This window comes from Oncorhynchus mykiss, chromosome 9 (genome assembly GCF_057628025.1).
Source record: "Oncorhynchus mykiss isolate SJ-2025 chromosome 9, ASM5762802v1, whole genome shotgun sequence".
NCBI lineage: Eukaryota > Metazoa > Chordata > Actinopteri > Salmoniformes > Salmonidae > Oncorhynchus > Oncorhynchus mykiss.
Genome location: NC_143030.1, coordinates 66,835,120 through 67,123,477, shown reverse-complemented (window position 1 = coordinate 67,123,477; position 288,358 = coordinate 66,835,120). Strand labels below are relative to the sequence as shown.

The 288,358-nt window shown below is 42.6% G+C and overlaps 7 protein-coding genes and 1 pseudogene across 56 annotated transcripts; 7 read left to right on the top strand and 1 right to left on the bottom strand.

Annotated features, from left to right (window-relative positions):
- The first annotated feature begins 53,941 nt into the window (after nt 1-53,941).
- Nucleotides 53,942-59,174, top strand: LOC110532584 (trypsin I-P1). The gene is made up of 6 exons (XM_021616601.3): nt 53,942-54,032; nt 54,487-54,551; nt 56,220-56,370; nt 56,637-56,778; nt 57,106-57,363; nt 58,167-59,174. Exons 2-6 carry the CDS (start codon nt 54,497-54,499, stop codon nt 58,326-58,328), a joined length of 768 nt encoding a protein of 255 aa, XP_021472276.2. The 5' UTR covers nt 53,942-54,032; nt 54,487-54,496; the 3' UTR covers nt 58,329-59,174.
- Nucleotides 59,175-59,538: 364 nt separating this feature from the next.
- cdaa (cytidine deaminase a) lies at nt 59,539-62,621 on the top strand. The gene is made up of 4 exons (XM_021617156.3): nt 59,539-59,896; nt 61,136-61,247; nt 61,660-61,717; nt 62,110-62,621. The coding sequence occupies exons 1-4, from the start codon at nt 59,695-59,697 to the stop codon at nt 62,248-62,250; spliced, it is 513 nt and encodes a 170-aa protein (XP_021472831.3). The 5' UTR covers nt 59,539-59,694; the 3' UTR covers nt 62,251-62,621.
- A 1,177-nt stretch (nt 62,622-63,798) lies between these two features.
- pink1 (PTEN induced kinase 1) lies at nt 63,799-70,038 on the top strand. Its single transcript, XM_021616599.3, has 8 exons — nt 63,799-65,513; nt 65,766-66,047; nt 66,312-66,418; nt 66,549-66,731; nt 67,298-67,461; nt 67,713-67,840; nt 68,511-68,741; nt 68,971-70,038. The coding sequence occupies exons 1-8, from the start codon at nt 65,157-65,159 to the stop codon at nt 69,250-69,252; spliced, it is 1,734 nt and encodes a 577-aa protein (XP_021472274.3). The 5' UTR covers nt 63,799-65,156; the 3' UTR covers nt 69,253-70,038.
- Nucleotides 70,039-70,188: 150 nt separating this feature from the next.
- On the top strand, nt 70,189-75,628 carry agmat (agmatinase (putative)). The gene is made up of 7 exons (XM_021616600.3): nt 70,189-70,680; nt 70,978-71,180; nt 71,482-71,530; nt 72,233-72,428; nt 74,524-74,703; nt 74,856-74,940; nt 75,029-75,628. Exons 1-7 carry the CDS (start codon nt 70,364-70,366, stop codon nt 75,103-75,105), a joined length of 1,107 nt encoding a protein of 368 aa, XP_021472275.3. The 5' UTR covers nt 70,189-70,363; the 3' UTR covers nt 75,106-75,628.
- Nucleotides 75,629-76,990: 1,362 nt separating this feature from the next.
- On the bottom strand, nt 76,991-81,270 carry LOC110531232 (dnaJ homolog subfamily C member 16-like; annotated as a pseudogene).
- Nucleotides 81,271-83,696: 2,426 nt separating this feature from the next.
- LOC110533029 (caspase-9) lies at nt 83,697-86,384 on the top strand. Its single transcript, XM_090185106.1, has 6 exons — nt 83,697-83,873; nt 83,983-84,072; nt 84,173-84,320; nt 84,591-84,782; nt 84,910-85,019; nt 85,115-86,384. The coding sequence occupies exons 1-6, from the start codon at nt 83,706-83,708 to the stop codon at nt 85,238-85,240; spliced, it is 834 nt and encodes a 277-aa protein (XP_090041232.1). The 5' UTR covers nt 83,697-83,705; the 3' UTR covers nt 85,241-86,384.
- Nucleotides 86,385-88,625: 2,241 nt separating this feature from the next.
- hspg2 (heparan sulfate proteoglycan 2) lies at nt 88,626-275,818 on the top strand. Of its 50 annotated transcripts, none has more exons than XM_090185075.1 (87): nt 88,627-89,472; nt 144,488-144,620; nt 145,032-145,097; nt 178,483-178,592; nt 179,301-179,359; nt 179,728-179,900; nt 180,288-180,320; nt 181,049-181,174; nt 181,414-181,608; nt 187,342-187,461; nt 187,612-187,743; nt 188,444-188,588; nt 194,569-194,720; nt 195,093-195,233; nt 195,708-195,871; nt 196,167-196,346; nt 197,895-198,091; nt 198,332-198,479; nt 199,383-199,510; nt 199,781-199,867; nt 200,016-200,074; nt 200,414-200,475; nt 201,832-201,972; nt 202,198-202,371; nt 203,630-203,809; nt 204,050-204,168; nt 204,386-204,497; nt 204,781-204,894; nt 205,082-205,209; nt 205,524-205,610; nt 214,406-214,464; nt 214,644-214,711; nt 215,296-215,436; nt 216,676-216,867; nt 217,391-217,429; nt 222,349-222,621; nt 222,729-222,755; nt 223,651-223,734; nt 225,236-225,328; nt 225,507-225,596; nt 225,778-226,008; nt 226,263-226,376; nt 226,564-226,691; nt 227,592-227,678; nt 227,925-227,983; nt 228,182-228,349; nt 230,178-230,288; nt 230,529-230,629; nt 230,868-231,048; nt 234,883-234,942; nt 238,722-238,844; nt 239,061-239,252; nt 239,839-239,981; nt 243,015-243,092; nt 245,561-245,696; nt 245,925-246,085; nt 246,601-246,736; nt 247,180-247,323; nt 247,634-247,768; nt 247,944-248,125; nt 252,630-252,825; nt 253,077-253,256; nt 254,683-254,943; nt 255,135-255,297; nt 257,511-257,608; nt 257,822-258,088; nt 258,315-258,427; nt 258,579-258,726; nt 258,894-259,010; nt 259,278-259,295; nt 260,292-260,376; nt 260,593-260,737; nt 260,916-261,018; nt 261,218-261,327; nt 261,399-261,606; nt 262,390-262,611; nt 263,112-263,356; nt 263,589-263,760; nt 263,960-264,082; nt 266,240-266,296; nt 267,444-267,519; nt 269,774-269,858; nt 270,687-270,761; nt 271,651-271,721; nt 272,040-272,123; nt 272,341-272,444; nt 272,648-275,818. In XM_090185075.1, the coding sequence occupies exons 1-87, from the start codon at nt 89,404-89,406 to the stop codon at nt 272,818-272,820; spliced, it is 11,169 nt and encodes a 3,722-aa protein (XP_090041201.1). In that variant the 5' UTR covers nt 88,627-89,403; the 3' UTR covers nt 272,821-275,818. The 50 variants fall into 50 exon arrangements, with proteins under 50 accessions (XP_090041191.1, XP_090041213.1, XP_090041226.1 ...); XM_036988584.2 differs by having other exon boundaries at nt 222,729-222,809; nt 239,061-239,216; XM_090185064.1 differs by having other exon boundaries at nt 222,729-222,809.
- LOC149981307 (uncharacterized) lies at nt 205,684-208,581 on the top strand. The gene has a single exon (XM_090185105.1). The coding sequence runs from the start codon at nt 206,551-206,553 to the stop codon at nt 207,796-207,798; it is 1,248 nt and encodes a 415-aa protein (XP_090041231.1). The 5' UTR covers nt 205,684-206,550; the 3' UTR covers nt 207,799-208,581.
- Nucleotides 275,819-288,358: the final 12,540 nt, after the last annotated feature.

The window sequence follows — 288,358 nt, the reverse complement described above, 5'->3', positions numbered from 1 at the left end:
GGGGGGGGGGGGGGGGGGGGGGGGGTGTTCTAGAATGTGTGTTTCTATGTTGGTGGTTTTGTATGGTTCCCAATTAGAGGCAACTGGTTAATCGTTGCCTCTAATTGGGGATCATATTTAGGAAGCCCTATCTCCCACCTGCTTTATGGGATATTGTTTGTGTTAATGTGTTTGGGCACTACGACTTCACGTTCTTTGTACGTTTTTGGGGTTTTGTTTCTAGTTTCACTTTGTATTAAAAAGATGTGGAACTCAATGCACGCTGAGCCTTGGTCCGCTCATTTTGAAGTTCGTGACAATTTAACCAGGAAAAGCCGATTGAGACCCAGAGTCTCTTTTTCAAGGGAGAACTGGTCTGGTGCACAAGAAGAGAAGGCAGTCTTGCCTAATACTGTGAATGTCCTGGGGACTTTAAGTAGCAACCACCTAGCAGACCGGGTATGGTAACTGCTGGTGGTGAAGGAGACCAGACTACAGAGGTAAAGAGGGAGTTTACCCGAAAGGGCTTTGATACATTTGTATGTGTTTATCTACAATCTGTGCATATAAAGTGACGTCCAACCTACCATCTGGTGCAATGGTGGGTGAGTGACTTTGCATTTGTAATAAAGCGCAAGAATGCATGAGTCCAGTCTCTGTATGCTTCCACTCACCCACCATTGCACATACCTAGGTATTTGTAGGATGACACTTTTTCAATGGATAAACCACCAGATTTGACAATGCTAACTTTCTCTGGTCAGAGTTCTAGCTCTGGTAAAGGTCATGAATTAAATGTTTTGTACATTCTAGAACAGTTTGAGAACATAAAGGGAGGCCTGCAGTGACTGAAAAGCAGTGTGGAGCTCATCAACAACCTGAACCAGAGAAGGAGTACATTATCATCTGCATATAGATGGAACTTTGCTGGTTGCATCCAATTTCCCAAATCATTAATACAATTTGAGAACAACACAGGATTTAAAATGGAACCCTGGGGCACACCTCAACTAATAAAGTGGCGGCACGGTAGCCTAGTGGTTAGAGCGTTGGACTAGAAACCGAAAGGTTGCAAGTTCATACCCCTGACCTGACAAGGTACAAATCTGTCATTCTGCCACTGAACAAGCAGTTCAGTCTCTCTCCTCTCTCTCTCCCAACTTCTCCATCGCCTCCGTGACGGTCTCTGGCTCTTTAGGGCGAATGCAGGGAACCGGCACATGACGTACCGGGCTGGGGAGGCGCACTGGAGATCTGATGTGTGGAGCCGGCACAGGTTTCACCAGACTGCTAATCGGATCCTCTGGTCGAATGTAGAGCAGAACACACTTGCACAATATCTCTCTCATCTCTCTCTCCCAACTTCTCCATTGCCTCCCTGACGGTTTCTGGCTCTTGCCTCGGCCTGACCGGCCACCCCTTGTGCCCTCCCCCCCAAAATCTTGGGGTTGTCCTTGGGCTTTCAGTGGCCGTGAACCCTGGCGTCGTCACTGTCCTCCATTATTACCTTCCGTCTGCCGCCAAGGAAGGGTTTCGCATCCACCCATCACTTCTTCCCATGTTCAAAACTCATTTCCCTTTTGGGCACACTGCTTGGTCCTGGTTTGGTGGGATATTCTGTCACGAACTTTAAAATGAGCGGACCAAGGTGCATTGAGTTCCACATCTTTTTAATACAAAGTGAAACTAGAAACAAAACTTACAAAGACCGTGAAGACATAGTGCCCAAACACACTAACGCAAACAATATCCCACAAAGCAGGTGGGAGATAGGGCTGATCCCCAATTAGAGGCAACGATTACCAGCTGCCTCTAATTGGGAATCATACAAAACCACCAACATAGAAATACACATTCTAGAACACCCCCCTAGAACACCCCCCCCTAGTGACATAAATAAATAGAAAATTACAAATTAAAAAATAGAATTCATAGCTTTCGCTCTCGGAGCATTCAGAGCACACACTGGACGTTCTGGCTGAGGAGTAGGGTTGATCCGAGCGTTCTAACCTCACAGCGGCAGTCAAGAATCTACTGTATATTGTACTATGTGTCCAACTTCTCCTGACTCTTAATTTCTGTTTTTTGACTGCCTTAAAGCAAGATGATTTTAAATATTCCATGTTGACCACTATGCAGTTGTATAACTCCTAAAATGTAACTTAACTTCTCTCTGGGGCCTACACCTCAGACACCTGCTGGGCCTACTACACCTCAGCACTGATGAGACTCGTGAGCTGAGGGAATGTCAGCACTTAGAGGTAAGTAACCAAGGAGAGTATGTGTCTGTTCAAAGAGCACTTAAAAGTAGATTCAGGTAAATTATGTTGCAACGAGCAGCACCAGAGATACAGTGCCTTGCGAAAGTATTCGGCCCCCTTGAACTTTGCGACCTTTTGCCACATTTCAGGCTTCAAACATAAAGATATAAAACTGTATTTTTTTTGTGAAGAATCAACAACAAGTGGGACACAATCATGAAGTGGAACGACATTTATTGGATATTTCAAACTTTTTTAACAAATCAAAAACTGAAAAATTGGGCGTGCAAAATTATTCAGCCCCTTTACTTTCAGTGCAGCAAACTCTCTCCAGAAGTTCAGTGAGGATCTCTGAATGATCCAATGTTGATCTAAATGACTAATGATGATAAATACAATCCACCTGTGTGTAATCAAGTCTCCGTATAAATGCACCTGCACTGTGATAGTCTCAGAGGTCCGTTAAAAGCGCAGAGAGCATCATGAAGAACAAGGAACACACCAGGCAGGTCCGAGATACTGTTGTGAAGAAGTTTAAAGCCGGATTTGGACACAAAAAGATTTCCCAAGCTTTAAACATCCCAAGGAGCACTGTGCAAGCGATAATATTGAAATGGAAGGAGTATCAGACCACTGCAAATCTACCAAGACCTGGCCGTCCCTCTAAACTTTCAGCTCATACAAGGAGAAGACTGGTCAGAGATGCAGCCAAGAGGCCCATGATCACTCTGGATGAACTGCAGAGATCTACAGCTGAGGTGGGAGACTCTGTCCATAGGACAACATTCAGTCGTATATTGCACAAATCGGGCCTTTTTGGAAGAGTGGCAAGAAGAAAGCCATTTCTTAAAGATATCCATAAAAAGTGTCGTTTAAAGTTTCCCACAAGCCACCTGGGAGACACACCAAACATGTGGAAGAAGGTGCTCTGGTCAGATGAAACCAAAATTGAACTTTTTGGCAACAATGCAAAACGTTATGTTCGGTGTAAAAGCAACACAGCTGAACACACCATCCCCACTGTCAAACATGGTGGTGGCAGCATCATGGTTTGGGCTTGCTTTTCTTCAGCAGGGACAGGGAAGATGGTTAAAATTGATGGGAAGATGGATGGAGCCAAATACAGGACCATTCTGGAAGAAAACCTGATGGAGTCTGCAAAAGACCTGAGACTGGGACAGAGATTTGTCTTCCAACAAGACAATGATCCAAAACATAAAGCAAAATCTACAATGGAATGGTTCAAATATAAACATATCCAGGTGTTAGAATGGCCAAGGCAAAGTCCAGACCTGAATCCAATCGAGAATCTGTGGAAAGAACTGAAAACTGCTGTTCACAAATGCTCTCCATCCAACCTCACTGAGCTCGAGTTGTTTTGCAAGGAGGAATGGGAAAAAATGTCAGTCTCTCGATGTGCAAAACTGATAGAGACATACCCCAAGCGACTTACAGCTGTAATCGCAGCAAAAGGTGGCGCTACAAAGTATTAACTTAAGGGGGCTGAATAATTTTGAACGCCCAATTTTTCAGTTTTTGATTTGTTAAAAAAGTTTGAGATATCCAATAAATGTCGTTCCACTTCATGATTGTGTCCCACTTGTTGTTGATTCTTCACAAAAAAATACAGTTTTATATCTTTATGTTTGAAGCCTGAAATGTGGCAAAAGGTCGCAAAGTTCAAGGGGGCCGAATACTTTCGCAAGGCACTGTATTACAATGAGCGAGATGCAACACTTCGCTCTCACACAGTATATGCGCATATGCACGGGTTAGCTTCACACAGATCATAGCTTGGTAGCCAGGTCACCAAAACAGTGGTGAAGTTGAGCCTTCTGCTTCAATGCTCTTAGTTGTTGCGGAAATTGACCCACTATGCTGTTTACTTTCTCCGTCTACATCATATCTCTGAGTCTACCTTTAAGGCATTTGATGATGGTCTCAGAGCTAAGAACAAATAGGTCAGATAGCAATTCTCCCTGCCTTCCTCCCAAAACATTAATATAAAAGCTATGAACAAGACAAAGAAATGTGTCACGTTCGTTATAAAGATCAGACCAAGGCGCATCGTGGTATGCATACATTCTTATTTATTTAAAGAATGAAACACTGAACAAACTAACAAAAAAACGAACCGTGAAGCTATACAAACGAGTTTTGACAGGCAACTACACATAGACAAGATCCCACAAACACCAAAGGGAAATGGCTACCTAAATATGATCCCCAATCAGATAAACAGCTGTCTCTGATTGGGAACCATATCAGGCTATGATATACAAAAACCCATAGACCTAAACAACTCTAGACATACAAAAACCCTAGACAATACAAAAACTAGCGTACACACCCTAGTCACACCCTGACCTAACCAAAATATAAAGAAAACAGAGATATCTCAGGTCAGGGCGTGACAGTATTCCCCCCCCCCCCCATGTGCGGACTCCCGGCCGCAAACCTGAACCTATAGGGGAGGGTCCGGGTGGGCATCTACCCTCGGTGGTGGCTCCGGTTCTGGACGCAGCCCCCCTCCTTACGCTGATCCCCCCGGACCGTAGATCATCGCCGGAGGCTCTGGACTGCGGAATCATCGCCGGAGGCCCCGGACTGGGAACCGTCGCTGGAGACCCTGGACTGGGGAACGTCGCTGGAGACCCCGGACTGGGGACCGTCGGTGGAGTTTCCGGACTGTGGCCCGTCATTGGAGGTTCCGGACTGTGGCCCATCGTTAGAGGTTCCGGACTGGGAACTGTCGCCGGAAGCTCTGGACTGGGAACTGTCGCCGGAAGCTCTGGACTGGGAACTGTTCGCCAGAATCTCTGGACTGGGAACTGTCGCCGGAAGCTCTGGACTGTGGAGGCGCATTGGAGGCCTGGTGCATGGGACCGGTACAGGTGGCACCGGGCTGTAGACACGCACCTCAGGGAGAGTGCAGGGAGGAGGCACAGGACGTACTTGACTCTGGAGGTGCACTGGAGGCCTGGTGCGTGGGACCGGTACAGGTGGCAACGGGCTGAGGACACGCACGTCAGGGCGAGTGCGGGGAGCAGGCACAGGACGTACTGGACTGTGGAGGCGCACTGGAGATCTGGAGCGTAGAGCTGGCACAATGCGTCCTGGCTGGATGCTCACTTGAGCCCGGCAAGTGCGGGAAGCTAGCACAGGACGCACTGGGCTATGCAGACGCATCACAGACACAGTACGCAGAGCCGGCGCAGGATATCCTGGTCCAAGGAGGTGTACTGGAGACCAGGAGCGCTGAGCCGGCACCATCCGTCCTGGCTGGATGCCCATTCTAGCCTGGAAAATGCAAGGAGCTGGAATAGAGCGCACCAGGCTATGAATGCGAACTGGAGACACCGTGCGCATCACTGCATAACACAGTGTCTGACCAGTCACACGCTCCGCACGGTAAGCACGGGGAGTTGGCTCAGGTCTAACCCGAAAAGCATTCCCCCCAAGAGAGCTGCCTCTCGGGATTCCGAGCTAGCCGTGTCCCCTCGTATCGTCGCCGTTCCTCCTGCGCTATCTCCACCTGCTCCCATGGCAGGGTCTTGTCCCCTGCCATTATCTCCTCCCAGGTCCAGGATGTCCTCCACTCATCTTTCTCCCGAGCCCAGGATGTCCACTCCTCTTGAACATGCTGCTTGGTCTTTTTGTGGTGGGATCTTCTGTCACGTTCGTTATAAAGATCGGACCAAGGAGCAGCGTGGTATGTGTACATTCTTATTTATTTAAAGAATGAAACTGAGCAAACTAACAAAATAACAAAACGAACCGTGAAGCTATACAAACAAGTGCTGACAGGCAACTACACATAGACAAGATCCCACAAACACCAAAGGGAAATGGCTACCTAAATATGATCCCCAATCAGAGACAACAATAAACAGCTGTCTCTGATTGGGAACCATATCAGGCCAACATACAAAACCCCCTACACCTACAAAACCCTAGACATACAAAAACCCTAGACAATGTTTTTAGCACCAGATACTTCCCCATTAGTATGCTTAATACTCAGCAGCCTCACTGGGGTTTGCTCATGATGAAAACCCCTAATGAAAAAATATGATGAAATTAATTAACTCATTCCTTGTAGAGATAGACAATGCCTGCAATTATTTTTATTACATTTAGAGCCTCAAAATATGAATGCACCATGACCAATAACTTTACATGTCTAGCATCTCCCAAGTTTCTGTAATTGCCAACCCATTCTCATTGGGTTGGATCTAGAGTATGCTACTCAGTGGAGACTCCTCAGAGGAGGAAGAGGAGGACCATCCTCCTCAGTGAATTTCATAAAAATAAAAATAGTGAAACATTAAAAAAGTGATCCTTTTTAGATAAAACTATACTATATGTTTGTACATTGACTTCATTACAAAATCTAGAAAGCTCATGGTTCTCACCCCCGTCCATAGACTTACACAGTATTATGACAACTTTCGTAGGACGTCCTTCAACCAATCAGAACTCTTGCAACATGAACTGACATGTTGTCCACCCAATCAAAGGATCAGAGAATGAATCTAGTACTGAAAGCATAAGCTACAGCTAGCTAGCTTCAGTGTATAAAATGTGGTGAGTAGTTGACTCAAAGAGCAAGACAATAGTTTAACAGTATTTAACAAATGTATTTAATTAAAAGAAGCAAGAGACACCTGGCTCAAACAGAGAGGGATGCTAAGCTTTTGGTTTCATAAATGTATTGCCACCGGGGCCCGTCAGTGTAACTGCTAAACTGCTTGATGACTGTACACTCTACTGCTCGACTGTAGCGGGTTTACTAACCCATTAGTTCTAGTAGCTATGTTGACTAGCTATGCCGTTAGCTAATATGGTGACAACGATGTAGGCTGTGTGTAGCGGTTAGCGGTACAATATGAATGTTTGGCTTGGAAAGGTTTATATGCCTAGTCACAGACAGCTGATGTGTTGTGCACTGAAGTCCACAAGAGAATGGAAAAGGTGAGAGGAAGAGAGCACGTAGATGCGAGAATAAATTCTAGAACGAGCAAAATTATTATGCTGTTTGTATGTGGCTGCTATGAAAGTGAACTCTATTTGCGTGTGATCAGAGGTGTATTCATTATGCCTATTCTGTTGAAAGATGTTTCTTAAACGAAAGCAAACGGATTTGTCCAATAGAAACTCATGTTTGCAACTGTTGGACAAATGATTACACCCTACTGTAGATCAGCTAGATGCAGGCAAGAGCATACAAGGCGGTAATGTATCACCGTGTCACTGTTTGACACTGTTTGCCACCTTGACAACTATAATTGTTCTCTCGACCTGTGCACCTACGTTGTAAACTGTCATTCATAGGCTAGGTTGTAGCAACATCATGATGGGTATAGGGAATATTAGAGTATCATGTAGTAGCCTAAACCTATCGATGTTGCATCGAGCCAGTTGAATGGAATATGTATGACAGTCGTGCTGTAATAGAAATAAGGCCATGCTCATAATGGCTGGATGTCCTTAGGGTAGTGGACCATTCATGATACAGACAGGAAACTGTTGAGCTCAATAGTTTCCTGTCTGTATCATGAATGGTCCACTACCCAAAGGACACCCAGCAGCGCTGAACCCAGCAGTTCTTGACACAAACCTGTGCGGCTGGCACCTACTACCATACCCTGTTCAAAGGCACTTAAACATTTTGCCTTGCTCCTTCGCCCACTGAATGGCACACATACAATCCATGTCTCAAGGCTTACATTTCTTATTTTTTATTTGGTTTTATTTCACATTTATTTAACCAGGCAGGCAAGTTGAGAACAAGTTCTCATTTGCAACTGCGACCTGGCCAAGATAAAGCATAGCAATTCGACACATACAACAACACAGAGTTACACATGGAAAAAAAAACATACAGTCAATAATACAGTAGAAAAAAGAAAACAAAAAGTCTATATACAGTGAGTGCAAATGAGGTAAGATAAGGGAGTTAAGGAAAAAAATAGGACATGGTGACGAAGTAATTACAATATGGCAATTAAACACTGGAATGGTAGATGTGCAGAAGATCAATGTGCAAGTAGAGATACTGGGGTGCAAAGGAGCAAGATAAATAAATAAATACAGTATGGGGATGAGGTAGATAGCCCATCTGTAAACAGCCTGTCTATGTACAGGTGCAGTGATCTGTGAGCTGCTCTGACAGCTGGTGCTTAAAGCTAGTGAGGGAGGTAAGAGTCTCCAGCTTTAGAGATTTTTGCAGTTCGTTCCAATCATTGGCAGCAGAGAACTGGAAGGAAAGGCGACCAAAGTAGGAATTGGCTTTGGGGGTGACCAGTGAGATATTCCTGCTGGAGCGCGTGCTACGAGTGGGTGCTGTTATGGTGACCAGTGAGCTGAGATAAGGCGGGGCTTTACCTAGCAGAGACTTGTAGATAACCTGTAGCCAGTGGGTTTGGCGAAGAGTATGAAGCGAGGGCCAACCAATGAGAACGTACAGGTCGCATTGATGGGTAGTATATGGGGCTTTGGTGACAAAACGGATGGCACTGTGATAGACTGCAGCCAATTTGTTGAGTAGAGTGTTGGAGGCTATTTTATAGATGACATCGCCGAAGTTGAGGATAGGTAGGATGGTCAGTTTTACGAGGGTATGTTTGGCAGCATGCGTGAAGAATGCTTTGTTGCGATATAGGAAGCCGATTCTACATTTAATTTTGGATTGGAGATGCTTAATGTGAGTCTGGAATGAGAGTTTACAGTCTAACCAGACACCTAGGTATTTGTAGTTGTCCACGTATTCTAAGTTAGAGCCATCCAAAGTAGTGATGCTTGACGGGCTGGCAGGTGCAGGCAGTGATCGATTGAATAGCATTTAGTTTGACTTGCATTTAAGAGCAGTTGGAGGCCACGGAAGGAGAGTTGTATGGCATTGAAGCTCGTCTGGAGGTTAGTTAACACAGTGTCCAAAGAGGGTCCAGAAGTATACAGAATGGTGTTGTCTGCGTAGAGGTGGATCAGAGAATCACCAGCAGCAAGAGCGACATCATTGATGTATACAGAGAAGAGAGTTGGCCCGAGAATTGAACCCTGTGGCACCCCCATAGAGACCGCCAGAGGTCCGGACAACAGGCCCTCCGATTTGACACACTAAACTCTATCAGAGAAGTAGTTGGTAAACCAGGCGAGGCAATCATTTGAGAAACCAAGGCTGTCGAGTCTGCCAATAAGAATGTGATGATTGACAGAATCGAAAGCCTTGGCCAGGTTGATGAATACGGCTGCACAGTAATGTTTCTTATCGTTGGCGGTTATGATATCGTTTAGGACCTTGAGCGTGGCTGAGGTGCACCCATGACCAGCTCTGAAACCAGATTGCATAGCGGAGAAGGTACGGTGGGATTCGAAATGCTTGGTAATCTGTTTGTTAACTTGCCTTTCGAAGGCCTTAGAAAGACAGGGCAGGATAGATATAGGTCTGTAGCAGTTTGGGTCTAGAGTGTCACCCCCTTTGAAGAGGGGGATGACCACTGTAGCTTTCCAATCTTTGGGAATCTCAGACGACACGAAAGAGAGGTTGAACAGGCTAGTAATAGGTTTTGCAACAATTTCGGCAGATCATTTTAGAAAGACAGGGTCCAGATTGTCTAGCCCGGCTGATTTGTAGGGGTCCAGATTTTGCAGCTCTTTCAGAACATCAGCTATCTGGATTTGGGTGAAGGAGAAATGGTGGGGGCTTGGGTGGGTTGCTGTGGAGGGTGCCGGGCAGTTGACCGGGGTAGGGGTAGCCTGGTGGAAAGCATGGCCAACCGTAAATGCTTATTGAAATTCTCAATTATTGTGGATTTATCTGTGGTGACAGTGTTTCCAAGCCTCTGAGCAGTGGGCAGCTGGGAGGAGGTGCTCTTATTCTCCATGGACTTTACAGTGTTCCAGAGCTATTCTCAGTTTGTACTACAGGATGCAAATTTCTGTTTGAAAAAGCTAGCATTAGCTTCCTAACTGCCTGTGTATATTTGTTCCTAACTTCCCTGAAAAGTTACATATCACGGGGGCTATTCGATGCTAATGCAGTCAGACAGGTCTGGAGTGAACCAAGGACTATATCTATTCCTAGTTCTACATTTTTTGAATGGGGCATGTTTATTTAAGATGGTGAGGAAGGCACTTTTAAAGAATAACCAGGCATCCTCTACTGACGGGAGGAGGTCAATGTCATTCCAGGATACCCTGGCCAGGTTGATTAGAAAGGCCTGCTCGCAGAAGTGTTTTAGGGAGCATTTGACAGTGATGAGGGGTGGTCGTTTGATTGCATACCCATTACGGATGCAGGTAATGAGGCAGTGATCGCTGAGATCTTGATGGAAAACGCAGAGGTGTATTTGGAGGGCGAGTTAGTTAGGTTGATATCTATGAGGGTGCCCGTGTTTACGGATTTGGGGTTGTACCTGGTAGGTTCATTGATAAATTGTGTGAGATTGAGGGCATCAAGCTTAGATTGTTGGATGGCCGGGGTGTTAAGCATGTCCCAGTTTAGGTCACCTAGTAGCACGAGCTCAGAAGATAGATGGGGGGCAATCAATTCACATATGGTGTCTAGGGCACAGCTGGGGGCAGAGGGTAGTCTATAGCAAGTGGCAACAGTGAGAGACTTGTTTCTGGAAAGGTGAATTTGTAGAAGTAGAATCTCAAATTGTTTGGGTACCGACCTGGATAGTAAGACATAACTCTGCAGGCTATCTCTGCAGTAGATTGCAACACCGCCCCCAGTTCTATCTTGGCGGAAAATGTTATAGTTAGGGATGGAGATTTCAGGGTTTGTGGTGGTTTTCCTAAGCCAGGATTCAGACATCCGGGTTGGCAGGGTGTGCTAAAGCAGAGAGTAAAACAAATTTAGGGAGTAGGCTTCTAATGTTAACATGCATGAAACCAAGGCTTTTACGGTTACAGACAATAAATGAGAGCACCTGGGGAGTGGGAGTGGAAGTAGGCACTGCAGGACCTGGATTAACCTCTACATCACCAGAAGAACAGAGGAGAAGTAGGATAAGGGTATGGCTAAACTGGCCGTCCAGCATGTTCGGAACAGAGAGTAAAAGGAGCAGGTTTCTGGGCACGATAGCATAGATTCAAGGCATAGTGTACAGACAAAGGTAAGGTAGGATGTGAGTACATTGGAGGTAAACCTAGGCATTGAGAGAGAGAGATATATGATGAGAGAGATATATTCTCAAAAGACGTTTAAACCAGGTGATGTCGTCGCATTAATCAGGAGGTGGAACAACATGGTAAGTTAAGGCATATTGAGCAGGGCTAGAGGCTCTACAGTGAAATAAGACAGTAATCACTAACCAGGGCAGTAATGGACGAGGCATATTGATATTAGAGAGAAGCATGCGTAGCCAAGTGATCATATAGGTCCAGTGAGTGGTTTGGCAGGACGGGGACAATAAGCTTGCAGTTAGTAGGCCGGGGCTAACAAGCTAGCAGTTAGCAAACCGGGGCTAGCAGGCTAAAAGTTAGCAGACCGGGGTTAGCAAGCAAGCAGTTAGCAGACCGGGGCAAGCAAGCTATCAGTTAGCAGACTGGGGCTAGCAAGCTAAAAGTTAGCAGACCGGGGTTAGCAAGCAAGCAGTTAGCAGACCGGGGCTAGCAAGCTATCAGTTAGCAGACCGGGGCAAGCAAGCTAGCAGTTAGCAGACTGGGGCTAGCAAGCTAGCAGTTAGCCGACCGGGTCTAGAAAGTTAGCATAAGGGCCTTTGGGGGATGTCGCGATGGAGGTAAGTCTGTTTTTGCCTCTTCGTGCGGTGACGTCGATAGACCAGTCGTGGATTAGTAGGGTTCCAAGTAGCTCTATGTAGCTAGCAGTCCGTGGTTAGCAGAATGGGCCTTCAGCGGACGTCGCGCCTGAGGGGCCTGTTGGAATCCTCGGGCAGATTATGTCGCTATTCCAGTCGTAGAGGATCAGCAGGGTTCCGTGCCCCGTACAGGCAGTAGAGGTGTTCCGGATATTGTAGCCCAGGAGTGGGCTTCGGTGCTAGCTACAGGCTAATTGGTGCTTGATCCGGGATAGAAACGCTAGCCAGGAGTAGTCACCCGGGATTGCGGTTAGCTAGTTGCGAAGATCCAGAGGAAAATGTTCAGAGTTTGCGGTAGGAATCCGGGGATATGGAGAGAAAAAAAAATATGTCCGTTATGGTCTGGTTTGAGTCACATTGTACGAATTGGCGAGAGCTTTCTGAACTAAAGGTTAGCTGATGACCGCTAGCAGTGGTTTGCTGACTGATAGCTGGTAGCTAGTTAGCTGACTAGCTTCAGTTGAAGGATTCCAGATCCAAAGTAAATAGAAATACTTTAGAAAAAACAGATCCACGCCACATTGTGTGAGGCGGGTTGCAGGAGAGTATTTAGAGGTTGAGGTTTCTGAAAATAATTTGAAAAGATATGAGAAGAAAAATATATAAAAAGATATATACAAGGGACACGACAGGATAAAGACAAAGACAGCTACTCCATCTTGGATACCCACCAAAATCAGTACGGGATCATAGCCTTCACCTGCATTCACCTGGTCAGTCTATGTCATGGAATGGAATGTTACCTTCGTGTATATTACTGTATGTTGCTAATCTATATTGTAATATTGAAGAAGTTACAAGACCATCTCACTCAGATCTTCTATTTTAATAATAAATTCAACCAGAAAAGATGAGAGAGGAATTGAACATATGTGATATTACTATATGGGACTGGAACAAGGGGGAAACGCTGTCTCTTCAGTATCTTGTACATGAATAAGGCAACACTAGAGATGCTCCCCAAAGCAGAATTATAAATTAATGAACCTCGGCTTGTTGACAAAGCCGAATAAACAACTTTCCGAGAGAAGCGCCTCTTGACTGACTGACTCTCATCATCACCCGTCTGTGACTAAATAACATAATTTACATAGCCAATATATGCTTGCATAATAACAGCACAGCTGGAAGCTAGCTAGCGGAGAACAATCCCTTAATTCAGGGGTTCTCAAAGTGGGGTCCGTACTGCAGGGAGGCTGTGGCCAGATCTCAATATACAGTGCCTTGCAAAAGTATTCATCTCCCTTGGCGTTTATCCTACATTATTGCATTACAACCTGTCATTTAAACAGATTTTTATTTGGATTTCATGTAATGGACATACACAAAATAGTCCAAATTGGTGAAGTGGAATGAAAACAATAACTTGTTCAAAAAAATCATACAAAATAAAGAAGGGAAAAGTGGTGCGTGCATATGTATTCACCCCTTTTGCTATGAAGCCCCTAAGTAAGATATTGTGCAACCAATTACCTTCAGAAGTCACACAATTAGTTAAATAAAGTCCACTTGTGCGCAATCCAAGTGTCACATGATCTGTCACATGATCTCAGTATATATACACCTGTTCTGAAAGGTCTCAGAGTCTGCTACACCACTAAGCAAGCGGTACCACCAAGCAAGCAGCACCATGAAGACCAAGGAGCTCTCCAAACAGGTCAGGAACAAAGTTGTGGAGAAGTACAGATCAGGGTTGGGTTATAAAAAAATATATGGAACTTTGAACATCCCACGGAGCACTATTAAATCCATTATGAAAAAATTGAAAAAATATGGCACAACAAACCTCACGGACCAGGCAAGGAGGGCATTAATCAGAGAGGCAACAAAGATAACCTGGAAGGAGCTGCAAAAGCTCCACAGCGGAGATTGGAGTATCTGTCCATAGGACCACTTTAAGCCGTACACTCCACAGAGTTGGGCTTTACGGAAGAGTGCCCAGAAAAAAGCCATTGCTTAAAGAAAAAAATACGCAAACACTTTTGGTATTCGCCAAAAGGCATGTAGAAGACTCCCCAAACATATGGAAGAAAGTACTCTGCTCAGATGAAACTAAAATTGTGGCCATCAAGGAAAATGCTGTCTGGCGCAAGCCCAACACTTCTCGTCACCCCGATAACACCATCCCCACAGTGAAGCATTGTGGTGGCAGCATCATGCTGTGGGAATGTTTTTCATTGGCAGGGACTGGGAATCTGGTCAGAATTGAAGGAATGATGGATGGTGCTAAATGCAGGGACATTCTTGAGGGAAGCCTGTTTTAGACTTCCAGAGATTTGAGACTGGGACGGAGGTTCATCTTCTAGCAGGACAATGACCCCAAGCATACTGCTAAAGCAACACTCGAGTGGTTTAAGGGGAAACATTTAAATGTCTTGGAATGGCCAAGTCAAAGCTCAGACCACAATCCAATTGAGAATCTGTGGTATGACTTAAAGATCGCTGTATACCAGCGGAACCCATCCAACTTGAAGGAGCTGGAGCAGTTTTGCCTTGAAGAATGGGCAAAAATCCCAGTGACTAGATGTGCCAAGCTTATAGAGACATACCCCAATATACTTGTATGGGGGGGGGGGGGGGGGGGGGGGTGAATAGTTAATGCACGCTCAAGTTTTCAGTTTTTGTTGTGTTATTTCTTGTTTGTTTCTTGTTTAACCTATTTTAATTCCAGGTTGTAGGCAACAAAATAGGAAAAATGCCAAGGGGGTGAATACTTTTGCAAGCCACTGTATATGTACTTCAAACGTAAAGATGTAAAACTGTATTTTTTTGTGATGAATCAACAACAACTGGGACACAATCATGAAGTGGAATGACATTTATTGGATATTTCAAACTTTTTTAACAAATCAAAAACTGAAAAATTGGGCGTGCAAAATTATTCAGCCCCCTTAAGTTAATACTTTGTAGCGCCACCTTTTGCTGCGATTACAGCTGTAAGTCGCTTGGGGTATGTCTCTATCAGTTTTGCACATCGAGAGACGGAAATTTTTTCCCATTCCCCCTTGCAAAACAGCTCGAGCTCAGTGAGGTTGGATGGAGAGTATTTGTGAACAGCGGTTTTCAGTTCTTTCCACAGATTCTCGATTGGATTCAGGTCTGGACTTTGACTTGGCCATTCTAACACCTGGATATGTTTATTTTTGAACCATTCCATTGTAGATTTTGTGTTTATGTTTTGGATCATTGTCTTGTTGGAAGACAAATCTCTGTCCCAGTCTCAGGTCTTTTGCAGACTCCATCAGGTTTTCTTCCAGAATGGTCCTGTATTTGGCTCCATCCATCTTCCCATCAATTTTAACCATCTTCCCTGTCCCTGCTGAAGAAAAGCAGGCCCAAACCATGATGCTGCCACCACCATGTTTGACAGTGGGGATGGTGTGTTCAGCTGTGTTGCTTTTACGCCAAACATAACGTTTTGCATTGTTGCCAAAAAGTTCAATTTTGGTTTCATCTGACCAGAGCACCTTCTTCCACATGTTTGGTGTGTCTCCCAGGTGGCTTGTGGCAAACTTTAAACGACACTTTTTATGGATATCTTTAAGAAATGGCTTTCTTCTTGCCACTCTTCCATAAAGGCCAGATTTGTGCAATATACGACTGATTGTTGTCCTATGGACAGAGTCTCCCACCTCAGCTATAGATCTCTGCAGTTCATCCAGAGTGATCATGGGCCTCTTGGCTGCATCTCTGATCAGTCTTCTCCTTGTATGAGCTGAAAGTTTAGAGGGACGGCCAGGTCTTGGTAGATTTGCAGTGGTCTGATACTCCTTCCATTTCAATATTATCGCTTGCACAGTGCTCCTTGGGATGTTTAAAGCTTGGGAAATCTTTTTGTATCCAAATCCGGCTTTAAACTTCTTCACAACAGTATCTCGGACCTGCCTGGTGTGTTCCTTGTTCTTCATGATGCTCTCTGCGCTTTTAACGGACCTCTGAGACTATCACAGTGTAGGTGCATTTATACGGAGACTTGATTACACACAGGTGGATTGTATTTATCATCATTAGTCATTTAGGTCAACATTGGATCATTCAGAGATCCTCACTGAACTTCTGGAGAGAGTTTGCTGCACTGAAAGTAAAGGGGCTGAATAATTTTGCACGCCCAATTTTTCAGTTTTTGATTTGTTAAAAAAGTTTGAAATATCCAATAAATGTCGTTCCACTTCATGATTGTGTCCCACTTGTTGTTGATTCTTCACAAAAAAATACAGTTTTATATCTTTATGTTTGAAGCCTGAAATGTGGCAAAAGGTCGCAAAGTTCAAGGGGGCCGAATACTTTCGCAAGGCACTGTGTATATATATATATATATATATATATATATATGAATATTATTAAGAAAAGATTAAACTACTTTTGGCTAAGGGATCCGTGGAATAAATGTAAATTGTGTAATACAATACAATGCAATACAATACAAAATAATACAATGTAATATTATTGATCTACAATGTATGTTCTTAACCCTGGACAACAAGGGCCTGGGAGGCTCACAGGGATATTGGTATCCACAGTACTTCACCAATGCATTGTAATCTTTAAGAACGGCATTGTTTTCTCTCTGCCTCATGGTAAAATGTGTAGAATTGCAGGATATTAGTTGACAACTGCAAAATGTTCTCACAGATGCCAAGAAGCGAGCCATTTAACTGTTGTTTCCCCGGGTCCAAGTCTTGGTTTGTCTATCCATGCACTGCAGACACCATAATAAAACTCCTTGTTGGCTATTTTTATCGCCCTCGAGTTGTGTTCTGATTATGAGGGGGTCCTTGATGAATTTGTTATCACAAAAGGGGTCCCAGGTTCCACATTCTTTTGAGAACCCCTGCCTTAATTGCATGGCATATTCAGATGGAGCTGCAGCAACAGTCTTTAGTTTCTTCATCCAAAGTATCCCAGTTAAGTCTTTGTATTTCTGCCAACCGGCCAACCAGCTGTAGCTTTTCCCACTGAATACTGCAGTGCATACTGACCTGATTGGTGAGATTTGTGTACAGCATTCTTAAGGTTTTTGGAGCCGACATATAAAGTTGATATACTGTGGTACGGCATATGCTGTTTTAAGACATTCCTGCAACGGCTGCCATTTTTATTGATACTTAAATTTCACATTTCCCTGAATGTGTGTGATGTGTTTGAGAAGGCATTGGGCCTACATAGATAGAAATCCCAATTTAAAGTCCATTTGATGAAATGCTTTTCCTCTGCTTCTATGACATGCTTTGCACAGCAGACGGTCGCAGAGTTCTGCCTCGGCAAGATCAGAATGAACCAATGTATGTTTCAATTTGGCAGCCAGTAATTTGAACACACAGCAGGTTCGTTTTTTTACAGGTCTACTGAAGTTGTAAGAGATTAAAAAGAAAGCTTCTCACATTATCTGAGAGAGCACTCCCCCTTTTAATACTCCATTAAGAAAGTGGGCACCCGCCTCTGTTTTGGGAAAAAGCTGAAGGATGGGCCTGGAGAAATGTAACCAGTCTCAAATTCAAAGAGAGCTGGCCATCCAGCTGACCATCCATGGACTGACCATCCATGATATCAACATTATAGTTTCAAACATGTTTTGAGGATATATAGTGTTTGTTTACATTTACATTCTTTACTAACATTGGAGTAAAACAAGCTTATTTTTTGGGTTCTAATGGGGTACGAAAATTGAACAAAGCTCATGAGGCATTTATGCTCATAAAATGTAAGTTATGTTCTTCAAGAATCAATGGGTAAATATCATTAATTTATAAGTCCAAAAAATGGATGTAGCAACTGCGGATTCTAGCTTTGAAGGGAGCATAGCAAATGCAATCTTTAAGATTTACAGTTTAATTATATAGGCTATGTCAAAATAAGCTGAACAAGGGTATCTGAAACAACATACCAATTCGTAAATACAAAAAATGGAGCAGAAATGAACATGTAAGTAACTTCTATCTAGTCCATGTTGACTGACTGCTTTAAAACATTTATTTGTCTTATGCGTTAATAACGTTTTAATAATGTTTTCCACTCTCAATGTTTTAAATTATTTTATTTGATTATTTTACCCATTTTTTACTCCACAATTTGTGGTATCCAATTGGTAGTTACAATCCTGCCCCATCGCTGCAACCCCCATACGGACTCAGGAGAGGCGAGGTTCAAGAGCCGTGCCTCCTCCGAAACACGACCCAACCAAGTTGCACTGCTTCTTGACACATCGCCTGCTTAACCCGGAAGCACCGTAGGAGGAAGCACCGTACACCTCACGACTGTGTCAGCTTGCGCCCAGCACGCCACAGGAGTCGCTAGTGCGTGATGGGACAGGAACATCCCTGCTGGCCAAACCCTCCCCTAACCCTGACGAAGCTGGGCCAATCGTGCGCCGCCCCATGGGTCTCCCAGTTGCTACCGGCTGCGACAGAGCGTAGACTCCAACCAGGTTCTCTAGTGGCACAGCTAGCACTGCGATTCAGTGCCACTAGACCACTGTGCCACTTGGGGGGCACCAGCCCGCACTCACTGTTTAATGGTGAAGTTGAGCACATCTGATCAACTTGTAAACATGCATTAATTTAAAAACTATTTTTGTTCTACTTATAAGCACTGCATAAATGTGCATAGAAATGTGCACATTTAAATATCAAATATATTTGTTGTCCTGCTGTGCAAAAACCACATGAGTGCTGTGCTATACTTTTGCGATCTAATAGTTCAAATAAAAATACTGATCCTGTCTTATTAATGGCACTCTGTGGCATTTCACCAATTGTCCAATCTCAGAGGACGGCCCCAACATTAAAAGGTAGCAGGTGGAAAATGAGCAATCAGAGCGGAGGAACCCAAGTGAGACATTAATGTACAACATGGGAAAGAGGACTGGTTTGCAATTTTCTTCTCCCATGTATACATGCACTCATACACGGTGCATGCACACATATGGACACACACACACACACACACACACACACACACACACACACACACACACACACACACTACCCTTGTCTCTCTCACACACACATCTATAATGTGTGTTTCAGTTTAATTGACCTACAGAGACACAATATAAACGGCAACTTTACTGTAAACATGCTTTTTCTCTCTCAAATTGGAATATGCTAGTGTACCTGTAGACTTCCAGTCATTGTGCTAACGCTAGTTAGCATTGGCTCATGAAACTCGGCTATCTCTAACTTCCTTCATACTGCACGCAGAGACATACGTTTTTTATCCACCAGTTCATCTGACTCTGGGTAAGTACTTTGACTCTATTTACCCAGAGTCAAATGGTTCAATTGCCAGAATCTTGGCGTATGTCTTTAAGACTTGCTGCCACTCCAATCTGTCCCCTATACACATTCAATTGTTGGGACACTACTACCACTTTTCAGTTAAATTGGTATATCATTCTCACTAACAGGTGCAAAAGATGTAGCCTCTTATAAGGCACACTTACAATTATGTTAATGACACATAAAAAACAATACCATGCAAAAGGTTTTTGATGCTCCAAAAATATGGTATAGTACTGTATTCTGTGGGGTGGAATTACAGTACCATTCTCTACAGTAATGTACTGTTAAACCGTTTCTTTGGAATTCACGGTATCATTTACCAGTTACGCATAAAATCACACAGAATATATAATTAATACAGTACTTTAATACAGTACTTTACAACAATATTTGTTTTTACAGAGGAGCTAAAGGCATTGGCAGAAACATCTCTACTGTAATATTTCTACATATTAAACATATAAATCAAAAGCAAACAGCTAGCCGGCCTGGTAATAATTTACCCGTGGGAAGATATTCATTCATCAGGTTAAATCCAACACTGAAGTTAATTAACCATGAATCACAAGACAAGATGTTGCTGTCTCTCTGTTGTTTAATACACTATACAGTCTATTTTCTCTAATTAATTGGAAGCAAATAGTCCATCCATCTAACCGAAGTTACTGTAAGGCCAAGTCTATAAGTTGAAATAAAGTTGGAGGTTTTTTCTATTGTCACGTTCTGACCTTTATTTCCTTTGTTTTGTATTTATTTAGTATGGTCAGGGCGTGAGTTGGGGTGGGTAGTCTATGTTTGTTTTTCTATGATTTTGGGATTTCTATGTTTCGGCCTAGTATGGTTCTCAATCAGAGGCAGGTGTCATTAGTTGTCTCTGATTGAGAATCATACTTAGGTAGCCTGGGTTTCACTGTGTGTTTGTGGGTGTTTGTTTCCGTGTCTGTGTTTTTCACCACACGGTACTGTTTCGGTTTTGTCATTTCACATATTAGTTTATTGTTTTTGTAATTCATAGTGTTCAGTGTTTTTGTTATTAAAAAATGATATGGACACTTACCACGCCGCATATTGGTCCTCCGATCCTTCTCGCCTTTCCTCTTCAGACGAAGAGGAGGAAAACCCTTACACCTATGAAATGGAATTTGTCTTGTTATGTGATGATGTATGGTCTAGCTAGTTCAGATGATAAACCCTAATTATAATGCATAATGGGAACCGTGCCAGACCAGCATTGTTGCTTTATCTTTCTGAGAATAATTTTTCTGGAGAATTCTGTCTGAACTAAAGGTCATAAAGAAGAGAAACAGTGAAAGGGAAGGCAGCGAGATAGTGAGAGAGGGAGATAGAGGGAGCGAGAAAGAGAAAGAAAGAGAAGGAGAGGGAGAGGGGGATGAGAGCACGAGGGAGATCAGGAAAACAAAAGAGAGAAAGAGAAAGACAGAGAAGGAGAGGGAGAGGGAAAGGGGGATGAGAGCACGAGGGAGATCAGGAAAACAAAAGAGAGAAAGTGAAAGACAGAGAAAGCAGGAAAGAGTGTGAGAGTGTGTGAGAGAGAGCTAGAGAAAGTGGAAAAGAGAGGGAGAAAGAGTGAAACAGAGAGAGTGAGAGATTCTTCATAATAATGGAGAGAGAAAAGCAAGCGGCTCTGAATATTTTTGGGTAACAGACATATGCAACAAAATGTACAATGTGGACCCAGAGGATATCACTTAAAAGTATTAATTAAAACACTTGTTTCCAAAGTGTTCCTCGAAAAGATGGGGAATGGGGGATCCTACCCTGTGAGATAACATGCACCAGATAGCTTGCAACATATTGATCCAGTGCCAAAGGACATCACACTCAAACTCATTTCAGCCTGACACAATAGGCCTTTTTCAAAAATAGTTATCCGTGTTAATATGGGTGTGGTGTATAAAGAAGTGCAATGTGTGGTTAGAATATCAAACTTTCTGAAAGAAGTCTAAAACTGGTATCTGTTCACATCATGTTAAATGCTTGTAAATATGCATTACAATGACCTTGCAGTTGAATTACTACAAAGCTACTACTGAGGTATAACAGAACTTGCAGTTATGTCTTTTTCATTTTTCCTAAAACTCTTTTTTTTCTTCTGTTCGACAGAAACTGTGAATCAAGTGCAGAGTAAGAAACTAAAAGGAGGGTGCAGAGCCCAGTCCTGTGTTTAGGTCAAAAGAATTAGCAATATTTTACAGTATCTTGGCATTAGCCTTGCTTTCAAGTGTATTCACACAGGACTCTTAGCTGAACCAGCAGAGTTCCACCAAGTTCATATTTGTCAGCACACTGTGCAACATTTAAAAAACCTCTCCGCAGCCTACTGACAGCTTTTCAGATTAAAAAATGAGCGAGTGAGAGAAAGTGCTGTTCGGTAGCCAGGGGCCTGGATAAATCAACCTGTCATTGGTCATGCTGGATGATTCAATGGTCTGCGGACCACTTGTCGGTTGTTAGAATAGCCATCTGTTGCTGGAGATTCCGGTTCCAGTGGCCTGCATTGAAACAATCACCTCAATTTTCTCACAAAAATGTGAAATGCTAAGTAGCAACAGAGAAGACCTCAGCAAGCTCCTGCATGTCATCTCTAGCCAACACTGTCAGCTACCGCTCACTAGCGCAATCAGAGATCTGTGCCCAATCCATGATGAATCCATGTGCTGTATTGAAATTAATTGAATAAAGTGGTGAACTTGTTCCATCCTTTTCTCTATTTTAGCTAGCCACTAGACACTTCAGCTAGATAGTAAGCAGAGAAGTAGATCTAAAAATCATGTTGTATTACTTAGCCTAGATAATTGTTTGTACAGTATGTCGACTTCGGTGTCTATTTCAGACCTTATGGCATTTTTCAAGGATTAGCATAAGAGCATTAAAAGGGGAGAAGACCACTATAAGTCTGGTCATGTGGAGAAGTGCAGCTATAGTGAGGGGCAATTTACCATTTTTTTCAGGGCCAACATGAGGGATAAAGTTTATCCTCTGTCGGTGAGTGTAGCTATTAAGTTAAGTTAGAGCATCTTAACAATACAATGTGTTCTATATAGCTGTCAACATTCTACAAGTAAAGAGTCACTTAACCAATTATAGAATCATTAACCAGATTACCCCAGATACCAGACTTAGATGACTGATAACTCAGTTCTAGAATGTTGTCATTGATGAGAATTAATCTAAAAATCTATTGACATTCAGAATTGACTTTGTTTAGACTGTCACGGCCGTCGAAAGAAGTGGACCAAAGTGCAGCGTTGTGAGCGTACATTTTCCTTTATTATGGAATGATGCCAACAAAACAAGAAACAAAATGAACAACCGTGACGCTTACAGGGCTATAGTGCCACTAACAAAGATAACTTCCCACAAACACAACAGGGAAAAAGGCTGCCTAAGTATGATTCCCAATCAGAGACAACAATAGACAGCTGTCCCTGATTGAGAACCATACCCGGCCAAAACATAGAAATACCAAAACATAGAAAACAGAACATAGACTGCCCACCCAAATCACACCCTGACCAACCCACAATAGAGACATAAAAGGCTCTCTAAGGTCAGGGTGTGACATAGACATCCAACCTGTACTGTAGTTTCATGGCCAGAAACAAATCTTCAAAGGCAGAGTATTTATTTATTCAGAGTGGTACATGCATTCACACTGTCTTGATTTATAGGATCCTTCCCACTCTATGATTGATATGTCAAGTGATACAATCCCAAATGATCACATAAAAGAGTATGGAAAAACTGCACATGTCCTTGTCAGAATTACAGTTTATTAAATATTCTACAGCTGTAATGTCATCAATCAAATCAAACTTGATTTAAATAGCACATTTCTTACAACAAATGCATTTCAAGTGTTCAAAGTCATGCATTGAAAGGCATGTGGCAGTTAACATCCATCCTCTTGGCAGGTTTCTATAGATGACCAGGGGATTCTCTCTACCACATGCAAATGCCTTCACAGAGCTCATAAGTGTAGCCATGCAGCCTAATTTGGCGGTTCACAACATCAGCTGTATGGATGTGGAATGTGAGTGGAGGAAGCCAGCAGTGCCCATCCAAGTGCAGTCAGTGATGGATGTGTCCCCGGCCGAAGACTACAACCCTCCGTCCCTAGATCCCACAGAGGAGGATATTCAGTGGCTAAGGAACTGTCTCCGGGGCAGGTTCAGTTGAATGGCATATCTCCTTGAACCTGAGCCAGAACAAACGCTACCCTCCCTGTTATCCCTGTGTTTACTGGACATTGTTAAAAAACGAGGGCACCTGGGGCATGCAGGCATCCTGGCTGGCATGGCGCTGTCAGTGGAGCAGCAGGAGGCTATACGGCAGGCGACAGTTGGACAGCACACCAACCTTAACTGGCACATCATGAGGAGGGGGAGGTTGACGGACAGCAATTATGGAGCAGTGGTTAGGGCCAAGCGCGTTACTCTGCTGCTTCTAAAATGGTCCTCAGATCACTGTAAAGATAACAAAGAGGAGGGCATCAAGGCATTAAAATGGATACAGGGATGGATGTGCAAGCAGGTGCCCCACTGAATGGTCTGGTCGGCACCACAGCAGTGGTGGAGGTCAAGTGTCCCTATGGTGCAAGGGACCTTACCATTGAAGAGGCAAGGAGGTCAAAGGATTTCTATATCAAGGAGGGAGGCTCTTACAGCCTCTGTGAATACCATCCTTCCTGGCACCAGGTCCAAGGTCAGCTGCACATCACTGGAAGGGACATCTGCTTCTTCATTGTGTGGACCACCAAAGCCTCCATCACCATCCCCATCCAGTGAGACAACCTCTGACAGACTCATATTTCTCCTCCTGTCAGTACCTGTTTTCAGGGAAGCCAATGTTCCAAAAATATTCCACATACTTCATACACACACACACCAGGCTCCCATAGTAGGTTATATTACATACACGTTTTGCTCAAAGCAGCAAACTAAAGTAATGTAGTTAACTTTATCATGGGCACAGTGGGAATGTATATCTGTGATGTTCAAATCTTTTCTTACCCCCTGTGACTTACTTGCTAAAGTCCCCAGTCATCCCTACCTGTACCTGACATTGTTGAAAAACAAGTGAACAATGAATAAAAATCATATACAAATAATAGGCTCCCAGAATAGGTTACAGTGCCTTCAGAAAGTATTCACGCCCCTTGACTTTTTCCACATTTTGTTACAGCCTGAGTAAAAAATGTATAACATAGAGCTTTTGTGTAACTGGCCTATAGACCTCAGAATGTCAAAGTGGAATTATGTTTTTATATATTTTTTAAAAAACAAAACCTGAAATGTAAATACATATTCAACCCCTTTGTTATGGCAAACTTAAATAACAGTTGTGTAAAGTACTTTAGTAAACATACCTGAAAGTACTACTTAACTAGTTGTTTGGGGTATCTGTACTTTACTTTTCTATTCATATTTTTGACTACTTTTACTTTTACTACATTCCTAAAGAAAATGATGTACTTTTTACTCCATACATTTTCCCTGACACCTAAAAGTACTCGTTCATTTTGAATGCTTAGAAGGACAGGAAAATTGTATAATTCACACACTTATGTCATGCACCTAGCCCTTTCAGTGAATTGGCTAGCAGGGATGTGAACAATCCACCCTCTTCTGTTAGGAGGGGAGGGGGGGGGGCAGTTTTATGACTTTACAAACACGTCGTAAATTCCTTGCAGAGACTCTTGTCTCCCTGACCATGCAGTATGGGAGAGAGAGGGTCACAGTAGAACAAAGGAACTCGCCCACCAAATTCTACTACATCCCAGAATTTGATAATTGAACAATATTCCTATTTTGGAGAATGTGTAAACGGTCGGTGGAGAAGCCAGCTATGACTCGGCCCATTTTGTTTCATGTTTGTGACCTCATGAAAGACAATACAGCCACATTACCCTAACTTTGTTAATACAGGTTTCTCAGTTATGAGGCTTGCATCTAATTCTTGTATAAAAGGAATGAGTAAAGATGAAACTATTTGCGAAATGATGTAATGTGATGTTAAGCTTAAAAATGAGAAAATTGTCTTCCCTGTAAAGTTTAACTGAGACAGTAGTCACGCCCAAGTGAAAAGACATTGGTTGGAAATGATGAACCAACCCCTTTTCTACATTTCTATAAAAGCTCCCGTGTCCCAAAGTCCCCTAAGTTCCAAATAACGGGAGGACTTTCCCTCCACGTTGAAAAGGGCTAATTTCAACTCTACAGGCCAGGAAACAAGAGAGCTTGCTCCACACATGAAATGGTATGAACTCTGAACTATTGATCACTCAAGAGGAAGTGAGTCCTAGATTACAGCCTAACAGACTGCAGCTGGAAAGGTAGCAAATCTAGTAAGAACATTGACCAACGCAGAAGACCACAAGTGAGATGAATATTTCACTCCACAACGACCCGGCAGAATCTACAAAGGACAATGGTGAACGCGACTGGGCAAACCAGAGCCTCACCAGATCAGTCGTAAATACTGATTAGATTCCTTTATCCGAACAAGCGATTGTTAAAGTGCATATGTATTCATATTTATGCGAGAATAGCTTCCAATGTCCGATAGATACCCATCCCCCTCCCCCTTCCTCTCTGAATCTATTGTTATAACCAAACTGTATTTGTTTAGTCCACAAGGGACGGTATTTACTGTATAACGTTATTATGTATTGTATATTCTGTAATTGTTTAGTTAGTTAGTAAATAAATCATTGAGCCAATTTGTGTATGGATGATTTATAAGTAAAGGCTGGGTTCGTGCAGATAACCCACAATTTTATGACATTCAGATGAGATGACGGAAGGTAAAAATAATAATTAATTAATAGAAGTCTAATTGATTAGATATTAAAATATCTGAAGAGTTATGTTTGGATAATTTTGACTGTGTAAACCAAAAATGTTCGTGGTTCCCCGACTTCCTAGTTAATTAAATGTACATGATTAGTTTAATCACGTAATAATAATTAAAGAGAATTGATTTGATTTGCACAGGTGAAGCACAAGCAGGTAACGGTAGACATAAAGGGACAGGTGGAGAGAACTGGGAAACTGATGACAAATGCAGAAAAGGGAAAAAATTCTGCTAGCCATGGAACTGCGTTTGAAAACTGAACAATTTAACGTAATTGCAAAAACTTATGACGATGAACGAGCACAAACTCCTCAACAAAATCGTCTTCAACAGGAACAAAATCGTATTCTACAGGAACAACTTGATTTAGCCAAAACTAAATACAATGCTGTCCACACCAAACTAGATAAATCTGACTAGTTATCTACAAACTGGAGCGCTCAACTTGACAACATGCATGCAGTCGTAAAAACTGATTAGATTCCTTTATCCGAACGAGCAATTGCTGAAGTGCATATGTATTCATATATATCACATATTTATGCGAGAATAGCTTCCCATGTCCGATAGAAACCCATGTCCCTTTGTATTCCTCTGTCCTCCCCCTTTTCCTCTCTGAATCTATCATGTTATAACCAAACTGTTTTTGTTTAGTCCACTAGGGACGGTATTTACTGTATAATGTTATTATGTATTGTATATTCTGTAATTGTTTAATTAGTTAGTAAATAAATAATTTAGCCAATTTTTTGTATGGATGATTCATAAGTAAATGCTGGGTTCGTGCAGATAGCCCAAAATTGTATTAAAATATCTGAAGAGTTATATTCGGAAAATTATGACTCTGTAAACCAAAATTTTCTATGGTGCCCCAACTACCTAGTTAATTAAATTGTAACTAGGCCACTCAGGAACATTCAATGTTGTCTTGGTAAGCATCTCCATCACAGGAGGCTGCTGAGGGGAGAACGGCTCATAATAATGTCTGGAACAGAGCATATGGAATGGTATCAAACACCTCCATGTGTTTGATTTATTTGATACCATTCCACCTACTCCACTCCAGGAACATATGAAGAGTGCAACTCAATGATGTGTTGTATTTGCCCCAAACATAACATTTTGTATTCAGGACATAAATGTAATTTCTTTGCCACGTTGTTTGCAGTTTTACTTTAGTGCCTTATTGCACAGTTTTATTCTGTACAGGCTTCTTCTTTTCACTCTGTCATTTAGGTTAGTATTGTGGAGTAACTACAATGTTGTTGATCCATCCTCAGTGTTCTCCTATGACAGCCATTAAACTGTTTTAAAGTCGCCATTGGCCTCATAGTGAAATCCCAAGCGGTTTCCTTCCTGCCCGGCAACTGAGTTAGGAAGGACACCTGTATCTTTGTAGTGACTGGATATCTTGATACACCATCCAAAGTGTAATTAATACATTTACCATGCTCAAAGGCATATTCAATGTCTGCTTTTTATTTAATACCTACCAATAGGTGCCCTTCTTTCGAGGCATTGGAAAACCTCCCTGGTCTATGCGGTTAAATCTGTGTTTGAAATTCACTGCTCAACTAAAGGACCTTACAGATAATTGTATGCATGTGGTACAGAGATGAGGTAGTCATTCAAAAAAAGTGAGTCCATGCAACTTACTATGTGAATTGTTAGGCACATGTTTACTCCTGAACTTATTTAGCAGTGGTGGAAAAAGTACCCAATTGTCATACTTCAGTAAAAGTAAAGATACCTTGATTGAAAACGACTCAAGTAAAAGTAAATGTCACCCAGTAAAATTCTACTTGAGTAAAAGTCTAAAATTTGGTTTAAAATATACTTAAGTATCAAAAGTAAAAGTAAAAGTATAAATAATTTTAAATTCCTTATATTAAGCTAATCAGACGGCACCATTTTCTTATTTTTTAAATTTACAGATAGCCAAAAGCACACTCCAACATTCCAAAATAATTTACAAACGAAGCATGTGCGTTTAGGGAGTCCGCCAGATCAGATGCAGTGGAGTTGACCAGGGATGTTCTCCTGATGAGTGTGTGAATTGGACAACTTTCCTGTCCTGCTAAGCAAGGAAAATGTATGGAGTAAAAATTACATTATTTTCTTTATGAATGTAGGGAAGTAAAAGTAAAAGTAGTCAAAAATATAAATAGTAAAGTACAGATACCCCAAAAAACTACTGAAGTGGTACTTTAAAGTAATTTTACTTAAGTACTTTACACCACTGCCCATATGCCATGTCTTGAAATATTCAGACAGACAAATTAAAAGTAAGTTTACATTGTAATACTTCTGACAGCCAACTTTCTAGCTCCGCCCATAACTTTTGGACTTTATAGTATTCCCAGAAAGCATGGATTATTGAGTCATTGTTAGTTTTACACTTTAGATATGACTCTGCTGTTGTGCTGAATAATTTGTGAATGTTGTCTCTTGTATAATAAATTCTACACATTAGTTTATACTTGTTTAAGCATACATTTTCATTAACTGTCATTTCTTTAGTTATGCTCCAACATTTCCTCCATCTTGTGCCAACATCAGTTATTTTTAAGTCTTGGTTCCAATAGTTTATATTTTTTTCAAAGAGGAATGTCAGTTGAATATTCTCTCTGCAAGGTTTTGTATGTCTTACCTATCATATGAACATCCTCTTCTGACTCAAAGACTCCCTCAAGGTTGCTCTGATGTCCAACATATTTGAAATCAACATTTTGTTATATCTAAGTTTTAAGGTCAGTCCAACATGGCTTTTTAAACTTTTACTGCAGTGGGATAAATCATGGTCACACAGAGCAATTCTTGGTAGGTCAAACAGGTCAACATTCATAAGGCTGCAGGGCCAGACGAATTACCAGGACGTGTACTGCGAGCATGCGCTGACCAACTGGCAAGTGTCTTCACTGACATTTTCAACCTCTCAATGTCAGAGTCTGTAAAACCAACATGTTTTAAGCAGACCACCATAGTGTCTGTGCCCAAGAACACTAAGGAAACCTGCCTAAATGACTACCGACCCGTAGCATTCACATCTGTAGCCATGAAGTGCTTTGAAAGGCCAGTCATGGGTCACATCAACACCATTATCCCAGAAACCCTAGACCCACTCCAATTTGCATACCACCCCAACAGATAAACAGATGATGCAATCTCTATTGCACTCCACACTGCCCTTTCCCACCTGGACAAAAGGAACACCTATGTGAGAATGATATTCATTGACTACAGCTCAGCGTTCAACACCATAGTGCCCCCAAAGTTCATCAATAAGCTAAGGACCCTGGAACTAAACACCTCCCTCTGCAACTGGATCCTGGACTTCCTGACGGTCCGCCCCCAGGTGGTAAAGGTAGGTAACAACACATCCGCCATGCTGATCCTCAACACAGGGGCCCCTCAGGGGTGCGTGCTCAATCCCCTTGTGTACTCCCTGTTCACTCATGACTGCACGGCCAGGCACGACTCCAACACCATCATTAAGTTTGCCGATGACACAACAGTGGTAGGCCAGATCACCGGCAATGACGAGACAGCCTATAGGGTGGAGGTCAGAGACCTGGCCATGTGGTGCCAGGACAACAACCTCTCCCTTAATGTGATCAAGACAAAGGAGATGATTGTGGACTACAGGAAAAAGGAGGACCGAGCACGCCCCATTCTCATCGACGGGGCTGCAGTGGAGCAGGTTGAGAGCTTCAAGTTCCTTCGTGTCCACATCACCAACAAACTAACATGGTCCAAGCACACCAAGACAGTCGTGAAGAGGGCTCGACAAAACATATTCCCCCTCAGGAGACTGAAAAGATTTGGCAATGGTCCTCAGATCCTCAAAAGGTTCTACAGCTGCACCATTGAGAGCACCGGTTGCATCACTGTCTGGTAATGCAATGGATCGGCCTCTGACCGTAAGGCTCTGAAGAGGGTAGTGCGAACGGTCCAGTACATCACTGGGGCCAAGCTTCCTGCCATCCAGGACCTCTATACTAGGCGGTATCAGAAGAAGGCCCTATATATTGTCAAAGACTCCAGCCACCCTTGTCATAGAAATGTTCTCTCTGCTACCACAAGGCAAGAGGTACCGGAGCGCCAAGAGGCTTCTAAAGCAGCTTCTAACCCCAAGCCATAAGACTCCTGAACATCTAATCAAATACCTACCCAGATTATTAGCATTGCCCCCCACCCCCCTCTTTTACACCGCTGCTATTCTCTGTTGTTACCATCTATGCATAGTCACTTTAATAACTCTACCTACATGTATATATTACCTCAACTAACCGGTTCCCCCACACATTGACTCTGTACCGGTAAACCCCTATATATAGTCTCGCTATTGTTATTTTACTGCTGCTCTTAAATTACTTGTTACTTTCATTTCTTATTCTTATCTGTATTTTTTTTAAACTGCATTGTTGTTTAGAGGCTTGTACATAAGCATTTCACTGTAAGGTCTACACCTGTGTTATTCTACGCATGTGACTAATACAATTTGATTTGATTTGATTTGAATATTACACTTCATATACATCACAGAAGACTGAAATAACAACACTTTTTGACATTAGAAACACTAGATTTTCGTGTTTAAAAAAATTATAATCATTATTAATTATGAAATTATACATTTAATAAATATTAACCCATGAGGCCAAAGAGGGAGCATTTTGGTCATTAACTACAGGAAAGGGCTACTTCGGTCATGGAAATAAATGTATTTCCTGTTATCAAGTCATTCTCGGTTTCTATGCCTTTAGTTTTCCATGTGAACCAATTTATCTGTGAATTCTTTGTTATTGTTTGAACTGGAGATTGCCATATCCTGTTGAATCATCTGGTTACCCCTGTGCTAGAGCAAACACTAAAAACTGCTAAATGTTCTATTGGTAATTTTGCCAATGGGTAGAACTCAGCATCCCAGTCAAGCCATTGGTTGGATATCTCCAAAGTTGCAGTATTAGGCTTCAGCGGTAAGTGACTAGCCATCAGTGTTTATATGAAACAGTAAACAGTCTATATTACAGATTATTCTCTGACGCCCTTTTGACAGTGGACATCCTCTCTCTAAGTGCTCAGGTCCCACATGGTGCACGTCTAGCCTCACTGACTCACAATAAAATCACGCTTCCTGTTCCATCTGCTCTCACAAAACAAACTCCAACAAATAGCAGTTCTGCATCACCCCAGGGCCCTCTAGGCTCATAGCTCTCCTACTGTCCTCCCCTCCCTACCTCTTGCGTGTAGAATTGGATGAGGTAATCCAGGGTTGTTTGGGATCATGCTGACTAATGTACTCTAATATCCCATCAGGTATTTTCCTTCCATACATATCTGTGCCTGTTTGATCTTGCCCGGCTTAATAAACCTATAGAAAAGTCCCCAAACTGCAAACCTCACCCATCTGGCACTCCAAACAGACTCAAGCAAATGCTTGAAGTATTTGAGCAGATTTTTCAAGTGTTTAAACCCAGGTCTGCCAACTTGTTCTAGGACTGTCAGTGGAGCTGTAGATGAGACTGTAGATCTTACTGGACTCACAAGGATTGTTTCCCTTTGATATGCATCGTCTTAGTCTCTAAGTCATGGATTTTGGAGCTTACAGCGTTTGTACTATTGCCCGACAAAGTCTCAGAAGCTTTAAAGCTTTTTTCTGGCTAGATCAAAGAACAATGTCATCCTAACCATTCAAATTTGCCTCTGACTTCCTTTGTTTTGTTGCAACAAGTTAGAATGTAAAGGTCATACTCTGTGTGTGATCCAAGCCAGAGCAAGAAGAACAAATAGATGTGTATTACCTCACCAAGCTTTTATTCAATGGAACTTGAAGAGCGTTTAAAGTTGATTTCCTTTGGGTGCTGCCTGCATTGAATATTCAGAATGTTTGCCCTGTCTATTTAAGATTCTGTCTGAGTGAGCCAATTCACTGCACACCCTCCAGCCAGTGTCAAAACTGCTCACACTCCTCTATTCGTGATAGCTTTAGAGTTATTCTATTCTTTTCTCTCATTTCCTCACAGATGTTTGATGGATTTGTGATTAAGGTTGATTTTGAGTGCCAACATTAATGTTAAACAGTTTGTGATTTAGAGAATGGAGAAAGAGATTGATTGCTTATTTGAAAGAGATTGATTGATCACTTTTTCCTCACACGTGCAAGCTTTCATCCTAATACAGCCAAACAATTTCAGCACCATCTCAGGGTTGTCACAGTTGTGACAGAGCAACTTTTCAAGCATTCTGTGTGAAATATTAGGAATAGTGGGAACTTTCTTTAACCACAACAGTGTCACTGCTGAAAATCATTCAGACATTTCACCAAAATATTGTTGCCCTACTCAGCTGTTATTTAGGGACAGAAGAAGCCTGCTGAGCTCCTCAGTCCTCCAGGTTATACAGTGAAATCTGCAGATGCAGGACCTTAATTTGATTACTCTTTTGTTGCTGAGAATTTCCCTGCACCGCAGGATGAGCTTTGGGATTTACATAAATTCACTGAATACCCACACCCGGGCCGGGATTCATTCAAACCCACCATAGTAATGTTTGCGCAGTGTCTTTATTTACAATATTCATCCTGTGCCCACAGACGTCTAATTCTGAAAAGTGAAAGCATGCCTATGAGGGGGGTTGCACTGGTTGTAGTTGTAGGTTTCTATACAGTACCCAAGACCAGTCTGTGAGTTAATTTGACCACTGGAAAAAGAGCTACTGTGTAAATACTGCAATGTCAGTTTGATTGAATTGAGCCTTAACACAGGGTTAAATTTACAGTATTGCTCTTTTCATGTAGCCTACTTTTGGCCAGCTAATAGCTGAACCACCGATTAAGCAACATTACGGACTAAAATGTTAAAATCCTGTTCCTGCAGGATTATTTTACTGTGACAACATAGGTCAAATAAAGATCCTTCATCTGTACTCTAAATGTCAAAGGTTTCACTACTAGTCTTTGTACCAATTAACGTTATTTTTATGATCATGACGTTGCCCCTGTCCACTGTCATCATGCGTCACACATGACTGCATCACACATACTCCTCAAATCTCAATCTACATAGATAGGAGACTGTTGAGGCGTGTTAAGAGGTATTGAAATGACAGCTATCCACATTCAAACATGACAATCCTGTCATGACTTGTTAACACCATCATGTGGGTGTGTTTTGTGTCTCTCTCTCTCCTCGCTGTCTCTCATTGAAGATGCTGTTTTTACTCTATTTTCTCACCATCCATATGACTGTTGCCCATCACACAGTGAGATTCGAATGACACATATTCATATTCAAAATCAAGTTGTAAATTAGCACCAACACTCCCAATTGCCACTGCACTCCATTTCAGACAGCTGACACAAAATCCAACTAACTTTACTCATTAATATGTTTACATACCCTACATTATTCATCTCATATGTATATACTGTACTCTATATCATCTACTGCATCTTTATGTAATACATGTATCACTAGCCACTTTAAACTATGCCACTTTGTTTACATACCCTACATTGCTCATCTCATATGTATATACTGTACTCAATACCATCTACTGCATCTTGCCTATGCAGTTCTGTACCATCACTCATATCTTTATGTACATATTCTTTATCCCTTTACACTTGTGTGTATAAGGTAGTAGTTCTGGAATTGTTTGGTTAGATTACTCGTTGGTTATTAATGCATTGTCGGAACTAGAAGCACAAGCATTTCGCTACACTCGCATTAACATCTGCTAACCATGTGTATGTGACAAATAAAATTAGATTCAATTTTTTTTGTTGATCTACAGCATGTATTAACAAATGGATATACACATTTGTTAACTTTTTATGGCTGGGGGGCAGTATTGAGTAGCTTGGATGAATAAGGTTCCCAATGTAAATGGCCTACTCCTCAGTCTCAGTTGCTAATATATGTATATAATTAGTGTTGGATAGAAAACACTCTAACGTTTCTAAAACTGTTTGAATGATGTCTGTGAGTATAGCAGAACTCATATGACAAGCAAAATCCTGAGGAGAAATCAAAACAGGAAGTGAGATATCTGGGCTTTGTATGTATTCACCAGAGTCCCCAATGAAATCCCCTTGAGATATGAATGATGTCGCACTGCCTAGGGCTTCCACTAGATGTCAACCATCAATATAAATTATAATGAGGCTTCTATGTTGTTGTGGGAGTGAATGAGAGCAGAATATATCAGATGTCCATCAAGCAGCCATTTTGTGATTGCGCTTTTTCCTCATGGTACGCACTTGCGTTCCATGGCTCACGAAAACTAGAAGGAATACTCCGTTTGGAACTTTATTGAAGCTATATGTTAAAAACATCCTAATGATTAATTCTGTACTTAGTTTGAAATGTTTCTTCGACCGGTAATATCACTTTTTAAAGATTTTGTCCGATATAATGCTGACCAGAATTAGCGTTTGGATATGTATACCAAACGCTCTAACAAAAGAAGGTATTTGGACATAAATAACGGACATTTTCGAACAAAACAAACATTTATTGTGGACCTGGGATTCCTGGAATGCTTTCTGATGTAGATCATCAAAGGTAAGGGAATATTTATCATGTAATTTCTTGTTTATGTTGACGCCATCTTTGCGGCTGTGGTGTTTTTAAATTGAGCTCCGTCTCAGATTATTGCATGCATTTCTTTTTCCATAAAGTTTTTTTGAAATCTGACACAGCGGTTGCATTAAGGAGAGGTATATCTATAATTCCATGTGTATAACTATATTATCATCTACATTTATGATGAGTATTTCTGTTGAATGATGTGGCTATGCAAAATCACTTGATGTTTTTGGAACTGGTGAATCTAACGCGCCAATGTAAACTCAGATTTTTTGTATGTATGTATTGTGTAACATGAAGTCCTATGAGTGTCATCTGATGAAGATAATTCAAGGTTAGTGATTCATTTTATCTTTATTTCTGGTTTTTCTGAATGCTATATTTTGCTGAAAATGGCTGTGCTTATTGTGGATTGGTGGAGACCAATCAATCAATCAATCAAATTTATTTTATATAGCCCTTCGTACATCAGCTGATATCTCAAAGTGCTGTACAGAAACCCAGCCTAAAACCCCAAACAGCAAGCAATGCAGGTGAAGAAGCACGGTGGCTAGGAAAAACTCCCTAGAAAGGCCAAAACCTAGGAAGACACCTAGAGAGGAACCAGGCTATGTGGGGTGGCCAGTCCTCTTCTGGCTGTGCCGGGTGGAGATTATAACAAAACATGGTCAAGATGTTCAAATGTTCATGAATGACCAGCATGGTCGAATAATAATAAGGCAGAATAGTTGAAACTGGAGCAGCAGCACAGTCAGGTGGACTGGGGACAGCAAGGAGTCATCATGTCAGGTATTCCTGGGGCATGGTCCTAGGGCTCAGGTCCTCCGAGAGAGAGAAAGAAAGAGAGAATTAGAGAGAGCATATGTGGGATGGCCAGTCCTCTTCTGGCTGTGCCGGGTGGAGATTATAACAGAACATGGCCAAGATGTTCAAATGTTCATAAATGATCAGCATGGTCGAATAATAATAAGGCAGAATAGTTGAAACTGGAGCAGCAGCACAGCCAGGTGGACTGGGGACAGCAAGGAGTCATCATGTCAGGTAGTCCTGGGGCATGGTCCTAGGGCTCAGGTCCTCCGAGAGAGAGAAAGAGAGAAGGAGAGAATTAGAGAACGCACACTTAGATTCACACAGGACACCGAATAGGACAGGAGAAGTACTCCAGATATAACAAACTGACCCTAGCCCCCTGACACATAAACTACTGCAGCATAAATACTGGAGGCTGAGACAGGAGGGGTCAGGAGACACTGTGGCCCACTCCGAGACCTAACATAATCGTTTGTAGTGCTTTCACTGAAAAGCCTATTTGAAATCGGACACTTTGGTGGGATTAACAACGAAAATAGATTTAAAATGATATAAGACACATGTATGTTTTAGGAACTGTAAATATGAGATTTTTTTGGTTTGAATTTTGGCGCCCTCTATTTTCACTGGTAGTTGTCATATCGATCCCAGTGTCGGGAATGCAGCCATAACAGGTTAATATACTGCTAATCACATATTGAATTGAAGCATTGTCACACCCTGATCTTTATCACCTGTCCTTGTGCTTGTTTCCACCCCCCTCCAGGTGTCGCCCATCTTCCTTATTATCCCTTGTGTATTTATACCTGTGTTCTCTGTTTGTTGCCAGTTTGTCTTGTTCGTTCAAGATAACCAGCGGTTGGTTTCCTGTCAGCTCCTATCATTTCCCAGCCTCTCTTTTCTCGTCCTCCTGGTTTTTGACCTTTGCCTGTCCTGACCCTGTACCCACCCGCCTGACCTCTCTGCCTGCCTGCCGCCCTGTACCTTTGCTCCACCTCTGGATTACTGAACTCTGCCTGTCCCTGACCCTGAGTCCGCCTGCCGTCCTGTACCTTTGCCTTACCCTGGATTTCTGACCCCTGCCTGCCTTGACCTGTCTTTGCCTGCCTCTGTTGCCACAATAAACATTGTTACTTCGACAGTCTGCATCTGGGTCTTACCTTGATTCCTGACACATTCAAGGCTGTAGGTAAGAACCAAGTTGCTCTATAACATGTGTGTCATGAATTTTCAGCAGGCCTTTGTTGTTGGTTGTGTGGAGTGCGTCACTGTGTGTGTCAGTAGGCTCCAATCAGATGTGCACCAAGAAGTACTGTTATCAGCAATATCTCTGGTTGAGAAGAAAGCAGCCCATCCCTTTGATGGCAGCATCCAGAAGCCCTAAGTTCAGTTGGGAACCATGATTAAAGTGCTCCAGTTTCTCCCTAATCCTCCGAGGGGTAACTTGATAAATCTACTCAGCTCCAAAAAGGACAGAGGTTGAGACGAGGCGGAAACTGAAAAGAATGGCCAAAGTACTTAAAAGCATAATGTCTCATTGTTGCTTATAGTGTCTATGTACAAGCATTTCGCTACACTCACAATAACATCTGCTAAATATGTGTATGTGACCAATAAAATTAGATTTGATTAGATATAAAATAAAGATATATGGGTAACATTAAGTTGTTCTTATACCTGTGTAGTACGATGGTATTACGATAGTTACAGCATAGGGCACAGGTATGACATTGAGACGCAGTCGGAATGTAAGATGCAGCCTGAAAATATAGAACTGGAGGATGAGGGATGTCAGCAGTCTGATTCATCAGCTCATCTGAATCACCTAAATCATTTCCTGCTCTTCACCCTGTCTGAGAGCCCCACATTCTGAAATTGCATTTTTTTTTCCACCCCAGTTCTATCATTGGAATGTGAAACAAAACCAGGCAAAGGTGTGCTTTAGGACCATGCGGGCGCATCCGATCGTCAGGTAGGCTGTTTGGAGTGTTTATCCGACTGAAAATTTATATAATAAATTGTCCCCCCACTTTTAAAACCAAAGTTGCACCCGAGGACGTGTATATATATATATATCATCTGACAAATCTGTGTCCCTCCCTGCTCCACGAAAGGACACATCATTTCCCCTTTTCCTTGTCTTTTACAGGCCTTATAAATGTCACCATGTTTTAAGGTATATCCACGCTCTCCTAGGTGCACACTGCCAAAACTGACAGGGCTCTGTGTTTGAGCTATTCATCTCAATTTAGCCACATTGCTACTGTAGCTCTCTCTCTCTCTCTCTCTCAATAAAACATCTCTCTTTCAATGAATGGGAAAGAATAAATGGGCCCCATTTAAGTGGTAATGGGTTTCAGTGCTGAATGGCTGTAAACATTTAAGACTGTCTTAGATAGGACTAGGATGACATCTATTAACCGGAGGACTCTTTTCAACCATACAGGAGCTATGACTTATGTTTCTACATTAGCTAATGGACCGCTTTGTCTCCGTTTGTTCCTTGGCAGGAGAGATGACTGGGTGGTATGTTTCTGTATTAATCTGAACAATATAGGATCATTTAATCAGTCAAGACATTATTCATTATCCTGTGTATCTAACCTCACTGGACACTTGTGAGTAGCAGATATTATCTGTTGTGGTGCTCAGTGGCATATATTGCAGTCATCAATTATGCTGCTTTAAAATGAATCACATTTTGATTCCAGGTCTTCACTACACTTTTTTTCTCCTCTTTCACATGTACTGCTTTCTAAAAATGTAAGACCATGGAAATATTGCATTACAACTGGCAGAATAATTATAATCCATTTCTCAACTGAGGCTCTACTCCTGTCCTGTGCCTAGCACTGTCCTGATACCAGCTGGGGTGAATTGTACACAAGCTCTGCCCCAGATTTGAAAAGAGCCTGCTGGCACTTTTAGCCTAGCACAAAAGGAATGAAATGTAGAAAAAGTACACTGCAGCACAAAGCTAGAGAAGAACAGAGGCAGAATAAAGAGTGCATTAGAGTGGTTGTATGGCCTTTTGGTTGTGTGGAGACCGGAGACTGGAGAGAGACTGCTGCCCTCAGAGGTCTCAGTCATGGCACTCAGCTTAGACTATCAGGGTCATGTGGTTGTGAGGGTCAGCACCTCAACTGTGAGTAGAATGGTGGGGCAAAATATGGTATTTTCAAGTAATACACTCCCTATCTCTCTAGCCAATACACTCCCTATCTCTCTAGCCAATTGAAGATGGCATGTTTTTTCTCTTACTACTTTTCAGAATTTTTCCCCTCTTTTTTTCTCTCTTTTCTCTCTTTTTTCCCTCTCTCTTTTTCTCTCCCTCTCTCTCTCTCCCTCTCTACAACAGTATAAGCCCCACTGTCTTCTAGAAATGAACCACACACATTTTATGTTTATTTGTCTTACCTTAGGTACCCAGTCTCCAACAACAACATATTTTTCAGGTCAGGGTACATTCATTGACATGACAGTGACACCCCAGAAGTTGTTGTTGTGTATAAATGAAGAGAAAGTGAAGAGGAAGGCCTGAAGTTATAATGTAGTGTTGTGTCTGTATGCCCTGATGATCACATGCCCCCTTGTGGTTAAAGTGCTTGGGTGCGGAATGGGCTGCTAGGGAAATATTCAACAAGACTAAATACAGCAACATCACAACTATGTATCTTCTCCCAATATAATTAAAACAATATCCAATCTCAGGGTCCATTACCAGCAATCATTACCTGATCAATTATATTTAAACAAATGGGAATCCTTAAAGCTGGACTTATAAATTAATTATATATACCCCATTGATTCTTGAAGAATATAACATATAAATGCCTCATTTAACTTTGATTTATTCAGGGGATCAGAAATGAGATCCAGGTCTCATTGACAATGGTGAGTACAAACATTGAACATTCTAGAAAATTAACATTCCAAATAAAACAAGAAGAATAAAATAAACCACAAGTACAATTACAACACTACAATTTAAACAAATAAACCATTACAATCAATATAAACAACTGCAATCTTCAATTAATTCATTTAACACCTGTCCTAAACTGCCCTAGGGAATCAAGATGTAAGGAATTTTGCAGGTTATTCCAACAATGGAGGGCACTAAAACTAAAGTAGGATTTACCTAAATTGGTCGAGACCAAATAGACCAAGAGTTAACCAACACTGCGAGCGGGTTTAGTAGCTCATTCTTTTATACTTTAGCATTGAAGTTAGGTAAGTTGTAAGCCTGAGAAGTAGAGATTTGTAAATAAAAAGGGAGAAAGGAAATGATCTATGGGACTTCCAGGATGACCAGCCAACCTTTTAATACAGGATGCAGTGGTGAGTATTAAAAATGTCACCTGTGATAAAGCAAACTGATCTATGTTAGACGGCATCCAAAAATGTAAGAGTAGTGGCTGCTGCAATCTGGTAAATGGTGTCAACCCTCTGGGCACACACTGGTTGAATCAATGTTGTTTCCACGTAATTTCAATGAAATTGTTTTTATTTGTATTTATTAATTTTTTACCCCCTTTTCTCCCCAATTTCGTGGTATCCAATTGATAGTTAAAGTCTTGTCCCATCGCTGCAACTCCAGTACAGACTCGGGAGCGGTGAAGGTCGAGAGCCTCCGAAACACAAGCCAGTCAAGCCTCACTGATTCTTGACATAATGCCCGATTAACCCGGAAGCCAGCCGCACCACTGTGTCGGAGGGAACACCGTACACCTGGCGACCGTGTCAGCATGCACTGCGCCCGGCCCACCACAGGAGTAGCTAATGCGCGTTGGGACAAGAACATCCCAGCCGGCCAAACCCTCCTCTAACCCGGACGACACTGGGCCAATTGTGTGCCGCCCCATGGGTCTCCCGGTCGCGGCTGGCTGCGACAGAGCCTGACCACAAACCAGGATATCTAGTGGCACAGCTAGCACTGCAATGCAGTGCCTTAGACCACTGTGTCACTCGGGAGGCCCAATGAAATGATGGAATAGACATTGAATTGACGTCTGTGCCCAGTGGGACCATAGTCAAGAACTGGCAGGAAAGTTGTGCAATCTGATTCCTGCTATTTAGGGGGAGGCAAGATCAATTTAAATAAAATAATCCCACTTTAAATCTTAGCTTTTTAACTAGCTCATACGTACATTTTTTAAACCTTAGGTCTTTGTCAATCCAAATGCCCAGATATTTCTAGGTTGAAACTCGATCGACGGGAGAACCATCCAATGAATAAATATGTAGACCATATGAACATTTTTGCAGGAATTGAACAACAACATGTATTAGTCTTGCCCGCATTAAGTACACATTTTAAACCAACCAGGGTTTCTGTAAAACAACAAGGTCAGATTGTAGCTCTAGCATAGCCTGTTCAACAGTTGGGTCAATGGCATACATCACAGTGTCGTCTGCATACAGATGAATATTACACGTTTTAACAGACCAAAATTATTTATATAAGTAGTCAAGAGAACAGGTCCCAATACCGACCCCTGAGGTACACCTTTTGTAACATCCAGGAAACTAGACTTAACACCATCAGAAATCCCACATTGTATCCTGTCTGACAGATCACTCTCAAACCACTTGCTAGAAGCCTGATCCTGTCACACCCTGATCTGATTCACCTGTCTTTGTGATTGTCTCCACACCCCCCCTCCAGGTGTCACCCATCTTCCCCATTATTCTCTGTGTATTTATACCTGTGTTCTCTGTTTGTCTGTTGCCAGTTCGTTTTGTTCATCAAACCTACGAGCGGTTTTCCCCTTGCTCCTGTCTTGTCTATAGTTCCTGTTTTCTAGTTTTCCTGGTTTTTACCTTTCTGCCTTTCCTGACCCTGAGCCTGCCTGCTGTCCTGTACCTTTGCCCCACTAATCTGGATTACCGACCTCTGCCTGACCTGACCCTGAGCCTGCCTCCCGTCCTGTACCTTTGCCCCACTACTCTGGATTACTGACCTCTGCCTGACCTGACTCTGAGCCTGCCTGCCGTCCTGTACCTTTGCCCCACTACTCTGGATTACCGAACTCTGCCTGACCTGACTCTGAGCCTGCCTGCCGTCCTATACCTTTGCCTGCCCGTGTTTGATTTAATAAACTTTTGTTACTTCGATAATGTCTGCACCTGGGTCTTACCTTCAAACCTGATAGATCCAGGCCTAGTTCAGTCAACCTTTGAATGAGTATGTGATGGTCAATAGTCATGGAAAAGTCTATAAATAAGCCAGCAAAATTATTTTTATGATCTAAGCAATTTAACACATAATCTAAAACAAGCGTATCTGAAATGGTGCCATGTCCAGGTATAAAACCAGATTGGTGCATATTCACAATAAACTGAGAAGTTAAAAAAGCTGAGAGTTGGCCAGGGATTCTGTGGAATGATTGTAAACAATGTAAATGTAAACAAACACTGTATTGTCTCAGATCATGGTTAAAACTATAATTTTGATAATAGTCTCAGATCATGGTTAAAACTATAATTTTGATAATAGTCTCAGCTCATGGTTAAAACTATAATTTTGATAATATGGATGGTCAGTCCTTGCATCCATAGCTCTGTCTATAATTTTGAGGGTGGTTGCATTTCTCCAGGCCCATCTCTCAGCTTTTAACCAAAACATAGGCAGGGTGTTCACTTCGTTATTGTTTAAATTAAAGATTCTAGCTTTAAAAAAATACAAATGTAATCATTGTGCTTGGTTCTTGCTTTTCCTGTGGGCTACTCCATCCTGGACCCAATGTACAGTATGTCACAAATCCCTCCCATTGGATGTAATGTAAAGATCCCACTGGGCAAAGACATCTTTTCAACATCTAGTTTTGATTTACAGTTGGTTGAATTGTCAACTAAAGTGAATTAGACATGAAATAAATAAAACAATTCAGCATGTCATTGGATTTAGGTTAAAAGTTTGTTTTCTGTGCCCGAATCAATACCTACTATACGCTACATTCAACGTACAAACACGATAACGTTTCCAAATTCCTTTGAAATGTACGTACTGTATATTTGGCAAACTGAAATGGTCAAATGTCAGGTGATACACTTGAAATACCCTGGATACCCATTCTAAAGATGGCACAATGGTAACCACTCTTTATGTAACCACCAAAGTTAGAGCTTTAAAAAGGCCAAGAAACATAATCATATGACACAACACCTGGCCGACACACCCATCATCACACAGCAGTGGGCCCATCATCACACAGCAGTGGCCCCATCATCACACAACGGGGAAACGAGAGGCTCATGAACTAGGCCAACTATTCATTCTGTTGTGACACGCTGAGCGCTATCAGGTGTCGCTGGAGCCTGTACAGATTTCTCCAGCGTGTTAAAGCACTCTGCCGAAAGGACAAGCAGGCTAGGCCTTCCTTCATGGATTCATAGCTGTGTTGTTTAGTGTTTACACTTCTGCCACACAGGGTTATAGAATCTAACAAAGCCTCAGAGTCATTATATTAGCAGAGATTGCAGAGCAGAGCAAGGCATGACTGCATATTTTATTAGGGTTCTATGCCAGTCTTGAGGTAATTCATCAACCAAAGACCACCATCTACTACCATATTAAAGAGTGTCAGTAAGCAAGCAGGGTGACCGTGATATCAAATTTTATTTGTCACAGACGCCGAATACAACGGGTGTAGACTTTCCGTGAAATGCTTGCTTACGAGCCCTTCCCAATGATGCAGAGATAAAAAAATAATACATTGATAAAAAATAAAAATAAACTCAGCAAAAAAAGAAACGTCCCTTTTTCAGGACCCTGTCTTTCAAAGAAAATTTGTACAAATCCAAATAACTTAACAGATCTTCATTGTAAAGGGTTTAAACACTGTTTCCCATGCTTGTTCAATTAACCATAAACAATTAATGAACATGCACCTGTGGAACGGTCGTTAAGACACTAACAGCTTACAAGGCAATTAAGGTCACAGTTATGAAAACTTAGGACACTAAAGAGGCCTTTCTACTGACTTTCTACTGCGTGAACGTGCCTTAGGCATGCTGCAAGGAGGCATGAGGACTACAGATGTGGCCAGGGCAATAAATTGCAATTGTCCGTACTGTGAGACGCCTAAGATGGCGCTACAGGGAGACAGGACGGACAGCTAATCGTCCTCACAGTGGCAGACCACGTGTAACAGCACCTGCACAGGATCGGTACATCCGAACATCACACCTGCGGGACAGGTACAGGATGGCAACAACAACTGCCCGAGTTACACCAGGAACGCACAATCCCTCCCTCAGTGCTCAGACTGTCCGCAATAGGCTGAGAGAGGCTGGACTGAGGGCTTGTAGGCCTGTTGTAAGGCAGGTCCTCACCAGCAACAAAGTCGCCTCTGGGCACAAATCCACCGTCGCTGGACCAGACAGGACTGGCAAAAAGTGCTCTTCACTGACGAGTTGCGGTTTTGTCTCACTAGGGGTGATGGTCGGATTCGCGTTTATCGTCGAAGGAATGAGCGTTACACCGAGGCTTGTACTCTGGAGCGGGATCAATTTGGAGGTGGAGGGTCCGTCATGGTCTGGGGCAGTGTGTGACAACATCATCGGACTGAGCTTGTTGTCATTGCAGGCAATCTCAACACTGTGCGTTACAGGGAAGACATCCTCCTCCCTCATGTGGTACTCTTCCTGCAGGCTCATCCTGACATAACCCTCCAGCATGACAATGCCACCAGCCATACTGCTCGTTCTGTGTGTGATTTCCTGGCAGACAGGAATGTCTGTGTTCTGCCATGGCCAGCGAAGAGCCCGGATCTCAATCCCATTGAGCACGTCTGGGACCTGTTGGGTCGGAGGGTGAGGGCTAGGGCCATTCCCCCCAGAAATGTCTGGGAACTTGCAGGTGCCTTGGTGGAAGAGTGGGGTAATATCTCACAGCAAGAACTGGTAGATCTGGTGCAGTCCATGAGGAGGAGATGCACTGCAGCACTTAATGCAGCTGGTGGCCACACCAGATACTGATTGTTACTTTTGATTTTGACCCCCCTTTGTTCAGGGACACATTATTCAATTTCTGTTAGTCACACGTCTGTGGAACTTGTTCAGTTTATGTCTCAGTTGTTGAATCTTGTCATGTTCATACAAATATTTGCACGTTTTAAGTTTGCTGAGAATAAACGCAGTTGACAATGAAAGGACGTTTATTTTTTTGATGAGTATAGTAACAAGTGGTAGAAAATACACAATAATTAAGCTATATTTAGTACCAGTATCATATCACTGTGCATGGATATCTGGATCAAGCACGGATGAGGGTTACTATACAAATGTTTGAGACAAATTAGTGGTTGTGCTGTTCAGCAACTTCATTTTTAATCATATGGATCGCTTCATAAAGATGCCGCTGCATCACTTAAAAATTTAGGATTGATGCACATTACAACTGCTAATGAGCTGGGTAGCTATGTTTCACGGAATTTGATTTCTGTAATTAACTTACTCCCATGGTATTACGGTATGCAATACGGCTATGATATTTGTCAATATCTCTACTTCACAATATAAAAAAAGTATGCCTGTCTAGAATTTGATTCCTCAATTACTGTAAATCTGGATGATAGACTTGTAATATTTTTTTTTAAAGCAGTCCACCTTGAATTGGTAGTGATTTTTATATAAAACAAGGTGATGGGAGAACTTTCCAGAAGGACAACCCTCTCTGCAGCACTCCACCAATCAGGCCTTCATCAGACCAGAGAATCATGTGTCTCATGGTCTGAGAGTCCTTTCGGTTCCTTCTGGCCACTCTAGCATAAAGGCCTGATTGGTGGAGTGCTGCAGAGACGGTTGTTCTTCTGGAAGGTTCTCCCATCTCCACAGAGGAAGCTGGAGCTCTGTCAGAGTGACCATCGGGTTCTTGGTCACCTCCCTGACCAAGGCCCTTCACCCCTGATTGCGCCAGATCTAGGAAGAGTCTTGGTGTTTCAGAACTTCTTCCATTTAAGAATGATGGAGGCCACTGTGTTCTTGGGGACCTTCAATGCTGGAGAAATGTTTTGGTACCCTTCCCCAGATTTGTATCTCGACACAATCTTGTCTCGGAGCTCTACGGACAATTCCTTCGACCTCATGGCTTGGTTTTTGCTCTGACATGCACTGTCAACTGTGAGACCTTACATAGACAGGTGTGTGCCTTTCCAAATCATGTCCAATCAATTGAATATACCACAGGTGGACTCCAAGTTGTAGAAACATCTCAAGGATGATCAATGGAAACAGGATGCACCTGAGCTCAATTTCGAGTCTCATCTCAAAGGGTCTGAATACTTGTTATTATTATGGTATTTCTGTTTTTTTATGGGGTATTATGTGTAGAGTGATGAGGAAAATGTCTTTATTTAATACATTTTAGACTACGTCTGTAACGTAACAAAATGTTGAAAAATGGAAGGGGTCTGAATACTTTCCGAATGCACTGTACATGGTTAGGGATCAGTGTCTTGCTACTATCAAGAAAGATACATATTTGTATTACTACCAAATAAATGCAGAGCCAACCATCGATATACAGTAGGCCTTATTCTATGTGTTGAAAACCTGATATTCACCAGTTGAATTATTCCTTTCGTTCCCCTCACTAGAACATAACTGTAGCTCAGCAAGCACCATATCATTGGCATAGTTTAAAACAAACTCGTTTCACAAAGGTCGCTCAGCCATCCCAAAATCTGTCCTAGATTCCATTCTTTAAAAAATAAAATATATATCAACATTTGCAGACAGAAATGGGTTCATGTGTAAGCTCACTTCCTTCCCGAACAAAAGCTTCTGTGTTTAGGTGTCTGTACAGTATAGTATGTAAGTATGTCGATTAGCCTTTGGTCCCTGGGATGCTTGAGTCAGATTGCTGTGCCACAGAATCACAGCACAATGCCCCTCATTGTGAGCTTGGTGCCTGTATCGCTTTCATGCACTTGCTCTCAGCGTTGATAATTTTCAGCTGAGACAATCTGATACCTCTCCATGGACCTGCTAATAAACTTGACTTACATACACAGACGCGCACACACAGAGACACAGACACACACAGACAGACACACTTACGACTGCACACTCACCACGCTCACACACCACACACACGCACACTCTTATGGATGTCAAGTCGAGCTGCCTTATATCAATGAGTCTATTATATTGCTGTATACTGTATGCTGTACTTTTGAGGCCACCGTAGCCAGATCATTTCCCATCAACACTAAGTTACAGAGTATAATGATATATACCTTACCTGCATCCTAATCCATATCTGACCTGGTTTGTGTCTTGTGAGATCAGGTTTGTGCTTGTGACACAAACTGCACACTTATGTAAAGCTTACTATCACTATTAAACTATAAAAGGGGGGAGGGTGTTACAAAGAATGACAAAATAAAGAAAATAACTTATCTCTTATTACAATGTGTTGCTGTGAGCACCCAGTATACTGTATACTGTAGTTGACTATTGATACAATGTATGTGATGGAATGGGGTGCAAGGGCATCCCCGGGAGAGTGAAACTGTTACTACCCTTAGAGTGTAGGGTAGTAACAGTTACTGCTGCAGCACACAACTCATAAAGACAGCATCATAGGGTTTTATGGCACATGTTTTGTGGATCAATACAATCCAATCTCAGGAGTGCACAGAATCACAGTCAATATCAATCATGCTTCATTGTAGACATCAGTGTACCCTCTCATGTTCTCTTAGAGGTAAGATTGAATTTGACCTTGATTTAATAATATATTCCCTTGTGCTTTTTCTGTGAATATCTGTCTCGTGAAGACGTTTACTATTGTCTGTTTACTCATCATGTACAGTATCAGTCAAAAGTTTGGACAAACCTACTCATTCCAGGGTAAAAAAAAAAAAAGACACATAGAATCATGTAGTAACCAAAAAAGTGTTAATTAAACAAAAAACAAAAACAATTATATTTGAGAAGTAAAAGTAGCCACCCTTTGCCTTGATGACAGCTTTGGACACTCTGGACATCCCCTCGACCAGCTTCATGAGGTAGTCACCTGGAAAGCATTTCAATTAACAGGTGTGCCTTGCTAAAAGTTGATTTGTGGAATTTCTTTCCTTCTTAATGCGTATGAGCCAAACAGTTGTGTTGTGACAAGGTAGGGGTGGTACACAGAAAGTAGCCCTATTTGGTAAAAGACCAAGTCCATATTATGGCAAGAACAGCTCAAATAAGCAAAGAGAAACGACAGTCCATCATTACTTTAAGACATGAAGGTCAGTCAATCCGGAGAATTTCAAGAACTTTGAAAGTTTCTTCAAGTGCAGTCACAAAACCGATCAAGCGCTATGATGAAACTGGCTCTCATGAGGACCGCCACAGGAAAGGAGGACCAGATTACCTCTGCTATGATGAAACTGGCTCTCGTGAGGACCGCCACAGGAAAGGAGGACCAGATTACCTCTGCTATGATGAAACTGGCTCTCATGAGGACCGCCACAGGAAAGGAGGACCAGATTACCTTTGCTATGATGAAACTGGCTCTCATGAGGACCGCCACAGGAAAGGAAGACCTGATATTTTTGATAAGTTACTCTACCCACTTTGGGACCTCAGCCCTGCTGCCGCCAGATGTTTGTGTTATTCCGTTAATTAAGAATCCTAATTACAAACAAATTATTAACAAATGACATGCAGTAATAAACATCTCTACATAAAAATGACAGTGGCAAATACAGTATGTTGGCAAAAAGATTGTCCCAAGCAGTAGGATATTACAGATCCAGTAAATAGAGAAATAGTTCTAACAGCCAAAAAGTGTTTATGAGTATTATGACCACAACCAGCATCTCAAGGATTACCTCAAACTCTACTACAACCCTTTCTACTTTTGTCACCTTCATCTTTTCATATTCAACAATAAAATCAGCATTCAATGGACTAGTTGTCCACACACAGCCACTAACTACCACAGTAAATGAGACAGAAAAGTTTTTTTTTATTTTTTACATTTACTTACAGCAAGGAGTTCCAGAAGTATAGATAGTAAAACAGAAGGCAGGTCCATGTTTAAACAAAGGTGAGTCCAGACCAGACTGAGAGGCGCTCATCTATAGCTGCTACACTATTCCAATCGTAAAGGGAAAGGATCTGGGATCTCATCAGCATTCTCTGATTTCTGAAATCCGGTTTCCATTTCCGTGGCCAGCCTGTCGTCCTGGAAACAATGTATAAATGAAGCAGCAGCAAAGTAAAGCCTACACACCCTGGTATAACCTGTCGTGCGCTCTTTTTAGTCTTTTATACTGGCCTTATTTATTGTGATAACATAATCCATGTTATATTTGCTCAGCTAGCCTAATTCCTATTAACATTTAAATGTGTAATCTATATACATACTGAACAATATATCGATGTATTGAAAATAAAAGACTGTGATTTTACCACTTTGACCCGAATTTCATTAAATTACAATAAAGGAAACTAGATTGCAGGTTCATTTAGAATGTTTACACTACACCGGTATGTTAATGTTCTTTTGCCATTTTGAACTATTTCATGTGTCTGAAGGTACAAACTCTGCCTTCCCGGCAGGCCCAGAGAGCAAATCAAGTGCACTATAGGCCTACCACTGGCCAATCGGATGACTCAGATTACTGTGTCTGCAGTAACATAGCAGGTATAAGAAATCTACAGCAAAATTGATACTTTGAGATTTAAAAACATTTAAAACCATGACTGGAGAGAGACAAAGAGCTGCTTTTTTTATGAGTGAGTTCATGTTTAAGTTCTTACTCAGCACTGTCAACACTTTGTATTCAACACTTTTGTAAGTGTCAGTGGAGGAAAGGGAGAGCGGAGGGCTGTTGAGAGGCTGCTGCTCTCTCCCTCCACTGACCATCCGACACAGGTACCATCAGCCCAGTAAAATAAAAAGTGAATTATTTACACTTATGCTCACTCAGCTGTGCCTCACAAGTAATACAACAATGGATCGATTGCCAACAATGCATTGGCAAGGCAATTCAAGCAAAGCCAATATGCGGTGATAATGTATTGGGCCTATAGCTAACTGCACTAACTTCATTGCTACAGTGCAATTTTAAATTGGTTAAATGTTGCATAGCTGTTTTCTAAGCTGGTCTAAGCAGGTTGGTCCTGGTCAGTCCCTGGATGGGAGACCAGATGCTGCTGGAAGTGGTGTTGGAGGGCCAGTAGGAGGCACTCTTTCCTCTGATCTAAAAAATATCCCAATGCCCCAGGGCAGTGATTGGGGACACTGCCCTGTGTAGGGTGCCATCTTTCAGATGGGACATTGACTGACTCTCTGAGGTCATGAAAGATCCCATGGCACTTATCGTAAGGGTAGGGGTGTTAACCCCGGTGTCCTGGCTAAATTCCCAATCTGGCCCTCAAACCCTCATGGTCACCTAATAATCCCCAGTTTACAACTGGCTCATTCATCCCCCTCCTCTCCCCTGTAACTATTCCCCAGGTCGTTGCTGCAAATGAGAACATGTTCTCAGTCAACTTACCTGGTAAAATAATGGATAAATAAATGGTCACTCGATGGTCACTCAGTTGCAATCTGTTATTTGTTGATACAGCGTCGTCTTTATATCCTAAAATAATAATTTTGGGTATCATCTTTCCAAGGGCTCCATCTGAATTCACCCGCCAACATTCCTCTGCACTGCCACGCACAACTGTTTCTCAGCTGGCACAATTTGATTGGCTGCTGTCTGATTCAAACTGTAATCTGTTAAATGAAGAGTTGATGAGCTGCACACTTTTTTTAATAGCATCATTTTTAATATTTGTATCATGTCAGGTCGAGTCATAAGGCTCAAGTCCAAGTCAAGTCACGAGTCATGGGTGTTAAAGTCAAAGTCGAGTTGCAAGTCATCATATTTGTGACTCGAATCTGACTCAAGTCCAAGTCATGTGACTCGAGTCCACACCTCTGGTTAACACTGTAACTTAAAGTGGGTACAGTCTCAGTGTTCACAGTAAATGTGTGCTGGAAGTTACACAGAATTTTCACAACATTCAAGTTTCCTCACAGCAGACCTGACACTTGCTCAGTGCCTAAAATAATTACAGGGATCATTGCTACTGATGTGTATGAAAAATAGACTGTACCATCAATGTGTATGAGAAATTGGTCGACTTCATGTCTTAAAGGTAGACTCAGCGATATGACGTAGATGTAGAAAATAAACAGAATTTCCACAACAACTAAGAGTGTTGAAGCACAGGCTCAACTTCTCAGCTGTTTTGGTGCCCTGGCTTCCACACTGTAAACAGCATGAAGCCTACCCGTGCACATGCCCAGATACTGTGTGTGACTGTCTGAGAGCGAAGTCTTGCATCTTGCTCACCTCATTACCTGCTGCGCTGCTCGTGGCAATGTCATTTCGCTGAGTCTACCTTTAATGAAAAAGAGAATAAAGAGTAAGATTCAAATCAAATCAAATTGTATTTGTCACATGCACCGAAACAATTGTAGACCTTACCGTGAAATGCTTACTTACAAGCCCTTAACCAACAATGCAGTTCAAAAAATATTTACTAAATAAACTAAAGTGAACTTTACATTTTTTATTTTTTTACAAAGTAGTCAAAAAGTAACAAGAAAACTACATAACAATAACGAGGCTATATAGGTTAGTTGAGGTCATTTGTGAAGTGCCTATGCATAGATAAAAAACAGCGGGTAGCAGCAGTGTAAAAACAAAGGGGGGGGGGGGGGGGGGGGGGTCAATGTAAATAGTCCAGGTGCCCATTTGATGAATTATTCAGCAGTCTTATGGCATGGGGGTAGGAGATGTTAAGGAGTCTTTTGGTCCTAGGCTTGGTGCTCCGGTACCACTTGCCGTGAAGTAGCAGAGAGAACAGTCTATGACTTGGGTGACTGGAGTCTTTGACAATTTTTTGGGCCTTCCTCTGACACTGTCTAGTATATAGGTCCTGGATGTCAGGAAGCTTGGCCCCTCAGCTCTTTATCATTATTGTGCATTTCCTTATTGATCTCTATAACCAGGAGTGATCGATGAGTGTTTGACTGATCAGCAGCAGCACTGTACTGCCTCAGGCTTGGCCCAGTACATCTTCCAAACAGACCTGGTTAGGGCATCATTAAAAATGGAGCGTCCGGGGTTCTGACAGGGCTCATCAGTGCCACCGTACGCCACCCTCTCGCTCTCCTTCTCTCTCTCTCTTTCTAACTCTCTCCCCTCTCCCTCTTTCTCACTAGTGCCACCTTCCCCTGGTGGACCTCCTGACCTCCGCCAGCTAATGGCCCTCTCTGGGTCAGACACTTATTGACACCGCAAGCAACCTCCCTCCCTTCGTCTCTCCCTCTGCTGCTCATCCCCTGGGTGCTGACCAAAGCTTTTTTTCCACATGATGCGCTCCAATACTATCTTCACGCTACATGGCCATTCGGCCATTACTCTATCTTCATCGATCTGGGGTCAGGGATAATTGGGGTCAATTCCATTGTAATTCAGTAAATTCAAGAAGTAAAACGGAAACTCAAATGTTCCTGCTTGTAAAGCTATGAGAAAAAAATGAATTAGAACTGGAGTTTCTGTGGAATTGTCCCCAATCCTGTTTCTGTCGATATGACTTTACTGTTTTGTAAAACTTGGTATGGATAGATTGATTTGCCATACAGCTAAACCCAGGTGTCGATTATTTAAGTTGCAGATTAAATGACAGATGTATCTCCTTGTGTATTAGATAGAAATGCTCACTAAACTCCAAAATAGGGTAAACGTAAATAACCTCTAATTTCCTCCATACATACCTGTATAATCCAGAGATGTTTTGTACCTAAGAATGTATTTTATCTGTATTTTATCTAAATTGGGACAATGACTGTATATAATTTCACACAACATATCTTTACAGATGTAGACTGGAATCTTTTACCATTTTTGGGACCTTCCTCTGACACCACCTAGTATATAGGTCCTGGATGGCAGGATGCTTGGCCTCAGTGATATACATGACCTACATATACCCAATTTACCGTAAGAGCATAATTGGAACAGGGTGCCACAAAGGCATATATAAAGCAGTCATGAGCGACTGTCTGTCCGTGGGCTATTTCAACAATCAGTCAAACACAGTCCTCAAGGTCATAACCCTGAAGCAGAACAGTGACTGATAGCAGGTAGCGAGTGGCTTTAATAACATACTGTGGCTTATGTATTGATGAGCTCTATAGGGAATTGTTAGGTTTTGTATGATCAATGTATCTCAATAGGCTCAGGCCTGGTTTGTAACAAGTATATTCATAGTACAACTTCTCAGTGTATTCACGAGTAATGAAAGAGTTGGTTTATCTTCAAAACGGTTTCTGTCCGTTGGGAATTGCCCTTCTTAGGTGTGAAGTATAGAATCTGAGATGGGATCAGACAACAACATAAAAGTGGATCTCAATGACACTGTAACTATACACTATACAGTATCTACACACTATAACTCCCCAATGTAATGATGCATGATACTGTATCTCTAGAGTATAGGAATTGGAACAAACATGATTATAATGTAACTACTATTATTTCATTCATATTTGAAACTGCAAAACGTACACTTGTCATTATCACGGTTCCCCATTAGGATCTGTTTCTGGAAATACCTATTTGGATAAAATGCAGAAATGATTTATTTCACCTTTATTTTAAAAGAGAGTCATACTGAGATCAAGGTCTCTTTTACAGATGAGCCCTGAATTACAGAAATGACAGAAAATACACACCAATACACTTTTTCAAGCAGAAGTTGACAACCTGATATGGTGCAATACACAGATCGTAATGTTGTCTTTAAATGTGGTAATTAGGAGCATACAGCGTGTGGGCGTTTCTGTTATTTGCATGTATGTATTATCAGTGTAGCGCCTTTGCTTTTTTGAGGATGCATGACCTCACACAAAGAACCATAAATGTTATTCATATTTGGATAGGCCTATTGTTCAAGTCATTTACATCATGCCAAGGGGACAAATGTAACTTTTTATATTTGCTATAATAATACTGTTTTTAAATGCCACAATACATGAATTCTTATCTAACACCACCCCCATTCAATCCAATCAGCACAATAAACCAATGAACTCTTATTATGTTCACGTCTTGGGCTTGACTGGAGAAAGGTGTTCAATTCCCAGCTACCTCCACTCAACAATGAGCCCCAAGGTGCAATCAAGAAAAGGCTTAGAAATGGAGATAATGGAGAACACAATGTTTTGTCATGGACTAGGTCAGTCTCTGTCTTGTGTTGTGGGATACCCCATTTCATATGCATGATGGGACATAACAAAGCAAAATAAAAGGGCATGGTAGCATTATAAAAGGTGAAAGGAGAACCCTGGAACCACCAGTTGGAGATACCAGAAGGCTGTGCAGTGAAGGATTGTGGCTGTTGGTGAGTAGCAAAACGCCTAGATACATATTTTATGTAAAACATTTGTTTACTTTTTTAAGTCCAGGGTCAAAAGCTACATCTACTCAAAGATATGTGATTGGTTTGTTAAAATCAATGACCTCATTACAGGAATTCTATCTGTCAAGTTATTGAATTGTACATGTGAAATGTTGTTTAAACTACACTGAATACTTTCTCAGGGAAAATAACAAGTTTGAAGAGATACAGGATGTCGTCTTCGATCATCTCAGTGGTCCTAACACGGGATGGGATGTATCTCATGTCAAAATCACATAATTGAGGATACCAGAAACATACTTTGATCTCTCAGAAGCTGTGTGGGATTTTGTCTTGAGATAAAACAATCCCTAGGACATCTATGTAGGCTAGAAACACTGCTATGTCATTATTGGGGAGTTCTCTAATCAAATTCAATGTGTTTCCATGTTTCAAGTGAAGTAAACATGGAACAGTTGACATGGTCTGCAGTGCTGCTCCTACTGGCTCTCTCAGTCAGAGGTAGGTCACTACTAGATCATACTTGGATATTAAAAAAATACTTGTAATAGGCCATATTATGTGTGCAAACAGTACAAATACACCTTGAATTCTAGGAGGATGAATAAAATCCCAGTATGGTTTGGGGCAGAGTAAAAACAGTAAATGGAGTACTCTGAAAGGTAGATGCTTCTGTATGCGGCCTGTACACTTGTTTGTGTGCCTGTTTGTGTGCCTGTTTGTGTGCCTGTTTGCGTGCCTGTTTGCGTGCTGGCTGTAGAGATGGAAACAAAGACAGCTAAAGGAGCTATGATTAGCCTAAGTCTGGCCCTGAATACCCATTGTATGTTACAGCATATCCTTCTCATCATGGGCGTCAGGTCCAGGATCCTATGACATTTGAAGTCCCTACAGTCCAGGTTACATGATTGGACAAACATTGTTACAATATGTAATAGCATGTGAAGTTAAGCCACGTGAAACCTGTAGCACACTGGAAACACATACCGTGTGACTCTGTCGACAGCTAAAAGTACGTTGTTGATGCTTTATAACAGCATGACAATTTACAGTACGCTGCCAATATCCAGCTGGTTAGTATTTGTTTGTAAATAATGAGCACAGTTTACAACTGTTTCAGAATTAACATTGTTTTTCTAATATTGGCCACAGAGCCCTGAAGAGCATCAGGCCTCGAACATTCCTTTTTCAGCCAATTAGTGTATCCATAACGGTTTTTAATGAACACTGTAGAAAATATTGTGCTAGTTCCACTTTTAAAAATGGGCAACTTTTTGCATCAGCTTTTTGAGAATTTCCAACATGGTGTATTGTTACGTGTAATATATTTCACTTTTAGGGTTTCACAAACACTAATATATAAAGTCCAGCAAAAAACAATGGCTACGATCCAAATTAATTTGAGCAAATCCAGAACTGTCATTGTACATTAGATCTACTTAATCTTTCTGATTATGTAGTTACTTTCATTGATCGTGTCTTAGTGTTAAACATGGCTTTATGAACTTCCTCGCTCAACATTTTCATCCACTTTAGGAGGAATTTGTTCCACTAGCACTAACTAGCTTGATGTATTTGCCTCTGTCAAGAGCGACTCACATGATCTTATTAATGGTGAGAATGGGTGCTCTCCTCATTTAACGTCAATTTGCCAGACAGTTTTGATATCCATTCATCATGATCCATTACACCTCATAGCATAACAAACGGTTTGATACTAATATAGAAATGAGCTTTTCATTCTTCAAACATGCATACAACATTGTGTAAAAGTATCGTAAAGTTAAAAAAATACAAAAAATACCCACAATCCTCTGAAAACAGAGCCACATGGCAAGTTGTTGGAAGAACTTAAAATTCTTAAATTGCAAGGAAATATCATGAACATGTATATTAAACACAAATTTCCTTGTAGTTGTTTTTACACACAGTTGTTTAGATTTTGCATTTATCTTATGTTGAATCAAACATTTTCGTTACAGGTGAAGTGAAGTAAAGTAATAATTATATTCACATAAAATGACAACTACATTATTTATGTCAAAATAATTATATTTTCAAGTATAATTTACTAACCACCCGAATAATTTTGTATGCACAATGCACATGTAGGAATTCAGATTACTAATTCAGATTAATAACAATCTGTCCTCTCAATCTAATCCACAGAGACATTTACACAGAGAATCATCGGAGGACAAGAAGTCGAACGGTATTCTATCAAGTACCAGGCATCTATACAGTACAACAGGAACCACTACTGTGGAGCCACCCTCATTCGGCCCCAGTGGGTGGTGTCTGCTGCCCACTGCTGGAGACCGTGAGTACTGACTATAATTATGGGATAGTAGTGTCACAGTTGAAGGGAATAGAACGTGGTCAACTCTATCCTATTGCATAAAACAATGAACAGATGTTTGAAGCCAACAGTCAATTACATCACAAAATGCACTTGAATGAGTAAATGTTTTGGGGGTGAGGAGTAGTAGTGTATCATGTTGTAGGTTGTAACAATTCTATTCGCATCCTCTCCAATTCCCCTGGACATAGTTCTTACTAGATTGGATCATGTCTGTTCCTCCTCAGGGCCCAGCTGATCCAGGTGGTTTTGAGTGAGCACAGTCTGGTCGAGGAAGAAGGCTTCGAGCAAGTGTTCAACATATCCAAGATCTTGGTCCACTATAGCTACAACTACAAGACTTTCAACAATGACATCATGCTCATCAAGGTAAGAGACTTTCCATTCCATCACCATGAGGTAGAGACGTGCAGTGTTTCAATACCCATACAGGCATACCACTTACAATGAAGCTTGGGAAAGTGGTATGCTAATGTAGATATTGGAACCTCTCTAAGTTGTTAATGTGTTTCAATATTTCAGTTAGCCTAATCACTGCATAACTTCAGATACTGCTGCAGCTTAGACGTTGTACCATAACATTGACCCGACCCCCTTTGATCCCTTCTCTCTGATTGGTCAGCATCTGATTGTGTGCCTCCTGATTGGTCAGCAGCATCTGATGTTGTGCCTTTTTTGTGGTTGTGTGTGTTCCAGCTCAGTGAGCCAGCCAAGCTCAATGCCTACGTTCAGCCTGCCCCACTGCCAGAAGACGACACCCCTGCTCTCCCAGGGTACACCACCTGTACGGTGAGCGGCTGGGGCGTCACGCGTATCTACAGCTACTTCCTGTCCCCTGTGCTGCGTGCTGTGGATGTGCAGACCATTCCTTACTGCCACCAATACTACTACTGGAGGATCACAGACAACATGATGTGTGCTGGGTCTCGCTTTGGTGGCAAGGACTCCTGTCAGGTAGAGACTAGCCTAATCTTGGCTCCCAGAATCAAATATTATTTTCTTAACCTTTATTTAACCAGGGAACAATGCTGAGACCACACTATTTAAAAAGAGGGTTCCAAAAGGGTTATGTGTCTGTCCCCATATGAGAATCCTTTTTGGTTCCAAGTAGAACCCTTTTTGGTTCCAGGTAGAACCCTTTTGGGTTTCAATATGAACTCTCTGTGGAAAGGGTTCTGCATGGAATGCAAAAAGGTTCTACCTGGAACCAAAAGAGTTCTACCTGGAATCAAAAAGTTTTTTTCAAAGGGTTCTCCTATGGGGACAGGCTAAGAACCATTTTAGGTTCTAGATAGCCCTGCATGAAATGATCAATACACATCAATTACACAATACATGACAGGCAAACACAACACATCTGTCACAAGAGCCTAGGTATAGACTGCTATGAATAATAGAGGGTGTGGGCCTTTAAAACGGGGCCAGAGCCAATGGGATAGATTTAGTTTGGATTATGGAAATGTAGAGTATGGGGTTCAGATAAGGGACAGATGCTGATCCCCAGATCACAGGACATTCTTAAAAACCACAACAATAGCATTTCAATGGCAGAAGAAAGTGACAAAATAAAATAAAATATCGCAATTTCACAATTTAGTCGTAGAATAGAAAAACAGACACAAAACAGTGTTCTGTAAAATGTGTGGTAACTAACATGACATTTGCCAGATACTAGTGGTGTATTCACACTTTATATCCCTAACAAAAGGACCAGAGCTTTTGTTCATCATTGTGTCTTTTGTGTTATTGTACTACAGGGCGACTCGGGCGGACCCCTTATCTGCAATGGAAACTTGGAAGGCATCGTCTCATGGGGAATCAGCTGTGCCAACCCTTACTTCCCAGGAGTCTACACTCAAGTCAGAATGTATGTCAGATGGATCGACTGGATCATCAACAGTGACAACCCCAACAACTGAATCAAGACCAATGTCCAGGAAGGGTAGCGCACCCAGGGAAGAGAACAGTTCCACAATGAATTGAATAGAAGGATATAAATCACAATGAGGTCAAATAAAATACTACACTATTCCACTCCTGCTTGTCACAGTTTTAAACCATATGAACAAGAGCAGTGGCTGAGGCATCACATTAGCTGTGAGTAGAGGGCCAACATAGATGCAAAATTAGGGGAAGTAGCACAGAGATCCTACAGTATGTCATTCTGTGTGGGTTAGCAATAAACCACAATTTTAATTACTTTACGTGTATAAGGTATGTATATTTTGGGGTCAATGAAAAGTGGATGGGAAGTAGGAATATGCAAAGACATATTCATATTTTGTTCCACGTTTCTGAGGAGAGAGGTGAAAGGAAATTGTTAGTCTCTGATAAGGCAGGACAGCTGCGGAACTGCGGAGGAGTGAGGAATGCGTCTCGAGGTCAAATCAACAGATGAAGTGAGAAGAAACCTCTGGGAGGGGGGCCAGAGTGGTCCACCACAATGTCTTTCCTACTGTAGTACTTTTAAAATGGATTTTTACCTTTATTTAACTAGGCAAGTCAGTTAAGAACAAATTCTTATTTACAATGATGGCCTACCGAGGAACAGTGGGTTAACTGATTTTTACCTTGTCAGCTCGGGGATTCAATCCAGCAACCTTTCGGTTACTGGCCCAACGCTCTAACCACTAGGCTACCTACCACCCCAGGTAGAATAAAGTTAAATAAAGTTTAAAAATATATATATATATGTGCTTGTGTAATCATGCCTTGTCTTTGCAGCTGTATGGCCTAGTGGGTGAATAAACTTGGTATGAGCTTTTTCTAGTTGTCCGTTTGAGTTTTTACTCAGTTTGTTACATTTTTACCCTCACTGCACATAAATGTATCAATCATAATTGACTAGTTATAAAGATTTGGTACAAAACTGCAGGTATAATCAATAATGCATTATGATGCATGATTTTGCATAATGTATTGTAAGACTTGTCATAAGCATACGAATGAGCCATTATAATTTAAGTAACCCCTGTGTAAAAGGAAAGTCATTAGCCAGAGTAAAGTAATGATAAAGTTTGGGGTCAATTCCATTTAAAATCAGTACATTCAGGAAGTAGGAATTGCCCCCCAACCCTATATGGTAATGATCTCTTTAAAAGTCATTACACACGCTAGGCTTCCCCTAAAGAGTGGGCCAGTGCCCCTCCCTCCCAGACCATGTGTGAGCTGTGGGGCTCTTAAAAACCTGTTTGTTGGGTACAGCTTTCAACCCATCCACTCTCTATTTTCACCTTTTATCTCTCATTTTCTCTCTCAACAGACACTTACAAAGAAAGGGTTGGTATGACAGACTTCAGGATCGGTGAGTTAAGGGTAGACGGAGCAGACACAGAAGCCAGGAATCACTCGAGTGAAGAGGAAAATGAGGATTGGATTAAACCTCTTATTCACCAGTCCCAGGGGGCTAAAGAGTTTGCCTACTGCCCCTACAGTAAGTTCCGGGTGGGGGCAGCCCTGTTGGCACATGATGGGACAGTTTTTACAGGTGAGGGGCTTTAAAATAATATAATAATAGTATAATATAACAATAAGAATAAGAATACATGGGTTGGGGGCTGATAAAAATGCTTTAATTTATATATTTAGTATGTTGAATACTGCCGTAACTCTTCAGGTGGCTTAAAATAACTACAGTCATGATAATTTATAACAATGTTATGCACCATGGAATAAAGAACATTTAATGGTATTCTGTTAAGGAATGGAAATAGAAAAATAACATAACAACAGAGAGATAAATTATAAAAAATATAATAACTTTGAACATCCTTTGATGTTATAAAGTTTGTTCACAGGCCAGAGAATAAAGTCAGACAGGCCAGAGGATAAAGTCAGACAGGCCAGAGGATAAAGTCAGACAGGCAAGAGGATAAAGTCAGACAGGCAAGAGGATAAAGTCAGACAGGCCAGAGGATAAAGTCAGACAGGCCAGAGGATAAAGTCAGACAGGCCAGAGGATAAAGTCAGACAGGTCAGAGGAAAAAGTCAGACAGGCCAGGGGGTAAAGTCAGACAGGCCAGAGGATAAAGTCAAACAGGCGAGAGGATAAAGTCAGACAGGCAAGAGGATAAAGTCAGACAGGCCAGGGGATAAAGTCAGACAGGCCAGAGGATAAAGTCAGACAGGCCAGAGGATAAAGTCAGACAGGCCAGAGGATAAAGTCAGACAGGCCAGAGGATAAAGTCAGACAGGCCAGAGGATAAAGTCAGACAGGCAAGAGAATAAAGTCAGACAGGCAAGAGGATAAAGTCAGACAGACCAGAGGATAAAGTCAGACAGACCAGAGGATAAAGTCAGACAGGCCAGTGGATAAGGTCAGACAGGCCAGTGGATAAAGTCAGACAGGCCAGTAAATCAAGTCATACAGGCCAGAGGATAAAGTCAGACAGGCCAGTGGATACAGACAGGATCTTTCGGTATTGGTTATGTCTGTTCTGTTGTGTCTGTTCTGCTTGAAGTCACAACCCAGACATTTTAAAGATGTCGATTTTAGGTAGATTTTCTACATTCATGTTCAGTGCAAGTCATATGAAACATGAATATATGTGACACTAAGATTGCCCTTAGAAGCATCAAATTGAACCCTCTGAGTGTGAGTCAAGAATGATAATTGAGAGTCATTTATTTTATAGTGTTATTAAATGAAAAAATGTGTTCTGTTTTTAATGTGATGCCCTTCCAGAGATTCCAGAAACTCTTACAAATGCAGAACTTTTCTTAACAGGATGCAATGTAGAAAATGCTACCTACAACCTTGGCCTCTGTGCAGAGAGGACCGCTATTGCAAAGGCTGTTTCCGGGGGATACAGAAGTTTTAAGGCTATTGCCATTGCCAGGTACATACTTTTTAAAACTTTGCCTTGTTTCTGAGTAAACAACAGTCAGTTGATCGATGATGTCTGAATCCCCAAAAAAGTATTGATTCAGTCATCCTGTTGATTTCATCAAGTTAAGATTAGTACATACAATTATTAATGACCCCATCATAGAGTTCATTGGGTTTTGCTTCCCTTCAGAGTATGTCGATGGTTATAAACCATTCTACTATCAAAGTCACGCTGATATAAACAGTCATTTGGGGTATGTCTTAGTCTTCCTGAAATGTTCAGTAGATAATTAATAGAGAAAATACAAAACAAGTTTTCTGCACAACTATACTATTATGGTCAACACTAACTATATGGGTGCACACAGTACTAAAAATGACCATTGAGGGTAATGTTGTTAATGACATGATTAATTTTGTAGTGACCTGGAAGACCAGTTTGTCTCACCATGTGGAGGTTGCAGACAGTTCATGAGAGAGGTACATAAATGATTTATACAACTTAGATATGTGAATGAGTGCATTGATAATGGAACAAAGGTCTGATCCAGGAAACCAACATGTTGTTTTAAAATCAAACGTACATCACACAGCCTGAACCAGTACCTGGACATGAGGAGACAAGGTCTCTGACGCGCAGGATCCTTCAGTTGAAAGTCCCATTAACCAGCTCTGCAAACGTTATAACGTCAAAATATGTTCACTACCACAAAAACATGCAGTTTCATAGAACAGCTATCGTCATTACTGCCGTTACGCTCGGTACTTCCAGAAAAGGTCTAAGTCTCCTCAAACCCAGGTACTGGTTCACACACAGCCATGCATCTATAAAGGAAAAATCTCAAATAATCTAATTTCCCTTTTCTTTGGAGTTTGGTGATCATTGGTCTGTCTACCTATCCAAGCCTGATGGCTCTTACAAGGAAATGACTATAGAAGACCTGCTTCCTGTGTCCTTTGGGCCCGAAGACCTGAAGAAAAAGAGATTGTTCACCACAAAGAATGGGTCATAATAGTATTCACAAGACAAGAGGCAAAACCAGAATCGTTCATAACGCCTTTACAGGTCCGTGAAATGTTAGACTGCTGGGCTGGATAATGGGCTGATTTGCCAGCCATTAGGACTATAGAATTTATTAGTTGAATAATGTCATTGGATATTATTTTTCTTCTGTCTGTGCCTTTGAAGTTAGGAAAATCGGTCTCAATGTGTTTTCTAACAATTGTTTGAAATGCAGTAAATTACATCAAATGATATTTAGCTACACAGCTCATAATCACATTAGTATTTGCATTTGTATGATTTGCGAGTGCTTGTTTGAAGTATCAATGTTGAAAATGCATTTTGATGAATTGCTCATTAATATTACAATATTTTAGGACATTTGTGTACAGTTTTGATTGTGTTTAGGTCTATTTGCATCATTTGCTGACACCAATAACATTGTCATTGTCTCTTTAATTCTAAAAACAGGTCAAGTAAATTTTTTTTTTTTTTTAAACGTCAGAAGCGTAAGAACGTAAGAAGCACGTTCTTTGTGACTGTTCCAGTTTGTTTACATAACTATTCGTCCTTGTGTTGCCTAACGTTGAAGCGAGACGGTGAATGGTGGTTGGAAGAGCGCGCTTGTTTGAAATGGAAAAGCGTAGCGCTAGCTTTTGATAAAGAAGAACATCAAGACGAAGCAGCTGCTTTATAAGTGGTATGCAGTGTTGAGTAGTTGATCTAGAAGTGTTGGAGAGACTACAGAAAGATAGGGAGGGTGTTGATCCATCTGATTTGTTTAGAGACGTCTCGATTTTATTTATATTATGTTTATTTATTTAACCTTTATTTAACTAGGCAAGTCAGTTAAGAACAAATTCTTATTTACAATGACGGCCAAACCCGGACGACGCTGGGCCAACTGTGCGCTGCCTCATGGGGCTCCCAATCACAGCCGGATGTGATACAGCCTGGATTTGAACCAGGGACTGTAGTGACACCTCTTGCACCTCTTGCACGCCACAGGATTTTGTGGTCATTTGCACAGATGGTTCAAAAGATCCAAGGACATGACATACTGTGTCAGCATTTGTAGTGCAGGAGTGTGGGGTGGCAGTCAGGAAACGTATTACAGATCATCTGTATGTATATACGACAGAGCCGATGGCCATACTGTTGGCCTTGCAGTTGGTGGAGGAAGTCAAGCCAGACAGAGTAGTTATTTGCTCTGATTCATGTGCAGTGTGGATGAGTCTCCAGTCCTTTAAATCACGTAGCAGACAAGACCTGCTTTATGAGGTGCTACAAACCCATGGCTGGATTAGACAGATTGATATACAGATAAGATTTACTTGAATCCCAGCCCATGTGGGGTTGGAGGGGAATGAGGCAGTTGATGTACTGGCTAAACAAGCACTTAGTAGTGGGGATGTTGTAGTTTCAATGAGCAAGGCAGAGGCAAAAAGCCTGACATGGACAGTGATGGTGAAGAGATGGCAGGAGCAGTGGAATAGAGATACTAAGGACTGTCATTTATTTCAAGTACAGAGTAAGGGTAAGGTTCAAGTACAGAGTAAGGTTGAAGTTTCAAGGGTTAGAATAGTGCAGAAGTTGTCATATGCTGAGGCAGTGAAGAAAGTAGACAGATGGGTTTAGGGGGAGGGATCCGGAGAGGAGTGGTGTGAGTAGTAGAACTGTACCAGTACAGAGGGATAGGGCAACAAGTCATATATGTTTGAGTAAGATTGGATTTATAGCAATGGTTACCAACTGTACTGCAGGGAGGGAACATAAGTTGCAGAAAATTGAGGTTGTGGTGCAGAGAGGTATTTGGGTGTGCGAGACTTGACATCAGAATAGTTACAGGGTGTGTTAAGTAATAGTGTCCCATCCTTTCAGGTTGTTGACCTGAGGGGTGACTAAATAGCACTTGGAAAGTTCCTCAGCGTACACATCACAGACAAACTGAAATGGTCCACCCACATAGACAGTGAGGTGAAGAAGGTGCAACAGCGCCTCTTCAACCTCAGGAGGCTGAGGAAATGTAGCTTGTCACCTAAAACCCTCACTAACTTCTACAGATGCACAATTCAGAGCATCCTGTCAGCTGTATCACCACCGCCTGGTATGGCAACTGCACAGCCCATAACCGCAGGGCTCTCCAGAGGGTGGTGCGGTCTGCACAACACATCACCAAACTACCTGCCCTCCAGGACACCTACAGAACCCGATGTCACAGGAAGGCCAAAAGGATCATCAAGGACAACAACCACCTGAGCCACTGCCTGTTCACCCCGCTACCATCCAGAAGGCGAGGTCACTACAGGTGGATCAAAGCTGGGACCAAAAGACTGAAAAATAGCTTATATCTCAATGCCATCAGACTGTTAAAGAGCCATCACTAACACAGAGAGGCTGCTGCCTACATACAGACTTGAAATCATTAGCCACTCTAACAAATGGATCACTAGTCACTTTATTAATGCCACTTTAACAATGATGTTTACATATCTTGCACTATTCATCCAACATGAATATACTGTATTTTATACGGTCTATACCGGTCTGTCATAGCCCATCCATATATTTATATGTACATATTCTTATTCCATCCATTTACTTAGATTTGTGTGTATTATGTAGTTGTTGTGGAATTGTTAGATTACTTGTTAGATATTGCTGCACCTTCGGAGCTAGAAGCACAAGCATTTCGCTACACTCGCAATAACATATGTTAACCATGTGTATGTGACAATAAGATTTGATTTAAATAGCGGGAGTTGTACTCCAGTCGAGTAGATGGCGGTAATGCAACATTTATTGGATAACAACCGCCGTTAAACCTCAACGAAGAAGAAGTTGTGTAACGTTATCAACGACGAGGACTGACGGAGAAAGTAAAAACAAAGGGAAACTTACCATTTTTGGTAAAGCATGTCTGTAAAACATGCCATCAGCCGTGGGGTGGAGTTGGGACGGTCGGTTATCCAGCTAGGTCTCCTCAAACCTGCTGGTCGACTTGCAGCAAAGTTCCGAGGTGAGCGTCTTCGTGTAGGCCAACCGGCCCGCACCGTTCAGCCTCAGACTTTCCTGCCAGTTCGGTACCGATATTTCCGCATGTCGTTGAGGGGTCTTGCAGCACAGCTGCAGTCCGGTGGTTTCAGGAGGTTTGGGGGCAGCGGCTCACCAAGAAACAGAGCAGTGTTTTTGGCTTTCGGTCTCGGTGTGGGGTTGATCGAAAAACAGCTCGATGATGATCGAAGGAGTGCTGCAACATGCCAGGAAATCCAGGTAAACAACATGGATGTTGACAACATTGATTTACAAGTGCTAGCAATCAACAATGTGAAATATTTTATTGATATGTTGAAAAAGGGCATTTTTGTGAGTCATCAGTTTTTATCTTTAGTCTGGACAGGAATATCACATTTAAATATTACATTTAGTCAAATTAAATAATAAGTACATATCTAATAATTTAATAACGTTAATAAAAATGTGTTATTTAATCTAAAAGGACTAAATGTCACCTATTTTCTAAAGGCTGTGTTTACCAAGAAGAAGTACTGCAGTCCACTCAAGTGCTTCACCTCGGGCTACAAGCTGGAGGACTACATTATTGGGAAGCAGATAGGAAAAGGCTCCAACGCTGCAGTGTATGAAGCTGCGGCACCATTATCTGTGCCCAGGGACAGGGAGAGTGACCGGTGTTCCCTAAATGACCAGCCCAGTGAAGATGGAGAGGTGGCCACTGGCTCTCTGAGGAGCCCCTCCAGCTCTCTGGGCATCTATCCTCTAGCTGTCAAGATGATGTGGAACTTTGGGGTGGGTGTCTGTCAAGATAATGTCCTTTTCCCCCAAAGTTTGCACTTGTTCACTTTCCTTCATGGATTTAAAGTGAAAGGACTGGTTTAAGAAATTTGGTGGAAACAGTCTAGCCCATTCTTACACCAATCTACACTTCAGAAAAAATGACAGATTATTGGGGCACAGGGAGAGTGTTACTTTTTAAAAATGTTATATTACTGTAGAATATAGGCTATGTTCAGCGTGCATAGTAATAAGACTGTCTTCCCTGTTCCCCTGCAGGCTGGTTCATCAAGCGAGGCTATTCTGAGATCCATGTCCCAGGAGCTGGTCCCTGCAGGCCCTCTTGCCATGAAACAGGAAAAAGAGGAACAGATTGCACTAAATGGGTTAGTATCAGCAGTCAGTCATAGCATCAATTTACTTTCAATAGACACAAAATAGCCCAACATATTTTGAGTGTTTTGCCATGCGTCAAGAGTGCATTGCAAGTTTCATTTCCGTTGCTCTGTTTTGCAGGTATTTTGGGGAAGTGCCCAAGAGGGTTTCTGCCCACCCCAATGTGATCAGGGTGTTCCGGGCATTCACAGCGGACGTACCCCTTCTACCCGGTGCCCAGGAGGAGTACCCTGATGTCTTGCCAGCCAGACTCAACCCTGAGGGCCTGGGCAACAACCGTACTCTGTTCCTGGTCATGAAGAAGTAAGGAATTGTCTTTGTGTGACTTAGCTAAGATCCGTTTAGGTGCGGCTGCAGCATGTGAGACATCCCGTGGGGTTTACTATCTGCAGGAAGTCAGCTGTGTGGAACCTTGCAGGAAGGAGCACATTATAATGTGAACTGTGACAAAACACAGTTAAACGGCTGAGCCCTCGTGCTATCAACCTGCGGCTATCTTAATCTGCACAGACAAACCAATCGCCTTTTACACTGTTCTGCCTGTTTCCACGCATCTGCTAAACTGCCACGTAGATAAGAGGTTGTACTTTTTCTATAAAAGCAGAAACCCGACTATGTTTAAGCTTTCAACTCTGAACCATTCTTGGTAATGGTTGATTGCTTCATTTTTGTTAATCTTATAATAAAGTTGTTGTTACAGGAGTCTACAGTCTCTCTTCCTATAACATTTCTGACAGTCAACTCTTGGACTAAAAAGCATTTGTTTTTTTTCCAGACCGGACCATTTTGTGTGCAGATTTGTCCATCCCACTAGTTATTTGTTCACCTAACCTAGTGTATCCTGATCTTTCCTCCCCCTTTTTCCATAGTTACCCATGCACCCTGCGTCAGTACCTGGAGGTGAACGTGCCCAGCAGGAGAGAGGGCTCTCTGATGGTGCTGCAGCTGCTAGAGGGGGTCGACCACCTGTACAGACAGGGCATCGCACACAGGGACCTTAAATCAGACAACGTGCTCCTGGAGTTTGACTCAGGTCAGAGAGAGCAACAGGGCAAGCTCATGCATGGTATCTTGAGTGTCATTAAGCTTTGCCATGTTTTTAAAAAATAAATAAATAGGAAATTAATTTTACAAAAGATATGGTCAGAATTCTGTCTTGATGTTCTCTCTCCAAACTCAAATAAAGTTATTTACATGGCATGTGATACTAATTATTTAATTAATGCTTATCATATTAGTTTTAATCAAATAATCCTATTGCTATTTGGCATCTCTATTGTTCAGAGGGCTGCCCCCGCCTGGTAATAACAGACTTCGGCTGCTGTTTGGCTCAGAGTGACTCTAGTCTCCAACTACCCTTCAACACTATGTGGGTGAACAGAGGAGGCAACTCCTGCCTGATGGCACCTGAGGTAAGCTCCTATCATCAGAGAAATAGAAAACAACAACCTATACAATCAAGATTCATGCAAGCATTGTCTCTTGTGACCGACTGTTTACATAAATGGAAACATTTTCCTGATTTTGGGATTAAAATACACCTCTATGGCCTCCCGTGTGGCGCAGTGGTTAAGGGCGCTGTACTGCAGCGCCAGCTGTGCCATTAGATTCCCTGGGTTCGCGCCCAGGCTCTGTCGTAACCGGCCGCGACCGGGAGGTCCGTGGGGCGACGCACAATTGGCCTAGCGTCGCCCGGGTTAGGGAGGGCTTGGTCGGTAGGGGTGTCCTTGTCTCATCGCGCACCAGCGACTCCTGTGGCGGGCTGGGCGCAGTGTACGCTAGCCAAGGTGGCCAGGTGCACGGTGTTTCCTCCGGCGCATTGGTGCGGCTGGCTTCCGGGTTGGATGTGCGCTGTGTTAAGAAGCAGTGCGGGTTGTTGGGTTGGGTTGTGTATCGGAGGACGCACGACTTTCAACCTTCGTCTCTCCCGAGCCCGTACGGGAGTTGTAGCGATGAGACAAGATAGTAGCTACTACAGTAGATAGTAGCTACTACAACAATTGGATACCACGAAATTGGGGAGAAAAAGGGGTAAAATTAAAAAGAAAAAAAATAAATAAATACACCTCTATCTCTCTATAGGTTGCCACTGCAGTTCCTGGGCAGGGTGTGGTTATCAATTACAGCAAGGCAGATGCATGGGCTGTCGGGACCATTTCTTATGAGATATTTGGCCAGGCCAACCCGTTCTATGGAGCAGGTGGACTGGACAGCAGGAATTTCCAGGAGATCCAGCTTCCTGCCCTGCCTGCCTGTGTATCTGCTGACATGCAACTTGTCGTCAAGCTGCTTCTGCGTAGGAACCCCAATAAGGTACAGAGTCTAGTAAGGAATTGAATTAGATTAGATTATATATCACTTCATTGAAAAAATGATTTACCAATTTCTCAGGGATTCTCTCAGAGTATTTTTGTGAGAAACAAGTTGAAGTTGTTCATTATGCAGTACTCCATTCACTACGTAAGGGCTTAGTGTACATAATGACTTCCAATACTAATCACCATCAGAGAATCCCATGCTCCTATTGTTATTTATTCTGCAGCGCCCCAGTGCCAGAGTGGCTGCCAACATGCTGCATCTGAGCCTCTGGGGAAGGTGTGCCCTTGCCAATAAGGACAGCGCTGGTATGAAGAAGCTAGCTGATTGGCTGCTGTGCCAGTCTGCTGTGGTGCTCCTGAGGGGCTGCGGCCCCAGTGGGAGCTCGGTGGAGGCGGAGCTACAGAGGTGCTTCCTGTCTAACCTGGACCTGGAAGACCTCCGATTGGCTGTCAGCTTCCTCATGTACGGACGAGAACAGGGCAGAGCCAGCATCATGTCGCTTTAGGTCCTCAGTCTAACCCAGAGACATATATGTGTAACTCTGGTCTAACCCGTTGAGTTTGAATTTAGGTGAACGTAGTGCCAGGGATGGGGAAAATGGAATAAAAAATGTCACTGTGAATTTGTGGGAACCCACCAATATAAAATCAAAATAGTTTCTCTCCCCATTTCCACCCCTGTCTATAGAGCTTTCAGGAAACATATATAAGCACTTTTTAATTAATGATAAGACTAGACTCCATATGTTAGGGGGTTGAATTTTATTTGGGGAATTTTTGCACTTTATGTCCAGTTTGGACCTGGTCAAGGACATGCTTGAGGTTTACCCCTTTGTTTGGTTTGTGTATTTTCCAAATCATCACATCTTACCTGAGTTACACCACTACGGTCTCATATAGACTATTCCATAGCCTCTATGAGTGTGTTTTTGACTAAGACCATGAGGTAGTCAATGTATTTACTGTATGTCAAGGATGATATGATAAAGCATCTAAATATCTCCAGATGGTTATGTAGCAGAATATCAGTTCAGATTTAATAGCAATACCAGATCACTGTATTTCACATTTTGAGTTAAGTCCTGTATTTAAATAAAATGAAAGTCCATGCATGCAAAAATTGATTCATGGGACATTTTAGAATATAGTCCTATAAATTTACAGAATTAGTTGTCTCTGACAACAAAACACTTTGTGAAGCTACATTTTTAATTGTGAGAATGTTTTTAATAAACACTGGATGTAGTGTAAAAGACATATCCAAAGATTATAATAAAGTGTTAGTGTTTGAACTTGGTGTTTCCTTGAGTCCCTAGCGTTGATAGCAAAATAATAATGTATTTCATTATCTAGCAAAGATTTGTACGCTGATAAATAAAATGCATTTCCCATCACCCCCTTTTATTGCCTAGAAAGTATTTGCCTGTCAGAGAGATCTGACTGTGCCCAGATCTCCAATCATATGAACATGATAGCATAGGTCAAAACACTGGCCAATTTTCTGTCGAGTCAATCCATGTACTTAATAGATCTGTGGAATTGTAAACTCAACCCCCGAAAACAAGCCCTGGAATCCAGAAGCTGAAATCAAAAGTCGCTGTTATATCTATTGAAAGTATGCTGTCTCTTTTGAAAACGAGTCGAATTGACATTCTGGGAGCGTTACGGCGGTCATGCATAAGAATTACCGATACTTTTTCGGAAGTTTCAGCAGTGTGCAACAAGACACTTGACAGGCGACGTCCATGTATCACCCCTACAAGACTTTGCTCAGGAAAGCGCTACAATGTCCCTCCGAGCGCCGAATTTGTAGCGAGGGTCTCTGGAATTGCTACAATGGGCAAGTTACCTTACCAAGAGACCGCAGATGGACTTGATGCAGCATTTGTTGGTGTTCCAATCGATACTGGTACTTCCAACCGACCTGGGACAAGGTAGCCTACTTCTGCACTGCCTGATCTATGCAAATACTGTACTGTACTGTACTCGTACGAGCATAGCAGGCTGTACTAATTTATTTGAAATACATTATCACATTTGCAGTAGATGTGCATTTTTACCTTTTATTTTCTTTAACAAATTGAGAGTCATATTTGTAAATTGTAGTATAATGTACACATTTAATTTATGAATTAATCTAGTGATTGTTCAGTTGACAGCATGTGTCAAACTAATTCTGCATGTTACAACCAACGTTATTTAAAAGTAGGACCATGCATGGTCCTTTACAGATTTGGCCCCCGTCAGATCAGAGCAGAGTCGGCCATGTTGAGGGCCTACAACAGTGGCACCCGGGCAGCCCCCTATGAGTCTCTGATGGTTGCTGATATTGGGGACGTCAACGTCAATGTGTATGACCTAAAGGACACCTGCAGACGAATCCGGGAGGCCTACCGTACAATCCTGGCCACGGGCTGTATCCCCCTTACTATGGGTGAGGAGGAGCACCCATTTAACACTATGCAATCTGATTTTGGACATTATAGCAAATGCCTACTAACTACATTTCAACAGTGATCGATATTCCTTTCAGATGTGCCTCAAAACAACACCTGCTTCTTCTTTCTCCTCGTCACACATTTAGGCTAACGTTGAATGGTTCATCTTTGCCCTGCTTATGAACCTTCCTGACAATTATAGTACAAAGGTTACTGTTACAAAGTGTTGGCATGACACACTAACGTCAAGGTGTATGTTTAACTGGATAGGCTACATTTTATTCGGTCTTTTAACAGGTGGTGATCACACCATAGCATACCCTATTCTGCAAGCAGTTGCTGAGAAGTAAGTAGTGTATCAGTAGCCCTACATTTGTAAAATGCCAGAATAACTAGAATACTTTCAGGGCCAGTTTCCTGGACATATTAAAGGAGAGGTTTGCCAAATTTGTTTTAAAAATGTCGATGCATGTTATAGAAGTGTTCACTTTTTTTTCGATTTCACTTGGTTCTGAGAAACTTACCCCACCATGGATAGAGTTCCTCATGCTCGTTCTGCAGTATCGGTGTGCGAGCATGCAAGTGTTTTCTTGTCCCCCATTGTGCTGATAGAAAGTACGTCCATGCTTGCAAAAAGTATTGTTCAAGTCCAACATCATGGAATGTAAATTGGCAGAAGTTCGCAATGACACAATTTGTACAACATTTATAAAGACCTGCATCACTATACTGAGAGCATTTCAGTTTCTAAAATGACCTATGTGGGTGTTTCTGGAGCCTTTGTTCATGTTTCATCACTGCCCCGATACTGCGGAATTAGCCTGAGGAAGTCTATCGCCGGTCGGGTAATTTTCTCAAACCAAGTGAACTGGCAAAAAAAAGTGTCTGGACACTTCAATAACATGCCATTTAAACATACATTTTTGTGATTTGGTTAAAAAAAAAAACGACCTTTCAATGGAGAATCTCTGTTCAGCTCAATTTTTGGTACAGGACTGGGCTGAATCGATCTTTGTGAAACAGTACATTTGTATCCCGTGTTTGTTAGACACGGCCCTGTGGGTCTTATCCATGTGGATGCTCATGCCGACACAAGTGACGTGGTCCTGGGGGAGAAGATTGGCCACGGGACACCCTTCAGGCGCTGTGTGGAGGAGGGCCTGCTAGACTGCAAGAGGGTCATCCAGATAGGCCTGCGCGGTACAGGTTACTCACCTGATGCCTATGAGTGGAGCCGAGCACAGGTACTCACTTCACTGTGCGTAGAGGTTGTCCTCACCTAGGGGGACACAAACATTCACAAAAGTAAAAAAATAGGTCAAATAATAAACATTAAATATGATTAAAATATCTCTCTATGGCCCGATTCCAGCCTGAGTGCTGGTTAAATAAGTAATCTGTTTGGATAAGGGAATTGCAAATATAAATTACACTTGTTTTAGATACATTTTACCTTATAATCACTGCAGACAAATGTGAAACCAGTCATATGGCAGCAAACTGAGCATATCAACTTTCCCACAGTAAAGCTTATGAAATGCTGTGCCATTTTGCAGAATTTTAATTGTACAGCCTTTTAACTTGCAGCTATGTGCACTCTCGAAGGTCTTAATTATAGGCTACCCCGTTTCCTATTTCTATCATTTTAAATAACACTATCAGTAGGCCTAATAACTCATATTCAACTGCGAAGTTCCCTTCAGTTGGTATATCCTACATTATCATTCAATTTAATTACATAGTTTTGTTTACCTTCATTTGTTTCCTCTGTGAACACCACGTTGCTGAGGATTATAGAGTACCACAGTAATAGTCATAATACCCATAAAACCTAGTGGTCAAACAGGAAATGGTTCCAATTGTTTTTCCACACGAGATTTTAGAAACACTTAAAATAAGGGCTGTGTTTTGGGTAGGCTTACCCTAGTATGACATTTTGGTAAAAGTCTCTAGGACAAGGTGACTTCTATCAATATATTCACCTGTATTTACCCCCCCAAAATGAAACGCTAATTAGCTGCTAATGTGGCTATTATAAAAAACGTTAAATGCCATGATGATCTGGACAAGACTGTTCAATCGAGTCAAAGGTAAGGATCTCTAATGTAAGCTAAATTTAGTAATTAATAAATTGGCTACATTTCTTTAAATGGACAATTCTGTGAACTGTCTTGTGCAAGTTTTAAATTGACACAATACCTGTTAGCAAAGGTGTCATGCAGGAGCTTGCAGGGATTTGTAGTCTTGCATGACATCTACTTTGATGCTAATTAGCATTTTCGAATCTGAGAGTAAATAGAGCTGAATATATTGATAAAAAAAGTCACCTTATCCTAGAGAGATTTACATTGTTATCAAAACATCACACCAGGTTAAGCCTACACAAAACACAGCCCTTATTTTAAGTGTTTCTAAAATCCCCTATGGAAATGGTAGAAAAACTATTGGAACCATTTCCCTGTTTGACCACTATGTTCTATGGATATTATGACACCTCCACTGTGGGGCTCTATTAGTAACAGTTGATAATATAAAAAATGAAAGACATATAGGCTAATTAAATCGTTATGGAGCGGAGCGCAGACCGAGCCCTAACAGTTTGAACCCGACACACGGTGCAATACTTGGCTGTCATCACACAGTTCCATGGTTAGTGCAGGCAATAGATGAGGGTGTACCCTACTATTGTACACTATTCCCCCTATTATACATGTAAATACACTAAACTTCCAACATTACCATGGGTTAAAGAACTGAATGTGGCAATTTTCAGAATGAATCAAACCACTGTATTTTTGATTAATCAATATATTTCATGCGCAATATATTAAATGATTCAAACATACTTTCCTAACCCAAAAATGTGCCTAAATAATCTATAAGATCGGAGTATTTTTTTAAATTTACCAGTTGGTGTTGAAACGGAGACTAATATTTATTTATTTAGATGGTTTTCTTTCATTGATCCCTATATTCTGAACCCGTTCTCTCAATGTGTTCTAGTCTGTTGACAAAATTCAAATGAAAGCTACACAGTATTTAAAGGGATGGCTTAAGATAAATGTACTGAAAACCCTACTGAATGAAAACCACAAGAAAATTTGTTCGCCAGAAATTGGGAGGGTTTTCAGCAGTTGAATTACATTCATTCATAGCTCGCAAGGGAACCACGCCTGCAAAGCCCGTTACGCACCTAAGTCTGAATACCAACTACAGAAAAGTGTGTAGGAAAAACATAAATGTGTGTATGTGTTCTCTCTCGGTGTGTGTATGTTCTCTCTCTCTCTCTCTGTGTGTGTATGTTCTCTCGCTCTCGGTGTGTGTGTATATGCTCTGTAGGGATTCCGTGTGGTTCAGGTGGAGGAGTGTTGGTTCAAGTCCCTGGCTCCTCTCATGGCTGCGGTTCGGACTCAGATGGGGACGGGTCCAGTCTACCTCAGCTTTGATATCGATGCTTTAGACCCAGCCTTCGCCCCTGGAACAGGCACACCAGAGATAGCAGGCCTCACATCCATACAAGTAAGGAAATACCTGACTTTGTTTTAGTGGTTTTTACAGACATTTGGAAGAATATGTAGTTGTTACTGTGTTATAATACAGATATGAGATGGAGGCACCTGCTGACACAGAGTGTGGTGTTATGTTTTCCTCTTTGTGTGTGTGACACCCAGGGACTAGAAATCATCCGGGGCTGCCATGGCCTAAACCTGGTTGGGTGTGATTTAGTGGAGGTGTCTCCACCCTATGACACCACAGGTACTGTACTTATCATGACTGTGTCACATTGAATAATGTATAGTATAATGAGTATAATTTCAAACACACATTTTTTTTGTTTTTGCAGGCAATACAGCACTGACTGCAGCCAACCTACTCTTTGAAATGATGTGTGTCCTTCCAAAGACAAAATATTATGACTAATTATGTGATGAGGTTATGCACATACTTAATCGAAAGAATAGCACTGTTACTGAACAGATTCAATATGTAATCAGAGGTTAATCACCAGTGTGACCATATCACACCAAACAAGGACTGGTAAGGCAGACAAATAGAATGTCTCTGCAACATATGAACATAAAGCATTTATTTACAGCAAGAGGATATGTACTGTAGCAGAACCTTTGAGACATCTGCAAATCAGATACATTTATTTACACACAGCAAGAGGATATGTACTGTAGCAGAACCTTTGAGACATCTGCAAATCAGATACATTTATTTACACACAGCAAGAGGATATGTACTGTAGCAGAACCTTTGAGACATCTGCAAATCAGATACATTTATTTACACACAGCAAGAGGATATGTACTGTAGCAGAACCTTTGAGACAGCTGCAAATCAGATACATTTATTTTGTCAACATTGTACCAGGGTTATTAGTATAGTGATTTTGTAACAAAAACACGTTTATAATCAAATAAACAACAGTATTAATGAATGATATGACCATGTTATTATAAAATGCATGTAAAAAGTAATTTTATATATTATAGTATGATGTTAATATATGTACAGATAACATGGTAGAAGGTAGAATATGTACAGATAACATGGTAGAATATGTACAGCATTTACATTTCCCAAATATAACTACACTATTGTCATGACGACAAGAGTTTAATGCTTATAAATTGGGTTAAGCACAGTTATTGTTTTTTAATTTGCATTTGCTCTGCCCTTATCTATTCAAAAATAGATCACATGAAATGTCGTCCAACATACACTTTATCATTGCTACATACACTTTAGTAATTTAGCAGACGCCCTTATCCAGAGTGACTTACAGTAGTGATTGCATACATTTTTCGTAGTGGTTCCCTGGCGTTGCAAGCTTTACCAACTAAGCCCACTGAAGCCACTGGCTATGTGATGTAAAAAATAAAAAAAAAAGTAAAATAGACTAATGTAAAAAGCTTGCAATTGGTCATGTAACAAAAAGCACAATAATAATGTTGTGTAGATTTTTCAATATTAGCCTATGTCTACATGAAGAAGGATAAACATGAAATATTAGCTGCCAGGGGAAATGGAAGGCATTATAGTTCCATTATATATTAATAAGCCTTAAGTTCAGGAAACGATCAAAATGGTGAACAAAATAGATCTAGTAGAGACATGCGTCTCTAGTCACAGAATTGACCAATCACCATTGAGACAGTGAAGCTAATATCAGAGCACAATATGATAGATTACATACATGAATAGCATGGATGATGGTTCTAAAAAGGCAGGAGTCTACTTATGACCACAGTGATTAAGTTAGCTCACCTAGAAGTTGTAACAGAAGCAGATATAACTATGTAACTATTATGACAGCATGCAGAGGAAGGGATCCCAAAAGGTAAGTGATCTAGGAATTGTTCAACGGTTGTTGCTTTTAGATTGACTATATTCTGTATATTCTGTATTCTCTATCGATCCTACTTTAAAGTACTTCTGTAAGAAATAAATATCTGAAGTGCAAAAAAGACAGCTCTAGCTATCTCCAGCAGAACATGAGATGGCAGATGAATGTAGTCCAGTTGTCTCAATGAGTCAAGCCAACTTCACTATTGAAAGTAATTTCTTCAAACTATGTCCCAGTGCATGCACTCAAAACAGACATTAGCCTCCCCCTGAATACATTGCCATGAGGACACCTTGGAATCTTGGCTTTTAGACACAGGTAGCTTTGGTACGTGTCTATTTAGGCCTGAATCCTAACTTTGCATGTAATTAATTTCAAACCTCACAAAAGTTTTGCTCGCAAGTCAGGATGTTCGGTAGGCGTCCTCTTACCCCCCCCCCCCCCCCCCCCCCCCTATTTGGGGGCGGTGATCTTCTCCAGGCCAGGCCAGGCCAGGCAGGGATGTAGTACCTGTGACGGGTTCCCTCCATCAGCCTCTCCATCCACAGCCCCAGGTGGTCCAGTTTGTGGTGGATCTGCAGTGTGGCAGTGGAGCGGGACCTGGGCACAGACCTGCGTGGTGGGTGGTCCTCTCTGGACCCAGACCTTCTCCCTCCCCCAGTGGCGCCCCCAGGTCCTTCCTCCCCAGTGTAGACAGGCCTGAAGAGGCAGAGGTACTTCTTATGGCCGTTGAGTGCCAGGATGTAGCCCGTGTAGTCTATCTTGTGGCGGGCGCCATCGTCCTCGTCAGTGTCTATCTGCATGGCATCCTGGGCGAACTCCAGAAGCGTCTCCATCCATGCACTGTGCTTGTCCACGTTCAAGAAGGAAAAGTGGAGCGTCAGGCTCCTAGGGGCAAAAAGAAAGGATATGATATGTTGGTTATAAATATGTTATAATTGCTGGATTCTGCCAACCCCCCAAAGAGGCAGCTTTCCACAACACTCACAAATGAATACTCATGTTATATGTACAATGCTATGTATCACTATATACACCATTACAAAGTGGGTAGTTTGGGTCCTGGATGTTGATTGGCTGAAACAGCATTTCAGCCATGTGTCTATCAGACAATACACCACGTGTATGGCCCAAAAATACTTGTTTACTGTTCTATTTATGTTAGCAAACTGTTTATAATAGCAATAAGGCACCTCAGGGATTTGTGGTATATGGCCCATAAACCACGGTTAAGGGCTGTATTCCAGGCACTCCGCTTCATGTCGTGCATAAAAACACCCCTAAATGGCGCTGCATGGTCAATCCGACGTCTGCAGTGGCCATACAGCATTTACTGCAATACTGCCTCTGCAGAAGTCAGGATATTCATACTTCTTGCGCTTTGCAGAGCTATTGTGAAAGAAGTTGTCAAGGAAGCGAGTTTGTATTTATACAGGACCTCCCGCCCCCACCTACTGTCAACCAATCATGTCAATGCGGAGCTATACGGTGCCCTCAAAACACCAGACCATGTGGGATCATGCGCTCACCCAGTGAAAGAGTAGACCTCTTTGGCAAACTTGCTGAGCAGGACGTTCTTGGAGGCGTCAGTGAGCACCAGCACCACGTTCATGTGGCCTGGTCTCAGCTTCACCAGGTTACTGGTGTACGTGATGTCGGTCAGCTCCGTCACCTCCACAAAGTTTTTCTTCAGTGGGCGACTATAAATTACAAAAACATGATAAGCATAGAACCACTCAATTGTCTTTATTGCATCGACATCACTGAAAAGATAACTACAATCCCTAAAATATGTCAGAGCTAAAATATATATATATATTTCAGTCACCGCTTAAATCTTTTCACTGAAGCTGAAAATGTCTTGCCTTGAGGTGCTGCTGCTACCCGGTGATCCATTTTCTGCCTTAGCTCCGTCCTTTGTCTTCGGTTTGGATTTGCCGTCTTCACTAGAGTCACTGAAATCACACAAAGCAGAACGATAAATCTGAACAAGCAGTTTCCCCCAAGGAAATACGTGTGAGTCGCAGAATCACTGGTTCTCCATCTTACCTGAAGGCCTGAACCACCACAGTTCCAAACAGGATGAATAAGGCAGAGAATATCAACGACAGGAGGGGCATCATCTCACGGCTGCAGAAACATATTACAGATATATCTAAATACAAGGTGGGCTAGTGACAAATTGTGTTAACACTAATCTTGATTATAACACTCATAAGCAGTTCTTGACTAAAACATCAAGCAAACAACTGAAGAACTATCATTATTTGAAAGATCTGTTGAATTGGCATGGGCAATTTTATTATGTCCACATCTCCATATGTTGTTACCTAACATCGAGAATAAGAGTTAACTTACCAATTATTGTGAATAATATCATCAATGATTTCAGTGAGGTAATCATAAGCTGTATAGATCCATCGAATGAGAAACATCTGGAATTTGAAACATATTTACTGCCTAGTCATTAACTGATGAACACACTTACTGCATTACCCATCATAAAAATGAAAAAACCATTGCAGGTTTGGAATCCTACAAAAGAACATTCCAAAAAGTATCTTATTTCTGGACACAGTACTAATTACCACATCATTATCCTTGCTCTTCAGAGATAATAAAGTATGGCAGCCTTGTTCTTTTACATACAGTACTTTTCAGTAGTGAGGAACTCAACCCACAGAGGCAAACTCATTGTTGAGCTCCGGCAGCATTGTGTCTTGGTTGAGGATGGAGGGGTCTTTCTGCAGCCTCTGCAGCTCATCCAAGAGACGTTGTTTATTCTTATCGGTTCCATTCCAACCGCCCGCCACCTCCTTGTACAGGAACTTTCCTGCCGCGTTACGATGCTCCAGGATGAACCCCCGCGGAGCGAGCACATGCAGGCACGCATGAACACACTTCCACATGAGCTTATAGTATTGGGGAAAGGTGATTTTACATTTTTATAAAGTATAATAGAGAGAGGTGTGTGTGTGTGTGTGTGTATGTGGCTCATTATACAGACACTTCTACAAGAAGCTCTCAAAAAATCCAAGGAGTTCATGTTCAATATGGCATAAATGTACCTGTGGTGGCTGTGTACTGTTCTTGGTCTTCAGCAGAGTATCACACAGTGGTTGATGCAGTCTTTGGTAGGCATAGGAAAATCTCACCCCCTCCTGAGTGTTGGTATAGGCAAATGAGATGAAGGCCTGGTTTCCTATGGTATAGGACTCCTCATCACCAGTGATCAGCAGGACACAGTACCTGAAAGGCAGTTGTTTGGGGACATTAGTGTTTGTTCTGTAGCACTAAAACCTTTAGCGTGTGCTGAATCTTCTACAGTGCCGCATGACACACAAATGTGTATGCCTCCATTATAGAAGTAAAATAATCAATCATGTCACCTGGCTGTGCAGAAATTGTATGTTCACAAATAAATTGTAAGTTCACAAAGGGCATCAGTATGTTACTTCCTGCGTCGGTGGAGCTGCTTCACAGGACAAAGCTCATCAATCAGTTTCTGGTTCACCAGTCGAGGGACAAGAAGAAACCTGTTGTTCAATATGAATTCATCAATGACTTGTTTGTTCATTCCTTTAGCCTAGAAGAAGAGAACAACAACATGGAGATATTAATAAAATGCCCTGTATCTAATCAGCTGAATTAACAACAGTCACCTCAACAAAAACAGCATCTCTAAATATAATCAATAAACAACAGTAATACAGATGCTACTCGGGTATTCAAATGCTATTTAACAATTAAATTAAACTGTCTGGTGGAAAAGTAGTCAAATCTAGATAACTGTCTAGTAACTAACTACCTGTATAATGTCTGCAGGCCTGTCTATACTCTCCTTAAAGACCAGCATGGTGGGGGCGTAGGTGTTAATGTTGAACTGTTTCAGTAGGTTGGGAGTATCTGAGAGACCCTGGTCACCTACCCAAACTGAACATAATCCTTATAGGCAAACGCAGTCAGCTACGGAAGATGAGAAAAAAAACCTGTAAGCAAGTATCAGAAAGCAGTTGTCGATGACCTATGTTCCAGGAGGAAGTCAATAAGTGATAGTCAGACCAGCTCTCTCAGAGGTAGTTTAAACTGATGCCAGACTGACTAGTCTAGACAATGGCTTACCTTGTACAAGAGTGGGACTACAGGCACTTGGTCAAACAGAAGCACGTGCGGCTTGTTCTGCTCATGCCAGCTGTTCAGGAATTGAAGGTCATTCCTGTCTGTAACCTGAAACATACACACACAAAAAAATAATTGTGAATTTGGAAAATCATGTTTGCTACTGCTGTTGTTATTTACCTTCTCAACCAGTCTCTGAGGGAGCAGGTCCTCCACAAACTGCCTCAGGTGCTCCTTCACCACAGCGTAGTGGAAGAAGGTCACTTTCCCGTTGATGACACCGAGTATGGACGGGGTACGGTGAGCACCGAGGTGATTGGCCAGACGTCTCTCATAACCAACGTCCACCACACCAATCCCCACACCTAACACATACCACACATAATCGGCCATACAAAGACTCACTATGGTTATTGTACCTACTTTAGTTGAATGCACTGAATGTATGTTGCTCTGGATAATGGTGTCTGCTAAATTACTAGAACGTAATATTATGTCATATGAACGGTGAATTCGTTGAGTAACTTTCATTTGGGTAATGCATTTCGTCATTTCCTACCCAAGGCCTCCAGCTCCAGAACAACCTCTTTCCAGACTGGCTCAATGTGGATACAGCAAGAGTAAGAAAGAGTAAGAAAGAGTAAGTAATGTTCTTACCATTCTCTAATTAAGCGCTTGTACACTTTCTTGATTTCAGTTTGGCTTGCACTTTTGGTCACTCCAAGAATATTGTATGGGTCTACTTCATTGGCTGTCTCCACTAAGCGAACCAGAAGAAGCAGACAGACAACCACTATATCAGGAAATGCCAAACACATCCTTGTTCTTCTTGCCATGTTCTCTGTCGGGAAAGCAACAACAACAGTCAGGGTGAACACATATGTCTGACGGGATGCGTAGGTAAATTAATCTGCATTGGTAAAGGGAAGATTTGAAACATATACAGATCCAACTAGATAACCGTCTAAACAGAGAGATACTTTTGTAACCCTTTCCAACTTTATGCAAGTCAACAATTCTTAATCTTAGGTCTACTGAGATCTCTTTTGTCCGAGGCATGGTTCACATCATGCAATGCTTCTCGTAAGTAGCAAACTCCAATTTTGTGGGTGTTTTTTATAGGGCAAGGCAGCTCTAACCAACATCTCCAATCTCGTCTCATTGATTGGATTCCAGTTTAGCTGACTCCTGACTCCAATTAGCTTTTGGAGAAGTCATTAGCCTAGGGGTTAACATACTTTCCCCAACCTACACTGTGAATGTTTAAATTATATATTCAATGTAGACAAGAAAAATACAATAATTTGTGTGTTATTAGTTTAAGCACACTACGTTTGTCTATTGTTGTGACTTAGATAAAGATCAGATCAAATTTGATGACAAATTTATGCAGAAGTCTAAGTAATTCCAAAAGGTTCACACACTTCTTCTTGCCACTGTAAGTGTTCACATCAATTTTCTGTAAGGAATTTGAGTCTGCATATTCAAGTATAAATGTGGTGATGTTTATTCCATGTTTATTCCATGCTTACTACAGCCCCTGAAAGGGAGTTTGGAAAACCCAGGGCAACAGGAAGAGTTAGACGTGACAGTATTCAGGTAAGTTATCTTGCCTTTTGGTTCTATTTACTGTAGGCTAAATTAAGCATCAGTTCCCTATTGTTGTTTTTGACAGTACTCTCTAAAGGAATTGTTGTATCTCAGTTATGTTGAATTTAACTTATAATATAACACACAATATGCTATAAACAGGACGTTGGAAAGTATTCAGACCCCTTCCCTTTTCCCACATTTTTTTCTGTTACAGCCTTATTTAAAATGGATTAAATAAACAATTGTCTTCATCAATCTACACACAATACCCCATAATGACAAAGCGAAAACAGGTTTTAGAAATTTTGGCAATTTTATAAAAATTTAAAACAGAAATACCTTATTTGTGTAGGTATTCAGACCCTTTGCTACGAGACTCGAAATTGAGCTCAGGTGCACCCTGTTTCCATTGATCGTCCTTGAGATGCATCTACAACTTTATTGGAGTCCACCTGTGGTAAATTCCATTGATTGGACATGATTTGGAAAGGCAATCGGGGGAGAAGGGCCTTGGTCAGGGAGGTGACCAAGATCCCGATGGTCACTCTGACCGAGCTCTAGAGTTCCTCTGTGGGGATGGGAGAACCTTACAGAAGGACAACCGTCTCTGCAGCACTCCACCAATCAGGCCTTTATGGTAGAATGGCCAGACAGAAGCCACTCCTCAGTAAAAGGCACATGACAGCCCGCTTGGAGTTTGCCAAAAGGCACCTAAAGGACTCTCAGACCATGAGAAACAAGATTATTAAGGTCTGATGAAAGCAAGATTGAACTCTTTGGCCTGAATGCCAAGCGTCACATCTGGAGGAAACTAGGCACCTCTCATCACCTGGCTAATACCATCCCTACGGTGAAGCATGTTGATGGCAGCATCATGCTGTGGAGATGTTTATCAGCGGCAGGGACTGGGAGACTAGTCACGATCAAGGGAAAGATGAACGGAGCAAAGTACAAAGAGATCCTTGATGAAAACCTGCTCCAAAGTGCACAGGACCTCAGACTGGGGCGAAGGTTCACCTTCCAACGGGACTACAACCCTAAGCACACAGCCAAGACAACGCAGGATTGGCTTTGGGCCAAGTCTCGGAATATCCTTGATCGAACATCTCCGGAGAGACCTGAAAATAGCTGTGCAGCGACGCACCCCATCCAACCTGACAGAGCTTGAGAGGATCTGCTGAGAAGAATGGGAGAAACTCACCAAATACAGGTGTGCCAAGCTTGTAGCACCACACCCAAGAAGACTCGAGGCTGTAATTGTTGCCAAAGGTACTTCAACAAAGTACTGATTCAAGTGTCTGAATACTTATTTAAATGTGATATTTCCACATACTCTGTATCTTGCCTAGTCAAGATTGCAACAAGTCTAAATTTGAGTCCAACCAGTTCCCTGATTGTTTGGATATACTGTGGAATCTTTACATGCTTTACTTTCATATTCTCTCAGAGTTATAAGATGGATGCCAACCCCTGTGGACACTGCCTGATCATAAACAATGTCGATTTTGAGCATAAGTCGGAGCTGAGTAAGCGCACAGGGTCCAACATAGACTGTGAAAAACTGGAAAGAAGATTCAAATCTCTGAACTTTATTGTTCTTGTCAAAAGAAACCTGAAACAAAAGGTGAGGATGTCTCCAGCTACCTTCCTGTTTAGCCTACTAGTTTAGTTTATAAATATTCATGTTTAACTGGCCACGTGATCCAATGCTTACATTAATCACTATATTTCAGCAAATAAAGCAGGAGCTTTCGGCTTTGTCCAAGAAGGATCATTCACAGTATGACTGCTGTGTGGTGATCATGTTATCACATGGGACGGAGGTAAGACTCTTTCTATCCTTTTACAAATGCATAGAAAGTGTAAGCATTTTTGTCTTTCAGGAGATTAATAATGTTATTCAATTTCATTGCATATTTTCAGGTGTGTAACAATCGCTTCCCCGGTGCAGTGCATGGAGTGGATGGGCCCAATGTCCCAGTTCAGCACATTACCAACTACCTGAATGGTCAGAACTGTCTTTCCCTACAGGGCAAGCCAAATATCTTCTTCATCCAGGCCTGTGGGGGAGGTAAGGCAACTTCACTAGCTATAATAGTTGCTCATGCTTAGTTATTACTTACTACTGCTTATGCAGCACTGTAACAACAATGTTATGAAGGTGTTGAAATAATAGTCTGTACACTGGGTTACATCTCCGACAGTGGAGGAAGTATTTGGTGTCTAGTGGAACTAGTCTCGCTCTGTCAGTCCTCACACAGGATTCTCGTTTGAGAAACCCAGAATGGCTGGAGTCATTTGTTATAACTTGTATAATGTTCTGTACATTGTGGACTGGCAGGTGAGAGAGACACAGGCTTTGAGGTGTCTCCTGACGAGGCGAGGCCTTGTATTGGAGGAATAGGTGACCACACAGACGCAATGCCTATGTCCTCCAGCAGTGACTCTCTGAGCACTCAGTCTGATGAGCCAGACGCAAAGGCCACACTACCCACACCCAGCAACATACTGGTGTCCTACTCCACCTTCCCAGGTGTGTGTGTGCGTGTGTGTGTGTGTGTTTCTGTCAAATACAGTAAATCTTTGTGGTTATCAATCCCAGAAAGTGTTGTTAGTGTGTCTGTCGCTCTGATGGCTGTTTGTCGGTGTGACTTGTACAGGTTACGTCTCCTGGAGAGATACCCAGGCTGGCTCCTGGTATGTAGAGACACTGGATAACATGTTGGAAGAGAATGCTGCCACCGATGACCTGGTCACCATGTTAATGATGGTGAGTTTGTTGTCTTTTTAAAATACTGCTGTATTTACTTTTAATTATATTAAAGTATATCCTCTTATGAAGCTTTCCATGTTGTTTGTGTTCAGGTAAACCATGAAGTTTCAGAATACACGGCCAACGGCCTCTACAAACAGATGCCTGGTTCCTTTAACTTTCTACGCAAACTTCTCTACTTCCAAGCCCTGCCCTCCCAGAGACCAATCGTGTCATGACAACACAGAGTTTCACTCTTAGGAAATTGTGTCTTCATGTGCCCTTTTAAAACAATTAGAATTTTCTCTATCAATGTTTATTTGGATATGTGATCAAAGAGTACCAAGATTGTAATTTTGTTGACATTTTTCTAATGTTCTTTCTTTTCTTGTTTTTACACTCAACATTTTTGAGAATGCAAAATCATTGTGAAAATCAAAAAAATTGCAGTGGAAAAAAAACAATGGTTTACCTTGAGAAGCTCTCTACGAAATATCAATCAGGACTGTTGATGACCTTACTATTAGCCAGACAATAAATGGTATATAATATGTCATTTCCATGTTGAGTGAATTCGTTTCAGGTGAATATTTAGTGAATGGCTGTGCTGTGCTGTACTTTAGGGTAACAATGTGATGTCCAAAATGTATTGTGTAATTGTGTTCTGGTCATATTTGTACACTGTTTTTTTTAATGATTTTAATTTTGTTTTAAGGTTTAAAGGTTACCGTTGCAACATTTCTTTGGTATGGGGGGATGCCTGGGAGTCATTGTGGCTTTCAAATGCAGTAAGCAGGATTCAGGAGTTTGATCATTAAAGTAAATTGATATGTTTCGACATGCGAAGGGAAATTCCTGAAAGAGATACTAAATTCGAAAATCCACGTCTGGATCCCTCAATTCCCACTTCCAGGGGTTGGAATTCATTGATATTAGAAGTGTTTAATATTTTTGGGCTGATCCTTTTGATTTATATCATAGATGTCTGACCACAGCTGTGCAGTACAATTCCAATTGACTTGGTCCACAAGCAAGCCAGCTCCAGGGACAACTTGAAGACCAATCTGTAATGGTGAATTATTTTTTATTTCTATTCCAAATCACAGCATTGTGGTTTCTGAGGCCTGCAACACAAATAATCCTTTGCCATTCTTGAATCCAAGAGAAGCAGAGGAGCCAGCTCTAACCTGAGAACAGATCACAATTTACAATGCTGTCATCAAGGCAAAGCGTGGCTACTTTGAAGAATATAAAATAAATTTTGATTTGTTAACACTGTTTTGGTTACTATATGATTCCATGTGTGTTTTTTCATAGTTGTGATGTCTTCACTATTATTCTACAATGTGGAAAATAGTAAAACAATAAATAAAAGCCCTTGAATGAATAGGTGTGTCCAAACTTTTGACTGGTACTGTATGTTTGTGTTAATGTCATGGGATGTGCAATGCAATTTATTACAGATTTGGCATCTGGATTAAATAAAACTTTTGTTCCATATTACAGTGGCTAATGCATATGCATTACATGCAGGTAAAGTGTAAACATACTGTAGTTATATAGTACTACGCTTTACCATACATGCCTATGTAACTACCCTGTTTAAGGCCATTTAATACACATGAAAATACAAATCTCGTTGTGTTGGTCAGTGTTGTTGCAGCCTAGCTTTTGAGAGGGAGTGGAAACATAGTGGAATGAGCTGCAGCTGAAATGCCAGGGTTAAACTCTTAATTATCGTTCTACTTCTTAGAGCTTGGTGAGACCGGTTGTCCCATGGTTATTTGACATATAACCTTCCCACAACGTTCTGGGATGGTGCAGGATAGTTGCTTGGCTTTGGAACATTCTCAGCCCATTTAAGGAACTTTTGGGGGGTTAGTTTTCCTTACTTTAACAGAATGTTTCCTAAAAGTTCAAACATCGTTACATTTAGTTTAATTTTAGGTAATGTTCTAGGCAAGTTCTCCAACTTGTTTGACATTGGGAATATTCTCAAAAGGTTCAGAGAATGTTAAAAAACAACGTTCTCCTGTGGGAATTTCAATACTTCAGCATAACATTTCCACAATGTTCTATTAAAATGTTCTAATGTTCTCATGTTCAAATCAAAGTTTATTTGTCACGTGCGCCGAATACAACAGGTGTAGTAGATCTTACAGTGAAATGCTTACTTACAGGCTCTAACCAATAGTGCAAAAAAAGCTATTGGGTGAACAATAGGTAAGTAAAGAAATAAAACAACACTAAAAAGACAGGCTATATACAGTAGCGAGGCTATAAAAGTAGCGAGGCTACATACAGACACCGGTTAGTCAGACTGATTGAGGTAGTATGTACATGTAGATATGCTTTTTCAGAGAACCCTACGAAACAACGTTCTTCTGTGGGAATTTCAGTATTTCAGCATAATGTATTCTGCAGGTTTCCTCATGGTTCTATTTCAAGTAATGTTCTCAGAAAACTTTCCATAAAAAACACAAAAAAACATGAGTAAAGTTCAAAGACTTTCAAAGAATGTTATTGAAAAACATATACACTGAGTGTACAAAACTTTAAGAACATCCTTCCTAATACTGAGTTTCCCCCCCTATTTTGTCTTGGCCATTCACCCTCATACACAAGCCGTGTCTCAATTGTCTCCAGGCTTAAAAATCCTTCTTTAACCTGTCTTCTTCCCTTCATCTACAGTGACTGATGTGGATTTAACAAGTGACATCAATAAGGGGTACCCATGGTGAGAGAGAGGCAGGTTGAGGTGGCCAGGATCAGAGTAGTACAGAAGTTGTTGTATGCTGAGGCAGTGAAGAGAGTAGGAGAGGAAGATGGGTCCAGGGTGAGGGATCCTAAGAGGATCCCTGTGAGTAGGCTGAGGCAAATAGAGAGTGATAGGAATAACGTACATCAGTAAGGTTGGTTTTTGGCGTTGGTGGCCATGGTTGTCAACTGTATCGCAGGAATGGTACGTAAATCACAGAGGATAGATGTTGTGGTGGCAGCTGCAGAGAATTACTTGGGTGTGTGAGATTTTACTGTAGAAGAGTTACAAGATGTTGCTGTTTTTGTGTTTATCTGCTTGTTTGCAATGTTTTGTGTTACAATTTTTAAGAAGAATGTATAGAGTTTTGTAACACATTTGAATTTGTATCCTTCAAAATATATGTATGTAACAAAGAAAAAGGAAAAAAAGAGTATCACCATAGTGTTCCTGTTGTTGTTGAATTGTTATTCCAGGCTAACACTAAATCATTAGAAAAGGTCTAGAAAAGAACATGCTTCATGATAGTTTTGCTTATTGATTTCATAAAGAATATAGGCCTAGGTGGCATACAATGTACAGCAAGTCTACATTGTAATGTACTGTTAAATCACAGTAATTCATCATCACAGACATGCAGTGGAGAAATGCACATCACAGATATACAGTGGAGAAATGTCATCAAGCCTTCGATGGGCAACGAGAACAACTGATTCGAGATCAACAACAGAGGGCGCCGATGCTCAGACTTCTCCAGCATCAAGGTAGGCCTAAACCACTGGGAGAAACATTCTATTTAGGCCTACAGTCTAAAGGTCAAAGGTAGAGTAATTTCCACATCGTGTAGTATCAACACAAAGCTCTTCCACTAAACCGCTTTTGGTTAGGATGGTGGTGAATGTGATGCATGATGTCATGATGTCAAGCGCTCCAAATATCTTTGGCGGGCACGATACGCCTCAAAGTCAAGCGCTAAAAAGTCATAAATGTGCATCTGAGTGCGTTCTAAATTTAAAAGTCGAATCAAATGTTACTTGTCACATGCTTCGTAAACAACAGTTGTCGTAGACTAACAGTGAAAGTATATGTATTGGTGCGTAGTTTACGCGTAATTATTCATCTCTACATTAAATCCAATTTAAGATCAATTTCAATGTTAATTTAACCATATAGCCGAACACATTTTAAAGTAATGGGGTTGTTTTAAAAATGTAAAGCAAAAGATATGCTAGGTGGGTCGGCGTCTCCTCACGGAGGGATTACGGCTGCCTATCAGTAGAACTCCCTGAATTCCATTCCGCCTTTTACGCAGGGCAGTGGCTCGTGTATCGCAATAGCATCGGACTTCCAAGTGACTTGCGTTGGCATTACAGGTCGAAGTTTCGGAGTGCAAGAGAAAGTAGGAGCGAAGTGATCTATCTCTTTCACGTGATTGCATTTTTTTTTCTTCTTTCGTTTAAATAGAAAACGCATTAAGGAATCATTTTTATGTTGATGAAGTCCCACCGGGTGTGGGACGTAGAAAATAATTGTCCTTTATAGAAAGTGTAAAGAGGTGCACCCAACCATTACTCAGTGGCCAGACGTGAAGGACCTTGATTTTCCTTTCCCCAGCATTTGCAGCCTGTGCTAGGTTGGTGGAAAATGGGCACGCGGATCCACTCGGTCTCTGGACTTATCGTCTCGTTGATATTTACATGTCATCTGATAAATGTAAGTGATCTTTTACATCCTTTTATTTTGAACTTTAATATATTTCTCATGAACAATATTTTGGTCTAGTTTTCACACTGCTCCACGCACAACCGAAAATTATTTCCTAAAGAAAATTAACTTACTACTAGGCTACTTTTCAAAACTTTATTACAGTGTAATGCTATTTGTTTCTTGAGTGTTGCGGGTCAAGTGTCCCATATATAGCATAGTTGGATATATATGATTCACCACACGCTAATTATACGTTTCATAAATATGTTCTAAAAAATAATGTGACAAACTAGAATATCGAGTGGAATAGAGCTGATCTAATTCTGTCCATAGAAACAGTCTATTCATAGTCAAGTCTCTCTTCTGTCTACATGCAAAAAAAACTTTCTCAATCTTCTGTCTGAACCACACTCATTTCACATGAAACGCTTCAGGAAAACTGTCAGCGTTTGACCATTATTCCATTATTTGCGAAATTATGCAAAGGCTACATAAAACAATAATTGAATGGATGTGAAAGGACACTGGTCAGAATCTAGATTTGGTTGCTTATTAGTTACTGTGCATTAAAACCAACTTATTGGTAAGCTAGATTTTCTATGGGGAAATACTGGTGTCTATAACAGGTATCATCAAACTTGTGTCAATATACTTTGATAATGCCACTTGTTCTTGTATGAATATTCATCAGCATACTTTTCGAACTTGATTCAGTTCTTGTGCTAGTGGCATACTGTTTTCAATTCATTCAAAATGTTCTATGAATATCTCTTCAGATAGAGCTTCACATTGGATCATAAGAATGATGTATGAAATGTATAGTGTAGCCTGGCCCTGTGCTCAAGTGATGTGAATTGTAGGAGGCAATAACTCCAAGCTTTAAGACAAAACTACAAAACAAGGCTACCCGGACCACCTGCATTGACACTTTTTTGAACTGACTCTCTTGCACTGACTCTATGCTCAAACACTGCCCACTGGACACACCAGTAATTTCAACGTGGAAATGTGGGTAATATTTAGTTGACACATTGATCGATGAGATTTCAACCTATATTCACCCACTCAAAAAGACAGCCAGAAGTTTCTTGAATTCCCAATGTGTTATCACTATGTTTTCAACCATCTAAAAGCACAACCAAATTCCAATGGGAATACAATGTCAGGCATTTTGTATTTATCAAACAATTTAATGTGTTATCACTGTGCTTCGTCTAATAGCACAACCAAATTACCTGGGTTGCAGTTGTGAGTACAAAGTGCAGTGATCAATACTGTTCAAGATTATGCGCAAATTATTATATCAATTGTGAAGGTCTCCACAGACCTCTGACCTTTGCATGCTAGTTTGAACATGGATGATTTATATCATTCCATTAGAAGAAATGTAAATTTACTGTCTGTATTGCAAAATGGATATTGAATTGTGTTTGGTTGTCAACGCAACCAAAAATCAACATTTGAAGGAGATGTATCTTTTGTCCCACTGACATAGTCTGGCTTTAATTCCAGTTTGCCTATAAATTATTTATTGATATGTTGGATTGATGTCTCCATCTCAACCAAGAATCTAATTTGTAGACAAACTGGAATTAAAGCCAGACTAAATCAGTGGCACAGATGGAGCTATCCAAGCATAAGATACATCTCCTTCAAATGTTGATAATTGGTTGCGTTGACAACCAAACACAATTCAATATTCAGTTTGTCTACAAATTAATAATTGATATGTTGGAGTCATGTCTCCATCTCAACAAAAAAATCTAAGTTCAAGAATAGGACTAAATCTAATCTAATCAAACTTTAAATGCACTTTGAATTAAGCTTGATTTGATTTAGTCCTATTCTTTAACTTAGATTTTATTTCGATGGAGACGTGATTCTGACATATTAATGATTAACTGGAATATTACATTTGAAATGAACCAAAGCTTGAAACCCTAAGTCTATATCTATTGTCTATTTTTAGTTGAACCCTGGGTTGAATTAAAACAATAGCTGTTGATGACTTTGCAAATGCGATATAGGACTAAATAGTACCATTGATGATATATGACTTATAAAGTATGGTTGCATTTAATTTGCTGTGTTAAACCTACCTTTTGAAATGACTTTCATAGCAACAGTGAATATATTTAATTATTTAGAGATCTCTCAATAATCATTCTCACGATAGCACATAGGTAGTAGTCAGTCACAATTATCAAAGCTAAGCAGGGCTTGGTTAAAATCCTGTTTGGGAGACCAAATTAATAGCTGTAGATAGATCAGCTCTCCAGTAGGAGGTGCTGCCCAGACTATTTTTTCTTCTGATAGTGTTTATAACATTGAAGATCTGACATTGTTTCAAATGTACAAAGTAAACATATTTTACATAAGGTTTGTCTATGTTGAAAATGACAGTTTGTTCAGTTTACTTGAGTGGCCTGTGCAGTCCCCAGACCTCAACCCATTGGAGCATCTTTGGGATGAATTGGAACGGGCTGTTCACAGCATGAATGTATCGCCATCCAATCTGCAGCAACTGTGTGATGCCATCACATCAGCGTGGCCCAACATCCCTGTGGAACGTTTCTGACACCTTCTTGAATGCCCCCCAAAATTCTGGCTGTTCTAGAGGCAAAGAGGGGTTTGATGGGTGTACCTAATAATCTGAGTAAGTGAATATGGGGAAATTTAGAAATTAGGATTTATTATCTGTATGGTTATGATAAATTAGGCATTGTTGCGATCTGTTGGCATATAGATACACGTGCTCATATTTATTTCCATTGCAGGTCTTGTGTTCTAAAAGCAGTATGCTCAAAAGAGTTTGTGCCCAGTGGGTGGTCTCTACCCACACACTGACACATACTTACCCTGACACTCCCAACACACACACACACACACACACACACACACACACACACACACACACACACACACACACACACACACACACACACACACACACACACACACACACACACACACACACACACACACACACACACAAGCACAAGCACACTACATATGCCCACACACATGACATGCCCACAAATGCATACTGACGCCACACACACACACACTTTCACGCTCACCACATTCGCTGCTGCTACTTCTCCACATACGCTGCTTCTACAGCTCAGTGTATTATCTATCCTGTTGCCTAGTCCCTTTACCCCTAACTATATGTGCATAGCTACCTCAATTACCTCGTACCCCTGCACATAGACTCAGTACTGGCACTCCCTATATATAGACGTTATTTTTACTCTGTATTGTTATTCACTGTGTATTTATTCCTCCTGTCTCTATTTCTATTTTTATGTTATCTTTTTAATCTTTATCTTTAACTCTGCATTGTTGGAAAAGGACCCATAAGTAAGCATTTCACTCTTAGTCTCTACACCAGTTGTCTACGATGTGACAAATAAAATTTGATTTGATTTGAGGAGATGGCACTTTATCCCACATGATAAGAATAATTATACCCCTGAGATCATGTCTGGATTCTAATCTATTTTTCATCAAATAGAAAAAGCTGTCAAGGTTTGTCTGTCAGGCACTTTTCTGTTTTTAATTTCATCAGAGAATGAGCGTTCTCTTGGAAGCCCTGTCCCAGATACACAGTCTAACACCTGTTTGAGATAGTCAATAAACCACAGTAAGCTGAGGGTAACAGACAAAACATGGAACATGTTGATGAGGAGCCCGCTGTCAATCCTGTGTCTTACATGATGATAATGGGAAGTCTAAATGTTGTCATGTCCAATTGGCTGAAGTATGTGTTTTTTCTGTTGTAGTTGCATTTTCAAGCATGTCATGAATCGCTGTCAATGTTCAACTTATTTTTGGGTCTCCATTCAGCGATCATCTGATACATGTTGACTCGCCTGTCTGTATTAGGAGTTGGCTTCCATATAGTTTTACCAGTAACCTCGATGACGACCAAGGATGACAATAGCAACATAATTTAATTATCAGTAGCAGCATCTGTTTCTTGCGTTTTGAGTCTGCACACTGACAGGCTTGACTCTATGTTTCAATTAAGTACATACTTCTGTTGCTGTGGGCTTAGTGCTCAATGGGATCTTTGGGATGTCCCTACCTGAAAACCCTATCCTTAACCCCTACCCTAACCTTAACCATAACCTTAACCATTTTACATCTCAACTTCAATGGGGTAAGGAATTCCCAAGGATCCCGGATAGAAAGGGCCGTTGCGATGGGGGCCCCCTTCACTCCTCTGGAATGTCAGGGTAAGTCGAATCAATCAACTCAAACAATCAACGTCAATTAAATGGCACATACCAGTTGACTAACTCAATCAACTGCTCTCATCCTGCTATTAACCACCAATACCTTGTATTGGGGATTATTTAAGCATAATAAGTAGAAATTCTTAAACTAAACAATGGAAAAATAGATTAAATAAAAAAAGTGTGAACTTGTATTGAAAAGGGGATGATGTGTGTAATAACAACAATATAACCTCATATTTTCCTGGTTTACTAGATTTCAGAAATGGGTATAGAAGTGCATTGCTCGATATTCCCTGTTATCTCAAGCCGGCATTTCCTATGTTTTATCGACCCTCCTGTTTTCTCATGACTTGAGAACGTCAATCTTTACGTCATACTTTGGCAAAGCAAGCAGCATCTGTCCAGGATATTGTCAGAGCCACGGTTTTTGATCTGGTTCTGTGCCCGTCCTGACTGCCTGTCATTACGACCAGTTTGGAGTTGAGGCCACTTGGTTTTCTGGTTGTCTGACATAAGAACTGTGAGCACTGCTGACTATTTTGGCTCTGCGAGCCCTCCCTCCCGGTATGGACTGCAACAGCCACAAGTGTCCTCTGACTTCATTGGGGGTGGCGTGAGCCACGTGGGGGAAGGGTGCCCTGGATTCCTGTGACCATAAACAGACTGTGTGCCCATTGTCATAAACCTTGGTCTTTTTTAATCCTGTGAAACTCAACCCATTTATTCCCATCTAAATGTTATGCAACATCTTGATATAGCTAGTGCCATGTGTGTGGTATATTAAGTAAGCAATGGAGTTTGATTCTGTCTGCTGCTGTTTTGTCAACCCTGATCTGTCTGTACACGTGTGGTGAGATTTAGAAGCTGAGAAGTCAGTTGATGCTTTATTAGGGATAGGCGTCCCGTCAACGTCACGATCGCAGATTTTAGAGAAACAACAAATGCCGGTACATATAAGTGTCTTATATCGGCTGAAAGCTTAAATTCTTGTTAATATAACTGCACTGTCCAATTTACAGTAGCTATTACTGCAAAACAATGCCATGCTATTGTTTGAGGAGAGCTCCTAACAACAAAACACTTTTTTCACCGCGATAGGTTTGATAAATTCACCTCTGAAGGTGAAATGTGTACTTACATTCGGTCTTTTTATTTTATTCTCTATGTTTGGATGGTCAGGGTGTGACTCGGGTGGGAAACTCTATGTTCTGTGTTTCTATGTTTTGGCCGGGTGTGGTTCTCAATCAGGGACAGCTGTCTATCGTTGTCTCTGATTGGGAATCATACTTAGGCAGCCTTTTTCCTTTTGTATTTTGTGGGAAGTTGTCTTTGTTAGTGGTCTGTATAACCCTAGTAAGCTTCACGCTCGTTTTTGTTGTTTCTTGTTTTGTCGGCGACATTTATAATAAAGAAAAATGTACGCTTACCACGCTGTACCTTGATTTTCAAGACAGCGATCATGACACATTCTGAAATGTTGCTCTGATTTATCATCCAAAGGGTCCCAGAGATAACACATAGTGTCGTTTTGTTAGATAAAATCCCTTTTCATATCCCAAAAAGGTCCATATAGCATGCACAATCGATTTTGTATTTCCACTCGTTCAATTTGCAAAGAAAGGAATCTGTGAAAATTTAGCCCTAAACGTTGTTTCAACCCGTCAAATCACATTCATATTTATTCCCCAGACAACATAGAACGTAACCAGACTTCACTATATCATTAAGAGTGTAGTATATCCTATAGGACATCAAATTTGGTCAGAGAGCGACGCCCTCATGGCACGCTGATGACGCGGGCAGTCTTCACTTGATTGACTGTAACTTTGTCAAATAAGCACCAATCAGGGCCAAACGAAGCTAGCTAGATAGCGAATGAGCTGGGCTTTACGGGAGTATATGGAATCTGTAGCAAAATGTTGCTGCTAACCTTGTGTGACAGCAAGCCTCTTCCTTTTGGACAGAAATGATAAGAATATGGAGATTTATGAAGTTATGAAAACTGGGCGTTATAATAGGGCTACTAATACTGGAAAAGCTAAATCAAAGTACAAGTATACAGATTTGAGGATTTTCTTGCAGAAAATGTAGTGTGAATGTAAATGTTGACTTCACACTAAATCTCATGTAGTTTGCTCATACTTCAATTTATCCGTCTGAAACTTTGCACACATGCTGTTCCCATCTTGTGGACACCATCGGAATTACAACCAGAGTGATGGACCTTTCTGTTGCATTTCAACGATGGTGTTAGAAAAAAACAAAAACAAAAAAACGGTTGTATTTTCTTCTACCAGATCTATTGTGTTATATTCTTCGACCTTCCATTCACATGTCCACAAACTTCAAAGTGTTTCCTTTCAAATGGTACCAAGAATATGCATATCCTTGCTTCAGGGCCTGAGCTACAGGCAGTTAGATTTGGGTATGTCATTTTAGGCGAAAATTGAAAAAAGGGGGCTATCCCTAAGAAGATTTATAGCTGTGATCCTTTAATCAAATCAAGTCAAATCAAATTGTATTGGTCACATACACATATTTAGAAGATGTTATTGCAGGTGTAGCAACATGCTTTATACAATGGTCTGACTGCTACCCCACACAGTTTAAGCTATGCACTTCAGACACATGTTAGGGATGCAAATTCCCAAATTTTGTATTGACTAGTTATTTGTTCTCTATTGACTAGCTACCTGTACTGACTAGCTACTTGTTCTTACGAGCTACCTGTTCTGATGAGCAACCTGTTCTGACTATCTACCTGTTCTGTATTGACTAGCTACCAGAGGTGCGTTCAGCAAATTAAATAGTTGCGAACGTTAGCTGACATATTCCATTTATTTTGTGTTAGCCGCGACCGTTCACTAACGTTAGCTAACAGTCTGAGAAGGTAATGTGCGGCGAACGTAAGTGTCTGTATCCGGTCTAAACTGAAGCTAAAAATAATCAAGTGGCCATGTACAGTTGAAGTCAGAAGTTTACATACACGTTAGACAAATACATTTAAACTCAGTTTTCACAATTCCTGACATTCAATCCTAGTAAAAATTCCCTGTCTTAGGTCAGTTAGGATCACCACTTAATTTTAAGAATGTAAAATGTCAGAAAAATAGTAGAGAGAATGATTTATTTCAGCTTTTATTTCTTTCATCACATTCCCACTGGGTCAGAAGTTTACATACACTCAATTAGTATTTGGTAGCATTTCCTTTAAATTGTTTAACTTGGGTCAAACGTTTTGGGTAGCCTTCCACAAGCTTCCCACAATAAGTCGGGTGAATTTTGGCCCATGCGTCCTGACAGAGCTGGTGTAACTGAGTCGGGTTTCTAGGCCTCCTTGCTCGCACACCCTTTTTCAGTTCTGCCCACAATTCTTCTATGGGATTGAGGTCAGGGCTTTGTGATGGCCACTCCAATACCTTGACTTTTTGCCCTTAAGCCATTTTGCCACAACTTTGGAAGTATGCTTGGGGTCATTGTCCACTTGGAAAACCCATTTGTGACCAAGCTTTAACTTCCTGAGTGATGTCTTGAAATGTTGCTTCAATACAGTGCCTTGCGAAAGTATTTGGCCCCCTTGAACTTTGCGACCTTTTGCCACATTTCAGGCTTCAAACATAAAGATATAAAACTGTATTTTTTTGTGAAGAATCAATAACAAGTGGGACACAATCATGAAGTGGAACAACATTTATTGGATATTTCAAACTTTTTAAACAAATCAAAAACTGAAAAATTGGGCGTGCAAAATTATTCAGCCCCCTTAAGTTAATACTTTGTAGCGCCACCTTTTGCTGCGATTACAGCTGTAAGTCGCTTGGGGTATGTCTCTATCAGTTTTGCACATCGAGAGACTGAAATTTTTTCCCATTCCTCCTTGCAAAAAACAGCTCGAGCTTAGTGAGGTTGAATGGAGAGCATTTGTGAACAGCAGTTTTCAGTTCTTTCCACAGATTCTCGATTAGATTCAGGTTTGGACTTTGACTTGGCCATTCTAACACCTGGATATGTTTATTTTTGAACCATTCCATTGTAGATTTTGCTTTATGTTTTGGATCATTGTCTTGTTGGAAGACAAATCTCCGTCCCAGTCTCAGGTCTTTTGCAGACTCTATCAGGTTTTCTTCCAGAATGGTCCTGTATTTGGCTCCATCCATCTTCCCATCAATTTGAACCATCTTCCCTGTCCCTGCTGAAGAAAAGCAGGCCCAAACAATGATGCTGCCACCACCATGTTTGACAGTGGGGATGGTGTGTTCAGCTGTGTTGCTTTTACGCCAAACATAACGTTTTGCATTGTTGCCAAAAAGTTCAATTTTGGTTTCATCTGACCAGAGCACCTTCTTCCACATGTTTGGTGTGTCTCCCAGGTGGCTTGTGGCAAACTTTAAACAACACTTTGTATGGATATCTTTAAGAAATGGCTTTCTTCTTGCCACTCTTCCATAAAGGCCAGATTTGTACAATATACGACTGATTGTTGTCCTATGGACAGAGTCTCCCACCTCAGCTGTAGATCTCTGCAGTTCATCCAGAGTGATCATGGGCCTCTTGGCTACATCTCTGATCAGTCTTCTCCTTGTATGAGCTGAAAGTTTAGAGGGACGGCCAGGTCTTGGTAGATTTGCAGTAGTCTGATACTCCTTCCATTTCAATATTATCGCTTGCACAGTGCTCCTTGGGATGTTTAAAGCTTGGGAAATCTTTTTGTATCCAAATCCGACTTTAAACTTCTTCACAACAGTATCTCGGACCTACTTGGTGTGTTCCTTGTTCTTCATGATGCTCTCTGCGCTTTTAACGGACCTCTGAGGCTATCACAGTGCAGGTGCATTTATACGGAGACTTGATTACACACAGGCGGATTGTATTTATCATCATTAGTCATTTAGGTCAACATTGGATCATTCAGAGATCCTTGCACGCCCAATTTTTCAGCTTTTGATTTGTTAAAAAAGTTTGAAATATCCAATAAATGTCGTTCCACTTCATGATTGTGTCCCACTTGTTGTTGATTCTTCACAAAAAAATACAGTTTTATATCTTTATGTTTGAAGCCTGAAATGTGGCAAAAGGTCGCAAAGTTCAAGGGGGCCGAATACTTTCGCAAGGCACTGTATATCCACATACTTTTGCTGCCTCAGGGTGCCATTTATTTTGTGAAGTGCACCAGTCCCTCCTGCACAAAGCACCCCCATAACATGATGCTGCCACCCCCATGCTTCACGGTTAGGATGGTGTTCTTCAGCTTGCAAGCCTCCCCCTTTTTCCTCCAAACATAACGATGGTCATTATGGCCAAACAGTTCTATTTTTGTTTCATCAGACCATATGACATTTCTCCAAAAAGTACGATCTTTGTCCCGATGTGCAGTTGAAAACGGTAGTCTGGCTCTTTTATGATGGTTTTGAAGCAGTGGCTTCTTCCTTGCTGAGCAGCCTTTCAGGTTATGTCGATATAGGACTCGTTTTAAGGTGGATATAGATACTTTTGTACCTGTTTCCTCCAGAATCTTCACAAGGTCATTTGCTGTTGTTCTTGGATTGATTTGCACTTTTCGCACCAAAGTACGTTCATCTCTAGGAGACAGAACGTGTCTCCTTCCTGAGCGGTATGACGACTGCGTGGTCCCATGGTGTTTATACTTGCGGACTATTGTTTGTAAAGATGAATTGCTCCCAAGGATGAACCAGAGTTGTGGAGGTCTCCACATTTTTTTGTGAGGTCTTTGATTTTCACATGATGTCAAGCAAAGAGGCACTGAGTTTGAAGGTAGGCCTAGAAATACATCCACAGGTACACCTCCAATTTACTCAAATTATGTCAATTAGCCTATCAGAGGCTTCTAAAGCCATGACATAATTTTCTGGAATTTTCCAAGCTGTTTAAAGGCACAGTCAACTTCGTGTAAACTTCTGAACCACTGGAATTGTGATACAGAGAATTATAAGTGAAATAATCTGTCTGTAAACAATTGTTAGAGAAATTACTTGTGTCATGCACAGAGTAGATGTCCTAACCGACCAAAACTATAGTTTGTTAACAAGAAATTTGTGGAGTGGTTTGAAAAATGAGTTTTAATGAATCCAACCTAAGTGTATGTAAACTTCTGACTTCAACTGTAGAATTTCTTTTATAATTAGTAGGAATAGCTAAGTCATTTTGAGTTTGCATATTGTTGCTAAAAAGCCACAGTAATCCTTGCAAAAAGTAGCCGTTTGATGTTTCACTGTAACATTTTGGAATGTTCATTCAAATCATTCAACCGAAATTGTTACTCTGGCAACATGTTCGCTGCAAAGAGAAGCCTTGTTGAACTGTTCTCTATTGACTAGCTACCTGTTCTGACTAGCTACCTGTTCTCTCTTGACTAGCTACTTCAGTGAAGAGCCACACAATAAGGAACCCAGCCAGGGTCTCTGAAGCACAGCAGAGCAAACAGCAGCCTCACCACCACCGTTTAGAAAGTTGGGCCCCAAGAACTTCAGCTATGTGGGTGAAGACAAAGACTCCAGCCACCCAAGTCATAGACTGTTCTCTCTACTACCGCATGGCAAGCAGTACCAATGCACCAAGTCTAGAACCGACAGGATCCTAAACAGTTTCTACCCCCAAGCCATAAGACTGATACGTAGTTAGTTAAGTAGTTAACCAAATAGCTACCCAGACTATCTCCGTTGACCCTTTTTGCGCTCATTCTTTTGACTCATCACATAAAGTGCCTTCAGAAAGTATTCCTACCCCTTGACTTATTCCACATTTTGTTGTGTTACAGCCTGAATTCAACATGGATTACATTGATTTTGTTTCTTACCCATCTACATACAATACTCCATAATTACAAAGTAAAAACATGTTTTTAGAAATGTTTGCAAATGTATTGCAAATTAATTACAGAAGTATCTAATTTACATAAGATTTCATACCCCTGAGTAAATACATTTTAGAATCACCTTTGGCAGTGATATCAGCTGTGAGTCTTTCTGGGTAAGTCTCTAACAGCTTTGCATGCCTGCATTGTACAATATTTGCATATGGTTGATTTAAAATTCTTAAAGCTCTGTCAAGTTGCTTGTTGATTTCTTTTTTTCCCTTTTTTTTATTTCACCTTTATTTAACCAGGTAGGCCAGTTGAGAACAAGTTCTCATTTACAACTGCGACCTGGCCAAGACAAAGCAAAACCGTGTGACAAAACCAACAACACATAAACAAACGTGCAGTCAATTAAACAATAGAAAAATCTATGTACAGTGTGTGCAAATGTAGAAGATTAGGGAGGTAAGGCAATAAATAGGCCATAGAGGCGAAATAATTACAATTTAGCATTAGATTTGCAGATGATGATGTGCAAGTAGAGATACTGGGGTGCAAAAGAGCAACAAGATAAATAACAATATGGGGATGAGGTAGTTGATTGTGCTATTTACAGATTGGATGTGTACAGGTAAGCTGCTCTGACAGCTGATGCTTAAAGTTAGAGAGGGAGATATAAGTCTCCAGCTTCAGTGATTTTTGCAATTCGTTCCAGTCATTGGCAGCAGAGAACTGGAAGGAAAGGCGGCCAATGTAAGTGTTGGCTTTGGGGATGACCAGTGAAATATACCTGCTGGATACCTGTTGATCATTGCTAGACAGCCATTTTCAAGTCTTGCCATAGATTTCCAAGCTAATTTAAGTCTGAACTGTAACTTGGCCACTCAGGAACATTCAATGTTGTCTTGGTAAGCAACTCCAGTGTATATTTGTTCCTTGTGTTTTAGGTTATTGTCCTCCTGAAAGGCGAGTTTGCTTCCCAGTATCTGTTGGAAAGCAGACTGCACCAGGTTTTGCTCTAGGATTTTGACTGTGCTTAGCTCTATTCCATTTCTTTTTAACCTAAAAGACTCCCTAGTCCTTGCTGATGACAAGCATACCCATAACACAATGCCGCCACCACCATGCTTGAAAATGTGAAGAGAGCTTACTTAGTGATGTGATGTGTTTGATTTACCCAAACGTAAGGGTTTGTATTCAAGACATAAAGTACATTTCTTTGCCAATTTTTTTTGCCGTTTTACTTATGTGCTTTGTGTCAAAAATTATGCATGTTTTGGAATATTTGTATTCTGTACAGGCTTCATTTAGGTTAATATTGTGGAGTAACTGCAACATTCTTGATCCATCCTCAGTTTTCTCCTATCACAGCCATTAAACTCTGTAACTGTTTTAAAGTCACCGTTGGCCTCATGGTGAAATCCCTGACCGGTTTCCTTCCTCTCCGGCAACTGAATTAGGAAGGACGCTTGTATCTTTGTAGTGACTGGGTGTATTGATACACCATCCAAAGTGTAATTAATAACTTGCTCAACACCATGCTCAAAGGGATTTTCAATGTCTGCTTTTTCCCTACCAATCTACCAATAGGTGCCCTTCTTTGCAAGGCATTGAAAAACCTCCCTGGTCTTTGTGGTTGAATCTGTGTTTTGAAATTCACAGCACGACTGAGGGACCTTACAGATAATTGTATGTGTGAGGTACAGAGATGAGGTTGTCATTCAAAAATCAAGGTAAACACTATTATTGCACACATAGTGAGTCCATGCAACTTATTGTGTGACTTGTTAAGCACATTTTTCCTCCTGAGCTTATTTAGGTTTGCCATAACAAAGGGGTTGAATACTTATTGACTCAAGACATTTCAGCTTTTCATTTTTCATAAATGAATACACATTTCTAAAAACGTAATTCCACTTTGACATTATGGGGTACCAGGCCAGTGAACAACATCTCAATTGAATCCATTTTAAATGCAGGCTGTAAAACAACAAAATGTGGAAAAAGTCAAAGGGTGTGAGTACTTTCAGAAGGCTCTATACGCTGCTGCTACTGTTTATTATCTATCCTATTGCCTAGTTACTTTATTCATACCTATATGTACATATCTACCTCAATTATCTCGTTCGTAACCCTGCATGTCAACTCATTACTCACCCTGTGTATATAGCCAAGTTATCTTCCTCATGTTATTATTTTTCTGCATTGTTGGGAAGAGCCTGTAAGTAAGCATTTTACTTTTAGCCTACACCTGTTGTTTATGAAGCATGTGACAAATCAAATTTGATTTGACTTGACTTGGCTTGACAAACATTGCATTGTTGAGTTAGTCCCCCCCCAAGAGGGGAAGGATGCCATCTTGTCTCAGAGGACAATGCTATTGTGAAGTGGCTGGTTGGCCCCGGCCTCCTCAAACACACACACACACACGTTTTGTTCTTCCTATCCTCCTGGGGACGAAACATTTTTTTCCATTCAAATCCTATTTTCCCGAACCCTTCCCATAACTCTAAACTTATCCCTAACCCGTAACCCTAAACCTAACCACTAACCCCTTACCTAACCCTAATTCTAACCCTGAACCTAACCACTAAGCTTAAAATAGCCATTTTCCTCACGATGGAGAATTTTCCTAGTTTTACTGTTTTACTTCTGGAGTTTTTAAGACCCAATACACACACACACACACACACACACACACACACAGAGACACACACAGACACACACACAGACACACACACACACACACACACACACACACACACACACACAGGATGGTTACAGCGGTTACGACTCTGAACCTGACTTTTTGTGTTCTGTAGTCAGGTTTCTACATGATTTATTCACTACAAAGATTCTCCTGCACCTTGGGGATAAACCTTTCAATTCATGGTTCTCATGCAATTGTGCCTTTCATCTTGTTTAAGTTTATTATAGCTTGAGGCATAACTTGATTCAACTTGAAACAAAGAATCTGCTTTTACTATTCATTCATTAATTCATTCACACAGACGATTCTTTCTCAATTGTCTGATAGCAAAACGATGGGTTCTAGTGAGCAGCGGAGTATTCGACACTCACAGTTAATACAGTTTTTTTACAATCCCTATGGCACTAATTTCAGAACCTTATGGTCATTTTTCAAAACTCTAGACTCAAAACGGTCATCACTTGTAACACAGGCTGTCCAATGTTCAAAACATTGCATTCTGCATTCATATCTTTAAAGAAACCTTGCACTTGCAGAATCATTGGTTCAAATAACTAATTTATCATGAAATACCATAGGAACATTAATTTAGATCACCCACACACAAGATACCGATAGTTTCACTGTGTAGTTGTTCGTTCAATCATTAAATATTGTAGTACAAAACATGTGATACATGTTTCATTATGGTACTACACGTAAATACATCACTGTAAAAGGACTAGTAGAGAGAATACTACAGACACAGTGGAATCCTTGAACAAAATATGAAATTTATTGATGAAAAACAATAAAATCACAACATAGGTTTCTTTGAATCAAAGCAAAAATAATTAGCTACAAAATAAGAAAAAAACTACAGTAAAACATCAACTGCAGTGTTCCTCACCTGGCTTACTGTAAAAATCAAAACAAAGGATTGATTACTGTACTTCTATATTTCCCTGTCTTGTGGATTTGGCCACAGGTTCTCATCCACATCACAATTTATGTTTTAATTAGCCAAACATCTTGGGAAGAATCTTCGGGCATGGCGAATCCAGGCCTGACACTGGTCTGCTGTGATGTCATTGCATGCGTCATCCATAGCCTGGAGAAGGGTGGCTTGTTTGTGAAGGCACCTATCATATACCTGCCACCTCTATGTGGAGAAAAAAATCCTCAATCGGGTTAAGGAAAGGAGAGTATGGGGGTAAGTAAAGGGTGGTAAATTGTGTATGGGCCTGAAACCATGCTTGCACCATTTGAGCATGATGGAACCTGATATTATCCCACACAATGACATAGGTCACGCCATCAGCTCTACAGACCTGGTTTAGCTCATCAAGGAAGGTTACATTTGAACAGCGAATCATGTGGCTGCCTGCAACTCAATATATAGAGTATATAGGGTAGAGAGCTTTAGTTGTTGTTCGACCTAACATTAGAACAGGCAAGATGCGTAATCTAAGCAACTTTGACCGTGGTATGATTGTTGATGGCACACATGGTGATTCCAGCATCTCAGAAACAGCTGCCTTCCTGGGATTTTTACGCACTACAGTCTCTAGAGTTTACAGAGAACGGTGCGATAAACAAACACTTTCAGTGAGCGGCAGTTCTGTGGGCAAAAACACCTTTTTATTGAGAGAGGTCAGAGGAGAATGTCCAGACTCATTCAAGCTAACAGAAAGGCCACAAATACTCAAATAACAGCTGTTTAAAACAGTGGTGAGCAGAAGGGCATCTCTTAACGTACAACACCATGAATAATTCAGGCTGTTGTGGAGGCAAAAGGGGGTCCTACCCAGTACTAGATAGGTGTACATAATAAAGTGGCTGGTGAGTGTACAGTAATGTAAAATCTGAAAACATGGTCTGGAAAAGTGGTACATGGGACCATAGAAACAGTGTCTGATAAAGATGATGATGATGATGATGATGAAATATTACATCCATAGATAATGTAGTCCAATTGGTTCATGTTCCACGGTAATTGGTGTCAATGGATCTCATTATCCTGAAACTTTCATGATTGTCACGTTCTGACCATCGTTCGTGTGTGTTTTCCTTGTTTTAGTGTTGGTCAGGACGTGAACTGGCTGGGCATTCTATGTTGGATGTCTTGTTTGTCTATTTCTATGTCTGGCCTGATATGGTTCTCAATCAGAGGCAGGTGCTAGTCATTGTCTCTGATTGGGAACCATATTTAGGTAGCCTGGGTTTCACTGTGTGTTTGTGGGTGATTGTCCTTAGTATCATTATGTCCTTGTTCTGTGTTAGTTTTACACAAGTATAGGCTGTTTCGGTTTTTGTTACGTTTATTGTTTTTGTAGTGTTTGTGTTTAGTGTGTTTCTTCATTAAACATGGATTGCAATAGACACGCCGCATTTTGGTCCGACTCTCCTTCTCATCAAGAAAACCGTTACAATGATCTTAACATGGAATATTGTTTGTCAGTTTCCATAAAACTATATATTAAGGCTAATGCAACAGTTACTTATCATTCTGAGCAGTTGTATCAATTGATAGTTAGATGATTGTAATGAAATAAATAGACCGTCATCTCAGATGTAATGTGTGAATTGCATTTTGAAATGGTTATACTTTGATGTTGATGTTTGATGTTGAAGTTGTGTTATTTTGAACAGGTGATTTTAGTTCAATGAACAAATTATCTTAGATTTATGTGTATTGAATCCAAGCAATTGGAAAAAGTGTTAGTTTTGAAAAATGTGCATTTTGATCATTGGTTGTGAGTTTTGTGTCTAGAGTTTTGAAAAATGACATCAAGGTTCCGAAATTAGTGCCAGAGTGATTGTAAAAAACTGTAAATCAAATGCTTTGTTTTGTCACTCAGCTCTACAAACAAGCATCTTAGACGTCTTCTTGCATTAATAAATAAATTGCTTTGTTTTGTCAATCAACTCAACAAACAAGCATCTTAGTCCTCTTCTCACAATGCAGCGTGTTCTGCGGTTGTGGGTGTGGTGGGGAGGGTGTGCTTGGCTTTCATGTGTTTCACTTCCGTGTCAGATGGAGGGGCAGATTCCAAACACAGCTGCACCTCAGCTGGTACAGGATGGAGTATGTGCTGACATAAGCAGGAGCAGCACGCATACTCCTCTTCCTGTGCCGCCTGTCTTGCTTGATGCAACAGGAGACCCCAGTGTTTCCCCTTGGTTGTTTTACCAGCAGCGGTGGCAAAGGGAGTGGGGCTGAGAAAAAATATATTTTTCAAAGCAAATTTCCTTCAATTATACACATAGTGCCATGCTTATACCATGTTCTTATGCTATCTGATTAACTCAGACGTTATAACAAAATCAATGTGGGCCTCATAACATGCCATTTTGGGAATTTTACATTTTACATTTACTGTCTTGTTTATATTTTGGTGATTGTTAGTTAAAGATGATATTATTTAAAACTCTGTAGCTCCATGATCTTTTCTACATACTTCATATCGGATTTTAGTCCTTTAACTCCACACTGAAAATGTTCCAAAAAAAATTCTCAAAACATATATGCATATATTTCCATTTTGTTTTTATAAATCATATCTTTTGGAGTGGTGGCAAAAATGTAGCAGTGGAGGCCCACCGGTGTAAATTAATATAGGGTTGTCACTGGCCCTTGAGAAACCCTGTTTCCCCTTCTTCCCCATTCTCTGTTTCCCTCTCTTAACCCCATATTTAAAAACAAATTATATTTAACCTTTATTTAACTAGGCAAGTCCCTTTCTTAACCCCAGATCTTTGCTTGGCTCTTTTTTGGAACACACATCATCCTAAACTATATGTCACACTTCAGTACATTGCTGTGATGGTGTGGGCAGAAAGCCTCCTCTCCTCATTACATGTGGAGTTATGTTATGTGGATGTAGTTATGTTATGTAGTTATGTGGAGTTATGCTGGATTACAGGCCTATAAGGTTCAAGAGCAAAGGTTCACTATAAACCTTGAATAAAGGTTAATGGTGTCAATGGCCTCCGATCAGCCTAACAGACATAAACAATCTAAATAAATACTCTTGATTCCAAATACCTGCTTTATTTAGTGCTGATTCAGCTTGAGTGAAGAAGCTTTAGTCTAGATGGATTCTTCCTCATTCCTCTTTTATGGAACTATGTTTGTCAGTCAGAGAGCCAATTGAGTTCAGGCTGAGGTCACTGGCCGGAGGCATCATAGAGAGAAACTATTCTTATGTCCCAAATGGCTCCCTATTCCCTATAAAGTGCACTACTTTTGACCAAAACCTTATGGACCCTGGTCAAAAGTAGGGGACTATATAGGAGATAGAGTGCCATTTGGGATGTAGCCTTTGTATTGTGCTGGGAGGCGTTCTCTCCCGGTTTTCTCTGCCTGTCTCTTGGCCCTCCACTTATTGGAGATTCATTGAAATGCTAAGTTAGTATGGCACTTTCCCCTTTGAAGGCACTTTATCGTCATCTGTGTTCTTTAGAATCCTCCTCATTGTTTTTTACACTGGCATTGACGTTAAGCCATTTGAATGCTCTGCTGATTTTCAAGAGGAGTTCATGTATTGTTATATTAATCCTCCCTAGTTTTAGCCTTCCCTACTCTGCAGCACTGAAGAGGGTTAGTTACCCTATTTACCAAGGCTTCTATGGCTATAGAAATAATGTTTTTGGAGCCTCTATTTTTTTGTCAAAAGTACATTATTTAGAAAACATTGTTATTTTTCAATCTTTCCATTTGTTAATGCCTAGCGTGACCCTGTCGTCCAGAGGTGTGTATATCACGCGTTCCGTTGTTGTTTCTTATCTACAGAACGGGTGATTCCCAAACCCCTGAACTGGTTGTAAGGCCCATGCCTTCCTTTCCTTCAATGTCTGACAAGCCCCTGCCTGTCTTGAGAAGAAAAGCTCTGTTTTTTTCAAGAATTGTATTTTCTTAACCCCAATATGATGCACATTCTCCCAGGGTGTTATTAAACCATTGGTGTCCAGCGAGAAAGGCAGGCAGAAGGAATGTAGCTGCCCTTTGGTTATTATGCCTCACTGCAAAAGGAAGAAAGATAAACAAGAGGGGAAAATGACTTGTTACTTCTGCTTACTGTATGTTGTATTTTATTTAAGTGGGCGTGTGGGCCTCTGTTGATACTGTGAGTGACAACTTTTTCTCCTACCTGTGAAAAGTGATACTTTATTAAATACTCTGCTTTATTACAATCCTATCTTTTTCAATGTAAATGGCACAAACCTTTATAATAACTTGCATACTATTGTTGATGAATGCAAAATACAAAACGTTTCTCCTGAGTTTGCGCCTCACCCAGTACATTTGACCTAATGGGCGCATTCAGAACACTAACTGTAACGTTCAGTGCTCGTGCACTGTTGGCAAACAGGTATCTTTTGAAGCCCCTGCCAAAATATGTCTCAGTTTGCCTCTGTGTAACCCCATAGCCCTGCGCCTGGAAGTGTTCAGCTCTCTAGTCGGCACCCAGGGCCTCTCCTCTGCACCTCCCTCAGCCTTTTTCAGCCTGCCCTACAGAGGCCAACTAGAGAGAACAGCTAGGAGATAAACCTCTGAGGCCAGCAGGAGTCTGCTCTGTGTTAGCATGTCAACAGCCTCCCCATTGGGAATTAACAATTCAACCTCCTCCCTTCTGGGTGGTGGAAAGCATCTCAGAGACAGAGAGGGAGAATGGTGAAAGTGTGTAAAACATGCTGCCTCTCTCTCTCTCTCTCTCTCTCTCTCTCTCTCTCTCTCTCTCTCTCTCTCTCTCTCTCTCTCTCTCTCTCTCTCTCTCTCTCTCTCTAGTCTCTACAGAATATACCTTGTGCCTTGCTGTTGGTATATGCCTTGTGTTGGGGCTCTAGCGGGGTTGGGGTAGGCCACAGTAGTATGAAGGACGGTTCAAATTTGGTTGTGCTCAGCTCACTTTCTGGCTGTATCTCCAACTCCTAGCCACCTGTTCTTGATTTTCCTCCCTGTGTGATTTAACTCACTGCACACAACCCTCCAGTACATCCTGAGAAACTAGGGAGGAAATCTGGGCAAGTGATTGGTCTCATCATGAGGTATATTTAGAGCAACAGGCGACAGAGGGTTGGGATTTAGGGGCTTTTGCCAACTATCAGACCATTGTTTGGTGTGGTGGTTAGTTGTTTGTGATGGTCTACAGAACATAACAGGGTCGTCCTGATGCTGACTCATCGTCCTGTTGGGGAAATGAAACCTGGATTCATCTGCAGGAGAAGTCGAGTCCCACTTCCCTGGAGCAAAGTTTTTTCAGGGTTTCCGGTGCCATGCCGGGCACATTGCAGTCAGAGCATGTCCTGTCTGTCTGTCTGTCTGTCTGTCTGTCTGTCTGTCTGTCTGTCTGTCTGTCTGTCTGTCTGTCTGTCTGTCTGTCTGTCTGTCTGTCTGTCTGTCTGTCTGTCTGTCTTTCTGTCTGTCTGTCTGTCTGTCTGCCTGCCTGCCTGCCTGCCTGCCTGCCTGCCTGTCTGTCTGTCTGTCTGTCTGTCTGTCTGTCTGTCTGTCTGTCTGTCTGTCTGTCTGTCTGCCTGCCTGCCTGCCTGCCTGCCTGCCTGCCTGCCTGCCTGCCTGCCTGCCTGTCTGTCTGTCTGTCTGCCTGTCTGTCTGTCTGTCTTATAGAGCCTAGCTACATACCCACAGCCACAGCAATAATCCTATTTGTTGTTCTTTTCTCCCCCTGATCCGTCTGCTGTCTGAAGTGTGTTTGGAACGGCAAATCCCCAAGAACTTCAATCATATGTATTTTTCCTCCCAGAACACGGTTTGTGGTGCTCCCCCCTCCACCTTCCCATAATCCCTTTATGTAGAGTGAACATGCACAAATCCACCTAGGGCTGAGTGATATCGGCAAAATATATCATAAGATTTGTATCATTTTTGAAGGTATAGCGTATTTTAGGGTATTTTATGTTTCTGAATAATAAACGTTGAGTTTATTAGGAGTAGTGCATGACCCTTTAATGGCAACAAAGGAGTTCTAAGTGGTTTTGTACTGATGGGTTTATATTCAACCAAACTATGAGAAAACTGACAGTGATGTAGTCCAATTTGTAAAATGTTTCATTTAATTTAGCACTGCATTAAAATATTGTTATAGGTATATATTATACAGGTATTATAAAAACCCATACCGGTATGTGGATCCATTCACAATATAAAGAGCATCCCTAAACCCACCACACCGTCATTCCAAGTATTCTATCTTGTTCTGGAAGAAAAGTTGAAACTCAGTTGCATCTGTGGTAATATAAAGCAGTCAGAAATGAACTGCCGACTGCTGAGTGCTTTTTATTTACTGTTTGTGGTTTGGTGGCAGTCAGAGCTGCATATTGGGCCCATATAAATCTCAACCTGGCATTCAACATATTTCAACTACAAAGTCATGAATTGCCCAGGACCCAATTGCACCAAACCTCACTAGAACTACATACTTTACTCTTCATAATTCCCTCTGAAAGTGTGTATGTGATATTTTGATTTCCATCACAGCTTCCACCGAGTCCAGTTATGTAAGACTTTCCATACAGGTTTGTTAGCCTAGCTAGCCGTGTCTTGTCAGGGAAAATACCTTGATTTGAACCTAATAACAACCACTCACTGTGTTAGCTAATGTAATGAAAAGAGAGTATCAGTGAGAGTGAATTCCAGAGTTTCTGACTGGCCTTTAGCCTGCCTCTGTTGGCCAGAGATGAAGAAGTATGGAGTAAATGAAGGAGAGAAACATTGTGCCTCAATTAAGACTGAGGAGGTACTTCTGCTGGTCGCAATCTGCTGGAAATTCTTTTGTAGTGATGCAAAATTAGACGTTTACTCCAACTCCTGACGTTGATCTACTTAAAAGGAGATGTGGTCTGTTTTCAAGGCTACTGTACTTCACAATGAGGCATTTGATGTAGGCCCACATCATAGCAGGAATGTTTGTCATATCAAATTGTATTTAGTAATGCAATAATTGTAATAAACTATATTGACTTCATTAGAAAATGCTTCACCTTTTTCTCAACCTCTACAGGTAGGAGTTACAGGTTGGAAAGGTGTGTTTGTGTGTGTCACGGTTCCGTTAGGAAAATGTGGCATGGGCAACATTTAAATTTGAGAAATCTGACGGACCCATATGCATTGGGTGCGCAACCTGATTAGTGCATCCACCAACTGGGATCAGAAATACAGAAATCACATTTAGATGATGGTAATTCATTTTAACAGAACATGCAAGTCGAGGATGCAACGATGTGCTCTCCTCCTTACTGAACTCTGATGCTGACTTTGAAGATGTTATAATAACTGTCCACATTTACTTTTCCTCAGCCAACAAGACAAGTACCAAACAGCAAAATGACTAGCGTATATCAATCTACTAACTCCCATAGTAGAAAAGAGTTCAAATTCATACAACCAGTAGGCCTAGGCTACATAAAGAAGCGTTAAAAAGCAATGAGTCTGATGCGAAAGATCAGAACTTTTATCTTAAAATGTTAATAAACACATTTCTTCACATTATACAGTAAGTGCTGCAATGCGCACAAGGCAGTAGGCTACGCAAACATCTTTGTTCCATTATGCAATTAGTGGGAAAACACTGTTGTCAAAAGAGCACTGCACATGCCACCGGTTTCATGTGACAGAAATGAAAATATCTGTTAGAAATGTTGAAAGAGAGGAGATCTAATAGGCTATTTTGAAGCAAGGTAAGACATGCCTCATAATATGTATTAAAACGTTCAGGGTTCAAACAATGAAGTATATTTTTTATAAATGTATAGCGTACTGCCTCCGACTGATTGAAAAGTGGTGTGTGGCGTGTTGATGAAGCCTGCTTTCTGCTGCCATTATGAGATGCTACAACAGCAGCAGTTCTCGCGCAGACGGACAGATTTCCTCTCAAAGGAAAATCTGATTTGTATATGTATCTGTGATTAATAAGATACATAATGAATATACTGTAGCCTACACACGCGCCAATTTAATTCTACAAAATTTTGCAAATTCACCTATAGACCGATAAGCATAACCAGTGAAATCTATTTCAAACGACTGGTATTTCCATCAATGAATAGGCAAAAAATATACTGGTGCCAATTTCATTTATTGGCTTTTCAACAAAAAGAAATTGGCCAAAAGCCAGCTATTACCGGCTAACAGAAACCCTGGTGTGTGTGTGTGTGAATATACTACAGGGAGAAGTTGTGGGAAGGAAACTTGAACCATTGTTTGATGTGGATGGAATGTGGATCCTGTGTGCGGTTGAGTGCTTCGCTAGATCAGAATCGTGGCCATTGCACCATGCTGGCTAGTGGCTATCATCGCAATTATATCGTTTAGACATTTACCAGACACCATGTCCAATGTGTCCTTTGGAGACTGTTCCTGGTTATTGATGTGCTGAGGCTTACTGAATTATTTCAGACCTACGTTTTTTTCTGTTCACGATAAGATTATGGGCAAACACATCCAATGAAAACAATCAACCCCAAACTAAAATTATGTTTTGGTATATTTGTTTCTATTGTGTGCCCAGATGTTGGGAACAATTTGGTATATACTCAGGAATGGTTCACCCAGTACGCAGTACCTGGCACAGCAGGCAAGCTAGAACTGGATGTGGTTCTACTCATGGTTTTGGAAACAGCGAGGGAATTTCTGTGGTTTACAGACTAAAGTGGCTACATGTTCTTTTCCCTCCACCCTAACCATCTGTTGATGATTCCTGGGGCTAGGCTGGGTAGTGTGACCCAAACACACACTGCCTGCCTATAGGTTACATCTACACAGCTTTCAGAAGTTTGTCACGCGTTACGACTCTCAGGGCTTCATTATTTTATAGTTCAGTGTCAAGACTTGAGTAGATGTTTTCGGTTAATATAGCATGCCTCCATGTCACAACAGGCTAAAATACTACAAACAGTTATGCTTTTTTTCATTCAGTTGTACCTTGACAGGTTAGTATTGATGATCTTTTGATTGCAGTCCCGCTAGATGTTCATTGAAAGCACATTGCCGGTGGGCCTGCTTGCGTTTCTCAGTAGAAGTAAACCCAGTTCATGATAGTTAAAGTCCTGGAGATTAGTGACCACAAGGAAGTACCTCACAACCACCACACCACTAAGAACCATGGGCCAACAGCTGAAACTCATTCTAACACATGATTTTGATTAATCATTAACAGCTATGATATGATTGTTGTGACTACAGTTTGGAGTCTTGAATCTTGGATTTCTTTGTTTGTATTTTAGAGAATAGAGTTGTTACCTGGATTTATAGAAAGGCCTGTTTAATATAAAATGTCTGAGTCTGACGCTTCAGTTTCCAGTCAACTCTTGCGGATCTATTTTAATCTTCCCCACAACCATCTAGGCCTTTAGAGGCCTCACAGTTTAGATTCACCCAGCTAGTAGCACCTCTTAACAAATTCAAGCAATTATTGCCTTTAAAGAGATAATTAAAGGTTCTTCCACTAACTGAGAGAGTTTGTGATTTATGTTGACTTGCTGGAGGGCCTCTGGAAGAGGCATAGAAGAGGCTGTTCCAGTTGTACCAGGGATCAAGAGGGCCCTGTCTTTCCCCAGTCCCCACCAGACCGACTCCCGCTGAGCCTCTATTCTGGCCTTGTCGGCCCTTTTATGGCCCTGTCATTGGACACAAGGGGTGGAGACGTGAAGTCAAGGCCAGGGGCACACCAGGGTTGAGATTTGGCACGGAGGCGAGACTGCAGTCAGATTCCCTGGCACAGACACAAGCCCTGCCCGCTGTGGGCACATGTCTCGCTTCAGCTCTGTTATTTCACCAGACATGGAGGCAGGGGTTGAGGTTCCCTTATGCAGAACTAATGGAAAAGATTGCACCGAGGGGAGATTTACAGAGATAACACAATAATTTCGGACAAAGCTGTTTTTTCATGCCAATTTTTTTTTTAAGAGCAGACGAGACAGACAGCGAAGGGCAGGCTCAGAGTTTTCATAGTCGGATCAGCAAAGACCAGGGTGTGATGTCTCTGAAAACTGGTCAGCAGTGTTCTCTCTCTCCTTTCCTGCTGTCCCTCTTGGTCCAATCCCCACCCCTGGATTTAGCTGCAGGAATCATGTCAAGGGAGTGTTTGCTCATATATTTGGGTTGGGGGGAATCACTTGCTAGACAAATTACAGGGAAAATATAAAAAAGTGGCACTTTTTATTAAGAGTGTTGTGAAAGTCTAGGCTAAATTATTATATTCTACTGAGACGTTTTCCTTGACGAAAGGCCACGAACTGACTCATGATGAGGGCTTGTCGAGATGATAATAATTAGTGACGGAGGAAAAAAATCGATACAGTTACATTTTGCGATTAATCTTTTGGCTGATATTACTCCAAGTATTGATTTGATTGATTTTTATTGTTTATTTTTTGCTACTCTAGGTAGAGTTGAGGGCAAAGGGGGTTCAGCTCAATATTAGGAATGTGTTCCTAATGTTTGGTATGTATTGTGAGTCATTTGTTTGGAACATCAAATCACTGTCAAATCGTAGTATCGAATCACAATACATATACAGTACCAGTCAAAAGTTTGGATACACCCACTCATTCAAGGGTTTTTCTTTATTTTTACTATTTTCTACATTGTAGAATAATAGTGAAGACATCAAAACTATGAAATAACACATATGGAATCATGTAGTAACCAAAAAAGTGTTAAGCAAATCAAAATATATTTTAGATTTTAGATTCATCAAAATAGCCACTCTTTGCCTTGATGACAAATTTGCACACTCTTGACATTCTCTCAACCAGCTTCATGAGGTAGTCACCTGGAATGCCTTTCAATTAACAGGTGTGCCTTACTAAAAATGTATTTGTGGAATTTATTTCCTTAATGCGTTTCAGCCAATCAGCTGTGTTGTGACAAGGTAGGGTTGGTATACAGAAGATAGCCCTATTTGGTAAAATACCAAGTCCATATTATGGCAAGAACAGCTCAAATAAGCAAACATAAGTCCGTCATTACTTTAATACATAAAGGTCAGTCAATCCAGTCGTAAAACCATCAAGCGCTATGATGAAACTGGCTTTCATGAGGACCGCCACAGGAAAGGAAGACCCAGAGATACCTCTGCTGCAGAGGATACGTTCATTAAAGTTACCAGGCTCAGAAATTGCAGCCCAAATAAATGCTTCACAGAGTTCAAGTAATGAGACATCTCAACATCAACTGTTTAGAGGAGACTGCGTGAATAAGGCCTTCATGATCGATTTTCTGCAAATCAACCACTACTAAAGAACACTAATAATAATAAGATACTTGCTTGGGCCAAGAAACAAGAGCAATGGACATTAGACAGGTGGAAATCTGTCCTTTGGTCTGATGAGTCCAATATTTAGTCTTTGTGAGACGCAGAGTAGGTGAACGGATGATCTCTTCATGTGTGGTTCCAAACCGTGAAGCATGGCGGAGGAGGTGTGATGGTGTGGGGGTGCTTTGCTGGTGACACTGTCACTGATTTATTTAGAATTCAAGGCACACTTCACCAGCATGGCTACCACAGCATTCTGCAGAGATACACCATCCCATCTGGTTTGTGCTTAGTGGGACTATAATTTGTTTTTCAACAGAACAATGACCCAACACACCTCCAGGCTGTGTAAGGGCTATTTGACCAAGAAGGAGAGTGATGGAGTACAGCATCAGATGACCTGGTTTCCACAATCCCCCGACCTTAACCCAATTGAGATGGTTTGGGATGAGTTGCACCGCAGAGTAAAGGAAAAGCAGCCAACGAGTGCTCTGCATATGTGGGAACTTTTTCTCATTTCTCATGAAGCTGGTTGAGAGAATGCCAAGAGTTTGCAAAGCTGTCATCAAGGCAAAGGGTGGCTACTTTGAATAATTTTTAACACTTTCTTTGGTTACTACATGATTCAATATGTGTTATTTCATAGTTTTGATGTATTCACTATTATTCCACAAAGTAGAAAATAAAAACCCTTGAATAAGTAGGTGTGTCCAAACTTTTGACTGGTACTGTAGAATCGTGAGAATCACAATACATATCATATCGGCACCTAAGTATTGTGATAATATTGTATTGTGAGGTCACTAGCATTTCCCAGCCCTAATAATAATGCCTGTGAGTTTCAGAAGAACAGACAGTTTTGTCTGTCTGTAGTTAGTTTCACTGCTTTCTAGTCTGCCTGACTTGTCTGTCTGATTATCATCCAGAGCTCCGGAGATGTTCACACGGACACCCAGATCCCCCCCCTCCATGCCTGTAATTACACCTTATTATAGTAGGAAATGGAGGCCTCCCATCTGCTCTCAATAAATGGACCAGGAAAGGCCTCCTGCTTTCTTGTATTGTTGCATAAACCTCTGGCAAACAGATGTCTAGGTGGGGGCGAAGCATTTGGTGTAGGTGTCCGAAGTCTACAAAGTCTTTGAATGGTAAGGATAGGTGATGTGAAATGTATCTGTCAACTGGTTAAGATTAAGATCACTTTGTTGGTCATTTGCACATACTGTCCAACCAAAATTTGAATTGAGCTTTTAACCCAACTGCGCTGAAAAACACATACTGTACACTGAGTTTACAAAACATTAGGAACTCCTGCTCTTTTCATGACAAACTGACCAGGTGAATCCAGGTGAAAGCTGTGATCCCATATTGATGTCACTTGTTGAATTCACTTCAATCAGTGTAGATGAAGGGGAAGAGACAGCTTAAATAAATATTTTTAAGCCTTGAGACAATTGAGACATGGATTGTGTATGTGGGCCATTCAGAGGGTGAATGGGCAAGACAAAAGATTTAAGTGCCTTTGAACGGTGTATGGTAGTAGGTGCCAGGCGCACCGATTTGAGTGTGTCAAGAACTGCAACGCAGCTGGGTTTTTCATGCTCAACAGTTTCCCATGTGTGTCAAGAATGGTCCACCAACCAACTTGACACAATTGTGGGAAGCATTGGAGTCAGCATGGGCCAGCATCCCTGTGGAACGCTTTCGACACCTGTAGAGTCCATGCCCCAGCGAATTGAGGCTGTTCCGAGGACAAAAGGAGGTGCAACTCAGTATTAGGAAGGTGTTCCTAATGTTTTTTACACTCAGTGTACATACGCAGGTTTTTTTGGAGTGGTGCAAGGGGCTGCCACACTGGGTGTCCAGGAAGCTAAGTGCCTTTCTCTAGGGCATAGCAGCAGGAGATGGCATCTAGTATTTTTGATACCAGCAACCTTCCGCTTGGCAGCTGACTTCCCGCTAGATTCTTCCCCCTCCGCTTGGCAGCTGACTTCCCGCTAGATTCTTCCCCCTCCGCTTGGCAGCTGACTTCCCGCTAGATTCTTCCCCCTCCGCTTGGCAGCTGACTTCCCGCTAGATTCTTCCCCCTCCGCTTGGCAGCTGACTTCCCGCTAGATTCTTCCCGTCAGACCTGGCATTCTAACTGGAAACCCTCCGCTTGCTGGCTCGTCTCTCTTCTGCTAGGCTGGTCTGACTCTGTTAATGCTTGGCAAGGAGATTGCGGCCTGTTGGTCTGCTGTGTAATCCGCATAAATACCATAGCATTGTCAAATGTTTCAAGTAAGGGTATATTAACTTGGACTTGGAGCTATCTAGTTTTTTCTACCCCTTCATGCTCCCTGTAAGACTTACTGTAAGTATAATTTCTGTCGTATTTTAATGAGCTTCATGGCCAAATTATGATATCAAATTTGAAAATGTGCCAACAATGGAGGTTAAAGGTTAAGACATCATGGGATGTGGTTTCCTGTTAATTTTACCCAACTTTCTGGTCAACTGCTCTCGTTTATGTTCAGCTCCTAGATGGGCTAGCTAATCGTAATGAGCAGCACATTATACCAAGCACAGAAACAGACTTCCGATGGGCTCACTCACTTTACAGCAGGTCTCTTGGCAGGAGTATCAACTGTATGGCACATCGGTAGTGATGAACCCTAAAGTGTGTTTTGTGGCTCCAGTTTCTTAATGATGGGATTATTGCTCATTAGTTTCAGATACAATTATGCATAAATATTATGGGATGCTTCCACTTCTGCCACCTTGAGTCAGTTCAAATCAATGTAATTCAAACTTTAGTCAGACTTCTCCTGTTTCTGAATGGAAGGTGGAGGTTTTATATCCACATGAATTATACCTATATTATATCAGACTCATGTACTGCAGGCCAAGTCATAAGTCATACACTTCTGCCATTTGTTTTCCCATCCATGATTGTTTGGTTATAGAGACACGGCTGTTTATGTCTTGTTGAAGATTTCATTTGGAGTGGGTTATTGTTCTATACTGTATTAATGCGTTGGTTTATTTTGGGAGGATCTCGGGAAGGAAGGCGAGACGTTAAGTAGAGGGACATTTTTTATTTTAGTCAGTCTGTCGGGTTTTATCAGTCTGTTTCATAGTGCTGGATCAAACAGGCGTGGTACCGTCTAGGGGAGTTCTTTCCTGAACCCGCATGCAGAACAATGGGATTGTTGTCAGAATAATAGAGGATAATAGAGATAGTTCTTTAGCACAATTGACACCGTCCAAACATGGGCGTCTGTGGTTTTAACATTGCCATTTAGCTGTCAGCATTATACTACAATAAGGACTGAATGCACATTACACTTGAAATTCCACAAATGAACTTTTAGCAAGGCACACCTGTTAATTGAAATGCATTCCAGGTGACTACCTCATGAAGCTGGTTGAGAGAATGCCAAGAGTGTGCAAGCTGTCATCAAGGCAAAGGTTGGCTACTTTGAATAATCTAAAATCTAAAATATAGTTTCATTTGTTTCACACTTTTTTGGTTACTACATGATTCCATATGTGTTATTTCATAGTTTTGATGTCTTCACTGTTATTCTACAATGTAGAAAATAGTAAAAATAAAGAAAAACTCTAGAATGAGTAGGTGTGTCCAAACTTTTGACTGGTACTGTATGACATACCTGAAGTGAAATTGGCTAAACAATGAGATTCTAAGTCATTGGCTTTCACAGTAGTGTGGTTACACAGCCAATAACCAGATGTGTTATGTTGGTGTTTGTGGTTGTGTGTAATACTGAAGGCCTTTATCTGAGAGACTATGGCTTGATCTGATTACCAGTTAGGAAGAGCAGGGAGAGAATGGAGACATTCTGTCAGAAGACTGGCATCTTAAAAACACACTTCTAGTTTATATGAAAACTTTAAATTCAATGAAATTGTTGTATGTTTTAGTAAGGGGTACTTTTTAGCTACCTAGAACCTAAAATAGTTATTTGGCTAACATTTTGTTCTCCATGTAGAACCCTTTCCACAGAGGAATACAAAAGGGTTTTACCTGGAATCCAAAAGGGTTCTACGTAGAACCAAAAAGGGCTCTCCTAAGGGGAAAAACATTTTTTCTACGAGTTAGCACGGTAAGCATGGTTAGCGCGGTCATCCCCTCTTCAAAGGGGGAGACACTCCAGACCCAAACTGTTACAGACCTATATCTATCCTACCCTGCCTCTCTAAGGTCTTCGAAAGCCAAGTTAACAAACAGATCACCAACCATTTCGAATCCCACTATATGCAATCTGGTTTCCGAGCTGGTCATGGGTGCACCTCAGCCACGCTCAAGGTCCTAAACGATATCATAACCGCCATCGATAAAAGACAATACTGTGCAGCCGTATTCATCGACCTGGCCAAGGCTTTCGACTCTGTCAATCACCACATTCTTATTGGCAGACTCAACAGCATTAGTTTCTCAAATGACTGCCTCTCCTGGTTCACCAACTACTTTTCAGACAGAGTTCAGTGTGTCAAATCGGAGGGCCTGTTGTCCGGACCTCTGGCAGCCTCTATGGGGGTGCCACAAGCTTCAATTCTCAGGCCGACTCTTTTCTTTGTATATATCAATGATGTTGCTCTTGCTGCTGTTGATTCTCTGATCCACCTCTACGCAGATGACACCATTCTGTATACTGCTGGCCCCTCTTTGGACACTGTGTTAATTAACTAACCTCCAGACAAGCTTCAATGCCATACAACTTTCCTTCCGTGGCTTCCAATTGCTCTTAAATGCAAGCAAAACTAAATGCATACTCTTCAACCGATCGCTGCCCGCACCTGCACGACTGACTTAGAATATGTGGACAACTACAAATACCTAGGTGTTTGGCTAGACTGTAAACTCTCCTTCCAGACTCACATTAAGCATCTCCAATCCAAAATTAATTCTAGAATCTGATTCCTATTTCGCATCAAAGCATCCTTCACTCATGCTGGCAAACATACCCCCATAAAACTGACTATCCTACCGATCCTTGACTTCGGCGAAGTCATTTACAAAATAGCCACCAACACTCTACCCAACAAATTGGATGTAGTCTATCACAGTGCCATCCATTTTGTCACCAAAGCCCCATAAACTACCCACAACTGCGACCTGTATGGCTGGCCCTCGCTTCATATTCGTCAGTAAACCGACTGGCTCCAAGTCATCTATATGTCTTTGCCTTATCTCAGCTCACTGGTCACCATAACAGCACTCACCCATAGCACGCGCTCCAGCAGCTATATTTCACTGGTCACCCCCAAAGCCAATTCCTCCTTTGGCCGGCTTTCCTTCCAGTTCTCTGCTGCCAATGACTGGAATGAATTGAAAAAAACACTGAAGCTGGAGACTCATATCTCCTCTCTAACTTTAAGCATCAGCTGTCAGAGCAGCTCACAGATAATTGCCCCTGTACATAGCCAATCTGTAAATAGCCCATCCAACTACCTCATCCCATATTGTTTTTTTGTTTTTTTTCCTTTGCACCCCAGTATCTCTACTTGCACATTCATCTTCTGCACATCTATCACTCCAGTGTTCAATTGCTAAATTGTAAATACTTCGCCACTACGGCCTATTTATTGCCTTACCTCCCTAATATTACCTCATTTGCACACACTGTATATAGATTTTTTCTATTGTGTTATTGACTGTACGTTTGTTTATCCTATGTGTAACTTGTTTTTGTCGCACTGCTTTGCTTTATCTTGACCAGGTTGCAGTTGTAAATGAGAACTTGTTCTCAACTGGCCTACCTGGTTAAATAAAGGTGTTCTCAACTGGCCTACCTGGTTAAATAAAGGTGTTCTCAACTGGCCTACCTGGTTAAATAAAGGTGTTCTCAACTGGCCTACCTGGTTAAATAAAGGTGTTCTCAACTGGCCTACCTGGTTAAATAAAGGTGTTCTCAACTGGCCTACCTGGTTAAATAAAGGTGAAATATTTGTATTCATTTTTTAAACATGAAATAATATATGATGTCAAAGACATCCCATTTATCGGTACCCCCTGTTGACCTTGGACATGTGTCGTGGCTGGCCTGCTGTTCCCAGTCTAATCTGCAGTCTAACAGCTTTCCCCTGATCTCATTCATACCATATCTCCATCCTGCACTCAGTCTCACAGCACAGCCTGCGTATCCAGTGTGTCTGTGTGAGTCCCAAATGGCACCCTATTCTGACACATTCTTCCAATCCCACTCACTGCTTGGCCAGGAGTCCCAGAGGTGTTTCTGCATGGGGTTCTTGGAGGGATTACAACAGTGTGATGGACTACTTGTGCTAAATTCCTACTGTTTAAACACATCTTCCAAAATCTGTTAAACGTTTACTCTACTTTTAGTCATGTTATTGCTCTCGTTATGTCACACAAAAGGAATGTGTCCTTTAGTGACTCAACACAAGGAGTGTATTCTTCTGTATACTATACTTTATATACTTGAAAAAGGTGCTTTGATCATGTGTTATGATATGTAGGAGGACCCATTTGAAATCTGCACACTTAACTCAAATGGTCATACTAATCTCCCATTGGTTTCAATGTATTTACACAAACATTAAAGTTACGCTCAAGTCAAGATTCCACCCTGGAATGTCAAGGTTTGATAGAATATGATGACACGTGACCCTGAGAGCTCCTTTCCGAGTAGAGTTAGTCGTATAGAAGAACGTCTTCCCTTACTGCCCCCGCAAAGGATCTTTGAACCTGGTGAAATACAACCTTGATACCCCCAGAAAGGATACTCCTCCAGACAGACCCTGGCTTCTCCTCTCTGACCCAGCCTCTCGAAGAGATAATCCCGTGGTCTGTTGGTTTGTGAGTGGCCAGCTCCTTGATCCTTTGTCAGTGGGTGACAGGGGGAGTCTAAATCCAAGGATTTAAACCAGAGAATGGAGCAGATGAGAGCCAATCAGAGACAAAGCATTTCATGCAGACAAAGTGGGCACCTGATCCCTTCTCACATGTTGAACCCACATAATTGGCCTCAGGAATGTTCACATTTCTCCTTCTTTATATTGGTTCATGGTTTTAAAGAGACAACTGGTGGTGTTTTAGTGTACTGTTAGGTCAGGTCTTCCTTGAAAAATATATTCTCAAGGTACTTCCTGATTAAATTTAGAAGAAGATTTGCCACCATGATCCTCAAATTATCACGAATCAGATCGAGGAAAGGAAATCACTTACTTAAATAGTAAAACATGGGAGCACCAAACCCTGGACAGTTCTTGTTAGCCCGAAGCTAAGGGTCACATGGCTAGCGTTGGGGGATTTGCATCATGACACTAATGACTTGCATTAAAGTTCTCTGCTGCTATTTTTGATATTCATGTTGCCTCAACACATCTTTAATTCTATTTTTCATAAATGAGCCATGTTTTAATAGATCCTCCTGAATTCTTATTTATGTACGCAATAACTATGCATGCTCTAAGGAACAGCATAGAGAAATCATTTAAATATCCCTGGAGTCCACTTGTGTGTGTGCAGTATGGATGTGTGTGCCCTGGAGTCCACTTGTGTGTGTGCAGTATGGATGTGTGTGCAGTATGGATGTGTGTGCCCTGGAGTGCTGACCAACTGTTGGCTGGCTGTGTGTGTCACTCAATTTTTTTTTTACCACAGGAGCTTTTCTAAAGCATGTCTTTCTTCAGTGTTTATAGATTTTTGGCCCAGAGGGACCTCAAATGGCAAGGTGTGAGCATTTCAGAGCAGATGTATGCGGCTTACTGTAGCCTGCTCCTAAGTAAAGATGCCAATGTGTTTGGAACTGGCAAACGGGAAATGGTTTGGCTGTAGGGAGGCTTTAACAAAAGCATCTTTGAATAAACTTGGATTCAGGTTACTCTGTACACAGGCTCATAGCCTCATACACTGGAATAGTGAATAGCGAAGCTGCAGTAGTAACAGGGAGGCCGACCTTTTAGAGAATACACAGATGTGTGTGACTGTCATTCTGGATAATCCTAACCTGAGAAAGGGATGGTGGATTTTCATGTTCCAAAGCTTTTACTGTGTCCATTTTGACAGTCAATCATGTGCACAAGTACACACAGGAGTGTTCTTCATAGAACGTTAGTCCACAGAAGGAAATACATGTCACACATGTTGTTTATGTGTCACGTGTACTGTGTACTGCATATGACAAAGCAACAGAAAATAATTCTTATCCACTGTTGTCTATGTGTTGGAGTTGTAAATGCTGTGGTTTTCTGGCAGACACTCCTGAGTTGTCTCCCTGACTTTTGAGGTGGCAGGTAGCCTAGAGGTTAAAGTGTTGGGCCAGGAACCAAAAGGTTGCTGGATCAAATCCTGAGCTGAAAAGTTACAAATCTGTTGTTGTTCCCCTGAACAAGGCAGTTAACCCACTGTTCCCTGGTAGACCATTGTTGTGATTAAGAATATGTTCTTAACTAACTTGCCTAGTTAAATAAAGGTTTTAAAAAATTACCCCTTACTCCCAGTGTGGCCTACGGGCTTCCTGAGCCGGGTGAAATAACACCTTCCATCTGAGTTTTACCCAAAAGCTCAGACTTTTCTGTTTCCGTGTATGCTGGCCGGCACCTGTGTCTCACTAGGCCATGTCTCCGGCGGAGCTGCTCTCACTTGGGGCCAAAGCCAGGCCACGGGTACTTTTCAGCTTCTTTTTTACATAACAGTGGCTAATTGTGAACTTTAACACCTTCTCACAAAGCAACTGTCTAGATGATGCAGAGGTTGTTGATTCTGCTCACCCCAAGGCTTTAGTGTTACACTCCTGATGGAAACACAGTCACACTAGAGACAACATTAACATTAAACACTGGCCTCAGGTGGAAGTGCAGCACAACAAGGGTATTCTTGTACCAAGAATTTGTTTTGTCAGTTTCCTGAAAAAGGAAGACTAGTTTGTACATGGAACTTGGAAAGAATGGGAGTAACTGTTGGAATGTTTTTGAGTCAATTCCGGTGTGGCCATTTTTGGAACCTGAGTTCATAGACTGCCTTCCCTTATTGATTAGCGTGTAATGAAAGTGCCTATTACTTCAATTCTGACTTCTCTCTAGGAAAATGGATTGTGCAACATGCTGGAGAATGAAGACATTTTGCTGCCTGGTGAGATGATGAATGAACAGATGGCGTTTACCTTAGTTCACATACTGACTGTGATTACTGTACCTTACGTAAAGGGGTTGTTACCTTAGCTCATTGATGTGAAGCAGACATTGTAATGTGGAAACAGCTGCAGACATGTATATTTGGAATGTTTGAGTCATGACTGTGATTACCTTAGGCTATGTGAAAAATAGGCCATACCCTGAAATGATTTGTGTACTGTGTGGATTTAATAAGTTAATCATAATCTTGACAAAGCAGGTTGTATTGCATTCAAAGTATCTTCAGAATAGTTCCAGTCAGTTTCAATCAGATCTGTGTGTTGTGGGATGTTTTTGTCACTGGAGAAGATGACTACAATTTGCCCTGGCCTGTTTTATGTGGTACCGCTTCTTTGATGGCTTTCCCAAAGGTTAACCAACCGTCTTTGCAGTCTTATTCTTCTTGTATAAATGACTCATTCAACCCAAGTCAAAGTTTGCCCTGCAGTCTACAACCAGTTACTTCCCTCTCCCAGGAACGAGTTGCGTTTTTACTTATGATTGCAGGGTTATTTTAGGATCGCATGATGGTAATTCATATTGTCATAAAGAACGGGACGGTGGTGGAGTGAATCATTCTCTCGCCCTCTAATTCAATTGCAGGACTGAGATTTGAGTAAATAACACCAGCTCAGAAAATCAACAGTGAAGGGAACTAATCAAAGGGACAGACACATACAGGGAATACTGATGCCAGAATGTAATGTAAGCTCAAACCAACTCCAAGGTATCAGATGATCATCCACTGAGACATCATCCATCAGAGATGTCTAGACTTTTATCTCAGAAATCCCCTCTGGGAGCTTTCGATAGACTGTAATTATTGATGAGCACAAGGCTATGACACATTCATTTTCATAAACAGGGAAGGTTTAGGTTTTCTGAAGCAGACTTCTTAGACTTATGATAGTCATTTTTGAGTTACAAGACATCAATTTGTAAAGTCTCTCCTTACTTTTCTGCTGGGGTTTGTAATAAAAGTTGACCTCATTCCCATGGACATAGTATGTTGACGTGGTGTGTGTGTGTGTGTGAAGTCCAGACAGATCTTATTTCCCTCCCCAGTCATCTTGTCTCCTCTCATCCCAGTGTTGCCTTTCCCACAGAGCACAGGTTAAAGAAAACAGCTGTCAGGTCATTTCCGGAGGACAGGATGGAGCAGGCTTCTGAAAGGGGTGGATAGTTATCCTTCTTCTTCTCCCCTATCTCCATCCCCCAGGCCTACTGTAGGTGTTTTATGATATTGTCAACTTGAGTCTTTATAACCTCTCTTGTGTCATGCTCAACTTTGCTACGTCTGGACATTACTCTCGTTATCTTACGTACTGTTTATTTAATGATAATGCCCATATCCCTAAATAGAAGAGAACTACTGAACATGTTTGTCAGTCTGTTGAAATCTTTACTGCAAGGTACAGATGTAGGATCTTAATTTGATCACCCTGTTGCAGGATAACTTTTCTGGTGTAGCAAGCTGTCTTAAATGAAGGTCCTAAGTCTGTATTATTTACAGTAGAAGGATCATTTAGTGTGCAGATGGGGCCAACACTAAGCTCTGTGGCCTGTCCTGTTAGCACAAACCTGATCCTGGGGCCGCCCCCGAGTTTTGGAAACCCTGTGTTAGCAGAAGTTTTGTCTTATGATGTTCCTCGCTGAAAGGGAGCGTCTCAGGTTACCAAACAAAGAGGTTCATCTTGTGGTCTGAGATGCTCGGTATCTTGCCATTGCTCGCTGCTCACTCAACGTTTCAAAAGCTTTCCCATGGTGGTGTCCTGCCAAATCCCAGTTAATTACGAGATAGCCATCCCAAAAAGCATGGACTTGGGAGGTTGGGAACGGGCCGAAAGTGGCTTTACAACATGTACTTACCGATAGTCCATAGGTTATTCTTTCCCTGGGCGTTCACACTGGTGAGGACAGCTAGCTAAGGAAGTTAAGGTACTTTTTTTGTTTTATTTTTATCTTGTTCTTTTACTTCTCTCATACTTGTAAACAAGGTTATTGTTTCAAATCAATGCACTACTAAAGTATTCCATTTTAATTACTTTCTTAACATTTCTTAACTTTTTTTGTTGTTGTAAAATGTCTCTCCTGTGAATGTGAAATTGATTATGAGACCCATGGGGATGTGAGTGAACTGATTTAATTTCCTTTGACCTGGTGGTCTCTGGCGCAATGTGAGCTAGCTTGGCCGAGGCAACAGGTGGTGTCAGATTAGCTGCTCCTGAGGCGAGAATGAGAGCCAAAGGGGAGGTTAGAGGTAAAGTTGCCACTACTTCTGCTGCTGCTGGTGCTGCTGCTGGTGCTGCTGCTGCTGCTGCTGCTGCTGGTGCTGCTGCTGCTGGTGCTGCTGCTGGTGCTGCTGCTGGTGCTGCTGCTGGTTGTGTGGGAAACCAGAGCTTTATCAGAGTGATCAAACAGCTGCCGCCACTTCCTTCATGACTCCTTCTGGCTTAAGTACTGGCCTACAGAGCCTGAGATCATTACTCTGTGAGAAAATTGGTCATCCAGCAGAGCATTGTGGTGGCTATATGGTCTTATTGCTATCTGAAGATCTGTGAAGAATTCAAATCAAGCTTGAGGAAATTATTACAATTAATGTGTTTTTGACTTTGCTGATATTAAACCAATTGTTGAAAACAATGAACACAAATTGGAAGATATATTCTCCACTTATAGAATGTCCATAATCCTTGAATAACATATCTTTGGCCTTTCACTAACATTTGTCCCACTTTTGCTTTCTACTTCCTCCATTAGCTTTTCAGTACCAGGTACCTTGTAGCCTAGCCTTGCATCAACCTGTCAGTCAGACTCTTTACATTACAAAGCCATTGATCCCTTCCCTTGGCAGACAGACATAGCCTGGCATTCAGGAGTTATCCAGGGGAAGGAAACGTTATGGGGTTGCTTAAATGACACAGTGTGGCGCTCCTGTGGCTGGGGGCCCAACCATCCTGTTATTAATAACCCTAGATGCTCTTCCCTTTCAAGCTGCCAGCCTGCCACCCCATTCAGCACCTCACTGTCCCAGCTGTCGTCTGCAGGAACAGGGAGGAACAGGGAGGAACAGGTTGCGTCCAAAATGGCACCCTATTCCCTATATAGTGCACAAATTTAGACCAGGGCACATAGGGCTCTGTTCAGAAATAGGGCACTATGTAGGGAATAGGGTGCCATTTTGGACATAGTCACAGTCTCCTGGAGGCCTGCAGGGTCACTCTCCAAAGCTCAGTACCGGAAATGGAGCGCTATTTTTAGACGCATAAAAATGCTTTTCCGTGTTTATGTTTGTTTAATGGGACATTGAGACAAGGTGATGAGTATCTGGGGATGTTTTTTTGGGGGGGGTTCACCATCAGTCATGCTGGGAATATCAATGTCTTATTTTTTATAAGTAGGCCTAAGCAATAATGCATGACAGAGTGTGCATTATCTGGGAGTAACACACACACGTAAGGAAGTAAGTCTGACTCCTGACCTCCAGTGGACTGATGAATGTGTCAATCTATTTCACTAGGTTGTTTTGAAGGTGTGTGTAAATAGGTGTGGTCCCAGGCCCCTTGGTCATCACAGTGGGATTCTACACTGAGAATAGGCCTAGGTGGTCTGGAGAGAGGGCCCCTGTTGGGACCACTGCTGTGGTGATAATTAAAAGGAGAGGGTTTGGGATCTGCAGATGCCCTCTGGGAGGCCCTCTCTCATAGTCACAGTCAAGGAAGGAAAGTTGTCCTGGAATGTGCTCCATCTCACTCAATCAACCCACCCACACACAGATGACAGTTACAATCTATTAACACTGTAACATATATTTTATGTTTCCATTCTATGTGGTCTCTGTGTCGCTGCCAGCCACTTGTAACAGAGTAGGTCCCTATGGCTCCAAATACATGATATTGCTGCATGGCTATTAGTGTTTTCATATAGAGTAAAGGAAGGTGGGGTGTGCTTTAGGCTACACCTGTGTGTATGTGTATGTGTGTGTTTATGATATGTATATGTGTGTGTGTGTGTGTGTGTGTGTGTGTGTGTGTGTGTGTGTGTGTGTGTGTGTGTGTGTGTGTGTGTGTGTGTGTGTGAATATGTCTGTCTGTGTACGTGTGTGTGTGTGTGTGTCTGTGTGAATATGTCTGTCTCTGTGTACTGTACACATGTGTAGTACGTGTGTACTTCTTTGCCCTCCTTGTTGCTTGTTCCTTTTATCCCTGGGGAAAGAGAGAAAAGCAGCTCACCAGCCCAGCAGTAGTCAGCAGCCTAACATTTCTTCCTTTCTAATCACCCCCTCCCTCTAATTGTGGTTTGGACAATCTCCTTTCTCTCCTAACTCACGTAGCTCTGCTGCCTGTCTCACCATGCAAGTCCATACAAGTCAGGCACTTATTTTGACATGCCTTACTAAACAATGGCCTCTGTGTAAATAGAGTGCGAGAGGTGTGTGTGTGTGTTTGTGTGTGTGTGTGAGCGAGAGACACACTTTTGAGTGGAGCTGCGCCCTTGCAAGGCTGAAGTCTCAGATGAAGAGGTGGTTAACAATGTTCCTCCCAGGGCCTTGTGTGGAGAAACTACAGGGCCTTTTGTGGCGAAACTACAGGGAAACTGGCACATTATAGGGCCTTGTGTGGAGAAACTACAGGGCCTTGTGTGGAGAAACTACAGGGAAACTGGCACAGTACAGGGCCTTGTGTGGAGAAACTACAGGGCCTTGTGCGGAGAAACTACAGGGAAACTGGCACAGTACAGGGCCTTGTCCGGAGAAACTACAGGAAAACTGGCACAATCAAAGTAGACACCCTTTGCCTTGATGACAGCTTTGTACACTCTTGGCATTCTCTCCACCAGCTTCATGAGGAATGCTTTTCCAACGGTCTTGAAGGAGTTCCCACAAATGCTAAGCACTCGTTGGCTGCTTTTCCTTCAATCTGCGGTCCAACTCATCCCAAACGACAGGGTAGCCTAGTGGTTAGAGTGTTGGACTATTAACCGAAAGGTTACAAGTACAAATCCCCGAGCTGACAAGGTACAAATCTGTTGTTCTGCCCCTGAACAGGCAGTTAACCCACTGTTCCTAGGTCTTCATTGAAAAGAAGAATTAACTGACTTGCTTAGTTAAATAAAGGTACTTTTTTTTTTTTTTTTAAAACATCTCAATTGGGTTGAGGTCGGATGATTGTGTGTAACGGCCGTTGTTGGAAGAAGGAGTAGACCGCAGCATGGTACGTGTTCATATTGCCTTTAATAAACTGAACACTAAATACAAAAAAACAAGAGAATAAATTAAAACCGAAACAGTTCTGTATGGTGAAACAGAAAACAACTACCCAAAACCCATAGTGGGAAAACAGGCTGCCTAAGTATGGTTCTCAATCAGAGACAACGACAGACAGCTGTCCCTGATTGAGAACCATACCCGGCCCCAAAAAATAAATACAATAACATAGAAAAAAGAACATAGAACGCCCACCCTAGTCACACCCTGGCCTAACCAAAATAGAGAATAAAATTACTCATTACTCTCCTTCTTGGTCAAATAGCTCTTACACAGCCTGGAGGTGTGTTTTGGGTCATTGTCCTGTTGAAAACAAATGATAGTCCCACTAAGCGCAAACCAGATGTGATGGCGTATCACTGCAGAATGCTGTGGTAGCCATGCTGGTTAAGTGTGCCTTAAATTCCAAATAAATCACAGACAGCATCCCCAGTAAAGCACCCCCACACCATCACGCCTCCTCCTCTATGCTTCACGGTGGGAACCACACATGTGGAGATCATCCGTCCACCTACTCTGCATCTCACAGAGACATGGCGGTTGGAACCAAAAATCAAAAAATTTGGACTTCAGATGAAGGACAGATTTCCACCCGTCTAATGTCCATTGCTCGTGTTTCTTGGCCCAAACAAGTCTCTTCTTATTATTGGTGTCCTTTAGTAGTAGTTTCTTCGCAGCAATTTGACCATGAAGGCCTTATTACAGTCTCTTCTGAACAGTTGATGTTGACGTGTCTGTTACTTGAACTCTGTGAATCATTTATTTGGGCTGCAATTTCTGGGGCTGGTAACTTTAATGAACTTATCCTCTGCAGCAGAGGTAACTCTGGGTCTTCCTTTCCTGTGGCGGTCCTCATGTGAGCCAGTTTCATCATAGCGCTTGATGGTTTTTGCGACTGCACTTGAAAAAATGTAAAAGTTCTTGAAATGTTCGTCATTGACTGACCTTCATGTCTTAAAGTAATGATGGACTGTCATTTCTCTTTGCCTATTTGAGCTGTTGTTGCCATAATATGGACTTGGTCTTTTGCCAAATGGGGATGTCTTCTGTACACCACCCCTACCTTGTCACAACACAACTGTTTGGCTCAAACGCATTAAGAATGAATGAAATTCCACAAATGAACTTTTAACAAGTCGCACCTGTTAATTGAAATGCATTCCAGGAGTTCCCACATATGCTAAGCACTTGTTGGCTGCTTTTCCTTCACTCTACGGTCCAACTCATCCCAAACTATCTCAAGTGAGTTGAGGTATATAGCCTCGTTATTGTTATTTTATTGTTGCTCTTTAATTATTCAATATTTTTCTATTTTCTCCTTTTATTTAATAAATATATGTTTTTTACTTCAGTTTATTTTAGTAAATACTTTATTAACATTTATTTTTCTTAAAACAGCATTGTTGGTTAAGAGCTTGTAAGTAAGTATTTCACTGTAAGGTCTACAGCTGTTGTATTTGGCTCATGTGACAAATAAAATTTGATTTAGATGTTTTTATTAGAATATGGTTGTTATTCTTTTATTGACCTGATTTAGTCAATCAAATGTAATTGTTCAAATTATCTTTCAGAAAACATTTGTATATTGTCCCATACAATAATCTGTACTCTTAATGTTAAAATAATGTAAATAAATTGTCAACCCCACTGCATAAATTGGCGACCATACTGCAGTTTCCCAGCAACCCTGACATTGAATACCACTGTGGTGAACATAAAGGGTTGCACACAACAAGCAGGAATGCTAAATGACATGCCGATTGTTTACAGTATGAGGTTTTCATACTCACAACAGTTACCATTTAATTTCCAACTCACAGTGTTCTTACTCCCTGTTTGATTTACAACTAACTGTTCTTACTTCCTGTTTGATTTAAAACTAACAGTGTTATTACTCCCTGTTTGATTTACAACTAACAGTGTTCTTACTTCCTGTTTGATTTACAACTAACAGTGTTCTTACTTCCTGTTTGATTTAAAACTAACAGTGTTCTTACTCCCTGTTTGATTTACAACTAACAGTGTTCTTACTTCCTGTTTGATTTACAACTAACAGTGTTCTTACTTCCTGTTTGATTTACAACTAACAGTGTTCTTACTTCCTGTTTGATTTACAACTAGCAGTGTTCTAACTCCCTGTTTGATTTACAACTAACAGTGTTCTTACTTCCTGTTTGATTTACAACTAATAGTGTTCTTACTCCCTATTTGATTTACAACTAACAGTGTTCTTACTCCCTGTTTGATTTACAACTAACAGTGTTCTTACTCCCTATTTGATTTACAACTAACAGTGTTCTTACTCCCTGTTTGATTTACAACTAACAGTGTTCTTACTTCCTGTTTGATTTACAACTAACAGTGTTCTTACTCCCTGTTTGATTTACAACTAACAGTGTTCTTACTTCCTGTTTGATTTACAACTAATAGTGTTCTTACTTCCTGTTTGATTTACAACTAACAGTGTTCTTACTCCCTGTTTGATTTACAACTAACAGTGTTCTTACTTCCTGTTTGATTTACAACTAATAGTGTTCTTACTTCCTGTTTGATTTACAACTAACAGTGTTCTTACTCCCTGTTTGATTTACAACTAACAGTGTTCTTACTTCCTGTTTGATTTACAACTAATAGTGTTCTTACTTGCTGTTTGATTTACAACTAACAGTGTTCTTACTTGCTGTTTGATTTACAACTAATAGTGTTCTTACTTCCTGTTTGATTTACAACTAACAGTGTTCTTACTCCCTATTTGATTTACAACTAACAGTGTTCTTACTCCCTATTTGAGATTGTTTTCCTTGATTTCTTTTTTAAACGCTTCCAATTTATCAGCCCATTTCATGTTATTTAGGCGTATCCATTCAAAATATGCAGCAAAGGTCAGAGGCAGCAGGTAATATTTCTCTATTTCTCTCAGAGAATTCCTTAGGGTACTATTCTCAATGACTTGTTAAGTAGATGTAATGGGAAACACATTGTGGACTTCAACACAGTGGCTGTACATAGGCTACACACACAATACCGCCTCACACTACCAGGAGATTATTTGCTGTGTCCAACATGACGAACAGCTGTTCTGGGTCTGACTCTGGACACGTCCAAAAAGTTAGCATGTGTGTCGAGAGAGGAATGCTGGGCCTGTATAGAGCGGAATGCCTGTTTGAGTCATGACGTATTGTAGCATGCATTGCATGATCCGTATGTGGGAGAGGAAGGAGAGAATGAATGACCTGTGGGAAGATCGCAGCCGCTCTGAGTAATATGGTCAGAATGTTATATTTCTGATGTTTCTTTTGATTTTATCTCAACAATTGACCCTCCCCATACCCACTTACACAAACACACGCACGCACGCACGCACGCACGCACACACACACACACACACACACACACACACACACACACACACACACACACACGGTTTCTCTCCCTCTCTCTTTTTCCCTTTAGAAACACTATGCTGTTTGTGTCAATGTCTGTATGGAGCATTGTCGCAGAAAATACATTGTACTGTAGCAAGTTGTCAGAGAGTCTATTGAAAGAGGCTCGTATGCCTCCTTCCTGTCCCATCACTTTGGATTAGACCCTGTGTAGAGCTCTGCAGAGAGCAGAAGGGCTTCTCTCATCATCCTCTTTATCTAAGAGGGTCTCAACCAGAGGTTTGGTGGCACAAGTGGCAGTTTCTCAATCCCCCCCACCACTTCGTTCAAGGGTTAAGCACACACAGGAAACTTACATGCATTTACACACACGCACGCACGCACGCACACACACACACACTCAGGCACATCCTGTTGTCATACCCCCATTGTCAAATGTCACCACTGGGCATCTCTCTCTCTCATGTTTGATTCAGTCAGTGTTATAGGTGTGGAAAAACAGTGTTTTCTCAGGGACTGACTTTCTCCTTACCCCCTGATGCCTGTCAGGCTGTCTCTAAAAGGATGACAGACAGGGCAAAAACCTCTACAGCCTCTGTGCCTGTGTGTCTGTCTGTCTTGTCTGCGTGCCTGTGTGTCTGTCTGTCTGTCTTGTCTGCGTGCCTGTATGTCTGTCTGTCTGTCTTGTCTGCGTGCCTGTGTGTCTGTCTGTCTGTCTTGTCTGTGTGCCTGTATGTCTGTCTGTCTGTCTTGTCTGCGTGCCTGTGTGTCTGTCTGTCTGTCTTGTCTGCGTGCCTGTGTGTCTGTCTGTCTGTCTTGTTTGCGTGCCTGTGTGTCTGTCTGCGTGCCTGTGTGTCTGTTTGTGTCACGCCCTGACCATAGTTTGCTTTGTATGTTTATAGGTTTTGTTTGGTCAGGGTGTGATCTGAGTGGGCATTCTATGTTGTATATCTAGTTTGTCTGTTTCTGTGTTTGGCCTGATATGGTTCTCAATCAGAGGCAGGTGTTAGTCATTGTCTCTGATTGGGAACCATATTTAGGTAGCCTGTTTTGTCATTGTGGGTTGTGGGTGATTGTCTATGTGTCAGCACATTTCGTATATAGCGTCACGGTCGTTGTTAATTTATTGTTTTGGTCAGTTTACTTCGTGTTTTCGTCATCCATTAAAATGATGCATTCACGCCACGCTGCGCTTTGGTCCGCTTCTTACGACGATCGTGACAGAATCACCCACCACAAAAGGACCAAGCGGCATGGTGACAGGCAGCAGCTGCAGCAGCAGCGATGTCAGGACTCCTGGACATGGGAGGACGTTTTGGACGGCAAGGGTTGCTACACATGGGAGGAGATCCTGGCTGGAAGGGATTGCCTCCCATGGGAACAGGTGGAGGCAGCTAGGAGAGCAGAGGCAGCTGGAGAGAGGAGCCAGCGATACTAGGGAACACGGCTGGCAAGGAGGCCCGAGATCCAGCCCCAAAAAATGTTGGCTCTACGCATCTGGTCTACGCATCTGGTCTCCAGTGCGTCTCCTTGGGCCGGCTTATATGGCACCAGCCTTACGCATGGTGTCCCCGGTTCGCCAGCACAGCCCAGTGCGGGCTATTCCACCTCGCCGCACTGGCCTGGCTACCGGGAGCATGCAACCAGGTAAGGTTGGGCAGGCTCGGTGCTCAAGAGCACCAGTGCGCCTGCACGGTCCAGTCTATCCAGTGCCACCTCCACGCACCAGCCCTCCGGTGGCAGCCCCCCGCACCAGGCTGTCTCGCCGTCTTCTGCCTACAGAGTCTTCCTCCTGTCCTGACCCGCCAGTCTTCCTCCTGTCCTGAGCCGCCAGAGTCTTCCTCCTGTCCTGGGCCGCCAGAGTCTTCCTCCTGTCCTGGGCCGCCAGAGTCTTCCTCCTGTCCTGAGCCGCCAGAGTCTTCCTCCTGTCCTGAGCCGCCAGAGTCTTCCTCCTGTCCTGAGCCGCCAGAGTCTTCCTCCTGTCCAGAGCCGCCAGAGTCTTCCTCCTGTCCAGAGCCGCCAGAGTCTTCCTCCTGTCCAGAGCCGCCAGAGTCTTCCTCCTGTCCAGAGCCGCCAGAGTCTTCCTCCTGTCCAGAGCCGCCAGAGTCTTCCTCCTGTCCAGAGCCGCCAGAGTCTTCCTCCTGTCCAGAGCCGCCAGAGTCTTCCTCCTGTCCAGAGCCGCTAGAGTCTTCCGCCTGTCCAATGGTTATAAATGAGGCCCCAGGTTCCTGGTAGTGCTAAAGCTGGGGTCAGAGAAGTGAAGCATAGGCCCCTGGTGCCTGGTAGTACTGAATCTGGTGTCAGAGAAGTGAAACATAGGCCCATGGTGCCTGGTAGTACTGAATCTGGTGTCAGAGAAGTGAAACATAGGCCCATGGTGCCTGGTAGTACTGAAGCTGGTGTCAGAGAAGTGAAACATTGGTGCCTGGTAGTACTGAAGCTGGTGTCAGAGAAGTGAAACATAGGCCCCTGGTGCCTGGTAGTACTGAATCTGGTGTCAGAGAAGTGAAACATAGGCCCATGGTGCCTGGTAGTACTGAAGCTGGTGTCAGAGAAGTGAAACATTGGTGCCTGGTAGTACTGAAGCTGGTGTCAGAGAAGTGAAACATAGGCCCCTGGTGCCTGGTAGTACTGAAGCTGGTGTCAGAGAAGTGAAACATAGGCCCCTGGTGCCTGGTAGTACTGAAGCTGGTGTCAGAGAAGTGAAACATAGTCCCATGGTGCCTGGTAGTACTGAAGCTGGTGTCAGAGAAGTGAAACATAGGCCCATGGTGCCTGTAGTACTGAAGCTGGTGTCAGAGAAGTGAAACATAGGCCCATGGTGCCTGTAGTACTGAATCTGGTGTCAGAGAAGTGAAACATAGGCTCCTGGTGCCTGGTAGTACTGTGCTAGGTGGTACTGTACACAGGGCAGCATGCAGACCAGAAAGCTTTACTGTGTGTGTGTGTGTGTGTTTGTATGTGCGAGTGGATGTGTGTGCGTGTTGTGTGTGTGTTTTAGGAGGGCGTGCGTGCGTGTGTGTATACATCTGTGTGCAGGCAGGGAAAAGCATGCCTGTATCAAGCTGTCATCCACTTATTGCTGCTAGCTGGTCAGTTTAGAGTTGACATTCCGTTCCTGTTTAAAGCCTAGGCAGCGTCGCCTCTCATACCTCCTCCTGTTTGAGGAAATATTGTTAGAACTTTGCCATAAAGAGTGAAAAATCAAGGGGTTTTCTGAATGCAGCTTGTGTTGTTTTGTTCCCTGTCTTGCTGTTATCAGACATACTGTACACCCTTCATCATCTGGACCTTACAGAGATATGTAGTTTAAGTCTTTTTACACCTGAATTGTGGAATAATCTCCCAAACTACAATGTGATGATTTAGTGCCTCTAGGGCATTTCAGACAGCTGATTGAGGACTTTTTGAATGAAAAAAGGTGTTGTTTTCTTCTCTGTTTTGCTTTTTGTAGTGTATGTCACGACTCCTACCGAAGGTGGCTCCCCTTCCTGTTCAGGTGGCGCTCAGCGGTCGTCGTCACTGGCCTACTAGCTGCCACTGATCTTTTTTTCCCCCTTGTCTGTTTATTAGTTGCACGTGTGTTTAGTTAGGTTAATTGGTTGGGCTTTATTATCCAGCCGGCCCGCCTGCTGTTGTGCGGGATTATTTTCAGTGTACGATTGTGCACGACTGTAAGTTCCGGTTGTCCGTGTATGTGTGTGTTTTGCTGAACTGTTTAGTTCCCCGTGTTTTGGGGCATTTGTTTGGGTTGGCGTCGTTTTCACCGGTGTGGTGAATTAAAAGTTTTGCTACCCTGAACTTTATGTTTCCTGCGCCTGACTTCTTCCTCCACTACACCCCGGGCATTACAGTGTACTGATGTGTATATTTTTGTCATTACTGGGCTCATCTGTAAAAGTGAGAGGCTTGAAACTCAACAGTTTATATATTTTACCTTTATTTAACTAGGCAAGTCAGTTAAGAACAAATTCTTATTTTCAATGACGGCCTAGGAACAGTGGGTTAACTGCCTGTTCAGGGGCAGAATGACAGATTTGTACCTTGTCAGCTCAGGAATTTGATCTTGCAACCTTTCGGTTACTTGTCCAATGCTCTAACCACTAGGCTACCTGCCGCCTGAAAATGACCTACAGTGCCTTCAAAAGGTATTCACACTCCTTGACTTTTTCCACATTTTGTTGTTACAGCCTGAATTTAAGATTTTGTGTCACTGAACTACACATAATATCCCATAATGTCAAAATGGAATTATGTTTTTTAGAAATGTTTACAAATTAAGAAAAGCTGAAATGTCTTTAGTCATTAAGTATTTGTTTTGTTATGGCAAGCCAAAATAAGTGAATGAGTAAAAATGTGCTTAATAACAAGTCAAATAAGTTGCATGGATTCACTCTGTGAAATTATAGTGTTTCACATGATTTTTGAATGACTACCTCATCTCTGTACCCCACACATTTTCATTTGATTTTATTTCACCTTTATTTAACCAGGTAGGCCAGGTGAGAACAAGTTCTCATTTACAACTGCAACCTGGCCAAGATAAAGCAAGGCAGTGCGACAAAACAACACAGAGTTTACATAAACAAACGTAAAGTCAGTAACACAATAGAAAAATCTATGTACAGTGTGTGCAAATGTAGTACGATTAGGGAGGTAAGGCAATGAGTGAGTGAAGGATGAGTGAAGGAGGCTTTGTTGCTTTGTTGCGAAATAGGAATCCGATTCTAGATTTAATTTTGGATTGGAGATGCTTAATGTGAGTCTGGAAGGAGAGTTTATAGTCTAACCAGACACCTAGGTATTTGTAGTTGTCCACATATTCTAAGTCAGAACCGTCCAGAGTAGTGGTGATAGTCTGGCGGGGAGGGTGCGGCCAGAAATCGGTTGAAGAGCATGCACTTAGTTTTACTAGCATTTAAAAGAAGTTGGAGGCCACGGAAGAAGTGTTACAGTATATGGCGTGTAAGCTCATTTGGAGGTTTGTTAGCACAGTGTCCATAGAAGGGCCAGATGTATACAGAATGGGTAGAGGTGGATCAGAGAATCACCAGCAGCAAGAACGACATCATTGATGTATACAGAGAAAAGAGTCGGCCTGAGAATTGAACCCTGTGGCTCCCCCATAGAGACTGCCAGAGGTCCAGAAAACAGTCCCATTGATTTGACACACTGAACTCTATCTGAGAAGTAGCAACCTTGGCAACCTTGGTTAGCATGCACTGCGCCCGGTCCGCCACAGGAGTCGCTGGTGCGCGATGAGACAAGGATATCCCTACTGACCAAACCCTCCCTAACGCCGACAACGCTAGGCCAATTGTGCGTTGCCCCATGGACCTCCCGGTCGCTGCCGGTTACGACAGAGCCTGGACGCGAACCCAGAGTTTCTGGTGGCACACCTGGCGCTGCAGTACAGCGCCCTTAACCACTGCGCCACCCGGGAGGCCCCAAAACGGCTATCTAAGGCATATTGAGCAGGGCTGGTGGCTCTTCAGTGAAATAAGACAATAATCACTAACCAAAACAGCAGTAGACAAGGCAGTGCCTTCGGCAAGTATTCAGACCTGTTGACTATTTGTACATTTTGTTACGTTACAGCCTTATTCAGTATTCAGACCATGAATACGGCCACTCAAGGACATACAGAGACTTGTCCCGAAGCCACTCCTGCCTTGTCTTGGCTGTGTGAACCTTCGCCGCAGTCTGAGGTCCTGAGCGCTCTGAAGCAGGTTTTCATCAAAGACCTCTCTGTACTTTGCTCCGTTCATCTTTTCCTCAACCCTGACTAGTCTCCCAATCCCTGTCACTGAAAAACATCCCCACAGCATGATGCTGTCACCACCATGCTTCACCTTAGGGATGGTGCCAGGTTTCATCCAGATGTGAAGCTTGGCATCCAAGCCAAAGAGTTCAATCTTGGTTTCATCAGACCAGAGAATGTTGTTTCTCATGGTCTGAGAGTCTTTAGATACCTTTTAGCGAACTCCAAGTGGGCTGTCATGTGCCTTTTACTGAGGAGTGGCTTCTGTCTGGCCACTCTACCATAAAGGTCTGATTGGTGGAGCGCTGCAGAGATGGTTGTCCTTCTAGAAGGTTCTCCCATCTCCACAGAGGATCTCTAGAGCTCCGTCAAGGTGACCATCGGGTTCTTGGTCACCTCCCTGACCAAGGCCCTTCTCCCCTGATTGCTCAGTTTTCCGGGTGGCCAGCTCTAGGAAGAGTCTTGGTGGTTCCAAACGTCTTCCATTTAAGAATGATGGAGGCCACTGTGTTCTTGGGGACCTTCAATTCTGCAGAAATGTTTTGGTACCCTTCCCCAGAACTGTGCCTCGACACAATCCTGTCTTGGAGCTCTACGGACATTTCCTTTGGTCTCTTGGCTCGGAGTGTGCCTTTCCAAATCATGTCCAATCAATTGAATTGACTACAGGTGGACTCCAATCAATTTGTAGAAACATCTCAAGGATGACCAATGGAAACAGCATGTACTTGAACTCAATTTCGAGTCTCATAGCAAAGGGTCTGAATACTTATGTAAATAAGTTATTTCTGTTTTTTTTTTTTTATCAATTTGGAAACATTTCTTAAAACCTGTTTTCCATTTGTCATTATGGGGTGATGTGTGTAGATTGCTGAGCATTAAAAGAAATGTCATCCATTTTAGAATAAGTCTGTAAAGTAAAAAAAATGTCATCCATTTTAGAATAAGTATGTAAAGTAAAAAAATGCAGAAAAGGTCAAGGGGTCTGAAGACTTTCCAAAGGCGCTGTACAATTATCTGTCAGGTCCCTCAGTCAAACATTGAATTTTAAACACAGATTCAACCACAATGCCTCGCAAAGAAGGGCACCTATTGGTAGATGGGTAAAAATAAAAAAGCAGACATTGAATATCGGTTTGAGTGTGGTGAAGCTATTAATTCTGGTGTATCGATATACCCAGTCACTACAAAGATACAGGCATCCTTCCTAATTCAGTTGCTGGAGAAGAAGAAGGAAACCGCTCAGGGATTTCACCATGAGGCCACTTTAAAACAATTATAGAGTTTAATGGCTGTGATTGGAAAAAACTGAAGATGGATCAACAACATTGTAGTTAGTCCACAATGCTAACCTTATTTACAAAGTGAAAAGAAGGAAGCCTGTACAGAATACATTCATATTCTGAAACATACATCCGGTTTACAACAAGGCGCAAAAGTAATACTGCAAAAAATATGGCAAAGCAATACACTTTTTGTCCTGAAACAAAGTGTTATGTTTGCAGCAAATCCAAAACAGCACATTACTGAGTACCACTCTCCATATTTTCAAGCATAGTGGTGGCTGCATCATGTTATGTGTATGCTTGTAATCATTAAGGACTAGGAAGTTTTTCAGGATAAAAAAGAACATAATTGAGCTAAGCACAGGCAAATTCCTAGAGGAAAACCTGGTTCAGTTTGCTTTTCACCAGACACTGGGATATGAATTCAACTTTCAGCAGGACAATAACCTGAAACACAAGGCCAAATATAATTATGAATGTTCTTGAGTGGCCTAGTTACAGTTTTGACTTCAATCGACTCGAAGATCTAAGGCAATACTTGAAAATGGCTGTATAGCAATGATCAACAACCAACTTGACAGAGCTTCAAGAATTGTAAAAATAATCATGTGCAAATATTGTACAATCCAGGTGTGCAAAGCTCTTAAAGACTTACCCAGAAAGCCAAATGTGATTCTAACATGTATTGACTCAGGGGTATTTCATTTTCAATAAATTTGCAAAAATGTCTAAAAACATGGTTTTACTCTGTCGTTATGGTGTATTACGTGTAGATGGGTGAGATTTATTTAATTTGGCCTGTAACACAACAAAATGTGGAATTAGTCAAGAGGTATGAATACTTTCTGAAGGTACAATATTTATTATATGTGTAATGCTGGAAAAACATATCATAAGAAAGCTGTAAATATGAAGCAAAACGAGAGTTACCATTGGTAGATTCAGTACTAAGTTAGGCCTTGCTGTGTCTGTAACGTGAAGATGTTTCTCACACATAGTCCATTCATTCTGCAGCTGCATTAGGGCTGACTGGTGGAGGGGGCGAACTGAATCCCCTAAAACATTCTTCTCACGCTGTTCTCCCTCGACAGGCCTTGGCTGACGGCTGTTACAGGGACATGGTGGGGATGGGAGTAGTGTGTGTGCGTTTGTGTATGAATAATATTAAGGTTATTACACGACCATCTCATGGGCACACATCTGTCTGGCGCTGGCTCTGGGTCTAGCTGGGAAGACAACAGATGTTTGACTAGAAATCCAGGACAGCTGATAGTGCTCTCTTCTCCGATGGGATCTTGGCTGCATTGTCCAAACCCCCTCTGTTCCTTCTGATCGTTCTGCCAATGCTGCTGGTCATCGATTGTTCACGGAGACAAAATGTTGGAATTCCTATCCCCTTGCACTGTAAACAACAGCTGGGCAAATTTAGAGGGGTTAACTTGTCTTAAGGCTTCTCTCTGTGGTCTCACTCGGCTGTCCTTCCATACCCCGTAGAATGTGTTTCTCTCGCTTTTGGTCTGTACCTCCTTTTACATCAGGGATCGGCAACTTTGATGAGGTTGGGGGCCTCAAAAAATCTGAACTCATCATGAGGGGCCACAGTGGCTGCAATTCTACACATTTTGCCATAGATGTGGAGAGAAATGTTAGCAGTTTTTAATATGATATCTGAGTGAAAGTTTCTAGATGTTGTGAACTACCCGGTTGGTAATTCGACAATGATTACTAGATGTTTAGATAGTTGGCTAGACGAACTTACAAATCTAAAAAATGTTTGCAACATGGGCTAATTGAGGGACAATTGATGCACAACCAAATTTCGAAATTGCACCTTGTGTATTCTACTATTCCAACTCTCAATAGTAAGTTGAGACTCTGACTGTGTTCCCAAACAATTTTTGCTTTTATGTTTTGGAAATTGATCCTAAAAAAGGGGGGCCAGTTGCCCATCCCTAAACAGAAGACTTACAGGGATGCATATCAAGTGACAATTCGGCAAACATTGAGCAGGGAGCAGGACCTTTATCTGGAGGCAATGATAACAGGGATTTTTCTGCCATTGAAATCCTTGGCGTTTTTTCTGGTTGCCTAAGTCCAAACCGTAAAAAATAGAAATAATGAAGAAAAAAAACGCTTTCAGTGTAAACTTAAACAACCATTGCCATGGCCCCTGCCACGGCCACCACCTAAGCCGCTTTTTGATCCAGAAAAAATGCTGGATAACCGAAACACAGTGGACATGTCCCAACCTCTAGAGGGACCTGAAGGTTACACTAGCTTCTGTGTTAAAGGTGCAGGGTTGGAAAAAAATGAATGTTTCTAAAAGTGTGATAACTGACGCTACATTGTTTATTGATTAACTTATCAAGTGATGAAGCACTGACTGATAAGCAATGAATGTGGTCTAGTCTACGAGGATTTTTTTTGCCAGTATGGCAGTGTGTCTCTCGTCCAGAGAGAGAGGGAGGGAGAATGCACGAGAGAGAGAATGAGTGAGAGAGAGTGAGAGATATAGGGAGAGAGAGAGAGAGAGAGAGAGGGAAAGAAAGAGAGAGAGAGAGAGAAAGAATGACATAGAGAGAGAGCGAGAGCAAGAGAGAGAACCCCATCAGACCCCATCTATCCCAAGGGAGTGGGACTGGGAAGCAGGAGATGATCACACCAACGGTTGGCTGGTTGGCTCCAGTGAAAAGAAATTGTCCAGTCAGCGGTTTCCTTTTAAAAAAGTCCCGGGATTGTTGTGGTAGGGTGTTCAGTCAGGGGAGATAGGATTTGAGGGAGAGATCAAGTTATTTATTAGTCGGAGACATTTAAATGGGAAACAATGCCATGATGGGTGCGGGTGGAAATGGGAACTGGCGTGCCATGCCAACTGGAAATGCCAAGGGTGGCATGCTGCAAACATATAGCTCAGGTTTTGGACAACAACAGGGTCCGGTGGGGATGATATGGACCCAGGAAGAGAGAGGTTAAGGCTCTGTTTTTGTGCCAAAAGTTTTGAAGTTGAGAGAGTAGGCTGGATAACTTGGGTGGTATCATCAATGCATTATCAAGATGATCAGATATCAGATTTGCTGCCTTAGTGCTCAATGTCTTCAATTAGATTTGTGTAGTTTTATTGTGTCAGAAATGACCTTCCACAGAGATTAGATCCCTTTGAGAATATAGACTCCTTCCCCTATTGAAATGTTATCAAATGCAGTTATGAAAATGAACACCATCCCATACCTTTTTCCCTCTTCTCCAAATGTATTTAACAATCTCTTCACACCTTGACGTAATGAAGGGATCACCCTCTGGTTTTGAGATGGGACCTTTCAGTGACTGCTACACTGTGAAAATGTTTTAACAATCTTTCCATGATAAAGTGCTTGCTTCCTGATCCTCTGCTGAGGGTCCATCATAATGCTCTGATTGTGGTATGCTGCTCTGGACCTGCCTGCCTGCCTGCATGCCTGCCTGCCTGGGGGATGGAGCTTAAAGCATACTTTAACAGATTTGTGTCATCAAAACATTCAGATGTCAACCTCAACTAGCTCACTGGTGTTCAATTTCTGTGTTCAATCATGCACCTGCACCAAGCTGAAGCTCCATGATATTAGTGACTCTTGATCAACCATTGTGAAATCAATGCAAAATGCAATACACATTTACAGAAATTCATAAAATAGAAAATACCTTTAAAAAGTAACTAGAAACAATAAATTTTATGCAAACAGCACCCTTAAGAATCTGGTTAGTTGAAGACTGGCAGTTGCCTCCATCCTTGTTGCATTAGTTTTGTGAACGGCATGTCCTCATTCACAACCACTTGCATATCTACTCTACTATCTACTGGTCTCCGACAGTTCACATAGATGACGAACTTTAATGCAAACATACCACAATGCACCTATTTCCTGTGTGAAGCTCACAGCTTGACAGCCTCACACTACCGTCTAGGACTGCTGGGTATAACCTAACTGACCTGGGCTACTTCCCAACTGGTACTCTATTCCCTATATACTGCGCTTTTGACCAGAACCCTATAGGGGACTGGGACTGGAAGGACAACACAACTGAGATGGTAGTGTGGGGCTGAAAAATAGGGTTCCGTCTGGAGACGTTAGACTTCAACCCCTATAAATCTCACTGTGGTGTTGTGTGTGTCTGCTGTCTGCAGGTGGCTCAGAGCTCCAAGGTGTGGGGAGAGGTCCCGCTGCCTGAGGATCTGGACTCCGAGAGGACTGTCGTCCAAAGGTCTCAGCGGTTCTTAGACGATGACGAGGACTTCACTGCGGACGAAGCATCAGGAGGTAGGGTCTGGGGTCGACACAACTGGATTGTAAACCAGCTTTCCTTTCATATTGAAACTTAATTTAGGATATACATGTAAAGGTCATGTTTACAATGCTATACTGTAAAGAATGTCACACTGCCCCTGAATAGTCGTTACAGAAAAGCAGTGGTCCCATCAGTGGTCCCATCCATAGTTAATCTAACTGTTTACTGTAACTATTTTCTCCCCCGTAATCCACTAGGTGCACAGGGTTCATTCTCCACCCTGCTGCACTTCAGATTTACAGTATATGTTCCACCTGTTGAGTAAATTAATGGTTAGTCCTCCCTGGTCCTCCCTAGTCCTCCCTGGTCCTCCCTAGTCTTGCCTGGGCCTTGAACTGTACTAGCATGCTGAACTGACCACACCTCTTTCATCTTCTCGGTAGATCTGCCCAGTGGAGAGGAGGATGGAAGCACACCAGAACCCTCAGTGGTGACTGAGATCAGCACAAGTAAGAACCCTCAGCCCTTAGCACAACAGTCCCTGCAACTCTAGGGACAGGCATGTGCACAGATAGGGCTTTACCCTTCCAGTCTCCTGAGTGCCCTTTTTAATAAAGTTTTTGTCGTTGTGGTTCTGAACCCATTGCCCGCAAGTCGTCATTAAATTCTACTCTGTGCTTCAGAACCAAAACGTTGCGCATCTTGATTGTTGACCAATGACCGGTCATCAGCATTGTCGTTCATATTCATATTAGTGACCAGAAAGAACTTGTTTCATTTCCTCCAGTTTGGGAAAAACCGAGTAGGCCTACGTTTATCACCCATATACAATAAACAATCTACTACTGACTTAGCCAGAACAATCTACTACTGACTTAGCCAGAACAATCTACTACGGACTTAGCCAGAACAATCTACTACTGACTTAGCCAGAACAATCTACTACGGACTTAGCCAGAACAATCTACTACTGACTTAGCCAGAACAATCTACTACTGACTCATCTTAGCCAGAACAATCTACTATGGATTTAGCCAGAACAATCTACTACTGACTTAGCCAGAACAATCTACTACGGACTTAGCCAGAACAATCTACGACTGACTTAGCCAGAACAATCTACTACTGACTCATCTTAGCCAGAACAATCTACTACTGACTCATCTTAGCCAGAACAATCTACTACTGACTCATCTTATCCAGAACAATCTACTACTGACTCATCTTATCCAGAACAATCTACTACTGATTTAGCCAGAACAATCTACTACTGACTTAGCCAGAACAATCTACTACGGACTTAGCCAGAACAATCTACTACTGACTTAGCCAGAACAATCTACTACTGACTCATCTTAGCCAGAACAATCTACTACTGACTCATCTTAGCCAGAACAATCTACTACTGACTCATCTTAGCCAGAACAATCTACTACTAACTCATCTAAGCCAGAACAATCTACTACTGACTCATCTTAGCCAGAACAATCTACTACTGACTTATCTTAGCCAGAGCAATCTACTACTGACTCATCTTATCCAGAACAATCTACTACTGACTCATCTTAGCCAGAACAATCAACTACTGACTTATCTTAGCCAGAACAATCTACTACTAACTCATCTAAGCCAGAACAATCTACTACTGACTCATCTTAGCCAGAACAATCTACTACTGACTTATCTTAGCCAGAACAATCTACTACTGACTCATCTTATCCAGAACAATCTACTACTGACTCATCTTAGCCAGAACAATCTACTACTGACTTATCTTAGCCAGAACAATCTACTACTGACTCATCTTAGCCAGAACAATCTACTACGGACTCATCTTAGCCAGAACAATCTACTACTGACTCATCTTAGCCAGAACAATCTACTACTGACTCATCTTAGCCAGAACAATCTACTACGGACTCATCTTAGACAGAACAATCTACTACTGACTTATCTTAGCCAGAACAATCTACTACTGACTCATCTTAGCCAGAACAATCTACTACTGACTCATCTTAGCCAGAACAATCTACTACTGACTCATCTTAGCCAGAACAATCTACTACTGACTCATCTTAGCCAGAACAATCTACTACTGACTCATCTTAGCCAGAACAATCTACTACGGACTCATCTTAGACAGAACAATCTACTACTGACTCATCTTAGCCAGAACAATCTACTACTGACTCATCTTAGCCAGAACAATCTACTACTGACTCATCTTAGCCAGAACAATCTACTACGGACTCATCTTAGACAGAACAATCTACTACTGACTCATCTTAGCCAGAACAATCTACTACTGACTCATCTTAGCCAGAACAATCTACTACTGACTCATCTTAGCCAGAACAATCTACTACTGACTCATCTTAGCCAGAACAATCTACTACTGACTCATCTTATCCAGAACAATCTACTACTGACTCATCTTAGCCAGAACAATCTACTACTGACTTATCTTAGCCAGAACAATCTACTACTGACTCATCTTAGCCAGAACAATCTACTACTGACTCATCTTAGCCAGAACAATCTACTACTGACTCATCTTAGCCAGAACAATCTACTACTGACTCATCTTAGCCAGAACAATCTACTACGGACTCATCTTAGACAGAACAATCTACTACTGACTCATCTTAGCCAGAACAATCTACTACTGACTTATCTTAGCCAGAACAATCTACTACTGACTCATCTTAGCCAGAACAATCTACTACGGACTCATCTTAGACAGAACAATCTACTACTGACTCATCTTAGCCAGAACAATCTACTACTGACTCATCTTAGCCAGAACAATCTACTACTGACTCATCTTAGCCAGAACAATCTACTACTGACTCATCTTAGCCAGAACAATCTACTACTGACTCATCTTAGCCAGAACAATCTACTACTGACTCATCTTAGCCAGAACAATCTACTACTGACTCATCTTAGCCAGAACAATCTACTACTGACTCATCTTAGCCAGAACAATCTACTATTGACACATATTAGCCAGAACAATCTACTACTGACTCATCTTAGTCAGAACAATAGGCTACCTGGCAATTTGATTGATCCTTTTCATATTTAGGATAGGCCTAGTGTTGATGGCTACTGACTATATGTCTAAAGATAAGCAGCTGTAACATCGCACTGCCTTCAATATTATAGGATGAAGATGTAACATATTCTGGCAAACGTATTACAATATTTGTAAGGAAGAACAGGACTACAACGCTGGCAACGAGCACTCTGCAAGCAGGCTGCCCTCCAAAGTGATGGTGCGATGCAGACTTTTATTTCTGTAGTCTATCTTGCGTTTTTAAAGTGCATATTTTCATTTATGGCTGTATATTTGCGCAGCAATCGTGCCAGCATGTTTGCGTGTGTGCATGTTCGTGCAGAAGGGGGGGGGGGGTCGCAAGTTTTGTACCACTCCATTTTGGGGGTTGCAGGTCAAAAACTTTGCAAACCGCTGGGATACATGATAGTGGCAACAAATGGAGTTGGAAAATGGAGTTGGGCTGCATATAGTAGCCTACAGTATTTCTTACAATCTTCTGTTTTGACTGGAATTGTGTTGGTATTCTTAATAAGTGCAGCATTTATTCCAGTTCAAAATAGTTTAGCAAAATACTTTACCCATCAGATTGTGCTGCTTTTCCCTCTTTTGGGGGAGGGGGGGGGGGGGTTTAGCACATGTCCCCCTAAAGGTCTGTGCACGGCCCTGTCTCGGAAAATAAGCCATGTGGTTGGCTAAAATAGATCCTAAACAAACTAACTAAACCCAACCAGGACCCTTAGGACCCTCTCTCCCTCAGACAGGCATTATTTCAGTGTCTAGTAGATGGATGCTTCCAGGAGAAACTGTCTGTCTGTCTCTGAATAGTGTCTCCTCCACATCCGTCTGCACCATCTTCTTTCACAGTGCTGAGTGTCTGTTCACAACAGGGAGGCAGAGATGCACGAGATGTAAACATTCCCATTTCTTCCTTTGATCCAATGACAGAAGGTGAAAACACAATACCACACATGAAAGAGGAAGACAAACAAAAAGCTGAAGCAGACAACACAAACATCTTTGTTTTGCAATCCTCCATCTCCTTCCCATGATTCTGGTGCTGTCCTCTTTGAGATTTGTAGATCTATGCCAATAGGAGCTTTCCTTCTGAGGGCAGATATGCACAGTATAGGCACCATTGAATATACTCAGCTAAATTTAACAGAACCAGTGAGAGATGAGTTTACAAAATGTCTGGCTGAATTTGGAGTGAGTGGTGTGACTTGAACACAATGTTAACATGTTAGTCATGCTGCTCTACCTGAAGCACCACCTCTTAGCTGTATTTTCCCACCTATAGTGCTGTGTTTCGCCAAGGGTTGGATGACAGTCTGGACAACAGGAGTTCTTGTTAGCAAAGTGTGGGACTTTCTCTATCCTACTTGACCTAAGCATTAAGACTGTCACCCGCCATGCATCGAGGACATCAATCCCTTTTTTGTTTTCTAGTTTATACTATCAGATGATCTAGCGATATTCCCCTTAGATTCCCTCAGGGAACCATATCTGCTGTTTATAGCTGTGCTAGTCAGCCTGGTATGTTTATGTGCAGGTTATTGCCTGATTCATGCAATTTTGTATGGTGCCACTAATGACTTCAAACTTGAATTCACCTTCCCATCTTATTAACCTCACTGGAATCAGGCAATAACAGTAGTGAGTTGACTTAAGGCAATAGTGTCCTTAGCCCTTTAGGAGTATAGCTAGTGTCGTCTCGTGGTACTAGTCCTCAACACCGTGTTCTCGTTCAAGAAACCTAGAACGGCAGGAGTCGAGGCTGCGAGTACGGGTGAAAATAATACCAGATGAACTTGAACCGAGGATCATGATGACATTTTCTAGCCCAAAGACTAAGTCCCCTCCACTCTGTTTTGTAATGGTGGCTGGTTCATAGTTTGTCCTTGGTGCCAGACGGTGTTGACTGGCAGCCACCAGCCAGCTAGTGGAGCTCATTACATCATGATGGAATAATTGTTTTTGTAGCAGCATTACAGGGCTGACATCAGATCTGGGGCAGTCAGGGGCATTGCATGTGCTCTCTGCTACAGGAAAGAGCTCAGCACTGAAACCTAGCTTGCTGGATATCTACTGTACAGGGAGCACTGAATCATGGTTGGTTGGACATCCACAGTTAGCCATGACTAAACAGGTGAATTACAGGTTGTACACACAAGCCAGGAATTCCCCCAATTAAGGACCCAGTATAAGCACGACTGCATCAGGAGTTAACTCACATGTAAACGAATGAGGCCATACGAGGTCGTGTGAACTTGGTAGTTCTCAGCATTAGCAGATCACACTCACAGTAGTAGATTTTAAGTTAACCTTTAAGCCTCCATCAGTAGAATGGGAGCATTTAAGTGGTTTGTTGACCCATTGATGATATTAGATGTGAACACCCCACATAGGGTGGGTTTGATGTTTTGTAGTTCTTGACTAAATCCTGCTGGGAAGCTTGGATTTGTTACGGTGAGTGAATGAGGACCCAAAAGCGAACTAACTTAAACAGAGCTTCTTTAATAACCAAACATAGGTAGGCTCAGATAGACCGGCAGATTCCGACAGGACAGGACAAGGTTACAGCAAACATGACGATAGTCTGGCTCAGGCATGAAACACAACCAACAAGAATCTGACAAGGACAGGAACAAAAACAGAGAGAGATATAGGGGACTAATCAGAGGGAAAAGGGGAACAGGTGGGAGAAGGGGTGACGAGGTAGTCAAGAGGAGACAAGGAACAGCTGGGGGAAAGCGGGGGAGAAAAGGTAACCTAACAACGACCAGCAGAGGGAGACAGGGTGAAGGGAAAGGACAGAGACAAGACACAACATGACAGTACATGACAGGATTAGTGACCTCAGGGTCAAAGCAGATGTGGCGGATAAACATACTACATACAGGGCTATTCAAGTAAAGAAGAAAGTTGAACAAGTCTGAATAGTATTTGTTTATCCACAGATTCTTCAGAATATATGGGATTTCTGGGGTTTCCATCAGTTAATTACTATCCAGTCTTACTTGACATGGCTACAGTGTAGTCTTTTTTCTACTGGTATCCAGGCACTCAGTGTCTATTTTTACTTTCTCTTTCAAGTTCAGTCATTGTTACATTTTGGACTTGTTGCTAGTTCCTAGTAAATATCCATGACTAAATGCTGTATCCATAACTCTGACATAATGTCTGATTCAGAGAATGGGCCTGTCTTAATAGTAGCAATATGCCTTGGCTGACAGCAATGAATGCCAGGGCTGCAGTGTACTTAAATAGCTACATTCTTCACTTCTCCTCTCCCTTGCAACTCTTCCCTGCAACTCTTCCACGGGTCCTTAATGTACAAGAGAAAGTAGTGCACAGTGGTGGAACTGTGCTCACCGTTCCATTTTTAGATCTTAACATGACAGCAGTTGGGAAGGAACAGTACTGGTTTTCTGAGTTGGATTGGTTTGGACAGACACGTTGCTGTTGAGTCTCCCTTCCCTGTCCAGCGGGTTGTACTTGTGGCATGCAGGCCCTCGCCTCTCCTTCACTCCCCCTTACATATTGTGGTGTGATGGAAGTAGAGGTGCCATTTCTGCACCCTTTATGATGCGCAGCCTGTTGTGTTTGCTATGTTGATCCTTGTCCCTTTCCTATTCTCTCAAGGACCTAACATTTGAACCTGCTGAACTATCATTTGAAGCTCTGACAGAAAAAAATAGGGTGCCTTTTATTTACGTTGACTGTACAAAAAAAACACCTTCCTAATAATGAGTTGCACCCCCTTCTGCCCTCTAAACAGACTCAATTCATCGGGGCATGGACTCTATAAGGTGACGAAAGCCTTCCACAGGGATGCTGGCCCATGTTGACTCCAATTTTTCCCACAGTTTTCAAGTTGGCTGGATGTCCTTTGGGTGGTGGGCCATTCTTGATACACAAGAGAAACTGTTGAGCATGAAAAACCCAGCCGTGTTTCAGTTCTTGACACACTCAAACCGATGAGCCTGGCACCTACTACCATACCCCGTTCAAAGGCACTTAAATACTTTTTCTTGCCCATTTACCCTCTGAATGGCACACCTACAAAATCCATGTCTCAATTGTCTCAAGGCTTAAAAATCCTTCTTTAACCTGTCTCCTCCCCTTCATCTACACTGATTGAAGTTGATTCAACAAGTGACATCAATAAAGGATCATAGTTTTCACCTGGATTCACCTCGTCAGTCTATGTCATGGAAAGATCAAGTGTTTATAATGTTTTGCACACTCAGTGTATATTTCCACGCTTTGAAGTTGGAATAATACTGTGAAATGGTGAAAATGATGATAATGCCCTTTTTGTGTAAGAACTGTTTGGTGGGAGGGAGTTTTGGCATTTCATGGTGATGTCACCATGCAGTAAAATAGGTAATAGACCAATAAGAAAGAGAGTTCTAAACCTCTCTGCCAATAACAGCAAATGTTCACCACTCAAACCACTTCCAGACAGACATTCTTGCTTGAGAAATTGCTCTACTTGGTCTACTTAAACACTTCTGTTCAGCATGGTCCCTCCCAACCTCTGCTCTTGACCTCTGCAGCGTATCTCAATGCAGTTTTATGGGAGACATATTCCATCTTCTTCTCGCGGTGTTCCACTGGTTCACAGAGCACCCAGAGTACTGTTGGACTACTGGACACTTTGTTTGTTGTGATGTTTGAATTGCCATCTACACTAATTTAATTTATTTTAAAACACTTTAAACTTACATAATCAATCCCTTTCAATTAATATGTTAAGACTTTTCCAGTTTGAGATAGGTCAAAGGCACATAAACATTGCAGATAAGGTTGCATTGTGTAGGAGGAGAGATGTGGTGTGTTTTGTTTGAACTTTGTAGTCATGTGTCTTAGATAGGAAGATTCTCACAATTTCCTCTCCTCTCCTCTCCTCTCCTCTCCTCTCCTCTCCTCTCCTCTCCTCTCCTCTCCTCTCCTCTCCTCTCCTCTTCCACTCTGTCCTTGATCATACTGAGCTCCTAGAGGACTTCAGGAGTAGTGTTTCAATGTTAGAATGTCTATCCTGCAAAATAGATTTTATTAGTCTGACCTGTATAAAATGTTTGTTTTTTTAACAATGTAGGTCTAACCATATCCCAACTACTTACCAAATTTACAGTATGCTGTTTTAGTTGCAGAATTATTTTTATTCAGTGCCTTTACCATTACCCTTAGCATCAGTCATTTGTGGAGAGCAGATGTTGAAACATAAGAGGATCACAGATCAGTGTAATAGAGCCTATCTGACAGTGCAGTCTGGGCATGAGTGGGAGTTGAAGGCCAATGGTCAGTCCACCAGACAGACCACCCAGGACTGTGGCCATTTTCATGGGGTGGTGGTGGGCCATGGACTGGACAGACAGTTGGTGTGACGTGCGTGTCAGTCAGTGGTGTTGTTTGTCAGACTGCCTGGGCTCTCAGATAGTCACACCGACATGGGACAGACGGACAAACGGCAGCAGCTGCAGTTATTTTGGTGGGCTCTTTGTTGTTGTTCTGCTCTGGCCTTGGAGGTGATCACTAGCGTGAGCATCATTGACGTATACAAGGGGTCAGAAAACTGAACAGAACATGAGGAAGGGAGGGGATGAGATGGCATGACTACTCTAGAGAACAACTTGGTAGAACAAGAAAGATAAGGGAGTAAACATTTATAATAAGGATTACATGGAGAAAACCGGACCTCTCTGAAATGACAATGGATGGCCCTCCCTTCAGCAAAATATATTTGACCTAAACCTTCCCAGAACAGTTGAAAAACAAGTGACCATCCCCTATACCCAAAATAATAATTCAAACATCAAGTGGATAGCAGAGAATATGTCTACCGTTTACCCTCACTTGTTGGACAGACCAGAGCCTTAGATATGCAGTTTTAGAAACATGAATCTATCATCGTATTTGCAGGTCTGAGAAAAAATAGCCTTTTATAAAAATGTCATGCAATTCTTCGTTATTTTACCACACAATTTACCGAAATTACAGGCTAAGAATGGGCAGAGAGATAGGCCTGTGTGTTCATCCTATCATATTTCTCCAATGCCAAATCAGTGTGTCTTGTTTGCAATGAAACTGTCCCTGTTTGCAAATAATTACATCTGAGACATCATCAGGAATCTGAGCATGGTGCTTTCAAAAGTTAGGCCTACCTTTCTGTATATTTTCTATTGTACAGAAAGTGAATAACTGTATCAATTGATAGTGACAGATTTAGATTACTTCCCAAGCAAAGTCTATTTTTTTGTCTCCTCGGCTATAAAAGGTTGTAGCTCAGGATCTGGATGTCAAAGAAACTAAACAATGATGTCCCCATATGCATCAGAGTCACATCTTTCCCTGGTATTTTACAACTTGTTTGTAGCATAAAGCTTCACAGACCAAAGCTCTGTTATAGATCACTCTATATAATCAGATCTGTTTTATTTTCTTCCAAATCTTAAGCTAACAAGGGGTAGGCCTGTGCTTTTTGCCATTGTCTTTAATAAAAGGAAGGCCTATGGCATACCCTCTTTTAACTTAACAGCCCTTCACTGACACAGAGGTAGGCTATTCAAAGAGTGCATGGTGGGTGGAGGAATTTACCTACAAATCTATAGATATAGCAACCTATACCCTAGTTTAATCTGTTAAAGAGGAAGAAATAGGCTCAAAGCCATCTAACACAAAGCTCTCTAATTTAAATTAAGACGTTGAAATGAATTAAGCCTACTTGAATTTGCTTACTTTCAGCACAATGAGCTGTCCATTTACAATTGATTGTGCCACGGCTACTACTTCAAGTTTCAGCACCACAATGTACTCTTCTCGAATCTGGCTTATTGTGAGTTTATTAACTGACAAATAGGCCTACATCATGGGCAAGAAACATATCATTTTTAATAAAATCAATTATAGTAGTAGCAAGCTATCAAAGTTGACCCCCGGTCCTCCTTCTCATCTTTGCGCTCTTTTTCTCAAACTGAACAGAACAGAGGCTTTAGGCTAGTCAGCTCACAAAATGGTGCCTTTTTTGGATTAGGTTTAATCAATAAAATATTTTCGGAAGAAGCCTTTGACTCCTGAACTGCCGCCGTAGGACTACACAGCACAGCACTTGATATTGTGCACCCAGAGTAGAATCAGAGATGAGGAGTGGCATCGGGCACACATTGATATATAACTTAATAAGCAACTAACTCTAAAACACTGAGAAATACTGACATTTCATCAATTACAAATTACATGACCCTCAATACAAAACCCTCCCCTTGACTGAAATTGGAAAAAAAATGACCCTCCCCCATTTTCCTCCAGGCACCCATTATGTACATTTCAATTCATCCCTAAGAGGAAAGAAAATAGTAAAATTGTATTGTAGAAGGACACTGTCTGTGTTGGGACTTATGTGTTAACATAACTCTCTTTATCCTTGATTGGTTATTTGTTTACTGTCAGTGCCAAGACATTATCCTGGATCACTCTTCAGTGTTAGTAGGAATAGTCTTACTCATGGACTCCAGCTCTGGGCCCTTGATGCTGCTACAGTCTGTTGTATCAATAATAGTTCATGTTGCCTTGGAGAACTGGACTTTCCCTCTCCTCTTTAGGAAATGCTGCTTCGGGAGATTTAGTTTACACAGAGGGCATATTTGTTACTGTTTCAGATACTCTTCTCAACTTATTGATAGTAGAGGACGGTAACAAATATCTCTGTCTAATTGACCTACATTACTGATGGCATGTCAAAGGGGGATATCAGGATATCCACTAATCTCGGCACCGAGAACCACATCTTGCATGCGTGCTGGTCTGGCCAGCTACTCAATTTGGCTACCCGATAACACAAAAGACTAGATACCCCTGCTCCCTCGGGTGCAGAATTTGTTATCATATCATTGTGTATCACAGTTAGACATGGTTTCCTGCACTACTCTAGAGGAGTGCCCATTATCATAGTAATAATCCTGCTCTAGGGATTGGCTAAACAGTTTACAACTTTTGTTCCGCTTGTTTGAAAAAACAAATTCACATTACTCCCTAAAATGACAAAAAAAGGGAGGCAAAGCTACACACAATTCTATTAGTCTTTGATCTAGTAAAGAAAAAGGAAAAAAGAAAATAATATTTTCTTTTTTCCTTCCTTCTTCAGACTCAGATGCAGTACAGTAAACACCTTGTTTCAGTGAGTGAGTCATCCACAGCCAACAGTAGCTTAGGACTTAAAACGAAAGTTTAGCCACAACTTCTCTGCTCTCATCTCTTTTTTCTCTCATGGCAGCAATTTGATTGTGACAAGGATCACAACATTTCCAGGAGCTCTTTGAAGTTGTGCGAATGCTTCGTTAACACTAATTAGGTTGGGTCACCATGAACTGGACTACCCACAAACCCTTTAACCTTTTATGGAAGGGACTGCCGCCACCTTCTGTGTGTGAGACTGTTATATGTTTCTGGAGCCTTTCATTGTAAAACAGAGCTCCATGAAGCCATCTTTCATGTAGAGACTTCTGTTCTTAGCGCATCACATTAAATCGTATTCACTTCCTTACCAAGCAGGAGAGATGCATACATCATGCATACTTACAGAGAAGTCTCTCTAGTCTATTAGATGGACATGTGCTACAATTCAATTATATTGTCTCAGCGTAGGCCTGTGTGTATTTCTATGTGCACAGCTGGGATACAGCTGGATACAGCAGCCCTACTTGATTATATAGGCCTTGCCAACAGTTCATGTTTATGACAGGGGACATGCAACAGACTCTGGCTGGAGCCTTTCTAAGAGTTCCTGTAGTTAGGATATCACTATAAGAGGTAGTATTGAGTATTAATCCACTGAAACAAATCTGACTTTAACCATATCTACATGTACATGCTACCTCAATCAGCCTGACTAACCGGTGTCTGTATGTAGCCTCTCTACTTCAATTGCCTCGCACTGTTATTTTTCACTGTCTTTCTACTGTTGTTTTTATTTCTTTACTTACCTATTGTTCACCTAATACCTTTTTTGCACTATTGGTTAGAGCCTGTAAGTAAGCATTTCACTGTAAGGTCTACTACACCTGTTGTATTCGGCGCATGTGACAAATAAACTTTGATTTGATTTGACCGACCGTTTCAATTCAGTCTTTCGTAGCAAAATTTGAAATTGTGTTTTTTACATTGGATAAAAGTAGAGACTCAGAGCTAGAAAATGATATATCATACACCTCAGTTGAGTAACAATGGGAAAGTAATTCTGCTTTGAAAGTTAATAAACTTGTAACCTCACTTTTGAGAAAATGGCCCTTGAATGTTTTGGTACACCTAGTGAAGAGCTCTTCTTTGTCTACACACATGTGAGGCCATGTACTAAACAACCAAAGAATTCAAGACTAAAGGCTGGTTTATAAACTTAATCTGGAGTGCCAGAGTGTGCTCAGGCTGTGCTTTGGGTGTTGGTAAACTCAGAGTGTTGTCAGATTGTCCGTTCATAAATTCAGAGCGTTTCGCTCTCAGAGCGTTCAGAGCGCACACTCAACACTCTGGCCGAGGAGTAAAATATGATCCGAGTGCTCCGACCTAACAACAGCAGTCAAGCACTAACTGGCTAACGTTGGCTAGCTTGCTAGCTACTTCCAGACACAAATGAGAGAACAGCTCACTCTGACCATTTTACTAGCAGAGCTGGTCAGGCTGTTTTTATGTTATCCAGAGCATTGGTGACTGCAACTGTGCTGCTGGCAACAATTTAATTACGCTTTTTTGCCAATGTTTACTGACTCGGACCATATTCAACGGGTGTTGAGCGTTCGTAAATTCGTCAGTTATTCTGTGCTCTGGCACACTCAGACAAGAGTGATAGTCATCTATCGACTGACATTCTTTTGAAATGGTTACTTGCATAGTAGTAGAGTCTTTTGTTTAGGCATGTAGCTAGCTAGCTAAACAATGAATCATAATCCCAACTCATAATGTTACTACCCTGCATGAATCTGCAGGTAGCTAACGAACCAGGTTCAATGTTAGCTAGCTAACATTAGGCTTTAACTAGCAATGCAAATGGATCTGAGATCCAAATAATATAACTACACAGATCATATATGTAACATTAGCTAGAGAGCCAGCTAGCTAACGTTAGCTAGCTAGCTAACAATACACTTTAACTTGAAATAAAAATGACTTTCTGACCAAATTAGAAATGTATAATTTCTGAAAATGTAGCTAGTTAGACTATCTTACAGTTGAAGTTGGAAGTTTACATACCCCTTAGCCAAATACATTTAAACTCTGTTTTCACAATTCCTGACATTCAATCCTAGTAAAAATTCCCTGTCTTAGGTCAGTTAGGATCACCACTTAATTTTAAGAATGTAAAATGTCAGAAAAATAGTAGAGAGAATTATTTATTTCAGCTTTTATTTCTTTCATCACATTCCCAGTGGGTCAGAAGTTTACATACACTAAATTAGTATTTGGTAGCATTTCCTTTAAATTGTTTAACTTGGGTCAAATGTTTTGGGTAGCCTTCCACAAGCTTCCCACAATAAGTTGAGTGAATTTTTGCCCATTCCTCCTGACAGAGCTGGTGTAACAGAGTCAGGTTTGTAGGTCCCCTTGCTAGCACACGCTTTTTCAGTTCTGCCCACAAATGTTTTATAGGATTGAGGTCAGGGCTTTGTGATGGCCACTCCAATACCTTGAGTTTGTTGTCCTTAAGCCATTTTGCCACAAGTTTGGAAGTATGCTTAGGGTCATTGTCCATTTGGAAGTCCCAGAAGCTTTAACTTCCTGACTGATGTCTTGAGATGTTGCTTCAATATATCCACATATCCGCTTCAATATATCCACATAATCTATTTTGTGAAGTGTACCAGTCCCTCCTGCAGCAAGGCACCCTCACAACATGATGCTGCCAGCCCCGTGCTTCACGGTTGGGATGGTATTCTTCGGCTTGCAAGCCTCCCCTTTTCCCCCCAAACATAATGATGTTCATTATTATTTTTGTTTCATCAGACCAGAGGACATTTCTCCAAGAAGTGCAATCTTTGTCCCCATGTGCAGTTGCAAACCATAGTCTGGCTTTTCTATGGCGTTTTTGGAGCAGCCTTTCAGGTTATGTCGATATAGGACTTGTTTTACTGTGGATATAGATACTTTTGTACCTGTTTCCTCCAGCATCTTCACAAGGTCCTTTGCTGTTGTTCTGGGATTGATTTGCACTTTTCACACCAAAGTATCTCCATCTCTAGGAGACAGAACGCGTCTCCTTCCTGAGCGGTGTGACGGCTGCGTGGTCCCATGGTGTTTATACTTGCATACTATTGTTTGTACAGATGAACGTGGTACCTTCAGGCGTTTGGAAATTGCATTTTTTTTCCTGAGGTCTTGGCTGATTTCTTTTGATTTTCCCATGATGTCAGGCAAAGAGGCGCCAATTGACTCAAATGATGTCAATTAGCCTAACAGAAGCTTCTAAAGCCATGACATAATTTTCTGTAATTTTCCAACTGTTTAAAGGCACGGTCAACTTAGTGGATGTAAACTTCTGACCCACTGGAATTGTGATATTGTCCTAACCGACTTGCCAAAACTATAGTTTGTCAACAAGAAATTTGAGAAAATGAGTTTTAATGACTCCAACCTAAGTGTATGTAAACTTCCGACTTCAACTGTACATGGATGGATGCTTCTCCCTATCTGTCACGGATGCCATGGTTGCGCTTAGTTTGAGATGTAATCTGGAGACAGGTGTTTTATACAACAGCTCTGTGTTCTCTTTTCGACTCGGTCTGCATATTTGCAATCAAACTGCAGAATTTTCTCCTTCTCTTTAGCGATCATAGTCTAATTCCACTGATTACAAAACTTGGTCCTCCAGAAAGTGGAGAGCAACACTAATGTAGTTCTACTCTGTGATATCTTTCAAAAAAGCTGCATTAGAAAGGATTACCTACACATACTGACCAGCTCATGATATAGACAGAAGTGTTGGCAGACCAATTCGAACTCATCTCTTGGCATGTCCAGCCCACTCATCTCAGCCAATCATGGCTAGCGGGAAGGTTGCTGCTTTTTTCTGTGGCTAACACAACTAGGCTTGTAATTGAACTATTTTATTCATATTTACAGATGGCATAGACATTTGTTATTAAGGCACATGGAAGTTCACGTTCCAGAAGGCATTTCTGCACAAAAAAAATGCATTTTGATTTAAAAAATAGTTTATGTTCAAATGGCTCTCCTGTGAAGTAGTGACGAGCGAAATACGCCTAGTTTCCTGAAACGAGTCACAAATGTGAATGATATTATTTTTTTTGCGTTGGTTTATTTTGCACAATAGGCTACATTAATATAACGTTTAATTACCTGGTAGAAAGGATCTCTTCATAGAATTTCTTACATTTCAACTCCTCAAACTCCTGCTCAAGTGATTTTTCAGAACATGCTCCTCAGTGGAACCATAACCAAAGCAATGGAAGAATGAATGAGTCATCAGAAAAAAAGTTTCCCATCATTGATGTCTTTTCCAGTGTAATATTGCACTGGTTTTTGGTGAGAAATCAGACGGTCTCTCCAGCTTTTCCATCTTAATGGGAACAACAGGAAGTGCCAACTCCCATTTGACTCTCTGAGTCTGAAACCCCCTTTTTACAGGGTGGATCCATCAGAGAGGCAGGTGCGTCCCAAATGGCACCCTATTCCCTATATAGTGCACTACTTTTAACCAGGGCCCATATGGCTTTGGTCAAAGGTTGTGCACTATATAGGCAATAGGATGTAATTTGGGACGCAGCCACAATGTGAAAAGCATAGAGTGGAGGGAAGTGTTGGAAAGGAAGTGTGTCCTGTCTGAGGGATATCCTCTCAGCTCCAGAGACATAATGAGATAATTATCTTACAAATAACTCCTGACCTCCTTCCCTGGATACTGTCATCAGTGTCTCCCCTGTATTAATGTAGTGTTCAGTCAGTGTCTCCCCTGTATTAATGTAGTGTTCATTCAGTGTCTCACCTATATTAATGTATTGTTCATTCAGTGTTTCACCTATGTTAATGTAGTGTTCAGTCAGTGTCTCCCCTATATTCATCGCGGCTGCCCGAATATAGGGAATAAAGGCACAAACATCACAAACAGTCATTCTGTTACCAAACTTTGAATCTGCACTGTTCTTCAAGTAAATGTATGTATCCTCTGATAAACCCTCACTTCTTACCAAAGCCGGCAAGCTCACCATGTCATTCATGAAATATCTTAATTTGCTAGACATCTGGAGACAGTTGAACCCACAGGATAGGGACTACTCTTTTTACTATCGACCCAACTGTTTCATAGAGTGTTAGATATTGAATATCTCTCCAGATTGCTTAGTGACCATTCTCCTCTGGTATTATCAATCTCCATTCCTACCAAGGTAAATGGAGCATATAGATGGAGACTAAATTCTAGACTCCTAAAGCAACCTGAATTTTGTGCATTCATCAACGAGTAGATCAATATTTTTTACTTTGACAAACAAACCCTCCGCTCCTGACAGTTTCATTCTTTGGGACAGATTGAAGGCCTATCTGAGGGGACAGATCATTTCCTATACTAAAGGGCTGAAGAGAAAACACGGTGCGGCACTGAATGTCTTTGAATCTGAAATCTCTGAGCTAGAGAAACCCTACCAAAGAGGCCCGACAAGATCTATACAGGCTTTTGGTAAATAAAAAACTGAAATATAATATTCTGAACACATATCAAGCTGAGAGGGCCATCATTAAATCAAAACAGCGTTACGAGCTTGGAGAGAAAGCACCCAAAGTATTGGCATGTGTCACACCCCGGTCAAAGTATTTTGTGTTTATCTTTATTTATTTGGTCAGGCCAGGGTGTGGCATGGGTTTTTGTATGTGGTGTGTATGTATGGGGATTGTAGCTAGTGGGGTGTTCTAGCTAAGTCTATGGCTGTCTGAAGTGGTTCTCAATCAGAGGCAGGTGTTTATCGTTGTCTCTGATTGGGAACCATATTTAGGCAGCCATATTCTTTGAGTTTGTCGTGGGTGATTGTCCTTAGTGTCATTGTTCTGTGTTAGGTTACACAAGTATAGGCTGTTTCGGTTTTCGTTAAGTTTATTGTTTTGATAGTGTTTGTGTTTAGTGTGTTACTTCATTAAACATGGATTGCAATAGACACGCCGCATTTTGGTCCGACTCTCCTTCTCATCAAGAAAACCGTTACAGAATCACCCACCACAAAAGGACCAAGCAGCGTGTCAACAGGCAGGAGCAGCGCGAGGAGATGCGCAATAAGGATTTCTGGACATGGGAGGAAATCCTCGACGGGAGAGGACCCTGGGCTAAACCAGGGGAGTGTAGCCGCACCAAGGTGCAGCAGGAGAAGGAACAGAGGCAGCAGCAGCAGGAGCAGCAGCAGCTGCAGTGGGAGAGGCTGCACCACCTGGAGAAATGGACATGGGAGGAAGAACTGGACGGTAAAGGACCCTGGGCTCAGCCTGGAGAATATTGCCGCCCCAAGGAAGAACTGGAGGCTGCGAAAGCTGAGAGGCGCAGATATGAGGAGGCAGCTCGACGTAGCGGATGGAAGCCTGAGAGGCAGCCCCAAAAATTTCTTGGGGGGGGGCTAACAGGGAGTATGGCTACGCCAGGTAGGAGACCTGGGCAGACTCCCTGTGCTTACCGGGGGGCTAGAGAGACCGGACAGGCACCGTGTTATGCAGTGGTGCGCACGGTGTCTCCAGTGCGGGTGCATAGCCCGGTGCGGTATATTCCAGCTCCGCGTGTCGGCCGGGCTAGATTGAGCGTCGAGCCTAATGCCATGAAGCCGGCTCTACGCAGCTGGTCCCCAGTGCGTCTCCTTGGGCCGGCTTACATGGCACCAGCCTTGCGCTCGGTGTCTCCGGTTCGCCTGCATAGCCCAGTGCGGGCTATTCCACCTCGCCGCACTGGCAGGGCGACCGTGAGCATTCAACCAGGTAAGGTTGGGCAGGCTCGGTGCTCAAGAGCTCCAGTGCGCCTGCACGGTCCGGTCTACCCAGTACCACCTCCTCACCCCAGCCCTCCGGTAGCAGCTCCCCGCACCAGGCTTCCTGTGCGTGTCCTCGGCCCAGTACCACCAGTGCCAGCACCACGCATCAGGCCTACAGTGCGCCTCGCCTGTCCAGCGCTGTCGGAGCCCTCCTCCTCTCCAGCGCTGTCGGAGTCTCCCGCCTGTTTAGCGCTGTTAGAGCCTTCCTTCTCTACAGCGCTGCCGGAGTCTCCCGCCTGTTCAGAACTGCCAGTTAGCATAGAGCTGCCAGTTAGCAAGGAGCTGTCAGTCTGCAAGGAGCTGCCAGTCTGCATAGAGCTGCCAGTCTGCAAGGAGCTGCCAGTCTGCAAGGAGCCGCCAGAGCTGCCTGTCTGCAGGATGCCGCCAAAGCTGCCAGTCTGCAAGGAGCCGCCAGAGCTGCCAGTCTGCAAGGAGCCGCCAGAGCTGCCTGTCTGCAGGATGCCGCCAGAGCTGCCAGTCTGCAAGGAGCCGCCAGAGCTGCCAGTCTGCAAGGAGCCGCCAGAGCCGCCAGTCAGCATGGAGCAGCCAGGGCCGCCAGTCAGCATGGAGCAGCCAGGGCCGCCAGTCAGCATGGAGCAGCCAGTCAGCATGGAGCAGCCAGTCAGCATGGAGCAGCCAGAGCAGCCAGTCAGCATGGAGCAGCCAGAGCTGCCAGTCAGCATGGAGCAGCCAGTCAGCATGGAGCAGCCAGAGCTGCCAGTCATCATGGAGCAGCCAGTCAGCATGGAGCAGCCAGAGCTGCCAGTTGACCAGACTCTCCCAGATCTGCCAGTCGACCAGACTCTCCCAGATCTGCCAGTCGACCAGACTCTCCCAGATCTGCCAGTCGACCAGACTCTTCCAGATCTGCCAGTCGACCAGACTCTTCCAGATCTGCCAGTCGACCAGACTCTTCCAGATCTGCCAGTCGACCAGACTCTTCCAGATCTGCCAGTCGACCAGACTCTTCCAGATCTGCCAGTCGACCAGACTCTTCCAGATCTGCCAGTCGACCAGACTCTTCCAGATCTGCCAGTCGACCAGACTCTTCCAGATCTGCCAGTCGACCAGACTCTTCCAGATCTGCCAGTCAGCCAGGATCTGGTAGATTCATCAACCTGCCTGAGCTTCCTCTCACTCCTGAGCTTCCTCTCACTCCTGAGCTTCCCCTCAGTTCCGAGCTGCCTCAGTCCCGAGCTGCCCCTCAGTCCCGATCTGCTCCTCAGTCCAGTGGGGTTCTGGGTGAGGACTACTAGGCCATGGTCGGCGGCGAGGGTGGACTATCCAGGGACGCGAGGAGAAGGGACTAAGACATTGATTGAGTGGGGTCCACGACCCGCGCCGGAGCCGCCACCATGGACAGACGCCCACCCGGACCCTCCCTATTGTTTTGAGGTGCGTTCGGGAGTCCGCACCTTAGGGGGGGGGTTCTGTCACACCCTGGTCAAAGTATTTTGTGTTTATCTTTATTTATTTGGTCAGGCCAGGGTGTGGCATGGGTTTTTGTATGTGGTGTGTATGTATGGGGATTGTAGCTAGTGGGGTGTTCTAGCTAAGTCTATGGCTGTCTGAAGTGGTTCTCAATCAGAGGCAGGTGTTTATCGTTGTCTCTGATTGGGAACCATATTTAGGCAGCCATATTCTTTGAGTTTGTCGTGGGTGATTGTCCTTAGTGTCCTGATGTCATTGTTCTGTGTTAGGTTACACAAGTATAGGCTGTTTCGGTTTTCGTTAAGTTTATTGTTTTGATAGTGTTTGTGTTTAGTGTGTTACTTCATTAAACATGGATTGCAATAGACACGCCGCATTTTGGTCCGACTCTCCTTCTCATCAAGAAAACCGTTACAGCATGGCAACTGAAAGCAGAGGAAAGTAAGAGGACAATTAATGCTATAGAAACTCTTACTAATGAGATATCTTTCGACTCTACTGAAATTAATGATACTTTTAAGAAATACTACGAAGACCTCTACACTTCCCAATCAAGTGATGATCTATCAGAGATCGACTCCTTTCTCTCCACACTCAACCTCCCATGCCTGTCTGAGGAAGACGGAGAGTGCCTGAGTGAACAGTTCTCAGTACCTGAATTGTTGGAGGCCATTAAATCCTTACCCTCTAATAAATCTCCTGGGGAGGATGGCTTCCCTCCAGAGTTCTATAAAGAATTTAGGGAGCTGTTGGTCCCCTACCTTATGGAGGCACTTAAAAAAGCCGGGGAAGACAACTGCTTTCCAGAGTCTTTCTCTCAAGCAGTGATTACTGTGATCCACAAGAAAGGGAAAAAACCCGCTAAAGTGTGCCTCCTTAACACGGATTGTAAACTGGTCACCAAGAGGCTATCTAAGAGATTGGAGTCATGTCTTCCCCTGTTGGTCAACCCAGATCAGACTAGCTTCATAATTAATAGTCTGTCCTCCAATAATCTCAGAAGGTTCTTTGATATAATTCACCTTGCTAACAAAAACTAAATACCTAGTGTCACAGTCTCCCTCGAACCTGAAAAGGCCTTTGATAGGGTTGAAGGGCCATACCTCTTTCGCGTCTTGGAAAAGTTTGGTTTACTGTGTTTGTAAATTTGATAAAATCACTCTACAAATCTACTAAAGCTAGGATTGCTACCAATGGGATTACTTCCTCCTCTTTCCCTCTCTATAGGGGGAACAGACAAGGTTGCCCAATTAGCCCCCACCTCTTTGCCATCGCCATTGAACCGTTGGCTGAGGCTATTAGAACGTGCCCTGACATACATGGCTTTGAGGTGGGCCCCAATACCCAAAAGTTATCACTCTTTGCGGACACCTTATCTTATTTCTAACAAACCCAGAACACTCCCTCTCTCACTTGCAGATCCTACTACAGTGTTATAGTTCTTTCTCTGGATATAAGGTCAATTCTGATAAAAGTGAAATCTTACCGTTGTCTCTCTTTGACCACCTTACCATCAAGCACAAGTTTCATTTTAGATGGTCTCCTATGGGCTTCACATATTTGGGTATAATGGTGGATGGTAACCTGAACAACCTATATGAACTCATTCTGGCTAGCTTGTTGCAAAAGGTGGAGGGTGACCTTTGTAAATGGATGGACTTGCCTCTCTACTGGGTAGAATAAATGTAATTAAAATGAATGTCCTGCCCAGATTTCTATATTTGTTTCAATCTCTTACGATGCTCTTATGTCAGGACTAACACTACGTGAGCTAGATAAACCCAGACGTAGATGGGAAAACGATCTGGGTATTGATCTTGAGGATCTATGGAGTGACCTATGCAGGGATGGTGTTACATCCACATTGAACTCCAGATACAGACTGATCCAGTTTAATTTCCTCCATCAGCTCTATATCACCCCATTTAGACTGCACATGTTCAACTCTGATATCTCCTCCCTATGTTTTAGATGTGGCTCAAATGAAGGAACATTCCTCCATTCCACTTGGCAGTGTTCAAAACTACACGGTTTCTGGCAGGGGGTATGCGTTACCAAATCCTCAATTCACGGGGTTGCATTCCCTTTAGACCCGGAGGTCTGTCTACTGGGTAACTTTACTAACTCCAATCTTAGGCAAAGCCATACTATCAAGCTAACAGAAATATTGCTAGCGATTGCCAAGAAATGTATTGCCTTGAAATCGGATTCCCCCCTGCCAGTTGCAATGTGGCTATCAGTTAATAGTTGTATCCCACTGGAGAAAATCACTTACTACTTGAGGAATAAGTTAGAGACATTTTACAGAATTGGACAACCTTTCATTGACTATATGAAAAATCTCACATTGATTGAATATCTATATAACCCTTATATAATGTTTCACACGTAATGTATAGTATGTAGCTCATTATTATTATTTTTTATTTTTCTCTTTATTATGACTTATTTATTGTATGTTTGTATATACAGTTATGTCTGTTACTGTTACTTTGTCCTATTGCTGTCTAATATCTTTTCACTTTTGTTTTAATTGAAAAATGCATACATAAATTATTTAAAAAATACATGGTTACCTGCAAGGAAACACGTGCCGTCATCTTTGCTTTGCACAAAAAGGGCTTCACAGGCAAGGATATTTCTGCCAGTAAAATTGCACCTAAATCAACCATTTATCGGATCATTGAGAACTTCAAGGAGAACGGTTCAGTTGTTGTGAAGAAGGCTTCAGGGCGCCCAAGAAAGTCCAGCAAGCACCAGGACCGTTTCCTAAAGTTGATTCAGCTGCAGGATCGGGGCACCACCAGTACAGAGCTTGCTCAGGAATGGCAGCAGGCAGGTGTGAGTACATCTGCACGCACAGTGAGGCGAAAACTTTTGAAGGATGGCCTGGTGTCAAGAAGGGCAGCAAAGCAGCCACTTCTCTCCAGGAAAAACCTTAGGGACAGACTGATATTCTCCAAAAGATACAGGGATTGGACTGCTGAGGACTGGGCTAAAGTCATTTTCTCTGATGAATCCCCTTTCCGATTGTTTGGGGCATCCGGGAAAAAAAGCTTGTCCGGAGAAGACAAGGTGAGCGCTACCATCAGTCCTGTGTCATGCCAACAGTAACACATCCTGAGACCATTCATGTGTGGGGTTGCTTCTCAGCCAAAGGAGTGGGCTCACTCACAATTTTGCCTAAGAACACAGCCATGAATAAAGAATGGTACCAACACATCCTCCGAGAGCAACTTCTCCCAACCATCCAGGAACAGTTTGGTGAAGAACAATGCCTTTTCCAGAATGATGGAGCACCTTGTCATAAGGCAAAAGTGATAACTAAGTGGCTTGGGGAACAAAACATCAATATTTTGGGTCCATGGCCAGGAAACTCCCTAGACCTTAATCCCATTGACAGTTTGTGGTCAAAACTCAAGACGCGGGTGGATAAACAAAAACCCACAAATTCTGACAAACTCCAAGCATTGATTATGCAAGAATGGGCTGACCCAAAAGTTAATTGACAGCATGCCGGGGCAGATTGCAGAGGTCTTGAAAAAGAAGGGTCAACACTGCAAATATTGACTCTTTGCATCAACTTCATGTAATTGTCAATAAAAGCCTTTGACACTTATGAAATGCTTGTAATTATACTTCAGTATTCCATAGTAACATCTGACAAAAATATCTAAAGACAATGAAGCAGCAAACTTTGTGGAAATTAGTATTTGTGTCATTCTTAAAACCTTTGGCCACAACTGTAGATTTAGGCTACAGTGCTGTATAACTATATAGCACTTTTACATGTATCATCAGGCCTCGCTATGTCAAAGGAAGGTAGCATTGCAGACACACTGCTCCTATACTATATATATAGTGTACAACATTAGGCTCTGTCGTGTGTGTGTGCTTTGATATTCATTGAATGTATCTGTCATTTATCATGGGACTAGACGTTAAAGACAGTGGAATGTAACAGATATACTGATAGACTGCAACTAATATTCAATACATTTCATATGCATTAAGACACAAATCAGGATTATTCATCTCACATTGGTTCTCAAAGACTTGGCCTTGTGTCATACGAGGTATTTTAACTCTGTTCACACATTCCGATTGCCAATTTCCACAAAGCTCGTCCCTCTTCGCAATTCATTCAGTCTGAATATGGACTTTTTCTTAGTTGTGTACCTTTTTCTGTTGAGATACCTATTTAAAAAAAAAATCTGTCCTTTCTAATCATCACTTTCTATTTTTCTCTTTCTCTTTCCCCTCACACTCCACCCACCAACCTCGACTAACTCTGTCCTTTTTCCTGCTTCATCTCAGTTGTTCTTGTTTCACCTCGACCCTTATCTTTAACCCTTATTGTTGACCCTTATCTTCGATCCCACATCACTCCCATCTGCCCTCTACCCTCCACCCCCCACTCTACTCCCTTTAGCATTCCACCGGTGGTGGTACAAAAAGGGCCCAGACCAGGCAGACTACAGTCCAATCTACTGCTACTATTTTCCTTATACTCTCTATTGAAATACCTTGGCGTATCTTATCATCGTCTGCTCTGTTCAGCTATGCACTCTCATTTCCACATTCACTCTAGACACCATTCCTGGGACTCTTGGGATTGTGAAGTTTGAGTCCAGTCTGAAGGGTTTTCCATTTTAGGCAGGCTGTAATGTTTTCTGATGCCAGTGGAAAATGATGGGGTTATTCCATCATGTCATAGCTTTCCCTCCCTACCTATGACACTAGCACTAGCATTTCAGCTAAAAACAACTGGGCCAAAATAGGTTTTCGTTTATTTCTTGATGGGTCACCGTTTGTCATTTCGCCCTGAAAATCATGTTACATATTTCACACTATAATTACTTTCAATATTCCCTTATTGCCTTGTTAGGGTTATAGTTTTAGTTCCAACACTAAGCATGACTGAACTGATACACGGATTGGTCCACCCGAATGAGATACACAAGATGGAGCTGACAGACATGGTCACCCTGTATATGTATTTGTATTTATTAGGTATCCCCATTGCCAAGGCACAAGCTTCCTGGGGTCCAAACACATTAAAGCACTTACATTACATATAAAACAAAATATAAAACAGTACATCATATAACATTATTACACCACTACATACAGTATCTACAATACAGAATGTATGATACCACCATACAACAATATTACTATGTACGTATGTGTAGAGTGGGTGTGCTAGCGCTTGTGTGTGAATGCCTGTGTCTGTACCTTGGTGTGTGTCTCTTCACAGTCCCCGCTGTTCCTTAAGGTGTATTTTTACCTGTTTTAAAATCTGATTTAACTGCTTGCATCAGTTACCTGATGTGGAATAGAGTTTCATGTAGTCATGGCTCTATGTAGTAATGTGCGCCTCTCATATTCTGTTGTGGACTTGGGTATTGTAAAGAGACCTCTGACGGCATGTGTTGTTGGGTATGCATGGGTGTCCAAGCTGTGTGCTAGTAGTTTAAACAGACAGCTCGGTATATTCAGCACTTTGACATGTATCATCAGGCCTCGCTATGTCAAAGGAATGTAGCATTGCAGACACACTGCTCCTATACTATATATATAGTGTACAACATTAGGCTCTGTCGTGTGTGTGTGCTTCTTACAAAAACAAGTAGTGATAAAGTCAATCTCTCTTCCACTTTGAGCCATGAGAGATTGACATGCATATCATTAATGTTAGCTCCCCGTGTACTTTTAAGGGCCAGCTGCCCTGTTCTGAGCCAATTGTAATTTTCCTAAGTCCCTCTTTGTGGCACCTGACCACACGACTGAACAGTAGTCCAGGTACGACAAAACTATGGCCTGTAGGACCTGCCTTGTTAATAATGTTGTTAACTTAGAACTACCCATCCCGGATCCGGGAGAATTATCATCAACTACACTAATTAGCATAGCGCAACGGTCAAAAAATATTACTAGAAAATATTCATATTCATGAAATCACAAGTGAAATATAGTGAAACACAGCTTAGCCTTTTGTTAATGACCATGTCATCTCAGATTTTGAAATGATCCTTTACAGTTAAAGCAAGACAAACGCGTGTGTAAGTTTATCGATAGCCTAGCATAGCATTATGTCCAGCTAGCAGCAGGAAGCTTGGTCACGAAAATCAGAAAAGCAATCAAATTAAATCGTTTACCTTTGATGAGCTTCGGATGTTTTTACTCACGAGACTCCCAGTTAGACAGCAAACGTTCCTTTTGTTCCATAAAGATTATTTTTATAGCCGAAATACCTCCGTTTCTTGTCCACGTTTTGTTGAGAAATCCACCGGAAATTGCGGTCACGACCACGGTGAAAAAAAATCCAAATTACATCCATAATATTGACAGAAACATGGCAAACGTTTTTTCTAATCAATCCTCAAGGTGTTTTTCAAATATCTATTCGATTATATATAAACCGGGACAATTGGCTTTTCAGTAGGAGCGAGAGGAACAATGGCCGCATTTGTCTATTACGCACAAATCACTTTGAGAGCCACCACCTGACCACTGACGCAATGTTGTCGTTCACGCTCATTTTTCAAAATAAAAGCCTGAAACTATGTCTAGTGGCTGTCGACACATTAGGGAAGCCATAGAAAAAGGAATCTGGTTGATATCCCTTTCCATGGTTAATAGGGATGCATAGGAACACAGGGGTTTCAAAATAAGAGTCACTTCCTGATTGGATTTTTCTCAGGCTTTTGCCTGCAATATCAGTTCTGTTATACTCACAGACAATATTTTTTACAGTTTTGGAAACTTTAGCGTGTTTTCTATCCCAAGCTGCCAATTATATGCATATTCTAGCATCTGGTCCTGAGAAATAGCCCATTTACTTTGGGAACGTTATTTTTCCAAAAATGAAAATAGTGCCCCCTAGTTTCAATCCCGCTAACGGGAGCGATATGACAACTACCAGTGAAAATAGAGGGCCTAATTCAAACCACAGAAATCTCAAAATTACAATTCCTAAAACATACATGTGTCTTATATCATTTTAAAGTTAATCTTGTTGTTAATCCCACCAAAGTGTCCAATTTCAAATGTGCTTTTCAGCAAAAGCACTATAAACGATTATGTTAGGTCTCCACCAAACCACAACAAGCACAGCCATTTTCCAGCAAAATATAGCATTCACAAAAAGCAGAAATAGAGATAAAATGAATCACTAACCTTGAATTACATTGGCGTATTAGATTCACTAGTTCCAAAAACATCAACTGATTTTGCATAAACACTTCGTTTCAACAGAAATACTCATCATAAATGTAGATGATAATACAAGTTATACACATGGAATTATAGATATACCTCTCCTTAATGCAACCGCTGTGACAGATTTCAAAAAAAGTTTACGGAAAAAGCAACCCATGCAATAATCTGAGGAGCTCAGAATAGTAGCCAAATTAGCAGCCATGTTGGAGTCAACAGAAACCAGAAAATACATGATAAATGTTTCCTTACCTTTGATGAACTAAATGTCCGTTATTTAGCTACTTTGGTTAGCGCGTTTGGTAAACAATTCCAAAGTCACAAAGCGCGTCCACTATAATGTTACGAAATGTCCAAAATTTCCGTAACAGTCAGTAGAAACATGTCAAACGATGTACTGAATCAATCTTTAGAATGTTGTTTACATATATCTTGAATAACATTCCAACCTGAGAATTAGAATGACTTCAGATGACCAGTGGAACGCAGGTCCTTCCCTTGTGAACGCGCATGGTGAAAGCATGGTCAACTCATGGCAGTGGTGACTATTTCCTGTCTCATTCAACCCCCCTTCACATTAGAGTCATCAGACAAAGTTCTATTGACAGTTGGCATCTAGTGGAAGGCGTAGGAAGTGAACACTCATCCATATCTCGCTGTAATATCAATGAGAGCTTGGTTGAAAATCTGCCACCCCCAGAAAAAATACAAACAGGAAGTGGAATTTCTCAGGTTTTTGCCTGCAATATGAGTTCTGCTATACTCACAGACATAATTCAAACAGTTTTAGAAACTTCTGTGTTTTCTATCCAATACTACTAATAATATGCATATATTAGCAACTGAGACTGAGGAGCTAGCCATTTACAATGGGCACCTTTTCATCCAAGCTACTCAATACTGCCCCTGCAGCCATAAAAAGTTAAGAAGGCAAGGCAACACTTTATTATGGACAGACTTCTCCCCATCTTAGCTACTGTTTTATCAATATGTTTTGACCATGACCGTTTGCAATCTAGGGTTACTCCTAGCAGTTTAGTCACCTCAACTTGCTCAATTTCTACATTATTCATTACAAGATTTAGTTGAGGTTATGGGTTTAGTGAATTATTTTTTCCAAATACAATGCTTTTGCCACCCATTCTGAAACTAACTGCAGCTCTTTGTTAAGTAATTGCAGTATGCAGTAATTTTAATCGCTGTAGTAGCTGACGTGTATAGTGTTGAATCACCTGCATACATAGACACACTGGCTTTACTCAAAGCCAGCGTTATGTCGTTAGTAAATATTGAAAAAGTAAGGGGCCTAGACAGCTGCCCTGAGGAATTCCTGATTTTACCTGGATTATGTTGGAGAGGCTTCCATTAAAGAACACCCTCTTTGTTCTGTTAGACAAGTAACTCTTTATCCACAATATACTGTAGCAGGGGGTTTAAAGCCATAACATATACGTTTTTTATAGCAGCAGACAATGATCAATACGGTCAAAAGCTGCACTGAAGTCCAACAAAACAGCCCCCACAATATTTGTATCATCAATTTCTCATCAAGTGCTTAGCTTGTTGAATGTCCTTCCCTATAAGTATACTGAAAGTCTGTTGTCAATTTTTTTACTGTAAAATAACATTGTATCTGGTCAAACACAATTTTTTCCAAAAGTTTACTAAGGTTTGGTAACAGGCTGATTGGTCGGCTTTTTGGGCCAGTAAAGGGAGCTCTACTATTCTTGGGTAGTGGAATGACTTTTGCTTCCCTCCAGGCCTGAGGGCACACACTTTCTAGTAGTATTAAATTGAAGCCCTGTACCTAGCTCCTAGCCAACATATTTGCGTTTTCTTGCATTATTACCTACAGCTGGAAAGCCGGACTCTGACATTGCTCATTCTAATATTTCTACATTTATTAATTCCTCTCTTTACATTTTTGGGATTTGGATGTATTGTTTTGTATTGTTAGGTATTACTGCAGTGTTGGAGCTAGGAACATAAGCATTTCTCTATATCCGCAATAACATCTGAAAAATATGTGTATGCGACCAACATTTTTTTATTTGAATGATGCAAATCAAATCACGTGCGCCAAATACAACAAGTCCTAACCAACAGTGCAATTTTTAAGTAAAAAATAGGTATTAAGTAAACAATAGATAAGTAAAGAAAATAAAAACATGACAAAAGATAGTGAAAATAACATTAGTGAGGCTATATGTAGGTGGTACCAGTACAGAGTAAATGTGCAGGGGCACCGGTTAGTCGGGCTAATTGAGGTAATATGTACATGTAGGTATAGTTAAAGTGACTATGCATAGATGATAAACAGAAAGTAGCAGGGAGTACAGGAGGGGACTGAGCACACACCCCTGATGGGCCCCAGTGTTGAGGATCTGCATGGCAGATGTGTTGCTCCCTACCCTCACCACCTGGGGACGGCCCATCAGGAAGTCCAGGATCCAGTTGCAGAGGGAGGTGTTTAGTTCCAGGATCCTAAGCTTAGTGATGAGCTTTCAGGGCACTATGGTGTTGAACGCTGAGCTGTAGTCAATGAATAGCATTCTCACGTAGGTGTTCCTTTTGTCCAGGTGGGAAAGGGCAGTGTGGAGTGCAATAGAGATTGCATCATATGTGGATCTGTTTGAGCGGTATGCAAATTGGAGTGGGTCTAGGGTTTCTGGGATAATGGTGTTAGTGTGGGCCATTACCTGCCTTTCAAAGCACTTCATGGATTCGGACGTGAGTGCTATGTCCGTAGTCAGGTGACCATAGCGCTCTTGGGCACAGGGACTATTGTGGTCTGCTTGAAGCATGTTGGTATTACAGACTCAATCAGGGACATATTGAAAATGTCAGTGAAGACACCTGCTAGTTGGTCAGCACATGCCCGGAGCACACGTCCTGGTAATCCGTCTGGCCCAGCGGCCTTGTGAATGTTGACCTGTTTAAAGGTCTAACTCACATCGGCTATGGAGAGCGTGATCACACAGTCGTCTGGAACAGCTGATGCTCTCATGCATGCCTCAGTGTTGCTTGCGTCAAAGTGACCACAGGAGTGATTTAGCTCGTCTGGTAGGCTCGTGTCACTGGGCAGCTCGCGGCTGTGCTTCCCTTTGTAGTCCGTAATAGTTTGCAGGCCCAGCTGACTCAGTGCGGTCTTTGTGGTGGTAAATAAACAGCCACGATTTTTTTTTTTTTAACTCTCTTGGCAAATAGTGTGGTCTACAGTTTATCATGAGATACTCTACTTCAGGCGGGCAAAATCTAGAGACTTCCTTAGACTTCATGCACCAGCTGTTGTTTACAAATATACACAGACCGCCTGTGCTGTTCTATCTAGACGGTGCAGCATATATCCCACTAGCTGAATGTTTTCCATGTTGTCATTCAGCCACAATTCGGTGAAACAAGATATTACGGTTTTTGATGTCCCGTTGGTAGGATATTCGTGATCGTACCTCGTCTAATTTATTGTCCAATGATTGTACGTTGGCAAGTAATATTGATAGAAAGGAAGGAATTCCCACTCGCCGTCGGCGGATCCCTACGAGGCTCCCCGCCCTGTGTCCTCTATACCTGCATCTCTTTCTCTTGCCAATGACAGGGATTTTGGCCTTGTCGGGTGTCTGAAGTACATCCTGTGCGTCCTGCTTGTTGAAGAAAAAAATCTTTGCCTAATCCGAGATGAGTGATCGTTGTCCTGATATCGAGAAGCTCTTTTTTAGCTTTCTTCTGGTGCCATCTTACTTTGTGAAAGGACCATTCCTGCCAGTAGGTTCTATGTCAGTATAGTGGACTGACAAGTCCAACAGACAATATTAGTTAACTGTTCTGCCATTTCCCTGAAGTGTTTTTTGACATTCACACTGTGTTTTGTGGAGAGAGCACAAAAAAGGCTCCAGTAATATTGGCCAGAAGTCATTCAAGTCATTCCCATGAGTTCCTGAGTTTGACGCAGTCTATTCTGTAGAACAGGGCTGTTTGGCTGACCACCAGCAGTAGGGTTAAGTAGCAGAGGTTCCTCTCTAAAAGCCAAAGCTGACAAAGAGTCCCTCTTTCCCACACAGCCCCACACCACCCCACATTGGCCTTCCTAGACCCCTTGGAGAGAGAGACAAGAGAAATAGAGGGTCTAGTATCGTCTGGTCCCTGGTGGGATGTGTAATACGACTTGGGCCTTGTTCTTGTGGTCTTGCTCACTCTGTCTTTCTCTCTTTCTCTCTTTTTCGCCCTCTCTTCCCCTCTCTCCCATTCTCTCTCTTTCTCTCTGCCCCTCTTTCTCTCTCTCCCCCTCTCCCCCTCTCCCCTGCCATAGGCGCTGGTGCTGGTGGGGAGGGAGGAAAGAAGTGGGGTTGAAGGTCGGGCTGAAAGCGGTTGGGCTTTAAAGGCCAGGCTGGGCGCACGGCTCAATCAGCTCTTTGTCTCCTGCTACCGGCCTCTGTGTGTTCAGAGGGGGCCCGGTCCGCCTTACAAAGCCATCACAGTTCTACTGAACAGCTTTAATAGCTAAATACGTTTGTGAATTAAGAGTTTGGAATGGAATTTTTCCAGGCTCCTTTTTTTCTTCTCCCCCGCGCTCACTCTCAGCAGGCAATTTCTTCATCCTTGGTGGTGCTTGACGGGGGATTTCCCCCGATGGAAAAAGTGAGTGGCGATCAGCAGAATGCTCCTCGGAGAGGGAAGAGAGAGGGAGGGAGAGAGAGAGAGAGAGAGAGAGAGAGAGAGAGAGGGATGCAGAGAGATGAAGAGAGAGCCCTCGTTAGCGTTAAGGGCACAGCCCTACACTGTAACCAAAGAATCATGGGTACTGAGTGCGCTCGCCAGGCCGTAACGTGTCGTCAGAGCGGCAAGCTCAGAGGAGACAGGTCTAATGTCTGTTACTGTGTGTGTGTGTGTCTGTTCGCTGCAGGGCCAAGCGAGTGCACATTGAAGTGATTAGATTAGCGACGGGTAAAATGAGGCTTTTTAATCAGCCATTTTGATGTTGCATGTCTTCTGGTACTGTTTTCAAACTGTACAATATCCTTTAGCCCGCTGATTGACTTTGTGGAACAGCCAACACAGTCGACCATGTCCATGTCACACTGCTGACGCCTGCGATTCTACACTACATACAGTAGTCAGCCCATTGTGTGGGTTTTTATACCAAATCTTTTCAGTTCCCTCTTCAACAAATAAAGGCCTTTCCTCACAAGAAGTGGAAGGCGTCTTGGAGGAACCAGGCCAGCTTGTGCCAATATTCTGCTGTAATTCGAAGGCAGCTTCTCACCACTAGACATAATGACACAGCTGCCTTCCAGCCAGCCTGTCCTGTCACTGGCACAATCACTATCAGAACCCCAGGGCCTCAACACAATGGATGTATGGGGCAGCCTCTGTGTGTGCATGTGCGTGTGCGTACACGTGTGTGTGTGTGCGTGCGTATGTGTGCACAAGTGTGCGTGTGGCACTCTTAATCCAACTTTTAATCAAACAGCAGGGTTCCTAAAGCGTAATGAATGCACACTGTCATTGTCAACAGCAACACATTGTCTAGCAATATGTAATTAGTGATTCCACAGAGAGGGAGAGGGAGGAAGTGTGCATGTCCGTGTGTTTGGTTGAGGCCCCAGCTCACGGTATGCCCACATAAAACATGACTCGTCAATATAGCCATGGCAAGTAGCAACTGACTGTAAGAAAGAACACAAATATTGACTTCCTTCCCCCAACCCGGACCATACCAGATCGAGGCCAAGCAGAACAAAAGCTGGCAGACCCAGGCCAGCTCAACACGGTTGTCAGAGGAGTGAGAATAGGTGCACCCTGAGGGGGGGTCTGCCTGGGCTATTTAAAGGATGTGTATTTGTGAGTCGTATGAGAGACGATGTCTTAGAACGGAAATAGATATGCAATAAAAATAGACCCTATTATAGATCATGTAATAATAATAAGACAAAAAGGATACGAAGTTGCAAAATGGTTAACCTTCCTTAGGCTTTTCAGACAGCAGTGACAGTAGCCTACAGAAACATGACATTTTTAAAGCTGCATAAATCGACCGTAGAACACCACTATGGATAGTACAGCCTCTATATTATGACCAGCATGCCCTACTTAACTCATAGAGCCAGGTCAGGTTATCTTCGCTAACTCTGTTCTCCATAGGCAGTAGAGCCCATGCTCCAGCCTCTCTGTCCCATCTGGTGTGCTTGACTTTGTGAAGGGAAAGGGAATGTTGAGGCCCACCTCCAGAATCACTCACTTGAGCATTTTTCACTGCAGCCGTTGGCATAGTAATTCTACTGCCTGGGTTAGGGCTGGGACGGGGCTAGGGCAGGGCTGGGGCGGGGCTAGGCTGGGGCGGGGCTAGGGCGGGGCTAGGGGCTCCCCTCTTTTTCAGTGTCTAACTCTAACTGTGATGTCACCTTTTCACTGTGAATAAAAGTGTAGCTAGCAAGGCAGTGAGTGACCCACCTTGGCTGACACACCTTGGCTGACAGTGTAATTGTACTTGTGTGAGATCGTCCACACTTATGGCTATGTGTGTGTATTTGTGTGACGAGTGTTGACATCTGTCTAACGTGCTCATGTGTGTTATAGACAGAAGGTGTGTTTGTGTGTGTATCAGTGGAGGCTGCTGAGGGGAGGATGGCTCATAATAATGGCTGGAATGGAGCGTGGAATGGCATCAAACATGGAAACCATGTGTTTGATGTATTTGCTACCATTCCACAGATTCCGCTCCAGCCATTACCACGAGCCCATCCTCCCCAATTAAGGTGCCACCAACCTCCTGTGGCGTGTATATGTGTGGGCGTACGGTATGTGTGCATGTGTACGTCTAACTTGTTCCTGTTGTTCAAGCGTCCTCTATAAGTGGTACAGTTGTCAGTTTTAGTACAGACCACAATTGAGATATGGAAATAGACCCCATCATTTGTACATGGCTCTGAATTTAACCACAGTTATGTTTGGTGAATTTCTTTCTCCAAACATTGAACCAAAGGCCTCCCTGAGGGACATTTGTCCCAAACATTATTCAAGTTTGATTCTCATTTCATTTTGAATAAGGCAACACCACCAAAGGTCCCATGTAAATGTCGCTTTGTGTACATTATGTTGCTGAAAAATGAGTATAAATGTTCATGCTGTGGTTCCTGTGTGTCTAACTAACCATTGTCTCTCTCTGTGTTCCAGCGTACTACAGAGCTCTGGTGAACTTCACAGACTCCATTGTGTACAGGCCTGACATGGAGGACATCACCTCACTGTCTTTCCAGGAGATCTCTGACGCGGTGGTGGACACGGTAGGTCTATTCCAGAACCATATATACTATATATATACCACGGGTATTCAAATCCGGACTATTGCTGCTTTTCTGTTCTAGCTGATCATTAATTGCACCCACCTGTTGTCCCAGGTCTAAATCTGTCCCTGTTTATAGGGGAAGAATTAACAACAAAAGCAGTGGAACTGGCTTTGAGGCCCAGATTAGAATTTGAGGACTGTATGCGTTAGGCTTATTCCAGAACATACTGTATACTGTGTACTTTAAGCGGTACGCCTAACCCTCCCTCCCCACAAGGGCTGTAAACTTTACACAGGCCAGGGCAGGATTCTCACACCTTGCATTCCACTGCCACGTCATGTCTGCCACACAACGTTATTGATTGCGGATCAGGCCATATACTGTAGATAATTTGAGTCAATATACTCATGTATAGCCTGTCTTTTTACTGTTGTTTTATTTCTTTACTTACCTATTGTTCACCTAATACATTTTTTGCACTATTGGTTAGAGCCTGTAAGTAAGCATTTCACTGTAAGGTCTACTACACCTGTTATATTCGGCGCACGCAACAAATAAACTTAGATTTGATTTGTATCATATACTACTCTACATCATATGTTAGAGCACTTGTTAGGAAAGTTGTTCTATTTGTTAAAACATGTAGCCAAAAATGCATCTCTGCTGGTTTGTACCCATCTAAGTAAATGTTTTCTCCTTCTACAGTTGGAGTCGGAGTACAACAAGATCCCAGGCATCCAGACTGTCAATGTGGTCCTCATCAAGTGAGATGACTGATCATCTTCAGCTACTGTTGATGAAACCCCACCAGTCTTACTTTTACTTACTTGACTTATTTTAGCCTGGGTGTAACAAAGGTGGTTTAATGAACCATGCTCACATGATGAGTAACCTTGTCTGAGATCTGAAGACTGCTCCCAGAGCTAATGCTAATGCTTAGGCTTCAGCTTATACTCATCTGGTTGGTCCACCAAACACTGTTGTAAGCTGAGTGTAACTAATCAATGTTCTTACATTAGATAAAAGGATGATATGCCCCAACCCACGTTTATCTAAACCTGGAGCACTGTACCGTTATCGTCACCGCGTCCCTCTCTAAAAAAACATCTGTTCTGTCCTGGCCTGTGTGTAGGAAGATGCTGAGGCAGGATGGGGTGGATGTGTTTGTAGAGCTTGACGTGGGCTCTGACTACAACAACAATGACAATCAGATCCGCAACGTGCTCTATGGAGTGGTGAAGGAGGGAACCATCGCCTCCTACATTACCTCTGTCCAGGGCTTCCAGTTCAGACGCCTGGGAGAAGGTAAGGACCACACGGGATAATATATACTCCGCAATGTAAGGACTTTCCAGGATGCTGACATGGCCAAATATACAGCATCCAGATTAGGAAGATGTCTAAATTACGGCATCCATTTGAGGAAGTCGTAAGTGAACAAATAGGTCTGATCTCATAGCTAGGGTAGTCTTTATTTATCATATCTTATTACAATCTTTCAATGAAGCTAGACTAGCCAGCCCAAGGCATCATGCTAGAAAAGGCGATTTTTTGTGTTCACTTTTTCCCCTCTATATGTCTCCCCTTCAATCATACCTACTTCTGTCAATAAACCAATAAAATATGGAAAGAAAGAAAAGGAGGGCTAGGTAATCATAGGTAGTGTCCTTAACTTGTCTCTCTGGTTTCTAGCTCTGCCCCCTGTGAACCCCATGGCTGTGCCAGGTTTGTACTGTACCATGCCGACCTGGGTTCAATGCTATTGGAAATCATTTCAAATACTTTAGCTGGGTTTGACTGAGCTTGCCTGGCGCAATGGAGTCAATAGAATAGTAGCAAAATAGTATTTTAACCCAGGTCTGGACCAATGCCTGCTGCACGGAGACTGCTAGAGCTGCTGTAGAAGTGACATGACTGTTCTGTAGTGTGTGTAGAATGCAGAATGCAGCTATTTGTGGATGGTGATGATGAACAGGATGACGATTAGGTCATTGAGAATCTGTTAAGAGTTCATGCAGGAATGTTATGCATGTGTGCACCTGAAGCAGAGGTCTGACAACGTTTTGGTTTTGCACTGCCCAAGAGAACTGCATGGCATGAGTTACGATACAGATATTGCTATTTGCAAAGGAAAAAAAGTCTTCAGAGTTTCTTCAGAAGGATCTCCATTACGTTATGGCCATGTCCCACCTCCGGTACGGTAGCTGTTAGACTGTTTGCCCCAGGCCCCAGAACGACCCGCAGTGACCCAGGATGGTCATTGGAGGCTGGTGAAAGGAGGATGGCTCATAGTAATAACTGGAATGGAATGATGGAATTCCATTCTGATACCATTAAATGTATTCCATTCCAGCCATGACAATGAGCCCATCCTTCAATTTAAAGTGACACCAGCCTCCACCGAGGAAGGTTGTGTTGTGCATGTCTGACCTTTGAACCCACCCGTCTCTCAGTGGTCCCAGACCTTCGGCCGTGCATGAAGGATGAGCACACGTGTCGTGATGGGGGGTGCATCCCTCTGGAGTACCTGTGTGACAACAGACCTGATTGCAATGACATGAGTGATGAGCTGGATTGTGGTGAGTTGCATGGTATGGAATGGATCTGGATCTGTGCTGTGACTAGATGGTTGACTCAAGCATTTAATTGAACATGTCTTTGTAACCGAACGAGAGAGTCAACTCAAATGTTCACTTTAGTTGAATTTTCACTTAGTCTTCTATTGGCATCAATGCATGACAAAGTGACAATGTAAGTTAGGTGGAAGTTAGGATTCGCCTCTGGATCATCGGTCTTTAACAGATCTGTTGGTTTTCAGATAAGATCCGTCCTGTTGCAGTTACCCCCACTCCTCCCACCACCATCCCCATCAAGAAACCCCCACGCCCCCCTGGTCCCCCAGGGCCCTGCAAAGTGGACCAGGCCACCTGTCAGAATGGGGAGTGTGTCCCCAGAGACTACCTCTGTGACGGAGAGAGAGACTGCTCTGATGGCAGCGATGAGTTCAGATGCGGTAAGCACTTATTGGCAACCACTAATACTTCAAAGTACATACACGCAGGCACGCGTGTATATACACACACCAGTGTTTCTGTTAGCCGGTAATAGACGGCTTTTGTCCGATAAAACAAATGAAAAGCCAATAAATAAAATTGCCGCCGGTCAATTGTCCAGGAGAAGAAAAACAATCACATTGCAAAATAATGCATTTTAGCCTATTCATTGATTGAAATAGCTGTCTATTTAGCATGAGAGATGCTGCTACAGCTCATCAAACAGCCGTTTGTTGCTGCTGGAGTGAAACATGTGCTTTAATAAGCTCAATCATTGCACAACAATTCTAAAGGCAATCACGTGTAAAAAAAAAATAAAAAAAACATGGTCACAATTTAAAAGAGCTAGGCCTACTTTTTCTTTTTCTCAACTGGTAAATTGAAGGCATCCAGACAGGCTTCAGCGTGTCACACACCACTTCACATTGAGCTGGAGACAGTATGCATTTTGAAAACATCAACTCAATTGTTTGAAACCTGAACGTTTTACTACATATTTTGAGACATGTCTTACCTAACCTAGCCTAAACCTAACCAAACCTGTAGACTATTATTTCATAAAGACTTCCATATGCCTTTGATACAAGTAGGCTTTTATAAAGACTTCAAAGGGGGCGACACCCTGGACCCAAACTGTTACAGACCTATATCCATCCTGCCCTGCCTATCTAAGGTCTTCGAAAGCCAAGTCAACAAACAGGTCACTGACCATCTTGAATCCCACCGTACCTTCTCCGCTGTGCAATCTGGTTTCCGAGCCGGTCACGGGTGTACCTCAGCCACGCTCAAGGTACTAAACGATATCATAACCGCCATCGATAAAAGACAGTACTGTGCAGCCGTCTTCATAGACCTTGCCAAGGCTTTCGACTCTGTCAATCACCGTATTCTTATCGGCAGACTCAGTAGCCTCGGTTTTTCGGATGACTGCCTTGCCTGGTTCACCAATTACTTTGCAGACAGAGTTCAGTGTGTCAAATCGGAGGGCATGCTGTCCGGTCCTCTGGCAGTCTCTATGGGGGTGCCACAGGGTTCAATTCTCGGGCCGACTCTTTTCTCTGTATATATCAATGATGTTTCTCATGCTGCGGGCGATTCCCTGATCCACCTCTACGCAGACGACACCATTCTATATACTTCCGGCCCGTCCTTGGACACTGTGCTATCTAACCTCCAAACGAGCTTCAATGCCATACAGCACTCCTTCCGTGGCCTCCAACTGCTCTTAAACGCTAGTAAAACCAAATGCATGCTTTTCAACCGTTCGCTGCCTGCACCCGCACGCCTGACCAGCATCACCACCCTGGATGGTTCCGACCTTGAATATGTGGACATCTATAAGTACCTAGGTGTCTGGCTAGACTCTAAACTCTCCTTCCAGACCCATATCAAACATCTCCAATCGAAAATCAAATCAAGAGTCGGCTTTCTATTCCGCAACAAAGCCTCCTTCACTCACGCCGCCAAACTTACCCTAGTAAAACTGACTATCCTACCGATCCTCGACTTCGGCGATGTCATCTACAAAATTGCTTCCAACACTCTACTCAGCAAACTGGATGCAGTTTATCACAGTGCCATCCGTTTTGTCACTAAAGCACCTTATACCACCCACCACTGCGACTTGTATGCTCTAGTCGGCTGGCCCTCGCTACATATTCGTCGCCAGACCCACTGGCTCCAGGTCATCTACAAGTCCATGCTAGGTAAAGCTCCGCCTTATCTCAGTTCACTGGTTACGATGGCAACACCCATCCGTAGCACGCACTCCAGCAGGTGTATCTCACTGATCATCCCTAAAGCCAACACCTCATTTGGCCGCCTTTCGTTCCAGTTCTCTGCTGCCTGTGACTGGAACGAATTGCAAAAATCGCTGAAGTTGGAGACTTTTATCTCCCTCACCAACTTCAAACATCTGCTATCTGAGCAGCTAACCGATCGCTGCAGCTGTACATAGTCTATTGGTAAATAGCCCACCCATTTTCACCTACCTCATCCCCATACTGTTTTTATTTATTTATTTTTCTGCTCTTTTGCACACCAATATCTCTACCTGTACATAACCATCTGATCATTTATCACTCCAGTGTTAATCTGCATAATTGTAATTATTTGCCTACCTTCTCATGCCTTTTGCACACAATGTATATATAGACTCCCCTTTTTTCTACTGTGTTATTGACTTGTTAATTGTTTACTCCATGTGTAACTCTGTGTTGTCTGTTCACACTGCTATGCCTTATCTTGGCCAGGTCGCAGTTGCAAATGAGAACTTGTTCTCAACTAGCCTACCTGGTTAAATAAAGGTGAAAAAAAAAAAAAAAAAAAAAAAAATGCCATTGAAACAAGTAGCCTTTTATAAAGACTTCAAAATGCCATTGAAACAAGTAGACTTTTATAAAGACTTCAATATGCCATTGAAACAAGTAGGCTTTTATAAAGACTTCCATATGCCATTGAAACAAGTAGCCTTTTATAAAGACTTCAATATGCCATTGAAACAAGTAGGCTTTTATAAAGACTTCAATATGCCATTGAAACAATTAGGCTTTTATAAAGACTTCAATATGCCATTGAAACAAGTAGGCTTTTATAAAGACTTCCATATGCCATTGAAACAAGTAGGCTTTTATAAAGACTTCAATATGCCATTGAAACAAGTAGGCTTTTATAAAGACTTCCATATGCCATTGAAACATGTAGCCTTTTATAAAGACTTCAATATGCCATTGAAACAAGTAGACTTTTATAAAGACTTCCATATGCCATTGAAACAAGTAGACTTTTTCTCTCATATTCTATTGGTTTTCAAATCAACTTTCTTTCATTGTCCAGAAGCCAAAATGAACAATCCTAGTCATATTAACAACCCATGCTGGTTGTTGCATCTTTAGATTTCCTTCTTTCTACTTTTCAAATTGATATTCTCATCTCTGTCATATGAAACCCCTCACAATGGTGTTGTCCGCTAAATGCATTATGGAACGAACATTCACGCTTAGCCTACTGTCTTGTGCGCATTGCTGAGCTGGTAATGGGAAGAAATAATCGTTTATCAACATTTGAAGCTAAACTTCTGATCGGTTGCATGAGCCTCATTGTTTTAAAAAAATTGGGGGATGTAGTCTAGGCCTACTGGTTGTATGAATTTGGGATCTATTTCTTTCTCGCAAAGAACGACAAGCTGACCAATAGAATAGGTCAACTTTTCTACCATGGGGGTTAGTAGATTGGCATAGGCTAGTGATTTTGCTGTTCGTTACTAGTCTTGTTGGCTGAGGATAAGTAAATGCTGACAGTTATTCTAACATAGAGGCGGCGCCTGGGTTTCAAGTTTGGGGAAGCAAATTTTCACCATAAAAATGCACCTTTATGATAAAGCATTCCATGCATCCTGGCATTTGCAGGCTTACGTAATAGAGGTCGACCGATTAATCGGAATGGCGTATTTATTTCAAGTTTTCATTACAATCAGAAATCGGTATTTTTGGACACCGATTTGGCCGTATTATTTTATTTTTTTACACCATTATTGAATCTTTATTTAACTAGGCAAGTCAGTTTAGAACACATTCTTATTTTCAATGACGGCCTAGGAACGTTCAGGGGCAGAAAGACAGATTTTCACCCTGTCAGCTCGGGGGATCCAATCTTGCAACTTTACAGTTAACTAGTCCAACGCTATAACCACCTGCCTCTCGTTGCACTCCACAAGGAGACTGTCTGTTACACGAATGCAGTAAGCCAAGGTAAGTTGCTAGCTAGCATTAAACTTATCTTATAAAAATGTTTCAATCAATCATAATCACTAGTTAACTACACATGGTTGATGATATTACTAGTTTATTTAGCGTGTCCTGCATTGCATATAATCTGACTGAGCATACAAGCATACAAGCATACAAGTATCTGACTGAGCGGTGGTAGGCAGCAGCAGGCTCATAAGCATTCATTCAAACAGCACTTTCGTGCGTTTTGCCAGCAGCTCTTCGTTGTGTGTCAAGCATTGCGCTGTTTATGACTTCAAGCCTATCAACTCCCGAGATGAGGCTGGTGTAACCGAAGTGAAATTGCTAGCTAGTTAACGGTGTGCGCGCTAATAGCGTTTCAAACGTCACTCGCTCTGAGACTTGGAGTGGTTGTTCCCCTTGCTCTGCATGGGTAACGCTGCTTCGAGGGTGGCTGTTGTCGATGTGTTCCTGGTTTGAGCCCAGGGAGGAGCGAGGAGAGGGACTGAAGCTATACTGTTACACTGGCAATACTAAAGTGCCTGTAAGAACATCCAATAGTCAAAGGTTAATGAAATACAAATGGTAGAGAGAGAAATAGTCCTAAAATTCCTATAATAACTACAACCTAAAACTTCTTACCTGGGAATATTGAAGTCTCATGTTAAAAGAAACCACCAGCTTTCATATGTTCTCATGTTCTGAGCAAGGAACTTAAACATTAGCTTTCTTACATGGCACATATTGCACTTTTACTTTCTTCTCCAACACTTTGTTTTTGCATTGTTTAAACCAAATTGAACATGTTTCATTATTTACTTGAGGATAAATTGATTTTATTGATGTAATATATTAAGTTAAAATAAGTATTCACACTGTTCAATGGAGTGCGTAGTGGTGTAGAGCAGGCAGGCTGTATCACAGAAAAATGTTGGCCTTTTATAAACACATTTCATGTAATTCTACTCCGTTTTATATGACTGGAGACATTAGCATATCTTTTTTTAATACGACATAAATGACAAGGTAGCCTACTCTGGGCCTACGAAAAGGGGAAACACAAATACAACATGACGTCCGTCTAACCTGCAGGAGGAGATGATTGTCCAAAAACAAACAAATGTGGCACTGACCCAATGATAAAGACAGTGAATATGCACACTAACCATCACCGGGGATATGGCCAATGTTATTTTGATAGTTAAAAGTCAGATTGGAGACTTTTCATTGTCTTCTACTTACAGCAATGATCATTTCGCTTTCCAAACAGTTTTTCCGTGATTGTATTTGTAAATATTGCCATATATGTGACTGGATCTCTCTGCTTTTCACTGACAGTCACAACTCAACAATCATCTTTTTGTATGTGCAGCGCGCCCTGCCCAAATTGTGGGCCCTTCCGACTGTAGGCTGTGTGATTTACACTAATTATCCTTTGTCACCTTGCTTTCTGGTGTAGTAGCCTACAGTATTTCGAATTATTTTATGTATTTATGTATGGACAGGAGTAAGCTATTTAGGCTATATAATTTTGGAAATTCAGTTTACTTTAGGGAAAGCTTCCCCTATATGGACGCGCTGCATTTGTATTCTAACATCTTCAAATTTCTCAGCAGAATTCGGAAAGAATGACGCATGCCGTTGCATCGGAGTTGCATGTTCTGTTAATATAAACCATACACTAAATGTGATTTACCATCAAATGTACCATTTCTGGCATTCTAAGCACAGTGGGTGGATGCCCTAATCAGGTTGCGCAACCAATGCATAGGGATCTGGTACATTTCATAAATGTCCAGTAAATTAAAATGAAAGGCGCCACATTTCCTAACAGAAACCCAGATATACACACATACACACAATCACGATCAGACACAACGTTTTGCATCTGCTTAATGCAAACACACCTGATCAAGGTGTCTGATTGAAGTACTCCACTGATCCTGGCTCTATGTCTGTCTCCAGGCACTCCCTCTCCCTGTGAACCAAATGAGTTCAAATGTAAGAATGGCCGCTGTGCTCTCAAGCTGTGGCGCTGCGATGGAGACAACGACTGCGAGGACAACTCAGACGAGACAGACTGCCGTAAGTCAGCACTCCTGTTGGTTGGTCTGAAGCAAAACGAGTTCATTTCAGAATGATTCACATCTTTTTCAAACTCCTTTTGAACTCTGTGGAAACAAATGCTAAAATGATTAATGACAAAGTGATTTTCTATCTCTTCTGGTTCTCCAGCCACCAGAGGTCCAGGTGACACGTGTGCCCCAGAGCAGTTTGTGTGCCTCAGTGACCGCACCTGCATCCCATCCAGCTATCAGTGTGATGAAGAGCCAGACTGTCCAGACCGCTCTGATGAGTATGGCTGCAGTAAGTCCCAGACCTTATCTGTCTGTGTCTCTCTGTTCCCTCTCTCTCTCTCTCTCTCTCTCTCTCTCTCTCTCTCTGTTTCTTTATCTCTCTATTTCTCTCTATCTCTCTCTCTCTCGCTCTCTCTCTATCTTGGTCTCTGTCGCTTTATTTCTCTCTTTCTCTCTCTCACTCTTTATCACTCTCTCTCTTTCTGTCTTTCTTTCTCTCTTTATCTCTCTCTTTCTCTCTTTATCTCTCTCTCTCACACATCATGTATAGTATGTCTCTCTTTCTCTCTCTCACCCATACACTATTCTCACTCTTTCTTTCTCTACCTCCTCTCTCTCACGTTCTCTCTCTCTCAAAACCCCATCTGACCCCCAACTTCCCCTCTTTCTGTGTAAGCCTCTGTGTGTCTGTCTTGTATAGTCATCCTTTGTACCATAACCAGTGCAGTGACTCCGGTTCCATTCACACTGTGGTGACTGGAGCTTTTGGGATGTGCATCCATGGAAAATAGTTTATTTTTCTGACTTTCCATCATTTTTGTTTCTCACTAAAGAGACTGAGTAGCCAAATAAACCACGGCCTTTTTACATTGAGGTTGGGTAGTTGGGATTTGTTTTTGAATGTGTGTGTGCCATCATGCATCCCACAGTGCCTGCATACTTGGCTTTATAGATGCTCATCTTTGTTTTCTCGTAACTTTGCCTTTAAGCTCCTCCAACGGTGACCAGTCCCCCAGAGGAGTCCATTCAGGCAGTGCGGGGGGAGACGGTGACCTTTAACTGTGTGGCGGTGGGTGTTCCTACCCCCATCATCACCTGGAGGCTCAACTGGGGCCATATCCCTGTCAGTGGCAGGTGAGTTGGTACAGTCCTTATCCTTCTCTGGTTCAGCCCATAACACCTCTTATCATAAACTTAGTGAGGCATTTAAGCCAATGGCCCCAGACTGAATACATGGAATGTTAAGTTGCATTTGAAAATGTCTCTGTGTGTGTGTTGGCAAACATTCGATAAGTTGATATGCATCAAATAAACATTTAATGTGGAGTGCTGAACCCATCTGTTGCATGATACACGTGACTTCTCTTCAAACTCTGTCTGTCTGGTGCCATTATGGACAAGATTGTTGAACTTTGCAGTGATAGCTCTGGAAAGAAATGCTGGGTTTAATTTAGGGAATTGTGTAAAATGAGTCTTCCGTATAATTGATTGGAAACAGACCGTGAAGATTTTGAAATGAGTGAGGATTTGTCCGCTATCCAATCTTGTCAGCCCACAAAATGCAGCATTTCATTCATTGCTGTTTAAGCTCAGTCATATATCCGATCTACAGGCCAGTCATCTGTCATTAATTATTGAGTTATTCAATTATTGCTTTGTGGCTTTGCGTTAATGATCTCTAAGTGGAAAATGATTTTCGCAATGTGCAATAACAGATAACTCAGTTTACTGTGCATTCATTGATTGGCTGTTTGTGTTATACAGTAAAGTTATATATAATCCGTCAAAATAATATTCCTATCGGAGAGTTAAAGCTGCAATATGTAACTTTTTGATGTCGGCCCGACCAAATTCACATAGAAATGTGTGTTATAGATCTGTCATTGCAAGCAAGTCTGAGACGCGGTAGCTCTGTTCTATTTGCACTATATTGATGCTTACCGTTCTGAAGTTTTGTTTTACTTTTGGTTTTGTACACCAGCTTCAAACAGCTGAAAATACTATATTTTTGGAAAATATATTTCACAGTGGTTTAGATGGTACAATGATTCTCTACACTATACTTGCTTGTTTTGTTACATAAACTGAAATTAGGTGGATTATTAGAGTTTTAGAAAGCAGGAAATAAATGGTGGAGCGATTTCTGCATAGTGCATGTTTAACTATTTCAATCACTATTAAAACATACCATACTGAAAGCTTAAAGTTGAGGAGAGTATGGCGGTTCATATAGCAATGTGTCTGTTCAGAAAATATATTTAGAGTCAGAATATTCTTTGTCCTCTGAAAGCCCTTTAGACACTTGTGTTAACTGTGAAAAGTGAATCATCACTATTTGGCTGCAGAAGAGTCGACCACAGCCTTCTGTATTTTATTTGATTGAAGCATCGATGTAATGTATGCAATGTATACACATGTAGGATTTTAATTTGAGCCAGTTTGCTACAGCAGGAAAATTATCCTGTAGCAACAGGAAATGTGAATTTGTAACGGTAAATGAGTGAATAGGTGTGAAGTCAGGCGCAGAGAGCAAAGGATACGGGAAAAACACGCTTTAATGTACAGAAAATCACACAAACAAAAAATCAGGCGAACAACACGTGAAGAAAATAAAGGACAGCGAAAAAAACAGAAAATGCAAAAACACAAACCACTCTAACAAATACAGATGAACAAGCCTGCACAAACAGAAGCAGGCTGAACTAACTTAAATAACCCCACCCTAACAACCAAACAAGAAACAGGGGATGACCCAGGGGTCGAGGCGCCGGCCGATCCGGATGGAGGCGATGGAATTCTCTCAACATAGATGGATCCAGAATATCCCCCACCGGGACCAAGCACCTCTCCTCCGGACCGTACCCCTCCCAGTCAACGAGGTACTGCAAGCCCCTCTCCCGGCGTTTCGAGTTCAGAATAGCTCGTATCGTGTACGCCGGGGACCCCTCGATGTCTAGAGGGGGCGGAGGGACCTCCGGAACCTCACCTTCCTGCATGGGACCAGCGACCACCGGCCTGAGAAGAGACACATGAAACGAGGGGTTAATACGATAATACGAAGGAAGTAATAATCGATAACAAACCTTGTTTATTCTTCTCAGGACTTTAAATGGCCCTACACACTGCGGGCCCAGCTTCCGGCAGGGCAAGCGGAGGGGCAGGTTTCGGGTCGAGAGCCAGACCCTGTCCCCTGGTGCAAACACGGGGGCCTCACTGCGGTGACGGTCAGCGCTCTTCTTCTGCCGTCCACTCGCTTGGTGTAATGACTCCTGGACGGCCCTCCAGGTCTCCTTAGAGCGCTGCACCCACTCCTCCACCGCAGGAGCCTCAGTCTGGCTCTGATGCCATGGTGCCAGGACCGGCTGGTACCCCAACACACACTCAAATGGTGACATGTTGGTAGAGGAGTGGCTTAGTGAGTTCTGGGCCATTTCTGCCCAGGGGATGTATCTCGCCCACTCCCCTGGCCGGTCCTGGCAATACGACCGCAGAAACCTACCCACCTCCTGGTTCACTCTCTCCACCTGCCCATTACTCTCCGGGTGATACCCTGAGGTCAGGCTGACCGAGACCCCCAGACGTTCCATAAATGCCCACACACGGGAGGTAAACTGGGGACCCCGATCAGAAACTATATCCTCGGGCACCCCGTAATGCCGGAAGACATGGGTGAAAAGGGCTTCCGCAGTCTGCAGGGCCGTAGGGAGACCGGGCAATGGAATAAGACGGCAGGACTTAGAGAACCGATCCACAACGACCAGGATCGTAGTGTTCCCCTGAGAGGGGGGAAGGTCAGTAAGAAAATCCACCGATAGATGGGTCCACGGCCGTTGTGGAACGGGGAGGGGTTGTAATTTCCCTCGTGGCATGTGCCTAGGAGCCTTACTCTGGGCGCACACCGAACAGGAGGAGACATAGAATCGTACATCCCTCACCAAGGTGGGCCACCAGTACTTCCTCCTAAGACTTTGCACTGTCCTAGAAATACCTGGGTGACCCGACGAGGGTAGACTATGAGCCCATCGAATGAATTGATCACGAACAGCGAGCGGCACGTACCTACGACCCTCCGGACATTGTGGAGGCGCAGGTTCCTCCCTTAGTGCCCGCTCGATGTCCGCGTCCACCTCCCATACTACTGGTGCCACCAGCTTAGCCGCCGGAATGATGGGAGTAGGATCGATGGACCGGTCCTCACTGTCATAGAGTTGGGACAGCGCGTCGGCCTTAGTGTTGAGGGAACCTGGTCGATACGAGATAGTAAAACGAAATCTGGTGAAATACATGGCCCATCTTGCCTGACGAGGATTCAGTCTCCTAGCTGATCGGATATACTCCAGGTTACGGTGGTCAGTCCAGATAAGGAAAGGGTGCTTAGCCCCCTCAAGCCAGTGTCTCCACACCTTCAGGGCCTTAACCATAGCCAACAACTCCCTGTCCCCCACATCATAATTCCGCTCCGCTGGCCCGAGCTTCTTCGAGAAAAAAAGCACAGAGGCGGAGCTTCGGTGGCACACCCGAGCGCTGTGAGAGCACCGCTCCAACCCCAGCTTCGGATGCGTCCACCTCTACTATGAACGCCAATGAAGGGTCCGGATGCGCCAACACCGGCGCCTCAGTGAACAGCGCCTTCAACCTACGGAAAGCTCTGTCCGCCTCTGCTGACCACTGCAAACGCACCGGCCCCCCCTTCAGCAGTGATGTGATAGGAGCTGCTACTTGACCAAAACCCCGGATAAACCTCCGGTAGTAATTGGCAAACCCTAAGAACCGCTGCACCTCCTTTACCGTGGTTGGAGTCGGCCAATTACGCACAGCCTTGACGCGGTCACCCTCCATTACCACCCCCGAGCTGGAAATGCGATAACCCAGGAAGGAAACGGCTTGTTTGGAAAACTCACATTTCTCCGCCTTCACATACAGGTCATGCTCCAGCAGTCGTCCAAGAACCTTGCGCACCAAAGACACATGCGCTGTGCGTGTAGCGGAGTAGATCAAACTATCGTCAATACACACTATCACACCCTGTCCGTGCAGGTCTCTGAGAATCTCATCCACAAAAGATTGAAAGATAGCTGGAGCATTCTTTAACCCGTATGGCATGACGAGGTACTCATAATGGCCAGATGTAGTGCTAAATGTAGTTTTCCACTCATCTCCCCCCCGAATACGCACCAGATTATACGCACTCCTGAGGTCTAGTTTCGTGAAGAACTGCGCTCCGTGAAATGACTGCACTGCCGTAGCAATGAGAGGTAGTGGGTAACTAAAACCGTGATGGAATTTAGACCTCGATAATCAATACACGGACGCAAACCACCATCCTTTTTCTTCACAAAAAAGAAACTCGAGGATACGGGTTACATGGAGGGCCGAATATATCCCTGTCCCAGAGCCTCGGTGATATATGTTTCCATAGCCAACGTCTCCTCCTGGGATAAAGGATACACATGACTCCTGGGAAGTGCAGCGTTTACCTGGAGGTTTATCACGCAATCCCCCTGTCGATGGGGTGGTAATTGGGTCGCTTTCTTTTTACTGAAAGCGATAGCCAAATCGGCATACTCAGCGGGAATGCACACGGTGGAAACCTGGTCTGGACTCTCCACCGTTGTCGCACCGATGGAAACCCCTACACACCTGCCTGAACACTCATCAGACCACCCCTGGAGAGTTCCCTGTTTCCACGAAATAGTCGGATTGTGAATAGCCAGCCAGGGAATCCCCAGCACCACCGGAAACACAGGTGAATCGATACGGAACAGACTAATTCGCTCCTTATGATTCCCCTGCGTAATCATCTCCAAAGGAATTGTGGCTTCCCTGACCAGCCCTGACCCTAATGGTCGACTATCTAAAGAGTGCACGGGAAAAGGGGGGTCTACTTTTACTAACGGAATCCTCAACCTCTGAGCGAGTCCGCAATCTATAAAGTTCCCAGCTGTGCCTGAATCTACTAGCGCCTTATGCTGGAGAGAGGGAAAAAATTTGAGGAAACAAATTAATACAAACATGTGACCAACAGGAAACTCTGGGAGAGTGTGGTGCTTACTCACCTGGGGTGACCGAGGAGTGTTCTGCCTGCCCTCTCGACTCCTAGATGAACTCCTCCAGCACCGACCGGAAGTGTGCCCTCTCCGGCCACAACTGGTACAGGAGGAGCCTCCTCCTCCGATCTCCCTGGACGCGGCCCCTCCTAGCTCCATCGGGATAGGAGCGGGAGGGTCAGGAGGTGGAACGAACAGGACCCCTTCAGAACGTCCGCGAGCAGATGGTCTAACTGGATCGACAAGTCTATCAGTTCTTCCAGGCTAAGCGTTGTATGCCGACAAGCCAGCTCCCTGCGGACGTCCTCTCTCAGGCTACACCGGTACTGGTCTATCAGGGCCCTGTCATTCCACCCTGCTCCATCGGCCAAGGTCCGGAAATCCAGCGCGAAGTCCTGCGCGCTCTTCGTCCCCTGCCTTAGATGGAACAACCTCTCACCCGCCGCTCGGCCTTCCGGAGGGTGATCGAACACGGCCCGGAAACGGCGGGTGAACTCCGGGTAGTTGCCCTTCGCTGAGTCGGGCCCGTTCCAAACAGCATTGGCCCACTCCAGGGCTCTACCCGTGAGGCAGGTGATGAGGACATTCACGCTATCCTCGTCCGAGGGACCCGGCCGAATGGTGGCCAGGTAGAGGCTTAATTGAAGCAGGAATCCCTGGCACCCCGCCGCTGCTCCATCGTACTCCCTCGGAGGCGTAATGCGCAGAGCGCTGGAACCAGATCCCGCTGGGGGAGATAACCAGTGCAGTGACTCAGGTTCCATTCACACTGTGGTGACTGGAGCTTTTGGGATGTGCATCCATGGAAAATAGTTTATTTTTCTGACTTTCCATAATTTTTGTTTCTCACTAAAGAGACTGAGTAGCCAAATAAACCACGGCCCTTTTACATTGAGGTTGGGTAGTTGGGATTTGTTTTTGAATGTGGTTTGTAATTCATGGACATTTTTGTAAGAGTTGATACATATTTCATAAGGGGAAATTTCAAAGTGGATATTATAAACTTCAGCAGAAGCCTTCTTAAACCTCAAATACACTACAAGTTTTAAATGTATCTGCCTTCCCAGGATCTCAATGACCAGTGAGAATGGGGGTGGCACCCTGACCATCCGTGACGTAAAGGAGGCGGACCAGGGGGCGTACACCTGTGAGGCCATCAACGCCAAAGGCCTTGTGTTTGGTATCCCTGACGGGGTGCTCAGCCTCACACAGAAACCAGGTATGTACTGGATAGGCTGATTCCCCATATAAGGCCAAAACAAGCAAAACTGGACTGAGCTGGTTATGCATGGTTCCACCATATCTGCTGTAAGCATGCTAGAAAGTATGGTAATATTCGGGTTGGCCCTAAAGTGGGAATCAGGTACAGTGTTTGTATACTACTCACCTCTGGGATCAGCTAGATCATTTTAAAGGCTATTTCGTTACATTATTTTGTATAAGAACATAACGTGAATATATGAATTTCCTAAAATGGTTCATGTCTGTCTGCACCTTTTTGCCTGTTATATGTCTGTCTCTTCTATGTTGCCTATTTGCACCGTGCTGTCCTTTCGTCCAGTTTTGTCATCCTCTCTGTCATCGTCACCAGGAAACTGTCCAGACGGTCACTTCAGTGTGGAGGGACGTTGTATCTCCTGCTTCTGCTTCGGCATCACCAAGAACTGTGGAACCACCGGCCGCTACCGCAACCAGATCAACCTGCGCTTCACTGACGAGGACGACTTCAAAGGTACCTGGACCGCACTAAATACAAATGCCTGTATGAAATAAATACACATGACAAAGTTGATGGAATTTTACGTTCCTAAATATTTTGTGAAAACGTCAAGACATCTGTAAAAAAGTTTTTACCTTTATCTAACTAGGCAAGTCAGTTAAGAACAAATTCTTATTTTCAATGATGGCCTAGGAACAGTGGGTTAACTGCCTTCTTCGGTGGCAGAACGACAGATTTTCACCTTGTCAGCTCTGGGATACGATCTTGCAACCTTTCGGTTACTAGTCCAACGCTCTAACCGCTAGGCTACCTGCCTCGCCAACAATTGATTGAACTGAACTTTAAAAAACTTTTTACGCTTTTTAAATTTTTTTTTATGCATGCATAATATGAATGTGATTACTGATATGATAAAACTCTCTCTTACTTCATATGTCTCTCTCCTTATCTCCCTCCATAACACCCTGCCTTCTTCCCTATCTCTAGGAGTGAACGTGACGTACCCCTCTAGACCAGGCACCCCTCCTCTCTCCTCCACTCAGCTCCTCATAAACCCTGAGGAGGAGGAGTTCCAGCTGGTCGACCTATCACGACGCTTCCTCATCCTGGACTCCTATTGGACGCTTCCCCGCCAGTTTCTGGGCAACAAGGTACAGCATCTCTCCTGCTCTCCGTTTCTCCAATTGCTCAATGTGACACCATGTTGAAATTAGCTTATACTAGCAAGATAACTCCTATTTGAAGTTATATGAATTATAAATGAAATTGACTTGCACGTCTGAGTGTTGCGTCAGAAAGGGATGTTGAAGTCATATTCAAAGGAAAGAAGCTACTCCACACTGCTTTTGACCATAATCAGTTTCAGCCTCACTGCCTTAGTCAGAGCTTTGCCAGATATACAGTATATAACAGTGTTGTTAATACAGAGACTGTATGTATATTTAGATTGACTCCTATGGAGGCTCACTGAAGTACAAGGTGCGTTACACTCTGGCCCGCGGGGAGACTGAGCCTGAGGAGAAACCAGATGTGATTCTGACCGGGAATGGTCAGAGACTGGTCTACCGCAGGGGCAACCCCACCCCCTCCAGGGTGGTCAACAAGAAGGAGATCAAATTCACTGAGGTGGGTCTCAGTCCATCTTTCAACTACAAACAACATATCTACCTCACTTTGTTTCCTTCCTGGCCCTCTTCTTTATTTTTTTGTAAAACAATGCACCCGTCTCTACACTCTTTGAAAAAAATGTGCTATCTAGAACCTTAAAGGTTTCTTCAGCTGTCCCCATAGGAGAACCCTTCAAAAACCTATGTAACCTGTTAGTGATCGCTTCGCGCGCCAATACCTTTAGCGGGATCGATTTGACAACATCCAGTGAAATTGCAGAGCGCCAAATTCAAACTACAGAAATATCAATATTCAAGATTCATCAAAATAAAGCTTAACTTCTTGTTAATCCAGCCGCAGTGTCATATTTCAAAAAGGCTTTACGGTGAAAGCAGACCATGCGATTATCTGAGGACAGCGCCCCGCATACAAGCACATGAAAATTATTTTCAACCAGGCAGGTGGCTACACAAAAGTCAGAAATAACGATATAATAAATGCTTACCTTTGAAGATCTTCTTCTTTTTACAATCCCAAATGTCTCAGTGACACAATGAATGGTCGTTTTGTTCGATAAATTCCTTCTTTATATCCCCAAAAAGTCTATTTATTTGGTGCGTTTGATTCAGAAATACACCGGTTCCAACTCACCCAACATGACTACAAATAACCTAATAAGTTACCTGTTAACTTGGTCCAAACATTTCAAACAACGTTCCTAATCCAACCTCAGGTATCCTAAAACGTAAATAGTCGATAAAATGTAAGACGGGATAAACTGTTTCCAATACCGGATAAAAACAATGTGAAGCGCGTTCCAGTTCACGCACACCAAACAGTAGCATCCACCTGGAGTGACACTTACAAAGAACAGCCATACTTCTTAATTTCTCAAAAGAAAAACATTGAACAATTTCTAAAGACTGTTGACATCTAGTGGAAGCCATATGAACTGCAACCAGGTTCCTATTAAGTAGGGTATCCCATAGAAAACCATTGGGAAATACTATGACCTCAATTTTCTTTCCCCCTGGATGGTTTGTCCTCTGCGTTTTGCCTGCCAAATCAGTTCTGTTATACCCACAGACATTATTTTAACAGTTTTAGAAACTTTAGAGTGTTTTCTTTTTGTTTCCAAATCTACCAGTTATATGCATATCCTAGCTTCTGGGCCTGAGTAGCACGCAGTTTACTTTGGGCACGCTTTTCATCTGGACGTGAAAATACTGCCCCCTATCCCTAAGAAGTTTTAAAGGGGATTCTACGTGGAACCCAAAAAGGTTCTACCTGGAATCAAAAAGGGTTCTACCTGGAACCAAAAAGAGTTACCCTGTGGGGACAGCCGAAGAACCCATTTGGAACCCTTTTGTTGGTCTTACATAGCCTATATGGGGTCAGTGGCTGAGATGTACTAGTCTGGGCATTTTGTATATGATCAATTGTAAAGATGAAGCCATCTAGGCCTTTAATGTAAAGTATATGATCAGTGGCTAAAGGGTACTTGTCTAGGACTAACATGCATAGGTTGAGTGTCTGACCTTACATGGTTGGTATGTGTTGTTGTAGGAGAACTGGCAGCACTCGTCTGGACGCCAGGTGTCCCGTGAGGACCTGATGATGACCCTGGCCAGCCTTGAGACCATCAGCATCCGCACCGTCTACGACAACCACATGGTGAGCGTGGCGCTCAGCGACATCGTCATGGACACCACCACCGTGGAGTACAACATCCAGGGCAACGCCAAGGAAGTGGAGGAGTGCAGGTGAGATCCCATAGATTGACTTCAGCTGACGTTGGGATTTGGATTGGATGTAGTTTCTTATCGCCCCATAGAGTTGCAGGCACTAAGAAAATTACTTAAACCGTGGTACCGGTTTTTGTGACATACATTTTTTGTCCCTGTAGCTGTAGATATATTGTAAATAAAGTTGCATTGCATTGTATTGTGTTTGAAAGAGTTTCAGTTGTAATGGCTCTTATGGTGTTTGTCTGTCTCACCCAGGTGTCCCCCTGGCTACTCAGGACTGTCCTGTGAACAGTGCTCCACTGGCTTTGAGCGTGTGTCTGGGGGGAACTTCCTGGGATCCTGTGCTGGATGTAACTGTAATGGACACGCCAGCGCCTGTGACCCCATTAGTGGACACTGTCTGGTGAGAACTCCTTACAACGTAATGTTATTATTATACTATTATAAAGTTGTATTAGCCTCAATGTATTTTAGCTGTAAACAAATCTGTTCTAAGTGTTGAGAATGTGTACAAAAATTATTTCAAAATGTGCGGTAAAAAATGCAAGTAGGATAATTTTTTGTAAATATTTGACTAAACTGAGTTGTGAGATTTGTGAGGTCCTCACGACTTACATAACAGGTTGGGTTTGGATTACAGTCATGCCCACTTTCCCACTTACCACGGGATGGTAACGCATAGGAAGAATTATCATGCACGGATAAACAGCTGTGCTGATGCGCTCTATCCAATCATAGCAGCGAATCTCCAGACAATGACACAGAGCTGCCCACCTCTTGCTGATGTGATTGATAGTGATCCCTCCAGTCTGCAACTGTTTTGAGCCAAATTAAAATGTATTTATTTACCATAGTTTGACAGCTTGCTGATGATGAAATGGTCTCAGAAATCAGTCCTGGGCGCTGCTAGCACTTTTTCATGCAATTTATTTTACTTGAGAAATACTGCACCAAACACCATAGCTAGATGTAAAATTGTACGACTAAGACCTCCTCTGCAAAAACGTCAAAATTAATTACAGATTATTTTATTTATCTTAAATTAATTATATTTTGAGGAAGTGGTAGTGGCTATGTTGTTGCTACGATGATTCAAGAGGGACAAACAACAGTAACTGCCAGGGAACAATAAAGCGATTATAACACACCCTTATCGAACAACACTCTTAAGACAAATCTCCGTTTTCTTTATGAGCAGCAGAAAAACATGCAGAATTGGTCAATTCAGCCGCTCTGTAAGTAATGTATGGACAAGTGTCCATAATATAGAGGCAGTAACTGAACTATGTTCCTCTCCCTTCCTCAGAGCTGCCAGCACAACACTGAAGGTCCTCAGTGTGACAAGTGCAGACCAGGCTACTTCGGTGACCCCAGACGAGGTCGCCCCGATGACTGCAAGCCCTGTCCATGCCCATACACCGAGACGTCCCGCCGGTGAGGGGTCACCACACACACACACACACACACACACACACACACACACACACACACACACACACACCCTGAGTGACAGACATGGATGGAAAGAGCAGGTTGACGTCCCTGTTGTGCGGATTCAGTGGACCTTCCAGAAGAACACTGGGCTTATTCATTCATTGCTGGTGTTGTCACCTTGTGACCTATGTTGCTACCCATTAACCGGCAGCTAATGTACATATTACTGTAGCTAACAGTCTACTCCTGTGATTTGTTTGTGTCTCCCAGGTTCTCTGACACCTGCTTCCTGGACCATGACTCCCAGGCCACGTGCGACGCCTGCAAACCAGGCTACACCGGCCGCCGCTGTGAAAAGTAAGGAAGTGACATCACAAATGACATCACACCCCTTTACGTGTGCATGGTCTTTAAATCAATGACAGCTTTACTGTATATGGAATAGTCAGTTATAAAGGATAGTTATAGAAGATTAAGATGTTTGTGGGTATTTTTTTCTTCATAGGTGTGCACCTGGGTACCAGGGTAACCCACTACAGCCTAATGGCAAATGTTTTCCAAACAGTGAGTGTTCTGTTTTACATCAGTATTGGGATGGACATTGTTTTTAGGCTTGAAAGTGCCAGGAAAATGCTTTATTTGTATTGTGTTACCCAGAGCCATGTGTACAGTATATGACTGTTTTTTATCTCTAGTGCATGCCATGCTTTATTTCCTACTTTACCTTTAAGAGCCTCTGTCTTGACCCAGTGTAATTATTAACATCAGTCATACCTGCTGAGGGGGGTGTCATCATCACCCTGGTATGTGGAGGGGTTGGAGTTGGTGGAGCACTCCCAGGTACTGATTCATCTCTACTCCCTCCCTCTCTCTCCCCCTTTCTCCACTCCCTCCCTCCTTCAGCAAACTCAAAGTGTGATAGCAGAGGAACAGTGAACTCCAACAGCAGACCATGCGCCTGCAAGGTAACACACTACGCTGCTTTGGCTTATTGTACTTCAATCTTACGACCAAAGTTATGAGTAGGGCTTTAGATTAGATTTAGGAGTTACACTCTCAATCACCAACAGTTTAACTCCATTGTCTCGCCCAGTGGTCTCCAACCTTTTCTAACATGAGAGCCACTTTTAAAAAATGAACCGTGTCATGAGCTACACATTTCTTTCTAGCTTTTAAATCGCCACATTCTTCTCTTCTCCTCTCGCTTGCAACTCTTCCACGGGTCCTTCGTGTACAAGAGAAAGTAGTGCACAGTGGTGGAAAAAGTACCCAATTGTCATACTTGAGTAAAAGTAAAGATACTTTAATAGAAAATGACTCAAGTAAAAGTGAAAGTCACCCAGTAAAAGTCTAAAAGTAAAAGTAGTAAAAGTAAAAAGTCTAAAAGTATTTTCTTTTTAAATGTACTTCAGTATCAAAGTAAATGTAATTGCTAAAATATACTTAAGTATCAAAAGTAAAAGTAGAAATCAAGCAAACCATACGGCACCATTTTCTTGTGTTTTTTTCTTTATTTAAGGATAGCCAGGGGTATCCTCCAACAGACCAGAGGCAGTAGGGATGACCAGGGATGTTATCTTGATAAGTCTGTGAATTAGACCATTATCCTGGCCTGCGAAGCATTCAAAATGTAGCGAGTACTTTTGGGTGTCAGGTCAAATGTATGGAGTAAGAAGTACACCATTTTCTTTACGAATGTAGTGAAGTAAAATGATAAGTTGTCAAAAATATAAATAGTAAAGGAAAGGTACCCAAAAACGACTACTTTAAACTATTTTTACTTAAGTACTTTACACCACTGGTAGTGGTCAATAGACCTGGTCAAATAATGGTTCATAAACTCAAAGGGGGCCCCAAAAAGATCTGTGATTCGTTTCCAAAATTCTGTTTTACATTTTCCCATGTTACATTTTCTCAGTTTAATTTTTCATGGTTCTCGATTTTTGTAGTTTTTCAAAATTACAATTGTTCGTCAAGAAAACAACGAAATTGGATGTTCTGAGTCCATGTCAATGCTTAAATTACATCAGAAGGTCTGGAAGAAAACGAACAAATCGATTTTTGAGTGCAATTCCCTTAGTTTTGAGTGCAATTCCCCTTTAGTTGTGCATCTAGCGAGTGAGGAATGTGTCTGATACCTGTGTTATTTGTTAATGACAGTTTGCGGGGAACATGTGAATTGCATGTACATTCAGAATTACTTGGACCTGTGTAGGTTTTACTGCAATTATAATACGATCATCTTTTATGATGAGCCAGCCAGTCAGTCAGTGAGTCAGATGCATGACAAGCTGTGTGTCTGGTATATGTGTGTGTTGTAGTCCAATGTGGTGGGGTCGCAGTGTGACGAGTGTAAGAGCGGTGCCTTCCACCTGACAGAGGAGAACCCAGAAGGCTGTCTACAGTGCTTCTGTATGGGCGTCACCAAGCAGTGTGCCAGCTCCACCTGGAGCCGAGACCAGGTCAGTAGCCTGGCCGCACTAATACTACTCACACCAGCCAACACACACTACCTCTATAGGGCACTTAAGACATCACAAAATGCAAGGGATTGTCAAGCACATCCTAATCCACAGCAGTGCATTGAGTCTGGCTTAAGTGCACTTGAGCCCTTTTCGCTTGGATTCTTGAGGACAGAGAAGATACAAAGATGTTGTATCTAGAGTGTGTGTGTTTGTATCCCCCAGGTCCGTGGCGGTGTGAATGGGCAGCTGTTCTCCCTCTCCAACAGTGCTAACTCCAGGACTATCACAGACGGTATCACCCAGAAGGGCTCCTCAGAGGTGGCATACCGCTCCTTCTCTGACATCCCCAAGGACGTCTACTACTGGGTCCTACCAGACAGCTTCAGAGGAGACAAGGTGAGAGGGGGAGACAGAGGGAGAGGAAGGAGAGAGAGGACTAGGGGACTAGGGGAGAGGAGGAAGACAGGGGGTAGAGGGGGAAGAGAGGGGACTAGGGGAGAGGAGGAAGACAGCGGTTAGAGGGGGAAGAGAGGGGACTAGGGGAGAGGAGGAAGACAGCGGTTAGAGGGGGAAGAGAGGGGACTAGGGGAGAGGAGGAAGACAGCGGTTAGAGGGGGAAGAGAGGGGACTAGGGGAGAGGAGGGAGACATGGGTTAGAGGGGGAAGAGAGGGGACTAGGGGAGAGGAGGGAGACATGGGTTAGAGGGGGAAGAGAGGGGACTAGGGGAGAGGAGGGAGACATGGGTTATAGAGGGAAGAGAGGGGACTAGGGGAGAGGAGGGAGACATGGGTTATAGAGGGAAGAGAGGGGACTAGGGGAGAGGAGGGAGACATGGGTTACAGGGGGAAGAGAGGGGACTAGGGGAGAGGAGTAGACAGCGGTTAGAGGGGGAAGAGAGGAGTCTAGGGGAGGATGGAGACAGAGGTTAGAGGGGGAAGAGAGGGGACTAGGGGAGAGGAGGGAGACATGGGTTAGAGGGGGAAGAGAGGGGACTAGGGGAGAGGAGGGAGACAGCGGTTAGAGGGGGAAGAGAGGGGACTAGGGGAGAGGAGGGAGACATGGGTTAGAGGGGGAAGAGAGGGGACTAGGGGAGAGGAGGGAGACATGGGTTAGAGGGGGAAGAGAGGAGACTAGGGGAGAGGAGGGAGACATGGGTTAGAGGGGGAAGAGAGGAGACTAGGGGAGAGGAGGGAGACATGGGTTAGAGGGGGATGAGAGAGGACTAGGGGAGAGGAGGGAGACAGACTCTAGAAGGGTGATGGGGGAGACAGACTCTAGAAGGGTGATGGGGGAGACAAGTGGAGAGGGGAGGGGACAAGGGGAGAGGGTGGGGGAGATGAGTGGTGGTCTTTATGACACTTTGTTTCTCCACTAGACCATAGGGACAGGAGAAACTATCATCCACCGTATTTTGACTTGAGGTGTGAAGTAAATGTGGTCAGGCTGAATTTCACCGTCCACATGCTCTCTCAACATGTGAAAACTATAAAGGCTTTACATAGCTCCCTAAACCAAGAGAAGCTCTCTACTTGATGATCCATGACCCAGCTAGCCTTATAGGATGAAATACCTTTCCACCATCGAGTGGAGTTAAGAGGTGGGTTGTTCTAGAACTAGAACCTCTGTCTCTGACATCTGACATGTTGTTGCCAGGTGACAGCCTATGGCGGAGAGCTGCGATACACTGTGCGCTATGAGCCGCGGCAACGCTCCCTGGTGATTGACGGACAGCCGGATGTGGTTCTCCAAGGCAACAGCATCTTCCTGGAACACTTCTCCCAGACAAAGCCCCTCCCCCGCGCACCTACCACCGTCACTGTCACCTTCAGAGAGGTGTGTGTCATTGTTTGTGTTCGTGTGTGTATGCGTGTTTAAAATAAACTGTTTGTTTTCATTAAGATGTAATAACAGGTTGTCTTTGTGGATGATTTTGTTTAGAATACGTAATTAGATTACCATTAACTCCATCGCTAATCCCAATCCTATTCTTGAATATAATCCCAGCTCTAATCCTGAGTTTGCCTATGCAGACCTTTACACTTCTCTGTCTCTCCCTGTTTTTTCTCCTACCAGTCTGCATGGAGGCGTGCTGATGGACAGCCCTGTACTCGTGAGCACCTCCTCATGGCCTTGGCTGATACTACTGTATTCATGATCAGAGCCACCTACGCTGACAACATGGCTGAGACCAGGTAAGAGAGGACCAGACTACCTGTACTATTGAGATCTACTTCTATTCAACTCTAGTGTAGGTAGGAGAAGGAAGACATATTGAGTCGTACCTCAAATCAGCTGTAGTTTTCCACATAATGAAGATTCTAAAGAATAATTTAGGACACTTACTAGAAAGACCATGTGGCTGATGTTGTTGTTGTTATTATCTCACCTGCGTTGTTGTCTGTTGTTCAGTCTTTCAGACATCCAAATGGACATTGCAGTTCCACGCTCCACAGGCAACGAACATGCCCTTGAGGTGGAGGAGTGTGCCTGTCCCCAGGGCTACAAAGGACCATCATGCCAGGTACTTTACACACACAAACACACACACACACCACATAAACATTATTCTGATGACACAAGAACAACCAATACAGTAGCTGTTCCTCTGTTACCTCTCCTAGTCGTTAAGCTCCATCACTTTGATTCATAGCACTGTAGACATCTTGGAAAGAAACACAGAGTTGAATTGTTAGAGCATGCTGTAATGGAACAACAAGACAATCTACTGTACTGTCTACATTTCTATTACTACATGGCCTGAGGGGTTTTTCCATGTCTTTCCTTCCATGTCTGTTTCTATACAGGAGTGTGATGTGGGCTACACCCGTACAGGCTCTGGACTCTACCTGGGTACCTGTGAGAGGTGTGACTGTAACAGCCACGCCAGCGGCTGTGACCAGGAGACAGGCGCGTGCTTGGTAAGTCACACCACCATCCTACTGTACTGTATGTCAGTAGTACAGTACTACAGCTGCATCTGGCTTTGATGTCTGCTATGGAATCCGCTAATGGTTTCTTGACAAATCTCAAGATGTGGATTCAGAACACACATTCGCTCATAATAGGATTTCACTGTTCCATGGGCCTGTGTGTCTCCTTTTCTAGCAATGCCTTCACAACACGGCCGGCCCAAGGTGCGAGCGCTGTTTGCCAGGTTTCTACGGCAACCCTGTGACGGATGGCCCCCAGGCCTGTCAGCCCTGCCCCTGCCCTGGCACTTCCCCCAGCAACCAGTGAGTTCACTCCTCATGGGCTTTACAGCTGCTCAGAACTACACCTTTATATGGATCAATGGCTCTGGAACTCTAGATCCAGACTTATCCTCATGAAGATCCTTATTCTACTGATAAACATGTGTCCATTCACCTGCTAGTCAACCTCATAGAGATCCTATTTAATTATGTGGGGTCAACCTGCTGTTTGTAAAGACAGTTGACCTGACAGTGACTGGTCATACAGTTACACTATTGTCTCAAATGTAACCCCATTCATATTATATGGGCTGTAGGCTATACTGTCTCTGATAGAAGACTCTGTTTTCCTGCAGGTATTCTCAGTCTTGCTACAAGGATGTGGATGGTCAGCCCACTTGTGATAACTGTCCCCCTGGCTTCACTGGCCGGCGCTGCGAAAGGTACGATTCTCTCCATATCCAGCTCTGTCTCTCTCTATCCCGTCCATCCTTACGGTCAAGCTGCTAAGGGGTCAGTGGTTTGGGGATGCTGGGCTGGCCGGAGCTTGGCAAAGCAGAGGTGATAGGTCTGGTACTGGCACCCACTTGCTTCATTTACAAAATGGGAATAGTAGCATGTCTGTCCATTGCATCCCTCTTTCACCCAGTCATGATTGATTGGTATGTATTAGTGAAGTGGTATGGGGGAAGCAAAGCTCAAATCAATGCCACCCATTCCAGTTAGTTAGTAAAGGGTTTTGTGTGTTGGGTTTGGTGTCTGCAGTAGCACTGATTTTTATGCTATTTGAGAGGTCAATATGTGTGGTGGATTATTGAGTTTAGCTAACAAACATTGTATTTATCAATGGGCATTTTGGTTTTAAAAAATGTGTCTGGTGTACCATGGGATTATATGTGATATACTAAGGTGTGATAGCATTTGTTGTTGCAAAAGTCTTTTCTTTTTTTTGGCCAATCAAGTCTTTCGTTAGGAATGTTTGGACTTGTAGTTGTGTCCTGAGGAAACCTTATGTAACTTGGTTTTCGCTATCTCTCCTCTGCTTCAGCTTCAGTTCCCTCCTTTGATTCAACTTTGCCAGAACCTTTTCACTCTTCTGTTTATGCTCCAGTAGTGCTTTAATGCTTTTAGTAAGGTTTAGGAGCTGTGGGATAATGTTGTCAGTGTTTACATATTCTCTCTCTGAGGTGGCATTTCGAATGTCACATCTGTTTGACGAATCTTTGCTACTCGAGGTGCAAAGATGACGATGAGGTGACCGGTTAAATAAACATCGGTATGTTTTGATAAGTTGAGCCTCCCTGCCTGCCCTATTTATGATTTGAATGTTTTGATCATTAAGAAAACAAGACAGTTGTGTGGACCCGTACCTGCAAGAGGACAATGAGGGATTCCTCCTGCCGGGGCGTGGTGAGGCAGTGTTCAACTTTAGCCTGGAGAAACATGTGGTGCCAGAGGGCAGTGGAGATGAGGAGGAGGGGGAGGAGTATTATGAGGAGGAGGAGAAGGAAGACACAGACTTACAGCCCAGAGCCAGTCGAGGAGAAGGAGGAGGTCATAGACTACAACCCAGAGCCAGTCGAGGAGAAGGAAGAGGTCATAGACTACAACCCAGAGCCAGTCGAGGAGAAGGAGGAGGTCATAGACTACAACCCAGAGCCAGTCGAAGAGAAGGAGGATTACAAGGTCATAGACTACAGCCCAGAGCCAGCTGAGGAGAAGGAGGGGGAGGTCATAGACTACAGCCCAGAGCTAGTCGAGGAGAAGGAGGAGGAGGTCATAGACTACAGCCCAGAGCCAGCTGAGGAGAAGGAGGAGGAGGTCATAGACTACAGCCCAGAGCCAGCTGAGGAGAAGGAGGAGGAGGTCATAGACTACAGCCCAGAGCCAGCTGAGGAGAAGGAGGAGGAGGTCATAGACTACAGCCCAGAGCCAGCTGTGGAGAAGGAGGAGGAGGTCATAGACTACAGCCCAGAGCCAAATGAGAAGAAGGAGGAGGAGGTCATAGACTACAGCCCAGAGCCAGCTGAGGAGAAGGAGGAGGAGGTCATAGACTACAGCCCAGAGCCAGCTGAGGAGAAGGAGGAGGAGGTCATAGACTACAGCCCAGAGCCAGCTGAGGAGAAGGAGGAGGAGGTCATAGACTACAGCCCAGAGCCAGCTGAGGAGAAGGAGGAGGAGGTCATAGACTACAGCCCAGAGCCAAATGAGGAGAAGGAGGAGGAGGTCATAGACTACAGCCCAGAGCCAGCTGAGGAGAAGGAGGAGGAGGTCATAGACTACAGCCCAGAGCCAAATGAGGAGAAGGAGGAGGAGGTCATAGACTACAGCCCAGAGCCAGCTGAGGAGAAGGAGGAGGAGGTCATAGACTACAGCCCAGAGCCAGCTAAGGAGAAGGAGGAGGAGGTCATAGACTACAGCCCAGAGCCAGCTGAGGAGAAGGAGGAGGAGGTCATAGACTACAGCCCAGAGCCAGCTGAGGAGAAGGAGGAGGAGGTCATAGACTACAGCCCAGAGCCAGTCATAGACTACAGCCCAGAGCCACTCGCCCACCTGCTCCCACTCGCCCAACCACTCCTACTCGTCCAACCACAATCACCCCTGTGGACGACATGGTCCGAGTCCACCTGAATAGAACTGCACCCAGGGTCCCATCACTGAACACACCCAGCCCTGAGGTCAGAGAGCACAGCTTCCAGTTCCTAATGAGGCTCCTCATGAACCGCTTCAACCAGCACCTCAGCATGTTGGAGAGCAACACCCTGGACATCAGGGAGGGCATCCAGGCCATGAGGGGCCAGCAGAGCAATCTCAGCATTCAGCTGGAGACACTCCTGGCCCTGCAGTCAGAGTCTGCCCTTGAGAAGAAAGAGAGGGTGGGCAAGCTGGAAAGTAGCTACATAGACATGGACACTCGTCTGAGAAGGCTGGAGGGTCGTCTGGAGATCGTGATAGATGGGCTTACTGCCCTGGCTCAGGAGATGAACAAGGTGAAACGCTTCAGACACACCTCACGGTCTGCTAAAGAGGTGAAGGCACTGCCACCAATCTCTACAGTCTTAGTGCCAGGGGTTACCACAACTCAACCCACCGTCAGGACTTCTCAATTAACAACCATGAAAACACTGAGACCCACTGTCAGGACTCAATCAACAATCACCAGGTCACAAACTAGAGCCACAGTCCCCAAAATTGTACCAATGTCCCATCTCCCTGCTAACAAAGCCACAACAACCCCTCAGAGGAATAGAAAGCACAAACCAACTGTCACCACAAAGTCCACGTCCCAAACATTCACAAAAAGACAAACTACAAAGCCTAAACCATTAACATAAGTCTGAAACAAAGACTACGATGGCCAAGAAGATTCCTGTGACAGCTAATAAGCGCTCAACACAGACAAGTCAATCAAAACCAAGGCAAGCTAAAGTAGACCTGGCTGCCATTAAGTATCAGCTGGCACCACCCTCCCATAAACTTAAGCCTCCAACACTGGTGTCAAGAAATCCTACGTCAACCAAGTCACGTAATCAAGCTGATAAAAAGGAAGAGGATGCTTCTCGTTCTAGAAGACCTGTCCCCAAATTAATGTCATTGGTTCAGAGTTTGTTTTGATATTGGTGTGGGGGGGCAAAATACAGTGGCTCAAAAAAGTATTTAGTCAGCCACCAATTTTGCAAGTTCTCCCACTTAAAAAGATGAGAGAGGCCTGTAATTTTCATCATAGGTACACTTCAACTATGACAGACAAAATGAGAAAACAAAATCCAGAAAATCACATTGTAGGATTTTTAATGAATTTATTTGCAAATTATGGTGGAAAATACGTAGTTGGTCAATAACAAAAGTTTCTCAATACTTTGTTATATACCCTTTGTTGGCAATGGTCAAACATTTTCTGTAAGTCTTCACAAGGTATTTTGTGACTATTAGATCAGTTGCACAATAGCCTAATCCTGTCATGAAAAAATATACAGTTCAGTATCCTTTTGAATAGAGGTGGCAAGGATAGCGGGGGGTGGGGGGTGCATTGCTACTAGCGTTAGCACAATGACATGCTAGCTATTCTCATAGCATTCCATTCATTGAGCTAACGACTTTTCATATTAAAAAATATAATTACATATTTTTTGCAGCGATGGCATGAATATAGGGGAAACACTGCAGTTACCATATTCAAAGTTTTATATTATACAAAACTTGTTGAAATATTGTTTGCCGCTATTTTTCTTTGAGCCCAGTGGGTCAGACTACCTCAAGACTTACAGTGCATTTGGAAAGTATTTAGACCCATTTACTTTTTCCAAATTATTCTAAAATGGATTCAATTCATTTTTCCTCATCAGTCTACACACAATATCCCATGATGACAAAGTGAAAACAGGTTTTATTAAATGTTTGCAAATTTATTAAAAATGAAAACAGAAATACCTTATTTACCTAAGTATTTACATAAGGCTTTGCTTTCAGACTTGAAAATGAGCTCAGGTGCATCCTGTTTGCATTGATCAAGATTGTGTTGAGGCACAGATCTGAGGAAGGGTACCAGCAGCATTGAAGGTCCCCAAGATCACAGTGGCTTCCATCATTCTTAAAGGGAAGAAGTTTGGAACCACTAAGACTCTTCCTAGAGCCGTTCCTATGTTCAGGTGTAAATCTATGTTTCAATTCCATCTTCTATTTTTATTGGATGTGTAAAGATATGATTGCGTATGCAAATGTGTCCATGTATATGAGATATGTACTTTATGACATTAATTATGCCCTTGGTGCCTTGTGATTGTACTTCAAATGAACACTTTTTTTCAATGTTGTGTCTTCAATGTCCTATAACTTTACTGTGCATAACACAAATACTAACATTACATCAACAATATCCAGATTTGCCTTCATCATGCAGTGGTCAGATAGTTTCCAAAAACATTTTAATCTTCTTACTGTAAAGATAGACTGGACAGGTCTTTCCAAAGCGAGTATATAACATTTAAGTCCCGTTGAAGCTGTGCGTTGGTTGGCCTTCAACTGTGGAGTTTCCAGTGACGAGGTAAGAACTGGGGAAGCTAGGGTAGCTGTCCTTCAGGGTATCCTGTCAGCTGGACAGAGCTTTGGTGGAGGGCTTGCTTAGGCAATGGGCTTGCTTGGCAATGGGCATAATTCTTCTCAGCTTCTCAGTGTCATATCATGATGAGATATGATGTCTCTTTCTGCAGTTCGACTTTAGTTTTGTGCCTCTTACTTCTCCTGTTGATTTTCTCTGCTCTGCTCTCTGTCAAGGTTTACTTTGGTGACACATTCTTTTAAGATGGAAATGTAACTTTTAATGCAAACTTGTGCAAATGGGTTCCTCAGTTCATCACAGTGGCGGCCCGTTCAATAGGGCGTTAGGGGCGGTATAATATAATATTGTGATTGGTAAAACAAAAATATATACAGTACCAATCAAAGGTTTGGACACGCCTACTCATTCAAGGGTTTTTCTTTATTTTTACTATTTTCTACATTGTAGAATAATAGTGAAGACATTAAACTATGAACTAGCATATGGAATCATGTAGTAGCCAAAATATATCAAAATGTATTTTAGATTGTAGATTCTTCAAAGTAGCCACCCTTTGCCTTGATGACAGCTTTGCACACTCTTGGTATTCTCTCAACCAGATTCACCTGGAATGCTTTTCCAATAGTCTTGAAAGAATTCCCACATACCTGTATGCTGAGAACTTATTGGCTGCGTTTCCTTCACTCTGCAGTCCAATGCATGCCAAACCATCTTAATTGGGTGAGGTCGGATGATTGTGGAGGCCAGGTCATCCGATGCAGTATTCCATCACTCTCCTTCTTGGTCAAATAGCCCTTACACAGCCTGGAGGTGTGTTTGGTCATTGTCCTGTTGAAAAACAAAAGATAGTCCCACTAAGTGCAAACCAGATGGAATGGCATATCGCTGCAGAATGCTGTGATAGCAATGCTGGTTAAGTGTGCCTTGAATTCCAAACAAATAACCAACAGTGTCACCAGCAAAGCACCCCTACACCATCACATCTCCATGCTTCACGGTGGGAACTACACATGCGTAGATCATCTGTTCACCTACTCTGTGTCTCACAAAGACACAGCGATTGGAACCAAAAATCTCAAATTTGGACTCATCAGACCAAAGGACAGAATTATTTTGTGTTACTACATGATTCCATGTGCGTTATTTCATAGTTTTGATGTCTTCCCTATTATATTATTCTACAATGTATAAAATAGTAAAAATATAGAAAAACCCTGGAATGAGTAGGTGTGTCCAAACTTTTGACTGGTGCTGTATGTATTTTTTATTTAAAGAATATATACAGTATATTATATAATTCATGGATTATGTTTTAAATCCCATAAAATTGTGTTAAATGTGTAAATTAAGCTGTTTCAAAAATATTGTTCAAAACAAGTTGTTCAGTGACTACTCTGCCTCTCAGTGACTGCCAGCAGCTCCGCAGGCACATAGGCCATGCGAACATTGCTAGGATTGCTTACCCAGTTATTTGCTATGACGGAGAACTGCCCTCAACAAAATCGCAAGATTTCATAGCATATAAGTAAATGGACTGTCCTGGGATGCTCAAATGAGGGCTCAGTCAGAACTTCTGGGTCTGCTCTAGTCTCTATCCCAATGAGTCTCTCGCACCAGATGGCTTTCTGCCATGCGTGAGACTAATCTGCTCTGTCAGGTGCAGATGGCTTTCTGCCATGCGTGAGACTAATCTGCTCTGTCAGGTACAGATGGCTTTCTGCCATGCGTGAGACTAATCTGCTCTGTCAGGTACAGATGGCTTTCTGCCATGTGTGAGACTAATCTGCTCTGTCAGGTACAGATGGTTTTCTGCCATGCGTGAGACTAATCTGCTCTGTCAGGTACAGATGGCTTTCTGCCATGCGTGAGACTAATCTGCTCTGTCAGGTACAGATGGCTTTCTGCCATGCGTGAGACTAATCTGCTCTGTCAGGTACAGATGGCTTTCTGCCATGCGTGAGACTAATCTGCTCTGTCAGGTACAGATGGTTTTCTGCCATACGTGAGACTAATCTGCTCTGTCAGGTACAGATGGTTTTCTGCCATGCGTGAGACTAGTCTGCTCTGTCAGGTACAGACGGCTTTCTGCCATGCGTGAGACTAATCTGCTCTGTCAGGTACAGATGGCTTTCTGCCATGCGTGAGACTAATCTGCTCTGTCAGGTACAGATGGCTTTCTGCCATGCGTGAGACTAATCTGCTCTGTCAGGTACAGATGGCTTTCTGCCATGCGTGAGACTAATCTGCTCTGTCAGGTACAGATGGTTTTCTGCCATGCGTGAGACTAATCTGCTCTGTCAGGTGCAGATGGCTTTCTGCCATGCGTGAGACTAATCTGCTCTGTCAGGTACAGATGGCTTTCTGCCATACGTGAGACTAATCTGCTCTGTCAGGTACAGATGGCTTTCTGCCATGCGTGAGACTAATCTGCTCTGTCAGGTACAGATGGTGCTAAATCAAAAATCAAATTGAACTTGTAAATAAATAATCATAAGAGTCATGGGAGTCTAGGATCTGATAAACCGGACATTTCAAATCAAATCAAAAATCAAATCAAATCTTATTAGTCACATGCGCCGAATACAACAGGTACCGAATTCAACCTTACAGTGAAATGCTTACATACGAGCCCCTAACCAACAATGCGTTTTTTAAAAATACAGATAAGAATAAGAGATAAAAGTAACAAGTAATCGGTACCCCCCTGTATATAGTCGGTACCCCCCTGTATAAGAGCAGCAGTGAAAAAACAATAGCGAGACTATATACAGGGGGGTACCGATACAGAGTTAATGTGAGGGGGCACCGGTTAGTTGAGGTAGTACGTACATGTAGGTAGAGTTATTAAAGTGACTATGCATAGATAACAACAGAGAGTAGCAGTGGTGTAAAGAGGGGGCGGGACTGCAAATAATCTGGGTAGCCATTTGACTATTTACATCCAACAAAAGTCGAAGGACAGAGGGATACACAAGCTAGAACCTTTGGAAGGACAGAAAAAGCATGTCTTTGACTTGCCAATTTGATCATTTCCACCCATGGTGTTCATCAGGTTCTACTGTAGGTGACAGGGCAACATGTTATGTGACTAAAACAGCATAAAACCGGATGTATCACAAAGCATGATCAAATAATTAGCTAGTTACATTAATTTTGAGAAACATTGAGAAATCGTTTTTTATTTTTGTCAAATTAACCAGTTATCTGCTTTGATAAGCAGCTAGCTCCCTATAGCTAGCTGGTGGCTGGCTAGCTAGTTAGCTAGCTCCCTATAGCTAGCTGGTGGCTGGCTAGCTAGTTAGGTAGCTCCCTATAGCTAGCTGGTGGCTGGCTAGCTAGTTAGGTAGCTCCCACGCCAATTTCAAGTCTTTCTAAACTATTATCTGACTAACTCGGAAATGCGAGGTTATTTCAGAATGAAAGTTATTGGGCTAGCACATCATGCTTTGTGACATTATTTTAGCTGGATATCCCCAGTTCGATAATGTGTTTTCACTTATTGCATCTGCATTCTTGTTGTATTCTCACTGGTGCATTCGTTCGTGAGCTAGCTGCTCGTTCTAAAAAGTACCATCTAATCTGTTCAAAACAGTGACAGCATGTGCAGCAGTGGTCATTCGTTTTTTTTTTTTAAAGCAAAAGTGTATTTACGCTGTTGTTCAAATGCACAGATTGCTTTATATAACTTCTCAAAGAAACTACCGGTAGTTCAGCCAATCAGCAGCGGATGGTTTCAACATTTGACACGTCGCCAACATTGGCAATACATATTTTTGATCCTCTTTTTGCATCTGGGAAGTGGTGGAACAAAGCTGTAATTAAGCATGTCTTATTCTGTGAGTCTGAGTCTGTTTGGTAAAACAATGCAGATGATTTACATGCAGAGGACTTGGGAAATGGATAGTGTGTCTCCAACGGACATCCACAATGAATAAATTCTGGATGTTGGCTAATAATGTGACAACTCTATTGTATAGCTTGTATCCATAGTCTTTTCACAGAAATGTGTCTACTCTGCGCCAAGAGCGTGCTGTGAGGTCTCATCACGTATCTATCTCCTCACACAGCTAAGCACAGTTTCCTGCCCCCATTGTTCCTTCCTTTGGTTTAAAAAAATGTATCCTCTTTGACTGGAAATGTTTGTTTTAAAGTATAAGTGTTCGCCGTTCTCCGTTTCAGATGTGCTGCTGGGTACACAGGCAACCCCCAGCTCGGCCAGAGGTGTAGTGACCTGAATGGTATGTGTATGGATTATTCAATTCAATATAGCTTTATTTATCCCCTCAGGGGCAGTTAAGATTGTTATTACACAGTGCTAACAGGCTGCAGCTGCAGACATGTGTACACAATTAAAATGATTGTATTTGATAGAATGAAGGCACACAGAGTGAAAACCTCTGCTGTGTCATGTTTACAGGTAACTGCTATAACTGTGACCAGAGAGGAAGTGAAGGATGCAATGGGAATGGTGTGTGTCGCTGCAAGGTAAGAAAACCAAGGCTCCTGTAAGTGCTTCATAATAACTACCATCCTCATTGACATCCCCAAACCCAATACTCAGACGCGGGCAGTATAGGAGCATCATGGCAAAACCTGTAAGTCTGGCTAATAGCTTCTAACCTCAGACTCAGGCTGCTGAATAGCCACCACTAGTCAGCTACCTACTCTGCTGTCCCCCCCTCTCCCCACCCTCTACGGACATTTACCCTGCCCCCACCCCAATGGATATTTATCATTGCCACGGTTGTTCATGTGTATATATTATTATTTCTGTTTTATTGTTATCTATCTGTATTATATTTGTGTTGGTTTTTTCACTTTGTCCTGCGTTGTTGGAGCTCGGAGCGCAATAATTTCATTGTACCCTGTAATTACATCTGTAACCCTGTACATGGGACTATTCAACTCTTTAAATCTAAATCTAAATATTCTTATCCACTTCTGAGGGTTACCTCCGTGAGATAGTTTGTCCCACAGAAATAGAATAACTAGAATGGCATTCTCATTCAGGTCAATTTTCTATTTCTATGGTTAGTTCCACTCTCACACTATATATAATTGTGTTCCAGATGAACGTTGATGGCCCTGCCTGCTCCAACTGTAAGCAGGGAACCTTTCACATCAGCACAGACAACAAAGATGGCTGCCTGTCCTGCTTCTGCATGGGTGTCACACAGCAGTGCTCCAGCTCCTCCCACTACAGAGACCAGGTACCCAGGCAACAAGAACTAGGAAACTACTTCCTAAATTAAATATATGAGTAAAGTTTTTTTGTTGTAATTTATTTGTTTATACACTCGACAAAAATATAAACGCAACATGTAAAGTGTTGGTCCCATGTTTCATGAGTTGAAATTATCCATACGCACAAAAAGCTTATTTCTCTCAAATGTGATAAAATGTGTTTACATCCCTGTTAGTGAGCCTTTCTCCTTTGCCAAGATAATCCATCCACATGACAGGTGTGGCATATCAAGAAGTTGATTAAATAGCATGATCATTACACAGGTGACTTTGTGCTGGAGACAATAAAAGGCCACTCTAAAATGTGCAGTTTTGTCACACAACACAATTCCACAGATGTCTCAAGTTTTGAGGGAGAGTGCATTTGGCATGCTGACTGCAGGAATGTCCACTAGAGCTGTTGCCAGAGAATTGAATGTTAATTTATGTACCATAAGCGGCCTCCAATGTCATTTTAGAGAATTTGGCATTACGTCCAACCGGCCTCACAACCGCAGACCATGTGTATGGCATCGCATGGGGGCAAGCGGTTTGCTGATGTCAACGTTGTGAACAGAGTGCCCCATGGTGGTGGTGGTGGTGGGGTTATGGTATGGGCAGGCATAAGCTATGGACAACAAACACAATTGCATTTTATCTATGGCAATTTGAATGCACAGAAATCCCGTGACATGATCCTGAGGACCATTGTGAGGCCCATATTGTTTAGGTATCTGTGACCAACAGAGCTATATTCCCAGTCATGTAAAAGCCATAGATTAGGGCCTAATTTTTTTATTTATTTTAATTGATTTCCTTAAATGAACTGAAACTCAGTAAAATCTTTGAAATTGTTGCATGTTGCGTTTATATTTTTGTTCAGTATAGATATGTAAAGTGTAATGTTGTTTATATATGTGTTCATGCAGGGCTCATCTGCGAAAGAGTCTGTGGTCTCAGCATGACTCCCGGGTTAAATTAAAGGTTAAATTAAACAGAGCACTTTGAGTGTAGGCTGTCCCTGGTCACAGATTTGTTTGACTTTGACGTGACAATGACCAAGAATTGGCAATTCAACACACAAACAGATAATTACAGCTACTCAGAGAGCATTCTAATTGCCAATAACGCTCTACTGAACTGAACTAAACGGATTCAATTTCCTGAAGCTTTTCCTGTCTCTCTGAGTGAGACTGGTTGATCATTCCTTCCTGTGTGTCCTGCAGGTGTCATCCGTCTTTGTCCCTGGCAACTTCCAGGGCTTTGCTTTGGTCAACCGGCAGCGCACCAACCGTATCTCCACCGGCTTCACTGTGGAAGTGTCCACCGATGGCACACAGCTCTCCTATAGCAACTTTGACTACCTAGGCCAGGAGCCCCACTACTGGCAGCTGCCTGGGGTCTACCAGGGGGACAAGGTGAGTCACAGATGAGGATCTGGCCAACTGGTCAGCAGAGACGTTCCATACTCCTGTAGACCTCAGCTCAATCCCAGCTTCCCGGTGCTCTCTATGATGGAAAGCGGCTTCTATTCGTGCTGAAAACTTCTACATTCCTGCTCAATGTTCTCTTTCAATTTCTGCTTAATTAAGTAGCCTGACTTTCTGAGCCAGAGCTGATCTTCTCTTGCTGTGAAATGGGTTTGCTAAATGAGTTATAGCAGAGAACACTGAGAGTGAGGGCCAATGTCCTCATAGTGTGGAGACAGAGTTTGGTTGTATACTCTCTGTATACTGAATTCACCATTTATTACTAGGGTTAGAACCTCGTCAGAAGGCCTTAGCAGTCTCTGAGATAGTAGACAGTACTTTGTCTGTTGATGCATCTACTTTTAGAGACCATCACATGATTACATTTTCATTGGTATTGATGAGATTATGGCTCGTTAAGCAGCAACATTAATTGCTTCTTTATTTCTTGGTTTGCCTGCCTACTCTATAGAAGGAAGCTTTCTTTGCTCGTATGAGACGAGCACATCAGGTAAACCAGAGTGGTGCTTGTCGTGTGCTGATGATTGTGCATACAGTATCAGACTTATTGTGAACAATTGATGACAAAAATGTCAGTTTGTAATTCAAACAAAGATTGGTGTGATTTGGCAATTGATCGTACTGATTGGTGTCCAGTATTTTGGTAAATGTTTCATACATAAACCATAACACAACTGTGTTTGAGATGCATGGATTGCCTGCATAGTTTTCAAATGGCCTCGATTTTTTCCTAGTTTTAGCACAGTTGTAGCAGCAATCAACATCCAGTACTTGCTCTATTTTCACACAATATTAGTAATATTTTAGCTTAAGATCAAATCACAATTTATTGGTTACATACACATGTTTAGCAGATGTTATTGTGGGTATAGCGAAATGCTTGTATTCCTAGCTCCAACAGTGCAGTAATATCTAACAATACACAACAATACACACAAATATAAAAGTAAAAAAACAGAATTAAGAAATATAGAAATATTAGGACAGAGTATGTATATATATACAGTGGGGCAAAAAAGTATTTAGTCAGCCACCAATTGTGCAAGTTCTCCCACTTAAAAAGATGAGAGAGGCAGAAAAATCCAGAAAATCACATTGTAGGATTTTTAATGAATTTATTTGCAAATTATGGTGGAAAATAAGTATTTGGTCACCTACAAACAAGCAAGATGTCTGGCTCTCACAGACCTGTAACTTCAAAGTGTTAAACAAAATATATGTTATATTTGAGATTATTCAAAGTAGCCACCCTTTGCCTTGACGACAGCTTTGCAAACTCTTGGCATTCTTTTAACCACCTTCATGAGGTAGACACCTGGAATGCATTTCATTCAAGAACTTTGAAAGTTTCTTCAAGTGTAGTCGCAAAAACCATCAAGCGCTATGATGAAACTGGCTCTCACGAGGACCGCCACAGGAAAGGAAGACCCAGAGTTACATTTGCTGCAGAGGAGAAGTTCATTAGAGTTACCAGCCTCAGAAATTGCAGCCCAAATAAATGCTTTACTCAGTTCAAGTATAAGAAACATCTCAACATCAACTGTTCAAAGGAGACACCAAAGGACACCAAGAAACATGAGCAATGGACTGTTGAAAATTAGGCTGTTGAAAATCCAACCACCGTGTCTTTGTGAGATGCAGAGTAGGCGAACGGATTATCTCCACATGTCTGGTTCCCACCGTGAATCAAAGAGGAGGAAGTGTGATGGTGTAGGTGTGCTTTGCTGATGACACTGTCGGTGATATATTTAGAATTCAATGCACTCTTAACAAGCATGGCTACCACAGCATTCTGCAGCGGTACGCCATCCCATCCGGTTTGCGCTTAGTGGGACTATCTTTTGTTTTTCAACAGGGCAACGGCCCAACAAACCTTCAGGCTGTGTAAGGGCTATATGACCAAGATGCAGAGTGTTGGAGTGCTGTGTCAGATGACCTGGCCTCCACAATCACCCGACCTCAACCCAGGAAAAAGGAACAGCAGCCAACAGCAGCTCAGCATATGTGGGAACTCTTTCAAGACCGTTGGGAAATTATTACAGGTGAAGCTGGTTGAGAGAATACCAAAGGTTGTGCAAAGCTGTCATCAAGCAAAGGGTGGCTACTTTGAAGAATCTGATTTGTTTAAAACTTTTTTTGGTTACTACGTAATTCCATATGTGTTATTTCATAGTTTTGACGTCTTCACTATTATTCTGCAATTTAGAAAGTAGTAAAAATAAATAAAAACCCTTGAATGAGTAGGTGTGTCCAAACTTTGGACACACCTATATATACAGTGCCTTGCGAAAGTATTTGGCCCCCTTGAACTTTGCGACCTTTTGCCACATTTCAGGCTTCAAACATAAAGATATAAAACTGTATTTTTTTGTGAAGAATCAACAACAAGTGGGACACAATCATGAAGTGGAACGACATTTATTGGATATTTCAAACTTTTTTAACAAATCAAAAACTGAAAAATTGGGCGTGCAAAATTATTCAGCCCCTTTACTTTCAGTGCAGCAAACTCTCTCCAGAGGTTCAGTGAGGATCTCTGAATGATCCAATGTTGACCTAAATGACTAATGATGATAAATACAATCCACCTGTGTGTAATCAAGTCTCCGTATAAATGCACCTGCACTGTTATAGTCTCAGAGGTCCGTCAAAAGCGCAGAGAGCATCATGAAGAACAAGGAACACACCAGGCAGGTCCGAGATACTGTTGTGAAGGATTTGGATACAAAAAGATTTCCCAAGCTTTAAACATCCCAAGGAGCACTGTGCAAGCGATAATATTGAAATGGAAGGAGTATCAGACCACTGCAAATCTACCAAGACCTGGCCGTCCCTCTAAACTTTCAGCTCATACAGGGAGAAGACTGATCAGAGATGCAGCCAAGAGGCCCATGATCACTCTGGATGACATGCAGAGATCTACAGCTGAGGTGGGAGTCTCTGTCCATAGGACAACAATCAGTCGTATATTGCACAAATCTGGCCTTTATGGAAGAGTGGCAAGAAGAAAGCCATTTCTTAAAGATATCCATAAAAAGTGCCGTTTAAAGTTTGCCACAAGCCACCTGGGAGACACACCAAACATGTGGAAGAAGGTGCTCTGGTCAGATGAAACCAAAATGTAACTTTTTGGCAACAATGCAAAATGTTATGTTTGGCGTAAAAGCAACACAGCTGAACACACCATCCCCACTGTCAAACATGGTGGTGGCAGCATCATGGTTTGGGCCTGCTTTTCTTCAGCAGGGACAGGGAAGATGGTTAAAATTGATGGGGAGATGGATGGAGCCAAATACAGGACCATTCTGGAAGAAAACCTGATGGAGACTGCAAAAGACCTGAGACTGGGACGGAGATTTGTCTTCCAACAAGACAATGATCCAAAACATAAAGCAAAATCTACAATGGAATGGTTAAAAAATAAACATATCCAGGTGTTAGAATGGCTAAGTCAAAGTCCAGACCTGAATCCAATCGAGAATCTGTGGAAAGAACTGAAAACTGCTGTTCACAAATGCTCTCCATCCAACCTCACTGAGCTCGAGCTGTTTTGCAAGGAGGAATGGGAAAAAATGCCAGTCTCTCGATGTGCAAAACTGATAGAGACATACCCCAAGCGACTTACAGCTGTAATCGCAGCAAAAGGTGGCGCTACAAAGTATTAACTTAAGGGGGCTGAATAATTTTGCACGCCCAATTTTTCAGTTTTTGATTTGTTAAAAAAGTTCCAATAAATGTCGTTCCACTTCATGATTATGTCCCACTTGTTGTTGATTCTTTACAAAAAAAAACAGTTTTATATCTTTATGTTTGAAGCCTGAAATGTGGCAAAAGGTCGCAAAGTTCAAGGGGGCCGAATACTTTCGCAAGGCACTGTATATATATATACACACTGCATGACCAAAAGTATATGGACACCTGCCTGTCGAACATCTCATCCCAAAATCATGACTGAAATGCTTATAATAATTGCATCTGGGTGTCAACAATCGGTTTTCTGCACACTATGTATTCTGATATGAGGTTAGTTTAAACAGTTTAAACTGGAATGACCTAAATATGCAACTGAAGTAGTTCAAATGATGGATATGTCTTGAATGGAACTAAACAATCGTATTCAATAAGTCTCTCTTCTGTAATAGTTACTTCTTCATGTGTACAAAGTGGCTGTTTAACACATCCCATTAACATTTCAATGGTTCACCTGTCAAAAAGGTCTCAGTCTGATTCTCAGTGCGCCTGCTTTTAAAGCCCCACAGACAAATCCACTAGAATATTCCACCGGATGTGACTCACCAAACGATCCATTCTTGGTCTTGTCACTGTAAATTAACAAACTTACAGTATGTGTGATGGGATGTATAGACATTATTGTCAGTATGTGGATAGAATATGGTAGGTTACACGCTACACAAAATTGCTTACTTAAAAGGCACTCTGTTTAATAGACCATTCACATAGTGGATGACTCAGATGTACAGTACTTAACTGTACCGCAGTGAATGAGTCATAAGGAGCTTTGCAGACATCCATCTTTGATTCATTACTGTGACCATAAACAGTAGTTAAATTCTATAAGCCTTCCATTAGTTCTAGTTCTAAAGTGTCCACTGGCTCCTCCATGGGAAAGTAGAAAGTGATCAGAGGAGCCTTGCTTTTTTCACAAAACTAGAGAGTATCTCCCTGGACAGTGGAGCAACTGAGGAAGGATGCGGCCATTCGGGTCTTAATGAAGTCTTTTGAAGGGTAATGGCACCTCCCGGTCCAAAAGAGCTAGCCAGGTATTCCTACTGTAGTCTAGCCACACACTGTTACGTCCATACAGCACATCTACTGACAACAATATAAACCATCCATCTTCCTCACACAGTGTGACCTCCTTCCCCTAATATGGATTGCATTTTGGGATTTTCCATGACATTACCAAAAGATAATCCCAACATCCTTAGATAAGCGACTGAACATTTACATGGTAGCATGGTTGATATAAGCATGAATGCAACTTCAGCATATTGACAGTAAATGTACCAGATGCATGTAGTGAAAAGGCATGTGTGTATTGCATACAGACCTGAATGAACATGTGAGACTATCTGAAATGTGAAGAGAAGAGAGCCATGTTGTGTCTAATGGCAGACACGTGTGGATGATTTTGTATGTTTTAGGATTATAGAAACTAGGAAGTTGAATGGCCCCAGTGAGTGAAGTTGTGTACACACCACGGCGGTGTAGCCCTGGATATGCGTAGGACAGCATGTCTCCTTACCTACACCCCAAGACAACCAATGCTTAGTGTGTCTCTTACCTACACCCCAAGATCCCAGTGCTTGGTGTGTCTCTTACCTTGCATGATGAGAGGTCTTATTTTGGAACCCCGCTGAGCCCCCCACCCCCCATCCTCTCCCCCAGGAACAAGTGAAGAAGCTGGATGATGAGATCTGGGAAATTATCTCCAACTTTGGCAACAAAGGCTCTTCGGCAGTCTCTCCCCCCTTCCCTCCCTCCTCCTCCTCCTCTTCCTCGTCTTCCTTTGAGAGGAAGATCCCCAGCCACTCCTATCGTGCTGGGTCTCGTACCCCCATGAAGCCCTTCTCTCCCTCTTCCTCCCCCTCTGGTATTTCCTCCCTGGTACGGCCTACTAGGCCTCAGCCAGCCCCCCCCGGCCCCTCCCCTCAACTCCAGGTACATCTAAAATAACCCTCAAACATACTTCTTTAGCTTATCCATATGTGTTATTGTGGTCGTTGCTGACTGATTTACTCTCTGTTTGGGCCTGGTCCTGTTGACAGACTAAACGGCGTGGGACGAAGAACATAGTGGGTCCTCCTAGTGCTCATAGTGGCCCCAGGCCTGCTGGGGTCTCCAGCCTGGTAGACATGACAGTGACAGGCTGACTGACTGACTGACTGACTGACTGGCTTGCTGGTCGGCTAACTGGCTGCCTGATGGACAGGCGAATGGCTGACTGAGTGACTGTGTGATGATTGACTGACTAACTGACTAGCAGACTGACTGACTGACTGATAGACTGACTGTCTGACTGACTGAACGCATGTCCCTGCCCTTGGCACACACAGAGGAAACTGCCACCTTCCATGCGATAACATACTGTAGCCAGGAAGGTAAATCAACAACTGATCAAGTTATCGATTCATGAATCATAAGAACTCATATTTCACAGGGTTATCCTGTACAGTTCACCATAGTATTGGCAAAGTGTTAGAGTCTATTTCAAAGAACAAGAAAGGGAAGATTGGTCTGAAAAGAGCAGTTTGTGCATATATTCCATGGCTAACCAGGGTGGCATTTTCCTCTGGAAAGCACAGAGAACCCACTAATTGCTGTTAAAGTCATACTCTGTAATTGTGCACGTAAAGAGTAGTACTGGATCTGTAATTATAATTCTACTGTACAAGGGTCTAAACAAATACACCCGTCACACAGTCACCTTAACAAGCTATGATATTCCCTTTACACACACAGGAATCTGTTGTTATAGTTGCTAGTCAATGCATGGTGTGAGTCTCACTTTGTCACCAAGTAGTAGTTAAGTAGTAGAGGTCCAAAATGTAAACCCTTTCTCTAAAAGTTTGCTCTACTCTACTCTGTCATGCTTGCCTGCTTGCAATGCCTCTATCTCTCTCCTTGCTTATCTTTTGATCTCTGTCTCTGGCTTGCTCTCTCATGCCTCTCCTTCCTGCTCTGCCCCAGTACGCTTTGGTCTACAAACGTTTCAGCTTGCACCCGGATGACACCCTCTACTGGCAGCTTCCAGATCAGTTCAAAGGGGATAAGGTAACAGCAGTACGAGCCAGACCCAGCCCTCCTGCACCCTGCCTGGGTTTTTGCAGAGCAGGGGAAGGGAAGGACGGCATCACCTGACAACCCTGTAGAGTTTGGAGCTCCTGATTATTTAAGTGATAATGCCTGACAAGCCGGTGTTTGGAAGATATATTGGCACGGGTGTTGTTAGGCCCAAGACGAAATCGAGGGACGGCAAACCATGCCAATATATCCTCCAAACACCGGGTTACCAACATATTCAAATAATGATTCACATGTTTTCATTACGAACGTTATTTTGATGAATTTATTCATGTAATTTCATCATTCCACAAGATATAGTCCCGACAAAAATCTAGGGTTGCTATGCAAGCCGGCTGGTCATTCGTTCTATCGGTTTGGTTGCTAGAGACGAGACCGAGTCGTTCTGTATCTATGGATGTGACACAGCCGTTCGTTCAAAATGTTCCATTGCCATAATGGCTGGCAACTTTCTTATCCCTTGCTTGCTAGCTAGCCAACTACGGCTAACTTACAGTCACGTCGAACAGTGCAGCCAGAATAACAGCAAAATAGACGCATTTGTTTTAACCTGTTTTCTAGTGACATTTATTTTGACACATCCATAACAATGAGCTAATGAGGAGCAATTTCTCCTGGCATAGATAATGTGCTCACTCATCAGGACACTGTTGTTCAGAGGAGCTAGCCAACAACACAGCTAACACAATCACTTCAAACTGAAGCTGGAAAGACTGCAAACTAGACTCACTTAATTTTGTTTGACCTTTTTCAATTGACATTTCTTTGTATATATCCATGAAATTGATGCCAGCTGATTCATGATTTAGACTGGCTGAGAAAAGCTGCCTGCCTGTCTGTCTCGTCCTGACTCCCAACACGTTCATTACTATGGGACAGCTGGATATCAAATTTGAACATTGAAACAATATTGCAAAATGTCGGAGAGACAGACAGCAAGGTTTAAACAAATCTCCGCTGTTGAAAACTAGATGTTGTTCTAAAAGAAATGTGAGATAATGTCTAGATACTTTTAATAGTGCAGATCATGATTATAAATTGCTTGGCTGGGCTGATGAGACAGTGGATTGCGCAGTCAGATGGAACAGAGTAAATAGGCATTTTAACATCATAGATTTAGCCGGTGGTAACTTGTGGAATAGACACCGGCTGGAATGTAGTTTTAACCAATCAGCATTCAGGATTAGACCCACCTGTTGTATAATGATTCATAATCACTTCTCTAAGGGGTGGGAGGTCAGGCATGACTCATTTTGTATTGGGAACAATTCATGCCTAAAATAAATAGAAAGACTGATTAGGATATGAAATCTCTTTTGTAATAGACATAATCATAGATTCACTCGTTTGCCTCTTCCTGAAACATTATTGTGTTAGAGGCCTATAGTCATATTTGTTTGACGCTCAAAGGCTCATCAACAACGTTAGATTTAGTATGCAACTAATTTCTTTACCTTTACCCATGTTATAGGTGAGCTCCTACGGCGGTAAGCTGAAGTACACCATCTCCTACGTAGCAGGACAGAGAGGAACAGCCATCGAGGACCCTGACATTCAGATTATTGTAAGTAGCTTATGCAGCAAAGTTACCAACTTCATTCACTTTCATGTTCTATTGCTGCATCCATACAAACAGTAACACACTCCATCCCATAAGTTATCAACTGAAATCACTTCCACGTATTGTGGTTGCATCCATTCACCTGTCATTGATTGTTTCTCCTTTTCATTGATGCCCACAGGGAAATGACATCACGCTGGTGGCTCGTCAGCCATGGCAGAGGGGACAGGGGACAAGAGAGTCCCGCCAGTTTGAGGTTGTCTTCAGAGAGGTCAGTGTTCTACAGTAGTACAGATTACCTACATTTTATCATTTCAATTCAATAGAACTTTGTTTTCCCCAAACGGCAATTTGATTGCAACCTTTACCATCCATTCCTCATTGACACAGGTCACCCTAGAATCCTAGTAATAGCATAGTATTAACCTAACTCTGCTCTCTTTCTCCTGTAGGAGAACTGGCGTCGTCCAGACGGCATGCCTGCCACTCGGGAGCACCTGATGATGGTGCTGGCTGACCTGGATGACATCCTGGTGCGGGCCTCCTACTACACAGAGATGAGGTCCTCCAGCATCTCCGAGGTCAGCATGGAGGTGGCCGTGCCCAACTACAGCGGCCTTGCTCAGGCTCTAGAGGTGGAGCAGTGCAGCTGCCCGACTGCCTACCAGGGACTCTCCTGTCAGGTAAGAGGAGCTCTCTCTCTCTCTCTCTCTCTCTCTCTCTCTCTCTCTCTCTCTCTCTCACTCTGCCACAGGTGGCAATATTGACAAATGACCCTCTTAAATCTTATGGTTATGTACATTTGAACACTCAACAGTGTTTACTCCCGGAGAAAGCATGTTTAAGGGAGGACCAGGCTCTATGTCCGGAAACCCACCCTTAGCGTGTCAAGTCCATGTGATGTTGTGTGATGAAAGTTATACCTCCTCTCCCCCAGGACTGTGCTCCTGGCTACACCAGAACCGGAGGTGGGCTGTACCTGGGCCACTGTGAGCTGTGTGAGTGCAACGGGCACTCTGACTCCTGCCACTCAGAGACTGGCATCTGCACGGTATGCAGCCCGGGGAATCTCTTTATGGCAGATGTTTTCAGAAATGTCTCACTTTTTTTTATTTAACCTTAATTTATCTAGGTTAGTCTCGTTGAGACGTCTTTTTAGAGGCCTTGTAGAAGATAGCGGTTGTTTTGAAATCAGTACATTGAATAACATCTGAGTGTCTGCTCCCCTCCCCCCCCAGAGCTGCCTCCACAACACCCAGGGAGAAATGTGTGAGCAGTGTGCCCCAGGCTTCTTTGGGGACCCCACCGCTGGAACCCCAGAGGACTGCCAGCCCTGTGCCTGCCCCCACACAGACCCTGACAACCAGTGAGTAGGCTATGTACATTACAGCAAAGGGCTGTTACACACATAGACGTGCACATAAACGCACACACTAACACTCGCACGGACTTTTATCTTGTGTTGCATTTTAAATGGTCTCATTCATATCTCTTACCTCTCATATCTTTTAAATCAAATCAAATTGTATTGGTCACATACACATGGTTAGCAGATGTTAATACGAGTGTAGCGAAATGCTTGTGCTTCTAGTTCCAACAGTGCAGTAATATCTAACAAGTAATCTAACAATTTCCCAACAATTACCTAATACACACACATCTAAAGGGGTGAATGAGAATATGTACATATAAATATATGGATGAGCGATGGCCGACCGGCACAGGCAAGGTGCAATAGATGGTATAAAATACAGTATATACATGTGATATGAGTAATGTAAGATATGTAAACATTATTTAAGGTGGCATTGTTTAAAGTGACTAGTGATCAATTTATTAAAGTGTCCAGTGATTGGGTCTCAATGTAGGCAGCAGCCTCTCTGAGTTAGTGATTGCTGTTTAGCAGTCTCATGGCCTTGAGATAGAAGCTGTTTTTCAGTCTCTCTGTCCCAGCTTTGATGCACCTGACCTCGCCTTCTGGATGGTAACAGTGTGAGCTGTTCTTATGCACAACACAATGTGCAGTGCCTGCATACAGCCCTTAGCCGTGGTATATTGGCCATATACGACAAAACCTTGATGTGCCTTATAGCTATTATAAACTGTTTACCAACACAATTAGAAATAAATGTTTTGTCATACCAGTGCTATACGGTCTGATATACCACAGCTGTCAGCCAATCAGCATTCAGGGCTCGAACCACCCAGTTTATAATGCTGAATTAAGTATTCTGTACTTCATCTTTCTTCTCTGTGTATGTTCCAGGTTCTCCCCTACCTGTGAAAGCCTGGGTAACGGTGGTTATCAGTGCACTGCCTGCCAGCCTGGATACACTGGCCAATACTGTGAACGGTAAGCTGACTCAACTCTACTTTACCTGTCTATTCTAGCCTGGTCCCAGATCTGTTTGTGCTGTCCTGTTGACTCCTGTGGTCATTGTCATGCTAAGTGATCATAGGAGTTGACCATACAGCAGAGACAGAGCTAGGACCAGGCTGCTCTATTCAGACTAACTTTTCAATGTTCTCTCTATGGCATTCCACCACTGTCTGTCATTCTGTCGTCACATTGACTCGTTATAATTTTGTTTTTTCACAGCTGTGCACCTGGATATGTTGGAAATCCACAGGACAGGATTAAGTGTCGTCCATTCAACAGTAAGTGAATGCAGTCAGCAAAAGAGCTGCACAGAAATGTATTTTCCCCATACTTGGTCAGGTCTCCCCTGGGAAAAAGGTATTTTGGACCCAATGTCAGGTAAAATAATAAACCAAATTAAATACTCTACTTTAACAGTAAGAGTTGCTCTCTGTGATCCTTGCCAACTAACATTTGACCTTTAACCTCTGACACAGCAGTGGCAGCCTCTCTGGTGGTGAAGGTGTACCCTGAGAGGGTGTTGGTGGCCCAGGGCAGCCCTGTGACCCTGCGGTGCCAGGTGACCGGCTCTCCACCCCACTACTACTACTGGTCCAGGGAGGACGGAAAGCCCGTCACCAACAGCGCCGACAGACGCGGACAAGGTAAAGTATACAGATCAGGTCTGGGTAGTGGGGTGTGAGACATAGCCTAGTATAAGAGCAATACATACACTGATGTAGTGTTATATAGTTGTACCTACAGTACCTACAGTATACACTTCTCAGTAAATACCTTATACTGGTGAAACATCCAGTACTAACTTTAGTAGAGAGCCTATTGAGTCCATTCCCCATGTTAATGTAAAGTTCTTCTGCAGTTGAAGTCGAAGTTTACATACACCTTAGCCTTTACATACACCTTAGCCTTTACATACACCTGTTTACATACACATTTAAACTCAGTTTTTCACAATTCCTGACATTTAATCCTAGTAAAAATGCCCTGTTTTAGGTCAGTTAGGATCACCACTTTATTTAAAGAATGTGAAATGTCAGAATAATAGTAGAGAGAATGATTTATTTCAGATTTTATTTCTTTCATCACATTCCCAGTGGGTCAGAAGTGTAAAGGGTGCGTGTTGGTGGCAGGGAAGTCAGGCCCAGGAGAACCAACTTGGTATAAACAGTCGTTTAATAAGCGCTGATAAATCTCCAAAAACCAAAATGTACAAAATAACAAAAGTGGGAACAAAACCCGTCGCACACCAACACATAACTTACACATCACATACAATCACACAATCTCCGACAAGGACATGAGGGTTAAATACACAACATGTAATTGATGGGATTGGAACCAGGTGTGAAGGAAGACAAGACAAAACCAATGGAAAATAAAAGCCTTCCACAAGCTTCCCACAATAAGTTGGGTGAATTTTGGCCCATTCCTCCTGACAGAGCTGGTGTAACTGAGTCAGGTTTGTAGGCCTCTTTGCTCACACACACTTTTTCAGTTCTGCCCACAAATGTTCTATAGGATTGAGGTCAGGGCTTTGTGATGGCCACTCCAATACCTTGACTTTGCTGTCCTTAAGCCATTTTGCCACAAGTTTGGAAGTATGCTTTGTGTCATTGTCCATTTGGAAGACCCATTTGCGACCAAGCTGTAACTTCCTGACTGATGTCTTGAGATGCTGCTTCAATATATCCACATCATTTTCCATCCTCATGATGCCATCTATTAAGTGCACCAGTCCCTCCTGCAGCAAGGCACCCCCACAACATGTGGCTTCAGCTTGCAAGCATCCCCCTTTTTCCTCCAAACATATTGATGTTCATTATGGCCAAACAGTTGTATTGTTACGGTTTTCTTCCGTCGAAGGAGAGGCGGACCAAAATGCAGCGTGGTAATATTGATACATGTTTAATAAAAGAATAAACACGAACAATGCAAAACAATAAACGTAACGTGAAAACCTAGACAGCCTATCTGGTGCAAACAAACACAGAGACAGGAACAATCACCCACGAAACACTCAAAGAATATGGCTGCCTAAATATGGTTCCCAATCAGAGACAACGATAAACACCTGCCTCTGATTGAGAACCACTTCAGGCAACCATAGACTTTCCTAGAAAACCCCACTATACCACAATCCCAATACCTACAAAAAAAAACAAGACAAAACCAAAAGAAAAAAAAAACACAAAATACTAAGACCAGGGCGTGACATGTATTTTTGTTTCATCAGACCAGAGGACATTTCTCCAAAAATCTTTGTCCCAATGTGCAGATGCAAACCGTAGTCTGGATTTTTTATGGCGGTTTTGGAGCAATGGCTTCTTCGTTGCTGAGCGGCCTTTCAGGTTATGTCGATATAGGACTTGTTTTACTCTGGATATAGATACTTTTAAAACGAGTTTTCATGATTCCAACATAAGTGTATGTAAACTTCCGACTTCAACTGTATATTCCTACCTGTTCTTTCAGGAGAGGAGCTGCATATCCCCAGTGTTCAACCCAGTGACGCAGGCATCTACGTCTGTACCTGCAGAGACCAACGCAACACCAACAGGAGCCGCGCTGAGATCATCGTCACAAGTACTACTTGTTAAATCATAAAACAGTTACTGAATGCACAAACATATTGAATTTCTAATTAATTTTGTGATTATTTTATCAGTGATCTTAGTCAGTTGTTGAATAGTTAAACTGGTTTGAACTTATAAGCTTTTTTTTGTTTGTTTTTTTGGCTCCAGCTAAATGTGGTCAAAGCTGAGATACAGTAAGTAATACATTTTTGGGGCTTTTAAATGTTTACTGAATGGTTTCTGTCTCCAGCTGTCTTATCCAAACCCATTGAAGTGACCATTGAGGAGCCCAAAGCACATAGCGTCACAGTTGGAGCAACAGTCAGCTTCATTTGCACAGCCAAGAGCAAGGTAAAACTGGCTTCCAACATGGAGACATTAACACAATCAATTATATTTATTTGGATATATCTTGGCTGGTTGGCATTATGCTTAATAAATTTGGCCATGAGAGAAAATGGTAGAAAACCATATTATTAGCATATTATTATACAATTGTCCCCCTTTTATTGTCCCCTCTGTTGCATTGCTTTCTCTCTTACTTGTGTTTACTTCACATCTTGTACCCATCTGTCCCCTCCCCTCCCAGTCTCCAGCCTACACCCTGGTGTGGACCCGGCGGGGTAATGGCAAGCTGCCTAACAGAGCCATGGACTTCAACGGCATCCTGACCATCCAGAACGTCCAGCCTGAGGACGCTGGCATCTACGTGTGTACAGGCTCTAACATGTTTGCCATGGACGAGGGCACTGCCGTCCTCTACGTGCCAGGTTTGTGATCCCAGACAGATGCCATCATACTGTTAGCCATCAGCCTCTTTACACCACCCTACAAGCTCTATTCCTCTCCTCAGCCCTTCCTTGAATGGCGCATGCCCCTGCTTGCTTTGGCTTTGCCTCCGTCCCCCTATATAATGCACTGCGTTAAATGTGTTTATCTGTTCGCACCCTAGCTTCTGGCAAACAGCATAACCCCTGTCACTCTGACTCCCAACCCCCACTTTTCTAAATTCAGACAACCTCTCTCATGTCAAACCCCGTGTTAGGTTCTAATTCTTTATTCTGATGTTTATTCTGCCCGGAGGATCAATACAGCTGCATTAGACAAAAACATTTTCACACAAGCACTGATGTTTGACTGTTCCTCATAGGCTGAGTCTCCTCCTACCCATCTGTACAAACATCGTTCTTTACGGTGACCTGACCTGACCTGACCTCAACATCACTAATCCATGGCTCTCTCCCCTTATTAATGCCTGACACATGTAATCGCTTCCCTGCACTCAACACATTTCAAGCTTAATTGCACACACTATATGTCTTCCTCCTATAACCCTTATAGGAGGACACCACACTTTTGGTGTAGACCCTCTAAACCTCAGCACTCCATCAGTGACGTTAATAAGTATATTTCCTATTCTCAGAACCCAACACCTTCAAATCTCTCCCTACGCTACTTGTTTCCCTATTTCTGATGTTTGTGTCTCTGTCTTTCTAACAATGATTTGTCCGTCTTACTCTGTGTAAAATCTTTATGGATCCAGGGGCAATGTACAGCTTGTGGATATTATAATTCTTTTTATTATGAACAATAATTAAAAGGGCCATAATTGTAAGATATGTGTATGGTTTGTCCAAGAAATCATAGCACACAGTAGTCCTCAATGCTACCAAAGCCCAAAGATAATGCCCACTCAAGAGTTTCAAGTAGTTTTAGTTACTATGCACTGTCACTACTCCCAATGGATTTATCAAAGAAGGTTGTCTTGCCCAGTGGCATATAGTTGATTTATTTTCTAGTTACTTCTTGGTTTAATACTCAGTGATGACTGACCAATCCTTTGATTGGGTGTCTGTTACCATCTGTGATCTCTAGCTGTTGCTGTCTTCACTGTGGGTTAATGTAATCAGTGGTGGTGGTGGTGGTCTGGTAACTTTTCAATCACTTCTACACTAGTTTCTGCCTATTTCCTTACTAGCAGGGTGTTGGTTATTTGGTATCTTTCCTGAAGTCTGTAACCCTGGCTGGGACTGGTGGTGGTTTCTCCTTGAGCTGTAGTGGTTGATGAGGTACATGGATGACAAGATAGGTGCTTAGTGACTGACTGGGAGGTACCAACATTCAGAAAGGACTTCAGCCTATCACCACCGAGGCATAAATGTACTTACAGTATAGTAAAAAGGACTGTACTGAGTCTACTTACCCAATCACAGTCCCAATCTCAACCCCCTCTCGAGGGTGATGTGAGGATCACATAGGAACAGAAGCAATCCCACTCTGTATAAAAACCAGATCCTTTGTTTCTTTCCTGATTGTTTTGATGAATGTTAATGTTGACAATGGTGCTATCAGCCTTGTAGCAGAAGATACCTGTGGTTGAACTTTAAACTTTAGGTTAATAGTATATCTATCTATGGCTGCTTTTATTGTCTGTTATCTGGATGGGAGTAGTAAGAGGGTCCAAGGCATTGCATTGCCAATTGTAAGTAAGGCGTCTTGTTTTGCATCGTACTATCCAGTAAGTGTTAATTAGACTCAAAGGAAATGTGTTGAAGATTTGACTTGAAATGTGAAAGATCATTGAGACTAGTTTGATTTCAAGGCTTTCGTAAATCACCGTATGGCACACGTGTTGTATCAACATTTTTATTGCAGTTCAACATTTTAATATTTTTAAAATCAAGGGCCAATCATGTTTTTTTAATTGATTCACTTTTTTAAACCTAAATGTTATCCAAACATAATATATCAAATTTGATCAAAGTTAAATAACTGCATACTTAGATTTATATAGCGATATATTAGTTTGTTTCTTGGCTAGTAATTGATTTGAGAGAACAGGCAGTACTCATCCATTTACTTACATGATAAAAGCATGGTTTACATTTATTTTGAGAACAGATCAAATTTTATAATAAATTTCAATATTTTGTCTTTGCATTTTTATGTTTTAAATGTTTGTCATCAAACATTTGTTAAATATATTTTGTTGTTGTTGATATACTGTATCTTATTAAGAGACAAAAGAGAGATTCGTTGGCTGAAATATGCCAATTCAAATCTCGCTAGTGGGCCGATAGAGACAGAATGCGCAATCCACAGACCGTTTGAGATGCCTCATCATGCTACTATGTTATTTTAGTTGGAACTTTTCATTTAAACTTTTATAACTATTGTTATACACTGTATTTAAATCATCTAGATGTCCAAAGGTGCTGTTTCAAAGAGATTGTACTTTACACTACACTATGTACTGATTAGATTGAAATACCTAACTGATGTAACATACAAATATCACACTGTATTTTATTTATCTTAACTGTGAAAATGTTTGTGAAAAAGATCAATTTGATTAAAGTAGTGATAGAGACCAAAGATATGACAGAGTCATGTGGAGTGAGATTTCAATGGAACAGAAGATATTACCTCCCTCAGGGTACAAGGCACCAGACCTTCGTACACAATTTATTTTGGATGTATTGTAAATCAACTAATTTGGTGTTGATGTAATGGCATTAATGACTATCAGACCCTTCTTCACTATGACCTACTTGTCAAGGATAAGCCAACCCACCATTGTTTAAACCACAAGCTGTATATGGTTGAAAATATTAAAGAGAACCATTCTTGAGAACTGTTCTAAAAAAAAATTGAATGGTTCAATCAATGGAAGTAAAGTTTTTACAACTAGTTTGTAAAACTACTAACCTGCATGCTCTGTATGTGGCTCTCAGTTCTCTTTGTGCTTGTTTGTACTCAGTCCGACCATACCGTTTTCATTGTTGTGTTCTTGTCTCATTGTGTTCTGTGCATGTTTGTGAAGTAGAACTAGTTGACTTTAAATCCAAAGGTTCTCTCGCTGAGTAGACACATTCACTGTTACACCAGAAAATGACCAGAGTTCATATCAGTAACGCATTTTATACAGAAGAGAAGATATTTAAACACAGCACTGTATGTTGTATGAACACAATGACACAATCTCCAAGGTGATATGCCCTTAATCTTAACCAGTATCCACAGAACCATATCCCAGAAATCACACAATTACTAACATTGTATCCAAGGGTAAGTATGTGATGATTGTGAATATAAAACTATGAATGCAATAGCACCATCTATGACCATCATAAAAAATACACCTCTTACTCTTTAGCCTGCATGGGATGTAATGTCTGGATCAGAGGACCTCAATATCACGTGTCTCTAAATCCCAGAAAATTGACAGAGCTCTTTGAAGACATGGGCTAGTGTTCTAAATAGCCCAATTATATTTCCTGATCTGAATTGGAGAAACGATGTGAATACTTTGAATACATGATGGGAAAGGTGGCGCCTATTGCGTTCAAGTTATGTTATGTTCCTTGCCGATCATTCCGCTGTTGTATTGTTGTGGTTTGTGCATTTTGGAAATCGCTGGCATAAGAAACACCAGGCAGTACTTGGATGGACCACAGCATTCTGAGTACTGATTGAGCCACAGACTCAGTGGGAGGTGCATTGGATGATGATTCCAATGCCAGTGTTCCATCATTGCCATGGAGACTCACCTGTCAGTTTGCCTGTCCTGTCCTGTCCTTCCTTCCTCCTTTCCCCATTTCCAGAGGCCTCACAGACTCCGACGTTTTACACAGCCTATGAAATGTTTGAAGGACATAGAAAGCGTAAGTGGGCATGGCATGGCCACACCTCTCCACCACACCTCCACCTCATCCCTGGAGGGCTCCTCCCTCTCTCTGTCACGCATGCATTCATCTACCTTTGCATTCAGCATGGATGTGGTGGTCTGGTAATGCCCATGTACAATCAACCATAGGTATTACATACAGTTCACACTTCACATAAGGTTCTAGGGTTATAGGGTTATATGGTTATATGGTTAACTGAACTATCAACGTACTATAGGTTAGAATGCATCTGCAGAGGTATTCATTCAAATGTAAAGATGCAATTCTTATTGCTTGCTCTGCATTTTGTCTCCTCAAACATACAGTATATGAATAGACAATTCTCTTGATAACATATGTTGACATAGTATCATGATAATACAGTTGAAGTCGGAAGTTTACATACACTTAGGTTGGAGTCATTAAAACTTGTTTTTCAACCACCCCACAAATATCTTGGCAAGTCGGTTAGGACATCTACTTTGTGCATGACACAAGTCATTTTTCCAACAATTGTTTACAGACAGAATATTTCACGTATAATTCACTGTATCAAAATTCCAGTGGGTCAGAAGTTTACATACACGAAGTTGACTGTGCCTTTAAACAGCTTGGAAAATTCCAGAAAATTATGTCATGGCTTTAGAAGCCTCTGATAGGCTAATTTACATCATTTGAGTCAATTGGAGGTGTACCCGTGGATGTATTTCAAGGCCTACCTTCAAACTCAGTGCCTCTTTGCTTGACATCATGGGAAAATCAAAAGAAATCAGCCAAGACCTCAGAAAGAAAATTGTTGATCTCCACAAGTCTGCTTCATCCTTGGGAGCAATTTACAAACTCCTGAAGGTACCACGTTCATCTGTACAAACAATAGTACGCAATTATTAACCACGCAGCAGTCATAGCACTAAGGAAGGAGATGCATCTCCTAGAGATGAACGTACTTTGGTGCGAAAAGTGCAAATCAATCCCAGAACAACAGCAAAGGACCTTGTGAAGATGCTGGAGGAAACAGGTACAAAAGTATCTATATCCACAGTAAAACAAGTCCTATATCGACATAACCTGAAAGGCCACTCAGCAAGAAAGAAGCCACTGCTCCAAAACCGCCATAAAAAAGCCAGACTACAGTTTGCAACTGCACATGGGGACAAAGATTATACTTTTTGGAGAAATGTCCTCTGGTCTGATGAAAGAAATATAGTTTGGCATTGTTTGACATTGTTATGTTGGGGCGGCAGGGTAGCCTAGTGGTTAGAGCGTTGGACTAGTAACCGGAAGGTTGCAAGTTCAAAGCCCCGAGCTGGCAAGGTAAAAATCTGTCGTTCTGCCCCTGAACAGGCAGTTAACCCACTGTTCCTAGGCCGTCATTGAAAATAAGAATTTGTTCTTAACTGATGTGCCTAGTTAAATAAAGGTTGTTTTTTTAAAAATATGTTTGGAGGAAAAGGGCAAGCCGAAATATGTTTGGAGGAAAAGGGCAAGCCGAAGAACACCATCCCAACCATGAAGCATGCGGGTGGCAACATCCTGCTTTGCTGCAGGAGGGACTGGTGCACTTCACGAAATAGATGGCATCATGAGGGGGGGAAATTATGTGGATATATTGAAGCAACATCTCAAGACATCAGTCAATGGGTCTTCCAAATGGACAATGAGCATACTTCCAAAGTTGTGGCAAAATGGCTTAAGGACAACAAAGTCAAGGTATTGGAGTGGCCATCATAAAGCACTGACCTCAATCCTGTAGAAAATATGTGGGCAGAACTGAAAAGGTGTGTGCGAGCAAGGAGGCCTATAAACCTGACTCAGTTACACCAGCTCTGTCAGGAGAAACGGGCCAAAATTCACCCAATTTATTGTGGGAAGCTTGTGGAAGGCTACCCGAAACGTTTGACCCAAGTTAAACAATTTAAAGGCAATGCTACCAAATACTAATTGAGTGTATGTAAACTTCAGACCCACTGGGAATGTGATGAAATAAATAAAAGCTGAAATAAATCATTCTCTCATTATTCTGTCATTTCACATTCTTAAAATATTGGTAATCCTAATTGACCTAAAAACAGGGCATTTTTACTAGGATTAAATGTCAGGAATTGTGAAAAACTGAGTTTAAATGTATTTAGCTAAGGTGTATGTAAACTTCCGACTTCAACTGTATATGTTCATAATACTCTTGACACCATTTAGACTTTAGTTATGATAATACAGAATAGATTGTACATGAGCATTACTAGGTCTTGCCTGGCTCGTCTGGCTACTTATGGTATGGGTCCACTGGTGCAGGTGCAGGTGCATGCTCATTCATGTGGGAAGCTCCTCTCGAATGTTGAGTCCATTTACCAACTTTACTTTTCACCCATTAAGTCCCTCATGCACTTCATCTCAGGTCCCCTCCGGTTTTCCATCTGCACAAAACATTCACACTCACTTTTTTAACACCACACTAGTGTACGACAACAACTAATGCACATTTTAGTACAGTCATCTGACCGATATCAGATCTCCATCTTTATGATATAACCTCAAGTATCTGATGTATTTAGAGAGAAAATGACATACTAAATATGACATTCTGTCTTATTATTCTATCGAGACTTGAGTAGTTAGCTTGTTCTCTTCCAATCAGCACTCAACACAGAGGAGACACCACCCACACTTTCTCCATCTGCATTCTGCTTGACAGTCCCACACAGGGACACACACTGGTCTGGAATAGCTGTCATTGTGTGCTTCAAACATCATGCTGTGCCTCATACACCACATCACGATCATGGCTGTTAGCTCTCTGGAGCCCAGGGGGAGAACTATCTGCCATTCCTCTCATCATGCTCACCTCCCCCTCGACAGATATCATCCTTCAACCGTCCATCACAGTGAATGTTTCAATAAGGTATACTGTATACTTAATGGCCTGTTGTAACCTCACCACCTACTTACTGAAGTTCTCTATTCAACATTACTAATTTCACACAGTTCAGACAATATTGAGACAAATCATTAGATCAATTTGAGAAAGTGTACTAGTCAGTGCCCAGCCTCTCAGAAAACAAAGATGATGAAATATAGTCAGTCTCTCTCAGGTCAGTGAGTCCCAGACCCAGACCAGGGCTTATCTCGGAGCTTAGATAGCCTTATAGTCCACCCTGGACGCTGAAAGGGGGCTTTATTTTGCTCTGTCGCCCTGGGATCAGATGGGATTCAATGTGGCTGGGGATCAGCGGCCAGCCAAGCTGGCACAGAGAGCTGTGCCCAGAGAGCCATGTGCCCTGCCAATGCAAACCTGCCACCTCTCATCTGTGTCGGCTGCACAGAGGGCCCTGGCTGCCAAGGGGTCATTTCTAGGCGTAGGCCACGTACCCAGCCCTGTCCCGCCACCCTCTCTCTGCCCTCCCTCATTAACATTGACACATAGACACAGTCTTGGCCTGAGTGAGTCAGGACCCAGCCCTGCTGATCTACAGCCAACATGTACACTAAACTGATGTCACTTGATTCTGTAAAGTACTGGTCTGGTAGCAGTAAATGGAATGGCATCAAACACATGGAAACCATGCGTTTGATGTATTTGATACCATTCCACCTATTCCGCTCCAGCCCTTGCTACGAGCTCGTCCTCCCCAATTAAGGTGCCACCAACCTCCTGTGTCTGTTAGCCATTAATACCCGCAAAATGTTAAAGCCCCTTTCTGCAGAAAAGCCCCTGCCCTTTGTGAACACAAACACCCCATACTTTAGGGTCTGTCTAACTGTTCTCTGACTTATTGTAGCTGCCGAGGGGGCCGAGCCAGTGGCTACCGCCACTCCACCTGTCCTGACCATCCAGCAAGGAGGCCGCGCTGAGTTCCGCTGTACTGTGACTGGCAACCCTACCCCTGCCATCGAGTGGTTCGGTAAGGAAGGCTGTAGCTAGCAGTACACCTACAGCATAAACTAAGCCAGTCAATTAGTTTAGTCAATTGCTGGCTAAGTCAATTAGGAACACATTCATTTGCATGTATAACACCCTGTTATAATCTTGTATTTGAATAGCTGTTTATAGAAGTATACATTCACACTGTATAATGTCATAACTGACAAAGGGGGGGGATAATCTTATGTGTTTCTAGGTGGAGGTCCTGGTAACAGAATGAGCCCCAATGCTGTGGTCCATGGAGGAGTACTAACCATCCCTGCTGTGGAGAGGGGGGATGAGGGGGAGTACATCTGCAAGGCCCTCAACACCCATGGAGAACACACAGCACGGGCTGTCCTCTACATACACAGTGGGTCTCAACATCAACAGCAGGCCAATGTCACAGGTTCATGGGGTGGTATTTTTACTTGAGATCTACACGCTTTACTCAAGTTGTTGCGCAAGTCTTCTATTGAGATCGATGAAGGATTTATGGATGCTCTGAGGTCTGAGTTGTGTGTACTTATCTCAACTGTGAATATGCCCAATATTGTTGTTCGCCACTAGTTACCACATCCACAAAGTATTTACTTCTTCAATTTATCTTCTTAAAATATAATTTTAAACCACAGGAGGTTGGAGGCACCTTAATTGGGGAGGGCAGGCTCGTAGTAATGGCTGAAGCCATTACTTTCCATGTGTTTGATGCCATTCCATTCGCTCCGTTCTATACATTATTATGAGCCGTCCTCCCCTCTGCAGCTTGACTGTTTTAAACCTAACCTTAACCTTAACCTCACTGCTAACCTTATACCTAACCCTAACTTTAAATTAAGACCAAAAAGCACATTTTTGTTTTCATGAATTTTTACAATATTGCCCATTTTGACTTTGTGGCTGTGGTAACTAGTGACAACCCATATTGTCTACCAGTCTTGTGGGACCTCATTTGGGCATATTCTGTGTTCTTCCTGTGTGTTTAAATGCTTCAGGTGCCAGCCTGCCCCACGTGCAGGTGAGCCCCCAGAGAGTGGACATCCATGAGGGGGAGACGCTGAGGCTGTACTGCAGGGCTGGAGGCACGCCCAGCCCCGGACTCACCTGGAAGAAACAGGGAGGACAACTTCCTCCGCAGGTAAACAGTGGTCCTTTCTACCTGATACTTTCTGTCTAGGATATATACTGATCTTAAGAGTAGCTACATAGAGTGCCTTCAGAAAGAATGTATTTATAGCCCTCGATTTTGTGGTGTTACATCCTGAATTTAAAATAGATTTTTCTTTGTCACTGGCTTACACACAATACCCCATAATGTCAAAGTGGAATTATATTTTTCAAAATGTTTACAATGTCTTGAGTCAATAAGTATTCAACCACTTTGTTATGGCAAACCTAAATAAATTCAGGAGGAAACATTTGCTTAACAAGTCACATAATAACTTGCATGAACTCACTCTGTGTGCAATAATAGTGTTTAACATTATTTTTTAATGACTAGTTAATCTCTGTACCCCATACATACAATTATCTGGAAGGTTCCTTAGTTGAGCAGAGAATTTCAAACAAAGATTCAACCACAAAGACCAGGGAGGTTTTTCAATGCCTTGCAACGAAGGGTAGATGGGGTATTGGTAGATGGGTAAAAATACAGACGTTGAATATTAATTACACTTTGGATGGTGTATTAATACACCCAGTTGTTACAAAGATACAGGTGTCCTTCCTAACTCAGTTGCCAGAGAGGAAGGAAACCACTCAGGGATTTCTCCATGAGGCCAATGGTTACTTTAAAACAGTTACAGAGTTTAAGGGTTGTGATAGGAGAAAGCTGAGGATGGATCAACAACATTGTAGTTCCTCCACATTACTAACCTAATTGACAGAATGAAAAGAAGGAAGCCTGTACAGAATAAAAATATTCCAAAACATGCATCTTGTTTGCAACAAGGCACTAAAGTAATACAGCAAAAAAAATGTGTCAAAGCAATTCACATTTTGTCCTGAATACAAAGTATTATGTTTGGGGAAAATAAAATACAACACATTACTGAGTGCCACTCTCCATAATTTCAAGCATAGTGGTGGCTGCTTTATGTTATGGGTATGCTTCTAATTGTTAAGGACTGGGGAGTTATTCAGGATAAAAAAAGAAACAGAATGGAGCTAAGCACAGGCAAAATCCTAGAGGAAAACCTGGTTCAGTCTGCTTTCCAGCAGACACTGGAAGATGAATTCATCTTTCAGCAGGACAATTTTTATTTTATTTTTATTTCACCTTTATTTAACCAGGTAAGCTAGTTGAGAACAAGTTCTCATTTACAACTGCGACCTGGCCAAGATAAAGCAAAGCAGTGCGACAGAAACAACACAGAGTTACACATGGAATAAACAAGCGTACAGTCAATAATACAATATAAAAAAAGAAAGTCTAAGTACAGTGTGTGCAAATGGCATGAGGAGGTAAGGCAATAAATATGCCATAGTAGCAAAGTAATTGCAATTTAGCAGATTAACACTGGAGTGATAGATGAGCAGATGATGGTGTGTAAGTAGTGATACTGGTGTGCAAAATAGCAGCAAAGTAAATAAAAACAATATGGGGATGAGGTAGGTAGATTGGGTGGGCTATTTACAGATGGGCTATGTACAGCTGCAGCGATCGGTTAGCTGCTCAGATAGCTGATGTTTAAAGTTAGTGAGGGAAATATAAGTATCCAGCTTCAGTGATTTTTGCAATTCGTTCCAGTCACTGGCAGCAGAGAACTGGAAGGAAAGGCGGCCAAAGGAGGTGTTGGCTTTGGGGGTTACCAGTGAGATATACCTGCTGGAGCGTGTGCTACGGGTGGGTGTTGTTATCGTGACCAGTGAGCTGAGATAAGGCGGAGCTTTACCTAGCATAGACTTATAGATGACCTGGAGCCAGTGGGTCTGGAGACAAATATGTAGCGAGGGCCAGCCAACTAAAGCATACAGGTCGCTGTGGTGGGTGGTATAAGGCGCTTTGTTAACAAAACGGATGGCACTGTGATAAACTACATCCAATTTGCTGAGTAGAGTATTGGAAGCTATTTTATAGATGACATCGCCGAAGTCGAGGATCGGTAGGATAGTCCGTTTTACTAGGGTAAGTTTGGCGGCGTGAGTGAAGGAGGCTTTGTTGCGGAATAGAAAGCCGATTCTAGATTTGATTTTGGATTGGAGAAGTTTGATATGAGTCTGGAAGGAGAGTTTACAGTCTAGCCAAGGCCAAATATATACTGGAGTTGCTAACTAAGATGACATTGAATCATTCCTGAGTGGCCGAGTTACAGTTTTGACTTAAATCTACTTGAAAATCTATAGCAAGCTATGATCAGCAACCAATTTGACAGAGCAAAAATGTTACAATCCAGGTGTGAAAAGCTCTTATAGACCTACCCATAAAGACTCACAGCTGTAATCGCTGCCCAAGGTGCTTTTACAAAGTATTTACTCAGGGGTGTGAATACTTATGTTAATAAGATATATATTTGATTTTCAATACATTTGCAAACATTATTAAAACCAACACTTTGTCATTATGGGGTATTGTGTGTAGATAGGAGAACAAAAAATTATTTGAATCCTTTTCGAATTTAGGAATGTGGAATAAGTCAAGGGGTATGAATACTTTCTCAACTCACTCACTGTATGTATTGTATACAGCAGGGGTGTCGAACTCACTTTCCCCCGGGGTCCGCATTCAGTCTTCAACAAGTTCTGCAAAATGTGTTAGATTTCCTTGCCGTCCAAATTTGCCAAAAATGGTCCTTTATCCATTGTTTCTGGAAGAAACTGACTGTCTAGTGATTATTAGCAAGCTGGATAGTCAAGAAACCGTATAAATATAGATCAATTACCATTTCTACACAGTTTGGATTTGGTTTTATTTTATTTATTTTACTCAAACCACCTGCGGGCCGGATTGGACCCCCCGTGAGCCGGATCCGGCCTGCAAGCCATATGTTTGACATCCCTGTTATACAGTATTTAGTGCTGGTATCTCACCATGCTATTGAAAGGGTTGTGTTGGTGAAAAAGTGAATTCTGGTGTACAGTATTTTGACCAATCTTTATTGTTTTTTCCCTTCTTGTGTTTCCTTCCTCCCTTTTTTTATTCCCACCCTTTTTTCCTTGACATTTTGCTCAGGCCATTCCTTCTCACGGTTTCCATCAGTTTAAAAGCAACAGTCTCGATGTGTTACAGAGACGTATTGAGGAGCTGCAGGTCTGTCCATCTGTCCTGTCTTTACGTCTGTCTGTCTATCTATCTGTCTCGTCTCTTACTTCCCACCTGTTGTCCTCTACTGACCTTGCCTAAACACACTGTCAACTAAATGCATGATCAAACGTGTATTTGATTCATCATCACACACAGTAACTGCCATTAATTCACTACAAGCATATAGCTGCTCACAAAGTCTCCATGATAAATAGTAGTTAAGTATTACTGGTAAAAAAAACATCATCAACAACAACAATAGCAAGCCGGGTGTGAAGCTCTTCTTATGGCATGGTTTAGTTGTTGTTTTTGTCTTATAAATGTTCCATCCATCCATGTCCTTCATTTTCTAATTTATCCACCATCATTAGGGATGGGGGGAAAAATGTATATAATTGATACATGTCACAATAGTATTTTGGATTTATATTTGGCTCCAGGTATCGATTTGTAAAAAAGGTTTTGGCTACTGTAGGTAGCATTAGCTAGGGCTAGTTGTCTATAGGCCGGTGTTTTTCATCCTATAGCTTTTTAAATAGTGACCCAACATGTTTTCAGCACTTTTATTTCCCTGACTGATCAAAACTCGTTTTTTCATGCTGTCTCTTGTCTCTCTGCGGCAGATATATAGTGAGCAATATGTTTGGAACATCAAATCGCAATAAAATCGCAGTATCGAATCGCAATACATATGGTATAGGCACTTAAGTATGGTGAAAATCTCGTATCGTGAGGCCTCTCTCAATTCCCAGCCCTAACCATCATCATATCATCCCTGACATATTTGTTTCCTAAACCAACTATTTACCATTTTGCTCACATTATTATTATTCCTGTATGTACATGCCAAGGCCCCAGGGCGTAGCTAGGTATTTGGGACATAGTCTCCTCATGCCAGGCACTTGTCCCCTCGAGGGGCTTTGGGTTAGTCCCTCCGTACCTCATGTCTCCTCCGCCAGCCGATGCTCAGGGCTCTGTTTTGTTCTGCCCCAGACAGCTTCAGCGTTGTGTCAGCTTTTCCCATGGGGACTCAGGCTCTGCCGTGCGGCCACGCAGAAATTCTGTGTACTTTAGCAAATGGGTTGCTTTGAAAACTTGTGAATGGGTTCAGACACACATTGAGCCGGCTCTGCCTCAGCCACTGCTCACTTTAGCCAGGCCCTCACGGTTGACTAGGCCGGAGCTAAGCAGCTTTGTCCACGGATGGAAGGCACACTACCACCACCCTTAGGATACTGTAATCCACCCAGCCCAGCCACACCCCTTTAAATTCTCTCTCCAGACACACCCCTTTAAATTCTCTCTCTAGAGTCTAGACACACCCCTTTAAATAATGTCTTTAGGTGTACTCTATTCTCAGCTGTAACACTGGCCACTGTTCACGTTGATGGTTGTAATACTGTATAGTTGTAAGGTTGTAAATTATATTAAGGTCCACTCTGTCCATTATAGTTCAAGTGTAAAGTAGTTGCTTAGCCTTGATTTAGTGAGTGGTTGTAAGTACGAATAAACATCTGTAATGCATTACCAGGGATTTCAGACTGTACAGAGGAGCTTTGTAGTACTGCTTGAAAGCATTGTATTGGCTCAAAGCACTATGTCTAATATGTCAATTCCCTAACAGTTTCCCAGTCCTGTCATCATTGTACTGATTCATTTTAACAACTCAACAACAATTATTTTAAGTATACAAAAGTATACAATAACATGTGCTACTATACCTACTGCTACTGTAATGTATCCTCCTGAAGTGTATGACTACCTACTGCAGTTTATCCTACTGTAGTGTACCCTACTGTAGTGTATGCTACTGTAGTGTTCCCTACTGTAGTGTATCCTACTGTAGATTATGACTACCTACTGTAGTGTATCCTACTGTAGTGTATGACCAACTACTGTAGTGTATCCTACTGTAGTGTACCTACTGTATGTCATTGGTAACTGTTTCAATAGTGATCATTATTTGTTGTCAAATTAACATTTTTAACTGTGAAATCATTATAGTAATGTTGATATACCTAAACATTACTTTTCTCTTCAACCAAAGATGAATTGGTTAGAATCTATTGTTTTATTTAATGCAAAGCACAGCAATAACTGAAAAGCCATTTTTAATGATCATAACACAAACATTGTTACAACGCACACACCATTTAACAATGCTATATACTGTATATGCTGAAGATCCACCCTGCTGTGCTTTTGTTGGTATTGATTTGAAATGATATCAAGTGTGTCTGTTGTTCGCACCTTTGTGGGTTTACACAGTGGTCATACAATGTTTAAACAGTAGGTGTTGGTCCAGAGGTAAGAAATCTGCTGTATGTATGATGTTTTTGTATTGGGTTTAGGTAGAGGCATTATCATTGTCATGCACATTGTCGTGTAGCTCGTACCACAGTGGTGCATTGTGTCTAAGGCCATTGTGACATATTCTTCATCCCTCTCCATGCTTGTTGCTGTGTCCTCTCTAGACCCGTATGGAGCGTACAGACATTGGCACCCTTCTCATCCCCAACATCAAGTCCTCTGACTCTGGCACCTACCTGTGTGTCGGAACCAACTCCATAGGGTCCTCAGAGGCTCGCATCGAGGTTACTGTCAATAGAGGTGAGAGTTCACTCCAGGGTCATGTTCAGTAGGGCACTCGTTTTAAAAAGTTTCGCAACATAAATTGGAAAGATAGTTCAGATTACATCAATGTTTTAATCTGTTTCAAAATGTTTTCTCCTTAATGGGCATGACCCAGGTAATTGTACCCCAGAGCTTGCTGCCGCTGTGTGTTGATAGTAATTTAACATTAGTTAATGTCTGTGTCCTGTGTTTGTGGTTGAGTAACAATAGGAGGAGACACCATCTCATCAGCCATCACCATCCAGCCCTCCATAGCTGACGTCCAGGAGGGACAGTCTCTGGACCTTAACTGTTTTGTCCCTGGTAACCCCCCACCTGCTGTCACCTGGAGGAGGTCTAGTGGACGCCTGTCTGCCAATCACCAGGTTGGAATATACACATGTTCTCTTACTAGGGTTGAACAATTCTGGAAACTTTACCAAAATTCCCAGGTTTTGGTTTTTCCAAAGTTCCCAACATGGATTTCTGAAAACCCAGGAACTTTGGGACCTTACCTCTAACATACAAATGCTTCCAACTGTTCATGTAAATGTACTGTAGTCACGTGATGATATGGTATCATTACTGTTTAGGATGCTCAGCTAGTCAAATCTCTATGAAAAAAATATATTGAAGGGATAGTGGGACATTTTGCTAGCTAGCATGCTAGTTGGTTCTGCAGACTTCCAGTCATTGTGCTAACGCTAGTTATAAATTGCATCAGAAACGACCTTCAACTTCATTAAAACTGAAAGCAGAGACATAAAAATGGTATCCATGAGTTCATCTGACTCTGGGGAAGTAGAACAAAATCATTGCCAACACGTCGCACTATCCCTTTAATGAAGACTGTTTATTTCAGCTGAATATTCAGCAGGATAATTCCCATTGTGCCCAACAGGTTCTGGGTACCCAGCTGCGTATCCTCTCTGCCAGCCCAGATGACTCTGGGGAGTATATCTGTCGTGCGGAAGCAGCGCCTGGTACACCTGTCCGTCAGGCCTCAGTCTCTGTCTCAGTCACAGCCACCTCCTCTCGTAAGTCAGCAAGCTATTCTCTCTTTGATATTTGAACTATCCTCTCTACTGATATCACTGGGGATGGTGGTGAAGCAGTCCGACGTATATGCAGTAGGAACATCTGTGTAATTTATTTTGTGGCCCTTCGTCATGTACAGTATTACTTTTCCAGTTGTGTTTAATTCCAACCCTCCTTAAAGTGACCTCAAGAGCGTATGCTTTACTTTTCCACACTGTGCCATGATCTCATCCTGGTTCAAACCTTCCTGGGTTTCTGGTTTGTCATGGTTTGTATTTGCTTCTAAATTCCAATGCTTCCAATGGAGGCCATAGACCTAAAGTATCATGATCTTGTACTTACAGTACACCCTCTTGTAAATGTTGTAGGATTAGAACTTGAGTGAGCAGAGGAAACATTGTCCTGTTGTAATGTTTGTGGTGGTGTGTGTTCCCTGGAGCAGGCCTGCAGACCCCTATCATCTCCATTGAGCCCCACAGTGCAGCGGTGCGAAAGGGAGAGTCAGCCAGCTTCAAGTGTAGGGTCTACAGTGGAGCCCAGCCCGTTCGCCTGGAGTGGAAACTGTCCAACAACCAGCCCCTTCCTGGTGAGGCCCCTCCCCCCCCACACACATACTGTTACACTGTTACTCTCCAACTGGAGGATACTGAATCATTCAATTCAATTCCATACAGCAGAAAGGCATTTAGTCCGATTCTTGTCAGATGTCAGAATCATGTCATTATCCACACACGCAAACTACCTGCAATACATTCAGTAATGACAACATATCGTCTGTATCCAATTACTGTTCTTTCATTTTTAGCTACGTTTTTAATTTAACACACGCAGTTGCTGCTTGTTAGAGATGTACTTGACAGACTAAAATATTCCCTATAAAACCTGTCATTCTGTAGACAATGTGAAGATTGACCATTACGGCTCTGTCCTCATCATCACTGATGCCCGCCCTAGCAACCAGGGCACCTACCGCTGTGTGGCTAGCAACTTGTTTGGAATCACCCAGAGCCTGGTCTCTCTGATTGTCAGAGGTATGGTGTAGTCACACACACACACACACATACACACACACATATATGCTGTTGATGTTTATGGTGTGGTTCAGTATGAGCAGCTACTCTCTGTCGATGAACTAAGGGCCCCCCTTGGTGGTTGTCATGGTAAAGGAAAGGTTGTTTATTTGGGTGATGTCATCCTTCCTTCCAGAGTCTCCCGTAGCGAATGTCACCCCTCAGGGGCCCGTGCGAGTCAAGGTGGGTGAACCCATCAATCTGGAGTGCCAGGCCTCCGGGGAGCCACGGCCATCTGTCACATGGCACAGGCTGGACAACGCCCGCAAGACCATGCTGAGTAGTCCTGTGCCCATGGAGTCCAACGCTGTCATGCAGGTACTATACTGGATCTGTGTTCATTTTTACTGAGCTTTTGTACTGTACAGGCGAAAGGTAGCCTAGTGGTTAAGAGCTTTGAGCCAGTAACTGACAGGTCGTTGGTTCCGACTAGGTGACTAGGTGAAAAATCTGAGCAAGGCACTTAACCCTAATTTCTCTGGATAAGAGTGTCTACTAAATTACAAGTGAAATGTATGTGGGAGAATAAAGGTTTTCTAAACAAAGATTAAGCCTAGATTCTTAATTCAATGTGCTTCTTGCTCTAAAAACCAGGCTTAATCTGTGTATGAGTAACCAGCCCTAGTGTTAGGATGTAATACATTTTTGTGCTAAGATATATTACATAGGGTGTGCTATTTATTCTATGATGGGCAAATGCAGTAAAGCTGTTGTCATGACGTGCCCTTGGGGGAGGATCATAGCCCCCCCCCCCCCCCTCTCCACAGTTTTATGATCGTCGTAAATACTCTGCTTCTGGGTCTGTAGTATTGAGATTGGAATGTGTGACTGTGGGACACAGAGAGAGACTTTGCCTAACTTTAACATCAAAAGGGTGAATAATTCAACAGTATTTCTGTATTCCAAACATTTGGAATGGTCCTGGGGTATTTAAAGAACAATCCTGTCGAATTTGTTAATAATTTGTGATGTAACTAAAGACGATAGGACAACATAACAGTATCCCTTAATTTATATATTTCCCAGCTGTCAGGGTCACATCCAAATGTGGGGAAACATATATGATTAAATATAAAACTATTAGTGAGAAGATGTAATGTGATGTTAGCCTTCTAAATGAGAGAATTGTTTTTCATATGAAATCTTAAAACCTCTTGGAACTCCCTCTCCCGGATCCGGGAGAATTGTCATCAACTAACACTAATTAACATAACGCAACAGACAAAACAATATTACTCGAAAATATTAATATTCATGAAATCACAAGTGAAATATATTGAGACACAGCTTAGCCTATTGTTAATCACCCTGTCATCTCAGATTTTGAAATTATGCTTTACAGCCAAAGCAAGACAAGCATTTGTGTAAGTTTATCGATAGCCTAGCATAAAATTATGCCTAGCTGGCAGCAGGCAGCTTGGTCACGAAAATCAGAAAAGCAATCAAATTAAATCGTTTACCTTTGATGAGCTTCGGATGTTTTCACTCACGAGACTCCCAGTTAAACAGCAAATGTTCATTTTATCCCATAAAGATTATTTGTATAGCCGAAACACCTCCGTTTGTACTTCACGTTTGGTTGAGAAATCCACCGGAAACTGCAGTCACGACAACGCCGAAAAATATTCCAAATTAGATCCATAATATCGACAGAAACATGGCAAACGATTTTTATAATCAATCCTCAAGGTGTTTTTCGCTAATATATCAACCGGGACAGGTGGCTTCTTAGTAGGAAAGAGAGAAACAATGGCCGCATTTGTCTTTTATGCACAAAACACTCTGAGAGCCTCCAGCTGACCACTGACGCAATGTTGTCGTTCAGGCTCATTTTTCTGAAACTATGTATTGTGACACTAGACACATTAGGGAAGCCATAGAAAAAGGAATCTGGTTGATATCTCATTCACTGCTCAATGGGGACGCTTTCTAAATAAGAGTCCCTACCTGATTGGATTTTTCTCAGGCTTTCGCCTGCAATATTAGTTCTGTTATACTCACAGACAATATTTTTACAGTTTTGGAAACTTTAGAGTGTTTTCTATCCTAAGATGTCAATTGTATGCATATTCTAGCATCTTGTCCTGACAAAATAGCCCGTTTACTTTGGGAACATTATTTTTCCAAAAATGAAAATACTGCCCCCTAGTCACAAAAGGTTAAGGAGCCTTTTGGTCTTAGTCTTGGCGCTCCTGTACTTCTTGCCGTGCAGTAGCAGAGAAAACAATCTATGACTTGGGTGACTGGAATCTCTGACAACTTTATGGGCTTTCCTCTGACACCGCCTATTATATAGGTCCTGGATGGCAGGAAGCTTGGCCCCAGTGATGTACTGGGCCGTACGCACTACCCTCTGTAGTGCCTTGCAGTCAGATGCCAAGCAGTTGCGATACCAGGCGGTGAGGCAACCGGTCAGGATGCTCTCGATTGTACCGCCGCATAACCTTTTGAGGGTCTGGGGACCTATGCCAAATCGTTTCAGTCTCCTGAGGGGGAAAAGGTTTTGTTGTACCGTCTTCACAACTGTCTTGGTGTGTTAGGACCATGATAGTTCGTTGGTGATGTGGACACCAAGGAACTTGAAACTCTCGACCCGCTCCACTACAGCCCCTTTGTAGTCCACAATCAGCTCCTTTCTCTTGCTCACATTGAGGGAGAGGTTGTGTTCCTGGCACCACACTGCCAGTTCTCTGACCTCCACCCTATAGGCTGCCTCATCGTTGTCGGTGATCAGGCCCACCACTGTTGTGTCGTCAGCAAGCATAATGATGTTGTTGAAGTCATGTTTGGCCACGTAGTCGTGGGTGAACAGGGAGTACAGGTGGGGACTAAGTACACACCCCTGAGGGGCCCCAGTGTTGAGGATCAGTGTGGCAGACGTGTTGTTGCCTTCCCTTACCACCTGCGGGCGGCCTGTCAGGAAGTCCAGGATCCAGTTGCAGAGGGAGGTGTTTAGTCACAGGGTCCTTAGCTTAGTGATGAGATTTGTGGGCACTATGGTGTTGAACTCCTAGCTGTAGTCAATGAACAACATTCTCACATAGGTGTTCCCTTTGTCCAGGTGGGAAAGGGCAGTGTGGAGTGTGAATGAGATTGCGTCATCTGTGGATCTGTTAGGGCAGTATGCGAATTGAAGTGGGTCTAGGGTAACCGGGAGGATGCTGTTGATGTGAGCCATGACCAGCCTTTCAAAGCACTTCATGGCTATCGACCTGAGTGGTACAGAGCGGCAATCATCTGCTTGAAACATGTAGGTACTACAGACTCAGTCAGGGAGAGGTTCAAAATGTCAGTGAAAACACTTGCCAATGGGTCCTCGCATGCTGTGAGTATTATGAATGTTGACCTGTTTAAAGGTTTTACTCACGTCAGCTACCGAGAGCGTTATCACACAGTCATCCAGAAAGCTGGTGCTCTCATGCATGCTTCAGTGTTGCTTGCCTCGAAGCGAGCATAAAAGGTATTTAGCTCGTCTGGTAGGCTCACATCACTGGGCAGCTCGCGTCTGCCTTTTCCTTTGTAGTCCGTAATAGTTTTCAAGCCCTGCCACATCCGACGAGCGTCAGAGCCGGTGTAGTAGGATTCAATCTTAACCCTGTATTGATGCTTTTCTTGTTTGATGGTTCGTCTGAGGGAATAACGGGATTTCTTATAAGCATCCAGATTAGTGTCCCGCTCCGTGAAAGTGGCAGCTCTAGCCTTTAGCTCGATGCAGCTGTTGCCTGTATTCCATGGCTTCTGGTTGGGATACGTACGTGCGGTCACTGTAGGGACAATGTCGTTGATGCGCTTATTGATGAAGCCGATGACTGAGGTGGTATACTCCTCAATGTCATTGGATGAATCCCAGAACATATTCCAGTCTGTTCTAGCAAAACAGTTCTGTAGCGTAGCATTGGCGTCATCTGACCACTTCCATATTGAGCGAGTCACTGGTACTTCCTGCTGTAGTTTTTGCTTGTAAGCAGGAATCAGGAGGATATAATTATGGTCAGATTTGCCAAATGAAGGGTGGGGGAAAGCTTTGAATGCATCTCTGTGTGTGGGGTAACGGTGGTCTAGAGTTTTTTTTCCTCTGGTTGCACATGTGACATGCTGGTAAAAACTTGGTACGTTAAGTCTCCCTGCATTAACGTCCCCGGCCACTAGGAGTTTCACTTCTGGATGAGAATTGTATTGTTTGCTTATGGCCTTATAGAGTTGGTTGAGTGTGGTCTTAGTGCCAGCATCGGTCTGTGGTGGTAAATAGACGGCTACGAGTGATATAGATGAGAACACTCTAGGTAGATAGTGTGGTCTACAGCTTATCATAAGGTACTCTACCTCAGGCGAGCAATACCTCAAGACTTCTTTAATATTAGGCATCTCGCACCAGCTGTTATTGACAAAAAGACACACACCCCCACCCCTCGTCTTACCAGACGTAGCATCTCTCTTCTGCTGGTGCATAGAAAATCCCGCCAGCTCTATATGTATAACCTATCCTGCGTGTGTTTATGTTCTTCTATGTGATTATTTAGTTAGTTAGTAAATAAATAATTAAGCCAATTGGCAATTCAGAATAAGACTGATGAGGTAATACATGAATAAGTGACTGTAATCAATAAGAAATGAAAATAAGAGAGTTAAATTCAGGAAATAGTAACTCTTTAAACAACATTTTCCCGTGGTGCACCGGCTTCCTAGTTAATTCATGTTTAGTAATTTACTAATTAGATTAGTTTAATCACGTAATAATTACACCTAGAGAAATGATTTGATAATATAACAGTCTTCACATTAATGATAGTCCAAAAGACACGACACGGTCTTCCCCTCCCAGGTCCTAGTGGCCCGTCCAGAAGACAGTGGCACCTACGTGTGCACGGCCCGCAACAACGAGGGAACCACCGAGACCAGGGTGGAAGTGATCGTGGAAGGGGGTGCCCAGGTGCCCACCTCGCCTCGTGCCTCTGTGCCAGAACCCCTTATGGTGGTGGTGGAGGGACAGACCACCACACTGAGATGTGATGCTCACGGTAACTGATGCACTTCCAAATTACACTAACGATTATTAAAGCAAAGATAACAGAGTTCCCAGGTTTTGATTGTATTGATATTTGTTATTACAGAGACATACATCCAATACATCCTACAAATGAGAGTTGAGAGGAACTTCATGTCATAGACACCTCATCTTTGCTAAGACCATACAACTGGCATTACAAATAATTTACATTCACTTAAGTCATTTTTACACAGTGATATTGTGATTTCCCTCCCTCCCAAGGATTCCCCTCCCCTAAGATCACATGGTCTAAGCTGCGTGCCCCTCTTCCCTGGAGACATAAGGTAGTGGACAACACCCTAGTCCTGCCCAGTGTTGGCCGGGCAGACTCTGGAGAGTACATCTGTAACGCCACCAACAACATGGGCACCACAGAGGTCACCATCATGCTGGATGTGGAGAGTGAGTCTGATAAACAGATTTTATTAGCCTGGTCCCAAATCTTTTGTAATTCTTAACCAACTCCTGTTAATCGTGATCGTGTTGGCTATACAAATCTGGAACCAAAGAGATCTGGGTCCAGGTTAGGGTTTCATCACTGCTGGTTCCAGTCTGAACAGAAATATTGTGGAGACTTATATAGATTATTAACACCAGTAAAACTCAATGACACAGCTCATGAATCACGTCTCACCATGCATAAATGTGACCTCACATCTCTATGCGACCTTAAGTCTAATTTAGTGATTTGCTTTTACGTTTAAAAAAAATATAGACTTATAGCTTAAAAATCTATCAACTGTAGATGAAACATGGGAAAACCACTCAGGGGACAAGTATGAAAAAAAGCCCTTGAAAGATTTTGCTGAATGTTCACACTTGCTGGAGACCTCTTCTTTGTTTACGCCCATTCAGCATCTTTCACGCCCTCTTAAGCCTTAACCACAGCCCCACCCATGTAAATGCATATGAGTCAGCAGAAAGTAATCTCTCTATTTAAACTTTCTCCAACTGAGCTTTGTCGATAGCACCAGCTAAATTTTCAGGTTGACCTTTATTGTCATAAATCTTGCCCTAGAGGCAAAACTGAGCAAAATTAAAGGTTAGGGTTAGGCATTAGGGTTAGCAGTGTGGTTAAAGTTAGGATTAGGTTTAAAATTATTTTATGACTTTGTGGCTGTACGAGCTAGTGACGACTCTGCAGAGATGCCTCTAAGTCAAGATTCATGACATTAAATGCCAACCTACACTAAATTCAGGGCAGCAATGTTGTTGAGCGCTGTAGCAATGCTTTTGCAGTTGTCAATGACTGTATCTTTCCAAAAATCTGCGGAAGCAAAGATTATCTATATACTGACCAGGGAAACCCCATTCTGTTATACATGTAGGCAGAAGCCTATGATATGACAGGCCAAACATCTCTCGGCATATCTAGCCGAGAGGGAGGGCTAGATAGGGATATCCTTGTCTCATCGCGCACCAGCGACTCCTGTGGCGGGCCGGGCGCAGTGCGCGCTAACCAAGGTTGCCAGGTGCACGGTGTTTCCTCCGACACATTGGTGCGGCTGGCTTCCGGGTTTGATGGCGCTGTGTTAAGAAGCAGTGCGGCTTGGTTTGGTTGTGTAACGGTTGACGCATGACTTTCAACCTGCATCTCTCCCGAGCCCGTACGGGAGTTATAGCGATGAGATAAGATAGTAGCTACTAAACAATTGGATACCACGAAATTGGGGAGAAAAAGGGGTAAAAAAAATCCCCCCCCTCGGCCTTACTGTGAAGTCGGAACTAGCTCCAAATGTCCAGCTTCCTGAATCAAGTCACACATCATCATCTATTCCTAATACTAGTCACTTTAGTATCTCTAACCTTCCATGTCTCTGTGATGCAGCTCCTCCCTATGCCACCTCCCTGCCCGACGACGTGGCAGTGCGTGTGGGCGAGGTAATCCGACTGCAGTGCCTGGCCCATGGTACTCCCCCCCTGCTCTTCCAGTGGACCAAGGTGGACGGCAGCCTGTCCACCAGGGCTGACGTCCAAGCAGGAGACCTCCAGATCAACCTGGCCACAGCCGAAGACACTGGCACTTACAAGTGTGTCGCCACCAACAAAGTGGGCACCAGTGAAGCACATGCCAAGGTTACAGTCAGATGTAAGTAAGCCCAGTCACATCCTGGCTTCTGTGTTGATTACATTTGTCTACAGTAAGGTTTTTGTCATCATAAAAACCACCTTCAGTGAAGCACACAAACACTCCCTTATTGTGTATGTGTGTGTGCATCTGTGTGTGAATGCACTTGCCTGCCTGCCTGCCTGTGTGTGTGTGTGTGTGTGTCTGTGTAGCGCCCCTAGCGGTGCGTGTGTCTCCTCAGGTGGAGGTGAAGGCCCAGGGTAGTGCTGTGGAGTTCACCTGCTCTGCTGCAGGAGGCCTGGGGACCACCATGGAGTGGCTGAAGGAGGGAGGAGCCCTGCCCCCCAACCATCACATCAAAGACGGAGTGCTGAGGTGAGAGAGCCAGGAGTCACTTTACAGCAGGCAGTCCAAATACGTAACAGCCAAGTTAATAAACAGATCACTGACCATTTCGAATCCCACCGTACCTTCTCCGCTGTGCAATCCGGTTTCCGAGCTGGTCACGGGTGCACCTCAGCCACGCTCAAGGTACTAAACGATATCATAACCGCCATCAATAAAAGACAGTACTGTGCAGCCGTATTTGTCGACCTGGCCAAGGCTTTCGACTGTCAATCACCGTTATCTTATCGGCAGACTCAACAGCCTTGGTTTCTCAAATGACTGCCTTGCCTAGTTCACCATCTACTTCTCAGACAGAGTTCAGTGTGTCAAATCGGAGAGCCTGTTGTCTGGACCTCTGGCAGTCTCTGTGAGTGTACCACAACGTTCAATTCTTGGACTGACTCTTTTCTCTGTATATATCAACGATGTCGCTCTTTCTGCGGGTGATTCCCTGATCCACCTCTATGCAGACGACACCATTCTGAATACATCTGGCCCCTCTTTGGACACTGTGTTAATCAACCTCCAAACGAGCTTCAATGCCATACAACACTCCTTCCGTGGCCTCCAACTGCTCTTAAATGCTAGTAAAACTAAATGCATGCTCTTCAACCGATTGCTGCCCGCACCTGCCCGCCCGACTAGCATCACTACTCTGGACGGTTCTGACTTAGAATATGTGGACAACTACAAATACCTAGCTGTCTGGTTAGACTGTAAACTCTCCTTCCAGACTCACATTAAGCATCTCCAATCCAAAATTAAATCTAGAATCGGCTTCCTATTTCGCAAAAAAGGCTCCTTCACTCACGCCACCAAACATACCCTCGTAAAACTGACCATCCCACCGATCCTCGACTTCGGCGATGTCATCTACAAAATAGCTTCCAATACTCAACTCAGCAAACTGGATGCAGTCTATCACAGTGCCATCCGTTTTGTCACCAAAGCCCCTTATGCCACCCACCACTGCGACCTGTATGCTCTTGTCGGCTGGCCCTCGCTACATATTCGTCGCCAGACCCACTGGCTCAATTCTCGGATTCTTACCTCTAGCATAGACTTATAGATGACCTATCTATAAGTCTTTGCTAGGTAAAGCTCCGGCTTATCTCAGCTCACTGGTCACGATAACAACACCCACCCGTAGCACACGCTCCAGCAGGTATATCTCACTGGTCATCCCCAAAGCCAACACCTCCTTTGGCCGCCTTTCCTTCCAGTTCTCTGCTGCCAGTGACTGGAACGAATTGCAAAAATCACTGAAGCTGGAGACTTATATTTCCCTCACTAACTTTAAACATCAGCTATCTGAGCAGCTAACCGATCGCTGCAGCTGTACATAGCCCATCTGTAAATAGCCCACCCAATCTCCCTACCTCATCCCCATATTGTTTTATTTACTTTTCTGCTCTTTTGCACACCAGTATTTCTACTTGCACATCATCATCTGCTCATCTATAACTCCAGTGTTAATTTGCTAAATTGTATTTACTCCGCTACTATGGCCTATTTATTGCCTTACCTCCTCACGCCATTTGCACACACTGTACTTAGACTTTCTTATTTTTCTATTGTATTATTGACTGTACGCTTGTTTATTCCACGTGTAACTCTGTGTTATTGTTTGTGTCACACTGCTTTGCTTTATCTTGGCCAGGTCGCAGATGTAAATGAGAATTTGTTCTCAACTAGCCTACCTGGTTAAATAAAGGTGAAAAAAAATGAAATAAAAAATACAGTTAAATGATGATCCAGGATCAACACAGTTGGGCTCCTGAGTGGCGCAGTGGTCTAAGGCACTGCATCTCAGTGCTAGGGGCGTCACTACAGACACCTTGGTTCGGCGCACAATTGGCCCTGTGTAATCCCGAGTTTGGCTGATATGCCGTCATTGTAAATAAAATAAGTAAATATTTGTTCTTAACTAACTTAACAGTTAAATAAAAAAAAATAAAAAACGATGATCCAGGATCAACACTGTTAAATGATGATCTAGGATCAACACAGTTAATTGACAATCCAGAATCACCACAGTTAACTGATGATCCAGGATCAACACAGTCAAATGATGATCCAGGATTAACCAGATGATGATCCAGGATCAACAAAATGATGATCCATGATCATGTCCCTCTTCGTGAAATCAGGACGTGCATTTGGATATCTGCCTGTATCTGATCCGTGTGTGTTTTGAGTAGAATTGAGAACCTGGATCAGAGCAATGAGGGCGTCTACATCTGCAGAGCCACCAGTGTTCATGGCCAGGCTCAGGATACCGCCAAGCTCACCATCCAAGGTTTGCCAACACCCTCATACAATCATTGACACTGTCACAACCCACATTTATGACACATAATATTTTGTATAGCCCCACTATGCAATCCCTCTCAAGGATCTGGGAATCACATAGATGTATATCTCTATAAATGGCTCTGCAATTATCTTGATTTTTACAGTATTAATTCAGTGTTTGTATGAACCCTCTCTCTCCTCTCCTCATTGCCTGCAGCCCTTCCCAAGGTAATGATCAACGTACGTACCTCAGTGCAGACTGTTATGGTTGGTAACTCGGTGGAGTTTGAGTGCCAGGCCATCGGCGAGCCCCAGCCCACGGTGCGCTGGAGCAAGGTGGGAGGGCTGCTACCGGCACACATTGTGGTGAAGGGCGGCATGCTTAAGATCGAACAGGTGACAGACGCTGACGCTGGACAGTACCGCTGCACTGCCACAAACGATGTGGGCTCTGTGCAGTCCCAGGTGGTCCTCAATGTCCAGTGTGAGTAGAAAAAGAAGTGTACTGGTCCTGTACGTCTGCAAACACTCACATGCATGCACACACGCACACGCACACACACACACACGCACACACACGCACAGACACACACACACCACACACACATGCACACACACGCACACGCACACACACACACACACACACACATGCACACTCCTATAGCTCTTGTCCCCTCCGACCATGTATTGACAGGTGTTTGTTTGTAAAGCCCTACCCCAGATCGCAGCTCTGCCAGAGCTGAAGGAAGTGACAGTGGGATCTGATGCTGTCCTGCCCTGTGTGGCATCAGGATACCCAGTGCCTGCCATCAAATGGTCCAAGGTAACCAACACCCTATCAGTGCAACGGAAAACAAACTAGTGAAGATGGTGCCTATCTGTATCTGACTATTTTCCATCTACAGTATGTGCCTTGTGAACAGGATCCTGATTTAACCGTTTGTAACATGTTCTGTGCATCCTTCTCTCTGTAGCTGGATGGGGAGCTTCCTCCTAAGTGTATACAGGTAGTCAACACCTTGACGGTTCCTGGATTGACCCACGAGGATTCTGGGACATACGTGTGCACTGCCTCCAACAAGCAGGGAAAAGTGGAGGCCTTCACCACCCTCAAAGTCCATGGTCAGTCAGCTCTATAGAAACACACTGTGGAAGAGAATATAACATTGTTGCCTGTATCCAACTCTATGATTCCCTGTTCCATGTCTGTAATTCATAGACAGTCAGTTCAATCAGAGGGGAACTTTAAATATTGGCAGTGTCTAACTATAACTCCTCTATCTCTACAGATCGAGTGATGCCCCATTTCACCCAGGAGCCCCTGTCCTATCTCACTCTGCCCACCATCAAGAACGCCTACAAGTCCTTCAGCATCAAGATCAGCTTCAGGCCAGACAATCCTGATGGTGAGAATTCAGTCACATTGGTATAATCACATTAATGTACTAGACTAATGTTTTTGTCTGTAGAGTTTCGGTGCCAGTGGATTTATGCATTTTTATGACTCAATGATACTCCATCTGTTATGATCTTATTTTGTGTCCTTTAGTACGTTGTTGTTCCTTATTTTTGTCTTGTTTGTCATTTATTGTTGTTTTCCCATGTATGATTTTACCCCCCTGTTCTTCTATCTCTCCACACTCCCCCTCTGTTCTCACCTATGCTGTGTGAAGGTCTCATACTGTATGCGGGTGAGTCGCAGTGCTGTAACTCACACACTCAAGAATGAAGCAGGTGTTGCTTTTTGGGCTAAAAGTCCAGAAAAGCCACCAGTGATGTTTACCTTTTACCTTGCTATAAGGCATTGTAATGTAGAGTACAGCTGGTAGCAGTGAGAGAGAAGCCTATGGAGAATGACCTATGTCCTCATTCAGGCATGATGGTTGTATTGGCAGCCCCCCGCTCGTCAATCCATTACAGTCATTGGCCTAATGGTGTCGAGATAGTATGATGCCGATGCATGGAAAGATGGCCATTATTACAATCCATTTCATCACTCTGCATCAGCTTATACCAACAGGATTGCAATGCTGCTTCCAAAGACACACTTTATTATTGCAAAATTAATGAAATACAATGTCTCATTCACCTATACAATGAATGAGCCTCATAATGGACATTGTACAGTATTGTTTGTGGCTATAGGCATTTGTCTTCCCAGTTCTGACGCTAGTACAGAGCACAGTACCACCAGCAAGATGGGGTGCTTAACGAGTGACACACATACTCTGATGACAACTTCCATACCAACTTAATGGAAGTTATACAGAGTGAACAGAATAACAAAGCAACACTTGTGCCGCATTTAAGCTCTATCCTCTTCCCTTTCAGAGCCATAGATGTTAGGGATATGCTTATGTTTAGGAGGCATGGTTTTAGACTGCCTTGGCTTTGACCTTGATGATGATGATGGCCGCGGTGCTAGTTGGGAAGAGTTTAGCAGAGCATGTCTCGTTGGCATGCAGCCCGTGTAAAGGGAGAGCTAGACCAGACCAGACAGAGCAATGCCCCAGGGCAGCAGATACTAGAACCTGGCTTTGACTGTCCCAAGCTTGGCCCTAAACCTGCTAGCATGCAGCTTTTTTGACTGAGTGACCTCAGCTCTCGCCCTGGTGCCTCTGCTTCTGACTGGCTCAAGGAGGGGAGGTGTGTGAACACAATTAATTGTACCTCTACTTTTCCACCAGGTATGATCATCTATAACGGACAGAAGAGGACCATGGGAGCAGACTTCATCTCTTTGGGGCTGGTGGGAGGCAGGCCTGAGTTCAGGTGAGCACCTGGCTGTGTCATTCTGGAGCATTAGGGGTTGCTATGCACGCTATATGACCTCAATGTGTAAGAATAAACAAGTTATTGATAAATGGTAACTTAAACTGACATTAGACTCTGTCAATATTGATGCTGATCACGATTATGATGAGAGTGACAATGATAATAACAAGAACGATAGCAATAACGCTAACCTGAACTATTTTTTCCCGGCAGGTTTGACGTGGGTTCTGGCATGGCCACCATCCGCTACCCCACACCCATCAAACTAGGAGAGTTCCACACCATAGAACTCCACCGAAACCAGACACAGGGCTCCATTGTAGTGGACAGAGAGGCTCCAGTCAACGGAAGCTCCCAAGTAGTTTTACATTATTAGTTTTTTGATCCAGAGACTGTTGAACAATATTATTCAGACAAAAATATCCAACAGAAGCTCCCAGGTAGTTTTTCATGGTCAGTTATAGACTGTTGAATTTATACAAAGTACATATGCAGGAGATTAATCCATGAACACTATTTCCTGTCTCGTATCACAGGGCAAGTTCCAGGGGCTGGATCTGAATGAGGAGTTGTATGTAGGTGGTTACCCCAACTACACCCTCCTGGCCAAGACCGCTAGCCTCAAGACTGGCTTCATTGGTTAGAGATCATTGTTTTGTTTTGTAGCTAGTTATGCTTAACAACAGTACTACACACTTTGATTACACTGTATGGAGTGATATTAGTGCCAACTGGAAGTGAAATTCAATCATTTTGAAATGTTATAGAGCTATTGTTCACTGTTTTGGAAAGTTCTCATTGGTTCATGGTTTAAGGTTCATGTTCTTGTTCTGTCCAGGCTGCATCCGTAAGCTGGTCATCCAAGGTGATGAGGTCATCTTCAAGGATCTGGACCGCAGCTCTACGGGCGTGTCCAACTGTCCTGTCTGCACTGACCGTCCCTGTCAGGTCAGCTGACCACCACTACCTCAGACCCCACTTGTTAAATACAATTCATTCATTGTGATGTTTTGTTTCAGAATGGAGGGATATGCCAGGACTCTGATGCCAGTCTGTACAAGTGTAGCTGTCCCAGAGGATTCACAGGGAGTAACTGCCAGCACCACTCCTCCCTGCACTGCCACCCAGAGGCTTGTGGACCAGACGCCACCTGCATCAACCGTCAGAACACCCTGGGCTACGACTGCCGATGCCACTTGGGGAAGTCTGGAAACAAGTGCATGGACGGTAAGGGAAACAGGTTATTTTCCTTTGCAATGTCCCCTCCTCGAGTGGGCAAGTCTCTGCCCACCCGAAGATGGTAGAACAGCGGCTCGCCCCACACGGGCCCCACGGCTCGCCCCACACGGGCCCCACGGCTCGCCCCACACGGGCCCCACGGCTCGCCCCATACGTGCCCCACGACTCGCCCCACACGGGCCCCACGACTCGCCCCCCACGGCTCGCCCCACGACTCGCCCCACACGGGCCCCACACGGGCCCCACGGCTCGCCCCACACGGGCCCCACGGCTCGCCCCACACGGGCCCCACGACTCGCCCCACACGGGCCCCACGAATCGCCCCACACGGGCCCCACGACTCGCCCCACACGGGCCCCACGACTCGCCCCACACGGGCCCCACGAATCGCCCCACGGCTCGCCCCACACAGGCCCCACACGGGCCCCACGACTCGCCCCACACGGGCCCCACGACTCGCCCCACACGGGCCCCACGAATCGCCCCACACGGGCCCCACGGCTCGCCCCACACGGGCCCCACGGCTCGCCCCACACGGGCCCCACGACTCGCCCCACACGGGCCCCACGACTCGCCCCACACGGGCCCCACGGCTCGCCCCACACGGGCCCCACGGCTCGCCCCACGACTTGCCCCACACGGGCCTCTGATGGCAATACGACAGCGGACCTCCTTTCCCTTGTTTGCTGTACCGTATAACCATTGAGGCATGATCCCACTTTCTTTCTAAACATCATATTTGAACATCTTGTTGATGTTTGTTTCCTCTAGGTGAATTGGTGACTACTCCCCTGTTTGACGGTAGGGACTCGTACATTGCATACCCTCCTCTGACCAACATCCACAACGACCTGCGCATCGAGATGGAGTTCAAACCCATGAACCTGGACGGTCTGATGTTCTTCAGCGTGGGCAAGAAGATGAAGACGGAGGACTTTGTCTCCCTGGAGATGGTGGATGGACACGTGCAGTTCCGCTATGAACTGGGGACTGGTGAGAGTGTAGAGATTCAATATAATACTGTATACTGCATAGTACACAATAAGGAGTTGTATTATTAATTATATTTATTGATGTGGGTGAGAGGCCCTGATACTGTTATACTATGATAGCTACTCAATCTGCTGTATCCTCTCCAACTGTTACCTTTTCGTTTTCGAGCTCAAAGCTGTTTATGGTTGTGCCATAGATTCTTGAATCTAAAAGGGATACTTCGGGATTTTGGCAATGAGGCACTTTATCTACTTTCCCAGAGTCAGATGAACTCATGGATAGCATGTTTATGTCTCTGCTTGAGTCACCTGTAACTGTTGACCGATATAATCATTTTCTCTAGATGAAGTATCTCCTCTGTTTCATTGGCCTAGTTTTCACACTTAGCTCCTCTCAGGTATCAACAAAACAGTGGAAAAGGAAACTAGCAAAGCATTAGCAAGCACTGCCGTGCTCAGACAGTATAATAGTGGAAATCATGCTACTGTCTTTGTTTCCAGGCCAAGCTGTCCTGCGCAGTCCTGAGCCGGTCAGCCTGAGCCAGTGGCACCGCTTGGAAGCCGGGCGCCTCGACAAGGATGGCTCTCTGAAGATTGACGGTGGCCGGGAGGTCAGGAGGTCGTCACCAGGCAAGGCCCAGGGCCTGAATATCCACACCCCCATGTACCTAGGAGGAGTCCCCAACTTTGATATCATACCCAAGGCCCTTAACATCAGTGTTGTGTACGATGGATGCATAGGAGAGGTGAGCTCAAAACACACACAGCATGAGCCATGATGGCCTTTATTATAATTCATAAGCACTTATGTCATGTTTATAACCACCATATTACTACAATAGCGTCACATATCCACACAGTCACAGAACATCAATAGTTTAAAAAACAAACATGAAACTGTCTTCTTTTCCCTGATCGTTTGACTTGAATAATTGGACTTGATTGGACCTCTAACCCTCTGTGTTGTCCGTTGTCCAGGTGTCCATCAACGGTAAGAAGGTGGACCTGTCCTACAGCTTCACAGACAGCATGGCCATCATCCAGTGTAAGGACAACAGTCCCTGTGACCGCAACCCCTGTCTAAACGGGGCCAGCTGCATGCCGAGCGCCGAGTATGAGTACCAGTGTCTGTGCAAGGACGGCTTCGAGGGTGAGTCCATTGTACTTAATTTATCTATGGGATTTCAGTTTGGTTAGAGCTATGTGCCGTAGATTGATTTAATAATTGGCATTCAATAACCCTATTCTGAAAATAATCTTTCCCAAACGAGAACTGTCGTGTGTATCTCTCCCCCTAATGCCACTTTGACCCCTCTAATTTCTGACCCCTGTCTATGTGCCCTCTCCAGGTGAGCGATGTGAGGTGTTGAAGGATACCTGCCAGAGCAGTGACCAGTGCCAGAACGGAGGCAGCTGTGTCAACAGCCAGTGTGTGTGTCCTGTAGGCTTCAATGGCCCCGTCTGTGGAGAGAGTGAGTACTGCTCTAGTCCCCTCCTATACACATACACTACACACACACAACCATTCCACTATATATTCTAGTCCCCTCCTATACACTACAAACACAACCATTCCACTTTATATTCTAGTCCCCTCCTATACACTACACACACACAACCATTCCACTATATATTCTAGTCCCCTCCTATACACTACACACACACAACCATTCCACTCTATATTCTAGTCCCCTCCTATACACTACACACACACAACCATTCCACTAAATATTCTAGTCCCCTCCTATACACTACACACACACAACCATTCTAGTCCCCTCCTATACACTACACACACACAACCATTCCACTATACATTCTAGTCCCCTCCTATACACTACACACACACAACCATTCCACTGTATATTCCACTATATATTCTAGTCCCCTCCTATACACTACACACACACAACCATTCCACTATATATTCTAGTCCCCTCCTATACACTACACACACACAACCATTCCACTGTATATTCCACTATATATTCTAGTCCCCTCCTATACACTACACACACACAACCATTCCACTATATATTCCACTATATATTCTAGTCCCCTCCTATACATTACACACACACAACCATTCCACTAAATATTGTAGTCCCCTCCTATACACTACACACACACAACCATTCCACTCTATATTCTAGTCCCCTCCTATATACTACACACACACAACCATTCCACTATATATTCCACTATATATTCTAGTCCCCTCCTATACATTACACACACAACCATTCAACTAAATATTGTAGTCCCCTCCTATACACTACACACACACAACCATTCCACTCTATATTCTAGTCCCCTCCTATACACTACACACACACAACCATTCCACTATATATTCCACTATATATTCTAGTCCCCTCCTATACATTACACACACACAACCATTCCACTAAATATTGTAGTCCCCTCCTATACACTACACACACACAACCATTCCACTAAATATTCTAGTCCCCTCCTATACACTACACACACACAACCATTCCACTATATATTCTAGTCCCCTCCTATACACTACACACACACAACCATTCCACTAAATATTCTAGTCCGCTCCTATACACTACACACACACAACCATTCCACTATATATTCCACTATATATTCTAGTCCCCTCCTATACATTACACACACACAACCATTCCACTAAATATTATTGTCCCCTCCTATACACTACACACACACAACCATTCCACTATATATTCTAGTCCCCTCCTATACACTACACACACACAACCATTCCACTAAAAATTATTGTCCCCTCCTATATACTACACACACACAACCATTCCACTATATATTCCACTATATATTGTGGTCCCCTCCTATACACTACACACACACAACCATTCCACTATATATTCTAGTCCCCTCCTATACACTACACACACACAAACATCCCACTATATATTCTAGTCCCCTCCTATACACTACACCCACACAACCATTCCACTATATATTGTAGTCCCCTCCTATACACAATGCACACACAACCATTCCACTATATATTCTAGTCCCATTAGATGTGACTTTATTATCATAGACAGTGAAGGAGACTAGCAGATCAAATGGAACAATTCTGGATAGAGTATCTGGATAAGAAATCATTGCAACCTAATTACCTAATTATAACACTTTGACTGTGTTCACATATAGTATTTTTGTTTTCTCTCAATTAGTCCAACATTTTCACTGTTGCCATAAATGCTGATGTATGGTATAATTGTGATTGCTGATTTTGTTTGTAGCGCTGTTTCTTCATTAGGAGATACAGACATCTCTGGGCATACCATCAAATCGCTTCACAGTAGCACTGTGTATATGTTAGCTTAGAATACACCCCTATAGTCTTGACAGAGATATTAGTTACCAGTAGACATAACAATCTCTCTCCCATGGACCATTGCATTAGCTCGGCCTCAACCAGACCCCTCGTCTAAGGAATGGGCCCATATGAAGATGATTCTCCACACTCTAACCTCCACAACGTAACATCCAAAAACTATTCTACTCTATAGGATCCAGCAGTGGTCTGTAGTGTTGGGTGTCAAAGCCACATGATCTTGTGCGTCTTATCCCTGCCCTCTAATGGCTATATTCCACACACACAGGCCAGGTCTCCAGCTTCGCCGATGCCCTGTGGAATTTGGAGGGTAGCGGGGGGAATGGTACAGTATCCCTCCCTTCAGTTCTGCCTGACACAACTGTGACTAACAGTCAGGGGCCCATCTGCTCGACCTAAGGGCCCCCGAGAGTCCCCGCATGGCCCCCGCCGCCAGCCTAACACACACACTCAGCAAATCAGAGAAACTTACACAACACTGTACTACCAAAACAACGCTACACATTCATATTCTGTACTGAACTGGTGGCTGGGGTTCCTATCCTGTGAAATGTTGGGAGGGGGGAATTGTACGTTGTTAAAGGCTAAGGGTACGGTGGTGTGCAGATGGATATTGCGTCTTCTTGCGGTTGTGTATTATTGGGTTTTGGCCCTTTGACACTTTTTCTCTCTATTGTTTGAGATACTGTGTATGTTTTAGAGATGCAAGACATTTAGAATTCCCCTTTTGTCCTCTCCTAAACAAGTGTCCTGTCGAGCCTGTGACAAAACCAACTACTTACTGCAACATCTTCCAAACTACCATCTTCCAAACTGCCGTCTTCCAAACTGCCATCTTCCAAACTGCCTGTCCAAATCAACAACAGAACAACTGTTTTTTTTCTCCACTTCTGCTCTCGTTCGTTGGAAACTGAGAATTGCATTATTTTCTACCCATTGGAACAAGGATGTTCGTTGTCAGTTACTAACCACTAAAAGTATTTTGATGAAAGTATTATGATGTGAGAGCCATTTGGGTGAGTTGAAACTCCCTTGAAGATGATAACTATGCATGGAGCACTCGATCGCCTGGGTCCACACTGCACTGAGATGCCTGTCTCGCTTGACTCTACAGACCTAGTGTGTGTGATGAATGACATGTACTATGGAGAATGTCGTCTGGCTCTGGTATTTTGCACATTTGTCTGTCAATACAGAATTTTCAATCTGCAACATTAGTTTAAAATACTGTGTTGAGGAATGTGTCAAAAGTAGAGTTATTTAAAAATATGAATACAAGTATTGATAAGAACATTTATCTGTCTTTTTCCCTCTTTCTTAACTTGTGTACTAACCACTGTTAGTTTCTAACTGAGCCAGTTGGGCGGAGGTTCTATTCACCATGCTGCCACCGGAGGGAGCGCTAACACTAAGGTTCAATATAGCAACATACAGGAAACTGAGGTGTTGTGTTTTCTACTCTGTTTTTATAGATGCCCCCATTGAGTATGCAGTTAAATTCTATGACAACGGTTACCTTGCTCTTCCCAAGACTATCTTCCCCAGAAGGTGAGCCAGAGTTTCCCAAGTGGAGAAGGAAGTAACTTTCTTTAAGCTGTATCAATTTCCTTCTCTACAATTGTCACTATTGTATTGAGACATTGACATGGTCTAGGTAGTTTTAAAACCATGTCTGGGTCTTCCCCCCACTCTCTCTTTCTCTCTCCCTCTCCCCCTCTTACACTCTCTTTCTCCATGTGTATAGTGCATTTGGAAAGCATTCAAACTCCTTGACTTTTTCCACATTTTCTAATGTTACAGCTTTATCGTAAAATTGATGACATAGTTTTATTCCTCATCAATCTACACACAATACCCCACAATGACAAAGCAAAAACAGGTTTAAAGTGTATTAAATGTATTAAAAATTCAACGCTGAAACATCACATTTACATAAGTATTCAGACACTTTACTCAGTACTTTGTTGAAGCACCTTTGGCAGCGATTACAGCCTCGATTCTTCTTGGGTATGGTGCTACAAGCTTGGCACACCTGTATTTGGAAGGTTTTTCCCATTATTCTCTTCAGATCCTCTCTTCAGATCCTCTCTTCAGATCCTCTCTGTCAGGTTGGATGTGGAGCGTCGCTGCACAGCTATTTTCAGGTCTCTCCAGAGATGTTTGATCAGGTTCAAGTCCGGGCTCTGGCTGGGCCACTCAAATACATTCCCAAAACCACTCCTGTGTTGTCTTGGCTGTGTGCTAAGGGTCATTGTCCTGTTGGAAGGTGAACCTTCGCCCCAGTTGGAGGTCCTGAGCACGCTGTAGCAGGTTTTCTTCAAGGATCTCTCTATACTTTGCTCCATTCATCTTTCCCTCGATCCTGACTAGTCTCCAAGTCCCTGCCGCTGAAAAATATCACCACAGCATGATGCTACCATCACCATGCTTCACCGTAGGGATGGTGTCAGGTTTCCTCCTGACGTGACATTTGGAATTCAGGCCAAAGAGTTCAATCTTGCGGGCTGTCATATGTATTTTACTGAGGAGGGGCTTCCGTCTGGCCACTCTACCATAAAGGCCTGATTGGTGTAGTGCTGCAGAGATGGTTGTCCTTCTGGAAGGTTCTCCCTTCTCTACAGAGGAACTGGAGCTCTGTCAGAGTGACCATCGGGTTGTTGGTTACCTCCCTGACCAAGGCCCTTCTCCCCCGATTGCTCAGTTTGGCCGGGTGGCCAGCTCTAGGAAGAGTCCTGGTGCTTCCAAACTTCTTGTATTTAAGAATGATAGAAGCCATTATGTTCTTGGGGCCCTTCAATGCTGCAGAAATGTTTTGGTACCCTTCCCCAGATCTGTGCCTCGACACAATCCTGTCTCGGAGCTCTACGGACAATTCCTTTGTCCTCATGTTTTTTTTTTCTGCTCTGACATGCACTGTAAACTATGGGACCTTATATAGACAGGTGTGTGCCTTTCCAAATCATGTCCAATCAATTGAATTTACCACAGGTGGACTCCAATCAAATTGTAGGAACATCTCAAGGATGATCCATGTAAACAGGATGCACCTGAGTTCAATTTCAAGTCTCATAGTAAAGGGTCTGAATACTTATGTAAAAATTGTATTTCTGTTCTTTATTTTTAATACATTTGCAAACATTTTCTAAAAACCTGTTTTCTTCATTATGGGGTGTTGTGTGTAGATTAATGAGGCATTTTGTTTATTTAATCCATTTGAGAACAAAGCTGTAATGTAACAAATTGTAAAAAAAAAAAAAAAAAAAAGGAAGAGGTATGAATACTTTCTGAATGCACTGTATGTGTGTTATAATGTCTGTATGTGTGTTATAATGTCTGTGTGTGTGTTATAATGTCTGTGTGTGTGTTATAATGTCTGTATGTGTGTTATAATGTCTTTGTGTGTGTTATAATGTCTGTGTGTGTGTTATAATGTCTTTGTGTGTGTTATAATGTCTGTGTGTGTGTTATAATGTCTGTGTGTGTGTTATAATGTCTGTGTGTGTGTTATAATGTCTGTGTGTGTGTTATAATGTCTGTATGTGTGTTATAATGTCTGTATGTGTGTTATAATGTCTGTATGTGTGTTATAATATCTGTGTGTGTATGTTATAATGTATCTGTGTGTGTTATAATGTCTGTGTGTGTGTTATAATGTCTGTGTGTGTGTTATAATGTCTGTGTGTGTGTTATAATGTCTGTATGTGTGTTATAATGTCTGTGTGTGTGTTATAATGTCTGTATGTGTGTTATAATGTCTGTGTGTGTGTGTTATAATGTCTGTGTGTGTATGTGTGTGTTGCAGCGGCCCTGACACTCCAGAGACCATTGAGCTGGAAATCAAGGTCAACAGCAACTCCAAAGAGGGCCTGATCCTGTGGCAGGGAGTGGTATGTCCTAACCTGACCACCGTACTCATGCACCCCCGGGGCAATACTCAGCACTATTTTTCATCCTTACTATCTAATCACATATTTACCAATAACCTACCATGCAGAACTTTGATTCAGCACTTCCGTTTACACTCACTGTCATTAATAATAGTAAATATAATAATACATTGGATTTGTGTCTCGCTTTTCTAAGACTAAAAGTTTCCTTTTGGTTGTTTCTCATGTTTTTAACTGGCTCTCACATCTCACTTCTTTCTCATTGTATTGAGATTGATGTAACTTACAGACTGGCTGTCGGTTTGGCATGTTGGCCCTGAGCAAGCCACATCACAGTTCCAGGTTCAGGCATGGTTTGGCATGTTGGCTCTGAGCGAGCCACGTCAGAGTTCCAGGTTCAGGCATGGTTTGCCATGTTGGCTTTGAGCGAGCCACGTCACAGTTCCAGGTTCAGGCATGTTGGCTCTGGGCGAGCCACGTCACAGTTCCAGGTTCAGGCATGTTGGCTCTGAGCGAGCCACGTCACAGTTCCAGGTTCAGGCATGTTGGCTCTGAGCGAGCCACGTCACAGTTCCAGGTTCAGGCATGTTGGCTCTGAGCGAGCCACGTCACAGTTCCAGGTTCAGGCATGTTGGCTCTAAGCGAGCCACGTCACAGTTCCAGGTTCAGGCATGGTTTGGCATGTTGGCTCTGAGCGAGCTACGTCACAGTTCCAGGTTCAGGCATGGTTTGGCATGGTTTTGACAGCACTGTTTTGATTGACTGCACTGCATGTTGCCTGATTGTTGCTTTGCCTCTCTAACCCAAGCCCCTTCCCATCTTCCCCAGGAGTCAGTTAATGGCGCTAGCCATTTCCGCAAGATGCATGCTAGTAAAAAGGTATCCACCTCACCAAAACACCTGGTAAATATGGTATACTTCAGGATATGTACTTCATGTATAGATATATTGTAAGATGATTTGACAGTCTTACACTATATCTATACCATAACTATGGAATACATGTTTTGAACTTGTGTTGTTTTCTCCGGCTGGAGCAGCCTACTAGCTTTAATTAACAATTAAATACAATCAATCAATCCTTAACAATAATATCTATGTTGTATAATATGCACGATGGCTGTGACAGCTTCAATGCTCATTGTTATGTTGCATGTAACAATTGTTCTGTACTACCAAAAGGAGCTTGATTCAGGTTTGTGATCAAAGCCTGAATAGGTCTAAAAATATATTTGTGTGTATCTTATACAATACAGGGAACTCCACAAGTCTTAATACAAAACCTGTGCGCTCAGTATATGAAAAAATCCATTATGGTTTTACTGTATGATCCAGATATACAGTATGTTAGATATACTGTACAGTATATCCCCCATGCTCAACTGGCTGACCGCGGTGCGATTTGGACCCAGAATGGGGTCAATACGGACCGCGGTTCTCAACTACTCGGTTGGGCTTCGACCCGTGGTATCATATAAACACACATAAGACATGGATTCTCTGCAAAATGTGAAGAATTGTGGGAAATTAGGTTTAAAATTGCAACATTTTCTCTCCTCCAACAAAAACAGTGTGAGCAGTTTGGGGTTGTGAGGTGGGGGTTTGTTACTACGCCAACAAATGACAATATTCATCCAGACCTTTGCCACCTAGGAAATGTGTCTGACCAGACCTTCTCAAGTAGAATTTGAGTATACCTACTGTATATGATACAGTATATGCTATTTTACTGTCTGTCATTATACTGTCATAACTTTCCTATAATTTGTAATCCAAATAACTTTATTTCTAGGAACTTGGAGATCAAGGCAAGGGCAAGGACTTTATCAGTCTTGGTCTGCAAAACGGACACCTTGTCTTCAGGTAAGAAAGCATCACTGACATCACTGTGGTGGTATCCTAAGGAATATGCCCATGCTGTTCGTATATCTGATTGGTAAAGTAAATATTGTTTGCACCAGTCCTAAATAAGCACATACGGCGGGGTCCAAAATGATTGACACCTGTCATAAAGGTGAGCAAGAATGACTGAATAAAATAAATAATTAAAATACTGAGCTATATTGTATACTCATCTTTATCAAGGGTGTAAGTAATTTCAGGCCTCAATTTAGGTATTTATTCTCCTCTATGTAGTCCCAGTAGTAATGCTGCTGTTGCATATTCCCTGTCTGTCCACAGCTACCAGCTGGGCAGTGGTGAGTCTCAGATCCAGTCCAGAGAGCCCATCAACGATGGCAGATGGCACAAGGTCACTGCTGTGAGGTAACACACAGTACATGACCTTCCACTCTCATGCTCCGTTACAACTTGTATTATTCACCTCTTATTCCACATACAGTGGAAGATCTACTGTTAATAGAATAGAAAATGTTTATAGTTTTAGTAGTGATTTATTTTCTCAACGAATGTTCTCTGTGCTTTGTGATGAAGTGTAATGATTATACGAGTAAGGAACGTTTTCTTCTGTGTGTGTGATCAGAACTGGTAAACAGGGATATATTCAGATAGACGGAGGAGCCTTTCAACAAGGACAATCACAAGGCAAAAGCATCATGGTGAACACCAAAGGCAACGTATACCTGGGTACGTGTCCTTCTTCCCGTTAGAGACATGTTGGGAAAATGTCAAGTATTAATTTTCAAGGTCTCCAAAAAGTTTGAAAGTACACTGTCCCAAATCTATTGGCAAATGACTGATTGACAGAGGTGATATTGTGTCTCTTCTAAGGACATGCACTGAGGTTGTGTGTGTGCGTGCGTGTACTCATGTGTGTTTGTGTGTTACAGGTGGCGCCCCGGACATATTTGCGATGACGGGAGGGAAGTTCTCATCGGGGCTCGAAGGTTGTGTGAGGAACCTGTCTCTGATGAACGCCCGGCCGGGAGAGCAGCTGGCCAGACCCATCGAGCTGCAGGCCACCGCAGAGAATGGCATCAACGTGGGCCGTTGCTCCTCATAGACCTACAGCAGCCCCCACACAAACACACACACACACACACACACACACACACACACACACAGACAGAGAGAGAGACTATGGAGACAAGATACACACAGACATTCACAGTTACACGCAAACACACAGAGACTTACATACATGCGTACACACAGTCAGTTTGATACAAACGTGGTGCTTTGCTCCTACCAAAAACAAAGATACACAACACAAAATGATATTTTGCTCTATGTGCATTAAACCAAAAAAAAGAGAAAAAATGAAATGATATTAACAAATCTTCACTTCCTCAGTGTTGTATTGTCAATGAAGGTCAAGGACTATTAACACAGATCCAGTACAGTTTACATACTCCCGGCAGTAGCTTTTAGCCATGACAACAAGAGAGTAAAACGCTATAGGCCTTCTACGATGGGTCAGATCCTATGGAGTTGGAGATGTTTTTACAGCACTGAATTTTTATTTATATACATATAAATATATATTATATATTTGTGGGGGAAACATGCAAACTAACCATAACTGCTCTACTTTGTCCTAGAGTTGATTCTGGGTTCTAATACTGTGTGTCCAGGGCTTTTTTTATAGGGCCTAGTTGTGTTAATACTTGAAGACATTTAGGCCTTCTACTTTCTTCTTCACTTCTGTAGGGGAACCTGAGGGGCGAGCATGATCACAGCCTTGTCACACTATTGGTAGAGGGGTCACAGAGGTCACGTCACAAAGCAGCATCAAGACACATCTCAGGGGAAGACAGGATTTTAAAAACAAACAGACAGGATTTTAAAAACAAACAGACAGGATTTTAAAAACAAGCTATTAGAAGTAATGGTGCCGTTCAATTCTGCCAAATCATTTCTGATCTGATTCTAAAATACCTTGTCTTTCCACACCTAGCATGGTTGCCTCTTTTGTGTCTGTAAATTGTGTTTTTTTAAACTTGGTGCTATTAAGTCAGACATGAAAATACAGCGCACTAACACTCATGTGTCTGTCTCCTTATATTAATGTAGTACATATGTTGTTACATTTACTTAATTTCTACATTTGAAATAATATCAGTGTAAAACACATGTTACACTTGCCTACTTTCTTTCACCTCTCCTGAGGTTGGGGAGGTTGTGTTGTTCTCCAGATTAAATCTGAGGTTTATTTTAGTATTTTTAGTGTGGCTCAGTCTCCTCATGAGTCCTATCTTATTGAGTAGATCTCAAAAGACGTCAAGGTGGTGTTTTAAAGAATGAATGTAGATTTTAATTTTGAAGTTTTTTTTATTATGAGCGGTTCTGAGAATTCTAAGACATTTTGTAATTTTGCTTCTGCAGTCACAATCATGTGCTTACTATTTCCAAGTCAGGTAAATATCAGTTTAGTCTGGGTATGTGGGGGTCCCAGGACCAACTTTGGGAAACCCTGATTTAGTAGACGCTCTTATCCAGAGCAACTTACGGTAGTGCGTGCACTATACATTTCTCATACTGGTCCACCGTGGGAATTGAACCCACAACCCTAGCGTTGCAAGCGCCATGCTCTACCAACTGAGCCACACGGGACCATACTGTTATCCCTATATGACGTTGTGTGTGTACTGTATGTGATTGTACTAAATGCGTGTAAACTGTGTACTGTTGCTCTATGTGTGTGTACTTTATGTCCGCGTCTCGCCATCTAAATCCTCAGGAGGGTTAACGCAGAACTGCGTCAAGATGTTCCTCAGTCATTTTCAGGTTCAGTAGCAACTAGCCTCAGTAGGTCTCATGGAGCTAACAGGTCTGACATGGAACTGTAGCAGCTGCATCATTTTGTTAGCTGTTGTACCTAACGCACTATGCAAGCAGATTCATACCAAAATATTTTGACATGGATATGGCTTCCATAACTTGGGGTAGACTGATTGGATGAGACGAACAGTAGACATACAGCAGACAGAGTAGATTACTTCAGCAGTGGGGGAATACAGTTGAAACCTGCCTGGTGGGGTGCGTGCTAACTGTGACCTATGGAGCCCCAATGAGCATGCTCGCCCACACTGGTTGACCACATGACAAATATGGCATCATAGTTTCACAAACTTTTCACATTTTGTAAGTTGAAGATTATGTTGATTAATATTCTAAAAATGAGCACTATCATTTCACTTAAAGTTGCTTCATTTTTATTTATTTTTGTTTATTTGATTCATTTCTGTTGTTTATTTCAGGCTTGATTCTGCTGTTGTAGAGCAATCAGAAAAGCTTGCCATCATTTTTTTTCTTGCGTTGTTGTGTATTCCCTCCCCACATCCCCATGCCCTTCATGTTGGATTTTTAATACCGTTCTTCTGTCTTCCCCGACTGAAGTTCCCACCATGACATATACCGTCTCAGTTGAGTGTCTGTGGAACAACTGTGGTAACTGACAGTAACATCAGCCCGAGAAGGGGTTGTCAACTGCTTTGTGCCAGACCCAAATAAATCTATGTGTATCTATAGATCTATATATACAGTATGGCTCTGGTTTGAAATGATAAAATGAAGGATTTTAGGCTCTCTATATCACATTGAGTAGAGTTACCAATACTCATTGGGAAAGGTTACAATGTGATTATTGTGTAATTGACAGGAGTAAACACTGCATAAACACGGATGAGAAAAACATCATACAATCACAAATCAATAATACATTGAATTCCCATTTGTGTATATCATCATAAGATATATTTGGGTATGGTTGGTGTACTGAGTATGTATGAAGTAAATATGGCCACTCATCATTGATGAAGATATTATTTCACCTATTTTGACATTTTTAATATTGTCTCTGTTTCTTTTTTTGGATTAAGACATGTTGAAATATACTGTCACAAATTTCTAGTGAATGGAAGTGTACTACACATAATATTATTGTCCATTGGATGATACTGCTCTTGTTCCTGACTGAACCATTTCCAGAGTTGAAAGGAATGACTCTTCCCCTCCCTCAGTGTTTCTTCATTAAAACAACATTCATGTGCTATTTAGAATCTTGCGAGTTGTGTTCTTTTCCCAGTCATATTTTTTTTACCCAGTTCTATTATTATTTTCTTGTATAATTTTTTTAACGTTCTACAGACAGTTGTCCGATATAGTCCTCCTTTATCTACTAATTCACTTTCAGATATTGCACACTCCAGTCCCAGGATATCCAAATCAAATCAAATGTTATTTGTCACAGGTGAAATGCTTCCTTACAAGCCCTTAACCAACAATGCAGTTTTAAGAAAATACCCCCAAAAAAGTTAAGATAAGAGATAAGAATAACAAATAATTAAAGAACAGCAGTAAATAATGATTGATACGATTGATAAGATTGAATGATACGATTGATAAGATTGAATGATACGATTGATAAGATTGAATGATACGATTGTTACCCTTAATCGTCATTATGTTCGCTCGTCATCTTTAGTGGGCCAGCTCTTTACCCAGGACCCGAGACAGTGTGATTCTCTATTACTCTATTACCAGGCCTATTGACAAAGTCAAGGTTCAATGTACCCAATGGAAGTTAGACCCAAATCAGGTTTCTGATATGGATAGCCATAGAGATCTCTTATTACTGTAAATTATGATTAGATGAGGCATGACAAATGTTTATACAGTAAGTAACCGTGGCAGCATTTAAAAATGATTTTATATTTCATTTTTACTGCTCTGTTCTACCAGCATTACATACACATTACATTGCAACCGTGGAAGAAGAAGCATCCCAACAAACAGGTCCCATGAACACAAAGAAAAGTTAAGTTGTTATTGATCACTGGCCATGTAATATTGGAGACATACTACTGTATGCACATTGGCCAAACGTCAAAAAAGACGACAGAAGACATTCTTGCAGTTACAGCAAGTCAAACTGTAGTCATTGTTGAATTCACATTCGATCGCGCCCAGGCTCTGTCGTAACCGGCCGCGACCGGGAGGTCCGTGGGGCGACGCACAATTGGCCTAGCGTCGCCCGGGTTAGGGAGGGCTTGTTCGGTAGGGGTGTCCTTGTCTCATCGCGCACCAGCGACTCCTGTGGCGGGCTGGGCGCAGTGTGCGCTAACCAAGGTGGCCAGGTGCACGGTGTTTCCTCCGGCGCATTGGTGCGGCTGGCTTCCGGGTTGGATGTGCGCTGTGTTAAGAAGCAGTGCGGCTTGGTTGGGTTGTGTATCGGAGGACGCACGACTTTCAACCTTCGTCTCTCCCGAGCCCGTACGGGAGTTGTAGCGATGAGACAAGATAGTAGCTACTACAACAATTGGATACCACGAAATTGGGGAGAAAAAGGGGGGGAGAAAAAAAAAAAAAAAGATTTCACATTCGCTGCTGGGACTGCACGAGACAATCTAGCCTTGGGATACATACACTATATGTACAAAGGTATGTGGACACCCCTTCAAATGAGTGGATTCTGCTTTTTCAGCCACACCAGTGCTGACAGGTGTATAAAATCGAGCACACAGCCATGTACTCTCCATAGACAAACATTGGCAGAAGAACGTCCTTACTGAAGAGCTCAGTGACTTTCAACGTGGCACCATCATAAGATGCCACCTTTCCAGCAAGTCAGTTCTTCACATTTCTGCCCTTCTAGAGCTTCCCTGGTAAACTGTAAGTGCTGTTATTGTGAAGTGGAAATGTCTAGGAACAACAGCGGCACAGCCGTGAAGTGGTAGGCCACACAAGCTCACAGAACGGGATTGCCAAGTGCTGAAGCACGTAACGCCTAAAAATCTGTCCTCGGTTGCAACACGTCACTACCAAGTTCCAAACTGCCTCTGGAAGCAACATCAGTACAAGAACTGTTTGTCGGGAGCTTCATGAAATGGGTTTCCATGGCCAAGCATCCACACACAAGCCTAAGACCGCCATGTGCAATGCCAAGCATCAGCTGGAGTGGTGTAAAGCTCACCGCCATTGGACTCTGGAGCAGTGGAAACATGCTTCACCATCTGGCAGTCTGACGGACAAATCTGGGTTTGGCAGATGCCAGGAGAGCGCTATCTGCCCCAATGCATAGAGCCAATTGTAAGGTTTGGTAGAGGAGGAATGATGATCTGGGGCTGTATTTCATGGTTCAAGCCCCTTAGTTCCAGTGAAGGGAAATCTTAATGCTACAGTATACAATGACATTCTAGATTACTCTGTGCTTCCAACTTTGTGGCAACAGTTTGGGGAATGTCCCTTTCCTGTTTCAACATGACAATGCCCCCATGCACAAAGCGAGGTCCATATAGAAATAGATTGGTGTGGAATAACTTGACTGGCCTGCACAGAGCCCTGACCTCAACCCCATTTAACACCTTTGGGATTAATTGGAATCCCGACTGCGAGCCAGGCCTAATCGCCCATCATCAGTGCCCGACCTCACTAATGTTCTTGTGGCTGAATGGAAGCAAGTCCCTGTAGCAATGTTCCACCATCTAGTGGAAACCCTTCCCAGAAAAGTGGAGGCTGTTATAGAAGCAAAGGGGGGACCGACTCCATATTAATGCCCATGATCTTGGAATGAGATCTTCAACGAGCAGGTGTCCACATACTTTTGGTGATGTAATGTACTTCCAGAGACAATCACTTGGCAATGGATGGTTACATAACAAGATTAAATGCACCTTAGGCTGTTCTCAAGAAGCGTGGAAAGCTGCGCTGAAATTAAGTGTTGTGTCTTTACTATCATAAAATGTGAAAACTGAAAACAATTCTCTGTAATTATTATTAAGTGATTAAACTAATCATGTAAATGTATTTAACTAGGAAGTCGGGGCACCACGGAAAATGTTCAGATTACAAAGTTATAATTTTCTGAATATAACTCTTCAGATATTTTAATATCTGATCAATTAGTTTTCTATTAATTTATTATTATTATTACCTTCCTCAGTCTCATCTGAACGTCGTAAATTGTTGGTTATCTACGCGAACCCAGCCTCTACTATGAATCATCCATACACAAATTGGCTCAATTATTTATTTACTAACTAACTAAATAATCACAGAAATACATAAACAAAGAGTAGATGTTGGTTACTAACAATGAGAGGAAAGAGTCCCTCGTGGGCTAAACCGATATGACCGCTTGGTGGACAAAGGGAAAGGGTGGGACTGAGAAAGAGCAGGAAAGACAAATGGATTCATTACACACAGTCTATAATTATATACATTGAAATGCTAATCCTTCTCCGCTCATTCGAGAATAATTGCAAGTATATATTTACGCGTGTATGTCATTGTTGTCTTCTCTGTTGGAATCCGGTCCATCTGCTGGAGAATTCATCAGAGTCTCTCTGGTTGCGTTTTCCAGAAGATCAAAGTATTTTGTGCTTAGAATGGATACTTCAGAGTACCATTCAGAAATGTTCTCATAGAATAGATGTTTTGGCGATTGCCTGTATTCTCGTCCTCGGTTTACGTAATTTCTAGCTGCAGACTAGTAATTCATATCTAAGATTTGCTCTTATTCTGTAGGAATCAATAGTCTCAGCCGTGTAGCCAATGCTCCACGTGGAATAGTGTCCTTTGGTAGAGTTGTCGTTTCAACCACTTCACACACTTCACCCGGCATGTTTTCGTCTCAGAAATTCAACCATTTGCAACCTCAGCTCACGCTGGGGTTTGCTTAGTCTTAACTATTCTTCACCAGGAGTAGGTTTTATCTGTAACAGTAGAAACGGGTGGTCCATGATGCCTAATGTGCTGTCTGGGCTCACTGGGGTGTGGCCACTGACTAGTTCATCTTTATATGAAAAACCCATACTCCCATTTAGAAGGTTAACATCACATTACATCTTTTCACAAATAGTTTCATGTTTAATCACATACGTTTCACAATATTTAGATGTATTCCTAATAGCTGGGAAATACACTTTAAGAGATACCGTTATGTGTGTTTCCTGTCTTTCATGAGATCACCAAATGAAACACAACATAACTGTCCCTTAAGTGTCCAAGGACCATTCCCACACTCTCAAAAGTAGACATATTGTTTAATTCTCCCATTTTGGGGATTTAAGTGTTTGACCAAGTGAAGTATCTTGTTCTCTCTCTGTGCTCTCTCTGCATGACCAGGGGGAGAGAGTCTCTGCCAGGAATTTACAACCTGAGACAATAAAACCTGGGTTTAGGAGAGAGAGTGAGAGAGAGGGGGAAGCCACGATCTACACCCAGAAAGGGCCACGTCATGACAGAAGTTACAAATCAATGCCACATTCAAGTGTGAGGACGAGTAACTTTGTCACATTATGTAGGGAGATTTCTAACCCTAGGGTCAAAAGTGAATGTGATACTTTGGTTGTGGTGAGAGTTCACTTTCATGGTTCATGTCACAATTACTGTGTTTATGTAAAAAGGATTATGCCATTGGGCATTTCTATTCAGTGTGGTTGACTAGGGATCAAGGTTCAGGTGAAGATCAACGGTCAAATATTGTTTATGCATAACGTCAATACACCTGGAACATTGCTTGTTCTTTTTTTCTTTATTTTCCTAAATATTCACATTCAAGTGTAAAATCCCCAAAATGTTCAATTGTATTTAGGTATACTACAGAATCACTGGTGTTGATCTTCTGTTTCTTTCACTAATGGTGAGTCATAAGATTGAAAGGAAACTTATCGGTAACAGCATATCTTTTGCATCTAGTATTTTATGACATCGTAAATCTTCACACCAAGCCCAACAAGAATACATTCATGGGGCTAGGCGTCCAGTCAGCGGGACACCTGTCGACAACTTCCGGCGAAATTGGAGGGCGCGCAATTGAAATAAATAATCATAAAAATGGTGGGTATTAAACATCTAGGTACATACAAGTGTCTTATATCGGTTAAAAGCTTACATTTTTGTTAATCTAACTGCATTGTCTGATTTGCAATAGGCTTTACAGCGAAAGCATGCCATGCAATTATTTGAGGACAGCGCCCCACATCAAAATATTTTTCAACCAGAACAGGCTTCGTAAAATCACAAATGGCAATTAAATATTCAATTACTTTTTGAAAATCTTCCTTCGATTTGCAATCCCAAGGTTCCCAGCTACAGTATGCATGGTCGGTTTGTTAGATAAAATCCTTCTTTATATCCCAAAAAGTCAGTTTAGTTGGCACCATTGAGTAATCCATTTGTTCAACATGCAGAGAAAGGAATCCAAAAAGCTACCGCTGAACTTTGTTAAAACCAGTCAAACTACGTTCCTATTTAATCCTCAGGTAACCTAAAATGTAATTAAACTATAATATTTCATACGGAAAGAAGTATGTTCAATAGAAAAGTAAAAATAGCAAATGCACGTCCTCTTTGTCACGCGCGCACAGACTGATTTCCAACTCCGACTCCCTGTACCAAAACTCTAAATTCTTCCTTGTTTGGGAAGAAACAAGCCTGAAACCTTGAACGAAGACTGTTGACATCTAGTGGAAGCCATAGGAATTGCAATCTGGGAACTGGAATTGCATAGGAATTGCATAGCTTTCCATTGAACATTTTTCCGGTTGGTTTTTCTTTGGATTTTCAGCTACCATTTCAATTGTGTTATAGTCTCATACATTATTTTAACATTTCAAATGTTAAACAAACTTCAAAGTGTTTTCTATCCAATGCTACCAATTATATGCATATCCTGGCTTCTGGGCCTGAGTAACAAGCAGTTTACTTTGGGCACGTCAGTCAGACAGAAAGTGGAGAAAAATAGACCCTAACCGGAAGAAGTTTTAACTAGACTAAGGAGGGTTATGTACCTGTGACCTCATTTTTATGACAAGCAAGTGGGGAGGCCAGTGACATCAGAGTTTGCAGTTGAAGTTTGCATTTTTTTTACCCTTAGTGTGTGAACATTACTGTATTTCTACTTCGGCTATTGTTTTTCAAAAGGCAAGGATAAAAAATAGCTGGAGTGCATGTTTAAGTACAGTATCTATAGATGGACTATCCAAATACTGTCACAAAATATGTTATTATTTATCCACTTTGTGTTCTAAACATCAGGTCTACATGCTACAGATTTCTGGTGATACATCATCTTGACAGCTGGTGAGTTCCTGTCAGAAAACCAACCCTCACTACGGCCGCCGGCCAATAGGGAATGATATATAACAACAACGTGCCTGTCATTAAATATCTGTCTGTTTTCATCTGTTTGTTCCTACTGAACATAATCCTGTTGGCAGAAAGCTACTACTCCCTGTTGGATTGATTCTACATGACTGGCTCATCCCAGGTGATGTGTCTCAAGGTTAGGGCAGGTGCTAATTACGGTGCATACAGGAAGTCTATTACAGTTGAAGTCGGAAATTTACATACACCTTAGCCAAATACATTTAAACTCAGTTTTCACAATTCCTGTTATGACTTCCGCCGAAGTTGGTTCCTCTCCTTGTTCGGGCGGCGTTCAGCGGTCGAAGTCACCGACCTTCCAGCCATCGCTGATCCACTTTTCATTTTCCATTGGTCTTGTCTTTCATCACACCTGGTTCCAATTCCATCAATTACATGTTGTGTATTTAACCCTCTGTTCCCCCCCATGTCCATGTCCGTAATTGTTTTTTGTAGTGCTTGTGCACGGTATGATGGTATTACCGGGTTTTGTTTAACCCATTTATTCTATTGTTCTGTTGACGGTGGTTTATGGGTATTTTCATTCTCCTGCGCCTGACTTCTCTGCCGCCAGTACGCACATCACTACAATTCCTGACATTTAATCAGAGTAAAAATTCCCTGTTAGGATCACCACTTTATTTTAAGAATGTGAAATGTCAGAATAATAGTAAAGAGAATGACATATATCAGCTTTTATTTCTTTCATCACATTCCCAAATGGGTCAGAAGTTTACATACACTCAATTAGTATTTGGTAGCATTGCCTGTAAATGGTTTAACTTGGGTCAAATGTTTCAGGTTGCCTTCCACAAGCTTCCCACAATAAGTTGACAGAGCTGGTGTAACTGAGTCAGGTTTGTAGGCCTCCTTGCTCGCACAGGCTTTTTCAGTTCTGCCCACAAATTTTCTAAAGGCTTGAGGTCAGGGCTTTGTGTTGGCCACTCCAATACCTCGACGTTGTTGTCCTTAAGCCATTTTGCCACAAATTTGGACGTTTGCTTGGGGTCATTGTTCATTTGGAAGACGCATTGCGACCAAGCTTTAACTTCCTGACTGATGCCTTGAGATGTTGCTTCAATATAATTTTTCCGTCCTAATGATGCCATCTATTTTGTGAAGTGCACCAGTCCCTCCTGCAGCAAAGCACCCCCACAAGATGATGCTGCCACCCCGTGCTTCACGATTAGGATGGTGTTCTTCGGCTTGCAAGCATCCCCCTTTTTCCTCCAAACATAACGATGGTCATTATGGCCAAACAGTTATATTTTTGTTTCATCAGACCAGAGGACATTTCTTCAAAATGTGTCCCCATGTGCAGTCCAATCCCTAGTCTGGCTTTTTTATGGCGGTTTTGGAGAAGTGGCTTCTTCCTTGCTGAGCGGCCTTTCAGGTTACATCGATATAGGACTCATATGACTGTGGATATAGATTATTTTGTACCTGTTTCCTCCAGCATCTTCACAAGGTCCTTTGCTGTTGTTCTGGGATTGATTTGCACTTTTCACACCAAAGTACGTTCATCTCTAGGAGACAGAACGTGTCTCCTTCCTGAGTGGTAATGATGGCTGCGTGGTCCCATGGTGTTTATACTTGCATACTATTGTTTGTATAGATGAACGTGGTACCTTCAGCATTTGGAAATTGCTCCCAAGGATGAAGCAGACTTTTGGAGGTCTACAATTTTTTTTATGAGGGCTTGGCTGATTTCTTTTGATTTTCCCATGATGTTAAGCAAAGAGGCACTGACCCTAACCCTAGCTTCATGTCCACATCCTGGTTAAACCCTAACCCTAGCTTCATGTCCACATCCTGGTTAAACCCTAACCCTAGCTTCATGTCCACATCCTGGTTAAACCCTAACCCTAGCTTCATGTCCACATCCTGGTTAAACCCTAGCTTCATGTCCACATCCTGGCTCAACCCTAACCCTAGCTTCATGTCCACATTCTGGTTAAACCCTAGCTTCATGTCCACATCCTGGCTCAACCCTAACCCTAGCTTCATGTCCACATTCTGGTTAAACCCTAGCTTCATGTCCACATCCTGGCTCAACCCTAATCCTAGCTTCATGTCCACATCCTGGTTAAACCCTAGCTTCATGTCCACATCCTGGCTCAACCCTAACCCTAGCTTCATGTCCACATTCTGGTTAAACCCTAGCTAAAATCAAATCAAATCAAATTTTATTTGTCACATACACATGGTTAGCAGATGTTAGTGCGAGTGTAGCGAAATGCTTGTGCTTCTAGTTCCGACAATGCAGTAATAACAAGTAATCTAACTAACAATTCCAAAACTACTGTCTTGTACACAGTGTAAGGGGATAAAGAATATGTACATAAGGATATATGAATGAGTGATGGTACAGAGCAGCATAGGCAAGATACAGTAGATGGTATCGAGTACAGTATGTACAAATGAGATGAGTATGTAAACAAAGTGGCATAGTATAGTATAAAGTGGCTAGTGATACATGTATTACATAAGGATACCGTCGATGATATAGAGTACAGTATATACGTATGCATATGAGATGAATAATGTAGGGTAAGTAACATTTATATAAGGTAGCATTGTCCACATCCTGGTTAAACCCTAGCTTCATGTCCACATCCTGGCTCAACCCTAATCCTAGCTTCATGTCCACATCCTGGTTAAACCCTAGCTTCATGTCCACATCCTGGCTCAACCCTAACCCTAGCTTCATGTCCACATTCTGGTTAAACCCTAGCTTCATGTCCACATCCTGGTTAAACCCTAGCTTCATGTCCACATCCTGGCTCAACCCTAATCCTAGCTTCATGTCCACATCCTGGTTAAACCCTAGCTTCATGTCCACATCCTGGTTAAACCTTAGCTTCATGTCCACATCCTGGCTCAACCCTAACCCTGGCTTCATGTCCACATTCTGGTTAAACCCTAACCCTAGCTTCATGTCCACATTCTGGTTAAACCCTAGCTTTATGTCCACATCCTGGCTCAACCCTAACCCTAGCTTCATGTCCACATTCTGGTTAAACCCTAGCTTCATGTCCACATCCTGGCTCAACCCTAACCCTAGCTTAATGTCCACATTCTGGTTAAACCCTAGCTTCATGTCCACATCCTGGCTCAACCCTAATCCTAGCTTCGTGTCCACATCCTGGCTCAACCCTAGCTTCATGTCCACATCCTGGCTCAACCCTAATCCTAGCTTCATGTCCACATCATGGCTCAACCCTAACCCTAGCTTCATGTCCACATTCTGGTTAAACCCTAGCTTCATGTCCACATCCTGGCTCAACCCTAACCCTAGCTTCATGTCCACATTCTGGTTAAACCCTAGCTTCATGTCCACATCCTGGTTAAACCCTAGCTTCATGTCCACATTCTGGTTAAATCCTAGCTTCATGTCCACATCCTGGCTCAACCCTAACCCTAGCTTCATGTCCACATTCTGGTTAAACCTTAACCCTAGCTTCATGTCCACATTCTGGTTAAACCCTAACCCTAGCTTCATGTCCACATTCTGGTTAAACCCTAGCTTCATGTCCACATCCTGGCTCAACCCTAACCCTAGCTTCATGTCCACATCCTGGTTAAACCCTAACCATAACCCTAGCCTCAACCCTAACCCTAGCTTCATGTCCACATCCTGGTTAAACCCTAACCCTAACCCTAGCCTCAACCCTAACCCTAGCTTCATGTCCACATCCTGGCTCAACCCTAACCCTAGCTTCATGTCCACATCCTGGTTAAACCCTAGCTTCATGTCCACATCCTGGCTCAACCCTAACCCTAGCTTCATGTCCACATCCTGGCTCAACCCTAATCCTAGCTTCATGTCCACATCCTGGTTAAACCCTAGCTTCATGTCCACATCCTGGTTAAACCCTAGCTTCATGTCCACATCCTGGTTAAACCCTAGCTTCATGTCCACATCCTGGCTCAACCCTAACCCTAGCTCCATGTCCACATCCTGGCTCAACCCTACCCTAGCTTCATGTCCACATCCTGGCTCAACCCTAACCCTAGCTTCATGTCCACATCCTGGCTCAACCCTAACCCTAGCCTCAACCCTAACCCTAGCTTCATGTCCACATTCTGGTTAAACCCTAACCCTAGCCTCAACCCTAACCCTAGCTTCATGTCCACATTCTGGTTAAACCCTAACCCTAGCTTCATGTCCACATTCTGGTTAAACCCTAACCCTAGCCTTAACCCAAACCCTAGTGTCACGCCCTGGCCATAGAGAGGCTTTTATTCTCTATTTTGGTTAGGCCAGGGTGTGACTAGGGTGGGCATTCTAGTTTCTTTATTTCTATGTTTTCTTTTTCTTTGTTTTTGGCCGAGTGTGGTTCCCAATCAGAGGCAGCTGTCTATCGTTGTCTCTGATTGGGAATCATACTTAGGCAGCCTTTTTCCCACGTGTGTTTTGTGGGTAGTTATTTTCTGTTTAGTGTCTGCACCTGACAGAATTGTTTCGTTTTTGCACTTTGTTATTATTATTTTTTTGAGTAATAAAGAATCACAAACACTTACGACGCTGCGTTTTGGTCCATGCCTTCCGACAAGAGACGTTACACCTAGCCCATTAATGTTAATGTCATTTCAGAGTTTGTTTTGTTTTTTATATTGAGTTTTAAATGTACTTCCACACTCCTAGTGAGAAAAAGTTAAAACACAAACTTTGACTTTCCTCTGAAGTGACAGATTATTTTTGTTCTTTGCTCAGCTATGTCGTCACATTTGGGTTTGTCTGCATCAATTCTACACAGAAAGAAGTGGACAGTGCAAGGACTACCACGTGATGCTAACCTGTCCCTCTGATTTCTGCCAAGGTAAATCCTCCTCACATACTTTATTGCGAGGTCCATGCAGGAGAAGCACCTTTAATTGCGTTTGTCTTTATTCAAGCTGATATGTGATATGCAACTGCCGAACGCTATATATCCATGGTTTAACTGGAATGAAATATTCCTATCCTGTATATTTGACTGTGATATGTGGTTGTTTCACAAAACTATCTTAAGATGAATGCACTTATGTCTGTCATTAAACAACCCCATGCCATGATTAGATAGTGAAAAAAACACAGCAATCTCTTTAATCATTTCTTTAAACAGTAAAAGCAAATTGACCAACATTTATGAAAATGTCTATATATTCAACTAAACTTTAGAATTGTGTTTATAAATAAGAAAACTTGCATTACATTAAACTAGAGCATAATAAGTTAAGCATAACACAAAATATGTATTGATTGAGGTGACTACATGTTGCTATCTACAAAATGTCAATCAAGTCATCTTTACTGAGCTGGTCTTGCCTGTGTGACAGGTTGCAGGACGCGTTGGTTTGACTTGGACAATCGTATTGGGCGAGGCGACTGAGACCATTTTTTAGCTGCAGGTGGAATACCCCAATGAGGTCTGTTCCCGTCCTGTGGCCATTGAAGCCATAACCGTGTCTGATACCCCCGCTCTACAGATCGGAGATGTCCTCCAAGCTGTTCATACTGTACCTGCTCACAGATGACTTAGTGATTTCTATGATGTGTCACTGACATCCAATGATATCCAATAACAAATAATAACAAACTAGGTATTGACAATATTAAAGGGTCAATATCCTTCACAATTCCAACCTACATTTTACATATTAAATTAGCTTACATTCACATTTCCAAAGCTGTATGTATAGAGCATCAGGAGTTAACAAATGCCCATAGCTACTAAATTATTTGCCTGTGTGTGTTTTCCAAGTATGACGCCACTCATGGATTTGCCTGTGTGAATGCAGAGCAAGATGGTAGACTCTGTCAGGACTACAAAGTCTGTTTCCTGCCCTCAGGCTTTCTGCTCAGTGGACAACCAATGAGAACCAATCCACATGAAAGCAAAAAGAATCAGAGTTCTGTGCCGAATGGGACAAATTTGCTTTTGGTCTGAGTTACTTTATATATGAAGGAGCTGTAATTCCTAATGGCTGCTATAGAATATAACATGTAAAAGCAATCCTTCGTCTGCCTTACTTCTGACCTGTAAAGTAAAATGCTTTATGTCTATGTGGAACAGGGTTGTGGTCAACTCAATTTCAATTCCAGGCCATTTAGAAAGTTAACCAAATTCCAATTCCTATTCCAAATGTTCCTTATTGAAAAAACATTGGAGAGAATTGGAACTTCAGTGTACTTCCTGAATTGGATTGAATTAAAATGGAATTGACCCCAACCCTGATGTTAAATTGATATCTAAACGTACATTTCTTCACGTTAGCATTAGAAAATATGTAGTATCATGTTTCCTTTCATGTACTCTACAGTGTAGCCTACAGGCGAACTACAATTACAGTAAGCCATAGTGTGTAAAAAACGACAGTGATCACAGATGCACAAAGAGGCACAGACAGTTATCAAAAGTTCAACGTCTACACACAATGTAGTCTAAATTTGGATGGCTAGACTCATG

Bases quoted from the DNA above. Each gene is read 5' to 3' on its own strand.
- LOC110532584 (XM_021616601.3), top strand. From the start codon at position 54,497: ATGGAACAGTTGACATGGTCTGCAGTGCTGCTCCTACTGGCTCTCTCA. The intron at 54,552-56,219 runs GTAGGTCACTAC...TCTAATCCACAG, and splicing joins ACTGGCTCTCTCAGTCAGAG to AGACATTTACACAGAGAATC. The intron at 56,779-57,105 runs GTAAGAGACTTT...TGTGTGTTCCAG, and splicing joins ATGACATCATGCTCATCAAG to CTCAGTGAGCCAGCCAAGCT.
- cdaa (XM_021617156.3), top strand. From the start codon at position 59,695: ATGACAGACTTCAGGATCGGTGAGTTAAGGGTAGACGGAGCAGACACA. The intron at 61,248-61,659 runs GTACATACTTTT...TTAATTTTGTAG, and splicing joins AAGGCTATTGCCATTGCCAG to TGACCTGGAAGACCAGTTTG. The intron at 61,718-62,109 runs GTACATAAATGA...TTTTCTTTGGAG, and splicing joins GCAGACAGTTCATGAGAGAG to TTTGGTGATCATTGGTCTGT.
- pink1 (XM_021616599.3), top strand. From the start codon at position 65,157: ATGTCTGTAAAACATGCCATCAGCCGTGGGGTGGAGTTGGGACGGTCG. The intron at 66,732-67,297 runs GTAAGGAATTGT...CTTTTTCCATAG, and splicing joins CTGTTCCTGGTCATGAAGAA to TTACCCATGCACCCTGCGTC. The intron at 68,742-68,970 runs GTACAGAGTCTA...TTTATTCTGCAG, and splicing joins TGCGTAGGAACCCCAATAAG to CGCCCCAGTGCCAGAGTGGC.
- agmat (XM_021616600.3), top strand. From the start codon at position 70,364: ATGCTGTCTCTTTTGAAAACGAGTCGAATTGACATTCTGGGAGCGTTA. The intron at 71,531-72,232 runs GTAAGTAGTGTA...CGTGTTTGTTAG, and splicing joins CTGCAAGCAGTTGCTGAGAA to ACACGGCCCTGTGGGTCTTA. The intron at 74,704-74,855 runs GTAAGGAAATAC...TGTGACACCCAG, and splicing joins CAGGCCTCACATCCATACAA to GGACTAGAAATCATCCGGGG.
- LOC110533029 (XM_090185106.1), top strand. From the start codon at position 83,706: ATGGATGCCAACCCCTGTGGACACTGCCTGATCATAAACAATGTCGAT. The intron at 84,321-84,590 runs GTAAGGCAACTT...GTGGACTGGCAG, and splicing joins CATCCAGGCCTGTGGGGGAG to GTGAGAGAGACACAGGCTTT. The intron at 84,783-84,909 runs GTGTGTGTGTGC...TGACTTGTACAG, and splicing joins GTCCTACTCCACCTTCCCAG to GTTACGTCTCCTGGAGAGAT.
- hspg2 (XM_090185061.1), top strand. From the start codon at position 89,404: ATGGGCACGCGGATCCACTCGGTCTCTGGACTTATCGTCTCGTTGATA. The intron at 222,810-223,650 runs GTAGACATGACA...GCTCTGCCCCAG, and splicing joins CTGCTGGGGTCTCCAGCCTG to TACGCTTTGGTCTACAAACG. The intron at 261,019-261,217 runs GTTAGAGATCAT...TGTTCTGTCCAG, and splicing joins CCTCAAGACTGGCTTCATTG to GCTGCATCCGTAAGCTGGTC.
- LOC149981307 (XM_090185105.1), top strand. From the start codon at position 206,551: ATGAGGGATTCCTCCTGCCGGGGCGTGGTGAGGCAGTGTTCAACTTTA.